This window comes from Ranitomeya imitator, chromosome 3, assembly GCF_032444005.1.
Source record: "Ranitomeya imitator isolate aRanImi1 chromosome 3, aRanImi1.pri, whole genome shotgun sequence".
Classification (NCBI taxonomy): Eukaryota; Metazoa; Chordata; class Amphibia; order Anura; family Dendrobatidae; genus Ranitomeya; species Ranitomeya imitator.
The window spans coordinates 253,458,018-253,746,375 of NC_091284.1; the positions used below are offsets into that span (position 1 = coordinate 253,458,018).

At 45.3% G+C, this 288,358-nt stretch overlaps 2 protein-coding genes and 1 long non-coding RNA gene across 3 annotated transcripts; 2 read left to right on the top strand and 1 right to left on the bottom strand.

Annotated features, from left to right (window-relative positions):
• Positions 1–1,451: 1,451 nt before the first annotated feature.
• LOC138669690 (periphilin-1-like) lies at positions 1,452–179,063 on the bottom strand. The gene is made up of 10 exons (XM_069756387.1): positions 179,033–179,063; positions 170,338–170,445; positions 107,314–107,392; positions 63,341–63,399; positions 62,851–63,209; positions 40,363–40,415; positions 40,061–40,279; positions 15,308–15,511; positions 12,914–13,075; positions 1,452–1,909 (listed from the first exon to the last, which is right to left on the bottom strand). Exons 3-10 carry the CDS (start codon positions 107,365–107,367, stop codon positions 1,736–1,738), a joined length of 1,284 nt encoding a protein of 427 aa, XP_069612488.1. The 5' UTR covers positions 107,368–107,392; positions 170,338–170,445; positions 179,033–179,063; the 3' UTR covers positions 1,452–1,735.
• Positions 179,064–179,139: 76 nt separating this feature from the next.
• Positions 179,140–183,268, top strand: LOC138669691 (uncharacterized). The gene is made up of 2 exons (XR_011319219.1): positions 179,140–179,278; positions 182,876–183,268. It is a non-coding gene; the product is annotated as an uncharacterized lncRNA (long non-coding RNA).
• Positions 183,269–191,503: 8,235 nt separating this feature from the next.
• On the top strand, positions 191,504–215,639 carry TOMM6 (translocase of outer mitochondrial membrane 6). The gene is made up of 3 exons (XM_069756388.1): positions 191,504–191,700; positions 191,771–191,882; positions 215,355–215,639. Exons 1-2 carry the CDS (start codon positions 191,519–191,521, stop codon positions 191,865–191,867), a joined length of 279 nt encoding a protein of 92 aa, XP_069612489.1. The 5' UTR covers positions 191,504–191,518; the 3' UTR covers positions 191,868–191,882; positions 215,355–215,639.
• The last annotated feature ends 72,719 nt before the right edge of the window (positions 215,640–288,358 follow it).

A 288,358-nucleotide genomic window follows, 5' to 3' on the forward strand; every position in this document is an offset into this window, starting at 1 on the left:
AGCAAAATCTGAACTCCAAAATGGCGCTCCTTCCATTCTGAGCTTTGCACTGTGCCTCAAAAGTAGTTTTCAAGCACTTATGGGGGTGTCAGTGCAATCAGGAGAAATTGCACAACAAATTTTGGGGTCGATTTTCTTCTGCTATCTTGTGAAAATTTAAAAAAAAAAATTGAGGCTAATTTGTGGGAAAAAATATATATTTTTCTCATATTCACAGAATATTGTAAAAATTCTGTGACTCACTTGTGGGTACAAGGTGCTCACCACACATCTAGATAAATTCAGTGAGGGGTCTAGTTTCCAAAATGGGGTCACTGGTGGTGGGTGTTTCGTCTGTCCAGGCACATTAGAAGCTCTCCAAACATGACCCGATACTGGCAGACCATTCCATCAAAGTCTGTGTTCCAAAAAGTCACTCCTTACTTTATGAACCCTGCCATGCGCCTAAGCAGCAGTTTTCGGCTATTTATGACGTATGTGCATACTCAGGAGAAATTACGCAACAGATTTTGGGGTCCATTTTCTCTTGTTACCCTTGTGAAAATAAAACATTCTGGGTTACAAAACATTTTTGTTGGAAAAATAAGATTTTTTTTTATTTTCACGGCAGTGTCAAACTTTGGGAAGCACCTGGGTGCTCACCACACATTTAAGAGGTCTAGTTTACAAAATGGCATCACTTGTGGATGGTTTCCAGTGTTTAGGCACATCAGATATTCAATTTTTAACACTGCTATTATTTTGAACACTACTGTCTGTGTTCTATGTTCTTTTCTGCAGATAATATGGCTATAAGATTTCCAAATCATTACATTCTTCTTTGCTTTACATTTTACACACTGTCCCAACTTTTTTTTGGATTTGGGTTGTACATTCAAGAAAAGATCAGGCAGAGAAAAGAGGGCCGGCCAATCGTTACAGAACACTCTTGCACGTGAACGAAGAAGCTTAGATCATATCCTGGGTTTAAGTATTCAGTATCCGGTATCAATCCTTTGTGTGACAACAGAACATGGAGCTGGAAGATAATACAAGACACCCTTTTGATCTACCAAGTGCTATAAACCTAGCATCTCGATGGGAACGGAAATGTTGGACACTCCTGGTCACCACACTGCCAGTCTGGAAGAGAAGCTACATTAATACAGGATATGACTGTACTTTCAAGGAAATCTTGATTACAGAGTAGTTGCCTTATTGGTGAATGTATTTAAAGTTGACAATTTTGTGGACTAACTTTATTTTTGTTTAATTAGTGTAATTGTGTTCTGTACTCTGCGTAGAAGGAAGCAATACTCATTCAGGCTTGTTTTAACATGTAGGTAAAAACGCCACCAAAAACGTAGAACTTTTATATAAAGTTATATGTGCAAGAATCAGTCTGATGCACAAGAATAGGAAAAAATGAACACATCTGGAAGTCATTGATATGCGCTCCAGCCACAACAGTTAATGTGCATCAACGATTTAATGGGAATTACTCCACATTATCTCTAAAAACAAGAAATACAACTATGCAATTATATTTTTCTTAAACTGCTTTCTCAAATGTGCCATACAGACCACTAGTGTATAACACCTTAATTATTATTTTCTACATTATCTTTTTTAGTGTGTTGCATATTTTTTTGGGGAAAAAAGTTAACAAAAGGAAAAATGAAAAAACGTAATTGCTTGTAGACTTTGGAAACGGACAAGATAATTTCTCTAAAACATCAGCCATAATACTTGTTCTTCACACTTTTGAGTCATATTGGTCTATGAAGTTATTGAGTTCTTGCACACAGAGTCCAGCCATCTCCTGTAAACTTGAGTGCAGGGCACTTCTAACAGCTGCCTGAATAGATGGGTCTTTTTTCAGCAATGTGCTGGCAACAAAGGCAAAAGTCTTGCAGTCTTGAGCAAAGGCCTGGTAAGAAAATAAAATAGGGATGAAAAAGCAACACAGCTCTGTGCAGATGTTCACAATGCATATGTGCAAACAAAAGTGTTTCAGAAATGGAAACTTGTGATCGTTTATTGAAAAATCTTTAGAAACAGTCATAGTAATACATTTACTTTGTACTCATACCCAAAAAAGAAGTTCACTATGAACCGCAATTGTTTCACTAGGACTGTGATAGTACTCTTCGAAACTCATTCACGAGTAGTCTCATGCACACAATCATAGTTGCTCTATGCTCACTCAGCTCCCGAAATCCAGATTGCATAGCTTTGTGAGGCACAAGCCATTCTTGCTCCGAAGACCCGAGCTGACCACTGCACAGTTAGCTCAGGTCAGGAGACTCTGCAGTTAGGCCATGGCTCCTGATTTGAGAATGTGTGTGTGAAACTGACCTAAGGAGCAGTTCTATATCTTCAGTAGTCTTCCTAATGCCTTTTACACAGATATTTGTCAGATTTCAGATTCTCCCCTATGCAGTAATAACACTGGTATACAGTAATTTTGGTGCCAACGATGTCTAAACGGTTTTAGATTACGTTTATGGTGCGGATTAAGAATAGGACTTTGGTTTTGCCAGATTGGCTCTAGTTTCTGAGATATTTAATAGTTAATTACAGTAGAATTCTGGCTTCAAAAAGTCTCTTTTCTAGCATTGGAAGCTTACAAATTGAAATACAAAATTATATGGGATATTTCATTACCTAAGACACTGTTAATACACACACAAATCGTATTGGGGGAACGCATTGTTTTCATGGTTGAATTTTCTCAAAAACTAGAACCATAGAAGATAAAACATATGCACACTGGCGCTACACCAACTAAAAAGGGGCAAAGGGGGTTTTAAGAACAAAGCTGCTGGTGATGCAACAGGGTCTGTGTAATGCCCTGTTTAAAATAAAACATGAGAATGTATATATAGAGTTTGTCACCTGCGCTGGTAGAGTGCGTTGATAGGTACAGAATAGACACAGGGAGATTTGTATATCTGCAATAGGGAAAAGAGGGTTATGCTGCTTTGATAATCAGGGAGCAGTATAGAGGCATCGCTGGTGATTTGTCCTTTTGTTACACCTTAATTAGAGGGATAATAAGGATCGCATCCTTCGAAACGCGTTGGTTAGCATTGTCCCTCTCACGCGCCCGTCTATCTAAGCTGCCCATCTAGCTCTGTGACGTCACATTCCTTTCACGCCCCTTCTACACTACGCCACTGCTTCAGCGTCGCTTCCAGCCAGGGCACGCCTGAGGCTGGTGGCTCAGCCGAATTCTCTGTGACCAGCGAGGAGGAATTCAACAGGAGAGAGCGCTCCTGCACTAACCTCCAGCCCCATAGCCTCGCAGCGTGGGAGTGAACAGACACCAACCTTCGGGAGTCTGACCGGGAGTTAACCCTAAGGCATCACTTCAGACCAATCTAGTAAGTGTACATGCTAACTACCCCTCTAAAGGTACCATCACATTTAGCGACGCTGCTGCGATCTAGACAACGATGCCGATCGCTGCAGCGTCGCTGTGTGGTCGCTGGAGAGCTGTCACACAGACAGCTCTTCAGTGACCAACTATGCGAAGTCCCCTGGTAACCAGGGTAAACATCGGGTTACTAAGCGCAGGGCCACGCTTAGTAACCCGATGTTTACCCTGGTTACCAGCGTAAACGTAAAAAAAAAAAAAAACACTACATACTTACATTTCGGTGTCTGTCCCTCGGCGCTCTGCTTCTCTGCACTGACTGAGCGCCAGCCGGAAAGCACAGTGGTGACGTCACCGCTCTGCTTTACGGCTGGCCGGCGGTCACAGTGCAGAGAAGCAGAACGCCGAGGGACAGACATTGGAATGTAAGTATGTAGTGTTTTTTTTTTTTTTTTTACGTTTACGCTGGTAACCAGGGTAAACATCGGGTTACTAAGCGCGGCCCTGCGCTTAGTAACCCGATGTTTACCCTGGTTACCAGTGAAGACATCGCTGAATCGACGTCACACACGCCGATTCAGCAATGTCTGCGGGAGTCCAGCGACAAAATAAAGTTCTGGACTTTCTGCTCCGACCAACGATGGCACAGCAGGATCCTGATCGCTGCTGCCTGTCAAACTGAACGATATCGCTAGCCAGGACGCTGCAACGTCACAGATCGCTAGCGATATCGTTCAGTGTGCAGGTACCTTAATTAAGGTGTAACAAAAGGACAAATCACCAGCGATGCCTCTATACTGCTCCCTGATTATCAAAGCAGCATAACCCTCTTTTCCCTAGTGCAGATATACAAATCTCCCTGTGTCTATTCTGTACCTATCAACGCACTTTACCAGCGCAGGTGACAAACTCTACGAAAACTAGACCCAATTCAGCAAAAGTAATGGGATTTTTTAATTCAGCACCATCAAGATATTCTAAATCCATTCAAAAAACCTTGGCACCAATGTTTTTTTCTAGACCGGTGTAATCAAACAGCCTTTTAATCTATATATTTTCAAATTTTGTTTGCTAATAAAATGGCATTCTAAATTTTATTTTAGAGTAAGGCTGTAGCTACACTTCTGGTGATACATAGTAACTTTACAGATATATCTTGTCTTATAGCTATTATGGATGTCGGCACAACAACCACACCAATGCCTGGAGGAGGGGTTGCAATGCTGAAAGTAAAAGAACTTTGTAAGAAAAAATAAAATTATGTCACGTGAGCTCTGCAGCCTATTAATGCTGGTCTAGGAGGTAAATAGGTGGGCGGTTCTTTCTATTTGGCACATTCAATTGGGGTATCCAATAGTGGACAACTCATTTAAACTATTCATTTGTACTTTAGGTCACTATTCTGCTCTACGATTCATTTTGTTTGACTCAAATCTAGGTTTTCCTTCACTTGGAAGCACATTTTCTACTAAGATATTCAGACCCAGAGGCAACACAGTAGCCCCACAATATTATACAGTCCCCACTATTATGTTTCACTGTAGGTAGGATGTATTTTTCTTTATAGGCTTCATTTCGGCACCTACAGTGCCTTGAAAAAGTATTCATACCCTGTGAACTTTTTCACGTTATACCCAAACTAATTTTTTTTTTTTTATATGGATTTTATGTGATATACCAACACAAAGTAGCAAGCATTTATGAAGTGTAAAATAAATGATACTAGGTTTTCTAAACAGGTTCACTGACACTTCCAATTGGAGTAGTTTATATATAAAATTTAACTTTTTTTGTGCTATGTTTAAAAAATCCCCATAACATAAAAGTGACTTAAAATTTCTCTCAGCAAGCACGTGGATAGTATCTATAATAGAACGCTGGGAGCGTCACTCTGTCTGAAGCCTTCTATATAATCGCAACGCTCCTAGCGTTACATTATAGCCAGTGTCAGAAAAAAAAAATGGCGCCGGAAAGCGCCGACTGCCGGGAGCAGGGGGACATTTATGAACCGTAACCCGGACATGGGGACACGATGAACATGATCCCGCCCTGATGATGCTGTGGCAGTTCATGCCACAGCAATTTCTTACTTACGCCACCTGATTCTGGCCCATGAATGTCCCCCTGCTGCCGGAATCGGCGCTTGCGCAGTCCGCGCTTTCCGGCGCCATTTTCTTGGATATTGCAGTGTGTCCAAGAAAATGGCGCCGCAAAGCGCGGACTGCGCCGATTCCGGGAGCAGGGGGGTATTTAGGCCATGAATGTCCCCCTGCTCCCGGAATCGGCGCCTGCGCAGTCCGCTCTTTCCGGCGCCATTTTCTTGGATACTGCAGTGTGTCTTCAAGAAAATGGCGCCGGAAAGTGCGGACTCCGCAGGCGCTGATTCCGTGAGCAGCAGTCCGCAAGCCAGAGGACCTGGAAGATGGAGCGGCGCGCAGTGCTGGAACGGGACAGGTGAATATAGCAAGTGTCGGGGGCCTGAGCTAGCGGCGACTCCGGCACCTGACCCCCACAGCGCGCCGGTGTCCCCGCCTGCTCAGGCCCCCCAGCACTCGGCGCCCAGCGACGATAGGTGAGTATGTTATTTTTTTTTTAATATATATCGCAGCAGCATACGGGGCATATAATACTATAGAGCATCTTATGGGGGCCATCAACTATAATGGAGCAGCATACGGGGCATATACTATGGAGCATGTTATGGGGGCCATGAACCATAATGGAGCAGCATACGGGGCATATACTATGGAGCATCTTATGGGGGCCATCAACCATAATGGAGCAGCATATGAGGCATATACTATGGAGCATCTTATGGGGGCCATCAACATTTATGGAGCAGTATACGGGGCATATACTATGGAGCATCTTATGGGGGTCATCAACCATAATGGAGCAGCATATGAGGCATATACTATGGAGCATCTTATGGGGGCCATCAACCATAATGGTGCAGCATATGAGGCATATACTATGGAGCATCTTATGGGGGCCATCACCCATAATGGTGCAGCATACGGGGCATATACTATGGAGCATCTTATGGGGGCCATCACCCATAATGGTGCAGCATACGGGGCATATACTATGGAGCATCTTATGGGGGCCATCAACCATAATGCAGCAGCATATGAGGCATATACTATGGAGCATCTTATGGGGGCCATCAACCATAATGGAGCAGCATATGAGGCATATACTATGGAGCATCTTATGGGGGCCATCAACCTTTATGGAGCAGCGTATGGGGCATATGGATGGGAGCAGCAAATTACAGAACGGTGGCGCAGGATTGGAGCAGCACATGACAGGATGGGGGCGCAGGATGGTAGCAGCACATGACAAGATTAGGGCGCAGGATGGAAGCAACACATACCAGGATGGAAACCATATACCAATATAAATGCTCGCCACCCGGGCATAGAACGGGTTCAATAGCTAGTTAATATATAAAGCAAATAGCGTACCGATTAGATTATACCAGTATGTATTGGATATTGCAAAGTGCTATGTGCATTATGAGGTGTCCTTTTTTGTGATCTTGAGATGAGCAGAACTTACAGAAAATAGGATTTCCTTATTATAATTATTAGTCCCTAGAGATTTTTCTAATTTTATTCTCAAATTTGTAAGGGATTAATTAATCTTATAAAAGTGTCATATAGAGATTGTGTTGCAGGTGGATTGATATTTTTTATTTTAACCTTAGGCCTCTCACACTTCCGTCCTTCAGCTCCCATCACAATCCGCCGATTTTTGAGAATGCAGGATCCTGCTAAAAAATTTGCAGAATCCTGCATTTTCCCATAGACTTGTACAGTCATGGCCAAAAGTATTGACACCCCTGCAACTCTGTCAGATAATACTCATTTTCTTCCTGAAAATGATTGCAAACACAAATTATTTGGTATTCTTGTCTTCATTTAATTTGTCTTAAATGAAAAAAAAACACAAAAGAGAATGAAGCAAAAAGCAAAACATTGATCATTTCACACAAAACTCCAAAAATGGGCCAGACAAAAGTATTGGCACCCTCAACCTAATACTTCATTGCACAACCTTTAGCCAAAATAACTGCGACCAACCGCTTCCGGTAACCATCAATGAGTTTCTTACAATGCTTTGCTGGAATTTTAGACCATTCTTCTTTGGCAAACTGCTCCAGGTCCCTGATATTTGAAGGGTGCCTTCTCCAAACTGCCATTTTTAGATCTCTCCACAGGTGTTCTATGGGATTCAGGTCTGGACTCATTGCTGGCCACCTTAGAAGTCTCCAGTGCTTTCTCTCAAACCATTTTCTAGTGCTTTTTGAAGTGTGTTTTGGGTCATTGTCCTGCTGGAAGACTCATGACCTCTGAGGGAGACCCAGCTTTCTCACACTGGGCCCTACATTATGCTGCAAAATTTGTTGGTAGTCTTCAGACTTCATAATGCCATGCACACGGTCAAGCAGTCCAGTGCCAGAGGCAGCAAAGCAACCCCAAAACATCAGGGAACCTCCGCCATGTTTGGCTGTAGGGACCGTGTTCTTTTCTTTGAATGCCTCTTTTTTTCTCCTGTAAACTCTATGTTGATGCCTTTGCCCAAAAAGCTCTACTTTTGTCTCATCTGACCAGAGAACATTCTTCCAAAACGTTTTAGGCTTTTTCAGGTATGTTTTGGCAAACTCCAGCCTGGCTTTTTATGTCTCTGGGTAAGAAATGAGGTCTTCCTGGGTCTCCTACCTTACAGCCCCTTTTCATTCAGATGCCGACGGATAGTACAGGTTGATACTGTTGTACCCTCGGACTACAGGGCAGCTTGAACTTGTTTGGATGTTAGTCGAGGTTCTTTATCCATCATCCGCACAATCTTGCGTTGAAATCTCTTGTCAATTTTTCTTTTCCGTCCACATCTAGGGAGGTTAACCACAGTGCCATGGGCTTTAAACTTCTTGATGACACTGGGCATGGTAGACACAGGAACATTCAGGTCTTTGGAGAAGGACTTGTAGCCTTGAGATTGCTCATGGTTCCTCACAATTTGGTTTCTCAAGTCCTCATACAGTTCTTTGGTCTTCTTTCTTTTCTCCATGCTCAATGTGGTACACACAAGGACATAGAACAGAGGTTGACTCAACTTTAATCCATGTCAACTGGCTGCAAGTGTGATTTAGTTATTGCCAACACCTGTTAGGTGCCACAGGTAAGTTACAGGTGCTGTTAATTACACAACTTAGAGAAGCATCACATGATTTTTTGAACAGTGCCAATACTTTTGTCCACCCCCTTATTTATGTTAGGTGTGGAATTATATCCAATTTGGCTTTAGGACAATTCTTTTTGTGTTTTTTCATTTAAGACAAATTAAACGAAGATAATAATACCAAATAATTTGTGTTTGCAATCATTTTCAGGAAGAAAATGAGTATTATCTGACAGAATTGCAGGGGTGTCAATACTTTTGGCCATGACTGTATTGGCGACGGATTGTGACGGATGGCCATACGTTTCATCCATCTTTCACTGGATCCTGCATAAAAAAAAAAAGGTCCATCGGGCAGAGAAAACGTTCAGAGGAACGTTTTTTCTGCACGTCGGAAAATCGGTCAGCGACGCATCCTGCGCTGCCCGTCACTGGCTACAATGGAAGCCTATGGGCGCAGGATGCGTCGCTGCCTGTGAAAAGCAGGAATCCAGCGACAGGACCCGTCTTTTCAAAGAGAGCATGCGTGGAAGAATTTCCAGTCAGGGAAATTCTCTGTCGCTCTCTTTCTACTATTGATGCTGCCTATGCAGCATCAATAGTAACAAGATATAATGTGGGAAAAAAAAAAAAAAAATCGCAATATCCTCATCTACCGGAGTCCCGCGCAGCGATGCTCCCGGAAGCTAGTGTTCATAGTAATACATTGCAAAATCTCGCGAGAAGTCACGGTCTCGCGAGACTGCGACTTCTCGCGAGATTTCGAAATGTAGTACTAGGAACGCTAGCTGCCGGGAGCATTGCTGCGCGGGACTCCGGTAGATGAGGATATTGCGATTTTTTTTTTTTTTTCACATTATATCTTGTTACTATTGATGCTGCATAGGCAGCATCAATAGTAGAAAGAGAGTGAGAGAGAATTTCCCTGACTGGAAATTCTTCCACGCATGCTCTCTTTGAAAAGACGGGTCCTGTCGCTGGATTCCTGCTTTTCACAGGCAGCGACGCATCCTGCGCCCATAGGCTTCCATTGTAGCCAGTGACGGGCAGCGCAGGATGCGTCGTTGACCGATTTTCCGACGCATTTTTTTTTTTTTAACCTGGTTTGTTTTGTGTATGCGTTTTCACAGCAGAAAACACATACACAACAGGTGCACACAGCCTCGACGGGTCCATCAGAAAGACGGGCCCAGAGCACACGTTTTCCACAATCTGCACAGGATCCGTCATTTCAACGTCTTGACGGATCCTGTGCAGATTTGGAAGATGGAAGTGTGAAAGTAGCCTTATCCACTTAGTGACTCCTATCAAATCCTTTTTGAAAATAGTAGCTGAGCTTCTTAGTCTTGTTTCATTCACAGGAACTACCTAATTGTTGTTCCCAATGATTGTTTTAGAAACCAGGAGCTTAAGGCTATGTGTCCATGGGGCGCATTGGCAGCGCTTTGGATGCAGCGGATACCCCTCTCCGTCCAAAGCCCTGCCCCCTTTTGTACATGTGGTGATTCCGGATATGTTCATTAAACACATGCGGAATCACCGCATCCTATACACAGACTGTTATTTATCTTGCGGAGACTCTCCGCAAGATAAATAGACATGCTGCGGTCTATAAAGACTCGCCACATGTCCGGTTACGCAGGTCTGCCGCCTGCGTGTTTGTACACATAGTGGAGATGGGATTTCATAAATTCTCCTCCACTATGCTGTAACATCTGGCCTCTGCGGATTGGACGCTGCGGCTGTACGCAGCGTACAGTCCGCAGCAAAAACTCAAGCAATACGCCCCGTGGAAACATACCCTAACACTGCTGGACACAGCAGCAAGAGCCCAAGTTTGATCCCGCCCCCTTCTGTGATAAGCACCTCATTGTCTACAGCCATTGCATATAGAGTGCCTGGTCTGGGCGGAGTCAGCTGTGGTGTGGGTGGGGGCAGCTTTAATAGCTCTGCTTCATGCTTAATCTAAAAACTCTCATTGTGTCAGAACGGATGCACCCAGAAAACTAAGTGCACTAAGTAAACCAAGCGATATATTGTTGCATTCAGGGTTTCTTTGCCTACATTATGCTGCTATCAATTGGGGATGCAAAAAAACAGTGACAGATTTCTTTTAACCCCTTAATCCCATTGGACGTACTATCCCGTCGAGGTGACCTGGGACTTAATTCCCAGTGACAGGATAGTACGTCCAGCCGCGCTCACGTGGGGAGTGCGGCCGAGTGTCAGCTGACTATCGCGTTGATCGCGTTGCTCCGAGGGTCTCCTTCCTCCTCCTCCCTGCAGGCCCGGATCTAAAACGGCCATAGGGGGCCTTCCGGGTCCTGCAGGGAGGTGGCTTTCAAGCGCCTGCTCAGAGCTCCCTGCACCCCTATGGGAGGTGGAGCCGCATATTCATTACTGTAATGAGCGGTACCATGTGACTGCTCCGTACAGGAAGAAGCAGAGGCGCCGGGAGAACCAGGGACGTGCAGGGACCGCGCCAGGAGCAGGTGAGTATTATTAGACAGCCCCCGCTCCCCCTCCCCTGCCGATCCCTGCGTATGACTCGAGTACAAGCCGAGAGGGGGACTTTCAGCCCCCCAAAAATGGGCTGAAAATCTCAGCTTATACTCGAGTATATACAGTAACTATTTAGTCATGAATTGCCATGGCAAACATCAGGACCATGCAATCATGATCTGAGGGCACCAATTGGGATAAAGAAGCCCCCACACTCTGTTAACCATTTATATGATGTAGTCACTATTGACAGCAGCATGTAAGGGGTTAAACAGATTTGGACAGTGGAAACACTGATCGTGGCTGATGCAGCAAGTTGCCAGCTATAGTGGACAGCCGACAGCTGATGGATTGTCACTAGTGATGAGCAAGTGTACTCGTTGCTCGGGTTTTCCAGAGCACGCTCGGGTGGTCTCTGAGTATTTGTAACTGCTTGGAGATTTCGTTTTTGTTGACTCAGCTGCATGATTTACGGTTGCTAGCCAGCCCGAGTACACGTGGGGGTTGCCTGGTTGCTAGGGATCCCCACATGTATTCAAGCTGTCTATCAGCTGTAAATCATGCATCTGAGGCAACGAAAACTAAATCTCTGAGCACTTACAAGTACTCGGAGATCACCCGAGCAACGAGTATACTCACTCATCACTAAGGCTAGGTTCACATTGCGTTAATGGGTTAACGCTAACAGACTGCGCTGCACGGCGAAAATGTCGCAATTAACGCCGTGCAGCGGGTCTGTTAGCGCACCCATTGACAGCAATGTGATTTGTGCCTGTAGCGCATGCCATTTTTGGCACGCGCTAGCAATGTGCCGTTCTTTTGTGACGGACCTCGGACGCTGCTTGCAGTGTCCGAGGTCCGTCCCTCGCTAGCGCAGATCGGGGACCCAAAACAAACATTGCGTTAGCGCTATGCGCTTAACGGTTTTGCGTAACGCAATGTGAACCTAGCCTTATTGTCACCTGTATGGGAAGGCTATTCTCTTATATCTCAGGTCAGTTAAAAGACGTATTGGCGGTCATTAAGGGGTTAAACACCACAAGTAGAGATGAGCAAATATGTTCGGACACTATTGCCAAATCAGAGTTTGCCATATTTGTACGGTAAGGAAACACGGCACTCAGTAGATATGAGGGTTGGCGGTGCTCAAGTGGGGTGTCCACCCCGTATATTAAAGATTAATGAAACTTGGCACTCAATTTTTGAGAAGAAAGGCTTCTTAGTTTATTGATGCATCCAGACAAACAAAACCGCTAAACGTTTTCGGTCCACACCGGACCTTCGTCAGAGGGTTTCTTAGACATTGACTGGATGAGGAAGCTAAAAAGCCTGAATGAGCGTCAGCCAGAGCACGGGATATAGGAGCTGCAGTCTGCTGCAGGATCACAAAGGAAGGTGAAGCGCCAGAGGAGAGGCACAAAGCCTGGAGGGAGTAACGGCGCTCTCCTCTGCTCTGCACTACTAGCGCTCAGGTTACAGCGCCGTTACTCCCTCCAGGCTGTGTGCCTCTCCTCTGGCGCTTCACCTTCCTTTGTGATCCTGCAGCAGACTGCAGCTCCTATATCCCGTGCTCTGGCTGACGCTCATTCAGGCTTATTAGCTTCCTCATCCAGTCAATGTCTAAGAAACGCTTTGACGAAGGTCTGGTGTGGACCGAAAACGTTTAGCGGTTTTGTTTGTCTGGATGCATCAATAAACTAAGAAGCCTTTCTTCTCAAAAATTGAGTGCCAAGTTTCATTCATCTTCTTTGCCATATTTGTGCCATATTGGTACTTTATGTGTGCTGAATTTATGTTTCACGATGGTCAGCAATCTCATGAGTATAGTTTTATTGAAATTCTGTGAAATAAAAAAAACAGGGAACTCACCACTTCAATCTGTTCTTTTCTTGCCAAAATAAAAGCTGAACGAAGTTCTTGAGCAGCATCAGGTAGTTCACAATTCACCACAGATTCTGTGTTCTCATGATCACTGATGCTAGCAGGTACCATAGTCTCCAGAGTCTCGGATGGCATATCACCTAAATCACCCTGTAAAATTAAACTATCAGTGTCAGCATTGTGGAACACAGTCAAATCTGGAGCATAAGTTTAGCAGATCATTTCAATCACTCTGTTGAATGTAGTAACCAAACAGTGAAGCTTTAGTGTGGGCTCTCCTCTGCCGATGCCAGCAGTTAAAAGACCGCCAACTTGTAATGTACAAGGCAAGCGGTGGTCTTTTAACAGCCAGTTTAGACAAGCAGACCACACTTCCAATGCCACAGAACAAAATAGCTAATACAATTGTTCTTTGTGCATAGACTGTCATTTACTCAGGATAAAGTGCTGAGGAAAACGATGTTTTGTTTATTAAGCAAGAGTAAAAATAATTTTACCCAGGTGATTAACAGCCTGTTCACAGTGGCTGATCATCAGGAAATGAGCGCATTTATGGATGCTCATTTACGATAATTAACCAGTGTAACTGCACCCTCAAAGTGTTACCATTGTATGAGTGAGGCCATAGGATGTTAAAAGCTGACAGCACAATGATTACATCGGTGTGTTTTCCATTCAGAAGTAATTAGAACGCAGCAGTATTGGCAACTTGAAAAGTCTCTAAGGGTATGTTTCCACGGTCAAAACCCAGCGCTTTGGACGCAGCGGATACTCCGCTGCACCCAAAGCACCACCCCCTGTTGTACGCACGGTGATTCCGGATGTGTTCAATGAGCACATGAGGAATCACCGCATCGTATTCGTTGACCGTGGTATTTATATTGCGGAGACGGAGCGTCTCCGCAAGATAAATAGACATGCTGCGGTCTATAAAGATGCGCCACGTGTCCGGATACACAGGGCCGCCGAATGCGGCCCTGCACACATAGTGGAGACGGGATTTCAGAAAATCTCCTCCACTATGCTGTAACATCTGGACGCTGTGGCTGTACGCAGCGTCCAATCCACAGCAAATCCTGATGTAATCCGGCACGTGGAAACATACCCTATGGACTAGATCTAACAAGTCAACAACAGTCAACAAATATGGAGTGAGGCAGCACCGCCAATGAAATGAAAACATTTTGATTAGTCCAATTTTGGCACATGGGGCTGTATTAGGGCTTATTTTTTGCGCCCCGAGTGGACGTTTTATTGATACCATTTTGTGGTAGATAAAATGTTTTAATTGCCTCTTGCTGCACTTTATTGCAATGATACAGCAGGCAACCAAACGTATTTCTGGCGGTTTGATTTTTTTTTCTTGTTAAGCTGTTTACCGATTAAGATAATTTATTTCATATTTTGATAGATCGAATATTTCTGAACACAGCAATACCAAATATGTTATTAGGGGACTTGAAGCTTCGATCATCCAATGGCTTGTAATATGCACAGCAGTGCATCAGCAGAAATCACGATCTATGAACGTCGGCCATGGGCCGGCTTCCACAGGAGGATCATAATGACAGACACAAAGGTCAGCAGCAGACCCACAGCTGTCATGACAACCCATTGGCGCCCCGCGATCATGTGATAAGGTTCACCGATGGACGGGCGCGATGACAAGCTCACGGCCAGCGCTTGTTCCTTTTAACCCCTTGACGACATACAAAGTAAATGTACGTCATATGTTGTGAAGGAATTAAAAGGCAGGTTGCAAACCTCTAATAACCTGCCGATATACTGTTAATCTGCGAGTTAATAACATTCCAAAGCTGCTGCACTGAAAGCTCGGCTTCCGGGAGCAAACTAACTTTATTCCCCCAGGCAGCCTCAGGCTTTTAGTCACAGCGGTGTGGTTTGTGTCACCATGCAGTACATAGTGAGCGGTGGCTGTACCTCTGATGCACTGCTGAACTGGCAAGTTGTGAGTAAAATCCCAAGGCTGCAGGGGAATTAAATTTATATTCTCCCAGGAGCCGGGATTTAATTAGAGCAGCCAGGCAGCTTTTACCCTACAGATTAACCCCATATCTGCAGGGTAATAGTTTGAGACATGATAGGTTCTCTTCAACTGTTCAAAAAGGACAACAAATGCACTTTATTAAAAATGCACTACAAGGTGTTATACTATAAATTGCTCAGATGAGCAGAACCCTCGAGTATGTGCACACGATGTCCTAAAAACAATGGCAAAGTTGCTGAGATTTGAGTCACTTCAGGAAAAAGTGTTTTTTTTTTTCCCTGAAGTGGCTTTACTGGCAGTTTTGCCAGCATTTGTAACCAGTTTTTCAAGAGGAATTTTTAAAATGAACCCAAAATATTTTTAGAGATATATACCAATAAAGGGATCTGAACAGTCTTCTCCAAGAAGTGATCATCCCTATCATGGCTGCTGCATAGTCTCTTTTCAGCAAAGGATTCTCCTTTTCTTTGATCCACATTGAAATCAAAATCTTTCTCCTCTGAAAGGGCTCTTTTCCCAAGATTTACGCTCACTTGCTGTTTCTCTTCCTGCACAGATTGCTCTGTTTGAAGAGAGTCCTACAAAAATCAGAGAATTGATGGGTTACTCAAATCATCGAGTTTTTAATACAAAGTGAAATATGATAAGTAGTACAGTAATCCCTCTAAAAATATGTTTAATAATTATAAACATATGACATACTGTGACCATTATGCATTCATGCTAAATTTAGGATTTGATTTGGATATAGAATGAATTCTGCACCAATTTTCAGTACAGTACAAGTGAATGAGATTTCAAAACTCAGTCCATTTCTAATAAAAATAACATTCAAGAAAAGTTATGTGCATTTTCAAGTCTGCAGTATGCACATTGTGGATTTCCACAGATTTTACTCCATTCATAGCCAAATCCAAGACCTAATCCACACGTACATTTTTCAACATGTGAACAAAGACTCAGCTTTCATTCTTTATTGTGGAGGAACCATGCAGAAAGTGTTTTCATTGCACATTATTAAAACCAATGGGTTGTGACGGCCACAAGATGTTTAATAGCTTCTAATTGGAAACATATACATGACATACACTAAGATCAAAGATATCAGAACTAGTGATGAGCGAATATACTCGTTACTCAATATTTACCAAGCACGCTCGGGTGTCCTCCAAGTATTCTTTAGTGCTCGGAGATTTAGTTTTCATCGCCTCAGCTAAATGATTTACAGCTGTTAGCCAGCATAAGTACATGTGGGGGTTGCCTGGTTGCTAGGGAATCCCCACATGTAATCAAGCTGGCTAGTAGCTGTAAATCATCCAGCTGTAAATCATCACTTATCAGAACCTTTGAATATCGCACTACTCCGAATGCAGAAACGGTGAAAATTCAACCTCATTTGGTTCCTTTTGGGTACTTCTGAACCTTATACGCTAAGTCATATATTTCCTCGCACCCTTTAAGGCCCAACACCTTTAAGCGCATGTTGAGTATTAGCATGCTGAAAGGTTTCTGCATCTGCAGGAAAAACGCTGCGGGAAAAAATGCGTTTTTTTTTTTTAGCAATGAATGCTTTTTTGAGCTAATATATATATATATATATATATATATATATATATATATATATATATATATATATATATATATATATATATATATATACATATATATATATATATACATGAAGAAAAAAGAAAAGCAGCACAAAAAGTAAAGAAAAATGTGGATGGCGTGGCGACGTTTCGGATACAAGATCCTTTCTCAAGCAGTGAACACATGGGTAAAGCCATCATTTATACAAATCTCATAACAGTCTCATTACAAAATCTATTATGTGCAATTTTACAAATACAAAAGAATTACATAAAACAACAGTTTACACAAAAGTGACTCTATATAAAAACGGATACTCTCACAAAATCCGTATTCAGTGTATACCAAGTGATATTGTGACACGTGATATTTCATAAAACATCTTAATGATCACTTACTTAGCAATTAAAAACAAGATATCGCAGGTGTATCAATCCCACAAACTACGAACATACATATATTATACTTAACCCTGCTGTTCTGTTAGGTCAAAAATGACCGTTTTTGAAATTCTATAATGTTATAAAAATTCAGCGTGTGATTCTGAGACTTGAGGCTCCCTGACTTTTCGTCATTAGGGGGGTACTCTCTGTGGGAATTTTTTTTTTTGTTTACTTTATTTGGTACAATTTTTTTTACACTTGTACTGTTCGGTCAAAATGACCGATAGGCCTTTATTCAGCTCTCCAGACAATTTTTGACAAAAATAAAGGTGCTATCACCTCATTTTGAACTATATATTGCATCTACTACTATTTATCAATGTATCTGACTACTTTTGGTCAGAAAAGATTTACACATACCAACATTTTCAAGTTGCGATACAGCCGACGGATTCGCTTCCAGTATAGCTATGCGCAATTTATTTCACTGGTTTTTATTTACCCTGCTGTTCATATAGATCTAGTTCCATTCAGTTATCAACATTTCATATTGTAAATCATGATTTTCTGATTTTCCATGTGTTTGCTGGTTGTACAGTATTACACTGTGCAATGCTGTCCTAAGCAGAATTCACCTAAAGTGTTGTACTGTGAGCTTTTTCCTGCTGCAGGGTGGTGTCTGCTCTGATCTTATCTGTAGACAGATAACATAGCAGTGTAGAGTTTCAGTTCAGCTGGAGACAACACAGAGTGAGCAGAGGTTCAGACGTCAGAGCTCTGAAGTCCCATTTTTACAGGTATGTTACAGATAAATTATTCTTTTATTCTAAAATTATTCAATATTCTCACTGCTGTGATAAAATGGATGATAGGGGGTTAGCATTAGGGTTGTGTAGACTCAATGTTTGCTTATGAGTACATATTCCAAGTAAACCAGCAAAATACGGTATAAAAATCTGGACTCTGTGTGACAGTAAAACATCATATGCTGCAAATGTTCAAGTATATATTGGAAAAAACCCTCTAGAAAGACCTGAAAAAACCAAGGCATGAGGGTAGTTTTGGACTTGACCCATGGACTCAAAGGGAGAAACGTTACCTGTGACAATTTCTTCACATCCTACCAATTGGGGCAGATGTTACAAAAAAACAATATAACTATGCTGGGTACTGTACGAAAAAATAAACCTGAACTTCCACAGGGTATCCTCAATAAGAGAGACGTACACAGTTCAATGTTTTATTTTACAAAGGACACTACGGTAGTGTCGTACGTTCCCAAAAAAAATAAACAAGTTATCCTCATGAGCACCATGCACCATGATGCAAAAATAAGTGAGAGAGATGACAGAAAGCCAGACATGATTCTTCACTATAACGCCACTAAAGGTGCTGTTGACACATTAGACCAGCTTGTAGGCACGTATACATGTAAAAGAAAAACAAATAGGTGGCCTATGATTCTCTTTTACAACCTGATCGATGTATCTGCCTATAATGCCTTTGTATTGTAGCGGGAAATAAACCCCAAATGGCAAGAAAAAAAATTACACAAACGACGGCTTTTTATTGAGGAATTGGGGAAGTCTCTCACTAATCCATATGTAAAAACACGGCCACGAAATCCAAGAAATGAGAGTGCAGAAAAAGTGGCCCGACAAATTCGAGAGCATGGTGGAGACGGCGAGCCAACAGCTTCGACCACCACTGATACTGAAACGGCTTCCACCATCGCAACCAGCTGCAAGCGAAAAAGATGCTCATTCTGTCCAACGTCCAGTAACCATAAATCTAATATTATGTGTTGCAAATGTGCAAAATACTTGTGCAAGCGTCATGTAAATTATACATGTGATCAATGCAAGTAATACATTGATCGCATTTATCATTTGTTTTTGACAAAAAAACTTTTTTTTTTTGAAAAGTTTGTATATAGTTTAGAATAAAGAAAAGTTTTTATGTGCAATATGAAGCAAATATTGCAAAAAATGTTTATTTGATTCAAAAAATAAAAGTTTTTGATTTAATTTTTCATCTGATTATTGAAAACCATGTTCACATACAGTAAAACAATGCAACAGGTAATCAAATAACACTTGAATTAGGTACAAATCACAATTTTGTTAGGTCCGGTCAAAAATGACCGGGAACAGTATAAGTGTATAAAAAACAACGTTTTTTGCCATTTTATAGAGAAAAAAGCTTTTTTTTTTTTTTTTTTGCCTTTGAAAAAAGTATATCTACATAATGTTTGATATTATTACTTATAGTTAACATTTAGATCAAGATTTTTTTTTTATCTGCAAAAATAATCAATTTTTACAAAAATCGAAAAAATACCATGTTCCCTTTTGGATATAAAAAAAATATAAAACAAGCTTTGTATTTATTTTTTTTCTGGTATTTGAACAACCATCTTCACAAGCAATATAATAGTGCAAAAACTGTTTAAAAAAACCACTTAGATTAGCTAAAAATGATTATTTTATAAGGACGGTCAAAAATGACCGGGAACAGTACAAGTGTATGTGAAATCTAAACAGAACAGCAGGGTTAAGATCTGCATGCCATGATCCTCGGCGTCCTTTCGCGCACACTGCGCATGCCCGTGACGTCAGGACGAGAAGCGGCCCATAATGCCACAGTCCGCAGCTGCGCAGAGCACCGCCGAAGGTCCGGCCGCCATCTTTAATGTGGGATAACTTCGCCCACAGGGGACTCCGGTCAAAGAGCTATTAACATTCCACATAATTAAGATATCTACTTACAGCACGTAGAAATGGACTCATATTAACTGGTCAAACCTATTGGGACCATACTAGACCCAGACTATTACAATATAATATATACGAGCACCACCACACAGACCAACATACAAAAGACACATTTCATACAGAGGAATAATGTGTGCCAAAATTTAATAGGACCAAGACAAAGGTCCCATAGTAATTGTACGGACTCTAGTGCTCACACAAACATGTGTAGCATCTCATTATAGCCTCGGATTAGGGGATCTACGGGGCAATAACCCCCACATCCCTCCTATCCACTATGCTAGTTGTGCAGAATCTTTTGTTAGGGATACGGCTGATTTCTTGGAAAAGGTGGGTGGTGTAGAGATAGTGGGTGAGGTGCTGTTGGCATCTTTCGATGTCACAGCGCTTTACACCTCTATCGACCATGATCGAGGGCTTGATGCAGTTCGTAAAAAGTTGTCACTTACACAATATACTATGGAGACAAGAGAATTTGTACTTCAGCTTTTGAAATTAGTGTTGACCAAGAATTATTTTTTATTTGGAGATTTTTTTTATTTGCAATTACGCGGGACCGCCATGGGCGCGAACATGGCGCCCGCGTATGCAAATATTGTTATGAGTGTCCTTGAGGAAGACCTCGTCTATGTGTCCCACCACTTTAGCTATGTAGCGGCGTGGTGGCGATACATAGACGATGTCTTCCTCATCTGGACTGGTACCAGCGATGCATTATTGGATTTTTACGAATATTTGAATACGATTGATGATACAATTAAGTTCACCCTGGTATACTCGGAGACTAATGTACAATTTTTTGACGTTAATGTCCTGATAGAGAATGGTAGACTTGTCACTCAATTGCATACGAAGGCTACGGATAAGAACAATTTGTTGCATTTTAGTAGCCAACATCCGAAAAAATCAAAGGAGTCTATCCCATATAGCCAATTGATACGAGTAAAAAGAATTGAAAGTGAGGAATATTCTTTAAAGAAATCTATGGAGAAGACACTTAAAAATTTTTTGGAAAGAGGCTACTCAAAAAATCTGTTACAGAGACAAAGAAACAAGGTTGAGGCACTGCATAGAGAGGATTTACTCCAAATTAAACCACGCTCTGATGAAATCAGCCGTATTCCCTTTGTAACTACTTATTGTGAGGAAAGCAATGTGGTTGCAGACATTATACGGAAGCATTGGGGAATGTTGCATAAATGTATCCCTCAGGTGAGAGAATTCTGTAAACCCCCATTGTTTTCCTATAAATGGAATCGTACTGTTGGCTCCATCGTAACTAAGTCAGACATAGGCACCTTTAAGAAGCAAGGCCAAGCTACATTGACTGGTATTGGTAGGAGGGGGTGTTACCCATGCTTATCATGCGTCAATTGTTTGATGCTAAAGGGTGAAAATTTTTTCCATCCTGAGACTAAAGAGGAGTTCAAAATTCGGCATTTTTTGACATGCGATTCAGATTATGTGATTTATTTATTGCAATGTCCTTGTTCATTATGGTATGTCGGTGAGACGTGTGAATTCAAAACGAGAATCAATCAACACCGACATACCATAAGGAAGAAACGCATGGACTTACCGGTATCTAAACATTTTACTGAAAAAGCACACACGGAAAAAGAGCTTCGGTTTCGTATTATTGATACAATACCAGCCCTAAGGAGAGGGGGAGATCGGGTTCAAATGTTGAAAAGAAGGGAAATGGAGTGGATAATGAGACTAAAGACTTTGAAGCCATATGGTCTCAATGTAGACTTCAAATATAGTCAGATTATGTGAAAAAATATGGTATACGATGTTGGTGTGTTCTTTCCCTACCTACTATTTGGGTTTTAATATTTTAAGTAACGGAGTATTAACATTTATTCTTTTTCTTCTTTATCTCAGGTGTTTCAACCTATGCTACGATCGAATAGAAACATAGAAAAATGGGGATATTCTTCGGTCATGGGGACGTCGGTATTAAATATGTAAAGAATTGTTGAGAAAAAATATTTTTTACTCTCAAAACATATTTGTGAATTAATTAAAAATAAAAAAACTTTTTCAAAATGAATTTTTTCTCTTCTTTGTAATGTAGTGGTGGACTCATTGAATATAATGACCCATGTAGTATAATAGAGAATAAAAAGATAATCATTATGAGCTACCACGATATGGATGTGTGTTTGAGTAAGTACTTAGGAATCTATATATGTCGCCATCCTATGTGGACTATAAGCTCTGCATCTACTGGATAGGAGGGATGTGGGGGTTATTGCCCCGTAGATCCCCTAATCCGAGGCTATAATGAGATGCTACACATGTTTGTGTGAGCACTAGAGTCCGTACAATTACTATGGGACCTTTGTCTTAGTCCTATTAAATTTTGGCACACATTATTCCTCTGTATGAAATGTGTCTTTTGTATGTTGGTCTGTGTGGTGGTGCTCGTATACGGTATATTATATTGTAATAGTCTGGGTCTAGTATGGTCCCAATAGGTTTGACCAGTTGATACGAGTCCATTTCTACGTGCTGTAAGTAGATATCTTAATAATGTGGAATGTTAATAGCTCTTTGACCGGAGTCCCCTGTGGGCGAAGTTATCCCACATTAAAGATGGCGGCCGGACCTTCGGCGGTGCTCTGCGCAGCTGCGGACTGTGGCATTATGGGCCGCTTCTGGTCCTGACGTCACGGGCATGCGCAGTGTGCGCGAAAGGACGCCGAGGATCATGGCATGCAGATCTTAAGTATAATATATGTATGTTCGTAGTTTGTGGGATTGATACACCTGCGATATCTTGTTTTTAATTGATAAGTAAGTGATCATTAAGATGTTTTATGAAATATCACGTGTCACAATATCACTTGGTATACACTGAATACGGATTTTGTGAGAGTATCCGTTTTAATATAGAGTCACTTTTGTGTAAACTGTTGTTTTATGTAATTCTTTTGTATTTGTAAAATTGCACATAATAGATTTTGTAATGAGACTGTTATGAGATTTGTATAAATGATGTCTTTACCCATGTGTTCACTGCTTGAGAAAGGATCTTGTATCCGAAACGTCGCCACGCCATCCACATTTTTCTTTACTTTTTGTGCTGCTTTTCTTTTTTCTTCGTATCATCTGGAGTCATTGGACTACTGACTGGGAAAGCTTTGCATTGCTTGGTGTCAGCAGCTGTTATTGACACCTAGCTTTAGGCATAGTAATGAAAGGTGTCAGCTGGACTCCTTCATTACTAAGCAGATAAGTAAACAGAAACATTGTCACCAGCCTATGTAGGAGCATTCACAGAACAAATGTACATAGCCAGCAACCAGACAGCAACTTTAATTTTAACCCCTTAAGCCCCGAGGGTGGTTTGCACACGTTAATGACCGGGCCAATTTTTACAATTCTGACCACTGTCCCTTTATGAGGTTATAACTCTGGAACGCTTCAACGGATCTTGGCGATTCTGACATTGTTTTCTCGTGACGTATTGTACTTCATGTTAGTGGTAAAATTTATTTGATATAACTTGCGTTTATTTGGGAAAAAAATGGAAATTTGGCGAAAATTTTGAAAATTTCGCAATTTTCCAACTTTGAATTTTTATACCCTTAAATCACAGAGATATGTCATGCAAAATACTTAATAAGTAACATTTCCCACATGTCTACTTTACATCAGCACAATTTTGGAACCAAAATTTTTTTTTAGTTAGGGAGTTATAGAGGTTAAAAGTTGACCAGCAATTTCTCATTTTTGCAACACCATTTTTTTTTTTTAGGGGCCACATCTCATTTGAAGTCATTTTGAGGGGTCTGTATGATAGAAAATACCCAAGTGTGACACCATTCTAAAAACTGCACCCCTCAAGGTGCTCAAAACCACATTCAAGAAGTTTATTAACCCTTCAGGTGTTTTACAGGAATTTTTGGAATGTTTAAATAAAAATGAACATTTAACTTTTTTTCACACAAAATTTATTTCAGCTCCAATTTGTTTTATTTTACCAAGGGTAACAGGAGAAAATGGAACCCAAAAGTTGTTGTACAATTTGTCCTGAGTACGTTGATACCCCATATGTGGGAATAAACCACTGTTTGGGCGCATGGCAGAGCTCGGAAGGAAAGGAGCGCCATTTGACTTTTCAATGCAAAATTGACTGGAATTGAGATGGGACGCCATGTTGCGTTTGGAGAGCCCCTGATGTGCCTAAACATTGAAACCCCCCACAAGTGACACCATTTTGGAAAGTAGACCCCTTAAGGAACTTATCTAGATGTGTGGTGAGCACTTTGACCCACCAAGTGCTTCATAGAAGTTTATAATGCAGAGCCGTAAAAATAAAAAATCATATTTTTTCTCAAAAATGATCATTTTGCCAATTTTTTATTTTCCCATGGGTAAGAGAAGAAATTAGACCACAAAATTTGTTGTGCAATTGGTCCTGAGTACGCCGATACCCCATATGTGGGTGTAAACCATTGTTTGGGCGCATGGCAGAGCTCGGAAGGGAAGGAGCGCCATTTGACTTTTCAATGCAAAATTGACTGGAATTGAGATGGGACGCCATGTTGCGTTTGGAGAGCCACTGATGTGCCTAAACATTGAAACCCCCCACAAGTGACACCATTTTGGAAAGTAGACCCCCCTAAGGAACTTATCTAGATGTGTTTTGAGAGCTTTGAGCCCCCAAGTGTTTCACTACAGTTTATAACGCAGAGCCGTGAAAATAAAAATTCTTTTTTTTTTTTTTTTCACAAAATTGATTTTTTAGTCCCCAGTTTTGTATTTTCACAAGGGTAACAGGATAAATTGGACCCCAAAGGTTGTTGTCCAATTTGTCCTGTGTACGCTGATACCCCATATGTGGGGGGGAAGCACTGTTTGGGCGCATGGCAGAGCTCGGAAGGGAAGGAGCGCCATTTGGAATACAGACTTAGATGGATTGGTCTGCAGGCGTCACGTTGCATTTGCAGAGCCCCTGATGTACCCAAACAGTAGAAACCCCCCACAAGTGACCCCATATTGGAAACTAGACCCCCCAAGGAACTTATCTAGATGTGTTGTGAGAACTTTGAACCCCCAAGTGTTTCACTGCAGTTTACAACGCAGAGCTGCGAAAATAAAAAAATCTTATTTTTCCCACAAAAATGATTTTTAGCCCCCCACATTTTTATTTTACCAAGGATAACAAGAGAACTTGGACCCCAAAAGTTGTTGTCCAATTTGTCCTGAGTACGCTGATACCCCATATGTTGGGGTAAACCCCTGTTTGGGCGCACCGGAGAGCTCGGAAGGGAAGGAGCACTGTTTTACTTTTTCAACGCAGAATTGGCTGGAATTGAGATCGGACGCCATGTCGCGTTTGGAGAGCCCCTGATGTGCCTGAACAGTGGAAACTCCCCAATTCTACCTGAAACCCTAACACACCCCTAAACCTAATCCCAACGGTAACCCTAACCACACCCCTAACCCTGACACACCCCTAATTCTAATCCCAACCCTAATCGCAACCGTAAATATAATCCAAACCCTAACCCTAACTTTAGCCCCAACCCTAACCCTAACTTTAGCCCCAACCCTAACTTTAGCTCCAACCCTAACCCCAACCCTATCCCTAACTTTAGCCCCAACCCTAACCCTAGTCCTGATGGGAAAATGGAAATAAATACATTTTTTAAATTTTATTATTTTTCCCTAACTAAGGGGGTGATGAAGGGGGGTTTGATTTACTTTTATAGCGTTTTTTATATCGGATTTTTATGATTGGCAGCAGTCACACACTAAAATACGCTTTTTTTATAGCAAAAAAGTTTTTGCGTCTCCACATTTTGAGACCTATAATTTTTCCATATTTTGGTCCACAGAGTCATGTCAGGTCTTGTTTTTTGCGGGACGAGTTGATGTTTTTATTGGTAACATTTTTGGACACGTGACAGTTTTTGATCACTTTTTATTCCGATTTTTGTGAGGCAGAATGACCAAAAACCAGCTATTCATGAATTTCTTTTGGGGGAGGCGTTTATACCGTTCCGCGTTTGGTAAAGTGGATGAAGCAGTTTTATTCTTCGGGTCAGTACGATTACAGCGATACCTCATTTATATATTTTTTTATGTTTTGGCGCTTTTATACGATAAAAGCTATTTTATAGAAAAAATAATTATTTTGGCATCGCTTTATTCTCAGGACTATAACTTTTTTATTTTTTGCTTATTATGCTTTGTGGCGGCTCGTTTTTTTGCGGGACAAGATGACGTTTTCAGCGGTATCATGGTACAAGGTGAGCACATCACCGTGTACCGATCGTCTCAGGGAAGCACGCAGGGAGCCCCCTCCCTGCGCGATGCTTCCCTGTACCGCCGGCACATCGCGATCATGTTTGATCGCGGTGTGCCGGGGGTTAATGTGCCGGGAGCGGTACGTGACCGCTCCTGGCACATAGTGCCGGATGTCAGCTGCGATAGTCAGCTGACACCCGGCCGCGCTCCCCCCGTGAGCGTGGCCGATCGCATATGACGTACTATCCCGTCACTTGGAATTAAGTACTAGGTCACCTGGACGGGATAGTACGTCATATGGGATTAAGGGGTTAAAGAAAAAAAAATGAAAAAAAAAAAAAATTGTGTGGGATCCCGTGTAATTTTAACCCCATTCTGCCATTGGATGGAATAGTACGTCCAATGGCAGAACCCTCACTTTGACGCAGGCTTTGGCGGGGAGCCTGCATCAGAGCCGGGATATGTCAGCTATTTTGTACAGCTAATGTCCCCGCAATAGGCACAGGCGGAATCGCGATCTGCCCACACCTATTAACTAGTTAAATGCCGCTGTCAAACTCTGACAGTGGCATTTAACAAGCCCTTCCGATCAGTGTCACATGATCGGGGGTCATCGGTGTGTCGGCATAACAACCAGAGGTCTCCTGCAGACCTCTATGGTTGTTGATGCCGGATTGCTATGAGCGCCACCCTGTGGTCAGCGCTCATAGCAATGCTGCAATTCTACTACATAGGGGCGATCTGAGTTGTGGCAGCTTCTAGCCTCCCATGGAGGCTATTGAAGCATGCCAAAAATTAAAGAAAAAAAAAAAAAGTTTTTAAAACTATGAGAAAAATACATCAATAAAAGTTTAAATCACCCCCTTTTGCCCCATTCAAAATAAAACAAAAAAACCCAAAACCTACACATTTGGTATCGCCGCTTTCAGAATCGCCTGATCTATCAGTAAAAAAAAAAAAAAAAAAAAAAGGATTAACCTGATCGCTACACAAACGTAGTGATAAAAAAAAAATCTAACTGCCAGAATTACTTTTTCTGTTTGCCGCGACATTGCATTAAAAATAACGGGCGATCAAAATATCTTATCTGCACCAAAGTGGTAAAATTAAAAACTTCAACTCGGCACACAAAAAATAAGCCCTCACCCATCCCCAGATCACAAAAAATGGAGACGCTACGGGCATTGGAAAATTGCGGAATTTTTTAAATTTTTTTTTTTAACCCCTCTGTGACCTTAGACGTACTATCCCGTCGAGGTGCCCTGGGCTTATCTGACCCTGGACGGGATAGTACGTCATAGCCGATCGGCCGCGCTCACGGGGGGAGCGCGGCCGATCGCGGCCGGGTGTCAGCTGCTTATCGCAGCTGACATCCGGCACTATGTGCCAGGAGCGGTCACGGACCGCCCCCGGCACATTAACCCCTGGCACACCGCGATCAAAGATGATCGCGATGTGCCGGCGGTGCAGGGAAGCACCGCGCAGGGAGGGGGCTCCCTGCGGGCTTCCCTGAGCCCCCCGCAGCAACGCGATGTGATCGCGTTGCTGCGAGGGTCTCCTCACCTCCCTCCCTGCTCGAGCCCCGGATCCAAGATGGCCGCGGATCCGGGTCCTGCAGGGAGGGAGGTGGCTTCACAGAGCCTGCTCAGAGCAGGCACTGTGAAGCAGCCTGCACTGCTCTCAGATCGGTGATCTGACAGAGTGCTGTGCAAACTGTCAGATCACTGATCTGTGATGTCCCCCCCTGGGACAAAGTAAAAAAGTAAAAAAAAAATTTTCCAAATGTGTAAAAAAATAAAAAAAAAATATTCCAAAATAATGAAAAAAAAAAAAAAATATTATTCCCATAAATACATTTCTTCATCTAAATAAAGAAAAAAACCAATAAAAGTACACATATTTAGTATCGCCGCGTCCGTAACGACCCGACCTATAAAACTGTCCCACTAGTTAACCCCTTCAGTAAACACCGTAAGAAAAAAAAAAAAAAAACGAGGCAAAAAACAACGCTTTATTATCATACCGCCGAACAAAAAGTGGAATAACACGCGATCAAAAGGACAGATATAAATAACCATGGTACCGCTGAAAGCGTCATATTGTCCCGCAAAAAAAGAGCCGCCATACAGCATCATCAGCAAAAAAATAAAAAAGTTATAGTCCTGAGAATAAAGCGATGCAAAAATAATTATTTTTTCTGTAAAATAGTTTTTATCGTATAAAAGCACCAAACCATAAAAAAATGATATAAATGAGGTATCGCTGTAATCGTACTGACCCGAAGAATAAAACGGATTTATCAATTTTACCAAACGCGGAACGGTATAAACGCCTCCCCCAATAGAAATTCATGAATAGCTGGCTTTTGGTCATTCTTCCTCACAAAAATCGGAATAAAAAGCGATAAAAAAATGTCACGTGCCCAAAAATGTTTTCAATAAAAACGTCAACTCGTCCCGCAAAAAACAAGACCTCACATGACTCTGTGGACCAAAATATGGAAAAATTATAGCTCTCAAAATGTGGTATTGCAAAAAATATTTTTTGCAATAAAAAGGGTCTTTCAGTGTGTGACGGCTGCCAATCATAAAAATCCGCTAAAAAACTCGCTATAAAAGTAAATCAAACCCCCCTTCATCACCCCCTTAGTTAGGGAAAAATAAAAAAAAAATGTATTTATTTCCATTTTCCCATTAGGGCTAGGGTTAGGGCTAGGGTTAGGGCTAGGGTTAGGGCTAGGGTTAGGGCTAGGGCTAGGGTTAGGGCTAGGGTTAGGGCTAGGGTTAGGGCTAGGGTTAGGGTTGGGGCTACAGTTGGGGTTGGGGCTAAAGTTAGGGTTAGGGTTTAGATTACATTTACAGTTGGGAATAGGGTTGGGATTAGGGTTAGGGGTGTGTCAGGGTTAGAGGTGTGGTTAGGGTTACCGTTGGAATTAGGGTTAGGGGTGTGTTTAGATTAGGGTTTCAGTTATAATTGGGGGGTTTCCACTGTTTCGGCACATCAGGGGCTCTCCAAACACGACATGGCGTCCGATCTCAATTCCAGCCAATTCTGCGTTGAAAAAGTAAAACAGTGCTCCTTCCCTTCCGAGCTCTCCTGTGTGCCCAAACAGGGGTTTACCCCAACATATGGGGTATCAGCGTACTCAGGACAAATTGGACAACAACTTTTGTGGACTAATTTCTCCTGTTACCCTTGGGAAAATACAAAACTGGGGGCTAAAAAATAATTTTTGTGGGAAAACAAAAAGATTTTTTATTTTCACGGCTCTGCGTTATAAACTGTAGTGAAACACTTGGGGGTTCAAAGTTCTCACAACACATCTAGATAAGTTCATTGAGGGGTCTAGTTTCCAATATGGGGTCACTTGTGGGGGGTTTCTACTGTTTAGGTACATTAGGGGCTCTGCAAACGCAATATGACGCCTGCAGACCAATCCATCTAAGTCTGCATTCCAAATGATGCTCCTTCCCTTCCGAGCCCTCCCATGCGCCCAAACGGTGGTTCCCCCCCACATATCGGGTATCAGCGTACTCAGGACAAATTGGACAACAACATTTAGGGTCCAATTTCTCCTGCTAACCTTGGAAAAATACAAAACTGGGGGCTAAAATATAATTTTTGTGGAAAAAAAAATATTTTTTATTTGCATGGCTCTGCGTTATAAACTGTAGTGAAATACTTGGGGGTTCAAAGCTCTCACAACACATCAAGATGAGTTCCTTAGGGGGTCTACTTTCCAAAATGGTGTCACTTGTGGGGGGTTTCTACTGTTTAGGTACATTAGGGGCTCTGCAAACGCAATGTGACGCCTGCAGACCATTCCATCTAAGTCTGCATTCCAAATGGCGCTCCTTCCCTTCCGAACCCTCCCATGCGCCCAAATGGTGGTTCCCCCCCACATATGGGGTATCAGCGTACTCAGGACAAATTGGACAACAACTTTTGGGGTCCAATTTCTCCTGTTACCCTAGGGAAAATACAAAACTGGGGGCTAAAAAATAATTTTTGTGGGAAAAAAATTTTGTTTTATTTTTATGGCTCTGCATTATAAACTTCTGTGAAGCCCTTGGTGGGTCAAAGTGCTCACCACACATCCAGATAAGTTCCTTAGGGGGTCTACTTTCCAAAATGGTGTCACTTGTGGGGGGTTTCAATGTTTAGGCACATCAGTGGCTCTCCAAACGCAACATGGCGTCCCATCTCAATTCCTGTCAATTTTGCATTGAAAAGTCAAACTGCGCTCCTTCCCTTCCGAGCTCTCCCATGCGCCCAAACAGTGGTTTACTGCCACATATGAGGTATCAGCGTACTCAGGACAAATTGGACAACAACTTTTGAGGTCCAATTTCTTCTCTTACCCTTGGAAAAATAAAAAATTGGGGGCAAAAATATAATTTTTGTGAAAAAAATATGATTTTTTATTTTTACGGTTCTGCATTATAAACTTCTGTGAAGCACTTGGTGGGTCAAAGTGCTCACCACACCTCTAGATAAGTTCCTTAGGGGGTCTACTTTCCAAAATGGTGTCACTTGTGGGGGGTTTCAATGTTTAGGCACATCAGTGGCTCTCCAAACGCAACATGGCGTCCCATCTCAATTTCTGTCAATTTTGCATTGAAAAGTCAAACTGCGCTCCTTCCCTTCCGAGCTCTCCCATGCGCCCAAACAGTGGTTTACTGCCACATATGAGGTATCAGCGTACTCAGGACAAATTGGACAACAACTTTTGAGGTCCAATTTCTTCTCTTACCCTTGGAAAAATAAAAAATTGGGGGCAAAAATATAATTTTTGTGAAAAAATATGATTTTTTATTTTTACGGTTCTGCATTATAAACTTCTGTGAAGCACTTGGTGGGTCAAAGTGCTCACCACACATCCAGATAAGTTCCTTAGGGGGTCTACTTTCCAAAATGGTGTCACTTGTGGGGGGTTTCAATGTTTAGGCACATCAGTGGCTCTCCAAACGCAACATGGCGCCCCATCTCAATTACTGTCAATTTTGCATTGAAAAGTCAAATAGCGCTCCTTCCCTTCCGAGCTCTCCCATGCGCCCAAACAGTGGTTTACTGCCACATAGGGGGTATCAGCGTACTCAGGACAAATTGGACAACAACTTTTTGGGTCCAATTTCTCCTGTTACCCTTGGTAAAATAAAACAAATTGGAGCTGAAGTAAATTTTTTGTGTAAAAAAGATAAATGTTCATTTTTATTTAAACATTCCAAAAATTCCTATTAAACACCTGAAGGGTTAATAAACTTCTTGAATGTGGTTTTGAGCACCTTGAGGGGTGCAGTTTTTAGAATGGTGTCACACTTGGGCATTTTCTATCATATAGACCCCTCAAAATGACTTCAAATGAGACGTGGTCCCTAAAAAAAAATGGTGTTGTAAAAATGAGAAATTGCTGGTCAACTTTTAACCCTTATAACTCCCTAACAAAAAAAAAAATTGGTTCCAAAATTATGCTGATGTAAAGGAGACATGTGGGAAATGTTACTTATTAAGTATTTTGTGTGACATATCTCTGTGATTTAATTGCATAAAAATTCAAAGTTTGAAAATTGCGAAATTTTCAAAATTTTCGCCAAATTTCCGTTTTTTTCACAAATAAACGCAGGTACTATCAAAGAAATTTTACCACTATCATGAAGTACAATATGTCACGAGAAAACAATGTCAGAATCACCAGGATCCGTTGAAGCGTTTCGGAGTTATAACCTCATAAAGGGACAGTGGTCAGAATTGTAAAAATTGGCCTGGTCATTAACGTGCAAACCACCCTTGGGGGTAAAGGGGTTAAAGCAAAGTTTGGAATTTCTTTTCACCACTTAAGATAAAAAAGAACCTAGACATGTTTGGTGTCTACGAACTCGTAGTGACTTGGCAGGTCTGTTTTAGCATTTAGTGAACCTTGCAAAAAAAGCCAAACAAAAAACAAGTGTGGGATTGCACTTTTTTGCAATTTCACCGCACTTGGAATATTTTTCCCTATTTTCTAGTACACGACATGGTAAAACCAATGGTGTCGTTCAAAAGTACAACTCGTCCCGCAAAAAAATCGTCCCTCACATGGCCATATTGACGAAAAAAAAAAAAAAAAGTTATGGCTCTGGGAAGGAGGGGAGCGAAAAATGAAAATGTAAAACCGAAAAAATCTCTGGGGGTTAATAACCAGAGAGAAAGCCGACAGCTCAGGACTGATGTTAATATTCTGGGAAGGAGCCAATAGCCGTAAAGGAGCCCAGGCTATTAATATCAGCTCACAGCTGTTTGCTTAGACTTTAATGGCTAGTTTACAGGAATACCCCAGAAAAAACATTGACATAGGGTCCGCCTATAAAATCTAACCAGAAAAGGCTAGGCAGACAGCTGTGGGCTGATATTAATAGCCTAGGAAGGGGCCATGGATATTTACCCCTCCCAGACAAAAAAAAAAAAAAAAAAATCAGTTCTCAGCCACCCCACTCATCTATAAGATTCGCCAAATCTGGCGCTTAGCCTCGCTCTTCCCACTAGCCCTGTAGCGATAGCAAGTGGGGTTCATATTTGGGGGGTTGATGTCACCTCTGTATTGTATTGTCTGGTGACATCAAGCCCACAGGTTAGTAATGGAGAGGCGTTTATAAAACACCTATTCATTACTAACCCCAAAGTGATAGTGTATAAAAACAGACACAGCCAGAAAAAAATCATTTATTTGAAATAATGACACAGACTCCTTCAATAATCTTAATTAAACCATACTTACCAAATGCCTAATCTCACGCCAACATCTCCTGCAACGAAAAAAAAACAAAACAATATTCCTCACCTGTCCACTGAGAAGATAATCCATAATGTCCCACGACGATCCTGATCACTGACCGCAGTCACATCAGTGATGTGACTGCTCTCAACGACAGCCAGAGATACACTGACAGGAGGTAATCACTCCCTCAGTGTGTCACTGAGCTGCCGTGAGAGAGTTCACTGGAGTTCATCAGCTCCGGCGATCTCCCTTAAGTGAGAGCACTGAAGCTGATGAACTCCGGTGAACTCTCTCACGGCATCTCAGTGATACACTGCGGGAGCGATTACCTCCTGTCAGTGTATCGCCGGTGGCCAGGTAGAGCGGTCACATCTCACGATGTGACCGTTTTAGGCTATGTTCACATGTAGGAAGGGGGCTGCGGGTTCTCCCGCAGCGGATTTGATAAATCTGCAGGGCAAACCCGCTGCGGTTATCCCTGCAGATTTATCGCGGTTTGTGTTGCGGGTTCTGCTGCAGGTTTATCCTGCACTTGTTTTACTATTGATGCTGCATATGCAGCATCAATAGTAATGTTAAAAATAATGATATACTCACCCTCTGACGTCCCGATCTCCTCGGGGCTGCAGGCGGCGGTCCGGTTCCAGAGATGCTATGCGAGAAGGACCTTCGTGACGTCACGGTCATGTGACCGCGACGTCACGGTCATGTGACCGCGACGTCACGGTCATGTGACCGCGACGTCACCGCAGGTCCTGCTCGCATAGCAACTTGAGACCGGACGGCCGCGTGCAGCGCTGAGACTTCAGAGGGTGAGTATTTAATTATTTTTTTTATTTTTATTTTTTTACACAAATATGGTTCCCGGGGCCTGGAGGAGAGTCTCCTTTCCTCCACCCCGGGTACCACCCGCACATTATCGGCTTACTTCTCGCATGGTGGGCACAGCCCCATGCGGGAAGTAAGCTGATCAATGCATTCCTATGGGTGCAGAACCGCCGCGATTCTGCACAAAGAAGTGACATGTGCACAGCGGTTTGCGGTTTCCATAGGGTTTACATGTTACTGTAAACACAATGGAAACTGCAGCGGACCCGCAGCTGCAAAATCGACACAGTTCCGTGGTAAAAAACGCAAAGTGTGAACATGGCCTTACACGTGAGATCGCCGTGGGACACTCGGGATTACGGCGGACAGGTGAGTTTATGGCGATTTATTATTTCAATTATTTATAGGAGACAAGGGAGTCGGGGATTTGGTGTTAGGGGAGTATAATTTTTTTTATTTTTATTTGAATATGTATGTAATTTTACTTTTTTTTTTTTTTTTAAACTGTCAGCGCAGGTGCCGGCAGATGTTACTACTTCTCCCATCAGCAGCACCTGCTGTCACTGTTAGCAGTGAAAAGACGTCGCCCGATGGGAGTAGTAGTCTCATCGGCCCACGCCTGCGGCTAACATTCACAGCTGCAGGATCACGCAGCACTCTGACAGACGGTCTTACAGGCGGTAGCGTTATGGCCGATAATCACCACCACGCTGGTGTTTCCCATCACACAGATGAAAGCGTGGGAAACACAATAGGAAGGCGGTAAAATGCAAATCAAAACCTCAGCAAATCTGCAAACATTTTTATATCTGCGTTTTTGCTGCGGATTTGACTGACTCAATTGAAGTCAATGGGTAAAAAATGCAGAAATGCAAAAAGAATTGGCAAGCTGCAAAAAAACAAAAAAAAAAAAACCACACTGCAAATACACATGGAAATTTACTGATCATGTGCACAACACTTCATGATTCTCATTGAATATGCTTGCATAAGGATTCCATAGTTTTAACCCAATCGCCGCAAAAACACACTGTGTGCACATAGCCTTACTCTTCCTCTTACCCCTCTTGTCTATTTGTATGAATTATATAAGTATCTGCCTTTGTTTTTCAGTTAGTTAAATATATAAGAAATTTTAATACAATCATGAGATGTTACATCTCTACCACAAAGTTGATTTACTGTTTTCTTTGTAATGTGTTAATCTATATTCATATTTTCATATCTGTTTCTTGATGAACATGAATATCTTTCAATAAAAATGACAATTATTAAAAAAACAATGGGATGTGTCTCCATAACATAGTAACATAGTTAGTAAGGCCAAAAAAAGACATTTGTCCATCCAGTTCAGCCTATATTCCATCATAATAAATCCCCAGATCTACGTCCTTCTACAGAACCTAATAATTCTATGATACAATATTGTTCTGCTCCAGGAAGACATCCAGGCCTCTCTTGAACCCCTCGACTGAGTTCACCATCACCACCTCCTCAGGCAAGCAATTCCAGATTCTCACTGCCCTAACAGTAAAGAATCCTCTTCTATGTTGGTGGAAAAACCTTCTCTCCTCCAGAAGCAAATAAAATAAAATAAATAAAGTCTTCCAGAGCAAAAAAAACCCCTCTAAAACGGAGGTGGCCACTTTATGCCCAAATTTTCTAAAGTGACCCAACACTTTTTGTACCATCATACATTTCAGACTTATCTCTGCACTGTATGTTAGGACCCCTAATGCTCATGAACCAGCCTTGAAAATACATGACAGACCAGCCATTGCATCTGGCAATGAAGATGGAGCCTTTCACATGGGAATTTAGGCAATGGTTTCTCCGGTTTAGTCATGTTCTGCCCCTTTGCACTGCTGATGCATGTGAAGCGAGAGGTCTTAAAGAGGACCTTTCACCAGTTTGAGAATGTTTAACTGGTCACATCATGGAATAGTGATTGCAAAGCTGAGTAAATTGTAGTGTTTATTTTGTTAATCTCTCCTCTCCATTGGGTAGATATTAGGCTGGTGTCACACTTACAACTGCAATGCGAGAAACTCGCCTCACTACCCAGCACTGCCGTTGGCGGTTTGGACCGGAGTGTTCAGTTGCATAGAAATACATGCAGCTGCACACTCCAGCCCCAAGTGGCAGGTATTGAGGCGCGAGTTTCTTGCATAGCAGTTGCAAGTGCGACACCGACCTTAGATCAGTGATGACGAACCCATGGCACGCGAGCCAGAGGGGGCAGGCAGAGCCCTCTCTGTGGGCACGCATTCCAGGCCTTCCACTGCACAGTCCACTCCCTTCTGATGTTCAAATGTATTTGCATCTTTTACATGCCAATACATTTAAACCAGGGGCGGGAAACCTCCAGCCCTCAGGCTGTCAGTTTTCATGCAGCCCGCTGGCAGGTCGCCGGAGTCCGCAATGTTCTGGCAGCAGCCATATCCTGCCATCTGCCGACCCTTTAACCCCCAAGTGCACGGTACGCAGCGTTCATTACAGAACGCTGACTGCACATGACTGACATCATCGGGTGGGCGGGGTTAGTGCCCAATGTGCTCTTATCCTCTTGTCCCGTAGAGCTGCTGCCAGAGTCCAGAGCAATCATCTGCCGGCAGCTCTGTGCCTGTGTGCTGGTGGTTTCTGTGCCCTTAGCTGTGCCTTTCTGCTGGTGATCTGTGCCCCCAGCCATGTGCCCCAATATGATCTCTGTGCCCCCCCAACTAACTGCCCCCTGTGATCTGTGCCCCCAGCTATTTGACCCCATGTGATCTCTCTGCCCCCCTCTTGTGATCTCTGTGCCTGATAGCTATATGCCCCCGTGATCTCTGCCCCCCAGCTATATGCCCCCTGTGATTTCTGTGCCCCCCAGCTATATGCCCTCATGATTGCTGTAACCCCCAGCTATATGCCCTCATGATTTCTGTGCCCCCCAGCTATATGCCCCCATGATTTCTGTGCCCCCCAGCTACATGCAGCCCTGTGATCTGTAGCTCCCAGCTTTGTACCCCCGTGATCCCTGTGCCCCCCCCTGCTATGTACTAGCCTGTGATAATCTCTGTGACCACTGTGATCTCTGTCCCCTCCAACTATGTGTCCCCCTGTGATCTTCGTGCCATTCCCCCCAGTGATCTCTGTGCCTCCCCGGCGATGCTGTCAGCCCCAGGTCCAATGTGCAACATTGCTGCTGGGGCCGAAGAGGAGTAAACACTGCGGGTGTGAACTGGTAAGAACTCCAGCAGGACATTAAATGTATTAAGGTGAGGTGGGGATGCCCCCCATCCCCACCTCACCTTAATACATTTAATGTCCTGCTGGAGTTCTTGCTGCATTATTCAGAGGATGTGTGTTATGTGTGTGTGTGATTGAATATATTTTGCAAAGAGTGTGCACAGGCGTGCGCAAAATAAATATATATATATATATACATACATACATACATACATACACACACACACATATTACACGCGTGCACACTCTATTACGTCTTTAAGAAATGAAGGTCAGTCAGTCCGAAAAATTGGGCAAACTTTGAAAGTGTCCACAAGTGCAGTGGCAAAAACCATCAAGCGCTACAAAGAAACTGGCTCACATGACGACCGCCACAGGAAAGGAAGACCAAGAGTCACTTCTGCTTCTGAGCATAAGTTTATCCGAGTCACCAGCCTCAGAAATTGCAGGTTAACAGCAGCTCAGATTAGAGACCAGGCCAATGCCACACAGTGTTCTAGCAGCAGACACATCTCTACAACAACTGTTAAGAGGAGACTTTGTGCAGCAGGCCTTCATGGTAAAATACAGTGGGGCAAAAAAGTATTTAGTCAGTCAGCAATAGTGCAAGTTCCACCACTTAAAAAGATGAGAGGCGTCTGTAATTTACATCATAGGTAGACCTCAACTATGGGAGACAAACTGAGAAAAAAAATCCAGAAAATCACATTGTCTGTTTTTTTTATCATTTTATTTGCATATTATGGTGGAAAATAAGTATTTGGTCAGAAACAAAATTTCATCTCAATACTTTGTAATATATCCTTTGTTGGCAATGACAGAGGTCAAACGTTTTCTGTAAGTCTTCACAAGGTTGCCACACACTGTTGTTGGTATGTTGGCCCATTCCTCCATGCAGATCTCCTCTAGAGCAGTGATGTTTTTGGCTTTTCGCTTGGCAACACGGACTTTCAACTCCCTCCAAAGGTTTTCTATAGGGTTGAGATCTGGAAACTGGCTAGGCCACTCCAGAACCTTGAAATGCTTCTTACGAAGCCACTCCTTCGTTGCCCTGGCGGTGTGCTTTGGATCATTGTCATGTTGAAAGACCCAGCCACGTTTCATCTTCAATGCCCTTGCTGATGGAAGGAGGTTTGCACTCAAAATCTCACGATACATGGCCCCATTCATTCTTTCATGTACCCGGATCAGTCGTCCTGGCCCCTTTGCAGAGAAACAGCCCCAAAGCATGATGTTTCCACCACCATGCTTTACAGTAGGTATGGTGTTTGATGGATGCAACTCAGTTTTCTTTTTCCTCCAAACACGACAAGTTGTGTTTCTACCAAACAGTTCCAGTTTGGTTTCATCAGACCATAGGACATTCTCCCAAAACTCCTCTGGATCATCCAAATGCTCTCTAGCAAACTTCAGACGGGCCCGGACATGTACTGGCTTAAGCAGTGGGACACGTCTCGCACTGCAGGATCTGAGTCCATGGTGGCGTAGTGTGTTACTTATGGTAGGCCTTGTTACATTGGTCCCAGCTCTCTGCAGTTCATTCACTAGGTCCCCCCGCGTGGTTCTGGGATTTTTGCTCACCGTTCTTGTGATCATTCTGACCCCACGGGGTGGGATTTTGCGTGGAGCCCCAGATCGAGGGAGATTATCAGTGGTCTTGTATGTCTTCCATTTTCTAATTATTGCTCCCACTGTTGATTTCTTCACTCCAAGCTGGTTGGCTATTGCAGATTCAGTCTTCCCAGCCTGGTGCAGGGCAACAATTTTGTTTCTGGTGTCCTTCGACAGCTCTTTGGTCTTCACCATAGTGGAGTTTGGAGTCAGACTGTGAGGGTGTGCACAGGTGTCTTTTTATACTGATAACAAGTTTAAACAGGTGCCATTACTACAGGTAATGAGTGGAGGAAAGAGGAGACTCTTAAAGAAGAAGTTACAGGTCTGTGAGAGCCAGAAATCTTGATTGATTGTTTCTGACCAAATACTTATTTTCCACCATAATATGCAAATAAAATGTTAAAAAAACAGACAATGTGATTTTCTGGATTTTTTTTTCTCAGTTTGTCTCCCATAGTTGAGGTCTACCTATGATGTAAATTACAGACGCCTCTCATCTTTTTAAATGGTGGAACTTGCACTATTGCTGACTGACTAAATACTTTTTTGCCCCACTGTAGCTGCTAGGAAACCACTGCTAAGGACAGGCAACAAGCAGAAGAGACTTGTTTGGGCTAAAGAACACAAGGAATGGACATTAGACCAGTGGAAATCTGTGCTTTGGTCTGATGAATCCAAATTTGAGATCTTTGGTTCCAACCACCGTGTCTTTGTGCGACGCAGAAAAGGTGAATGAAATGTACTCTACATGACTGGTTCCCACCGTGAAACATAGAGGAGGAGGTGTGATGGTGTGGGGGTGCTTTGCTGGTGACACTGTTGGGGATTTATTCAAAATTGAAGGCATACTGAACCAGCATGGCTACCACAGCATTTTGCAGCGGCATGCTATTCCATCCGATTTGTGTTTAGTTGGACCATCATTTATTTTTTAACAGGACAATAACCCCAAACACACCTCCGGGCTGTGTAAGGGCTATTTGACCAAGGAGAGTAATGGGGTGCTACGCCAGATGACCTGGCCTCCAGAGTCACCAGACCTGAACCCAATCGAGATGGTTTCGGGTAAGCTGGACCGCAGAGTGAAGGCAAATGGGCCAACATCTCTGGAACTCCTTCAAGATTGTTGGAAGACCATTCCCGGTGACTACCTCTTGAAGCTCATCAAGAGAATGCCAAGAGTGTGCAAAGCAGTCATCAAAGCAAAAGGTGGCTACTTTGAAGAACCTAAAATATAAGACATAATCTCAGCTGTTTCACACTTTTTTGCTAAGTATATAATTCCACATGTGTTAATTCTTAGTTTTGATGCCTTCAGTGTGAATGTACAATTTTCATAGTCATGAAAATACAGAAAAATCTTTAAATGAGAAGGTGTGTCCAAACTTTTGGTCTGTACTGTATTTAACCTATTTATTAATCTATGATGTATTATATATTTTCACAGCTTTTTTCCCCATGCTCCGGAATTAAGTTTACAGCTGGCCCTCAGGTTTTTCAGCACTGCTTGCATCGTGATCTATTCCTACAGAAATGCCATGAAAAGACAGCGTTGCTCATTATATCCAGTCAATGGCCGCCGTCGAAAAAATATTGCAGTCATTAAGGGGTTAAGAGCTTTCAGAACTGCTGGATTTAAGAGGAAAAAAGGATTTCATGTTTTCAGCTTTGAGAAACTCAGTCACTACCTACCTTGCACTCTGTGAGCTCTGTCTCTATGTTAGAAGCAGGTAATGTTTCATGTATCTGATTAGAAGGCGAGCTTAGGAGTTCTACACTATCTGCTTCAAAGTCATCTTTTTTAATACTCTCTAGCTTTGTAGTGTCCTTTGATGGCTTCTCACAATTTTGTGAAGGCTTGTCATTTTGTTCCGGACTTTCTGCTTTACTGGACTTGTCCTCACTTGTATCCTGTAATACATATAATATTCCTAATATAATATTGAAGATTTCTGCAGTGTATTGCAAGACAAGCAAGTTAGCGGATGTCTTACCTCAGTTATTCCTGGAGTTAACGTTACGATAATGGGACCGGGATTATGATTCACTACAACAAAAAATAGATAATTTTCCAATCTTTTTAGTTTGTTTTCATTAAACAGTTAGAAATACATCTTAAGTTAAAATACGTTTGATTTTCTTAGGGTACCGTCACACAGTGCAATTTTCATCGCTACAACGGTACGATCCGTGACGCTCCAGCATCGTAACAATATCGCTCCAGCATCGTAGACTGCTGTCACACTTTGCAATCTACGACGCTGGAGCGAGAATTTCGTGACGTATGTGCGATGTAGAAGCCGTTGGTTACTATGCGCACATCGTATACGATATATGTTACACCATGCGATCATGCCGCCACAGCGGGACACTAGACGACGAAAGAAAGTTTCAAACGATCTGCTACGACGTACGATTCTCAGCGGGGTCCCTGATCGCAGGAGCGTGTCAGACACTGCGATCTCGTAACTATATCGCTCGAACGTCACGAATCGTGCAGTCGTAGCGATCAAAATTGCACTGTGTGACGGTACCCTTAGTGATCTGCCACTTTCTTTCAGATGCCAAGACATAACTTGTTAAAGGGTTTTCCCATACAATTATTGATCAAGTTAAAAATCATAAATTTAGCATTACTCATCCACTACAGTGATGATTCTCCGCCACTGCTCTAATTCTTTCTTGACAGACTGCAGCACTGACATCACAACTACAGAGCACATGACAGTCAATCACTGGGCTAAGCGATGAAATCTTGGTTGTTGGCATGAGGCCTCTAAACCTAGTAGGGGTGAGGAGCAATAGCATTTCTTGGGCAGGGGTTGGAGAGTAGGGCTGATTTTGACTTCAGCAAGCCATGGGGAATATAAAAATTATTCACGTAAATCCCCTCTAATCGGAGTTGTGACAGTCTCAATGTGAAAACAGTAGTAGGATTTGGTTGCTGCCGACGCTCCATTTTCGGAAAACTACAACGCAAATGTGTATCGTTGTGGCTCCTCATCATTCAATTCAGTTTACCATTCAACGTATTGGAAAAACAGAAAAAAATAAAAGATTCCAAATGTACTAAAATGGTGCAAAGAAAAAAAAAATGCAATCATTTTTTTAGGTCTTATTTTTACAACATTCATTATGCATGAAAATGACAATATGATTTGCCAGGTCAGCATACTTACAGTCTCTAAATAGTACCAGATTTGCATGTTGAAAACATGTATCTCATCTAAGCTGTCACATAATTCCAAAACCAAGAGAAAAAGGAGATCAAAAAGCTCAATAAAAATTACAAACTTATTCCAATAGTTTAAAAACAGATAATGAGGTTCCAAAACTTAGTCATTGGTGAAAGGAATGGTGACAGGGGCCGGACAACACTATTTATCAATATAGTATTTACAATCTCATTATTTAATCATAATTTCAAGATATTAATTTGCAACAATATATAATACATGGTTCATGACAAATACAGTGGGGAAATAGGGATTTTTGTGTACTCGCCGTAAAATCCTTTTCTCCGAGCCACTCATTGGGGGACACAGAACCATGGGTGTTATGCTGCTGTCGCTAGGAGGCTGACACTAAGTTGAGACAAAAAAAAGTTAGCTCCTCCCCTGCAGTATACACCCTCGTGCCTGCTTCTAGAGTCCCAGTTCAGTGTAAAAGCAGTAGATCATTAACAACATCTTACATAATATTAGAGTACAACATAGAGTAAGTCAAGAACCAAAAAAAAATGAAACGAGCCATAAGGCTAACAGGGTGGGTGCGGTGTCCTCCAATGAGTGGCTTGGAGAAAAAGATTTTACGGTAAGTAAACAAAAATCCCTATTTCTCCTTCGCCACATTGGGGGACACAGAACCATGGGACGTCCCAAAGCAGTCCCTGGGTGGGGAACAATACAACCAAATAACTCTGTTTACCAACTGACTATAAATGCGCAACGGCCGCCTACAGAATACGTCTGCCAAGGGCCGCTTCCGCGGAAGATTGAGTGTTAACATCGTAGTGCTTCGTGAAAGTATGCAGGCTGGACGACGTTGCGGCCTTGCAAACCTGCTCTGTCGACGCCTGGTGCCGAATGGCCCAGGAAGCACCCACTGACCGAGTTGAGTGTGCCCTAATCCCCGCCGGAATAGGTCTGCCCCTGACCTGATAAGATTCTTAAATAGCTGATCGGATCCATCTGGCTACCGTGGCTTTAGAAGTGGCTAAACTCTTTCTGTGACCTTCCGGGAGCACAAAGGGAGTCCGATTTGCGGAAGGGGGCAGTCCTAGAAATGTACCTCCTGAGGGCCCTCACCACGTCCAAGGTGTGAAGGGCCTTTTCAACCCTATGTCTTGGCTGCGGGCAGAAGGAGGGAAGAACGATATCTTCATTAAGGTGGAAGGATGAAACCACCTTGGGAAGAAAGACCGGAGGTGGATGTAGGACTACCTTGTCTTGGTGGAAGGAAAGGAAGGGCGCCCGGCAGGACAGTGCGGCCAACTCTGAGACTCGCCTGATAGAGGTTATTGCCACAAGGAAGGCGACCTTCCAGGAGAGAACAATCAGCGAGACATCCTGCAGAGGTTCAAAAAGGGGGCTCCTGAAGGACACCCAGGACCAAATTGAGATCCCATGTCTCGTAGGGCATTCTATAGGGGGGGTACAACGAGGGAAACACCCTGAACAAAAGTCCTGACTTGCAAGTCAGTAGCAATCTTGCGTTGGAACAACGGGTCATTCCATGTCAAGTGAACCAATGATTTTTACCACTATATTTTTAATTCTTTTGAGATTTTATTTGGTAATAGTGTGTCAGAGAATGCAAAATGTGAAGAAAAAAAAAATCTAGATTTTTTTTAACATTTTTTATTGATTTTCAAAGTTTGGAAAAAGTGCGAATTTTGGTGTTGCCTGCCTTTACATTTCTCCCCATAACTCAGGCTAGAAAAAAGATAGAGAAACAAAATAAACACCATTCTACTCAGAACTGTAAAGGCTTTCACCAGATATGTCACGAGAGTATCTTTGATAATATTTTACCTATGCGAACGCAAGCACTAAACTTTAAAACACATTTCTGAAAATAACGTTTAATTTAAAAATTTCAAAAACTGCACATCTGCCTGCTATGCTCCTAGCCACATCTGTACCAAAATACAAGCTGAGATCCTGATGGGATCATATTTTAAAAAATAAATTACAGTGTCAATTCGAAAATCTCGCATTCAGATCTGTTCAGCCTGTGGTCTAACAGTGTGGGGTCTATAGTTACCAAATAATCCATGATTTTTAGATATTACTGTACTGTATTTTATTATGTTACAATTTAGAAGCAGGAGAGGGCAGAGGAGAAAGCTTTGTTAGGGCTGAGAATGACCAGGGGTAGACAGTGAATGCAGAGCAGATGACAGGCCAGCAGCTCCAGCCTCCAGAGGCCACAATCACACCAAATCTTACCACCCATGCAACTCCTCAAATGGAGGGAGAAAAATATTCTTAACATCCAGTTCATGTATTGTACAAACCAGGACTAAGAAGAGGAGGAGAGTTTGTGAAAACCTCGGTTACAGGAAGCAGAAAGGGGACTCAGCAATACCACACTGTCATCCCATGTAGTGAAACAGAAATAAAAATAAGGGTTTTTTCATTCAGCAAAGAGAGTGACGTCTATGACGTGGTAGAAGGCGGCACAAGATCAGCAATGGATGACATAACTGGTGATGTGACCTGTGAATATGGTCGACGCTGGTGGCGGCTACTGTACTCTCCAAAGATTACGAAAATGAAGAAGTAGAAGTGACTTTTCTGCAGCTTCAGGTCCAGCGCCGTCCTTTGTGTATCCAAGAAAACCAGACATTGTAAAAGTTAACAAAAATCAGATATTGACTCAGGTGGAGCCAAGCACCATGACAGGCCATACATACTCTGACACAAAAGGAAATGGCCATTGCTAGTAAGCGCTCATGGACAAGATTACATTTCACCCACTAGAAGGGACACATTGATGATAAAAGGCCAGTGTAAAAACCTACTATTGTTTGATTAGTTCATATTTTATAAAACGAGGATTTAACTACTGTACTATTCTTCTTAAACACTTCAAATGACATGTTTAGTGATAGAAAAAAAAATGTTACATGTATAAATAGGTGTTAAAAATATTGGTTCTTTTAATCTCGTTTTTAACATATAATTAGGATGAGACTATTTGGAAAATAACACTTCAGGATATGATCACCTTTTTTCTTTTGGCTTGTTCAATGAATTCAGGTTGAAAATGCTGAGCAAGTTGTGTTATGATGTTTTTATGGCACTTCGGGATCTGTTTTTTGTGTTTCTTTATTGTTGCATATAAATGTTGAATTCAATAAGTTCTAATTTGAAAAGAAAAAGGGAAGAAACTCACACAAACATAAAATCAGATGATTCAAGGCTTAAAAAAAAAATAATACAAATTTGACAGGTCCCAAGTTGAATCCCTGTACAAATATAAACAAGAACACAAGTAACACACATGCATGTTTTTCACAATTTTAAAACATACTTTTTTTTCACAATTGCGCATCAAAATTTTGAATTTGATTTCTCCAAAACAAAATATTAAGAAACATTCTTATGACATATCAAATGAAAGCTGGCACCATTCTGAGAACAATGATGCCTCTCCCACCTATTTATCTTAATTCTAGCCCGAGATATGATAAAAAAAATGTAAAGCCATACCAGGCCAAAATCTGCACTTTCAAAACTTTAAAAATCTGTAAAAAATTAACTGCTGAAGAAAAAAAATTCTAAACTTTTAAATTTGTAATTAACTAAAGTTGTACTTCATAAAAACAAAAAATAAAAATCTAAAGACGTCAGGTAAAAAAAATATTCATATTTGGATCACTTGATATGGAATGACCCCAACACGGATAATGCCAAGATCTGTCCCTTGAGATAACTGAGCGCCAGACCGGAATCCAAGCCGGACTGGAGAAATTCCAGCATGGAGGGAATTGAAAAAACGAGGAGGACGACGTCCACGGAGCCTGCACCATGAGAAGAAGGCTTTCCAGGTGCGGTGATAGATGCGAGCGGAAGTCGTCTTGCGAGCACTTATCATGGTGGCAATGACTTGCTGGGAGAAACCAGCTTGAGATAGGATCCAGGTTTCAACAGCCAAGCCGTTAAAAGTAGGGCCCCTGAGCTCTGGTGGTAGATCAGCCCTTGGCGAAGCAGATCTGGGCTGTCTGGTAACCGCCAGGGAACGTCGGCTACGAGTTGAATGAGCGCCGCGTACCACGCGCAACGAGGCCAAGCCGGGGCGACTAGAATCAAAGGAACCCCTTCCATCTTGATTTTCCGGATTACCTTCGGTAGTAAAGGAAGCAGAGGAAACACGTACGGGAAGTGGAACCGGTGCCATGGGGATATCAGCATGTCCACTCCAATGGCCTGGGGATCCCGAGAACGTGCTATGAAGTTGGGAACTTTTGCGTTCAGTCTGGAGTCCCCCAGAGAAGGCAAATCTGCTGGAAGACCTCCGGATGGAGTTCCTACTCTTCCGAGGCGAGACCATGATGCCTGAGAAAGTCCACCGCCCAGTTTTCGACGCCTGGAATGTGTACTGCGGAAATGGAGCGGTTGTTCTCAGCCCAAGGAGAGTGTGGGAGACCTCCCGCATCTCCGCCCTGCTGCGGGTCAACCCCTGATGGTTTATGTACGCCACAGCTGTGACGTGTGATTGAATCCGAATTGGGTAACCCGCGAGGAGAAAGTGGAAGCATCTCAGAGCAAATCTGATCACTCGAATCTCCAAGATGTTTATCGGAAGTCTCGACTCCTGAATGGTCCAACGCCCCTGGGCAGTGTGGTGGCAAAATACCGCTCCCCAACCGAGGAGGCTGGCATCGGTAGTAACCACCAGCCCAGTGGGTTGGGAGAAAGGACCTCTCCTGGCTGAGGGATGATTCCAAAGTCCACCGTTTGGGCGCTTGCCTGATCCGCGGGGGCAGAGGACATGGCCGATCGAGGGATAAGAAACTCCTGTCCCAGTTGTCCAGCAGAGCCTGTTGTAAGGGGCGGAGATGCAGTTGAGCGAAGGGAACCACTTCCATTGCAGCCACCATTTTTCCCAGGATCCTCGTGGCAAACCGAATGGGATGAGGAAAGGGACGACAAAGCGTCCGGGTTCCCTGCTGAAGTGCTTGGGCCTTGGACCGAGGAAGCAGAACCAGCCCCTTGGACGTGTCCAGGATCATGCCTAGGAAGGAGATCCGTCAAGCTGGAACGGGGGAGGACTTGTCCAAGTTGATCAGCCAGCCCAGGCGTGAAAGGGTATCCAAGGTAATGCGGACACTTGCGTCGCAGGCATGATAGACTACCTCCTGATCAAAGGTCCGTCCAAGTATGGCAACACGATCACTCCTCGGGAGTGAAGAATGGCCATGACCGCCGCCATGACCTTTGTGAATACCCTGGGCGCGGTGGCAAGGCCGAATGGTAAGGTCGTGAATTGAAAATGGTCCTCCTGGATGGCAAAATGCAGGAACCTTTGATGTGGCGGGAAGACTGGGGTATGGAGATAGGCATCTTTGATGTGTATTGATGCTAGAAACTCTCCTCTCTCCAATGAGGAGATGACAGACCAGAGGGATTCCATCCTGAAGTGCCGGACCTTTACATTCTTGTTTAGGAGCTTTAAATCCAAAATAGGGTGCACTGTCCCGTCCTTTTTTGGAATGACGAAGAGGTTTGAGTAAAAACCCTCTGAATCTCTCGTGTTCTGGAACCGGAACAATGACTCCATTTCGGCGGAGAGAATCGATGGCACGGTGATGTCCGCGAGACAGAGCTCCTGAACTTGGGAGATGAGAGGGAAAAAAACAGTGCCGGAGGGGAGGCGGAGAAATCTATTTTGTAACCAGAAGACACCAGGTCTCTGACCCATTCGTCGTGGATGACGGAAAGCCAGACGTGTTGAAAGAGAAGCAGGCGTCCGCCTACTCTGGTGGTGTCGACCAGAAAACTCCCGGAGTCATTGTGAAAGAAATCTGGAGGGCCTGGATCCCCTGGTTCTGGGTTGCCTAGGCTTACCACACCAGGACTGATTAGGCCTGTATGAGGGCAGAGGATCTCTCTCTGTACGTGGAGATAGTTCTGATCTGGACGAAGACGTGGAGGAGAACCAGAATGGGCTATTGGGAAAGGGCCGAAAGCGAAAATGTTGCTGACGCTGAAAAGCAGTTTTAGGCCTGTGTTGCGGGAGGAATTTGCTTTTCCCTCCTGTAGCATCGGAAATAAGCTGGTCTAATTTTTCTCCAAACAGACGTCCACTCTGAAGAGGCAGAGAAATCAGAGACTTTTTAGAGGAGGAATCCGCGCGCCACTCTCCAAGCCATAATGCTCTTCTAATGGTGATGGCGTTTGAGGCAGCAACTGCCGCACAGTCTGCTGCATCTAAAGACGCATACATCACAGTCTCCCACCATAGTTATGTGTTTAGTGAGATCCGCCGCCTCAGACGGAAGAGCCTGGTCCTGAATAGATTTTGCAAGGGCATCTGCCCAGAAAACCATTGCTTTTGCGACCCATGCTGCCGCAAAGGAAGGGGATAAAGAGGAACCTGAGGCTTCATATACTGAGCGAGCCAGGGAATCTGGCGTTCTGTGGGATTATTAATTGAAGCCTCTTCAGGTACAGATAAAAGCGTTTTGGTAGCCAAACGCAATACCGGAAGATCTACTGTTGGAGGTTCCGTCCAATCTTTGACAAGATCTGCGGAAAAGGGATACTTCAATCCCAGGGCCTTTTTACCCATAAAGCGCTTATCCGGTCGCTCCCTGTGTCACCGGACTATATCTAAGAAATCCGGATGAGAGGCGAACACCCTATGGGATCACTTGGTTCTTGTCAAAGATACCGCATGATCCAGGGCCGAATTAGGGTCATCAACCTTTAGCGCATGATTGACAGCTTCAATGAGGGAATCTACAGTCGATTGAAACTCCGGAGAATCCGGGTCCAAGGACGCCTCAGACTCATACTCAGTCATGATCGCTGCGAACCCCTGGAGAGGGTGAGCGAGAAGTGGAGCTACCAGAGGCTGAATGGTGCGGTGAACGCTCAGGAGAGGTAGTGCGGATCCGTTTTTTCAATGACCGTACCTCCTTCAGGTAGGAGCGGCCCCTGCTGGCCGATGATTTCCTTGTAAGGGAGGGGTCTCTTAACCCAGGTAAATGAGTGCTCCGCTCCCCAGAAGGGATTCAATCGCTTTGGCCAGTGAAGCCATGGATTGTGACAGTGACGCGGCCCACTCAGGGGGGCTAGATACACTGGGGTCGGTAGTGGCGGAGGGCTCCTGGGCACATTCGGCATCACATGCTGGGCTGAGAGGAGAGCTTTGAGGCCGGGGGAGGGGAGCCTGGCAGGTGGTACACAGTGAAAAAGGTGGTATGAACCTTTGTAGCCTTTTTTAGCCCTCGACTGTGACATGATGTACCCCAAAATAAGTAAAAACGCTGCAGGGAAGCACCTAGTGCAGTCTCCTTACCCAGGTCCCACAATCAGATGAGGCGGCGCGTTGAGTATGGGAGAAGACCGGTGTCCAGGGCTTGACACGTGCAGAGTAAAGGCAGCCAGAACAGTGCAGGAAGATGGCTGCTGAGATTTTGGGGGGGGGGGGGGGGAGTAGTCTCGCATAGAGCGAGAAGAGCCAGGTCTGTGGACGGAGCCGCTGGAATGATGTGAGCGGTGGGCGGGGCCTATCGGGGTGCGGCCTACACAAAGGGGACTAAATTTCTGGCTGTGGCCGGCGCGCACCCGTGGACAACCGAGAAAGATCCGCGGAGCCCTGCCGCTATGGAGCCCTCCTAAGCCTGCCAGAAAACGACCCATCTAAGGTGGCACTTACCCCGATATGAAGGGGATAGAAGATGCCACAGGTCAGAGCTGTGCCCGGGGAAGATGGGACGGTGCAGGGTTGGGGGAGCCTCCATCCACCATCCCCTTGAAAGGGGGGTGGAGAGGAACCGTCCGCCTCCTTCCATCATCCGCTCTTTTCAGTGGAGATGCAGTGGGGCCTGCATAGACGCCATAATGTAGAGTGCCTCTGTACATCCAAGGGTAAGACCTGGTGGGTAGGGCAAAATGTCCGGCAATAGGCCTGGCTGCAGAAGAGGATACGTGGAGGTGACACTCCAGTGCTCGTCTGTTAAGGGAGGGGGGAGATCGGTGCCCTTGAAGGGGCCCGTCGCCCCTAGAATCAGCTCAGGCAGTGGCATCCCACGTCGCAGGAGAGAATACGGAGAGAATACGGAGCGGTAACACTCCCATGCTCGCCTGTTGGTTCGGGGAGATCGGAGCCTTGAACGGTTCCGTCGCCCCTTCGTCCAAGTAGAAAGGTTAAATAGTAATAGGTTCTGGTCTCAATAGCAGACCCAGCATGCCTCCTAAGGACACTAAGCTTGAACTGGGTCTCTAGAAGCCAGCACGAAGGTGTATACTGCAGGGGAGGAGCTAACTTTTTTTTCTCTCACCTTAGTGTCAGCCTTCTAGCGACAGCAGCATAACAACCATGGTTCTGTGTCCCCCAATGTGGCGAAGGAGAAATAAGCATTTGATCCCTTGCTGATTTTGTAAGTTTGCCCACTGACAAAGACATGAACAGTCTATACCGTATTTTTCGGATTATAACGCTTTTTTTCCCCCAGATTTGGGGGAGGGGGGGGAAATGGGGGTGCGTCTTAGAATTCGAATATATCTTACTGGCCGTGATGGAGCAGGGTCCCATAGTCTCTGCTGGAGGAGGAAAGAGTGGCGTGTTGCGGCAGGCTGGGATGAGGGGGTGTTTGGAGGTGCGACACTGCGGGTGTTCGGTGGTGCGGGGGCTCGGCCAACATTTTGTAAAAGCCTGGGACCACCGCACTTCCATAGTTTACACTGCAGTGGACTCCAGGGGTAGTGCATACACAGATGGAGATCTCGGCACCAAAAATCTCGGGAGATGAGATCGCAGTGCCAAGATCTCCATATGCGCATGTGCTGCCCCCAGCAACCATTTTCCCCCCAGAGTCCACCGCAAAGTAAACCATGGCAGTACGGGGGCTCGGGGCTTTCACAAAATATTGGCATAGTCCCTGCTCCACCAAACACCCACAGCGTCGCACATTCGAACACCCCTTTCTCCCAGTCTGGGGCCTGCAGCATCACCACACTCCTGCCTCCACCAGCAGCGACTCTGGAACCCAGCTTCACCTCAGCCACCACACCCCGGTAAGCAATAAGACAAGTTTTTCCTGTTTTTCTATTCCAAATTTGGGGTGCGTCTTGTAATCTGGTGCGGTCTTATAAACTGCAAAATACGGTAATTTTAAGGGTAGGTCAGTTTTAACATTGAGAGATAGAATTTCAAAAATAAAATCCAGAAATCACATTGTATAAATGATATAAATGTATTTGCATTTTGCACTGAGAAATAGGTATTTGATCCCCTACCAACCATTAAGGCTATGTGCACACGTAGGGAATGGGGTGCAGAATTTTCTGCACAAAATCCGCATCTCCTGTCAGAATCTGCAGCTGCGGATTTGTTGCGGTTTTTATGCGGATTTGCCGCGGAATTGATGCGGATTTTCTGTGATTTTTCCCACTGCGGATTTCTATTATGGAAGGGTGCAGAAACGCTGCAGATCCGCAAAAAAGTTAAGACATGCACTTCTTCTAAATCCGCATCATTTCCGCACTGATTTTTCCGCACAGCTTTTTTTTTTTACCGATTGATTTACATTGTACTGTAAATCACAGTGCAGATCTGCAGCGTTTCTGCGCGGAAAAATCAGCTGCGGATCCGCACTAAATCCGCATCGTGTGCACCTAGCCTAAGAGTTCTGGCTCCTACAAACCAGTTTGACGCTCCTAATCAACTCGTTACTTTCATTGAAGAGAGCCGTCTTACATAGTCACTAATGATGAGGGAGTATACTCGTTGCTCGGGTTATCCAGAGCCCGCTTGGGTGGTCTCCGAGTATTTATGACTGCTCGCAGATTTAGGCTACGTTCACACTAGCGTTCGGCTAGTGTGCGTCGCGCTAGTGTCGGGCGACGCAGCGGTGACGCACGCGTCATGCGCCCCTATGTTTAACATGGGGGACGCATGCGTTTTTGCTTGTTGCGTTTTCCGACACGTGCGTCTTTTTTGACGCTAGCGTCAGACCAAGAAAACCCAACAAGTTGCATTTTTCTTGCGTCCGATTTTCGTCAAAAAACGACGCACGCGTCGAAAAACGCAGCGTTTTTGCGTGCGTTTGCATGCGTTTTTCGGTGCGTTGTGCGTCGCCGACGCAGCGGCGCACAACGCTAGTGTGAACGTAGCCTTAGTTTTCCTTACCGCAGCTGAATGATTTGCGGCTACTACACAGCTTGACTACATGTGGGGATTCCCTAGCAACCAGGCAACCCCCACATGTACTCGGGCTGGCTAGTAGCTGTAAATCATGCAGCTGTGTCAACAAAAACTTAATCTCCGAGCAGTCACAAATATTCGGAGACCACCCGAGCGTGCTCTGGAAAACCCGAGCGAGTATACTCGCTCATCTACGATATAATTGTCTAAGGGGTACTTCCGTCTTTCTGTCTGTCTGCAACTTCCGTCACGGAAATCCCGCGTCACTGATTGGTCGCGGCAGCCAGGACAGGCAGCTGATGAGACCAATCAGCAACTGGCACAGCCCGGCCGAGAATTAGTCCCTCCCTATTCCCGTCCAATCAGTGTCCGGCGCCCACTCCATACTCACCTCCAGTCAGCGCTCACACAGGTTTAAGGACAGCATTAACAGACTGCATTATGCCACGGGTAACGCACTCCGTTAATGCTGCTATTAACCCTGTGTGACCAATTTTTTTACTATTGGTGCTGCCTATGCAGCATCAATAGTAAAAAGATCTAATGTTAAAAATAATAAAACAAAAAACCTGCAATTCTCACCTTCCGTCGTCCGTCGAGGCACGCGCGGCTGCCGCTAGCTTCCGTTCCCAGAGATGCATTGCGAAATTACCCAGAAGACTTAGCGGTCTCGCGAGACCGCTATGTCATCTGGGTAATTTCGCAATGCATCCTGGGAACGGAAGCTGGCGGCAGCCGCGCGCGCATCGATAGAGCTTCGCTGGACGACGGAGGGTGAGTATAGAACTATTTTTTATTTTAATTATTATTATTATTTTTTTTTTAACAGGGATATGGTGCCCACACTGCTATATACTGCGTGGGCTGCATTATATACTACATGGCTGCTATATACTACGTGGGCTGCGTTATATACTACATGGCTGCTATATACTACGTGGGCAGTGTTAAATACTATGTGGGCAATGTTATATACTGTGTGGCCTGTGTTATATACTGTGTGGCTGCTCTATACTACGTGGGCAATGTTATATACTACGTGGGCAGTGTTATATACTATGTGGGCAATGTTATATACTGTTTGGGCTGCGTTATATACTGCGTGGCCTGTATTAACGCATTGGGTATTCTACAATATGTCGTGGCCTGTGCTATATACTATGTGGCTGCTATATACATACATATTCTAGAATACCGATGCGTTAGAATCGGGCCACCATCTAGTCACTAAGAGTCACCTTTATAAAAGACTCCTGTCGACAGACTCAATCAGCCACACTCTAATCTCTACAACATGGGCAAGACCAAAGAGCTTTATAAGGATGTCAGGGACAGGATCATAGACCTACACAAATCTGGAATGGGCTACAAAACCATAAGTAAGACGCTGGGTGAGAAGGAGACAAGTGTTGGTGCAATAGTAAGAAAATGGAAGAAATACAAAATGGCTGTCAATCAATATCGATCTGGGGAACCAAGCAAAATCTCACCTCGTGGGGTATCCTTGATCATGAGGTAGGTAAGAGATTAGCCTAAAGCTACACGGAGGTACTGGTTAATGATCTCAAGGCAGCTTAAAATCCTGCACTGCACGTGAGGTCCCCCTGCTCAAGAAGGCACATGTGCAGGCCCATCTGAAGTTTGTCAATGAACACCCGGATGATACTGTGAGTGATTGGGAGAAGGTGCTATGGTCAGATGAGACAAAAATTGAGCTCTTTCAAATTAACTCAACTCGCAGTGTTTAGAGCAGTGTTCCCCAACTCCGGTCCTCAAGAGCCACCAACAGGTCATGTTTTCAGGATTTCCTTAGTATTGCACAGGTGTTAATTGCATCACCTGCACAGGCAATAATTCCATCACGTGTGCAATACTAAGGAAATCCTGAAAACATGACCGGTTGGTGGCTCTTGAGGACCGGAGTTGAGGAACACTGGTTTAGAGGAAGAGAAATGCTACCTATGACCCAAATAACATCGCTCCCACTGTCAAGTATGGATGTGGAAACATTATGTTTTGGGAGTGTTTCGCTGCTAAGGGCACAGGACTACTTCTGGCTTGGTCTTCCAGCAAGACAATGACCCAAAACATACCGAAGAGGCAACAAAGGAGTGGCTCAAAAAGAAGCACATTAAGGACATGGAGTGGCCTAGCCAGTCTCCAGACCTTAATCCCATAGAAAACTTATGGACGGAGTAGAAGCGCCAGGTTGCCAAGTGACAGCCTCAAAATCTTTTTTTTTTTTTTTTTAAATCAGATAAATTTTTATTAAGTATGAAAAATTAAAACATGTATTACTCATGACAGTACATTTTACTCAGGTACCAGTTTTTAGTGTAAAGTGTCCCTCCCCCCTACCCTTCGAGACCATAACGTAAACAAACAGAATTCCTCACGTTGTACACAATCGAATAGTGTACTATCACAACCCCTGAACACCTCTTATAGCGTCCCATCATTCCTGCCACACTAGTTCCAGTCAATCCACGGTTGCCATAACTTGTGAAAAAGATCCAACTTGTTTCTCTTGGTGTAAATGCTTTTTTCCAGAAGAAGTATATGATCCGTTTGTGTAATAAAGTCTCTTCCAGGACAGCCTCAAAATCTTAATGATTTAGAGATGATTTGAAAAGAGGAGTGGACCAAAATTCCTCCTGACATGCGTAAACATCATTAACTACAATAAAAGTCTGACTGCTGTGTTTGCCAACAAGGGTGCCACCAAGTATTACTGTATTTTTTGGACTATAAGACGCACTTTTTTCCCCCCTCCAAAAATGTGGAAGAAAATGTGGGGGGTTGCATCTTATAGTCTGGATATACCGGCTCAAGTGGGTAGGAGGGGGAGCGGCATTGGCAGAATAGAGGGTCACAGGAGGCTGGTACCACCGGCTGCGGCTAACTCCTGTTCCCGCTGCTAAAGAGCAATGAATATTCATGGTATTCCACGCCCATGGGCGTGGAGGGCAATGAATATTCATTTCTCTTAAATAGCATCTTGGCATGATTGGCCTGGTCGTGGTATGCATTGACCCATCAGAAAACATTAGAAAAAAAATTTACCGTATTTTCCAGCGTATAAGATGACTTTTTAACCCCTGAAAATCTTCTCAAAAGTCAGGGGTCATCTTATACGCCGGGTACGGCGTGTGCAGGGAGCGCTCCTGGATGGTTCCCAGGGTCTGGAGGAGAGAAGACTCTCCTTCAGGCCCTGAGATCCATATTCATGTAAAAAAAAAAAAAAAAGAATAAAAATAAAAAATGTGGATATACTTACCTTTCAACGGCCCTCGTGACCGCGACGTCATCTCCAGTCCTTCCCGCAATGCATCTTTAGGAACGGAGGCCGCAGCTTGCACCGCTGAGAACCGGGGGCCATCGGACGGTAAGTATACCCATATTTTTTATTTTTTTACATGAATATGGATCCCAGGGCCTGAAGGAGAGTCTCCTCTCCTCCAGACCCTGGGAACCATCCAGGAGCGCTCCCTGCACACGCCGTACCCGGCATATAAGATGACCCCCGACTTTTGAGAAGATTTTCAGGGGTTAAAAAGTCATCTTATACGCTGGAAAATATGGTAAATTTTTTTTCTAATGTTTTCTGATGGGGCAATGCATATCACGACCAGGCCAATCATGCCAAGATGCCATTAAAGATAAATGAATATTCATTGCCCTCGCACACGACGTATAAGACAACCCCCGTCTTATACAGCTAGTATATACCAAACTCCATATTTTATATGGAAAAGTTGGGGGTCGTCTTATATGCCCAGTCTTCTACACCAGAATATACGGTACTTACCTTCCCGACACACTCTTGCAGCATCTTGTTCCGATGACGGCAGCTGCTTTATGCTTGTAAACAGCGTATGGCAGGGACGTCATGCACTGTTCACAAGCAGAGCACAGCTGCCAGAATACGCACTTCTCTTTACGCTGCGACTGTGTGTGCAGAGAGCAGTGAGTAATCAAAGCTTTGAAAAGTCACAATATCTGATCCACTTATATTGTGATACTTGGTATTCTCATGCCAATTTCAATTAGCTGCGACAAAGTGGGCGAAGTTGGGGCAGGAAGGGGTTGTGGCAACCTTCTCTTGTCAAATTCATGGCAGTGTTCATTATGCCACAAATTTTACTCAAGTTTTCAACTAAAGTATGATTTGTGGTAAGGCATGTGCCAGATTCATTAAAAGGTGAGCTCCACTTAATGATTCAGGATCGTCTGACTCCAGCACACCACCTCACCAAGAACGGCATGAAAGATGCTGGTCTTCATTAAATCGAGGCCAGAATGTTTAGAAAAGGTATGATAAAGTTGCTCCTCTGCAAATCTGTTTGAACAATGCTGATGAGCTTTAAGCTCAGGAGACAGCCACTGCTCTCAGTTCACCTTGAGCCACTCAGGAGGAGGTTCTCCCAAAAACTGTACTATTGACAAATGTCATACTTTAACCCCTTCGCCCATAAGCCTGTTTTCAGCTTCCTCACCAGGCCAATTTTTACAATTCTGACCACGGTCATAACTCTGGAACGCTTCAACGGATGTTGAGGAGAGCAAATACTTAATTAACCTCAAGACGTAAGAGATTGAGGGAAGCAACCCATAACGTGTATTGTTTAACCTTACAAGCTTTCTCAGACCAAAAGTAAGACCCTAAAGATGGCTGCCATTTCTCTGCATACCATCTGGCTGCCTGGCTGGTATCCAAGATGACGCCCACCCTGATGACCTCATGGATCCACCCGCAGTGACGCCCACCTTGATGACCTCATGGACCAACCCACCCTGATGACCTCCTGGATCCTCCCATGAACTTGCTCACTGCCCAACCCACTAACCAATGGAATGCATCCGATCACTCCCATTTTTAAGCTAACCGAGCCCCCCTTACAGGGGATATGTAACCATGTGTCCTGACTGAATAAAGTCCCTTTTTCTCCTTGGAGCTGAGCCATAGATTGATCATGGAGAGTTTACATATGACTGTGTGTTATATGTTTATTTCTTTGGTGCGCACCTGATCAATATCCATTAGGCCAGGAGTAGGCAACTAAGTGAACATTTATTATTTGTTCAACCTAACACGGATCCCACTGGTTCTGAGACTGTTTTCTCGTGACATATTGTACTTCATGATATTGGTAAAATTAATCTGATAAGACTTGCACTTATTTGTGAAAAACAAACAAACAGAAATTTGGTGAAAATTTCGCATTTTTCAAACTTAATTTTTATGCCCTTAAAGGGAACCGGTCACCCCCAAAATCGAAGACGAGCTAAGTCCACCAGCATCAGTGGCTTATATACAGCATTCTGGATGTAATCCTGAAAGATACACGCTGCGGCTCTGGCGTACTTTGCCCTGTTGAGGGCACAGCAAAGTTATGCAGTGCGCAGGCGCTGGGCCTCTCTGACCTTTCCCGCCGCCTGCACACTGGAGTACTTTGCTCTGCTCTCAACAGGGCAGACAAAGTACGCCTGCGCCGGAGATGCGGCAGGAAGAAAAGAAGAGGATGTCATCGTATGAAGATGGGAGGACCCGGACCGCGACGGCCATCGGACCGGACCGCCCCTGGGTGAGTATAATCTAACTTGTTTTTCTTATCTTTTAAGATACATTACAGAATGCTGTAGATAAGCCCCTGATGCTGGTGGGCTTAGCTCATTTTCGATTTTGGGGGTGACAGGTTCCCTTTAAAATCAGTCATATCGCTCAAAATAGTTAATAAATACAGTTACCTACACGTCTACTTTATATCGGCACATTTTTTGTTAGGAAGTTATAAGGGTTAAAAGTGGACCAGCGATTTCTTATTTTTGCAACAAAATTTGCAAAACCATTTTTTTTTTTTTAGGGACCATCTCACACTTGAAGTGACTTTGAGGGGTCTATATGACAGAAAATAACCAAGTGTGACACCATTCTAAAAACTGCACCCCTCAAGGTGCTCAAAACCACATTCAAAAAGTTTATTAACCTTTCAGGTGCTTCATAGGAATTTTTAGAATGTGGAAGAAAAAAAATAAACATTTAAATTTTTCCTTTGGACCTATTTTTTTTTTTTTTTTACTTTCACAAGGGCAACAGAAGAAAATGGACCATACAATTTGTTGTACAATTTCTTCTGAGGATGTAGATACCCCATATGTAGGGAAATACTACTGTTTGGGCACACGGCGGGGCTCGGAAGAGAAGGAGCGCCATTTGACTTTTTGAATAAAAAGTTTGCTGGAATAATTAGTTAATGCCATGTTGTGTTTGGAGAGCCCCTGATGTGCCTAAACAGTGGAAACCCCTCACAAGCAATCCCATTTTGAAAACTAGACCCCTTTGGGAACTTATCTACATGTGTATTGAGCAACTTGAACCCCCAGGTGCTTCACGGACTTTTAGAACGTTAAGCTATGAAAATAAAATAAAAAAAACACCACATTTTTTCCCGCAGAAACCTTTTTTAGCTCCAAATTTTGTATTTTCACAAGGGTAACAGGAGAAAAATCCAACATTTGTTCAGCTTCTTCTGAGTTAACCGATACCCCATATGCTGTCGAAAACTACTTTTGAGGCACAATGCAAAGCTCAGAAGGGAAGAAACACCATATTATAGTGCAGATTTTGCTGCACTTGTTGGAGGGTGAAATATTACATTGGCCGAGCCCCTGAGGTGCCACAACAGCAGAATCATCCCATAAGTGACCCCATTTTACAAACTAAACCTCTCAATTAATTAATCTAGTGGTGCAGTAATTATATTAACACCACAGGTGTGTCACAGACTTTTATACCATTTGGCTGTAAAGAAAATTTTCAATTTTACCATCAAGATTGTGTGTTAGCCCCAAGTTTTACATTTTCATACTGGGAAATGGGTAAAAATGGCACCAAAATTTGTCCCACAATTTCTACTGAATGTGGCAATCTATATACATAATTGTCTAAGGGGTACTTCCGTCTGTCTGTCCTTCTGTCACGGATATTCATTGGTCCAGGCCTCTGTCTACCATGGAAATCCAAGTCGCTGATTGGTCGCCGCAAAACAGCCACGACCAATCAGCGACGGGCACAGTCTGGAAGAAAATGGCCGCTCCATACTCCCCGCAGGCAGTGGCCGGCGCCCGCTCCCCGCAGTCACTGTCCCTGGCGTGCCGCTCCCCGCAGTCAGTGGCCCGCGCCCGCTCCCCGCAGTCACTGTCCCCGGCGCTCCGCTCCCCGCAGTCAGTGGCTGGCGCTCCGCTCCCCGCAGTCACTGTCCCCGTCGCTCCGCTTACCCGTAGTCAGTTTCCTCGGCGCTCTGCTCCCTGCAGTCAGTGGCTGGCGCCCGCTCCCCGCAGTCACTGTCCACGGCGCTTCGCTTCCGCGTAGTCAGTGTCCCCGGCACCAGCTCCTCGCAGTCAGTGTCCCCGGCGCTCCGCTCCCCGCACTGTGTCCCCGGCGCTCCGCTCCCCTCACGCTCCATACTCCCCTCCGGTCACCGCTAACACAGGGTTAATGCCGGCGGTAACGCATTCCGTTACCGCCGCTATTAACCCTGTGTCCCCAACCTTTTACTATTGATGCTGCCTATGCGGCATCAATAGTAAAAGAAAGTAATGTTAAAAATAGTACAAAAACAAAAAACCTGCTATACTCACCCTCCGTTGTCCGCTGAACCGCTCGCGCCTGCCGCCATCTTCCTTTCCCAGCGAAGCTTTGCGAAATTACCCATAAGACCTAGCGGTCTCGCGAGACCGCTAAGTCATATGGGTAATTTCGCAAAGCATCCTGGGAACGCAAGATGACGGCAGCCCATCTGCACAGGATGCCAGGAGGCGGAGAGACGGGACGCTGAGGAGCAGCGACAAGAATGGTGAGTATGTTCAACTACAAGGGGCCCTCGGATCGTTAGGTGAGTGTTTATTTTTTTAACCTGTGACATACATGGCTCGGTAATATAGTACGTCACTGGGCAATATCCTACGTGGCTCTGTGCTGTATATTACAAGGCTGGGCAATATACTACATCGCTGTGCAATATACTACGTGGCTAGGCAATATACTACGTGGCTCTGTGCTGTATACTACGTGGCTCTGTGCTGTATACTACGTAAATGGGCAATATACTACGTAACTGGGGCAATATACTACGTGGCTGGGCAATATACTACATGGACATGCATACTCTAGAACAGGGGTCCCCAACTCCAGTCCTCAAGGCCCACCAACATGGCATGTTTTCAGGATTTCCTTAGTCTTGCCCAGGTAATAATTGCATCACCTGTGCAATGCAAAGGAAATCCTGAAAACATGACCTGTTGGTGGGCCTTGAGGACTGGATTTGGGGACCCCTACTCTAGAATACCCAATGCGTTAGAATCGGGGCACCATCTAGTACCCCATATGTGGCTGTACAGTACTACTTAGCCATATGGAGAGACTCGGGATGGCCGGTGCGCTATGCGCCTCCTGGAACGCAGATATTCCTAGAATAAATTTACGAATTCCATATAAAGCGCCACTAAGTACTAGAAAAGCAGAATCCTCCCTCAAGTGACCCCATTTTGGAAATTATAACCCTTTGGCCGGGGTCACACTTGCAAGAAACTCGCACGAGTCTCAATACCAGTCACAGCACTCGGACCGGAGCGCTCAGCCACATAGAAATACACACTCCGGTCCGAAGTGCCGGCGGCAGTGCCAGGTATTGAGACTCGTGCGAGTTTCTAGCAAGTGTGACCCCAGCCTTTAGAAATTTATCTATAGGTGTAGTGATGATTTTGACTCCATAGGTGTTTTCCAGAAACAGGCAGCAGTGGATGTTGAAGAGAGAAAATTGCAAACTGCTGTTGTTGTGACCAGTACATTATGCTCAGCTCATGCTTCTGGAGACATGCACCTGTAAAGGGAGCTCAGAGGGGAGAGGGGGCATTTGGATTTGAGAGCAGAGAATTTGCTGAATTTCTTTTGGGGGGCAAGGAGCAATTTTGCTTTTTCAGAGCCTTTGTGGTACCAGTAACATGAAACACATGAAAGACCTGAGTGAGGGCTTGCTTTTTTAGTGGATTGAGTTGAAGCTTCTATTGGGAACATTTTACATAACATTTATGATCACATTTATCCAGCGCTCTACGCTGAGCACTTACATCTGGGTTTCCATCTAAATCTCTGAGAGACGTGACAGATGAAACCCCCGATGGATCCATTCACTATAATGAGGCAGCAGTTACCCTGGACTCTGTCTGGCCTCTGTTCAGCGGTGTCCTTTTCAGAAGTGCACAAAACTGTGGCCAACGGCACTTTTTTGCAATCCTAAAAAGATGGGACACAGCCGGATCACAGGTCCTATGTTAACAGTGCCTCCATCTGCCTCATAGGGAATCTTCAGCCGGGGGTTCCGTCTGAATCATTTATCTCAGAGGTTTACACGGAAACCCCAGTGTAACCGCTCCTCGTAGAGTGCACGATAAATGTGCGTCAAGCTTTAAATGTGATGTTTGGGAGGCAGAAGGAAATAAAGTTAGCAGCATGTGAAGAATTGGTTTTATTTATTTTTTACGCCGTTCCTCATGCGGCATAAGTAATTAGGAGACTTATTCGGGTTGGTGCGATTACAGCGATACCACATTTATATCGGGTTTTTGTGTTTGACTACTGTAACACATTAAAAGACGCTTTTTATTGCGAAAACTAGTTTTTGCATCACCATATTTTGAGAGCTATAATTTTTCCATATTTTGGCCGACAAAGTCATGTGAGGACTCATTTATTTTCGGGACATTGACGTTTTTACGGGTACCAGTTTTGGGCACGACATTTTTTTTTTATCGCTTTCTATTCCAATTTTTGGGAGACGAAATGAACAGTAAAAAAAATAAACAAAAAAACAGCAATTCAAGAATTGATTTTTATATCGTTCTGTGTGGTAAAATTTATAATGCTGTTTTATTCTTCGGGTCAGAACGATTACAGCGATACCCAATTTGTTTTTTTTTTTGTTTTTTTTTATGTTTTGGCGCTTTTACACAAACTATTTTATAGAAAAAAAAAAATATTTTTGCATTGCTTTATTCTGAGAACTATAACTATTTTTCCGCTGATAGAGCTGTATGACAGCTTTTTTTTTGCGGAACAAGATGACGTTTTCAGCGGCACCATTTTTATTTACATTCATCTTTTTGATCACGTTTTATTGCACTTTGTTTGGTGGAATGATGATAAAGCATTGTTTTTTTTGCATTGTTTTATGTTTATTTTTTTACGGTGTTGATACGGCCACGGCGATACCAAATGTGTTTACTTTTATTGTTCATTTTTTTTAATTTACATAAATATATATATTTTGGAAACTTTTTTATTTATTTGGGGATTTTTAAAATAATATTTGTACACTTTTTAAAAGTTGTTTTTTTTTTTTTTTTAACATTGTCCCATCCTGGAACATCACTGTATAGCATCAGATCACTGCTCTGATACTCTGCAATGCTTCCGCACTGCAGAGCATCGGAGCAGCATCTGACAGACAGGGAAGGAGGCATGTCAGCGCCTGCTCTCAGCAGGTGCTCACAAGCCACCTTCCATGCAGGACCACGAAGACCCCGCAGCCTCTTGCGGCTGGTGGTCTCCATGGAGAGCATCAAGACAACACAATCACAACGTGTTGTCCTGATGGAAACATGCAGGGAACTCATTGCCCGTGCGATGCCCATCTGTCGCTGTCACTACTAACAGCGAAATCAAAGTGGTTAAATGCTGTGTCACAGAGCTGCCGACACCTGCACGCAATCCAGCAATTTGATGCTTTACAATTCCTTATTGGACCATTGCAATTCAAAGAGATAATCTTTTCCCCTGGTTTCTGTAGCCGATAAATATTCTAGAATAGTTCTATAAATATTCCAAGGTGGAGTAATATTATGATTCCTTGGGCTTAACCTTGATGTTCAAAATATAATCGAGTTCTGCAAGATGGGATTCAAGGATGGATCACAAGGCTACTCTACTTCCAATAAAAATCTAAAATTAAGACCCAAAGACCCTCTAAATTGAATTTACATGACTGAGAAAACAACAATAACCATGCTAAATTTAGTTTTTACAGCTTGTTCTTTTCACACACCTTTTTCTATAGGTTGTTGCGGAGTGGTCTTCATTTGAAAATCATTTTCTTTCTTATAGAGTTTAACAGACTTATGGGGATATTTCTTATGTGGTGCCTCTGGGACACTGCCCCGATACCGTACAGGTTCTCCATGTCCACGTTGGTAGCTATCATGGTAATACGTTTCTTTATGATAGCCACCATCATGACGAACCCCTCTGTTGTATACAGGCTCTCTATGTTCTCTATATTCATTGTACGATTGCTTTCGTTCGTACTCTGAGTAAGCGCGTTCTTCATAGTCCACATATTGATTGTCATTGTAATTTCTATCATGGCATGCGTTGTTGTGGTATGACTCATAGCGGTCATGATCTCTGTAGAAAAAAAAAAATTACCAATAGTAAGGTTTTAGAAAACGCTACATTATGAGAATGTTTTTGTACAATATAATAATGTATAATATATTTCTTATATAACTATTAGTCAATGAATCCCCATCCCTTACCTGTGATCATGGTAGCCTCCCCTGTATGGCCTGGAGCGGTGACCTCTAGATGGAGGAACCTTTACAGAAAAAAAAAAAAACAACGTTACAACTACTAAAACTATGAATTAAAAAACTCATGAGAGCAGGAATTTTAGCTGATCCCTCATTGACCTGCCTCCTAGTTTACATAATGAATATATTTATCTAGGGGAAACCCTTCTGCAGGCCGGCACCAGCAGTGGCGCCTGCGCTGCACAATGATCGCATATGTACTGTGTGTATGATTAATTTGCGGTTCTCCTGACAAAAAAAAAAAATCAGTATGAAAATTGTGCCGGCCGCGTCAGTGCAGTAGCCAATATCGGTGATCGCTGTTACCGCACATGCACCTTCAGCGCCATCTTGGAGGAGGTAAAAAATATTTTTTTCTAGCAACATGGTGGCCGCCGTTGCCTGCGCAGTAGCAGCTATAGGATCACCGATGTCTGTTACTGCACAGGCACGGTCAGCGCTATTTTCAAACAGATTTTTTATTTTTTTTAGGACTATCAAGAGAACAGCAAACAAATTATACACACAGTGCATATGCGAACATGCTGCAGCGCAGGCGCCACTGCTGGTGCCTGCCTGCTGAAGGGTTTCTTATTTTGCCAAGATAAATATATTCATTAAGTAAACTACGGGGCAGGTCACTGAGGGAAGCCATACTGATTAATACCTAAATCAGAGCACCACATGAAGACCCCCACAGGCCACCCTGGAGCACAAGCATATCATTAACTCAAACCTGAAAATAAAGATTAAACAAAAAAGAAGAAAAAAAAAAAAGGAAACGCTTAGAAACAGCATCCCATTAATTTCTAATACATTCCGCAATTGATGTACCCATGCTGTGTTTTTTCTCCACGGCGGAAACGTATTGCGGTAAAAAAACGCAGCCTGTTCTTTATTTTTGCAGAATTGCAGCAATTCCGCACCCATAGACATGCATTAGAAAAATGCATGAAACACGCGTCAATTATGTATCAAAACCCCACATAAAATGCCTCTATATCAGCATTTGTTTTTCCTGCCAAGAGTGTGCGGATTTGAAGCAGAAAATTCTGCTTCAATTCTGCAACATGGGCACATACTTTTAGGCTAAGAAACTACAAAACTGTAAAAAAGAATTAAAAAGAAAACCAACTCAAATTTCAAAATTCTTTGGGAATCTAGTGCTTGTTTTCTGTTCTAGTCACTGTTAGTGTTGAGCATTCCGATACTGCAAATATCGGGTATCGGCTGAAATTCGCTGTATCGGAATTCCGATACAGAGTTCCGATATCGGATACCGGAATCGGAAGTTTCCATAGTGCAATTATGCACTATAATGGAATGTGGGCGGTGCGTGGGCGGAGACTGCATGGGTGTGTGTGCGGGCGGGGTCTGTGCGTGACGTGGGGGTCTGTGCGTGCCTGCCGGGGCTCTATGCGGGCTGCCAGGGGCTGTACGGCATGCCGACATCGTCCGATGGGACTACAAGTCCCATCGGACAATGCCTGCTACACTGACAGTGATTGACACATTAGCCAATGATGGGACAGTAGTAGTCCCATCATCCAGCTAATGTGTTGAATGAAGAAAAAACACAGACCTACTGTTTTTGCCCCCCCCCCCTCCCCGCTGCAAATACCAGTCCGCAGCTGATGCGCCAATTCCGGCACTTAGCCCCTCTCGTGTAGCGGTGGGATATGGGATAATAAGGGGTTAATGTCACCTTGCTATTTTAAGGTGACATTAAGACGGGTTAATAACGGAGAGGCATCAATAAGACGCCTATCCATCATTAATCCAATAGTAAGAAGGGGCTAATAAAACACGCACACATTAGGAAAAAAGTATTTTAATATTCTTCATTTAACCATACTTGCCATACTTCAGCGCCTGCAAAAAACGTAAAATAAACCGTATACTACCTGTCCGCCGTAGTCCAATTAACGAGGGTCCCACGACAATCTCCCCTATAGAACTGGGACATCGGGTGATGTCACTGCTCTATAGGACCCTCAGTGACACACTGACAGGAGACAATGGCTCCTGCAGTGCATCACTGAGGTTACTAAAGTTCAAAGTGTCACTTTATGGCAATTGCTGCGTGGGAAAATTTCTCACCTAGCAATCCCATAAGTGAGACTAGGGACTTTTTTTTTTTTTTTACAGTGGCGGAGGAATACAGTGCAGAAGGATACCTTCCTCCCATCATTGTGTTTCTGGAGCCCCTGGAGAGCGGTCGCAACAGCTGTTGCTGCTGTTCTCCACGGGAGATCGTCGTGGGACACTCGTGGATTTCTGCGGACAGGGAGTATATTGGTTGTTTGTTATTTTAATCTTTTTTACAGGTTGACACTGGCATCGGGGAACAAAGTCACAAGTTGGAGTATGCCTGGAGTATGCCTGTTTTTTTTTTTTTTTTATTCAACACATTATGATGATGGGACTACTACTGTCCCATCATTGGCTAATGTGTCACTGTCAGTGTAGCAGTCATCGTCCGATGGGATTTGTAGTCCCATCGGACGATGCCTGCACACACGCACAGAGACCCGGCAGGCCCGCACAGGGACCCGGCAGGCCCGCACAGGGACCCGGCAGGCCCGCACAGGGACCCGGCAGGCCCGCACAGGGACCCGGCAGGCCCGCACAGAGACCCGGCAGGCCCGCACAGAGACCCGGCAGGCCCGCACAGAGACCCGGCAGGCCCGCACAGAGACCCGGCAGGCACGCACACAGCCCCGGCAGGCACAGTGTCCGCCTACGCACCGCCCACACTCTTCCCCCCCTCCGGAACAGGATGTAGAAGGACAGAAAGGGCTTATTTACGTTCCGATATGTGTCCCATTGACTTGTATGGGTATCGGGTATCGGCAATATCCGATATTTTTGGGATATTGGCCGATCCAATCCAATACTTCTGGATATCGGAAGGTATAGCTCAACACTAGTCACTATCTATTAGGAACGTTTTGCTCAATAGGAGTTATTTGTTTGATATTGAAATGTCTGGATCAACTTTGTTTTTTGAAGCCACTCTTTTTTTGGGGTCTATGGCCATTTAACCTGTACATAATATTTGGCTGTGACTTCCCACATTTTAGAGTCCGTACATCCAATCAACAACATAAATGACACGAAAAAAAAAAAACTCAAAAGAAAGGATTCATACACTTGCACAGCGTCGGACTGGAGCACCTTGGGCCCACCAGAGAAAATAATTCTTGGGGCCCACTATGTAGCTACATAGAAATAGATACAAGACCACCAATTGTGTGGTAAAAAGCGCCAATATCAGGGTATAATATAAGGTAGTTCACGTCTTAATAATGTAGCAAGGGCTGTGGTAGCCCCCTCACAGAATATAATGTAGCCCCCTCATAAAATATAATGCGGTCCCCTCTCATAGAATATAATGCAGCACCCCACAAAATATAATACAACCCCTTCAGGTATGACAGTCCCCACCATAGAATATAATGTAGCACCCTCATATGGTATAATGCAGCCCCCCTCATATAGTATAATGCAATCCAACACAGAATATAATGTAGTCCCCTGAGAGAATGCAGTTCCACCACAGAATATAATGCAGCCCCCCATAGAGTATACTGTAGCCCCCTCATATAGTATGATGTAGCCCCCCATAATATAATGTAGTCCCGAGAGAATAATGCAGCCCCACAACAGAATATAATGCAGCCCCCCATAGAGTATACTGTAACCCCTCATATAGTATGATGTAGCCCCCCATAATATAATGTAGTACCTTGAGTATAATGCAGTCCCCCCACAGAATATAATGTAGCCCCCAAGGGCTGTATTTAGAGTTTCTGCTGCCCTAGGCACTTTTAGTGCTGCCTCCCCCTTTGGTGAGTATGACACTATCGGCATAGACTTTGGCAAGAATCGCTGATGTGAAAGTCGCCTTTTGCAGCAGATCCGGCAGTTTTTCTGCATCTGCCGCGTACCGGATCACTTACAGCAACACTGCGTTCAACCTCATTCATTCCCTATGGGATTTGCGGCACTTGCCGTGATCTGGCAAATGCGGTACCATACCTCCCAACTTTTGAAGAAGGGAAGAAGGTATAAAGTTTGCGGTGCGCGTAGTGCGTTGCGGCAAATTTTAGGCCACGCCTCTGACCACACCCATTTCACAACTAGTCACACCCATATCCACGTCCCAACCACAGCCATTTAGCACTGCTGATCACACTGTTTTATATACAATAATTATAAACAAAAAAATATGGCCACACATAATAGCCACACATAATGCTCAATACTGTATAATGGCCACACATGATGCTCAATACTGAATAATAGCCACACATCATGCTCCATAATGTATAATGGCCACACATAGTGCTCCATACTGTGTAATGGCCACACATAGCGCTCCATACTGTATAATGGCCACACATAGTGCTCTATACTGTATAACGGCCACACACAGTTCTCCATATTGTATAATGATCCCACATGATGCTCAATACTGTATAATGGCCACAAATGATGCTCCATACTGTATAATGACCGCACATGATGCTCCATACTGTATAACGGCCACACATGATACTCCATTCTGTATAATCACGGCACATGATGCTCCATACTGTGTAATGGCCACACATAGCGCTCCATACTGTATAATGGCCACACATAGTGCTCCATACTGTATAACGGCCACACATGATGCTCCATACTGTATAACGGCCACACATGATGCTCCATACTGTATAATGTCCATTGGCCACACATGATGCTCCATACTGTATAGCGGCCACACATGATGCTCAATACTTTATAATGGCCCCACATGATGCTCAATACTTTATTATGGCCCCACATGATGCTCAATACTGTATAATGGCCACACATGATGCTCAATACTTTATAATGGCCCCACATGATGCTCAATACTGTATAGCGGCCACACATGATGCTCAATACTTTATAATGGCCCCACATGATGCTCAATACTGTATAATGGCCACACATGATGCTTAATACTGTATAACGGCCACACACAGTTCTCCATACTGTATAATGATCCCACATGATGCTCAATACTGTATAATGGCCACACATGATGCTTAATACTGTATAACGGCCACACACAGTTCTCCATACTGTATAATGATCCCACATGATGCTCAATACTGTATAATGACCCCCCCTCCTGTATGCATGGCTCATATCCCCCTCCTGTATGCATGGCTCATATCCCCCCCCCCCCCCTCTATGCTTGGCTCATATTCCCCCCCTGAATGCATGGCTCGTAATTCCCCCCCCCCTGGATGCATGGATCTTATCCCCCCCTGTATGCATGGCTTATCTCTCCACCCCCCCACTCCCATCTTTTATGGCGCGCCGGCTTATGTCCTCCTTCCCCCATGTGTGTGACAGCACCCCCTCCTTCCCCACAGACCCCCATGTGTGTGACAGCACCCCATCCTTCCCCACAGACCCCCCATGTGTGTGACAGCACCCCATCCTTCCCCAGACCCCCACGTGACAGCACCCCCTCACTCCCCACAGACCCCCACGTGACAGCACCCCCTCCTTCCCCACAGACCCCCACGTGACAGCACCCCCTCCCTCCCCAGACCCCCACGTGACAGCACCCCCTCCGTCCCCACAGACCCCCACGTGACAGCACCCCCTCCCTCCCCACAGACCCCCACGTGACAGCACCCTCGTTCCCCACACACCCCCATGTGACAGCACCCCCTCCTTCCCCAAAGACCCCCACGTGACAGCACCCTCTCCTTCCCCAAAGACCCCCACGTGACAGCACCCCCTCCGTCCCCACAGACCCCCACATGACAGCACCCCCTCCCTCCCCACAGACCCCCATGTGACAGCACCCCCTCCCCCACATTCAAAAGTCACCCTGCTCTCTGTACAGCCCCCATGTAGGAACATCCGCTTATCTGTGCCCCCACAACCCTCAGATCAGCCCCATGGAGTACTCCTGTGTACAGAGCCCCCACCATTGCGCCGCTCCTCAGCCTCTCTCCACAGCACAGGAGGTCTCCTGCTGCTATCAGCGCTGCACTGGAGGACGCCCCGCCCCCGTCCATCAGACTCACCTGACCCGTCCCTCAGACTCACCTGTCCTAGCCCCATACACCGCGCGGCCGCGTCGACATGGCTCCAGGCTCTGTCCCGACTTCTGGCGCAGCACCTTCTTCCTGCTTGAGCGGTCATGTGATACCGCTAATTAAGGTCATGAATATGCGCATATTCATGACCTTAATGAGCGGTACCACGTGACCGCTCAAGCAGGAGGAGCTGAGCTGCAGACGCCGAGACCAGCCATCGCTGGAGCAGGGTGAGTATCGTCTTCAACGAGGGAGGGTGGGAGGGAGGCGGGGGGGCCCTGGAGCAGTGGGGGCCCACACAGCAGGTGTCAGTGCCTGGGCCCACCGGAGAATCCTCTGGTTCTCCGGTGGGCCAGTCCGAGCCTGCACTTGCAGGTAGTATATATACTGACTATTGTGAATTAGTGTTGGGGAAAGTTCCCCACTACAACCGCATGTGTACTACGGACTAGTTAAAGACTCATCGGAAAGTGTACAGAAGCTCAAAGAAGAAGAAAAAACGACAAAAAAAAGTCCATGGTAAGTGTAAATCTTAAAATACAACTTTATTGATAAAGACATACACACAAAAGTGGGAAAAACAACCAGAAAGAAGTGGACACAATTCCACGGGGATCTGAATGCTTGAGAAAATTAAACAGACGGTTCTTGATGAAATCGCCAGTCAGGGCCAAAGAGTAGGTTTTCAGATGAAAAATTTTGGATGCAGCACTTGCAACAAAGAACAAGAGTAGAATTTTTCCATTAAACAGGTGTCTTGTTACGGATTCCATCTGGAATATGGCTTTAAAAAATGGTAAGTGCTGGGAACATCTGAAATACCTGTATATAGAGTGACATTCCCAGGACATCACCAGGGCAGGTCTGAGCTGATGGTATTGCTAGACATCCTCCAATTTAGAAGGGGAAGTAATCATCTGCTCACCTTTGTTAGCAGAGTTTGGCTGTTCCTTAGTTTTAGTCTTCTACACAGTCATTTCTGTTTTAAAGGGTTGTCCGGTCCAAATCGATAAGTCTGCAGTCACTCTGTGTGACTGCAGACTTATGAATCCTTCCAGTTAATGCACTGTGCCCTGCGGGTTTCGACGAATTTCAGATTCGGGACCAGAGGCTATATATGCGTTATACATACTCCAGGTCAGAGACCGTCTAGTGGGCATGGCCTCAATGCATACACTTGTATTGAGACCACGCCCCGACTAGTGACAAGGCAATCCAGTGGGTGTGACCAACTAAACGGTGCGGCCTCGCTCCATATAAGTGCATGGCCACACCCACTAGACGGGACCTGGGCGAGAGAATGTATCACCATATTATAATGATACAGCATTTATGATTAAAGGTGCGCAACCACGCCACCAGAAACGCGTTGATGTCTATCATGTAACCTACATCACTGATGCGGTTTTATCCTCTACCGAGCACTTTCTGTGAATAAAGAAACTACAGTAGTTTGTCCACAAGATCGTCGAGCTGGATTTTCTTCTATTTTGTGATTGCTCCACGCCTTGACACAGCGTTTCCTAAGGATGTTCATTTAGGTGAGCTGGACTTATTATAACCATACATACCCTCTGATCCCAGCTCAGAAATCAGGGCCACAGCGCACAGTGCATGCAATGGGAGGATTCATGAGCCCGCAGTCACACAGAGTGACAGCAGACTTATGGATTTGGCCCAGACAACCGCTTTAATGACTGGTTCAACCCACAAAAGGAAAATGATAATCCTTAACTCATTTTAGTTGATTAACCATATACTTGACTATACTTGGATGGTCACACCAAGTATTTTGCTTTGGTTCATTCACTTTGTATTTTGTAAGTTGCTAAAAATTAACACTTCTATTTTTTAAAGTATTCTTACTTTGCAATTTTTCTAAATTCTGCCAAACAGTGAACAGATTTTGTGGGTTAGCAGCTGTTTAAAGACACAAAATACAGCTGACACATGCACACACATCTATATATCCATCTAATCAAACAGTTGTTCTACCACAAAAACAAATTGTTTAGCAAGTAATTTGAAAACAGCATATTGGTGACGTCACAATCGCATCATGGCCTGAACTGGGGCCGCTCTCTTTGGCCTTACCCTTGTGGGAGACTTATCAGAGTCCATCAGATATATCAGATGTAGGTATACCCATAATTTTGATTGGACAAATCAAGAGTACACTCCAAGTTGACTTTCAGAATGCCCTCTGTTATATGGCACTGACCCATCATTTCATAGGGTTTTTGGTTACATAAAAGATTACATAAGAAACAACAATAGTTGCATAATGGCACAATAAAAAAAATCACCTTAATAATAAAGACAACAGATTGGCAAACTATATATCAGTATTTGGATAGACATACTTCATGACGCCTGGCCTACACTCACTAGATATTACTGTAAACCATTTGTCCTTGGCAAATAGAAGTTTGGACATGTCAGGAAAGGAATTTTAAATTTTCCTTTTCTCCAACAAAACTCCCACTTCCTTAACCCCTTCATGACCCAGCCTATTTTGACCTCAAAGACCTTGCCGTTTTTTGCAATTCAAACCAGTGTCCCTTTATGAGGTAATAACTCAGGAACGCTTCAATGGATCCTAGCGGTTCTGAGAGTGATTTTTTGTGACATATTGAGCTTCATGTTAGTGGTAAATTTAGGTCAATAAATTCTGTGTTTATTTGTGATAAAAACAGAAATTTGGCGAAAATTTTGAAAATTTCGCAATTTTCACATTTTGAATTTTTATTCTGTTAAAACAGAGTTATGTGACACAAAATAGTTAATGAATAACATTTCCCACACGTCTACTTTACATTAGCACAATTTTGGAAACAAAATTTTTTTTTGCTAGGAAGTTATAAGGGTTAAAATTTGACCAGCGATTTCTCATTTTTACAACGAAATTTACAAAACCATTTTTTTTAGGGACCACCTCACATTTGAAGTCAGTTTGAGGGGTCTAAATGGCTGAAAATACCCAAAAGTGACACCATTCTAAAAACTGCACCCCTCAAGGTGCACAAAACCACATTCAAGAAGTTTATTAACCCTTCAGGTGCTTCACAGCAGCAGAAGCAACATGGAAGGAAGAAATGAACATTTAACTTTTTAGTCACAAAAATGATTTTTCAGCAACAATTTTTTTATTTTCCCAATGGTAAAAGGAGAAACTGAACAACGAAAGTTGTTGTCCAATTTGTCCTGAGTACGCTGATACCTCATATGTGGGGGTAAACCACTGTTTGGGTGCACGGCAGGGCTTGGAAGGGAAGGAGCGCCATTTGACTTTTTGAATGAAAAATTGGCTGCACTCTTTAGCGGACACCATGTCACGTTTGGAGAGCCCCCGTGTGCCTAAAAATTGGAGCTCCCCCACAAGTGACCCCATTTTGGAAACTAGACGCCCCAAGGAACTTATTTAGATGCCTAGTGAGCACTTTAAACCCTCAGGTGTTTCACAAATTGATCCGTAAAAATGAAAAAGTACTTTTTTTTCACAAAAAATATCTTTTCGCCTCAATTTTTTCATTTTCACATGGGCAATAGGATAAAATGGATCCTAAAATTTGTTTAGCAATTTCTCCCGAGTACGCCGATACCTCATATGTGGGGGTAAACCACTGTTTGGGCACACGGCAGGGCTCGGAAGGGAAGGCGTGCCTTTTGACTTTTTGAATGGAAAATTAGCTCCAATTGTTAGCGGACACCATGTCGCGTTTGGAGAGCCCCTGTGTGCCTATGCATTGGAGCTCCCCCACAAGTGACCCCATTTTGGAAACTAGACCCCCCAAGGAACTTATCTAGATGCATACTGAGCACTTTAAACCCCCAGGTGCTTCACAGAAGTTTATAATGCAGAGCCATGAAAATAAAAAATAATTTTTCTGTTCTCAAAAATGATTTTTTAGCCTGGAATTTCCTATTTTGCCAATGGTAATAGAAGAAATTGGACCACAAATGTTGTTGTCCAGTTTGTCCTGAGTACGCAGATTCCCCATATGTGGGGGTAAACCACTGTTTGGGCGCATGGCAGGGCTCAGAAGGGAAGGCACGCCATTTGGCTTTTTAAATGGAAAATTAGTTCCAATCATTAGCGGACACCATGTCGCGTTTGGAGAGCCCCTGTGTGCCTAAACATTGGAGATCCCCCACAAATGACCCCATTTTGGAAACTAGACACCCAAAGGAACTAATCTAGATGTGTGGTGAGCACTTTGAACCCTCAAGTGCTTCACAGAAGTTTATAACGCAGAGCCATGAAAATAAAAATAAAAATTTATTTTCTCAAAAATGATTTTTTAGCCCGCAATTTTTTATTTTCCCAAGGGTAACAGGAGAAATTTGACCCCAAAAGTTGTTGTCCAGTTTCTCCTGAGTACGGTGATACCCCATGTGGGGGTAAACTACTATTTGGGCAGTTGCCGGGGCTCGGAAGTGAAGTAGTGACGTTTTGAAATACAGACTTTGATGGAATGCTCTACGGGCGTCACGTTGCGTTTGCAGAGCCCCTGATGTGACTAAACAGTAGAAACCCCCCACAAGTGACCCCATTTTGGAAACTAGACCCCGAAATGAAATTATCTAGATATGTGGTGAGCACTTTCAACCCCCAAGTGCTTCACAGAAGTTTATAACGCAGAGCCGTGAAAATAATAAATACGTTTTCTTTCCTCAAAAATAATTTTTTAGCCCAGAATTTTTTTATTTTCCCAAGGGTTACAGGAGAAATTGGACCACAAAAGTTGTTGTCCAGTTTCTCCTGAGTACGCTGATACCCCATGTGTGGGGGTAAACCACTGTTTGGGCACACGTCGGGGCTCGGAAGTGAAGTAGTGACTTTTGAAATGCAGACTGATGGAATGGTCAGCGGGCGTCACGTTGCGTTTGCAGAGCCCCTGGTGTGCCTAAACAGTAGAAACCCCCCCCCAAGTGACCCCATTTTGGAAACTAGACCCCCCAAGGAACTTATCTAGATATGTGGTGAGCACTTTGAACCCCCAAGTGCTTCACAGACGTTTACAACGCAGAGCCGTGAAAATAAAAAATCATTTTTCTTTCCTCAAAACTGATGTTTTAGCAAGCAATTTTTTATTTTCTCAAGGGTAACAGGAGAAATTGGACCCCAGTAATTGTTGCGCAGTTTGTCCTGAGTATGCTGGTACCCCATATGTGGGGGTAAACCACTGTTTGGGCACACGTCGGGGCTCGGAAGTGAGGGAGCACCATTTGACTTTTTGAATACAAGATTGGCTGGAATCAATGGTGGCGCCATGTTGCGTTTGGAGACCCCCTGATGTGCCTAAACAGTGGAAACCCCTCAATTCTGATGCCAACACACCCCTAACCCTTATTCCAACTGTAGCCGTAACCCTAATCACAACCCTAACCCCAACACACCCCTAACCACAACCCTAACCCCAACACACCCCTAACCCTAACCACAACCCTAATTCCAACCCAACCCTAACCCTAAGGCTATGTGCCAACGTTGCGGATTCGTGTGAGATATTTCCGCACCATTTTTGAAAAATCCGCGGGTAAAAGGCACTGCATTTTACCTGCGGATTTACCGCGGATTGCCAGTGTTTTTTGTGCGGATTTCACCTGTGGATTCCTATTGAGGAACAGGTGTAAAACGCTGCGGAATCCGCACAAAGAATTGACATGCTGCGGAAAATACAACGCAGCGTTTCCGCGTGGTATTTTCCGCACCATGGGCACAGCGGATTTGGTTTTCCATATGTTTACATGGTACTGTAAACGTGATGGAACACTGCTGCGGATCCGCAGCTAAATCCGCACCATGTGCACATGGCCTAATTCTAAAGGTATGTGCACACGCTGCGGAAAACGCTGCGGATCCGCAGCAGTTTCCCATGAGTTTACAGTTCAATGTAAACCTATGGGAAACAAAAATCGCTGTACACATGCTGCATAAAAACTGCATGGAAACGCAGCGGTTTACATTCCGCAGCATGTCACTTCTTTCTGCGGATTCCGAACGTGGTTTTACAACTGCTCCAATAGAAAATCGCAGTTGTAAAACCGCAGTGAAATGCGCAGAAAAACCGCGGTAAATCCACAGCGGTTTAGCACTGCGGATTTATCAAATCCTCTGCGGAAAAATCCGCAGAGGACCAGAATACGTGTGCACATCCCGAACCCTACCCCTACACCTAACCCTACCCCTAACCCTAGTTCTTACCCCAACCTTAGTGGGAGAAAAAAAATTATTTATTTTTTTTATTGTCCCTACCTATGGGGGTGACAAAGGGGGGGGGGGGGGTCATTTACTGTTTTTATTATTTTGATCACTGAGATATAACCTATCTCAGTGATTAAAATTCACTCTGGAACGAATCTGCCGGCCGGCAGATTCGGCGGGCGCACTGCACATGCGCCCGCCATTTTGGAAGATGGCGGCGCCCAGGGAGAAGGACGGACGGACCCCGGGAGGCTAGGTAAGTATAAGGGGGGGGGGGGGGGGGGGAGATCAGGGCACGGGGGGGCGTCGGAGCATGGGGGGGTGGATCGAAACACGGGGGGTGGATTGGAGCACGGGGTGGGGGATCGCTGTGCGGGGGGGTGGATCGGAGTGCGGGGGGTTTGATTGGAGCACGGGGGTGTGATTGGAGCATGGGGGGAGCGGACAGGAGGACGGGGGAGCGGAGCACAGGACGGAGGGGAGCGGAGCACAGATCGGAGGGCTGGGGGGAGGGGGGGGATATTGCAGCATCGGCCATGGCTGGATTGTAATATTTCACCAGTTTTTTAGGTGAAATATTACAAATCGCTCTGATTGGCTGTTGAAAGTGAAACTGCCAATCAGAGGGATCGTAGCCACGGGGGGGGGGGGGGGGGGGGGGGGGTGGAGCCACCCCCCCTGAGCTAAACTACCACTCCTCCTGTCCCTGCAGATCGGGTGAAATGGGAGTTAACCCTTTCACCCGATCTGCAGGGACGCGATCATTCTGTGACACAGCATATGCGTCACAGGTCGGATTGGCACCGACTTTCATGACGCATACGCTGTGTCACAGGTCGGGAAGGGGTTAATGTCAGTATTGCAAAACAAAGAAATTATCAAGACAGATGCAATGCTAACCATTTTGTATTTTTGTTTTTATGGTTGTTTTTGTATTCTGCCACCATTGAAGAATTGCAACAATCTCACAATGTTATACTTCATATGCAGGTCAGTAATTTTTCTCATGTTAGAAAAAAAACAAAAAAAAAAAAAAACACAACAACTGCACATTTTGTGTCAGTGTTTTGGATCATATTTTTATTAGTGATAATTTTTGCCATCACAGTTTAATGTTTTTCTTTTGCATTCAAGATAATATATCAGACTTTGCCTATCAAATATGAAAATCGGATAGCACCTAGATTACACATGGATGGCAACAGAGTAATGAGCCTGTGACAATTATACAAGTCCCAGTGTTTTGGAGCAAACCACTTAATATATTGATAGTAAAATAAAAACAAACAAAAAAAAAACAACCATAAAATATAAAAAAAAAATGTATACATAGGGTCCAAGATACAGTTAAATCCATATAAATTTGGACAGAGACACCATTTTTCTAATTGTGGTTATAGACATTACCACAATGAATTTTAAACAAAACAAGTCAGATGCAGTTGAAGTTCAGACTTTCAGCTTTCATTTGAGGGTATCCACATTAAAATTGGATGAAGGGTTTAGGAGTTTCAGCTCCTTAACATGTGCCACCCTGTTGTCTTTCAACATCACACCACTCTTTGTCCAGAATCGACCTAGCAATAGTGAACACTAGGGTTGGGCGAAACGGATCGGTCAAATTGAAAAATCGCCGACTTTCAGCAAAGTCGGGTTTCGTGAAACCCGACCCGATCCTAGTGTGGGATCGGCCATGAGGTCGGCGATCAGCGCGCCAAAGTCACGTTTCGTATGACGTTTTCAGCGCCATTTTTCATCCAATGAAGGAGGACGCAGAGTGTGGGCAGCGTGATGACATAGGTCTCGGTCCCCACCATCTTAGAGAAGGGCATGACAGTAATTGGCTTGCTTTCTGCGGCATCACAGGGGCTATAAAGGGGCGTGCACGCCGACCGCCATCTTACTTCTGCCGATCTTAGCATTGGGAGAGGTTGCTGCAGCTTCATCAGAAGAAGAGCTATAGTTAGGGAGGGAAGATTAACCTCCAAACTGCTTGTGCTGTAGCGTTTTGCACTGTCCAACACCACCTTTTCTTTGCAGGGACAGTGGAGTTTATATTTTTGTGCATCAGCTCTGTAGCTTATTAGGCTGCCTTATAAGGCTCCCTTGATAGCTGCATTGCTGTTTGTACGCCGCTGTGCAAACCAACTGCTTTTTTAAAAGCAAAAATCCTGTTGCTCCTTTCTGCACAGTTATCTTGTTTATTTGTCCACACTTTTGTGTGCAGCAGTCCTTTTTATTGCTACCATACTTGTCCTGAGATCATTGTAGGGAGATTGAAATTGTACTACAGTCCTTGTATTTTTTGATATATCTTCCAGCCACGTTCAGCCACTTACATTGTGTAGTGTTATACACTGGGCCTGAGTTTTGTTGCAGTCTCCCCCCCCCCCCCCCAAAAAAAAACGGAGATTTAAATTGGCACTAAGTGGATCTACATCAGTTCGGCTTGTCTTATATCAGCCAGCCACGTTCTGCCACTTACATTGTGTAGTGTGCAATACACTGGGCCTGAGTTTTGTTGCAGTCTCCCCCCTCCCCCCCCCCCCCAAAAAAAAAGGGAGATTTCAATTCTCAACACGTTTATATATACCTTCTACAGTACTTTGTTTTACAGTACCATATAACGGTTGTTATTTTGGTTAGATTTTTCCAAAAAAGAGGAAGTCTGGTGGAAGAGGCCGTGGGCAGTCGTTGCCAGCTGGTACTGATGGTGGTGGTGGTGGTGGAGCATCTGGTGGTAGTGGGAAAAGCAAAATAGCACCAAAAGCTCGAGGTGTTGAGCCAGCGTCATCGTCTGGCTACACAAGGCCTCGAAGGCTCCCTTATCTGGGAGTAGGAAAACCGCTTTTAAAGCCGGAGCAGCAAGAAAAAGTTTTGGCTTTCCTTGCTGACTCAGCCTCTAGCTCTTTCGCCTCCTCTTCTGAAAGTTCTAAATATAAAAGCACCCGGTCAGGAACAAGTCGCTTCCTTGTGTCCTTCACCGAGACCAAAAGTGAAGGATGCAGCAGGAGACACTACAGTTTACTCCACGGAGCTCTTTACACATACAGTCCCTGGGTTAGAGAGGAAAATTGTTAACTGCCCATTACAAGATGAATCGGACATGGAGTGCACAGATGCACAGCAACAGCTAGATTATTATGCTGTTCCATTGACTCAGATCACTACATTGCCCTCGCAGTGTACCGAGCCAGAATCTGACCCTGATGAGACTATGGTGCCTCGTTCCAAACGCTATAGCACCTTACACGGTGACACAGAGGAAGGTGCACATGACATTGAAGAGGAGGTGATAGATGACCCAGTTGTTGACCCAGTTTGGCAGCCATTGGGGGAAGAGGGTGCCGCTGCCAGTAGTTCAGAAGCAGAGGAGGATAATCCGCAGCAGCCATCTACATCACAACAGCTTTCATCTGGCAGGCCCGTATCTGGTCAAAAATGTTTGTCAAAACCAAAAACCGTTTTAGGACAGCGTGATCATCCGGTGAAAGTAGCACAGCGTGCAATGCCTGAAAAGGTATTCCATAGTAGGAAAAGTGCAGAGTGGGAATTTTTTGACCAAGATCCGAATAATCAGTGCAAAGTTATCTGTAAGAAATGCTCAAAGACCTTTAGCAGAGGGAAGAATCTCCAAAATTTAAATACAACGTGCATGCGTAGACATTTAACCCGCATGCACTTGCAAGCCTGGACTAACTACCAAACGTCCCGTACCGTTGGTGCACCTGCTCATAATGAAGGTAGTCAGCAACGCTACATTGCTTCCCTCACAGTAAGCCCACCGATTAGGACACCACCAGCAGCAAATGTGGAGGTATCGTCGCAAGGCCAAAGCAGTCAGGGAATCACAAGGTTCTTGGTAGGAAACACTGTATGTAGGCCAACATCAAGAATACCATCACCAACCCTCTCTCAATTTGCCATGTCCACCACCACCCCCGCTAGTTCCACCATATACAGCTCTCCAGTCCAGCTCACCCTACAAGAGACTCTCGTTAGGAAAAGAAAGTACTCATCCTCTCATACGCGTACACAGGGCTTGAACGCCCACATTGCTAGACTAATCTCATTAGAGATGATGCCCTACCGGTTGGTTGAAAGTGAAGCTTTCAAAGCCCTGATGGCCTACGCAGTACCACGCTATGACCTACCCAGTCGACACTTCTTTGCGAGAAAAGCCATCCCAGCCCTCCACCAGCATGTCAAAGAACGCATTGTCCATGCACTGAGGCAATCAGTCAGAAGAAAGGTGCACCTCACAACAGATGCATGGACCAGTAGGCATGGCCAGGGACGTTACGTGTCCATCACGGCGCACTGGGTTAATGTGGTGGATGCAGGGTCCACAGGGGAAAGCCATAGTGGGACAGTTCTGCCTAGCCCATGGTCTAGGAAACAGTTGGCTGTAGGCGTTCGCCACCCCTCCTCCTCCAGAAGCGAAAGCTCGTCTACAGAGCGCAGTCGCACGACCACTCCATCCACAGCTGCCAGTGTTGAACACGAGCTGTCCCATTATGGAACAGCTAGTTGTAAGCGTCAGCAGGCTGTGCTACAAATGAAGTGTTTGGGCGACAACAGACACACCGCGGAAGTACTGGCAGAGTACTTGCAGCAAGAAACTCAGTCATGGCTGGGCAGTGTACATCTTGAGGCAGGCAAAGTAGTCGGTGATAACGGAAGGAATTTTATGGCTGCCTTGGCCCTTTCAGAACTGAAACACATACCTTGCCTGGCTCACACCTTGAACCTGGTGGTGCAGTGCTTCCTGAAAAATTATCCGGAGTTACCAGCCCTGCTCCTGAAGGTGCAAAGACTTTGCTTGCACATCCGCCGGTCGCCTGTACACTCCAGCCGTATGCTGAACCATCAGCGGTCGCTGAATCGTCCCCAGCACCACCTAATAATTGACGTTGCAACAAGGTGGAACTCCACACTGCACATGCTTCAGAGGCTGTGCGAACAGAGGCGTGCTGTAATTTATTTGTGGGAGGATACACATACACGGGCAGGCAGTTGGATGGCAGACATGGAGTTAACTGGTGTGCAGTGGTCGAAGCTACAAGACCTCTGTCAAGTCCTTCAGTGTTTTGAGGAATGCACACGGCTGGTAAGTGCAGACGACGCCATCATAAGCATGAGCATCCCACTAATGCGTCTGCTGATGCAAAGTTTGACGCACATTAAGGAGCAGGCGTCTGCAGCCAAGGAGGAAGGAAGCCTTGATGACAGTCAGTCATTGTCTGCTCAGGGAACTCTCCTGGACGAGGTGGCGGAGGAAGATGATGATGGGAATGAATGTTTATGGGAGGAGGATGCCTCTCAGGGGGCAATAGAAACTGGTGGCGTTGCAAGGTCAGGTACAGGGTTTTTGCGGAACACAAGTGATGTTGATTTGCAAGAAAGTGCTCCTCAACCCAGCACAAGTAGTGAATGGACAACTGGAACATTGGCCCACATGGCTGAGTATGCCTTGCGTATCCTAAAAAGGGACCCCCGCATCAAAATGATGACCGATGACGATTACTGGTTGGCCTGCCTCCTCAATCCACGATATAAAGGAAAATTACAAAATACAGTTACATGAAAAGGTTTGGGCACCCCTATTAATTTTAAGCTTAATGTTTTATAAAAATAGGTTTTTTTTGCAACAGCTATTTCAGTTTCATATATCTAATAACTGTTGGACACAGTAATGTTTCTGCCTTGAAATGAGGTTTATTGTACTAACAAAAAATGTGCAATCTGCATTTAAACAAAATTTGACAGGTGCATAAGTATGGGCACCCTTATTTTTCTGTTTTAAATACTCCTACCTACTTTTTAATGACTTACTAAAGCACTTTTTTTTTGGTTTTCTAACCTCATTGAGCTTTGAACTTCATAGCCAGGTGTATGCAATCATGAGAAAAGCTACTTAAAGTGGCCACTTGCAAGTTGTTCTCCTGTTTGAATCTCCTCTGAAGAGTGGCATCATGGGCTCCTCAAAACAACTGTATAATGATCTGAAAACAAAGATTATTCAACATAGTTGTTCAGGGGAAGGATACAAAAAGCTTTTTCAGAGATTTAACCTGTCAATTTCCACTGTGAGGAACATAGTAAGGAAATGGAAGAACACAGGTACAGTTCTTGTTAAGGCCAGAAGTGGCAGGCCAAGAAAAACATCAGAAAGGCAGAGAAGAAGAATGGTGAGATCAGTCAAGGACAATCCTCAGACCACCTCCAGAGAGCTGCAGCATCAACTTTCTGCAGATAGTGTCACTGTGCATTGGTCAACTATACAACGCACTTTGCACAAGGAGAAGCTGTATGGGAGAGTGATGTGAAAGAAGCTGTTTCTGCAAGCACGCCACAAACAGAGTCGGCCGAGGTACGCAAAAGCACATTTGGAGAAGCCAATTTCTTTTTGGAAGAAGGTCCTGTGGACTGATGAAACCAAGATTCAGTTGTTTGGTCATACAAAAAGGAGTTATGCATGGCGGCCAAAAAACACAGCATTCCAAGAAAAACACTTGCTACCCACAGTAAAATTTGGTGGAGGTTCCATCATGCTTTGGGGCTGTGTGGCCAATGCCGGCACCGGGAATCTTGTTAAAGTTGAGGGACGCATGGATACCTGTCAGTATCAGCAGATTCTTGACAATAATGTTCATGAATCAGTGACAAAGTTGAAGTTACGCAGGGGATGGATCTTTCAGCAAGACAATAATCCAAAACACCGCTCCAAATCTACTCAGGCATTCATGCAGAGGAACAATTACAATGTTCTGGAATGGCCATCCCAGTCCCCAGACCTGAATATCATTGAACATCTGTGAGATCATTTGAAGAGGGCTGTCCATGCTCGGCGACCATCAAACTTAACTGAACTGGAATTGTTTTGTAAAGAGGAATGGTCAAAAATACCTTCATCCAGGAATCAGGAACTCAATAACAGCTACAGGAAGCGACTAGAGGCTGTTATTTTTGCAAAAAGAGGATCTACTAAATATTAATGTCACTTTTCTGGTGAGGTGCCCATACATATGCACCTGTCAAATTTTGTTTGAATGCAGATTGCACATTTTCTGTTAGTACAATAAACCTCATTTCAAGGCAGAAATATTACGGTGTCCAAGAGTTATTAGATATATGAAACTGAAATAGCTGTTGCAAAAAAACAACAACAATTTTTATAAAACATTAAGCTTAAGATTAATAGGGGTGCCCAAACTTTTTCATATAACTGTATTATGCCACATGAGAACCTTGAGCAAATATTGGCTACCAAACAAGCAACTCTTGTAGACCGTTTGGTTCAGCCATTCCCAGCACACAGCGGCGGTGATAGTTCTGACACGAGCCGTAGGGGGCAACATGGCAGAGGTGTTAGAGGTGCACAAATGCAAAGTGGTGTTGGACAGAGGGGTTTTATGACCAGGTTGTGGAGTGATTTCGCAATGACCGGTGACAGGACAGGTACTGCTGCATCGATTCAAAGTGACAGGAGACAGCATTTGCCCAGTATGGTTACGAACTATTTTTCCTCCCTTATCGATGTTCTCCCTCACAGGTCATTCCCCTTTGATTACTGGGCATCAAAAATAGATACCTGGCCTGAATTGGCAGAATATGCATTACAGGAGCTCGCTTGCCCAGCTGCTTGTGTGCTATCAGAAAGAGTCTTCAGTGCTGATGGTTAAATACTGACCGAAAAAAGGACACGTCTGGCTACCTGAAATGTTGATGATCTAACCTTCATTAAAATGAACCAATCATGGATTTCAAATTATTTTGCACCACCTTCCCCTGCTGACACGTAGCTTGCCTGAAAAATGTCTTGGTTTTGGCCTCCTCTTACTGACTGCTCCAATTCCTCCATTTGCAGCTGCTGAATGTCCACCATAGGCCATTTTTATACCTCCCTAAATGGGCTGACTTCCCCCACAGGGCCGTGGTCACCACCTGGTGCAAGCACCCGTGCGAGTGCCGTTTGCCTGGACAGGTGGGTGCGCCCACTCTTGAGCGACAGCACTGGCACAGGGTCCCTCATACCACAATGAAGTGTCTCTGACGGTGGTGGTGCACAACCAACGTCAGACACACAGTCGTAATATGAGGGGCCCAGTGCCAGTACCGCCGCCCACGAGAGAGTGTTCCCCCCAGCTCGAACAGTGCTCTACCACTTACAATACTTCCCTCTCCCTGCTCCACCACTGCGTAGTCTGTGCTGTTAAATCCTTCAATGGCACTGCCAATACAAATTTGTTGAAATGATAGATTATAGTTAAAATATACAGGGGACTTGGCCTCCATTTAGACCAGTTAATATTTGCGCCTACTACCACTGTCTGCTACTCAGCAGAGGAGCCCCCCCCTCCCCCCAGTACCTAGCTATGCCACCTGTTTAGTCCTGTTACCAATTTTGAACTGCAATTAGCCTAGTTTTTTTAATTTTAGGCCTAATAAGTCTGTCTGCACCACTCAATACAGTTGTTCTCCTCCACTGAACAAACCTATGCCGCCTGTGTACTCCTGTTACCAATTTTGAACTGCATTTAGCCTACTTTCTTATTTGGGCCTATTAACTGTGTCTGCTCCACATTACAGTTGTCCTCCACTGAACAAAGCAATGCCGCATTTTTAGTCCTGTTACCAATTTTGAACTGCATTTAGCCTACTTCTTTATGTTGGGCCTATATCTGTGTTTCCCCCTCATCCTGCCCATTGCCCAGCCACTGTTAGATGAGTCTACATTGACCTAGACCACTACATTCCCCTTGCACTCTACACAGCCAGAATCTGACCCTGCTGAAAGTCAGGTTCCCCTTCCCGCATACTATACCACCTTACACGGGGACAAAGAGGAAGGTGTAGATGAAAGTGCAGGTTCCTTCATCAGGTGGGGGAACATACTCGTTGGCACTGGCACAGGGCCCCTCATAGTATGCAAAAGTGTCTCTGGCAGTGGGAGGTGCCGCCCGCCGTCAAACACCGCCGTACTATGAGGGGCCCTGTGCCAGTGCCAACTAGTGGGCCCCCCCTGCTTGCTCAGGATCACAGCACTTGCAAAGATGAAATATTTACCTCTCCCTACTCCACCGCCGTGACGTATTCCGCGTTTCCTGGGCCCATGAAAATCTTGAGCCAGCCCTACCCCCCCACAACTTTAGCCAAATGAGCCCCTGTTTTCAATGCCTAACTATTATTATAAAGTACATGAAGATTGACAAGCTTCAGTAATACGAATTGAGGTTTTTGGAATTAAAATGGGCTCTGTAGGTGTTTTCCTGTCCTCCACTCACTGCCGACTTTGATTCCCCATTGACGTGCATTGGGTTTAGTGTTTCGATCGGCCACCGACTTTTCGCAATAATCGGCAGATTTCAACCGACCCGACTTTTGACAAAGTCGGGTTTCGCGAAACCCGATTCGATCCTAAAAAAGTAAAAGTCGCTCAACTCTAGTGAACACCTGTATACTACCCTAAATCAAAGATGTTCAGACCACTCCCCTATACGGGTGCAACTATAATTTGGAAAGGGTGGCTTAAACACTAGGGGAATATGGCAATTGAATCGAAAATGGGTTCAATCAATTGAGTTATCCTTACATGAACAAATACTTAAATTCTTTACAGTAAAGATAGGTTCAGCTCCTAGATTGACAGTATGGGATGCCACAAAGTCATATTCTAGAGGACTATACATACGCATATAGCCACACAAAAAAGACTTACTAAACAAATATATTTTATGTAAGGTGAGAGCGCTGGCCACTTATTGGCAACAATTGCTAAAGTCCAAAATGGAACATCGTTGATAACTTGATTGATATCAGAAAATGGTGGGGTAGTCACAGAATATCATGATATCATCTATTCCCTTTAAAGATATTACTCGTATGCACTCATCCAAAAATATGGGAATGATGGAAGATAAACACATATTTCTGAATACAATTAACAAATGTGATAGGGAAAAGTTAGAAATGCCACTCACATTGGTAGAATTAGAGGACGCATTGCAAAAGACCCAAAATGAAAAAGCACCTGGGTCCGATGGATTGCTGGGGAGGTTTTAAAGGGAAGGTACCGCGTTTGTAGATCATTAATTAATCAATGTAATGTAGCATAACATGCTGTTATAACCCAGATTTGAATGCATGTAAAACAGATTTCGTGTGATATATGAGTAGAAAGAATGCACTGGGGGCTGACATCTTGGTTTTGCAGCAGTAGCACGTCACTATCAGTGTCAGATTACGGCACCCTATGGACATAGGAGATAATAGACCGGCTCGGACCCTATCTGTAACATTGCAGCAGCATTAGCAGTGAGCTGGGCTCGCCTCGATGGGCTGCACAACTCACTGCTGTAGGTGTGACTAGCTGCCATTTTATTAGAGCCCTGTGCTATCTGCCGAGCTCCACTTGCTCTCTATCACAGGAGAGAAGAAGCCCTCACTGCTCCTCTGTACTCCAGGCACTGCAGGTTCTGGGCACACATCCTTTGCTCTCACACGCTGCCGTGTGCTTCTCCTGCTCTGTCTCCGCCTCCCCACTTGCACACAGTCCCAGTGATCTCCGGTAAACTGCACTCTCCCCCAGTGTAGCTCTCCCTCTCTGTGCGGCGTGGGGGGGGTCTCTGTGCGGCGTGGGGGGGGGGTCTCTGTGCGGCGTGGGGGGGGGGGGTCTCTGTGCGGTGTGGGGGGGGGGTCTCTGTGCGGCGTGGGGGGGGTCTGTGCGGCGTGGGGGGGTCTCTGGGCGGCGTGGGGGGGTCTCTGGGCGGCGTGGGGGGGTCTCTGGGCGGCGTGGGGGGGTCTCTGGGCGGCGTGGGGGGGTCTCTGGGCGGCGTGGGGGGGTCTCTGGGCGGCGTGGGGGGGTCTCTGGGCGGCGTGGGGGGGTCTCTGGGCGGCGTGGGGGGGTCTCTGGGCGGCGTGGGGGGGTCTCTGGGCGGCGTGGGGGGGTCTCTGGGCGGCGTGGGGGGGTCTCTGGGCGGCGTGGGGGGGTCTCTGGGCGGCGTGGGGGGTCTCTGGGCGGCGTGGGGGGTCTCTGGGCGGCGTGGGGGGTCTCTGGGCGGCGTGGGGGGTCTCTGGGCGGCGTGGGGGGTCTCTGGGCGGCGTGGAGGGGCCTCTGGGCGGCGTGGAGGGGCCTCTGGGCGGCGTGGGGGATCTCTGGGCGGCGTGGGGGGGGTCTCTGTGCGGCGTGGGGGGGGTCTCTGTGCGGCGTGGGGGGGCCTCTGTGCGGCGTGGGGGGGTCTCTGTGCAGCGTGGGGGGGTCTCTGTGCGTGTATGCAAGCATCGTCCGATGGGACTACAAGTCCCATCGGACGATGCCTGCTACAATGACAGTGATTGACACATTAGCCAATTATGGGACAGTAATAGTCCCATCATCCGGCTAATGTGTTGAATGAAAAAAAAAAATACTCCATACATACATGCTACATACATGCTACATACATGCTACATACAATACATTCATACATTACATACATATAGACATACAGTACATTAAACATAGATTTCATACTCACCATTACTTGTCACTTTGTTCCCCGAAGCCAGTGTCATCTGTAAAAAAAATATGAAAAAAACAAACAACCAATATACTCCCTGTCCGCAGAAATCCACGAGTGTCCCACGACGATCTCCCGTGGAGAGCAGCAGCATCAGATAATGCGACTGCTCTCTAGGGGCTCCAGGAACACAATGACAGCAGGAAGCTATCCTTCCACCACTGTATTCCTCCGCCGCTGTAAAAAAAAAAGTCCCTAGTCTCACTTTATGCCATTGGTGTATGAGAATTTTTCCCAGGCATCAATTGCCATAAAGTGAGACCTTGTCCTAAGGTAACCTCTCAGTGATGCACTGCAGGAGCCATTGTCTTCTGTCAGTGTGTCACTGAGGGTCCTATAGAGCGGTGACATCACCCGATGTCACTGTTCTATAGGGGAGATCGTCGTGGGACACTCGATATTAATTGGACTACGGCGGACAGGTAGTATACGGTTTATTATTTTACGTTTTTTGCAGGCGCTGAAGTATGGTAAGTATGGTGAAACGAAGAATATTAAAATACTTTTTTCCTAATTTGTGCGTGTTTTTTTAACCCTTTCTTACTATTGGATTAATAACGGATAGGCGTCTTATTGACGCCTCTCCGTTATTAACCCGGTTTAATGTCACCTTACAATAGCAAGGTGACATTAACCCTTCATTACCCCATATCCCACCGCTACACGGGAGTGGGAAGAGAAGGGCTAAGTGCCGGAATTGGCGCATCTTACAGATGCGCCATTTCTGGGATGGCTGCGGACTGGTATTTGTAGCCTGGGGGGGGGGGGCAATATCCATGGCCCCTCTCTAGGCTATGAATATCAGCCTGCAGCTGTCTGCGTAGCCTTTCTGGCTATAAAATATAGGGGGACCCCACGCAATTTTTTTTTTTTGGGGTCCCCTTATTTTAATAGCCAGTAAAGGCTATACAGACAGCTGCGGGCTGATATTCATAGCAGGCTACAGATATTGACCTCCGGCCGTCGGCTTTCCCCCTCTGGCGCAGAAAATTGCACGGGCGCCCACGCGTTTTTTTTTTTTGTTTTTTTTAATTCAACCCTTACAAAGGCCTTTCACACTTGCGTCGGTACGAGTCCGTCGCTATGCGTCGGGCCGACGTACCGACGCACGTTGTGAAATTTGTGCCCGACGTGGGCAGCGCCTTATCTGTTTTTTTCCACAATTTCCTTTTTTTTCTGCCAGATCAGTTTTTTTTCCATCGGATCCTTTTTTTCCCCGCCTAATCCGTTTTTTTCCGCCGGATCCGTTTTTTTCCCACAAGTTCCTTTTTTTTCTGCCAGATCAGTTTTTTCCGCCGGATCCGTTTTTTCACGCCAGATCCGTTTTTTTCCACAATTTACTTTTTTTTCTGCCAGATCAGTTTTTTTTTCGCCGGATCCGTTATTTTCTCATTGAGTTGTATTAGCGCCGGATGGCCACACGTTTCATCCGTTTTTTGCAGGATCCGTCAAAACAGCTGTTTCTGCCGGACGGAAAACACATACAGAGGAACGGTTGAATCGCGATCTCACCTGCCGCTATTGCGGGCACATGTCAGTCATGTTTTTTTCTATTGACAGATTGGGCGATTCTGAACGCGGTGATACTAAATATGTGTAGGTTTGATTTTTTTATTGTTTCATTTTTGATGGGGCAAAAGGGGGGTGATTTAAACTTTATTTATTTTTTTTTTTTCATATTTTTAAAAACATTTTTTTTTACATTTGCCATGCTTCAATAGCCTCCATGGGAAACTAGAAGCTGGCACAACTCGATCGGCTCAGCTACATAGCAGCGATCATCAGATTGCTGCTCCGTAGCTGAATTACAGGCTTGCTATGAGCGCCGACCACAGGGAGGCGCTCACAGCAGGCCGGCATCAGTAGCTATAGAGGTCTCAAGGACCTCTATGGTGACCATCCTGACGCATCGCCAACCCCTGATCATGTGACGGGGGTGGAGGATACGCCCATTTCTGGCCGCGCGGCTGGAAGCAGTAGTTAAATGCCGCTGTCAGCATTTGACAGCGGCATTTAACAGGTTAATAGCGGCGGGTGAATTGCGATTTCACCTGCCGCTATTGCGCGCACATGTCAGCTGTACAAAACAGCCGACATGTCGTGACTTTGATGTGGGCTCAGCGCCGGAGCCCACATCAAAGGAGGAGACACGACATGCGCAGAACATGTTGCGTTTTTTACTGCGATGCGTTATTCCCCCAGAAAAAACGCAACATATGCACAAAAATTGCGGAATGCATTATAAATGATGGGATGCATATGTATGCATTTTAAAATTGTTTTTATCACATTTTTATAGCGAACAAACGCAAAAAAATGCGAAAAATCCTGAACGTGTGCACACAGCCTCAATGTGTATCTCCCCATCACACTCCATATGTGTCTCACTCATCATACTTCACGTCTCTTTCTCTCCCATCAGTCACTCTTAGGCCGGGGACACACACAACGTATAAAAAAAGGTCCGTTTTTGATGGACGAGAATCGCACAAATGTTACCAAAACAGTGATCCGTGTGCAGTGCGAGGATGCGATTTTCTCGCATCCAATGATCCGTTTGGCATCCGTGTGACATCCGTATGGCGTCCGTATGGTGAGATTTTCTCACACACTTGCAAAATGAGCAAATAATGGCTGAGCCTTTCCTGTCACCTGCCCAATGCCTGAGAATTTCTCGCACGTCACACTGATGGTCCGTGTGCTGTGCGATTTTTTTTCTCACCCCCATAGACTTTCATTGTCGATTCTCGGCCGAGATACGCTGAGAATTGCAGCATGCTGCGATTTCACTCGGATCCTGAATACGGCCGAGAGAATATCGGATGATGGGAGCTGCCCCATAGATTAACATTGGGACGAGCGCTATGCGATTTTTTTATCGCATTGCCCTCGTCCGTATTGCGGTCTAGTGTGACCCCGGCCTTAGCCATACAATGCATCTCTCCCCTCCCTCCATAATGCCTGGCTATTCACTGCAGAGCTGGAGCTCCCACACAGCTCCTAATGCTGCTCCATGCACACCACGTCTTCACTCTTCTTGGGTCCAGATTCTGCTGAGCCCACTGTGTTCTGCTCCTCTGTAAACTAGCTGTGCCTCTGATGCAGTAACTGCTGGTGACAGCAGGTCACAGGGTAGTCACACACAAAATGGTGCTGCCCTATGATGCTGCTCTTCATTCTTAGGCCATGTTCACACGATCCTTTTTTTCATGCGGAATTGCCGCGATTTTCCCGCTGCGGGTCCGCAGCTGTTTTCCATGCAGGGTACATTACATTGTACCCTATGGAAAACAGGAACTGCTGTGCCCACAATGCGGAAAATAAAAAAAAAAAACGCGCTGAATAGCTGCGGGAAAAAAGAAGTACCATGTCACTTCTTTTTTCGGAGCCGCAGCGGTTCTGCACCCATTGACCTCCATTGTGAGGTCAAACCCGCAGTAAAACCCGCAGATGAAAAAAATATCTGCGGGTTTTACTGCGGTTTGTGGTGCCGAACCGCTGCAGCAGGAAGTGCAGGGAAGCGGGCGGAAGTGCGTGGGCGGAGTGTGGCTGCCCCCCCGTGCTCCGATCCCGCCCCCCCCGTGCTCCAATCCCACCGCCCCGTGCTCCGATGCCCCCCCCCCCCCCCCGTGCCCTAATCTCCCCCCCTTATACTTACCCGGCCTCCCGGTGTCCGTCCGGCCGTCTTCTCCCTGGGCGCCGCCATCTTGCAAAATGGCGGGCGCATGCGCAGTGCGCCCGCCGAATCTGCCGGCCGGCAGATTCGTTCCAAAGTGCATTTTGATCACTGAGATATAACCTATCTCAGTGATCAAAATAAAAAAAAAAAATAGTAAAATAGTAAATGACACCCCCCCTCCCCCTTTGTCACCCCCATAGGTAGGGACAATAAAAAAAAATTATGAATTTTTTTTTTTTTTTCGAGTTAGGGGTAGAGTTAGGGGTAGAGTTAGGGGTAGAGTTAGGGGTAGAGTTAGGGGTAGAGTTAGGGGTAGAGTTAGGGGTAGAGTTAGGGGTAGAGTTAGGGGTAGAGTTAGGGGTAGAGTTAGGGGTAGAGTTAGGGGTAGAGTTAGGGGTAGAGTTAGGGGTAGAGTTAGGGGTAGAGTTAGGGGTAGAGTTAGGGGTAGAGTTAGGGGTAGAGTTAGGGGTAGAGTTAGGGGTAGAGTTAGGGGTAGAGTTAGGGGTAGAGTTAGGGGTAGAGTTAGGGGTAGAGTTAGGGGTAGAGTTAGGGGTAGAGTTAGGGGTAGAGTTAGGGGTAGAGTTAGGGGTAGAGTTAGGGGTAGAGTTAGGGGTAGAGTTAGGGGTAGAGTTAGGGGTAGAGTTAGGGGTAGAGTTAGGGGTAGAGTTAGGGGTAGAGTTAGGGGTAGAGTTAGGGGTAGAGTTAGGGGTAGAGTTAGGGGTAGAGTTAGGGGTAGAGTTAGGGGTAGAGTTAGGGGTAGAGTTAGGGGTAGAGTTAGGGGTAGAGTTAGGGGTAGAGTTAGGGGTAGAGTTAGGGGTAGAGTTAGGGGTAGAGTTAGGGGTAGAGTTAGGGGTAGAGTTAGGGGTAGAGTTAGGGGTAGAGTTAGGGGTAGAGTTAGGGGTAGAGTTAGGGGTAGAGTTAGGGGTAGAGTTAGGGGTAGAGTTAGGGGTAGAGTTAGGGGTAGAGTTAGGGGTAGAGTTAGGGGTAGAGTTAGGGGTAGAGTTAGGGGTAGAGTTAGGGGTAGAGTTAGGGGTAGAGTTAGGGGTAGAGTTAGGGGTAGAGTTAGGGGTAGAGTTAGGGGTAGAGTTAGGGGTAGAGTTAGGGGTAGAGTTAGGGGTAGAGTTAGGGGTAGAGTTAGGGGTAGAGTTAGGGGTAGAGTTAGGGGTAGAGTTAGGGGTAGAGTTAGGGGTAGAGTTAGGGGTAGAGTTAGGGGTAGAGTTAGGGGTAGAGTTAGGGGTAGAGTTAGGGGTAGAGTTAGGGGTAGAGTTAGGGGTAGAGTTAGGGGTAGAGTTAGGGGTAGAGTTAGGGGTAGAGTTAGGGGTAGAGTTAGGGGTAGAGTTAGGGGTAGAGTTAGGGGTAGAGTTAGGGGTAGAGTTAGGGGTAGAGTTAGGGGTAGAGTTAGGGGTAGAGTTAGGGGTAGAGTTAGGGGTAGAGTTAGGGGTAGAGTTAGGGGTAGAGTTAGGGGTAGAGTTAGGGGTAGAGTTAGGGGTAGAGTTAGGGGTAGAGTTAGGGGTAGAGTTAGGGGTAGAGTTAGGGGTAGAGTTAGGGGTAGAGTTAGGGGTAGAGTTAGGGGTAGAGTTAGGGGTAGAGTTAGGGGTAGAGTTAGGGGTAGAGTTAGGGGTAGAGTTAGGGGTAGAGTTAGGGGTAGAGTTAGGGGTAGAGTTAGGGGTAGAGTTAGGGGTAGAGTTAGGGGTAGAGTTAGGGGTAGAGTTAGGGGTAGAGTTAGGGGTAGAGTTAGGGGTAGAGTTAGGGGTAGAGTTAGGGGTAGAGTTAGGGGTAGAGTTAGGGGTAGAGTTAGGGGTAGAGTTAGGGGTAGAGTTAGGGGTAGAGTTAGGGGTAGAGTTAGGGGTAGAGTTAGGGGTAGAGTTAGGGGTAGAGTTAGGGGTAGAGTTAGGGGTAGAGTTAGGGGTAGAGTTAGGGGTAGAGTTAGGGGTAGAGTTAGGGGTAGAGTTAGGGGTAGAGTTAGGGGTAGAGTTAGGGGTAGAGTTAGGGGTAGAGTTAGGGGTAGAGTTAGGGGTAGAGTTAGGGGTAGAGTTAGGGGTAGAGTTAGGGGTAGAGTTAGGGGTAGAGTTAGGGGTAGAGTTAGGGGTAGAGTTAGGGGTAGAGTTAGGGGTAGAGTTAGGGGTAGAGTTAGGGGTAGAGTTAGGGGTAGAGTTAGGGGTAGAGTTAGGGGTAGAGTTAGGGGTAGAGTTAGGGGTAGAGTTAGGGGTAGAGTTAGGGGTAGAGTTAGGGGTAGAGTTAGGGGTAGAGTTAGGGGTAGAGTTAGGGGTAGAGTTAGGGGTAGAGTTAGGGGTAGAGTTAGGGGTAGAGTTAGGGGTAGAGTTAGGGGTAGAGTTAGGGGTAGAGTTAGGGGTAGAGTTAGGGGTAGAGTTAGGGGTAGAGTTAGGGGTAGAGTTAGGGGTAGAGTTAGGGGTAGAGTTAGGGGTAGAGTTAGGGGTAGAGTTAGGGGTAGAGTTAGGGGTAGAGTTAGGGGTAGAGTTAGGGGTAGAGTTAGGGGTAGAGTTAGGGGTAGAGTTAGGGGTAGAGTTAGGGGTAGAGTTAGGGGTAGAGTTAGGGGTAGAGTTAGGGGTAGAGTTAGGGGTAGAGTTAGGGGTAGAGTTAGGGGTAGAGTTAGGGGTAGAGTTAGGGGTAGAGTTAGGGGTAGAGTTAGGGGTAGAGTTAGGGGTAGAGTTAGGGGTAGAGTTAGGGGTAGAGTTAGGGGTAGAGTTAGGGGTAGAGTTAGGGGTAGAGTTAGGGGTAGAGTTAGGGGTAGAGTTAGGGGTAGAGTTAGGGGTAGAGTTAGGGGTAGAGTTAGGGGTAGAGTTAGGGGTAGAGTTAGGGGTAGAGTTAGGGGTAGAGTTAGGGGTAGAGTTAGGGGTAGAGTTAGGGGTAGAGTTAGGGGTAGAGTTAGGGGTAGAGTTAGGGGTAGAGTTAGGGGTAGAGTTAGGGGTAGAGTTAGGGGTAGAGTTAGGGGTAGAGTTAGGGGTAGAGTTAGGGGTAGAGTTAGGGGTAGAGTTAGGGGTAGAGTTAGGGGTAGAGTTAGGGGTAGAGTTAGGGGTAGAGTTAGGGGTAGAGTTAGGGGTAGAGTTAGGGGTAGAGTTAGGGGTAGAGTTAGGGGTAGAGTTAGGGGTAGAGTTAGGGGTAGAGTTAGGGGTAGAGTTAGGGGTAGAGTTAGGGGTAGAGTTAGGGGTAGAGTTAGGGGTAGAGTTAGGGGTAGAGTTAGGGGTAGAGTTAGGGGTAGAGTTAGGGGTAGAGTTAGGGGTAGAGTTAGGGGTAGAGTTAGGGGTAGAGTTAGGGGTAGAGTTAGGGGTAGAGTTAGGGGTAGAGTTAGGGGTAGAGTTAGGGGTAGAGTTAGGGGTAGAGTTAGGGGTAGAGTTAGGGGTAGAGTTAGGGGTAGAGTTAGGGGTAGAGTTAGGGGTAGAGTTAGGGGTAGAGTTAGGGGTAGAGTTAGGGGTAGAGTTAGGGGTAGAGTTAGGGGTAGAGTTAGGGGTAGAGTTAGGGGTAGAGTTAGGGGTAGAGTTAGGGGTAGAGTTAGGGGTAGAGTTAGGGGTAGAGTTAGGGGTAGAGTTAGGGGTAGAGTTAGGGGTAGAGTTAGGGGTAGAGTTAGGGGTAGAGTTAGGGGTAGAGTTAGGGGTAGAGTTAGGGGTAGAGTTAGGGGTAGAGTTAGGGGTAGAGTTAGGGGTAGAGTTAGGGGTAGAGTTAGGGGTAGAGTTAGGGGTAGAGTTAGGGGTAGAGTTAGGGGTAGAGTTAGGGGTAGAGTTAGGGGTAGAGTTAGGGGTAGAGTTAGGGGTAGAGTTAGGGGTAGAGTTAGGGGTAGAGTTAGGGGTAGAGTTAGGGGTAGAGTTAGGGGTAGAGTTAGGGGTAGAGTTAGGGGTAGAGTTAGGGGTAGAGTTAGGGGTAGAGTTAGGGGTAGAGTTAGGGGTAGAGTTAGGGTATTTTCAGCCATTTTAACTGCATAGAAAACTGCATAAAAAAAAGGATCAAAAAAAGGATCAAAAAAAGGATCAAAAAAGGACAAAAAAAGGACCTGCGTTTTCTGCCAAGAGCTGCAGTTTTTTAAAAAACAGTCCTGAAAAAAAAAGGATGGAAATCAGGAACGTGTGAACATACCCTTACTGTTGGGGCAGTAACTGCTGACATCACCATTTCCCTCCCCTTTTGGGTGGTCTAATATCCCTGGGGCAGAGCTGCTAAATCTTACTATAGCTGCTTGAGGTCTAAAACGGAAAATGCTCCCCCTAGTGGTAACAAACATTGCATTAATACATTTTAATTACTATTTTAAGCTTAATTTCACAAAAAAACAAAATACGAGAAAACTGGTGGCACCTTCCCTTTAAGGAATAGTGAGGGTATTTGAGGAGTCTGTCAAAACTGCTTTTTTCCTTGGTCTCTATGAAGGAAGTGGTTACAGCAGAAGGATCCAGATAATCCGGATTCATACAGGCCAATATCTTACGGATATGCTATATGGATTCATACAGGCCAAATGTTATCCCCATCTTCAAAAAGGGGAAGAAGGTGGATTCAGGGAACTATAGGCGGGTGAGTGACAAGGGGAGGGAGAGGGAGAGGGAGGGAGAGAGAAAGAGAGAGAAAGAGAGAGAAAGAGAGAAACTTCCTATGTGAGTTGTATCAATGTGCATTTTTTCTGCTAGGCAGCCAACCCCTGCAATGTTCGGTTGGGGTGGCTGTTTTTATCAAGTAGTTTGCACCTGTGCCGCCCCTAGCCTTTATCAGTGGAGGCCTGCTGCATCCTGCTAAGTGCGCATTTGTCATCAGACAGGGTTTTGGGAAGGCCATATCTCATGGTATGTATTTTTTTTTAGAGAAAGAGCGAGAGAGAAAGAAAGAGAGAGAGAGAGAAAGAAAGAGCGAGAGAGAGCGAGAAAGAAAGAGAGAGAAAGAAAGAGCGAGAGAAAGAAAGAGCGAGCGAGAGAAAGAAAGAGCGAGCGAGCGAGCGAAAGAGCGAGCGAGCGAAAGAAAGAGCGAGCGAAAGAAAGAGCGAGCGAGAGAAAGAAAGAGCGAGAGAGAAAAAGAGCGAGCGAGAAAAAGAGCGAGCGAGAAAGAAAGAAAGAGCGAGCGAGAAAGAGTGAGAGCGAGCGAGAAAGAAAGAGCGAGAGCGAGCACGAAAGAAAGAGCGAGAGCGAGAGAGAGAGGAACTAAGGGCAGCAACAAATAAGTTTTTTTTTTAAACAGGGAGGAATGCAGAATCCTTCATCTGGGCAAGAAAAATTAAAAAAGCATATACAGAATGGGAGGAACGGGTCTAATCAACAGCATATGTGAAGACGACTTGGTTAAACTAATAGATCACAGATTGCACATGAGTAAACAGTGTGATGCAGCAGCAACAAAAAGGCAAAACAATTCTGTGTCGCTTTAACAGAAGCATACAGCCTAGATCACAAGTAACTAGACCTCATCTGGAATACAGCAACCAGTTCTGGGCACCTCATTTAAAAAAAAAATGATAAGAACAAACTTAAGCAAGTTCACAGAAGCATAATGGTGACCGGTCTGCAGACAATGTCCCAAGAGGAACGGTTAGAATGTTCACCTTTCAAAATAGAGAAGACAGAGGAGGCTTAATAGCAGTCTATAAATACCTCAAGGGCTGTCACATTGTAGAGGGATCAGCTTTATTCTCATTTGCACAAGGAGAGACTAGAAACTATTGGATGAAACTGAATGGAAGGAGACACATTAGATAGCAAAAAAAAAAACCTAACAGTTGGGGTGATCAACGAGTGGAACAGGCTGCCACGAGAGGTGGCGAGTTCTCCTAAAATTGACGTCTTCAAACAGAGGCTGGACAGACATCTGTCTTGGATGATTTAGTGAATCCTACATTGACCCAAGAGATCCCTTCCAATTCTACCATTCTAGGATTCTATGATTTTGCTATCCCTCTTTCTACAGACATTAAATTATTAGCAAAAGCTCTAGCTAACAGGCGGCCATGGGTACTTACGAGTGTAATACATGAAGACCAGACAGGCTTCATGCCAAACAAATCCACATCAATAAACTTGAGACAACTCTACATGAGTCTACAGCCAATTTCAAACGCCACGAGAACTAGGACAGTCTTCTTAGTTGATGTCACTAAAGCCTTTGATAGTATTGAGTGGAATTTCTTGTGGGTTTTGGTTTTGGCAATAATTTCATCTCATATGTACAGTTATTATATAGGTCAGTGTCAGGCAGCTGCTACAAAGGCAAATAATGGAATGCATTAGAAGAGTGAGGCATAGATGCTTATGAGGAGAACGGTTTTACATTTTCTTTTTGATGACACATTCCCTTTCAGCCAGTGAACTGATATTGTGGGAATAACCCTTTGAGTCCACACAGGATCAATATGTACAAATATAGTGTGAGGCAGTGACCAGTGTTACCTGTAGGGGTCGCTGTGTGTTCTCCCCAGGATGTGCACGGAGGCGTATGGAGGCCATGAGAGTGCATTGCAGTCACAGGCATAGCTGTGATTGCAATGCAGACAAAAAATAAGTGTTAGTCTTGGGCATGTTAGTGTCCAATGCAGAGTTGGGAAAACCTGCTCTGGGGTTTTTGTGTTTGGAAACACACTGCAGGATGGTAGTCGTGCAGTCCGTTTCATTCCAAGCCCAGGTTTTCCATTTGGCTGAAGGCCACAGATCCCAGTTAAAATTCCTGCAGTAAAGAATTTAGGTGTGTCAGGTCAGCGCCAGTGTCAGTCTGGTTTGGAGGAGTATAGAGAACTCGTTTCTGCAATTCCACCTGTGTGAGGCAACACAGGCTAGCGGCGCTAAACAGCCTGGGGAGCTGAGATGCCTGGCACCCACAGCGTTGCAGTCGGCCACGGTAACTAGTCAGAGGAGGACTGGTGTGTTTAGGGACTGTAAACTGAAGGATTTTGTGTACTGTGGAAAGCTGTGAGTAAAGAGACATTAACATGGTAGTGCAGTTACCCACGGCAACAGGTCAAAGGTGGACTGGGGTGTTTAGTGACTGTAATCCAGGGGACATGTGTCCGACTGTGATCCGGAGGATATCGTGCGCTGTGTTTATATGAGTTGGAGATTAATGTTGTGAAGTAAACACATTAAAGAGACTTTTGTTTGGAACTTTGCTTGGTCACTGCCCATCACTGCATAAGTGTGCTACTGCTGCACTACATATGGTGGAGAGTGTGGGCAGTGTGAACTGAGGCATACCCCACAACGTGCTGCATATCCGTGAGGGAGCCAGCATTGGTACAGCTCAAGCCTGCTGGAAAAATGGAGGAGCTTTTGAAGCAGTTGGTCCTCATTCAGCATTAGCAGGAACAAGACGCACTGCAGTTCCAACAGCAGCAAGATGCACTGATGTTCCAGCAGCACGCGTTGCAGTGACAGCAGCAAGACGCGCGGCAGTTGCAGTGACAGCAGCACAAAAGGCACTGCACAGGCGGCAACCGAAGTATCAGCAGTGTAAAGAGGAGACCGCTAAGGTGGTGGCGATTAGCAGTGTAAAGAAGAGACCCCTAAGGTAAGGGGCGATCAGAGGGTGTACCAGTGGTCCTTTGTAGAGTCTTGTCCCGCAAGGCCTCAGGCGAATGACTTATTGCAGTTGGTGAATGAATGGCTCCAGCCTGAGACTTTAACACCGGCCCAGATGGTAGAGAGGGTCCTGGTCGACCGGCCGGTGAGTGCTCGGCCGGCTGCCATGCAGCATCGGGTAGGGCAAGCGGACCTGGGCACCCTGGACAAGCTGATAATATGGATTGAGCAGTATACAGCCAATCAGGACTTTGTGTCGGAGCATGGGAAAAGTCCACAATCCATTGGTTGGGCTAACCAGGACCAAGTCCGTGATGAAGGGGTAACCCAGAGAGAGGGTGATTCAACTCCTGTTTCTCCTAAAGCAGCCCTAAGGTCTAGTCTTGCTGCAGTTATTAAGTGTTGCCAGTGTCAAGGGCCAGAACATGTGGCTGTCAACTGCCCCCTGATATCTGAGCCTATGGACAGCAGGTATGCTTGCCGGGTGTCTATCTATGTACAGCCAGTCAGTACCGCCACTACAGGCACTGCTGACAGCGATGCTCATCTGTGCCAGGTACTCATGAACGGGTGCCAAATGGAGGGTCTCCTGGACTCAGAGTGTAGTGACTTTGGTCCGTGGGTCCGTTGTGGCCAGGGACAACCCCAAGGGACCAAAAGTGGAGGTGATGGGTATCCATGTGGAAATCCGGAAGTACCCGATTGCAGAGGTTAATTTTTCCACATCATGTGGGGACTTTAAACAAGTGGTGGGAGTGATGAAGACCATTCCATATGGGACTGTGTTGGGGAAAGACTTGCCCCTGTTCTGGTCCCTGTGGGAGACCAGAGTCAACCCTCCCTAGGTAAATGTTGTTCTGGGCGTAGAACCCGAAGATCCCAAGTCAGGGATTCCTGCCATAGGGGTCGACAACCTAGGGACAGAGTGTAACCCCGACAGGTTCCCCTAGAGGTTGTGGCAGGAGAGGTCGTGCAGACCCACTGATCCTCAAGCTCGAAATGTCCCGTGGTAAGTTCGGGACAGCTCAGTTCCAGACACCCACGCAGAAAAGCAGGTAGAAGAAACACGCGAATAGAAAGAAAGCCTGGAGGAACCGGGAGTGTGTGTGGCCACGGAGGAGACTAGGGTCGTACCCACAAGGAACCCCCCCTGGCATCGGCCAAGGATGTGGTGGTGGTGGGGGGGGGGGGTTTGGGTCAGGGTAAAATGGAAAGAGCTCTCGCTAGTCAGCAGACATACTGATAGGGAATTTAGAATGTGAGCCCCAACGTGGACAGCGATGATAATGTGTGCAAAACTGTAAAGCGCTGCGGAATATGTTAGCGCTATAAAAATATAAAGATTATTTATCATCATCGGGAGGCTCAGGTTCGGGTCTGACGTAATACGGATGTATGCCCGGAGTTGCCGGGGCAGACCGTGGCATTTCAGCGTGACAGTCACCGAGGCACGGGTAAGGGTACAAAGGAAACAAGGGCCCAAAGGCAGGTACCTGCCATATTTTTCAGACTATAAGATGCATCCAGGTTTTAGAGGTGGAAAATAGGGCAAAAAAATTTTTGAAGCAAAAAAATATGTGGTAAAATTTAACAACATACATATGTGGTGTTATTATATATAATAGTATGTTATTATATTGGAATCTGCGGGTAGAAGATGGTGCTGCGATACCAGTGTGGTGTCTAAAGAACTATATGAAGACGCTGGAGGGTGAGTATGAGAATAGGGGCACAGGGCTTATATTTAAAGCACCACTCCAGAACTGAAAAATAACACTGGAGTGCTGCTTTAAGATCCCATTGGGAAAACTATAACTCCCAGCATGTCCTGCAGATCCTATGGTATGCTGGGAGTTATAGTTCACCACAGGAGCGGCAGAGTGCTTTATTGTGTTTTGTAAAGACTAACCTTTTAATTGTGCCAGCCACACTGTGGTGAGGTAAAAAGCTGGAGCATCCCATGACTGCACACACAGAGTCCTCCCTGCCTTTTCACAGCACAGGTCATAAGAGGAAGCCAGCAGATTCTAGTGGGGAGCCTGAAGGACCTGTGATGACATCAGAAGAGGGAGGGCTCTGTGCTGCCATGTAATGCTCCAGCCCGCCCTCTTCATGACGTCACACAGGTCTTTATGCCCAGCACTCAGCATCCAGCACAGGCAGGTATGCAGCGATCTTGTCTCCCCTGGCCCCTGCTGCTGCCCCGTCCTCCAAAGGACACACAGATCTCCCCAGCGACTGCAGGAATCCAGCACTGGGGAAATCAAGTGTGTTTCAGTGAAGGACTATTCATTTGCTGCTCCAGGCTCACTGCTCAGCTGATAGGTGGGAGGGGAAGCGGCTAATGAATATTCACTGCACTTTAATCATTGGGACCATGTGGTTTCCCCAGCACTGGATTCTGGGCAGCAGGGATATTTTTCTGCCTCCTGCAAGTGGGATCACAGTGCGATCTCACTAGCTGCTGCCCCCCCCCCCCCCCCCATCCCACATGCTACATTCCGACCATAAGATGCACCCACACTTTCCTCCCAAATTTGGAGGAAAAAAAGTGCGTCTTATGGTCAGAAAAATACGGTAGGCGACAGGATGAGCGGTGGGGTTAGTGAACCAAAAATAAACAAGATCGAGACCATCCAAAACTAGCCCAAATCTACGGTTAATCAGGAAACTGGGCGTGTCGTCTGTCACGGAGTTACCTGTAGGGGTCGCTGTCACGGAGGCGTATTAAGGCCACAGGCGTAGCTGTGATTGCAATTGTGAAACAGTGACCGATGTCTCAGGTAGGGGTCGCTGTGTGTTCTCCCCAGGATGTGCACAGAGGCCATGGGAGTGCATTGCAGTCAAAGGCATAGCTTTGATTGTAATGCAGACTAAAAATAAGGCCGGTGTCACTTGTGAGTGCAATGTGAGAAACTCTCGCATCAATACCCGGCACTGCCGCCGGCACTTGGTCAGGATAAAGGACGAAGGATAAAATCCGAAACGCACATCGGGGTGCGCCATTACGGGACGTAGCGACCCATAAAGGTAGATATCGAGTATTCCCCATTCTATGCACATTGCACTTTTGGTAGTATTGCATAATTTGCTGTGTCATGGAATACTAATTGCAGTGTTGCACATTGCACATTTGCACTGTTGTGAGGAATTTTATCTTGGATTTTGATACACTATGAATTATTTCAGTTTACACTTTGTTCATACATTACACACTATTTGTAACTTTTCACTTGAGGGAATTACTCTCTTATATATAAATTGGGTCGGCCATTACTATTCAATTCATTGAACAACTATATGTGTTGCTCCTTAGTCCTGATGTGCGCACAAATGTTTTGTTTTAATCTTGCAAATAATATTTAATAAAGGCATTTTTATATCTACTATCTGCTTGGTGCTTTTCTGGCTATCCATATATTGGTTGGGTTTGTTTCTTCTTGCATAGTCGTTTCCACTTTCTTCACAGAACCAATTACTGCAACTGTATTTTTATACCTACTTTTATTAATTTCATATATTTTATTGGTGATTTTTTGGTGCATCTGTGTTTTTAATATTGATTACACAGAGGTGGATTATATTTACCATCATTAGGCATTTAGGACAACATTGGATCATTCAGAGATCCACAATGAACTTCTGGATTGAGTTTTCTGCACTGAAAGTAAAGGGGCCGAATAATATTGCACGCCCCACTTTTCAGAATTTGAATTTCCTAAAAAAAAAAGTAAAATAACCAATAAATTTCGTTCAACTTCACAGTTTACATTTGGTATCTTTTAGTGATGAGCGAATATACTCGTCGCTCGGGTTTTCCCGAGCACGCTCGGGTGATCTCTGAGTATTTGTTAGTTTTCGGAGATTAAGTTTTCATCACCGCAGCTGAATGATTTACAGCTACTAGCCAGGCTGAGTACATGTGGGGGGTTGCGTAGTTGCTAGGTAATCCCCACATGTAATCAAGCAGGCTAATAGCTGTAAATCATTCAGCTGCCGTGATGAAAACTTAATCTTCAAACACTAATAAAGACTCGGGAGACCACCCGAGTGTGCTCAAGAAAACCCGAGCAACGAGCATATTCGCTCATCACTAGTATCTTTATGTTTGAAGCATGATATGTGGGAAAAGGTTGAAAAGTTCCAGGGGGACGAATACTTTCGCAAGGCACTATATGTTATTTCTGACTCATAGTAAATGTCAACCCCATTAATAGAGACCACGCACTCTGTGGGACATATAGATAACATGGCCATAGGAAGAAGAAGGGGGGGGGCATTTTCTTTAGAGTATCGCATCTGGTAAAGAGTCCTGAATAATAAAATATACAAAATAAGTATTTTTAGCACAGCGGCAGTGCCGGGTATTGATGCGCACATTTCTCCCATTGCACTCTCAAGTGTGACACCGGCCTAAGTGTTAAGGTACCTTCACACATAACGATATCGTTAACGATATCGTTGCTTTTTGTGACGTAGCAACGATATCGTTAAGGAAATCGTTCTGTGTGACAGCGACCAACGATCAGGCCCCTGCTGGGAGATTGTTGGTCGCTGAGGAAAGTCCAGAACTTTATTTCGTCGCTGGACTCCCTGCAGACATCGCTGGATCGGCGTGTGTGACACCGATCCAGCGATGTCTTCACTGGTAACCAGGGTAAACATCGGGTTACTAAGCGCAGGGCCGCGCTTAGTAACCCGATGTTTACCCTGGTTACTAGCGTAAAAGTAAAAAAAAAAAACACTACATACTTACCTACCGCTGTCTGTCCCCGGCGCTCTGCTTCTCTGCACTCCTCCTGCACTGGCTGTGAGCGTCGGTCAGCAGGAAAGCAGAGCGGTGACGTCACCGCTCTGCTTTCCGGCCGCTGTGCTCACAGCCAGTGCAGGAGGAGTGCAGAGAAGCAGAGCGCCGGGGACAGACAGCTGAAGGTAAGTATGTACTGTTTGTTTTCTTTTACGCTGGTAACCAGGGTAAACATCGGGTTACTAAGCGCGGCCCTGCGCTTAGTAACCCGATGTTTACCCTGGTTACCCGGGGACCGGCATCGTTGGTCGCTGGAGAGCTGTCTGTGTGACAGCTCTCCAGCGACCAAACAGCGACACTGCAGCGATCGACATCGTTGTCGGTATCGCTGCAGCGTCGCTGAGTGTGAAGGTACCGTTAGTCTTGGGGATGTTAGTGTCCAAGGCAGATTTGGGAAAACCTGCTCTGGGGTTTGTGTGTTTGGAAACAGACTGCAGGACGGTAGTCATGCAGTCCGTTTCACTCCAGGCCCGGATTTTCCTTGTGGCTGAACGCCACAGATCCTAGTTAAAATCCCTGCAGTAAAGGGTTTGGGTGTATCAGGTCAGGGCCAGTGTCAGTGTGGTTTGGAGGAGTATAGAGCAGTCGGCTCTGCAAATCCACCTGTGTGAGGCAACACAGGCCAACAGAGCCAGACAGCCAGGGGAGCTGAGACATCTGGCACCCACAGCGTGCAGTCTCCCACGGTAACTAGTCACAGGAGGAGTGGCGTGTTTAGTGACTAAACTAAAGGATTTCTTGTACTGTGGAAAGCTGTGAGTAAAGAGTAGTGTTGAGTGATACCTTTCTGATATCGGGAAATATCGGACATCGCCGATTCAGATACCAGAAACCAATGCAAGTCAATGGGACACAAATATCGGAATGAAAATAAACCCTTTCTTTCCTTGTAGGTTAAAAAAGATCTTTGGTTTTGCTGTGAGAAACGCTGCAGATCGGGAGGGGGGGGGGAAGAGTGCGATGGCGGAATGTGGGCGGTGACTGTGTACGTACGTACAACATACATACATACATACATATGTACATCATACATACATACGTACAACCATACACACGTACGTACAACATACACACGTACGTACAACATACACACGTACGTACAACATACACACAACATACATACGTACAACATACATACGTACGTACGTACGTACAACATACATACATATATACATACATATGTACATCATACATACATACGTACAACCATACACACGTACGTACAACATACACACGTACGTACAACATACACACAACATACATACGTACAACATACATACGTACGTACAACATACATACAACATACGTACGTACGTACGTACAACATACATACGTACAACATACATACGTACAACATACATACGTACAACATACATACGTACAACATACATCATACATATGTACAACATACAGTACATATATAGACATACAGTACATACAACAGTACATACTCACCATTACTTGTCACTTTGTTCCCCGAAGCCAGTGTCACCTGTAAAAAAATATTAAAATAACAAATAATATACTCCCTGATCTGCAGAAATCCACGAGTGTCCCACGACGATCTCCCGTGGAGAGCATCAGCATCAGCTGATGTGACCTCTCTCTAGGGGCTCCAGGAATACAATGACGGGAGGGGGGTATCCTTCCGCACTGTATTCCTCCGCCACTGTAAAAAAAATAGTCCCTAGTCTCACATTTGGCACTGCTGTGTGAGAAAGTTCCCACGCAGGAATTGCCATAAAGTGACACCAGTGAACTACAGTAACCTCTCAGTGATGCACTGCAGGAGCCATTGCCTCCTGTCTGTGTGTCACTGGAGGTCTTATAAAGCATTGACATCACCAGATGTCACTGTTCTATAGGGGAGATCGTCGTGGGACACTCGTTATTAATTCGACTGCGTCGGATAGGGAGTATACGGTTTATTATCTTACGTTTTTTGCAGACGCTGAAGTATGGCAAGTATGGTTAAATTAGGAATAATAAAATACTTTTTTCTGGCTGTGTCTTTATTTTGTTTTTAATTCTTTCACTACTCTAGGATTAATAATGGATAGGCTTCTTATTGACGCAAGGTGACATTGACCCCTTATTACCCCATATCCCACCGCTACTCGGGAGTGGGAAGAGAGGGGCTAAGTGCCACAAGTGACCCCATTTTTGAAACTAGACCCCCCCCCCCCCCCACCCCCAAGGAACTTATCTAGATGTGTGGTGAGAACTTTGAAAGCCCAAGTGCTTCACAGAAGTTTATAATGCAGAGTCGTGAAAACAAAAAAAAAATTTTTTTCCCACAAAAAAAAAGATTTTTTAGCCATTAAGTTTTTATTTTCATAAGGGTAACAGGAGAAATTGGACCCCAAAAGTTGTTGTCCAATTTATCCTGAGTACGGTGATGCCCCATATGTGGGGGTAAACCACTGTTTGGGTGCACGGCAGAGCTCAGAAGGGAGGGAGCACCAACTGACTTTTTGAGCGCAAAATTGGCTGTCATGTTTGGAGCCCCCCAATTCTAACTCCAACCCTACCCGATCCATAATCCTAATCACAACCCTAACCCCAAAACAACCCTAATCTCAACATTAACCATAACCCTAATCAAAACCCTAAACCCAACATACCCCTAATCCTAATCTCAACCCTAACCTCAAACCTAACGCTAATCCCAATAGACTCCTAACCCCAATCCCAAACGTAACCCTAATGCCAACCCTAACCCTAATACCAACCCTAATCCAAACTCTAACTTTAACTTTAGCCCCAACCCTAGCCCTAACTTTAGCCCCAACCCTAAATTTATTGTATTGGACAAAAAACGAATCCTGCAAATGTGCCCGCAGGATGCGTTTTTTGCCCATAGACTTGTATTGCCGACGGATCGCCACACGTCGCGTCCGTCGTGCACTGGATCCGTTGTGTTTTTCAGAATATTTTCCCAGGCTCGAGTTCATATGAGGACATCCAGCAGAGGGCGCATCACCGTGACTGAAGGTAACTACAGGTCATTGACCTACATTCCATTCATTCCCTGGGGTTTTACAGGCAGGAGCACAGCTGCATTAGCAGGCTTCTGCTTGTAAAATTAGTTAACCCCTTCAGATGGATTTACATCGTGGGACAAGACTGATCATCGGAAGGTATGGGATATTGTTGTTGTTTTATTTTACCTTTTTTACAGAACAAGGGTCTTCAGGTGGATTACCAGTATAATAAAATATTACAACAACCTGTGTATGTGTGTGTATATGTATATATGTGTATATATATATATATATATATATATATATATATATATATATATATATATATATATATATATATATATATATATATATATATATATAGCCGGCTTTTCCATAGAACACCGCTGCGTATTTCTTGCAAGTCACACTGTTGGTCCGTGTGTAATCCGTATTTTTCTGGCCCCCATAGACTTTCATTGGCATGTTTTTTGCACAATACGGTGACAAACGCAGCATGCTGCGTTTTTCTACGGCCGTAGAAGACCGTATAATACGGCTGATAGGAGCTGGGTCATACAGAAGCATTGTACCATATGCCAGGGGTGTCAAACTGCATTCCTCGAGTGCTGCAAACAGGTCATATTTTCAGGATTTCCTTGTACTGCACAGGTGATAATTTAATCACCAACTCATTATTTGTGTAGGTGATTAAATTATCACCTGTGCAGTACAAGGAAATCCTGAAAACATGACCTGTTTGCAGCCCTCGAGGAATGCAGTTTGACACCCCTGCCGTATGCAATCTGTATTTTCAGCACCTCTCTTACGTCCGTAAAACACGCTAGTGTGAGGCCGGCCTCAGATGTATGATCTAAGATCACACTTACAAAATTAAAATGTAAAAAAATGCAGAAAAAAAGCCCACAATACACCACATATCACCAAATCTAAATGGTTATCATAGCAAGGGATCATTTTAACACGATTCTCTTTTTAAGGAGGACCTAAAAAGAAAAATGAGTGTACTTCCACTGTAGCCACACAAGTTAATTCTGTAGTCATCCTTTTTATCTTACAAGAGCCACATTACTCAATCAGTGAATTCACTGGTGAAGCAGAAACACTTACATCCATCTGGTGGTGTCCATGTTGCCATCCCCGATCTCCCCCACGGTGATACATTTCTTCTGAACTAGGCCAGTGTGCCCTTAAAAAAAAACAACAAAAAAAACGCCATCACCAATACTTTATAAACAAACTATTTTAGTGCCCATTTGAACATCTAGATAAAATTGAGGGAAAACTCCATTAACCTACTAACATCCAGCAAGGATTCACAGAAAAAAATTTCTTTGATCTACAGAAGATTTATTTGTAGTGTAGCTACATAGGTTTTAGCAATTCAGGTCAGAACTTCACTTTTTAATTCAGAAAAATAATTTATACAAAATGGCAGACGATAGCCTAACACTGTGATAATCATTTTTAGATCAGGTTTTTGTTTTACTGAAAGACATTGTTATACTGGTTTTCTCCAGGATTTACATGTATTCGCATGACAAAGAAAGCATACCTGAGGTGAGGTTTTCCTCAATTCACTTATTAAATACTACTGAACCATTACAGGGTATTTTTTGTTTTTTTTTACTATAGGCCTAAAAACTCAAAGGCCAGTAGTTGCCAACAGAGTCTACTTGGCAATGGCTTCTGGCCTATCCTACCAGAACTTCAGCTGCCCCACAGCAGCAGAGCAGGTCTTCTCCCGGGCTACTCTGTCAACGGGGCGTGATTGCCAACGTCATGCTGATTAATAGCTGCCTCTCCATCAGCACGACATTTGCAGTCACGCTCCGTCAACACAGAGCAGAAGAGTGACCACTGCTCTGCCGATGCAACGTCAGCAGAAGCCGCTGAATCACAGAAGGAGGGGTCTGTGACCATTCTGTGCCAGCTAGTTAGCAACTACCTGCCTGTAAGTTCTTAAAGGGAACCTGTCACCCCCAAAATCGCGGGTGAAGTAAGCCCATCGGCATCAGGGGCTTATCTACAGCATTCTGGAATGCTGTAGATAAGCCCCCAATGTATCCTAAAAGATGAGAAAAAGACGTTAGATTATACTCCCCCAGGGGCGTTTCTGCTGTTGGTCCGGCGCAGAGTAAAGTACTGCAGTGCGCAGGCGCCGGGCCTCTCTGACCTTTCCCGATGCCTGCGCACTGCAGTACTTTGCTCTGCACTCAACAGGGCAGACAAAGTATGCCAGCGCTGGAGCCGCAGCGTGAAGACAAGAAGAGAACGACATCTGATGAAGATGGGAGGCGCCGGACCGGAACCACAGCGGGAACCGACCCTGGTGAGTATAATCTAACCTCTTTTTCTCATCTTTTAGGGTACATCGGGGGCTTATCTACAGCATTCCAGAATGCTGTAGATAAGCCCCTGATGCCAATGGGCTTACCTCACCCGCGATTTTGGGGGTGACAGGTTCCCTTTAAGCCCACAGTAAAAAAATTACAAAGTGCTGGATAACCTCTTTAAACTAACATGCTTCATTGTCAATATTAATGCATAGTGCAATGCTGTTTTTTGCTCATTCTGCCAACCTATAAAATCAGGGGAAGGTACATACTCGAGTATAAGCAGACCGGAGTATAAGCCGAGGCACCTAATTTTGCCACGGAAACAGAGTAAGCTTATTGACTCGAGAATAAGCCCGGTATGCATTGTCCCCTCATCCCTGTCCTGCTATGTGTGGCTTCCCCTGTTATATGCATGGCTCGGCGCCCTCCCCCATCCTATTCACCCTCCTCGCGCGGTCGCTGCACATTCCTGTATCTCCGTTGTCCCTGCGCGGCAGCTCTTCCTTTGCTCAGCGGTCACGTGATACCGCTCCAATAAGGTAATGAATATGAGCTCCACGCCTATGGAGACGCGTGCATATTCGTTACCTTAATGAGCGGTACCATGTGACAGCTGAGCACAGGAAGAGCTGCCGCGCAAGGACAACAGAGATGCAGGGACGTACAGCGACCGCGCGAGGAGGGAGAGTGATGTCTCAGCCGCCGACTCCTGCCGCACCCCCTCCAGCTTTCTGGACAATGACTCGTGTGTAAGTCAGGGGAGGAAGGGGGGGGGGGGGGGTGTTATTGGGCATTTTTAGCACAAACAAAAAACGTGCTGAAAATTTCAGCTTATACACGATAAGTGATAAAATAAAATCTTCAACTCATCCTGAAAAAAAAAAAAATAAATAATGAGTCCTCACAAAACTCTTTTGGAGGAATATAAAAAAGGAACAGCTCTCATAACATGATGATGCAAAAATTAACATTTTATATGCATATTTATATACATAAACATTCTATCCTTGGCACCGCAGTGATCATACTGACCCAGAGAATAAGGCCATGAGCACACGTTGCGGGTTTTACCGCGGATCCGCGGTGTTTTTGACGCTGCGGATCTGCAGCAGTTTTCCATGCGGTTTACAGTACCATGTAAACCTATGGCACTGTGCACATGCTGCGGAAAAAAACGCACGGAAATGCAGCGCTGTTTTTGCTGCAGCATGTCAATTCTTTGTGCGGATCTGCAGCGTTTCTGCACCCATTGACTTGTACGGAGTCGGGCACTTCCGCAGCAAAACCGCAGATATAAAAAAGATCTGCGGTTTAGCAGTGGGTGAAACGCTGCAGATCGGGGGAGGAGGGGGGGGGGGAAGAGTGTGGGCGGAGACTGTGCGTGTGTGCGGGCGGGGTCTGTGCGGGCCTCCCGGGGGTCTGTGTGTGCAGGCATCGTCCAATGGGACTACAAGTCCCATCGGGCTATGCCTGCTACAATGACAGTTATTGACACATTAGCCAATGATGGGACAGTAGTAGTCCCATCATCCGGCTAATGTGTTGAATGTAAAAAACAAAACAAAAAAAAACACGTACATACATACATACAGCAGCTGCAGGCTGGTATTTGTAGCGGGGGGGGGGGGGGAAGCAATTATCCATGGCCCCTCTCTAGGCTATGAATATCAGCCCGCAGCTGTCTGCGTAGCCTTTCTGGCTATAAAATATAGTGGGGACCCCACGTCATTTTTTTTTTTTTTTTTTTTTGGGGGGGGGGAGGGTCCCCCTATTTTAATAGCCAGTAAAGGCTACGCAGACAGCTGCAGGCTGATATTCATAGCCAGGGAGGGGCCATGGGTATTAACCCCATCCCAGGCTACAAATATCGGCCCCTGGCGCAGAAAATTGCGCGGGAGCACACATTTTTTTCATTTTTTTTTCATTTTTTTATTAAACACTCATTAAGAAACATCGGCCTTGCTATTATATATCTATGGATATATCTATCTATAGATACATAGATGTATCTATCCATATATATGGCTGCTTTCATACATCAGGTTTTTGCCGTCAGGCACAATCCGGCGAGTTTTAAAATAAACGGATCCGTTTGTTTCCGCCGGATCCGTTTTTTCCTCATAGAGTTGTATTAGCGCCGGATTGCGCCTGATGGCCACACGTTTCATCAGTTTTTTGCCAGATTCATCAGAAAAGCTGTTTCTGGCGGACGGAGAAAACGTACAGAACAACGTTTTTTCTGTCCGGCGAAAAAACGCACAGCGACGGATCCGGCGAAAAATGTATGAAATTGAGATGTGAAATGATGAATCCGGCCTCCGAATCTGGTTTTTCATGCATTTTTTCCATTCAAATCATGCACATCTTTCATTCTCTCTCTCTAAAAAAAAAAAAAAAAACAACGGATCAGTTGCATCAGCTTTTCACTATTTGCAACGGATCAGTTTTTTCAAAAATTCGCCGGACCCTGCCTGATGTATAGATGTAGATAGATATATGGATAGTGGGCTACTTTTCACACATCAGTTTGTTTCCGTCAGGCAGGATCCAGTGAATTTGTGGAAAAACGGATCCGTTGCAAATAGTGAAAAACTGATGCAACTGATCCAATTTTTTTTTTTAGAGAGAATGGAAAATGTGCATGATTTCAAAGGAAAAAAATTCATGAAAAATCGGATTCGGAGGCCGGATTCATCATTTCACATCTCAGTTTCATATATTTTTGCCGGATCTGTTGCTGTGCATTTTTTCACCGGACAGAAAAAAAACTTTCCTCTGTACGTTTTCTCCGTCCTGCGGACAGTTTTTTTTTACGGATCCGGCAAAAAACGGATGAAACATGTGGCCATCTGGCGCAATCCGATCACTAATACAACTCAGAAAAAAAAGGATCCTTTTTTTTCAAAACTCGCCGGATTGTGCCTGACAGCAAAAACTTGATGTGCGAAAGTAGCCTAACTATCCACATATCTATCTACATCTATCTATCTCATTCCTTCTGTCTATGTATTTATCTGTCTGTCTATGTGTGTAATGGAGTGTGGGTTGGACAAATGTAAAAGAGGAGGTTGGACAAGACATAACTTTTTTTTTTTGTTTAATAATACATCTTTATATAGCTTTCAAAACTGCATACAAAACCGCATCAAAAACCGTGAAAAAAAACGCACCTGCGTTTTCTGCCAAGACCTGCGGATTTAGTGCAAAAAAATCCGCAGGCAAATCTGCAACATGTGCACATACCCTAACATTTTATCACTTTTACCACAAGGAGACCAGCATTAATAAATTTACTGGATTTGTATATATTTAGTCAGTGTTCCAAAAATTTTAATTAAAAATTTTTTAAAAGTTATGTTCTCCCAAATAGAATTACACCAATACCGTATATACTCGTGCAGGCAGGCAGGTGTCGGAACGAGATGCAGTGCCAGCACCCAGGGCGCACAGGTAGGGGAGTATGATGGTTTGTTTTTTTAATAGGAAAACATGCACACAGGGATAGGGTATAAGGAGGCATGCATACAGGGAAGGAACGGGGGAGGCATTCATACCAGGACAGGGAAGGGGGAGGTATGCAGACAGGGACAGAACGGAGGAGGCATTCATACCAGGACAGGGAAGGGAGAGGCATGCAGACAGGGATGGGGAAGCATTCACACCAGGACAGGCATGCATACAATGACAGGGGAGGCATGCAGACAGGGATGGGGAGGCATTCATACCAGGAGAGGGGAACCATGCACAGCAGGACAGGGATAAGGGGACAATGCATACCAGGCTTATACTCGAGTCAATAAGCTTACCCAGTTTTCCGTGGCAAAAGTAGGTGCCTCGACTTATACTCGGGTCGGCTTATACTCGAGCATATACAGTAATACATTTTTAAATGAAACATTATTTTAAATGAAAAAGGGAAATATCAGTTTGAGTCATGTAATGACTGACAGGTTTCTCTCCTGATCTACAGGTCTCACACTGGCAATAGCCCCTTTAGTTTAACATAAGCTCTGGAGAGCCTTGGTTTCTATCGGCAACCCATATGCCCATAACAAAAAACAAATTAAATGGATCACCTCCAAACGAAACCCGTTGCGCTCCTATTTAGAGGGCACACCAATTCTTGGAGGAGATCTTAATATACCCCTAGACCCAACCTTGGATTCATCCACAAAGAAATGCCAGATCTCATACCAAAATATTATCAAGGTAAAGAAATCACTTCATAATCTCTCATTAGTTGACGTATGGCGACATCTGCACCCTACTGATCTTTACTTCACTTTTTCTCCCATCCATATAATTCTTACCACAGAATTGACTACCGTATATACTCTAGTATAAGCCGAGATTTTCAGCCCATTTTTTTGGGCTGAAAGTCCCTCTCGGCTTATGCTCAAGTCATACCCAGGGGTCGGCAGGGGAGGGGGAGCGGGGACTGTCTAATTATACTCACCTGCTCCTGGCGTGGTCCCTGGCTCCCTAGCTTTTTCTTGTACTGAGCGGTCACATGGGACCGCTCATTACAGTAATGAATATGCTACTCCACCTCCCATAGGGGTGGAGCCACATATTCATTATTGTAATGAGCAGTAACGGTGACAGCTCAGTACAGGAAGAAGATGCGCAGGGACTGCACAGCGCCAGGAGCAGGTGAGTATAATAGGGAGGGGGAGCACTGCGCGATATTCACTTGCTCCCCATTCCGGGCGCCGCTCCGTCTTTAGCGTCTTCTGCAGTGACGCTCAGGTCAGAGGGCGCGGTGACGTGGTTAGTGCGCGCCCTCTGCCTGAACGTCAGTGCAGAAGATGCTGAAGATGGAGCGGCGCCAGAACGAAGTCTGGTGAATATTGAAAGTGTCGGGGGCCTGAGCGACGGAGAGTTGAGTATGATTTTTTTTTTTTTTATTGCAGCAACAGCAAATGGGGCAAGTGTCTGTATGGAGCACCTTATGGTGGCATAATCAACGTCTGTGCAGCATTATATGGGGCAAGTGTCTGTATGGAGTATCTTATGGGGCCATAATCAACATTTGTGCAGCATTATATTGGGCAAATGTGTCTATGGAGCATCTTATGGGGCCTTTATTAACCTTTATGCAGGATTATATGGGGCATATTTTAATATGGAGCATCTTATGGGGCCATCATAAGCTTTATGGAGCATTATATGGGGCTCCTGATTCAATATGGATATTCAAAAACACTTAACCTACTGATGTCTCAATAAATTTTACATTTATTGGTATCTATTTTTACTTTTGACATTTACCGGTAGCTGCTGCATTTCCCACCCTAGGCTTATACTCGAGTCATTAAGTTTTCCCAGTTTTTTTGTGGCAAAATTAATGTGTCGGCTTATACTCGAGTATATACGGTATTTTTTTTTTTTTTTTACCAAGGTCTCTACTGCCAAAAATCTCTAAAGCGGAGATACTCCCCTCAATCCACTCTGACCACTCAATTGTCTCGATATGCTTCTCAACTTCAAAATCCCATTCTATACACAGATCTTGGAGGCTAAACAAATCAATTTTAACTTCAGATTCTAACAAACAACAAAATCCTAGTCCCTTAATAGACTTCTTTAAGACTAATATTACTCCGGAGGTGAGCTTTCCAATAGTGTGGGAAACTCAAAGCGGTAGTTAGGGGTGAACTGATTTCATAGCTTCCCATCTCAACAAACAACGCAAAAAGATAATGCATGATCTCTATGAAGAAATAGCTAAATTAGAAACACAACATAAAAGAACCTTGTTGCAAGCTTGGAGGCCCTGACAGCCAAACAATTACAACTAAAAGACTTGCTTGCCAAACAGTATCTTGGTTGGAGAAATTGCATATATGTACATGGCGATAAGGCCTCCAAGCCTATGAAACGCTAATTAAAACAAGACTAGATTAATATTCACTCTGAAAACCTCTAGTACATCAGACCTTAAACAAATTCATCTGAATTTTTAAAATATTACTCAAACTTTTATAATTTACAACCAGACGGGTCTGACAGATCAGGCAAGAAAACGTGCGGAAATCCAGTCCTCCTTATCTGGCCTTAATCTGCCCAAACTTACTTTAGAACTACAAGAGTCCCTTACTAGACCCTTTACTTGATGCGAGGTCCGATCCACTGTCAAATAGTACCACAGGGAAAGCTCCTGGGCCAGATGGACTGCCTGTCATATACTATTAAACTTTCTCCGAGACCCTTGAACCCCATTTTCTTAACTTGTGTAATGAAGTGCTCTGGGGGAAGCCCTTGCCCCCTCAATCCTTGGAAGACCATATTTCTCTAATACACAACAAGGGCAAGAATCCCTTCTGAATGTAGATCTCAAAATTTATGCTAGCATGCTTGCAAAACGCATAGCGGAACACCTGCAGAACCTGATCTCACCAGACAGGCTTCATTAGAGGTAGAGAGGGCAAGGAAAACACCTGGAGAATCCTCCATTTAATGCAACACTCTAATCTCCATAAGATACCATTAGTGCACTGATGCGGAGAAAGGGTTTGACAGAGTGGATTGGATCTTCCTTCAGGGCACCCTTGACTGCTTTAACTTTCCTCCCTCGCTAACTGCGGCCAAATTTCAAATGTATTCCCAACCATTGGCTAAAAATCAGACTTCATTCCCTTACCAAACCATTTGAGATTCATAATGGCACAAGACAAGGTTGTACCCTCTAGCCGTTGTTATTCATAAAGGTGATGGAGCCCCTAATCAAGGCCATTAATTTGAGCAAGGTCAGAGGGAGTGAACATACCAGGAATATCCCATAAAACCATGGCCTTCGCAGATGATTTATTACTTTGACTTGCCCCCATAGAGGCATACCGGCCCTTATGCGGATCCTGGAGAGATATGGCTCTCTTTCTAATTTCAAAATAAACTTAACCAAATCCGAAGCGTTAGGAATAAATATACCTGCTAGCACTATAAACTGCTTCAAATCACAATTTCCCTTCCACTGGCCTGGCAATTATATAAAAGTATCTTGGCATTAAGAATAGCCCATCCTCTAAGGACTTATTTAACTTAAATTATAAACCACTCCTTACCCTAATAGCAGACCATACAAAGAACTGGAGGGCCCCATCTCTTTCTTCGATGGGCAGAAAAAACCTAATTAAAAGCATTCTCTTACCTAAACGAATTTATCCATTTCAAATGCTGCCTATAGAGCTGTCCAAGGCATTCCTGACACGAGTCAAATGCGCCTTCTTTAACTACATATGGAATAAGCATCGTTCAAGGCTTAAAGGGAACCTGTCACCCCGTTCACATCTCGGCTTCAGGAAAATGGCCGCCGCGATGTCCATCTGCGCACGCGCGGCATCCCGCGGCCATTTTCCTGAAGCCCCGGGAAGCAGGAGACTCCATCTGCGCACGCGCGGCCTCAGGAAGATGGCCGCGCCCACCGAGAAACCGCTGAATAGCGGCGAGCGCGCTCTTTTTCTACAGCTGCGCAGTGCATTCGGCACTTGCGCATGCGAGAAGCACTACGCCACCAACGGGAACATAAGCAAGATGTGAAGGAGAAACAGCGCTGTGACCACGCCCATCCGACCTGACCAGCCTGATTGACAGGCGAAAAAGGCCACTTTTGTAAGGTATTTCGGCAGCATAGGTAGGGAATCAGGGGACAAAAAATACCCTATTGTAAAGCACAGCTCAGGCCCTATTTAACGGAATTTTTATCTCCTACTGAAGAAACGGGGTGACAGGTTCCCTTTAACTCCCACACACTCTTTACCCAAAATGAAATGGAGGTATGGGAGCCCCCAATATCCATTTCTACTATTCAGCCGTTAAACTTTCAAGGACGGTTGATTGGGTCAGGATGACTAGAGAGAAACCCAGCCTCACTATAGAAGAGCAGATGTCTCCGATCAGTTGCGATCTATTATCCAATCTCCCGTTACACCACTCAAAACTACCTTTCCAAACCTCCTTACTCGTGCAGCGGTCAGGTGCTGGAAATCTGTGGTACCCTACTTGTCTCCCTCCCCACTAACTAGGGTATCAGACATAGTCCTCAAACTAGCAAAACCTACTTCAGCTTATAAGTCACCCCTGCTGGATCAGATATACAAGGAGGGGACAGTTATTTCCTTTCAAGATATGAAGGAGCTCCCCACTATGTCTAATTACACCTTCATCCACTATGAATCTCTCAGGAAGACATTGGGCCAAGTCATGATTAGTGGAGACTAAGGCCATGTTCACACAGTGCGTTTTTTTCTGCGGAACCGCAGCGTTTTTGCCGCTGCGGTTCTGCAGCTGTTTTCCATGCAGGGTACAGTACACTGTACCCTATGGAAAACAGGAACCACTGTGCACATGATGCGGGAATCGGGAAAAAAAGCCGCGCTGAATAGCCGCGGTAAAAAAGAAGTACCATGTCACTTCTTTTTTCGGAGCCGCAGCGGTTCTGCACCCATAGACCTCCATTGTGAGGTCAAACCCGCAATAAAACCCGCAGATCAAAAATATATCTGCGGGTTTTATTGCGGTTTGTGGTGCCGAACCGCTGCAGCAGGAAGTGCGGGGAAGCGGGCGGAAGTGCGTGGGCGGAGTGTGGCTGCCCCGATCCCACCCCCCCATGCTCCGATGCCCCCCCTCCCCGTGCTCCGATGCCCCCCCCCCGTGCTCCGATGCCCCCCCCCCCCCCCCCCCCCCGTGCCCTAATCTCCCCCCCTTATACTTACCCGGCCTCCCGGTGTCCGTCCGGCCGTCTTCTCCCTGGGCGCCGCCATCTTGCAAAATGGCGGGCGCATGCGCAGTGCGCCCGCCGAATCTGCCGGCCGGCAGATTCGTTCCAAAGTGCATTTTGATCACTGAGATATAACCTATCTCAGTGATCAAAATAAAAAAAAATAGTAAATGACACCCCCCCCCCCCCCTTTGTCACCCCCATAGGTAGGGACAATAAAAAAATTAAGAATTTTTTTTTTTCCACTAAGGTTAGAATAGGGTTAGGGGTAGGGGTAGGGTTAGGGTTAGGGTATTTTCAGCCATTTTAACCCTAAAAAACTTCCTAGAAAACACACAGACTCTGCATAGAAAACTGCATCAAAAAACGCATCAAAAAACGCACCAAAAAACGCACCAAAAAACGCACCAAAAAAAGGACCTGCGTTTTCTGCAAAGAGCTGCGGTTTCAGTCCTGAAAAAAAAAGGATGGAAATCAGGAACGTGTGAACATACCCTTAAGGCGGCCGTTAACCACCTTTGAAACTTTGTGCTCTCAAACAAGAGTACCGAAAAAGGTGCTTTCCCTCCTCTAGAATTTGCTACCCATAAAAGATATTCCCCTGAAAAGAGCTTTTCTGCTGAAATGGGAAAAAGAATTAGGCCACTCGTTTACTAATGCTCAAATTAACCTAATTTCCAAATCTACATACGGCCCTTCACAATGTGTGAGTGCTCAAGAAAATAGTTACAAAATAACCCACTGGTACACAACTCCTCTGCTGCATAAGTGGTTCCCTACGACACCTGATATATGCTGGAGATGTGAAAAGGACAGAGGTTCATACCTTCATATTTGGTGGTCCTGTCACATTATACAAAAATTTGGGAAAATCGTATCTCAAATTTTAGATGAAGTGATACATTTTCATATAAAACTAAAACCGGAACACGTTTTCCTATATCTTCCGACGGTCTCAAATAAACTTATATCTAGATTGGCCTCCTTCATTCTGACAGCTGGTAAGCTTCTAGTACCCACTTTATGGCGCACATCTAATATTCCAAGTGAAAATCAACTATTCCTTAAGATTGACCAATTGTTTTATACTGAAGAACTAGCAGCACTTTCCACACATAATTTGTCTTCCTTTACACCTGTCTGGAACTCCTGAGTAACTTTTAGGAACTCTGACATTTATAATCCTTATGTGTGCCAGATTCCACACCTTGATTTCAGACACAACCGATGCACCAGCGGACCTGTTTCCCTTCCATCTTCCCTCCCCATTCCTTCAGTTCCATTTACCCCTTTATGTGCTCTTTGTTTCTAGTTAGTTTCATAACTATCTAATGGCGAATTTTTGTTCCCCAGAGCTTCAGTTAACCAACTTTATTTGGATTATTTGTTAATAGGTATCAAAAATCTTTCATTTGCTGTATTAATAATGTTTTAACAGAGGCAATTATTTCTTATTTCTGGCATTTTAGGTACTTCACTAGAGGTCATTCATTCCTTTGAGACTTGAATGGCCTTTAAAAAAGTGAAATTTCTATGCCTCTTCTGTTTTTCGAGTTTACCCTAATTGATTCTTTGTTTGCTGATGTCAACCATCTAATGATTCTCAATAAATAAAACATTGAACACAAAACACAAGCTATGGAGGCAGATTCTCAGTGAGATCTGTGTCCTTCCCATAATCCTTAAAGAAGCAAGCCCATCAAAATTGTTATTATCTTAATATGTTGCATTCACAGTGTTAAATAACACTGTGTACTTACAATTACTAAGTTTGCTCTTCTACCCAGTAAATTATTCTCTTTCCTCTATGTAGAAACATGAAGTTTCTTGTACCTGCAGTTCTAGTTCTAGTCTTCTACTCCTCACCCTGCTGATCAGCTCATCCCCCCATCAGGGAATTTTGCAGTGACTCATGTCTCTTACAAGGAAAATAAACCACATGTTTCTACACAGAGCTTAGAAGGATTTAACTAGTCAGTTTTTAACCCCTTAAAGAAATGCGCCATATATACTGCTCTGCGGGAGCTGCGTTGCCGCACAGAGGTGTATATATGGCACCGCGATTGCTCACGATGAGCGTCGCAATCAGGTGCAGCGTCAGCTCTGTATGATAGGCGACAACCTGCAGCAATGCCTAAGATGGGTGCTATCACCCATCGCAGACGTTTAACCCCTCTGATGCTGCTCTCAATAGTGACTTCAAGAAGCATGCGCTTGGCACCACAACATACTGGGCACTACAATGGCACTTTGCAATTTTCACTCAGTAACATCCACTACCGCTTGTTTATGGAAAACACCCATGAAGTGAAAATCATGGACATCTGTAAATAAATTGCCAAAGGGGTATCATTTCCAAAATGGGGTCACTTGAGAGGGGAATTCTGCTTTTCTAACACTTCGAGGCTCTGTATATGGAGTCCGCAAACTATTCTAGGAAAATCTGCGCTCCAGGAGGTAAATAGCGCTCCTTCCCTCCCGAGTCTCTCAGTATGGCTAAGTAGTACTGTGCAGCCAGATATGGGGTATTACCACGTTCAGTAGAAATTGTGGGACAAGTTTTGGTGCCATTTTTACCCATTTTTCAGTATGAAAATGTAAAATCTGGGGCACACAATCTTGGTGGTAAAAATGTAAATTATTTTTTCTTTGCTGCCAAATGGTATAAAATTCTGTGACACCTGTGGTGTCAATAAGATAAATGCATCGCTATATGAGAAATTTATATAAAAGTGTAGTGATGATTTTTACTCCATGGGCGTTTTCCAAAAACAAGCAGCAATGGATGTTGCCAAGTGAAAAATTCCAAATCTGCTATTGTAGTACATTATGCCCAGCTTGTGCTTCTGGAGACACGCACCTATAAATTACCGTATATACTCGAGTATAAGCCGAGATTTTCAGCCCACTTTTTTGGGCTGAAAGTCCCCCTCTCAGCTTATACTCAAGTCATACCCAGGGGTCGGCAGGGGAGGGGGGAGCACGGGCTGTGTAATTATACTCACCTACTCCTGGCACGGTCCCTGCACGTCCCGTCCCTGCTTCTCCCAGCGCTGCAGCTTCTTCCTGTACTGAGCAGTCACATGGTACCGCTCATTACAGTAATGAATATGCGGCTCCACCTCCCACAGAGGTGGAGCCACATATTCATTACTGTAATGAGCGGTAACTGTGACCGCTCAATACAGGAAGAAGATGCAGCGCTGGAAGAAGCAGGGACTGCACCGCGCCATGAGTAGGTGAGTATATGGGGAGGGGAGCGCAGCGCTGCATTCACTGCTCCTCGTTCCGGTGCGGCTCCGTCTTCAGCGTCCTCTGGCTGTGACACTCAGGTCAGAGGGCGCGGTGACGTGGTCAGTGCGCGCCCTCTGCGTGAACGTCAGTGCTGAAGACGGAGCCGCACTGGAACGAGGAGCAGGTGACTATTGAAAGTGCCGGGGGTCCTGAGCGACGAGAGGCGAGCATGTGATTTTTTTTTTTTATATCGCAGCAAAAGCATATGGGGCAAGTGACTGTATGGAGCATCTTATGGGGCCACAACGTTTATGCAGCACTAAATGGGCAAGTGACTGTATGGAGCATTTTATGGGGCCATAACGTTTGTGCAGCACTATATAGGGCAAATATCTCTATGGAGCATCTTATGGGGCCCTTATTACCCTTTATGCAGGATTATATGGGGCATATTTTAATATGAAGCATCTAATGGGGCCCATCAAACTGTATGGAGCATTATATGGGGCTCCTGATTCAATATGGATATTCAAACATACTTAACCCTACTGATGTCTCAATTAATTTTACTTTTATTGGTATCTATTTTTACTTTTGAAATTTACCAGTAGCTGCTGCATTTTCCACCCTAGGCTTATACTCGAGTCATTAAGTTTTCCCAGCTTTTTGTGGCAAAATTGGGGGGGGGGGGTCGGCTTATACTCGGGTCGTCTTATACTCGAGTATATACAGTAAGCATGCTCTCATCTCTTCCGGAATGCCAAATACGCGTAAGCAAAAATGTGGTTTAGGCACACTGTGGGGCTCAGATGAGGGGGCGGGTGGGGGTCATTTGGATTTGACAGTGCAGAATTTGCTGAATTTCTTTTGGTCTGTGAGAAGCCATAGCGCTTTTACAGAGCCTTTGTACTACCAGTAATTGGAAGTCCCCTACATTTGCAGTAACAGATGATGAACCTGAGTGGGGACTGACTTTTTGTGGATTTAGTTGAAGCTTTTGTTAACATTTTACATAACATTTAGGATGATATTTATCCGGTGCTCTACTCTGACCACTTACCATATTTTTAGGACTATAAGACACACTGGACCATAAGACAGGCCCCAAATATTCAGAAGGAAGATAGGGAAAAATATTAATGCATCAAATGAGGGTCTGTCTCACAGTCCAAATTCATCGGATGCAATACACTAGTGTCACCCCGGCCTAAGAGGGGTGTACTATACAAAATGGTGTCCCTTTGAGGGTGTTCTAGAGCAGTATTTTTTTTGGGGAAAAAAAAAACTTTGAGAATCACCTGTGGAGTCCAAAAAGGACACTACAAACCTAGATTCGTTTCTTGAGCGGTGTAGTTTCCAAAATGGATTGACTCATGAGGGGAGGGGGAGGAGAGTTCTAAGGTTTTCCAACCTCAGGGGCTCTTGTAAATGCGACATGGTATCTGCAATGTAGCCCAGCCAAAAATTGTGCTTCAAAAGTCAAATGTAAACATATTCACCAGTGAGGATCCTTTCCCCTCCCCCCCTTTCTGTTCTCCTGATATCGCAGCGGTCAAAGAGGTCAAAGATGTAACATTCTATGATTTTCTAATGCCACCAACTGACTGGAGCTGTGGAAAACAACAAAAACTAAAGTTACATGAACATAGGGAACAAAGGAAGAACCAGTATATTTATCTACATTTACAAAGAAACACGGTTTGATTAAATATTTTGAAAGATGATAAATATATGGTAGTAAAATTTTTAAACATGTGAACATTCTAAAATGAATGAATGTTACAGTAAATATATTTTTCACTGAAAATAGCTTTAAAGAAACCAATCCTGCAATAACAAGACCATATACAAATATATTGTTGAAAAATAGGAATATCCTTAATCTACTGTATGTATTTAGAGACCCCCTCCATCTAGTTCAGTGGAAAGACTACACCATGCATATAACTTGGAGACTATCAACCTATTCTCCTGGTGACCACCCCCATTTAAAATAAGTTTTCTCTGAAAAGCTGCAGTCTTACTGCGGAACAGTAACTAAAATTTTAAACAAGTTTTTTTTCCAGTTTACCAGATATTTTAAATTGCCCGATTAGCAGACATCAGGGTCCTGAAACGCACACCAAATCACGCAGTAGATCCCCTGCTGAGGTGCACTCAGTAGGAAGGTCTACAGAGCCGGACGGAATTTCTTGGATGCTGCCAAAACATAGCAGCTCTGTCTAAACTATAGTGGTCTATTAAAATTATCCCAATCTCAGATGATCCCCCACAGATCCATCAAATCCATTATCATTAAATGGAAAGAACATGATACCACAGCAAACCTGCCAAGAGAGGGCCGCCCACCAAAAAGGGCATTAATCATAGAGGCAGCACAGAGACCAAAAGGTAACCCTGAAGGAGTTGCAGAGTTCCCAAGCAGAGACTGGGCTATCTGTCCATACGGCCACAATAAGCCGTACACTCCATAGAGGTGGACTTTATGGAAGAGTGGACAGAAAATAGAATTAGCCTTACAAGTAATTCAGTTTCTAGGAACCTTCCACGACAGCCACTTCAAAGGTTGTCTTCCCCACCCTAATAGAGGACAGGAACACAGAGGTTAAATTCCCCTCCCCTTCCTGCAACCACCAGTGTTTTCCTGGATACACTAGCATGTATAGTTACCATAAAAGTGCAGGAATCATTCAATAAGAATACCAGATAGGGAGGGAAATTAGTGCCGTCATGGAAGGTTCCTATAGAAACCGAATTACCTGTAAGGCTGTGTGCACACGTTACTGTTTTTTTCCCCTGATAAAAAACGCTATAAAACCGCAAAAAAAAAAAAAAAAACACATACAATACACATCCCATCATTTAGAATCAATTCTGCATGTTTTGTGCACATGATGCGTTTTTTTCCGCGAAAAAAATACATCGCGGTAAAAAAAACGCAGCATGTTCATTAATTTAGCCTTTTTGTTTGCGGATTTCCCACTACAAAATGCATTGGGAAATGTCCGAAAAAAAACGCATCAAAAACGCACCAAAAACGTATGCAGATTTCTTGCAGAAAATTTCAGGTTTTTCTCAGGAATTTTCTGCGAGAAATCCTGAACGTGTGCACATAGCCTTAGACTAATTCTATTTTCTCCAGTCATCTTCCACGACAGCCACTTCGGAGTAGCACCAACAGCTAATTTCTTTAGAGAGGGATCACAGCCTGCAGAACTCGTCTGCCAAATGTTAAATCCTTATTGAAATTTAGCCTGTAATGTCTGGTGAACATGTGGATGGACAACCAGGTGGCAGCTCTGCATATCTGCTCTGACGAAGCATTAACCCTCTCTGCCCATGATGCTGCCATCGCCCGAGTAGAGTGCGCCTTCAGTGAAGCAGGTGGATCCAGCTTCTGAGAAGAGTAGGCTAGGCAAATAGACTGTCTGATCCAGTTTGCGATCGTGTTCTTTGCCGCCTTCTTGCCTTTTTTCGCCCTGACGACTGGATGAATAGATTTTGGTCAACTCGCCAGGCTTCAGTCTGTTGTTGGTAAAATAGAACCACCCTGCGGACATCAAGGGTGTGGATGGTCTCTTCCTTTGGGCTGGAAGGGTTTGGGCAGAATGAGGGCAGCACAATATCCTGATCCCTACGGAAGTTTGAGACCACTTCAGGTAGTAAAGAGTGATCTAATCTAATGATAATACTGTCTGCAGTGAGTGTTAGGCTAGTTTCACACTAGTGTTTATCCGGGCTGCAGGGGGGTTGGATGTGGACTTCCTCCGTGAAGCCCCACCCACTGCCACACCTCTGTTCAGCTCCGCCTACATGAGCACCCCATCTTTAACATTGGGTACGCAGGCCATGCCGCTGTATGCGAATGCCACCGCATGCGTCGTTTTGACGATGCGACGACCTGCGTCAAACGCAACATGTTGCATTTTCATGCAGATGTCGCACCGTCAAAACGACGCATGGCCTGCGTACCCAATGTTAAAGATAGGGTACGCACGCCGCATGCAGCCGTAGGCAGAGCTGAACGAAGAGGCGCGGAAGTGGGCGGGGCTTCACAGAGGAAGTCCGCATCCCTCCGTAGCCTGGATAAACGCTAGTGTGAAACTAGCCTTAGATAGGGTTCCTGTATCGACAGCGCCTGCAATTCTCATATACGTCTAGCAGTAGTGATTGCGACTAAGAAGACGGTGGGGCAGCACGGTGGCTCAGTGGATAGCTCTGCAGCCTTGCAGCGCTGCAGTCCTGGGTTCAAGCCCCACCCTGGACAACATCTGCAAAGAGTTTGTATGTTCTCTCCATGTTTGCGTGGGTTTCCTCTGGGTTCTCCGGTTTCCTCCCACATTCCAAAGACATACTGATAGGGAACTAAGATTGTGAGCCCCATTGGGGACAGCAATGATAATGTGTGCAAACTGTAAAGCTCTGCGGAATATCTTAGGCTGGTTTCACATTCGCGTTTTTTGCCGCTGCGTTTAAACGCATATAAACGCATGCATTTTTTCCCCCTATATTTAACATTAAAAACACATGCTTTTTTTTGTACGCATTTGACGACGCATGCGTCGTTTCTATGCTTGCTTTTTTTGCGGAAATACAACATGTAGTAATTTCTAGAGGCTTTTTTTTGCGGCAAAAAAACGTATTGCTGTCTATGTAAACGCATGCGTTTTTAAGCACATTTGGTTGCATTTTTAAACGCATGCGTTTCAATAGAAAAAAACAGTCTACACACTGATAAGCCACCCCCCACCATCAAGGTGATAAAGGGATCCAAACCCTAACCCTAGGGATCCAAAGCCTAACCCTAGGGATCCAAAGCCTAACCCTAACCCTAGGGATCCAAACCCTAACCCTAGGGATCCAAACCCTAACCCTAGGGATCCAAACCCTAACCCTAGGGACCCAAACCCTAGCCATTTCTATTTATAGTGGGTTTTCTAGTTGATTTTTATGATTGGCAGCTGTCACACACTAAAGACGCTTTTTATTCCAAAAAATATTTTTTGCGTTACCACATTTTGAGAGCTACAATTTTTCCATATTTTGGTCCACAGAGTCATGTCACACGCCCTCTGTAGTCCCATTGGCAGTGTCTGGATCTTGATTTTTCTCTTGTGAAATTTCTCATCATGCGTATCAAAAACGCAAACGCAGGAAAAAACGCATGTAAACGCGTAAAAACGCGGCTTTTTTTACTGCATACGAAAACGCATGCGTCTAAAAAATGCAGCGTTTGTACACGTTTACATGCGTTTTTTCACCACCTGTGGATGCGTTTTAAACGCAAATGTGAAACTAGCCTTAGCGCTATATAAAAAATAAAGATTAAGTTCTTTATGGTGATAGATTCTAAGGGTATGTGCACACGCTGCGGATCTGCAGCGTGTCCACAGCAGTTTCCCATGAGTTTACAGTTCAGTGTATACCTATGGGAAACAAAAAACGCTGTGCACATGCTGCAGAAAAAAAACGCGCGGAAACGCAGCATGTCACTTCTTTCTGCGGATTCCGCAGCGGTTTTACAGCTGCTCCAATAGAAAACTGCAGTTGTAAAACCGCAGTGAAATCTGCAGAAAAACCGCGGTAAATCCACAGCGGTTTTGCACTGCGGATTTATCAAATCCGCTGCAGAAAAATCCACAGTGGACCAGAATACGTGTGCACATAGCCTAAAGGCTCAAATGCATCCCTAGTTAGGCTGTTAAGAACAATATTGAGATCCCAAGGAGGCACCTGACTATGAAGTTTAGGACGAATTCTGGCTGCCGACACCATAAAACATTTGATCCAGCGGTGGCTGGCTAAGTCAAGATCGAAAAAAGGTACTAAGAGCTGATACTTGCAGTTTTAGTGTGCTACGGGTGAGGCCCATTTCTAGACCCTTTTGTAAAAAGTCTAAGACCTGTGCTATATTGGGGAAGAGATCAGGGGTTTTAGGCCAGTCTCACACGTCCAGATAATTCCGGTACTGGAATTATCCGTGTGCCGATGCGTTTCTGTGGCACATCAGTGTGGCACACGTGTGCCGCCCGTGTGCCCACTGGGTTCCACACGCACCGTGCCGGAGACAGCGCTAAAGTTTAGAGCTGTCCCCTGCATCTGGTGCTGAAGCCCCATTCATATCTTCCCTGCAGCAGCATTTGCTGTAGAGAAGATATGAATAATTGTGTGTAAAATCAAGATCCAGGTTCCCACCCCCTTACACTCCTGTGCGGCCCCCCCACTGTGATTAAAATACTTACCCAGCTCCCTCGCTGGCTGGCGCTGCTTCCTGTCCTGGCCGCACCTTGTACTGTATGAGCGGTCACGTGGGGCCGCTGATTACAATCATGAATATGCGGCTCCACCTCCCATAGGGGTGGAGCCGCATATTCATTACTGTAAATGAGCGGCCCCACGTGACCGCTCATATAGTAGAAGGTGCGACCAGGACAGGACCCTGCGATGGAGCCGGGAGCCAGGTGAGTATTTTAATCACAGGGGGAAGGGGGGGCGCACAGGGTGTGGGAGGGGGGGGGGGGGGACCAGGGTCTTGATTTTACACACAATTATTCATATCTTCTCTACAGCAAACGCTGCTGCAGGGAAGATATGAATGGCGGCTTTAGCACCAGTGGGGGGGGGGGGGGGGGGGACATCGCTTAATGTAGCGCTGTCTCCTGCACGGCACACGGACGTAGTCCGTGTGCGGTACGTGTTTTACACGGACCCATTGACTTTAATGGGTCCGTGTAATCCGTGCGCTCCCACGAACACTGACATGTCTCCGTGTTTGGCACACGGAGACACGGTCCGCAAAAAATCAATGACATCTGCACAGATGCATTGATTTTAATGTGTGTACGTGTGTCAGTGGCTCCGGTACGTGAGGAAACTGTCACCTCACGTACCGGAGCCACTGACGTGTGAAACCGGCCTTAGGGGAGCACCAGGACGAAAACCTTTTCCAAACCTTGGCATAAATGGCATTGGTTATCGGCTTTCTGCTTTTCTGAAGGGTTTGGATTACCTCATCAGAGACCTTTGGCTTTCAGAATTTCGGCCTACAAAAGATACAAAGGCTAAGTCTACCTCAATACATCTGTTTTCCTAGCAATTGATAAAGGATAGTCCACTATGGGTGTGAACAGTTCTCATTTAATTCCATTCTGCTGGCCAATCAAGACCACTTTTGACAGACTTCCATAGGGCAATCTGAGAGCCCAGGACCTACATACAATAAAACTGCCATAAGATTGTCTTCCTGACGAAGGCTCGTGCCTAAGCCGAAACGTTGGAAACCATTCTCTTTTGCACAAGATATATTAAAAAAAACTTTGAAAGCAACAGTTCTGTCTTCACATTTTTGGAGTGTGCCGAGGTTAGATCTTTGGTATTGTCAGTGATTTCAGACTAGGACAGAAGTTCACCTTCCAACAAGACAATGACCCAAAGCATACTGCTAAAGCAATATGCAAGTGGTTTAAGGAAGTGTGTAAATGTTTGGAGTGGCCTAGTCAAAGCCCAGACCTTCAATCGAGGTCAGACTTGAAGATGGGTTAACCAGAGGAAACCCATTACTTTCCAAATTAACCCCTTTACCCCCAAGGGTGGTTTGCACGTTAATGACCGGGCCAATTTTTACAATTCTGACCACTGTCCCTTTATGAGGTTATAACTCTGGAACACTTCAACTGATCCCAGTTATTCTGACAATGTTTTCTCGTGACATAATGTACTTCACGATAGTGGTAAAATTTCTTTGATATTACCTGCGTTTATTTGTGAAAAAAACGGAAGTTTGGCGAAAAACTTGAAAATTTCGCTATTTTACCACTTTGAATTTTTATGCAATTAAATCACAGAGATATGTCACACAAAATACTTAATAAGTAACATTTCCCACATGTCTACTTTACATCAGCACAATTTTGGAACCAAAATTTTTTTTTTGTTAGGGAGTTATAAGGGTTAAAAGTTGACCAGCAATTTCTCATTTTTACAACACCATTTTTTTTTTAGGGACCACATCTCATTTGAAGTAATTTTGAGGGGTCTATATGATAGAAAATACCCAAGTGTGACACCATTCTAAAAACTGCACCCCTCAAGGTGCTCAAAACCATATTCAAGAAGTTTATTAACCCTTCTGGTGCTTCACAGGAATTTTTGGAATGTTTAAATAAAAATGAACATTTAACTTCACAAAACATTTACTTCAGCTCCAAATTGTTTTATTTTACCAAAGGTAACAGGAGAAAATGGACACCAAAATTTGTTGTACAATTTGTCCTGAGTATGCTGATACCCCATATGTGGGGGTAAACCACTGTTTGGGCGCATGGGAGAGCTCGGAAGGGAAGGAGCGCCGTTTGACTTTTCAATGCAAAATTGACAGGAATTGAGATGGGACGCCATGTTGCGTTTGGAGAGCCACTGATGTGCCTAAACATTGAAACCCCCCACAAGTGACACCATTTTGGAAAGTAGACCCCCTAAGGAACTTATCTAGAGGTGTGGTGAGCACCTTGACCCACCAAGGGCTTCACAGAAGTTTATAATGCAGAGCCGTAAAAATAAAACAAAAATCTTTTCCCACATAAATTATATTTTAGCCCCCAGTTTTGTATTTTCCCCGAGGGTAACAGGAGAAATTGGACCCCAAAAGTTGTTCAATTTGTCCTGAGTACGCTGATACCCCATATGTTGGGGTAAACCCCTGTTTGGGCACACGGAAGAGCTCGGAAGGGAAGGAGTACTGTTTTACTTTTTGTTGTGGTCCAATTTGTCCTGAGTGCGCCGATACCCCATATGTGGGGAGGGGGGGGGGGGGGGGAACCACCGTTTGGACGCATGGGAGGGCTCAGAAGGGAAGGAGCGCCATTTGGAATGCAGACTTAGATGGAATGGTCTGCAGGCGTCACATTGCGTTTGCAGATCCCCTAATGTACCTAAACAGTAGAAACCCCTCCACAAGTGACACCATTTGGAAATTAGACCCCCTAAGGAACTCATCTAGATGTGTTGTGAGAACTTTGAACCCCCAAGTGTTTCACTACAGTTTATAACGCAGATCCGTGAAAATAAAAAATCTTTTTTTTCCCACAAAAATTATTTTTAGCCCCCAGTTTTGTATTTTCCCAAGGGTAACAGGAGAAATTGGACCCCAAAAGTTGTTCAATTTGTCCTGAGTACGCTGATACCCCATATGTTGGGGTAAACCCCTGTTTGGGCACACGGAAATGCTCGGAAGGGAAGGAGCACTGTTTTACTTTTTCAACGCAGAATTGGCTGGAATTGAGATCGGACGCCATGTCGCGTTTGGAGAGCCCCTGATGTGCCTAAACAGTGGAAACCCCCCAAATTATAACTGAAACCCTAATCCAAACACACCCCTAACCCTAATCCCAACAGTAACCCTAACCACACCTCTAACCCCGATACACCCCTAACCCTAATCCCAACCGTAAATGTAATCTAAACCCTAACACTAGCCCTAACACTAGCCCTAACACTAGCCCTAACACTAGCCCTAACACTAGCCCTAACACTAGCCCTAACACTAGCCCTAACACTAATGGGAAAATGGAAATAAATACATTTTTAATTTTTCCCTAACTAAGGGGGTGATGAAGGGGGGTTTGATTTACTTTTATAGCGGGTTTTTTAGCGGATTTTTAGGATTGGCAGCCGTCACACACTGAAAGACGCTTTTTATTGGAAAAAATAATTTTTGCGTTACAACATTTTGAGAGCTATAATTTTTCCATATTTTGGTCCACAGAGTCATGTGAGGTCTTGTTTTTTGCGGGACGAGTTGACGTTTTTATTGGTAACATTTTCAGGCACGTGACATTTTTTTGATCGCTTTTTATTCCGATTTTTGTGAGGCAGAATGACCAAAAACCAGCTATTCATGAATTTCTTTTGGGAGAGGCGTTTATACCGTTCTGCGTTTGGTAAAATTGATAAAGCAGTTTTATTCTTCAGGTCAGTACGATTACAGCGATACCGCATTTATATCAATTTTTTATGTTTTGGCGCTTTTATACGATAAAAACTATTTTATAGAAAAAAATAATTATTTTTGCATCACTTTATTCTCAGGACTATAACTTTTTAATTTTTTTGCTGATGATGCTGTATGGCTTTTTTTGCGGGACAAGATGACGGTTTCAGCGGTACCATGGTTATTTATATCCGTCTTTTCGATCGCGTGTTATTCCACTTTTTGTTCGGCGGTATGATAAAGCGTTGTCTTTTGCCTCTTTTTTTTTCTTACGGTGTTTACTGAAGGGGTTAACTAGTGGGCCAGTTTTATAGGTCGGGTCGTTACGGACGCGGCGATACTAAATATGTGTACTTTTATAGTTTTTTTTTTATTTAGATAAAGAAATGTATTTATGGGAATAATATTTTTTTTTTCCGATTAGGAATTTTTTTTATTTTTTTTATTTTTTTTTTTTTTTACACATTTGGAAATTTTTTTTTTTACTTTTTTACTTTGTCCCGGGGGGGGGGGGGGGGGGGACATCACAGATTGATGATCTGGCAGTTTGCACAGCACTCTGTCAGATCACTGATCTGACTTACATCAGTGCAGGCTTACCGAGCGCCTGCTCTGAGCAGGCACTTGGTAAGCCACCTCCCTCCCTGCAGGACCCGGATGCCGCAGCCATTTTGGATCCGGGCCTGCTACAGGGACGGAGGTAGGGAGACCCTCGCAGCAACGCGATCACATCGCGTTGCTGCGGGGGTCTCAGGGAAGCCCGCAGGGAGCCCCCTCCCTGCGCGATGCTTCCCTATACCGCGATCATGTTTGATCGCGGTGTGCCGGGGGTTAATGTGCCGGGGGCGGTCCGTGACCGCTCCTGGCACATAGTGCCGGATGTCAGCTGCGATAGGCAGCTGACACCCGGCCGCGCTCCCCCCGTGAGCGCGGCCGATCGCCCTGGACATACTATTCCGTCCTTGGGAATTTAGGCCCACCCCACATGGACGGAACAGTACGTCCAATGGCAGAAATGGGTTAAAATTTTTACAAGTACGGATTTTTCAGAAAAGGGCGTCAAAATATTCAATTAAAAATGACAACGACATGATTTACGATTTTGAAAACATTCATTTTACAAACACAACACAAAAAATTGGACCTAATTATAAAATCTTAGTTGCCAGAAGCTAAAGATTAGGCGTCCCCAAAAAAGGACATTGGTAGATAATGGGTTAATAGCATCTAACTTGGAGGAGCTGGTGCAGTTTTACCTTGAGGAATGGGCAAAAATCCCATTGGCGAGATATGAAAAGCTCAGAGATTTATCCTAAGTGAGTTGCATCTGTAATTGCTGCAAAAGGAGTCTCTACAAAGTATTGACTTGAATAGTTATGCACACTGAAGTTTTCAGTTTTTTGTCCTATGTTGTTTGCTTCACAATAAAAAAAAAAAAAGAAAACCAAATGTTCACTGCTGTAGGCATGTTCTTAACATAAACCGATGCAAGCCCTCAAAAAAGAAAAGGGAGCAAGCAAAAAAAAAAAAAAAAACACAGTAAAATTCCAGGTTGTGAGGGAGCAAAACACACACAAAAAAGCCCAAAGGTGGGTGGGTGTTTTTGAATACGGTACTTTCACAAGCCGTCTCTGAATTCAAATATTTAGGTAACTTAAGTGACTACAACAGACTAAACCTTACCCCGATCCTCACTAAATGTAAAATTTAAACATAAAAGGGAAACTTGGGCCAAATTAACACGGTCAGTGGTGGGATTCCCCAACTATTATATGTATTTCATAACTCCCCAATATGGATAGCTCAGATATTTTATTCCCGAATCAGACACCTGTTCAGGGAATTAATTTGGGGTAGGCAAACTCAGAGAATTAAATTTATAACACTGAAGAGAGAGAAAAGCAATTTGGCAGTCCCAAACCCTTGAGCTTACTTTACAGCAACTCAGTTACAACACAAACAAGGCTGGGATGATCCTGGGGGGCAAAGTACCTTCACGCCACGTATTACACCACCATTTTAACCCCTTAGCGACCGCCGATACGCCTTTTAACGGCGGCCGCTAAGGGTACTTAAACCACAGCGCAGTTAATTAACCCCTTCATGACCCAGCCTATTTTGACCTTAAAGACCTTGCCGTTTTTTGCAATTCTGACCAGTGTCCCTTTATGAGGTAATAACTCAGGAACGCTTCAACGGATCCTAGCGGTTCTGAGATTGTTTTTTCGTGACATATTGGGCTTCATGTTAGTGCTAAATTTAGGTCAATAAATTCTGCGTTTATTTGTGATAAAAACGGAAATTTGGCGAAAATTTTGAAAATTTTGCAATTTTGACATTTTGAATTTTTATTCTGTTAAACCAGAGAGATATGTGACACAAAATAGTTAAATAACATTTCCCACATGTTTACTTTACATCAGCACAATTTTGGAAACAAAATTTTTTTTTGTTAGGAAGTTATAAGGGTTAAAATTTGACCAGCGATTTGTCATTTTTACAACGAAATTTACAAAACCATTTTTTTTAGGGACCACCTCACATTTGAAGTCAGTTTGAGGGGTCTATATGGCTGAAAATACCCAAAAGTGACACCATTCTAAAAACTGCACCCCTCAAGGTACTCAAAACCACATTCAAGAAGTTTATTAACCCTTCAGGTGCTTCACAGCAGCAGAAGCAACATGGAAGGAAAAAATGAACATTTAACTTTTTAGTCACAAAAATTATCTTTTAGCAACAATTTTTTTATTTTCCCAATGGTAAAAGGAGAAACTGAACCACGAAAGTTGTTGTCCAATTTGTCCTGAGTACGCTGATACCTCATATGTGGGGGTAAACCACTGTTTGGGCGCACGGCAGGGCTTGGAAGGGAAGGAGCGCCATTTGACTTTTTGAATCAAAAATTGGCTCCACTCTTTAGCGGACACCATGTCACGTTTGGAAAGCCCCCGTGTGCCTAAAAATTGGAGCTCCCCCACAAGTGACACCATTTTAGAAACTAGACATCCCAAGGAACTTATCTAGATGCATAGTGAGCACTTTGAACCCCCAGGTGCTTCACAAATTGATCCGTAAAAATGAAAAAGTACTTTTTTTTCACAAAAAAATTCTTTTAGCCTCAATTTTTTCATTTTCACATGGGCAACAGGATAAAATGGATCCTAAAATGTGTTGGGCAATTTCTCCTGAGTACACCAATACCTCACATGTGGGGGTAAACCACTGTTTGGGCACATGGTAAGGCTCGGAAGGGAAGGAGCGCCATTTGACTTTTTGAATGAAAAATTATTTCCATCGTTAGCGGACACCATGTCGCGTTTGGAGAGCTCCTGTGTGCCTAAACATTGGCGCTCCCCCACAAGTGACCCCATTTTGGAAACTAGACCCCCCAAGGAACTTATTTAGATGCCTAGTGAGCACTTTAAACCCTCAGGTGCTTCACAAATTGATCCGTAAAAATGAAAAAGTACTTTTTTTTCACAAAAAAATTATTTTCGCCTCAATTTTTTCATTTTCACATGGGCAGTAGGATAAAATGGATCATAAAATTTGTTGGGCAATTTCTCCCGAGTACGCCGATACCTCATATGTGGGGGTAAACCACTGTTTGGGCACTCGGCAGGGCTCGGAAGGGAAGGCGCGCCATTTGACTTTTTGAATGGAAAATTAGCTCCAATTGTTAGCGGACACCATGTCGCGTTTGGAGATCCCCTGTGTGCCTAAACATTGGAGCTCCCCGACAAGTGACCCCATTTTGGAAACTAGACCCCCCAAGGAACTTATCTAGATGCATATTGAGCACTTTAAACCCCCAGGTGCTTCACAGAAGTTTATAACGCAGAGCCATGAAAATAAAAAATAATTTTTCTTTCCTCAAAAATGATTTTTTAGCCTGGAATTTCCTATTTTGCCAAGGATAATAGGAGAAATTGGACCCCAAATATTGTTGTCCAGTTTGTCCTGAGTATGCTGATACCCCATATGAGGGGGTAAACCACTGTTTGGGCGCACGGCAGGGCTCGGAAGGGATGGCACGCCATTTGGCTTTTTAAATGGAAAATTAGCTCCAATCATTAGCGGACACCATGTCACGTTTGGAGAGCCCCTGTGTGCCTAAACATTGGAGATCCCCCAGAAATGACACCATTTTGGAAACTAGACCCCCAAAGGAACTAATCTAGATGTGTGGTGAGGACTTTGAACCCCCAAGTGCGTCACAGAAGTTTATAACGCAGAGCCATGAAAATAAAAAAAAAAAAATTATTTTCTCAAAAATGATCTTTTAGCCTGCAATTTTTTATTTTCCCAAGGGTAACAGGAGAAATTTGACCCCAAAAGTTGTTGTCCAGTTTCTCCTGAGTACGCTGATACCCCATATGTGGGGGTAAATCACTGTTTGGGCACATGCCGGGGCTCGGAAGTGAAGTAGTGACGTTTTGAAATGCAGACTTTGATGGAATGCTCTGTGGGCGTCACGTTGCGTTTGCAGAGCCCCTGATGTGGCTTAACAGTAGAAACCCCCCACAAGTGACCCCATTTTGGAAACTAGACCCCCAAAGGAACTTATCTAGATGTGTGGTGAGCACTTTGAACCCCCAAGCGCTTCATAGAAGTTTATAATGCAGAGCCGTGAAAATAATAAATACGTTTTCTTTCCTCAAAAATAATTATTTAGCACAGAATTTTTTAATGTTCCCAAGGGTTACAGGAGAAATTGGACCCCAAAAGTTGTTGTCCAGTTTCTCCTGAACACGCTGATACCCCATGAGTGGGGGTAAACCACTGTTTGGGCACACGTCGGGGCTCAGAAGGGAAGTAGTGACTTTTGAAATGCAGACTTTGATGGAATGGTCTACAGGTGTCACGTTGCGTTTGCAGAGCCCCTGGTGTGCCTAAACAGTAGAAACCCCCACAAGTGACCCCATTTTAGAAACTAGACCCCCCAAGGAACTTATCTAGATATGTGGTGAGCACTTTGAACCCCCAAGTGCTTCACAGACGTTTACAACGCAGAGCCGTGAAAATAAAAAATCATTTTTCTTTCCTCAAAAATGATGTTTTAGCAAGCATTTTTTTAGATTCACAAGGGTAACAGGAGAAATTGGACCCCAGTAATTGTTGCGCAGTTTGTCCTGAGTATGCTGGTACCCCATATGTGGGGGTAAACCACTGTTTGGGCACACGTCGGGGCTCAGAAGTGAGGGAGCACCATTTGACTTTTTGAATACGAGATTGGCTGGAATCAATGGTGGCGCCATGTTGCGTTTGGAGACCCCTGATGTGCCTAAACAGTGGTAACCCCTCAATTCTACCTCCAACACTAACCCCAACACACCCCTAACTCTAATCCCAACTGTAGCCATAACCCTAATCGCAACCCTAACCGCAACACACCCCTAACCACAACCCTAACCCCAACACACCCCTAACCCTAACCACAACCCTAATTCCAACCCTAACCCTAAGGCTATGTGCCCACGTTGCGGATTCGTGTGAGATATTTCCTCACCATTTTTGAAAAATCCGCGGGTAAAAGGCACTGCGTTTTACCTGCGGATTTTCCGCGGATTTCCAGTGTTTTTTGTGCGGATTTCACCTGCGGATTCCTATTGAGGAACAGGTGTAAAACGCTGCGGAATCCGCACAAAGAATTGACATGCTGCGGAAAATACAACGCAGCGTTTCCGCGCGGTATTTTCCGCACCATGGGCACAGCGGATTTGGTTTTTCATATGTTTACATGGTACTGTAAACCTGATGGAACACTGCTGTGAATCCGCAGCCAAATCCGCACCGTGTGCACATAGCCTAATTCTAAAGGTATGTGCACACGCTGCGGAAAACGCTGCGGATCCGCAGCAGTTTCCCATGAGTTTACAGTTCAATGTAAACCTACGGGAAACAAAAATCGCTGTACACATGCTGCGGAAAAACTGCACGGAAACGCAGCGGTTTACATTCCGCAGCATGTCACTTCTTTTGTGCGGATTCCGCAGCGGTTTTACAACTGCTCCAATAGAAAATCGCAGTTGTAAAACCGCAGTGAAATGCGCAGAAAAAAACGCGGTAAATCCGCCATAAATCCGCAGCGGTTTAGCACTGCGAATTTATCAAATCCGCAGCGGAAAAATCCGCAGAGGACCAGAATACGTGTGCACATACCGAAACCCTAACCCTAGCCCTAACCCTAGCCCTAACCCTAGCCCTACCCCTAACCCTAACCCTATTCTAACATTAGTGGAAAAAAAAAATTTCTTTATTTTTTTTATTGTCCCTACCTATGGGGGTGACAAAGGGGGGGGGAGGTCATTTATTATTTTTTTTATTTTGATCACTGAGATAGATTATATCTCAGTGATCAAAATGCACTTTGGAACGAATCTGCCGGCCGGCAGATTCGGCGGGCGCACTGCACATGCGCCCGCCATTTTGGAAGATGGCGGCGCCCAGGGAGAAGACGGACGGGACCCCGGCTGGATCGGTAAGTATGATGGGGTGGGGGGGACCATGGGGGGGGGATCGGAGCACGGGGGGGGGGGGGGATCTGAGCACGGGGGGGGGGGGAATCGGAGCGCGGGAGGGGTGGAACGGAGCACGGGGGGCTGGAATGGAGCACAGGGGGGCTGGAATGGAGCACGGGGGGGCTGGAACGGAGCACCGGGGGGTGTGGATCGGAGTGCAGGGGGGGGTGATTGGAGCACGGGGGGGTGATTGGAGCACGGGGGTGAGCGGATAAGAGCACGGGGGGGAGCGGAGCACAGGACGGAGGGGAGCCGGAGCAGTGTACCGGCCAGATCGGGGGGCTGCGGGGGCGATCGGTGGGGTGGGGTGGGGGCACATTAGTATTTCCAGCCATGGCCGATGATATTTCAGCATCGGCCATGGCTGGATTGTAATATTTCACCCGTTATAATAGGTGAAATATTACAAATCGCTCTGATTGGCAGTTTCACTTTCAACAGCCAATCAGAGCGATCGTAGCCACGAGGGGGTGAAGCCACCCCCCCTGGGCTAAACTACCACTCCCCCTGTCCCTGCAGATCGGGTGAAATGGGAGTTAACCCTTTCACCCGATCTGCAGGGACGCGATCTTTCCATGACGCCGCATAGGCGTCATGGGTCGGAATGGCACCGACTTTCATGACGCCTACGTGGCGTCATGGGTCGGGAAGGGGTTAACGGCGCTGTGGAAAAAGTGAATAGCGCCCCCCAGAGGCCGATTTTCTCCGGTGTCTCGGCTGCCGGGGGTAGCCGAGACCCCAGAGAACATGATTCGGGGTATTTTTTAAACCACCCCGCATTTGCGATCGCCGGTAATTAACCGTTTACCGGCGATCGCAAAAAAAGAAAAAAAAAAACGCGATCTCTTTTTAATTTCTCTGTCCTCCGATGTGATCGCACATCGGAGGACAGAGAAAAGGGGTCCCAGGTAGCCCCCAATACTCACCTATCTCCCCCGATGCTCCTCGTGTCTCCCGGTGGGCGCCGCCATCTTCAAAATGGCGGGCGCATGCGCACTGCGCCCGCCGGCCGGCCCCGCGAGAATCTTTGGGGTCTCGGCTGCCGGGGGTAGCCGAGACCCCAAAGAGCATGATCGGGGTCGGTTTTAGCGACCCCTGTTTTGCGATCGCCGGTAATGAACTGTTTACCGGCGACCGCAAAAAAAAAAAAAAAGTAAAGTGTCATTCTCTGTCCTCTGATGTGATCGCACATCAGAGGACAGAGAAATAGGGGGATTCGGGGACCCTACAATACTCACCTGTGTCCCTGGATCCTCTTGCTGCTCCTCCTGGCCGCCGGCAGAGGAAAATGGCGCCCGCCATCTGTCTCCATCTGCCGGCCGGCAGGAGTACAGCAGTTGGGGCTAAAATTAGGGGTAGGGTTAGGGCTAGGGGTAGGGCTAGGGGTAGGGCTAAATTTAGGGTTAGGGTTGGGGCTAAATTTAGGGTTAGGGTTGGGGCTAAATTTAGGGTTAGGCTTCTTTCACACTTACGTCGGTACGGGGCCGTCGCAATGCGTTGGCCCGACATACCGACGCACGTTGTGAAAATTGTACACAACGTGGGCAGCAGCTGTAGTTTTTCAACGCATCCGCTGCCCAATCTATGTCCTGGGGAGGAGGGGGCGGAGTTACGGCCACGCATGCGTGGTCAGAAATGGCGGATGCGACGTACAAAAAAACGTTTCATTGAACTTTTTTTGTGCCGACGGTCCGCCAAAACACAACTGATCCAGTGCACGACGGACGCGACGTGTGGCCATCCGTCACGATCCGTCGGCAATACAAGTCTATGGGCAAAAAACGCATCCTGCGGGCACATTTGCAGGATCCGTTTCTTGTCCAAAACGACGGATTGCGACGGATGCCAAACAACGCAAGTGTGAAAGTAGCCTTAGGGCTAGGGTTAGGGTTCGGGCTAAAGTTAGGGTTAGAGCTGGGATTAGGGTTAGGGTTTGGATTAGGGTTGGTATTAGGGTTAGGGTTGGCATTAGGGTTACGCTTGGGATTAGGGTTATGTTTGGGATTAGGGTTAAGGTTAGGGTTGTGATTAGGGGTGTATTGGGATTAGGTTTGAGGTTAGGGTTGAGATTAGGATTAGGGGTGTGTTGGATTTAGGGTTTTGATTAGGGTTATGGTTAGGGTTGACATTAGGGTTGTTTTGGGGTAAGGGTTGGGATTATGGTTAGTGATTAGGATTATGGATCAGGTTGGGATTAGGGTTAGGGGTGTGTTGGGGTTGGGGTTGGAGCTAGAATTGGGGGGTTTCCACTGTTTAGGTACATCAGGGGGTCTCCAAACACGACAGCCAATTTTGCGCTCAAAAAGTCAAATGGTTCTCCCTCCCTTCTGAGCTCTGCCGTGCGCCCAAACAGTGGGTTACCCCCACATATGGGGCATCAGCGTACTCGGGATAAGTTGGACAACAACTTCTGGGGTCCAATTTCTCTTGTTACCCTTGTGAAAATAAAAACTTGGGGGCTACAATATCTTTTTTGTGAAAAAAAAAAATATTTTTTATTTTCACGACTCTGCATTCTAAACTTCTGTGAAGCACTTGGGCATTCAAAGTTCTCACCACACATCTAGATAAGTTCCTTGGGGGGTCTAGTTTACAAAATGGGGTCACTTGTGGGGGGTTACTACAGTTTAGGTACATCAGGGGCTCTGCAATCGCAACATAATGCCCACAGACCATTCTATCAAAGTCTGCATTCCAAAAAGGCGCTCCTTCCCTTCCGAGCTCTGCCGTGCGCCCAAACAGTGGTTTACCCCCACATATGGCGCTTCAGCGTACTCGGGATAAATTGGACAACAACTATTGCAGTCCAATTTCTCCTGTTACCCTTGTGAAAATAAAAACTTGGGGGCTACAATATCTTTTTTGTGGAAAAAAAAATATTTTTTATTTTCACGACTGCATTCTAAACTTCTGTGAAGCACTTGGGCATTCAAAGTTCTCACCACACATCTAGATAAGTTCCTTGGGGGGTCTAGTTTACAAAATGGGGTCACTTGTGGGGGATTTCTACTGTTTAGGCACATCAGGGGCTCTCCAAACGCGACATGGCGTCCGATCTCAATTCCAGCCAATTCTACATTGAAAAAGTAAAACGGCACTCTTTCTCTTCCAAGCTCTGCGGTGCGCCCAAACAGTGGTTTACCCTCACATATGGGGTATCGACGTATTCAGGAGAAATCGCACAACAACTTTTGTGGTCTAATTTCTCCTGTTACCCTTGTGAAAATAAAAATTTGTGGGCGAAAAGATCATTTTTGTGTAAACAAAAGCGATTTTTTATTTTCACGGCTCTACGTTATAAACTTCTGTGAAGCACTTGGGGGTTCAAAGTGCTCACCACACATCTAGATAAGTTCCTTAAGGGGTCTAATTTCCAAAATGGGGTCACTTGTGGGGAGTTTCCACTGTTTAGGCACATCAGGGGCTCTCTAAACGTGACATGGCGTCCGATCTCAATTCCAGCCAATTCTGCATTGAAAAAGTCAAACGGCGCTCCTTCACTTCTAAGTTCTACGGTGCGCCCAAAAAGTGGTTTACCCCCACATATGGGGTATTGGCGTATTCAGGAGAAATTGCATAACAAAATTTATGGTTACATTTCTGTTTTTACACTTGTGAAAATAAAAAAAATGGTTCTGAATTAAGATGTTTGCAAAAAAAAGTTAAATGTTCATTTTTTCCTTCCACATTGTTTCAGTTCCTGTGAAGCACGTAAAGGGTTAATAAACTTCTTGAATGTGGTTTTGAGAACCTTGAGGGGTGTAGTTTTTAGAATGGTGTCACACTTCATTATTTTCTATCACATAGACCCCTCAAAATGACTTCAAATGTGATGTGGTCCCTAAAAAAAAATGGTGTTGTAAAAATGAGAAATTGCTGGTCAACTTTTAACCCTTATAACTCCCTAACAAAAAAAAATTTGTTTCCAAAATTGTGCTGATGTAAAGTAGACATGTGGGAAATGTTATTTATTAACTATTTTTCGTGACATATCTCTCTGATTTAAGGGCATAAAAATACAAAGTTTGAAAATTGCAAAATTTTAAAAATTTTCGCCATATTTCCGTTTTTTTCATAAATAATCGCAAGTAATATCGAAGAATGTTACCACTAACATGAAGTACAATATGTCACGAAAAAACAATCTCAGAATCAGCGGGATCCGTTGAAGCGTTCCAGAGTTATAACCTCATAAAGTGACAGTGGTCAGAATTGCAAAAATTGGCCTGGTCATAAAGTACCAAATTGGCTCTGTCACTAAGGGGTTAACTCTCCTAGACTATATGAATCTTTAGAAGCACACAAGTTTAAAGGGAATCTGTCACCCCCTGGGAATCACATTTTAGGCTTATCAGCTAAAAATATCATTGGATTGAGTGTCAGCCCATGTATGACCCATAAATACCTTTTATATTTCACGTGCGCTGTATGCTTTTGAGTTGGGACTGGTTCGATGGACGTGGTCTTTGATCCTTCACTCCACCCCTCCTTGGCTGCTGTATGCAATATTTCCCGTATATATTTCATAGTTCGCAGCCAAATTTCGCATATGAGAATTTCAATGTTCTCTCGCGCATGTACAGTATGCTTTGGCCAACTGCGGGCAAAGGCGGAAAGAAGTAGTGCACATGCGCCCTAGTTATTTCTGACTATGCCCGCAGTTGGGCAAAGCATACTACGTACGTGCGAGAGAACATTGCAATGCGCACGCGTGAAATATGGCCGTGAACGACGAAATTTACTAGAAATATTACGTACAGCAGCCAAGGAGGGGTGGAGTGAAGGACAAAAGACAACGCCCATCAGACCGGACCCAACTAATTAACATACAGTGCGGGTGAAATAAAGGTATTTATGGGTGATACGTGGCAAGTCAGGGGGTTTCAAAAGTAGTTGGGAAATGCAAAGCTGACACTCAATCCAATGATATTTTTAGCTGAAGCCTAAAAAGTGGTGAGTTTCCCTTTAAGCTATTACAAAGGGCATACAGGTTAAAGAATGGTTAAACTAGCCTTACCTGTATGCCTCATAGCTGTGGTGTAGTTGTTGAGAAATGTACTTTTTGTGTTTTATATTAAAAGCCTGGAAGAAATCCCTGTCTCCTTTCTATTACAACACCGCTACCCTTCCCCTGCATGTGACACTGCCCTGTTACGTACAGGTGCGGCACCGTAATCCCGAGCATGTGCCATGCACTTGCGCCGTTCTGGGTACCTCATCCGCCCTTCATCCTGCTTCTGCGCTGGCATGTCACTGCCACTGCGCAGTGCAGACCTGTTTATTGAATAAGATAAAATTGCTGTTTCTCAAATGTGGTTTAAGGCTAGAAAATTAATAGCTCAATACTGGATAACGGAGCAGACCCTGACATAAGTTATAAAAAGATTAACTGGCTGCTAAATCTGGAAAGAGGTATCTATCTAGAGAGGAATGCAAACACTAAATTAGAAAAACACTGAGCCTCTTGGATTGATGGTAACAATTTGGCAACGCAAGAACTGCAAAAATATAGCTTGCGTCTATTTTAAACCTCTGACATATGAATACTGGTGGTTACATATGGAATGAAGAACTGCTTTATATGTCACATCAGCAACTGTTTGTTTAAAATCATTATGCACTGTGTTAAGCTGAATATTACCAGCCATATAAGCCACTCTTTTCTTTACTGAACAATGTTAATATTTTACATTTTCATACTTCGCTATGTGTTATGAGCAACTTTATGTTCTTGCAATTTGAAAGTTATTCTATCACTTTGTTAAAGGGATATTGTTATGTCAAAAACACAGATTTAACCCCTTACCCTCGGGAGCTTTTTTTGGTTTTGCGTTCTCGTTTTTCGCTCCCCATGTGAGAGCTTAATATTTTTGCGGGACGAGTAGTACTTTTGAACAACACCATTGGTTTTACTATGTCGTGTACTAGAAAACGGGAAAAAATTTTCCAAGTAAGGTGAAATTGCAAAAAAAGTGCAATCCCACACTTGTTTTTTTGTTTGGATTTTTTGCTAGGTTCACTAGATGCTAAAACTGACTGGCGATTATGATTCTCCAGGTCATTACGAGTTCATAGACACCAAACACGTCTAAGTTCTTTTTTTTATCTAAGTGGTGATAAAAATTACAAACTTTGCTTAATTAAATAAATAAATAAATAAATTGTGCAATTTTCCGAGACCCCTAGCGTCTCCATTTTTTGGGATCTCGGATCAGGTGAGGGCTTATTTTTTGCGTGCCGAGCTGACGTTTTTAATGATACCACTTTTGTGCAGATACGTTCTTTTGATCGCCCGTTATTACATTTTAATGCAATGTCGTGGTAACCAAAAAAACGTAACTGGCGTTTTGAATTTTTTTCTCGCTACACCGTTAGGCGATCAGGTTAATCGTGAACCTAGACATGTTTGGTGTCTATGAACTCGTAATGTGAAGGTAAAGATGAATGACCTCGGGGAGACCAAAACATCCAACACCGCGGAGACACCATCACGTGTTTCTCAACGCAGTGATCCAGAACACTGCCCCCATCCCTTATGGGAAATATGCAAATGCATGTAAAGTAAGCTGCGGAGACACCATCACGTGTTTCTCAACGCAAGCAATGAATAGCCAGGCCTTTCCCCGGGAAAGGGGAACTCGTAATGCTCAGTTCGCTCATATGTAGCAGAATCACAGCATTGCTATGAGCGCAGTGTGGCACTCACAGCAATCTAGCATCAATAACCATAGAGGTCTTCAGGAGACATCTGGTTGTTATGCCAAAGCACCGATGACCCCCGATCATGTGACGGGGTCAGCGGTGCGCGTATTTCCGGCCAGATGGCCGCAAGCGCTTGTTAAATGCCGCTGTCAACGGCATTTAACTAGTTAGTAGGCGCGGGTGGATCACGATTCCACATGCGCCTATTGCGGGCACATATCAGCTGTTCAAAACAGCCAACATGCCCCGGCTTTGATACGGGCTCACCAATGGAGCCCGCAACAAAGCGGGGGTTCTGCCAACGGACGTACTATTCCGTCCAATGGCAGAAAGGGGTTAAAAAGGCATGGTCCACTACTAGGACAACCCCTTCTTAAACTAAATGTTCTATACACACCTCAGGGCTGGCTCCATTCATGTGGTGTCGGCACTCAAAGTATTGGGACTGTGATGTGGTGGAATGATACATGATGCCCAGCGCCAAGTCAGTGCTGGCATCACTGGCTCCGCTTTCGAACAAATTGAACATGAAGAGGAAGGCCAGCATCACACTAGCGAGTTTTACGGACGTATGAGAGGTGCAGAAAATACGGATTGCATACAGTACAATGATTCTCTATGGCCCAGCTCCTATCTGCTGTATTTTACTGATCCGTATTATACGGTCTTCTACGGCTGTAGAAAATCGCAGCATGCTGCGTTTGTCACTGTATTGCGCAAAAAAAAATAAAAAAATCGCCAATGAAAGTCTATCACATAGTATAGGGATATAGATAGGTCAGTGAGACACTATTATATATATATATATATATATATTTCATACAGCGCTAGATAGAAGAAAAGCCGGTAATTCAATGGGATATTGTTGTTTGTTTTTGTTTACATTTGTTTCACGTGACAAGGGTCTTCAGGTGGATTACCACTGTAATAAAATATTACAACAACCTGTGTTTTTATTTCATTAAAATACTTTGTAATAATGTGTGTGTTTTTAACCATTTCATACTATTGGATTAATAATGGATAGGTGTCATAATTGACGCCTCTCCATTATTAATCTGGCTTAATGTCACCTTACAATAGCAAGGTGACATTAACCCTTCATAACCCCATATCCCACCGCTACACGGGAATGGGAAGAGAGGCCAAGTGCCAGAATAGGCGCATCTTCCAGATGTGCCTTTTTTGGGGTGGCTGGGGGCAGATGTTTTTCCGCGATTTAACCCTTTATTTTAATAGCTAGAGCCACCAAATTTAACATACAGACACTTCTTCCATTACCAAAGAGGAATATGTAAGAAAAGAAGGGATATGAGATGGTTTACTGTATGTAAACCATGCCTCATATCATGTCGGGTTTGAGAAGGAGATAGGAAAAGCCGGCAATTGAATTACCGGCTTTTCTGCTATCCAGCGCTGTATGATATATTAATTAAAAAAAAAAAAAATGTAATTATATATATATATATATATATATTTATATATATATATATATATATATATATATATATATATAATGTTTTTACGATTATTTGAGCCCATGGATCCAATGCATGTCCGTATTGCAAGCCAGCGAGAAGATCTCGCAGTACGGATGCCATACGGATTACATATGGAGGATGCCATGCGCAAAATACACTGACACACCCTGCCTACGGATGACATACGGATCACTATTTTGGGGACTTTTCTGCGTATTACGGCCGTAAATAACGGACCGTATTTTCATACGCTGAGTGTGCCGCCGGCCGAAGTTCCAGGATCAGCTGCAGCCCTGGCTTCCTCTTCATGTTATGTTTGTAAGAAGACAGAGTGACACCAGCGCTGATTGGGCGCTGGCGTCACATGTCAAATCAACGCCCCGGGGAAGGCGAGTGCTGACACAGGAGGTGAGTATAGGCTTTATTATTTTATTGGGGCCAAACATTTGATTTAAGAGGTTGTCCTGGTTGTGGACAACCCCCTTTAAAAAGAGGTACTCCAGGGAGTTAAAGGGCCACTGTCACCCCCCTCCAGCCGTTATAAACTAAAAGAGCCACCTTGTGCAGCAGTAATGCTGCATTCTAACAAGGTGGCTCTTTTAGTTTTGTGTTCATGTATTACTAAAATAAAGCGTTTTGAAACTTTTCAAAAATACCTGTCTTTGTCCACGGAGGCGGGTCTGAAGCCTCCTCTGTGAAGCGCCCAACTGCAGTCACTCATCTCTTCTGGGACGATGGTCGGCGCCCCCCTGCGCGCTGTTTTCTTCTGAAATCCGGCGCCTGCGCTGTGCGTGCCTGCCTGGGGCAGGCGCAGTGAGAATTGGCCATCATAGCTCTCAGATGCCGGGTTCCTGCCTGCACCTGTGCGGGCAGTGCGGCCACCCTGTTACTGAATCCCCGCCCCACACTGTGTTATGCATTATGCACAGGGCGGGGCTGGGATTCCTGGGCAGATTCCTGCACAGACCGACGCTGGAAGGCGGGGAACCTGGGGGAGCGTCTGGACAAGCGCAGTGCGCATGCCCAGGAATCCCAGCCCCGCACTGTGCATAATGCATAACACAGTGCGGGGCGCGGATTCAGTAACAGGGTGGCCGCACTGCCCGCGCAGGCAGGAACCCGGCATCTGAGATCTATGACGGCCAATTCTCACTGCGCCTGCCCCAGGCAGGCACGCACAGCGCAGGCGCCGGATTTAAGAAGAATAGCGCGCAGGGGGCGGCGACCATCGTCCCAGAAGAGATGAGTGACTGCAGTTGGGCGCTTCACAGAGGAGGCTTTAGACCCGCCTCCGTGGACAAAGACAGGTATTTTTGAAAAGTTTCAAAATGCTTTATTTTAGTAATACATGAACACAAAACTAAAAGAGTCATCTTGTTAGAATGCAGCATTACTGCTGCACAAGGTGGCTCTTTTAGTTTATAACAGCTGGAGGGGGGTGACAGTGGCCCTTTAAAAAAAAAAAGTGCCCTCCCTTCCCTCAAACTACAAAGATGAGATTTCCAGTGTATTTATCTTTATAACCCTTGTAATTCTGTGTGACAGCAGCTGCTCCCCCTCCGTCTAGGACATTACTTCATACAGTAGAGTTCAGCTCCCCCTGTGAGTTACAGCTAGTCACCAGATAATGGCTAACAATCTGTAGAGAACTGGGGAAGTGGCCAATTGCCGCTCCATGTTGTCATCAGCCAATATCCTGATAATAGCTGTGTCTCTGCAGAGAACAGAGGAGTGTCCATACCCCATCTTCTCAGGCTGGCAGCTGAACACAGGTGTATGATGTAATCTCCCAGATAATAAGAATTTTATAGCACAGCTGAAATTCAGTGGAAATTGGGCCATTGTGATTACCGGTAAGTTACCATAATTTCCATGGGAAGAAGAGACATTGCAAATCATCCCTCACGTAATCTCCGGCCCTCCTTAGACCTCCTTCTCTCCTCCACATGTATCCGCCTCCAAGACTTCTCCAGAATATCCCCCACCCTCTGGAATTCTTTGCCCCAACACATCCGAGTATCAACCACATTCGGATCCTTCAGACGGAAGCTGAAAACCCATCTCTTCAGGAAAGCCTACAACCTGCACTGACCCCGCTGCCTCCTCATCACTACCGAAGTTACCGCCTCACCAACACCGGAGCTCCTGCAACCATCAACCTATTGTCTCCATCCCCACCATCCTGTAGAATGTAAGCCCGCCGCAAGGGCAGGGTCGTCACCCTTCTGTATCAGTCTGTAATAGTTCGTTTGCTTACTGTGATATCTGTAATTTGTATATAACCCCTTCTCATGTACAGCACCATGGTATCAATAGTGCTATATAAATAAATAATAATCTGATTATGCTTCATAACAAAATTACCACTATAATAATAGAGGGAGAAAATTTTGTGATAAACAAAATTTGTGACGATCTCAAAACGGCCAGCCATGACTGGCTGTTTCTGGAACCATGTACTACTCTCATAAAGAACCAGTCATGTCCGCAGTTTGCAGATGTGAATTTTCCAATAAATTCAGTGGAGCGTAGTATCATTTTTTTTTTTTTGTTTTTTTTTTAATGAGTTTACAAAGAGGTCAGCTTGCCTGGGTCAGCATGACCAGTTTGAAGCTTATCTAATTCTGTTTATTTGCATTTTGTTGAAGGGAATCTGTCTGCAAGTTTTTGCTATAACAGACTAAAGGTACCGTTACACTAAACGATTTACCAACGATCACGACCAGCGGTACGACCTGGCCGTGATCGTTGGTAAGTCGTTGTGTGGTCGCTGGGGAGCTGTCATACAGACAGCTCTCTCCAGCGACCAACGATCCGGGGAAAGACTTCGGCATCGTTGAAACTGTCTTCAACTATGCCGAAGTCCCCGGGTAACCAGGGTAAACATCGGGTTACTAAGTGCAGGGCCGCGCTTAGTAACCCGATATTTACCCTGGTTACCATTGTAAAAGTTAAAAAAAAAAAAACACTACATACTTACATTCCGATGTCTGTCACGTCCCCCGCCGTCAGCTTCCCTGCACTGACTGTCAGCGCCGGCCGGAAAGCAGAGCACAGCGGTGACGTCACCGCTGTGCTCTGCTTTACGGCCGGCGGCGCTGACAGTCAGTGCAGGGAAGCTGACGGCGGGGGACGTGACAGACATCAGAATGCGAGTATGTACTGTTTTTTTGTTTTTTAACTTTTACAATGGTAACCAGGGTAAATATCGGGTTACTAAGCGCGGCCCTGCACTTAGTATCCCGATGTTTACCCTGGTTACAAGTGAACACATCGCTGGATCGGCGTCACACACGCCGATCCAGCGATGACAGCGACCAAAAAAAGGTCCTGATCATTCCCCACGACCACCGATCTCCCAGCAGGGGCCTGTTCGTTGGTCGCTGTCACACATAAGGAGATCGTTAGCGAGATCGTTGCTACGTCACAAAAAAGCGTGACGTTGCAACGATATCGTTAACGATATCGTTATGTGTAAAGGTACCTTTACACAGAGAACTTGTGACTCATCTCCGACTTCCCATCTGTCTGAAGCTGCGGTCACAAGATGGCAGATCTGGACCGCAGCAGCGCCATTTACAGCTGAAGAGAGCAGCTGGTAAGTGCATTACTAGGGTCAGGGAGCTTACATTATTGGCACCACCCCAGGGCTGGAATTGAAAAATAAGCTCTGGAGAGGTGCGTTAAAAACATTTTTTTCACAATGTTTTTTAGTCCCTAAAGGAATACTGAACCTGCGAATATCTGATCGCTTGTACTGTACACAGCAATAGTAAAGTACTGCTGTCTATAGCACAAATCACAATCTGAAGACTAGCTAGCATTCACAGAAGCATCACGATGAGGACGGGAATCTTCAGCAGACATCCCCCCCCCCCCCCCACTGTCATGACAACCCACAATCACCCTGCGATCGCGTCACAGGGACACCGATGGGCTGATAGATTGTGCCCCCTGCCGAAGTACTGTAAATCCTGCGTCAGAGTGAAAGCAGCATTTGAAATGTTAAGAGCCGTAGGTGGAACTCTGCTCCACGCACTAGTCAGGGAAGATGATGGCTGAATATCACAGCTATCTGCCAGAAAAGATGAGAGTTTGACTGGTGAGCCTGAATCTAAGACTGGAGTCACACTAGAGAGGAATACGGACGAGTGCCATGAGAGAAGAAGGGGGAAACAAAAAAAAAAATCCAAAATAAAAAAGCAACACTATCCCTTACCTGTCCGCTGTACAGCTGTACAGTCAAGTCCCACGCTGCAATCCATCTCTGGGGGTTAAATAGCTTACAACCGGGAGCCGTGGTAATGGCTGTAAACCAGGAGGAATGAATGAAAAGCTGACTGCGCAGCCTCCTCGCCTGACCAGACGTGAACTCATTAGCGTGGGAAAGTGTGTGTGTGTGTGTGTGTGTGTGTGTGTGTGTGTGTGTGTGTGTGTGTGTGTGTGTGTGTGGGGGGGGGGCGGGCAAGTTGGGGCAATAACATGGTCCCTCTCTAGGCTATTAATATCTGCCCTTAGTCACTGGCTTTCCCTCTCTGACGGAGAAAAATTGCGCAGGAGCCCATGCCAATTTTTTCTGTGAATTAATCATTAAATTTAACACCTACAGCTCCAAAATTTTACACACGAACACAGCTAACATTAGCCAGGGACATAAAAAATATAACGGACTGTATATAAACCATGTCTCATGTGCTGTTGGGTTCTACAATGATTTTACAGATGCCGACAATTGAATTATTGGCTATTCTGCTATCAATCTCTCTATGAAATAAATATATTAATATAGTAATAATATAAATAATTACCGTAACACATGTGGAATTATATACTTAAACAACTGAAAATATGTATTATATTCTAGGTTCTTCAAAGTAGCCACCTTTTGCTTTGATGACTGCTTTGCACACTCTTGGAATTCTCTTAATGAGCTTCAAGAGGTAGTCACCGGGAATGGTTTTCACTTCACAGGTGTGCCCTGTCAGGTTTAATAAGTAGGATTTCTTGCCTTATAAATGGGGTTGGGAGCATCAGTTGTGTTGGGCAGAAGTCTGGTGGATAGACAGCTATTAGCCCTACTAAATAGACTGTTAGAATTTGTATTATGGCAAGAAAAAAGCAGCTAAGTAAAGAAAAACGAGTGGCCATCATTACTTTAAGAAATGAAGGTCAATCAATCCGAAAAATTGGGAAAAGTTTGAAAGTGTCCCCAAGTGCAGTTGCAAAAACAATCAAGCGCTACAAAGAAACTGGCTCACATGAGGACCGCCCCAGGAAAGGAAGACCAAGAGTCACCTCTGCTTCTGAGGATAAGTTTATCCGAGTCCCCAGCCTCAGAAATCACAGGTTAACAGCAGCTCAGATTAGAGACCAGGTCAATGCCACACAGAGTTCTAGCAGCAGACACATCGCTACAACAATTGTTAAAGGGACACTGTCACCTGAATTTGGAGGGAACAATCTTCAGCCATGGAGGCGGGGTTTTGGGGTTTTTGATTCACCCTTTCCTTACCTGCTGGCTGCAATATTGGATTGAAGTTCATTCTCTGTCCTCCGTGGTACATGCCTGCACAAAGCAATCTTGCCTTGCGCAGGCGTGTACTACGGAGGACAGAGAATGAACTTCAATCCAATATTGCAGCCAGCGGGAAAGGAAAGGGTGAATCAAAAACCCCAAAACCCCGCCTCCATGGCTGAAGATTGTTCCCTCCAAATTCAGGTGACAGTGTCCCTTTAAGAGGAAACTTTGTGCAGCAGGCCTTCATGGTAAAATAGCTGCTAGGAAACCACTGCTAAGGACAGGCAACAAGCAGAAGAGACTTGCTTGGGCTAAAGAACACAGGGAATGGACACTAGACCAGTGGAAACCTGTGCTTTGGTCTGATGAGTCCAAATTTTAGATCTTTGGTTCCAACCACCGTGTCTTTGTGCGACGCAGAAAAGGTGAACGGATTGACTCTACATGCCTGGTTCCCACCATGAAGCATGGAGGAGGAGGTGTGATGGTGTGGGGGTGCTTTGCTGGTGACACTTGGGGATTTATTCAAAATTGAAGGCATACTGAACCAGCATGGCTACCACAGCATCTTGCAGCGGCATGCTATTCCATCCGGTTTGCGTTTAGTTGGACCATCATTTATTTTTCAACAGGACAATGACCCCAAACACACCTCCGGGCTGTGTAAGGGCTATTTGAACAAGAAGGAGAGTGAGGGGGTGCTACGCCAGATGAGCTGGCCTCCACAGTCACCAGACCAGAACCCAATCGAGATGGTTTGGGGTGAGCTGGACAGCAGAGTGAAGGCAAAAGGGCCAAGAAGTGCTAAGCATCTCTGGGAACTCCTTCAAGATTGTTGGAAGACCATTTCCAGTGACTACCTCTTGAAGCTCATCAAGAGAATGCCAAGAGTGTGGAAAGCAGTCATCAAAGCAAAAGGTGGCTACTTTGAAGAACCTAAAATATAAGACATATTTTCAGCTGTTTCACACTTTCTTGTTAAGTATATAATTCCACATGTGTTAATTCATAGTTTTGATGCCTTCGGTGTGAACTTATAATTTTCAAAATACATAAACATCTTTGAATGAGAAGGTGTGTCCAAAGTGTGTGTGCGTGTGTGATATAGATATATCTATATATAGATATATTTTCACGAATATTTGAGGCCATGGTTCCATTATATGTCCATTTTTGCAAGCCAGCGAGAAAATCTCGCCATACAGATAACATATGGATGTCACACGGATACTTTAACCCCTTTCTGATGCTTTGATGCGGGTTCCGGCGGTGAGCCCACATCAAAGCCGGGACATGTCAGCTATTTTGAACAGCTGACATGTGCCCGCAATAGCGATGGGTGGAATCGCGATCCACCTGCCGCTATTAACTAGTTAAATGCCGCTGTCAAACGCTGACAGCGGCATTTAACCGGCGCTTCCGGCCATTAGGCCGGAAATGATGACATCACCGACCCCGTCACCTGATTGGGGGTCATCGGTGCATCAGGATCGTAACCATAGAAGTCCTTGAGACCTCTGTTTACTGATGCCGGTTTGCTGTGAGTGCCACCCAGTTGTCGGCGCTCATAGCAAGCCTGCAATTCAGCTACACAGCAGCGATCTGATGATCGCTGCTATGTAGCTGAGCCGATCCAGTTGCGCCAGCTTCTAGCCTCCCATGGAGGCAATTGAAGCATGGCAAAAGAAAAGAAAAAAATTATATATACCGTAAATATATATATATATATATATATATATATATATATATATATATATATTTTTTTTTTTTTTTTTTAAATCACCCCCCTTTTGCCCCATTCAAAATAAAACAATAAAATCAAACCTACACATATTTGGTATCACCCCGTTCAGAATAGCCCGATCTATCATTAATAAAAGAAAGCATTAACCTGATCGCTCAACAGCGTTGCGAGAAACAAAAATCAAAACGCTAGAATTACTTTTTCTTTGTCAACGCGACATTGCATTAAAATGCAATAACGGGCGATCAAAAGAACGTATCTGTACAAAAGTGGAATCAATAAAAATGTCAGCTTGGAATGCAAAAAATAAGCCCTCAATCGACCCCAGATCACGGAAAATGGAGACGCTACGGGTATCGGAAAATGGCGCTTTTTTTTTTTTTTAGCAAAGTTTCAATTTATTTTCACCACTTAGATAAAAGAGAACCTAGACATGTTTGGTGTCTATGAACTTGTAATGACCTGGAGAATCATAATGTCAGGTCAGTGTTAGCATTTAGTGAACCTAGTAAAAAAGCCAAACAAAAAACAAGTGTGGGATTGCATTTTTTTTTGCAATTTCACCACACCTGGAATTTTTTCCCCCGTTTTCTAGTACACAACATGGTAAAACCAATGTCGTTCAAAAGTACAACTCGTCCAACAAAAAATAAGCCCTCACATGACCATATTGACGGAAAAGTTAAAAACGTTATGGCTCTGGGAAGGAGGGGAGCGAAAAACGAACATGGAAAAACGGAAAATCCCAAGGTCATGAAAGGGTTAATGGGGGGGGGGGGGGAAATCACATCCTCGCATTGCGTACGGATGACATACGGATCACTGATCAGGAACATTTCTGCGAATCTCGGCCGTGAAAAACAAACCGATTTTTTATGTTATGTGTGACTCCAGCCTAAATCTGGGAGTCACATTAGGACATAACCGTACGCCCTATTGCTGCAAATGGTTATAAACTAAGCACCTGAAAAATACATTCAAATCAGAAAATTTTAACTACCTAAAATATGGGCGTAAACACATATAGTGGATTTTTTTTTTTGTTTCACGTTTCTTCAAAATCAAAGCCGTCAGAAAATGACCTATTGTCCATAAAGGGTTTCTGTGTTCCATTTATTTATTTATTTGTATTTTTTTTTACATTTTGGCATTGCTTCTCATTTTTTTTCTTCATATGATCTTTAATACAAAAAAAAAAAAAAAAAACTTGCAGTTTCCACACTGACCTATGGGGCTTTTTTTCCTAGAATCTCAGGATATGTGCAGACAATCAAGAATTGGCAGCGCTTTGGACACAGCGCATGTCCGCTGCATCCAAAGTGCTGCCGCCTATTTAACGCAGGTGAATCCGCATGTGTTCACTGCGTCCAATACATTCTATGGGTGAAATTTCTCTTGTGGAGACTGAGCGTCTCCACAAGAGAAACTGACATGCTGCTGTCTGGAGAGACACGCTGCATGTCCGTCTCCGTGGGTGGCTGTGGACATGGGATTTCTTGAAAAATCGCATCCACTATGCTGTAACATCTGGACGCTGCGGGTTGGACGCTGCACAAGTACACAGCATCCAATCCGCAGCGTTTACCAATTGTGTGCACCTACCTTCATACTTCCTGTCCTTTTAGGAAGAGTAATTGTGGAGACCAGACTGAACCAAAGAATCCATCTGGTCTTCCTCCTGAGAAATCTGCTTCTAAACAGCAAACTTGACATTTCCTTTTATGGAAGTAATCATGCGCGCATTCCTTCTTGTTATCATAGTCTTTCACCCACATACCAGATATTGTAATTTTTCACTAGTATAGACTTGTTTTGTAAGTGATTGTGAAATATGAGCGCATGTGCGCATGTCTGTAAATGCCTAACTTTTTACTATATAAAGAAGGGACAGCACCCAGTGAGGCAGGCGTGCTCCGGGGCTACCCCTGTTTATGACCACACAACCTTTGTGCTGCGTGTCATTTACTTGGATCCCTACATCCAGGAAGCCAGGGACGGAAAAGGACTTAACATTTCTTGGCGCCCGAACAGGGACCCGAGGCGAGAGTATCTGCTCGAGATTCACCTGCGGATACGGACAACGGAGATCTGGGATAATGGACGGCAAATGAACTGAAAAACCTGGCCAGGTAAGAGACATTATTAGTTCTCTTTTATCTGCCCTGTATTATCCGAAAGATCTCTACGAGCCGTGTCACGCTGGGTTAGTCTAGTAGTGAGTAGATACCTATAAAACTCGGGTTACCATATTGTATAGATTTATGAGTCCTGTCCCTGGCAGTGTGTGAACAGTGTGAAGGTTGTGGCATGTTATGAAAGAAGGATAAAAGTACGTAAAACAATAAGCCGAAATTGTTAGGACAAGTCTTATTAGTGAAGTCAGCCTAACTGGGTCATGTGGTTGCGTCCTTTCGGGGAGACCTCCGCCCATGCTTGACTCTCTTTAAGAACTTGTTCTTTCATTTCTGGATAAGAGTTTGATAGAATGAGCCCAGGACACGGGTCCATGAGCCTGGGACAAGTATGATAACAGAGACGGAAAGTTTGGTGATCTGTTTGGTGTTGCTGATCCTGTTTGCGTGCATTGTAGGAATCAAGTTTATTCTGCACATTAGAAAGAACGGAGCAGATCAGCCCTTCAATATTTTAGCTCCCTAGGAAGAAGGCAACGAGACATCACTCCAGAGAGGTGGTTGTCCAAACGTCACCTAGGATAAGTGTAGCTATTATTGAAAAGAAAAATGGGAAATAAACAGACAAAAACCGTCTTAGGACAAGTAGAAGCAAAAGAGATCATACAGGAAAGATGTGGAAAGACAGTCAGAAGGCAGATCAGAAGGGTAAGAAAAAAATTGGGAATTTCAGAAGCACTTATGTTTAGCACTGAATGGGAAAGACTGAGTAAAGAACGAGGTGGAATTATCAGGGATAATGGGTGGGAAGAAATCATACACTGTATGATAAAGGTCTCAAAAACAGCTAAAGAGGAGAATTGGAAGTATGATCCAGACACTTCCAAATGGAGTATGGGTACGAGAAAATGTTGTGCTACGACTCATTCAGTTCCTCCTCCTTATCTAGATCCGAATGTTCAACCATTTGTACCTTTAGGAGGTACAGAGGAAGGGAAACCCATACCAAATTTATATCCTGGGTTAAGCGGGGTGGAAGGATGGGTATGCCAAAATTGTGGCCAGCAGAATCCGGATTGGAGAACTGAGTGTTCCGCCTGTGGGGCCCCTAAAGGCCATCAGTTATTAGCACCTGTTAGGATAATAACAAAGGGAGTGAGAGAAGCTGATCCCGAGAATCCTAATCAAAGAATTACTAGGCAAATTGAAACACAGCAGTATTTTCCATGGACACCAGCTGAGGGTATGTCTCTTCTTATGAATGCACCAGATCCAACTCGATACCCAAATAGATTTGCTAGTTATATAGAGCAAATAATTCGCACACATAATGGTTCATGGATGGATGGAATGGAATTATGTAGGCTAAAAATGCCATCGGGAATGTTTCAGGAGCTGATTGTAGCAACACAGGCTCAAAGACCAGCAGGAGAAAATGTAAGAGCACCTTTTGTGATAGAGTCAGGAAACCGGTTTGTAGAGGCTCTAAATCAGTTCATGCAAGGAAAACAGAGGGAGAGAGGATCCACAGGCATAGTTATGCAGAAAGCAGGTCAATCCATAGATGAGTATTCCCGGGAGCTGGAAGATAGCTTTAGGGATGAGGGATTAAATATTGCTGATCCAGGAGTCCTCCGGCTCTATACTAAACAATTGATTGAGGGACTTGAACCAGGCATTAAGGAAAGATTCAAGTCAGCTACGCCAGATTGGAGAACTCTAGAACAACCACAGATAGTGAAACAAAGATGTATGGGCATTGCTATGGATTTAAGAGAAAAGAAAAAACCTGTCAGAATAGCGCAAGCAAACACAACAGGTGGAAGGGCAAGACATAATTTTCCCTGTCATTACTGCAAGAAACCAGGACATTTCCAGAGAGAGTGTAGAAAGAAGCAGGCAGACATAAAATCAGGAAAATTTGTACCAAAGAATAAGCCCTCAGACACCCAACAGACATCCATAGTGGATGGTCCCATACCAGACTCAGATTGACTCAATGTGTTACAAACTTCCCTACCAGCTAGAAGACCTATGATACAGGTGAATGTGGGGGGAAGAGAGATTCCATTTTTGATAGATACAGGTGCAACTTCCACAATTTTGAATCAAGATTTTCTTCCGAACCCAGAAGATGTTTCACAGCAAACAACTTTGGCTGAGGGTTATGATGGGGTAATTCGAACACTGCCATATACTGTGCCCCTAGAGGTCTCATTAGGACCTAAATGTTTTGCATCCAGATTTTTGTATGCCAGAGGTGCCCCAACATGTTTGTTGGGAACTGATGTCCTAAAGAAATTAGAAGCTAACATCAATTTTAGGGAAGATGGCACAGTTATGCTGACTATCCCTGATGATGCAGAAATATTAGAACAATATGTCAGAATTCAGGCTTTTGAGGATTATACTGAAGAAAAAGAGTACACCACAGATCTAGACCTCTCAACGGTCCCAGAAACACTGTGGGCACAGGGTGACACTGATGTGGGATTATTGCATATCTCTCCTGTAAAACTATCTGTGCAACCAGGAACTGTTCTCCCACAGCTCAGACAATACCCTGTGAGTGCCCAGCAGGAACTAGCGATTACAAAACAGATAGAGGGATATAGAGAGAAAGGAGTTTTGGTAGAGATACAATCACCTGCTAACACTCCTCTGTATCCAGTCAAGAAGAGAACTCTTGATAAGGGTTCTATGCCCAAATATCGTATGGTACATGATCTAAGAGAAATAAACAAAGTTCTAGATCCAATCACCCCAGTTGTACCCAATCCTCATACGTTACTATCACAGATACCAGCCAGTTCTCAAGTGTTTACTGTAATAGATCTTTCAAATGCATTTTTCTCGGTTCCTTTACACCAAGACAGTTGGCATTTGTTTGCATTTACATTTAAGGGCAAACAGTTGGCGTGGACACGCCTTCCACAGGGAATGATACACTCCCCTACTCTTTATTCAAATGCCCTACAAACAGTCCTCCAGAGGTTTGAACCCGAACCACAGGTAGTAATTTTGCAGTATGTGGATGATCTACTACTTTGCTGCCCAGATCTAGAAACTGCAGAAAGGTCCACTGTGAGTTTACTATGTTTTCTAGAAAAAGAAGGGTGTAAAGTGAATAGACAAAAGCTACAAGTTTGTCAGACCAAAGTGATCTTTTTAGGTCATTGCATTTCTCAAGGTAAAAAGCATCTTACACCTCAAAGAACTGAAGCAATAAGACAGATGAATGAGCCTAGAAATCATAAACAACTACGAGCATTTTTAGGAATAGTGTCTCATTGTAGACAATGGATTATACATGCCAGTCAACTAATGCAACCACTGTATGACTGTGTAAAAAGTGAACCTTACATGTTGACAAAAGAAGGTCAGATTTAGGGCTACCAGACTACACCAAACCATTTCAGCTTATGGCTGCAGAAGTTGATTCCCATGCTACAGGAGTTCTTACCCAGAAGCATGCAGGGAAACAAAGACCAATTGCATATCTTTCAGCAAGGTTAGATCCCGTAGCTAGAGCAGCGCCAACCTGTGTACGTGTAGTTGTTGCTGTCTCACTATTGTTGGACAAAGCATCAGAAATTGTCCTAGAGCATCCACTCACAGTTCAAACTACACATGATGTTTATGGGATATTAAACCAGGTCCAACCAAAACACATTTCCATGGCCAGACATTTGCGGCTGCAGTGTTCTTTGCTGCTCCCCTCTAATATCACATTTGCTAGGCTTCAGACTCTCAATTTAGCTACACTGCTACCTCTCGAGTCTGAAGGGGGGAATAAGGACACTGATCCATACGCAAATTTTTTCCCTACAGACACACATGATTGTACAGAGCTCATTTTACAAGAAACGGTAGGCTTACCCAATGTATCCGAAACACCACTTCAAAATCCAGATTTAGAGCTGTTTATAGATGGTAGTAGGTTTGCAGATGACACAGGTAACTTCCATACAGGGTATGCAGTTGTGTCAGAATCTGAAACTCTCAAAGCAGAACCGCTTCCACCGAAACAATCTGCACAAGAAGCAGAACTAACAGCATTGATTGAAGCTCTAAAAATAGCTGAGAATCAGACAGCTAATATATACACTGATTCTAGGTATGCACATGGTATTGTGTTTGATTTTGGAGTAATCTGGAGAGCTAGAGGTTACATGACAGCGTCAGGACAACCTGTAAAACATGCTTCTCTGATCAAACAGATCTTAGAGGCTGCACAAGAAACAAAAGAAGTAGCAGTAATCAAGGTAGCTGCACATGTGAGACTCGACACTAGGGAATCTAGGGGAAATGATAGGGCTGATAAAGCAGCCAAAGCAGCAGCAGTCAAACCCTTACAACAGGTCCATACTGTAAATCCCACGGAAAATACTGAAGATAGACTGAGACAAGCACAGGAAGATGCAGGAGAAGAGGAGAGGGACAGGTGGAAAAAGGAAGGGGCAGAAGAACAAGCGGGAATTTGGAAGAAAGATGGACTAATATGTCTACCTAGAGCCTCGTACCCGATTGTAGTTGGTGGATTGCACCACCCTACGCATGTGTCTGCAAATGCAATGACACTACTGGCAAAGCAAGTCTGGTTGGCTCCAGGTTTTGGCAACTACGCAAGAGACTATTGAGCTGCATGCGCTATATGCCTGGCACATAATCCCGGACAGACAGCAAAGACCCCTATGAAGCACCACGTCCGACCTCTCTACCCGTTTCAGCGATTACAAATAGACTTTATCCAGCTGCCAAAGAGTAATGGGTATGAGTATGTGCTGGTGTGTGTGGACATGTTCTCGGGGTGGCCAGAGGCCTATCCAGTTCGGAAGGCTTCAGCCAAAAACACTGCTGTAAAGCTAGTTGCCGAACTGGTGCCCCGTTATGGTCTCCCTGAAGTGATCGAGTCAGATAGGTGTGGAGACCAGACTGAACCAAAGGATCCATTTTGTCTCCCAGATGAAATCTGCTTCTGCACAGCAAACTTGACATTTCCTTTTATAGAAGTAATCACGCGCGCATTTCTCCTTGATATTGTAGCCTTTCACCCACATACCAGATATTGTAACTTTTCACTAGTATAGATTTGCTTTGTAAGTGATTATGAAATATGAGCGCTTGTGCGCATGTCTGTAAATGCCTAACTTCTTACTATATAAAGAAGGGGCAGCGCCCAGTGAGGCAGGCGTGCTCCGGGGCTACCCCTGTTTATGAACACACAACCTTTGTGCTGCGTGTCATTTACTTGGATTCCTCAATCCAGGAAGCCAGGGACGGAAGAGGACTCAACATAGGGGTACTCATTTCACTGGAGAAATATTTCAAAATGTACTAAAAATGTTGGGTGTTGAAAGTCAGTTACACACTCCGTATCATCCTCAAAGTTCTGGTAAGGTAGAACGCATGAATGGAACTTTAAAATTAAAAATACAGAAAGCCATGGCTGAAACAGGAAAGCCTTGGACAGAATGCCTTTCACTGGCCCTTTACTCAATACGCAATACCCCAAGGGGTAAGACTAAACTGTCTCCATATGAAATTTTGTTTGGCAGGACTGCCAATTTAGGATGTTACTTTCCACAGCAACTTGTGTTAAATATTGAATCACTGACTTCCTATGTGCAAAATCTTCAGAAACAATTAACTAAGGTGCATGCACAAGTTTTTGCTTCCCTTCCAGATCCTGATAACACTGAAGGAAGTCACAAGTTGGAACCAGGTGATCAAGTCTATATAAAAAGACACACCAGAAAGGCTCTTGAACCAAGATTTGACGGACCCTTCCAAGTCCTGTTGACAACACCTACATCAGTCAAGCTTGAAGGAAAGGCATCATGGATACATGCAAGCCATTGCAAAAAAGCAGTATAAAACTCATGATATTGATGTTAATAATGTTAACCACAACGAAGGCATGGGAAAGACTAAATTCTTTAGCCCCTTTGAACAATAGATTCGTACAACATCATAGAAAATTAGTGCACGACTTGTTAAACAATACACAAACCCTGACAGATTGTTGGATCTGTACCCATTCGCCGGTATCAGCCACAAGTATACCTTTTCTAGCAGTTCCCGTATCAGCAGAAGAAATATTCGCTTGGCCTAATTGTTCAGACAACCTGGCCAACAACCAAACTGGTAATACTAGGCTATGGAATACTACAATCGCCATACCAATTGTGGGATGGGTAGAATTTCCTTGGTGGCAGGGTAATCTCTCAGGGAGTAGTACACATCTACAATATTTGGCCTATAAGGGTGGAGCCTGGGTCCCTAGGAATAAGACTGGATTAACTAATTTAGGACAGGTCCCCACAGAAAATCTACAGCTCAGTTTCAGTACAACCGCCCCTCCCTCTGATGCTTTCAAACCTGTAGTATTGGAAAGATACATAGATAATAGAAAATGGGAACATTCTGAGTTGTTCCCCCAAGGTGATGATAACAGTTGTACAAGTAAGCCGGGGAACCTGGTTTGTAATGAATCCAATGAGTATGTCAACGGAATGCATGTATGTGGTAATCCCGCAGCCGGGTACTGTAGCCCCTTGGGACAAAAACCCTCTTGGTGTATGCTTCAAAATGTATCTAGTTTTGTGGATTTGGCTCACAGATTGGTATTGCAGCACTCAGCTCTATGGGATCTGCCTGAGGGTACATTTTGGATATGCGGAGAAGGAGCATATAAATGGCTTCCCGTAGGTATAAAGGGTACTTGTACATTAGGACGCCTAACCCCAGCTACTTTCATAATTTCAAATAAACAAGTGAATATGCAAGCCGTACCCAAGCACACACTATATAAAAGAGCTGCAGATAACTCACCACGTCCCTCGGGGAGGCCACATATAGTACAAATGGGAATTCCCAACAAAATTGCTAGTACCATTTTTATTTATTCTATGTTAACACAAATGTGGGATAAATTAGTTAGAGCCACGGATTATCTAGATGATCAGATCTGGGATATATTGGATATACTAAACACTAGTGTAGCTGTACAGAATCAGCTTATAATAGTCGTCAACCAACATACCCTGGTATTGGATTACCTAACTGCCTCACAAGGGGGTATGTGTCAAATCATTGGACCCACCTGCTGTCATTATATAGACCCGAATAGTACTATGAGTATGACATTTAAATTAAAGGACGTACAACGACTCAGAGATCAGTATGACAAAGACAATGACCAGAATAAGGATAGCTGGTGGTCAGATACCTTTTCTTTTCTTAACCCAGCCAACTGGTTCAGAGGGATCGGTGGGTGGGTTGCCGGGATTATGCAGAGCATAATACATATAGTTATGATTATTGTAATCATATATGTGTTATTCAAGATTGTACTCAAGGGTATCTCAGTATGCACAAATACATTTTGTGTAATAGATGCAAGAGTATAAAGTTTATTATTGCCGTACTAATTTTCTTTTATATTTTAGTATACTGCCGCATAAAGAAGAAAATGCACAAGCTTCATGCAAAAATTTATGACAAATAATAAAAGAATATGTCAAAGGGGGGAATTGTGGAGACCAGACTGAACCAAAGGATCCATTTTGTCTCCCAGATGAAATCTGCTTCTGCACAGCAAACTTGACATTTCCTTTTATAGAAGTAATCACGCGCGCATTTCTCCTTGATATTGTAGCCTTTCACCCACATACCAGATATTGTAACTTTTCACTAGTATAGATTTGCTTTGTAAGTGATTATGAAATATGAGCGCTTGTGCGCATGTCTGTAAATGCCTAACTTCTTACTATATAAAGAAGGGGCAGCGCCCAGTGAGGCAGGCGTGCTCCGGGGCTACCCCTGTTTATGAACACACAACCTTTGTGCTGCGTGTCATTTACTTGGATTCCTCAATCCAGGAAGCCAGGGACGGAAGAGGACTCAACATAGGGGTACTCATTTCACTGGAGAAATATTTCAAAATGTACTGAAAATGTTGGGTGTTGAAAGTCAGTTACACACTCCGTATCATCCTCAAAGTTCTGGTAAGGTGGAACGCATGAATGGAACTTTAAAATTAAAAATACAGAAAGCCATGGCTGAAACAGGAAAGCCTTGGACAGAATGCCTTCCACTGGCCCTTTACTCAATACGCAATACCCCAAGGGGTAAGACTAAACTGTCTCCATATGAAATTTTGTTTGGCAGGACTGCCAATTTAGGATGTTATTTTCCACAGCAACTTGTGTTAAATATTGAGTCATTGACTTCTTATGTGCAAAATCTTCAGAAACAATTAACTAAGGTGCATGCACAAGTTTTTGCTTCCCTTCCAGATCCTGACAACACTGAAGGAAGTCACAAGTTGGAACCAGGTGATCAAGTTTATGTAAAAAGACACACCAGAAAGGCTCTTGAACCAAGATTTGACGGACCCTTCCAAGTCCTATTGACAACACCTACATCAGTCAAGCTTGAAGGAAAAGCATCATGGATCCATGCAAGCCATTGCAAAAAGGCTTCTACATAATAGTTCTGCCTTTAATTTTTGTGGTTGGTACATTTTCATGGACTCCAGGTATAAGCATTAAGGAGCATAAGAATCTGACCAATAAACATGAGGCAACGTGGTCTTGGACCAATAGTACCAAAAATAGAACACAGGCAAACTTTACATGTGAAGCATCAAAATCCTGCCCGTAATGAAGATCCAAGTAATGGGTAGAGGTAATTTGTATCGCATGTATAAAGATTCTACAGATTGGAGAAAAGTTTTATATTTTATAGAAAAGGCTTATTCCAATTTATATGTTAATGTGTCCTCTATTAATAGTACAGGGATTATGATTAATGCAGAGAAGGATGCATTGTACCTTTGTACTAAATATAACCATACTCCAATTTTTGAATTATTTTATAGTTATTCTATAGAACAAATATTCCAGGAAAGTGTGAAACTTATGAAGCAATTAAAAACTCAATATCAGACTATATTAAGTGAGGAAGGATTATATTACTGTGGCAATACCAGTGAAATTACTAACAGAATGTTGTTTGGTATATATATATATATATATATACAGAATGTGACTCAACCAAAATTCACGTCTTCCAATATAGTGCCTATACCAGGAACCTGTACTAATGTAGCTACTCAATTACAGAAAATGAGGGTACATTTCAACCTGACCTTCCCAGATTTCCCTAAATGTAACAGAAAGAAAAGGGAATGGTATGATACGATTCTGGGAGGAGCAGGGGTTGGAATGGGAGTAATGAATGGTATGCAAATGGAAGTTCTAGCCAACAAATGGAGTAGCGCAGGACAATATATGTCACAAGCCCTGAAAGTAGGAGCTTATTGGCTACCAACCGCCTTTAAAGCCCAAGATAAAGCTTTGTACATTTCAGAGATGATTAATGAGTTATTAAAACAGAATATTGATTTCCAAAATACAGCAGGGATAAATATAACTAAGTTGTTTAACTTAACATATTGTGGGTTAGAAGTAATGAATTATCAACTACAGAAACAAAATGCCCAGACACAATTGATGACAGGAAATTATAATGTTTGGAAAAGCCTGATGAACATTACACGTGAAGAAATGTGGTTTGAAGAAAGGGGAAAACATGTCATATGTACTGATTTGTATTGTTCAGTAGTATTTTCCTTGTATCAGGTAATGCCAAACTCTACACAAGTATGGTGTAAATTATTTGTTCTACCCATTATAGTTATGAATGAGTATTGGTACCCAGAGGTAAAAGGTAAATATGTAGATGCTAAGAATCTTACACATGATTTATCTTACTGTCATCTTACGGATAAGGGTTATGTCTGTGGTGTGGGAACACCAGAATATGAACCATGTTTAGTTCAACACCAGAGTAATATCTGTAATATGCTTAGAGTACCTGTTGGAACAGTGGAAACCTTCATGGAAGTAGCACCACGATATGTATGTTTAGTGACAAACAGTACAAAGACCACATCTTATCTGAATGTTAGTTCACCTTACGTTGGTTGTATATCCAATCTTACATCACTGAAATGGGTGAATGACACATATTATTTTTTTCCTGAGAAAGAAATCTTCCGGAATCAGGTATTAAAAATTTCTGAATTAAAGGTAGAAATTCCAAAACCATTGGACCTAACGAAGTTAAAAGAAATGTTAACTCAATCTGCTGAAGTAAAAGAATATATTAAAAGTTTCAATTATTCACTACAGAAAGTGTTGGTAAAAGCACACATAGACTCCGGTAAGATAATAGCACTTGGCTCATCTATCCAACACCTGACTGAACACCACTGGTATGATATTTTCTTAGGATGGTCACCTTCAGCTAATAAGTTTTTTTCATTCTTATGTTATCCTCTAGTGATTCTAATAATTATTATTGCCGTATTAACTTTTTGTAATGTTTTAGTATACTGCCGTATAAAGAAGAGAATGCACAGACTTCATGCAAGAATTTATGATAGATTATAAAAGAATATGTCAAAGGGGGGAATTGTGGAGACCAGACTGAACCAAAGAATCCATCTTGTCTTCCTCCTGAGAAATCTGCTTCTAAACAGCAAACTTGACATTTCCTTTTATGGAAGTAATCATGCGCGCATTCCTTCTTGTTATCATAGTCTTTCACCCACATACCAGATATTGTAATTTTTCACTAGTATAGACTTGTTTTGTAAGTGATTGTGAAATACATGTGCGCATGTCTGTAAATGCCTAACTTTTTACTATATAAAGAAGGGACAGCACCCAGTGAGGCAGGCGTGCTCTGGGGCTACCCGTTTATAACCACACAACCTTTGTGCTGCGTGTCATTTACTTGGATCCCTACATCCAGGAAGCCAGGGACGGAAAAGGACTTAACATTTCCAGCAAAAAAAAAAAAAAAAAAAAACACATTGGAGAATATAGGTCTCAATTCAAAGTGTCTTTGCCAGAAGAGTTGCAACATTTTTGAGAAACTGGAGGTTGGGCAAAAAAAAAAAAAAAATGTTGTAATGTGTGTTTTCACCCTGGCCAGAACCACCATTCACCAAAGTGGGCAAAATATGAGCAGAACAAAGCGTGGCGATACCCACCCTACAAATTCTTCAAAAGTTACCCCACTTTAGTCCAGGTTGGAGTTGTCCAGTCTAAAATCCCAAGTCTACTCTGTGACTGCTCGCAGTACACGCACTCCACACGGTTAGGATCCTCTGCTGTGCAATCAGTGCAAATGTACTGCGTGAAAGTATAAAAAAAGTCTAGTCAGATTGTGGCTACGTGACCGCCATTCCTGGCGCTGACACCGGAGAATCTTCACAGCGACAGTGTAACTGCAGACTTGACGATTTACACCAGACAACCCCTTTAAGCGGCACAGCTTACTCCACCACACCCGTTCAGTAACACGAGGGTGTAATACGCCAGTCTCAATGGCTCACTACTTGGACGCCCATTTCTGAATCACATGTAAAATAATAGCACCTACACAGATTCCATAATCTGTATATAGCGCTAACATTCTCCACAGAGCTTTACAGCTTGCACACATTATGATAATGTTGGCGCCTGCTCTCCCCGGGGTTCGCATGACATACTCACATCACGCCAGCCCTGCCGCCAATCACAGGAAACGCACACCTGGAAGAAGCGAGGGCTGCTGCTGCACTCAGGATTTCCTCTGGGTGTCCATCTCACCCAAAAGCAGCGAGTGAAGAGGTCAAGTATTGGCTGCAGGGCTCGCGTGACATAACTGTGTCATGCAGGCGCCAACAGCACAGAATGGCGCAGGACAGGTGCTATTATTTCCCATGGGGAAGCATGGTATTGAGAGGGGGGTTGTCGGAGTAGTGAACCTTGGAGGACTGACACATGAGGGGTCTCGGGTCCGGACACAAGAGGCGCACGGTTTCTGCCATGTCGCACACAAGTCTCGTCACTCCCCTGCCTGCCATGGCTGCGCCCATGCTACATTTCGGGGCCATGTGAAGTTGCACGGCAGGAACATGGCTCACACGCTGCCGGCCACTCACAGGAAGTCCCCGCACAAGGAGCTACGAGCAGCCTCCGGTGTAACATAAGGAAGTCCATAACTTCTGGCACATAACGGTCCCGTCTCACCTCAGTGTCGTTCATCGAGGACTGACCCTTCCCCCACCTCCTGCGAGCGTGGTGCGACGTAACCGTCCAGCGCCGGGGTCACAGCTCGTAGGGCGTAATGTCTGCTCACCCGCCCGGGAGTCGCGTGTGCTGCAGAAACCGCGCCCCCAATGGGACGCGCGGCACGGACGTGCTGTACAGAAGACCGTGTGCCGCTCGTTATCTTGTCCTGCCGCTGTGACCGGCCAGTCCCAGTTGCATATCTAGACCCCTCCCTAGCATGGCCCTTCCTGCCCAGGGCCGTCCGTGAAGCAGACCACCTGTCCGCTTCTGGCCCTCGTACACACATTGCAGTCAGCCTTCATAGCATTGGCGACCTCCAGCGTGGTATTACACAAGGGCTAAAAAGCAGGTCTTGTCATAGAGCACTATCCCAGAAAATGGGGCTCAAGGAAAGTTCAGTTATATAAGGCTACTTTCACACTAGCGTCGTTTTGGAGAAAAAGCGCATCCTGCAAAATTGCTTGCAGGATGCGTTTTTTCTCCATAGACTAGGCTACTTTCACACTAGCGTTTTCTGCAATCCGTCACAATTCGTCGTTTTGCAGAAAAAACGCATCCTGCAAAAGTGCTTGCAGGATGCGTTTTTTCCCCATACACTTGCATTGACGACGCATTTGCGATGGATTGCCACACGTCGCATCCGTCGAGCGACGGATGCGTCGTGCTTTTGCGGACCGTCGGGAGCAAAAAACGCTACATGTAACGTTTTTTGCTCCTGACAGACCGCTTTTTCCGACCGCGCATGCGCCGCCGGAACTCCGCCCCCACCTCCCCGCACCTTACAATGGGGCAGCGGATGCGCCGGAGAAATGCATCCGCTGCCTCCATTGTCCAGTACGTTAAACGCTAGCGTCGGAATCTGTCCCCGACGCATTGCGACGGGGAGATTCCGACGCTAGTGTGAAAGTAGCCTAACATTAACGACGCATTGCAACACTTTGCCATACGTCGCAACCGTCGTGCGACGGTTGCGTCAGACCGTCGGCACCAAAAAACGTATGTAACGTTTGGTGCTTTGTGTCCGCCATTTCCGACCGCGCATGCGCGGCCGGAACTCCGCCCCCTCCTCCCCGCAGCTCAGAATGGGGCAGCGGATGCGTTGTAAAAAATGCATCCGCTGCCCCCGTTGTGCGGCGCTTCCACAGTATGCGTCGGTACGTCGGCCCGACGCACTGTGACGGGCCGAGTACGACGCTAGTGTGAAAGTAGCCTAACCTGACTAATGCCACCCCCCCACAGATGTCTGATGGCCGAACAATGGCGCCCCCGATTGTGGGAAAACAGCTGTGGCTGGTTTCACATTTGCGGTTGTGTCCGGCGCGTTTCTGACCCATACATCCGCATGCATCTTGATTTCCTATCTTTAACCCCTTCATGACCTTGGGATTTTTCGTTTTTCCGTGTTCATTTTTCACTCCCCTCCTTCCCAGAGCCATAACTTTTTTATTTTTCCGTCAATTTGGCCATGTGAGGGCTTTTTTTTTGCAGGACGAGTTGTACTTTTGAACGACATCATTGGTTTTAGCATGTCGTGTACTAGAAAACGGGAAAAAAATTCCAAGTGCGGTGAAATTGCAAAAAAAGTGCAATCCCACACTTGTTTTTTGTTTGGCTTTTTTGCTAGGTTCACTAAATGCTAAAATTGCCATTATGATTCTCCAGGTCAGTACAAGTTCATAGACACCTAACATGACTAGGTTATTTTTTTATCTAAGTGGTGAAAAAAAATTCCAAACTTTGCTAAAAAAAAAAAATTGCGCCATTTTCCGATACTCGTAGCACCTCCATTTTTCGTGATCTGGGGTCGGTTGAGGGCTTATTTTTTGCGTGCCGAGATGACGTTTTTAATGATAGCATTTTGGTGCAGATATGTTCTTTTGATCGCCCGTTATTGCATTTTAATACAATGTCGCGGCGACCTAAAAAATGTAATTCTGGCGTTTCGAATTTTTTTCTCGCTACGCCGTTTAGCGAAAGGTTAATGCTTTTTTTTAATTGATAGATCGGGCGATTCTGAGCGCGGCGATACCAAATATGTGTAGATTTGATTTTTTTATTGATTTATTTTGATTGGGGCGAAAGGGGGGTGATTTAAACTTTTATATTTTTTTATTTTTTTCACATTTTTTTTAACTTTTTTTTTACTTTTGCCATGCTTCAATAGCCTCCATGGGAGGCTAGAAGCAGGCACAACTCGATCGCCTCTGCTACATAGCAGCGATCTGCTGATCGCTGCTATGTAGCAGAAATGGAGGTGTGCTGTGAGCGCCGACCACAGGGTGGCGCTCACAGCCACCGGTGATCAGTAACCATAAAGGTCTCTAGGACCTCTATGGTTACCATCCTGACGCATCGCCGACCCCCGATCATGTGACGGGGGTCGGCGATGACGTCATTCCCGGCCGGAAGCGGTAGTTAAATGCCGCTGTCTGCGTTTGACAGCGGCATTTAACTAGTTAATAGGTGCGGGCAGATCGCGATTCTGCCCGCGCCTATTACGGGCACATGTCAGCTGTTCAAAACAGCTGACATGTCCCGGCTTTGATGCGGGCTCACCGCGGAGCCCTGCATCAAAGCAGGGGATCTGACCTCGGACGTACTATCCCATCCGAGGTCAGAAAGGGGTTAACATTGTAGACGCAGGTGCCTGCATTTGCTTACACATGCATTTTTTTGTTTTTTACGTTGTGCGGCGGGGCGCAGCTAACGCACCATGTTGCAATTTTTGAGGCAGCAAATTTCCGTCAAATATGTGCAGGCATGTACATGCGGATGAGTGCGTTAAAAAAACGCATTACTGTCTTTGCGTACGCATGCATTCAATGTGCTTGCGTACTTCGGACTGCGTATGTCCAGGAACTGATTGAGACACGCCCTCCTGGAAATATCAAACGCATGCGCATAAAAAGCGCAAAAGCATGTAAAAATGCAAAAGCTGCTGTTTTTTTTGCTGTCATACGTAAGCTGAAGTGGATAAAAAAAGCGTTATCATGCATTTGCATGCCGTTGCAGATGATACGCTGCGGACTCAACCGCAAATGTGAACCTAGCCTATCTCCGCTAACTCCCCTCACACATGAGATGTCTGATGGCCGAACAATGGCGCCCCCGATTGTGGGCCAACATCTATGTCTGCTAACTCCCCTCACACGAGATGTCTGATGGCCGAACAATGGCGCCCCCGATTGTGGGCCAACATCTATGTCTGCTAACTCCCCTCACATATGAGATGTCTGATGGCCAAACAATGGCGCCCCCGATTGTGGGCCAACATCTATGTCTGCTAACTCCCCTCACACATGAGATGTCTTATGGCCAAACAATGGCGCCCTCAATTGCGGGCCAACATCTATGTCTGCTAACTCCCCTCACACATGAGATGTCTTATGGCCAAACAATGGCGCCCTCAATTGCGGGCCAACATCTATGTCTGCTCACTCCCCTCACACATGAGATGTCTGATGGCCGAACAATGGCGCACAAAGTGTCTTTTAGTGTGTGCAGACAAAGAAACAATATAAATCTGGTATCGCTGTAATAGCACCGACCCAAAGAATAAAGTCATCTAATCAATTATAACGCACAAGGAATGGTATAAACGTAAATAAAATCAATTCTTCACCTGCTGTTGATTTTTTCATTGTGCCTCCCAAAGATCGCAGTAAGACTCGGCTCACTTTCTATCCTGCGCTCTGGGCCAAGCGCTGACACCGGGTTTTCATGTAAATCTCTGAAATATATAATTCAGACAGAACCTTCAACAGAATATTCCCTATATTGAAAGAGATGGAATCACTGTGGATGTTGTCTGCCCTGTGATCTGATGTTGTCCGTCTTTTTAGGTGTGCATAAAAGCGCGGTCCGCCACTGTTTTGTGCACTTCTGAAAAAAGGAAACAGCTGAACAGAGGCCAGACGAAGTCCAGAGCAACTCTGCTGCCTCATTATAGTGAATGGATCCCACGAGGGTTTCATCTGAATCACATCACTCAGCGATTTAGATGGAAACCCCAAAGTGCTCAGCGCTGGATAAATGTGATTCTAAATGTTGTGTTAAATGTTCCCCATAAAAGCTTCAACTCCACAAAAATACCAAGTCCCCACTCAGGTCCGTCACCTGTCAATGGATATATAGGAGGCTTCAACGATACTACAAAGGCTCTGGAAAAGTGCTATAGGTCCTCGCACCCCAAAAGAAATGCAGTGAATTCTGTGCTCCTAAATCCAAATGCCTCTCTCTCTTCTGTGCTCAAGTGTGCCTAAAACACATTCAGCATCCACATGTTTTGCAATTCTTGAAGGCATAAAAGAGCATAGTGAGGTCAAAAATACTCTGTTGTAAAAAAAAAAATCACAGTAATAAGCAACTGCTAGTCAAAAGATGGAAAAAAACAGGGTATTTAGTTGATACTTTTTTTGCAAAAAAATGTATACTAAGCTGCTCCACCAATCATCGGGGACAGGGGTGAGGTGCCAGTCCACACTGGGCACATTTCCACACTAACCGGTATGTATATAATATATATTTGTTGTGCATGGGCTTCTTTATTAATTTTCTTGGACTTCTATGTCCAGCTTGTGTAGTTATATTTGGTTAGTCTGGCGCAATTTTTGATTTTTCCTGAGACATCTGTTATGGTTAGTAAGTGGATCCCTGTATATTGGAGGCACCTGTCCCCTGCCCGTTTAGGTGCATGCTGAGGGTAGCACGGGGATTGTTTCCTTCTGTCATATTTTTATCTGGTATTATCATTAATAAAGCTTTTTGCATATATATATACCTGGACTATTTGCTGCTTTTTTCTTCGGTTGGTTTGGTTTATTACATTGCAGTTGGTCCATTATGGTCCTATTTTTGGTCCCATTCTCTCTACGTATGAGTATACCCCATTTGGGTTAAATAATAATGTTGGTGACCTCGTTCTTTTCCACAATATTGTTCTATTTAAGGTATACCCATATAGAGCAGTCCTAACTAATGTATATAATCCCTATCTGATGTATTTAAAAACCTGATCATCTGTATAGTACCTGTATAAGCAGGGTTCAGAGAGGGAATATCCATGTGGACCTGCTAGATGGAACAACTTTAATGCAAATGACCCACAAAGGAGTGGTGGACTCCCCAGTCTTGTAGAAACAAGAGAACAATGATAGAACCAGAAACACATGGGCTACTTGCACATTGAACAAGTCTGTAGGAACATGTTCACACCACCAAGAAACTTGACACAAAAGAGCACAGTGAGGTCAAAAATACTCTGTTGTAAAAAAAAATATAATTGTTCATTGGTTTCTACAAGACTGGGGAGTCCACCACTCCTTTGTGGGTCATTTGCACTAAAGCTGTTCCATCTAGCAGGTCCACATGGATATTCCCTCTCTGAACCCTGCTTATACAGGTACTATACAGATGATCAGGTTTTTAAATACATCAGATAGGGATTATATACATTAGTTAGGACTGCTCTATATGGGTATACCTTGACGATTGGTGGAGCAGCTTAGTATGCATTTTTTTGCAAAAAAAAAGTATCAACTACCCTGTTTTTTCCATCTTTTGACTAGCACTTGCTTATTACTGTGATTTTTTTTACAACAGAGTATTTTTGACCTCACTGTGCTCTTTTGTGTCTTCAAGTTTCTTGGTGGTGTGAACATGTTCCTACAGACTTGTTCAATGTGCAAGTAGCCCATGTGTTTCTGATTCTATGTTTTGCAATTCTGTAGTGATGAGAGACCACCTAATTTATGGGTGCGTGTATCCAGAAGCATGAGCTGGGCATAATGTACTGCTCACTACAGCGTACTGGTCACTACATCTTGCTGGGCACTACAATGGCAGTTTGCAGTTTACTTAGTAACATCCACTGCTTCTTGTTTCTGGAAATTACCCATGGAGTCAAAATTGTCACTACACCTATACAGTAGATAAATTCCCAAAGAGAATAAAAAAAAGCAAGGACATTTTTTTTTAGAAAAAACGTGAATCCCTCAAATGGTGAAAAAGATAGCAATAATAGGGACCTAAAACATAACATTTATTGAAATATTATTAACCCCTTTACCCCCAAGGGTGGTTTGCACGTTAATGACCGGGCAAATTTTTACATTTCTGACCACTGTCCCTTTATGAGGTTATAACTCTGGAACGCTTCAACGGATCCCAGTGATTCTGACATTGTTTTCTCATGACATATTGTACTTCATGATAGTGGTATTAGGTTGGTCTGCAAGTCAGACCATCAGGGATATTGGATGGTTGCCAGATATGAGGATGCTCGAGCAGTAATGGGACAGAGACAGAATGATCTGTTTCCAACGCCATAAACTTTATTCAATCACATCTGCCCTTATATACTCTTTTGAGTGGGCGTATACATTCTGGTCTTGCGCACATCAGCTGTTTATTACAAATGAGATCATCATTAATTGATCAGGTGATTTTCCATTAGAAGTGAACTGTGAACAGGTATTTAATATCTTAAGGTCCTAAAATCAATGTAATTAGCCTCACCCTAAGGCTATGTGCACACGTTGCGGATTTTGCTGCAGATCTGCAGTGGTTTTGATGCTGCGGATTCACAGCTGTTTTCCTTGAGTTTACAGTACCATGTAAACCTATGGAAAACAAAATCCGCAGTGCACATGCTGCGGAAAAAAAGGCGCAGAAAAATAGCATTGTTTATTCCGCAGCCACGCCTGTTCCTCACTAGGAATCCGCAGGTGTAAAACCGCAGGTGTAAAACCGCAGGTGGAATCCGCACGAAATCCTTATAAAATCCGCAGGTAAAACGCAGTGCTTTTTACCTGCGGATTTCTCAAAACAGGTGCAGAAAAATCCGCAGAGGTTCCATCTACGTGTGCACATACCCTTATACAGTTTACAACCCATTATCTACCTAATAGGTATCACCACCCGTCATTAGATGCCTCATATCAATATAACTTTTAGGCGTAGTAATGTCAGCAGCTCTAATCAAAGGTCAGAATGATAGGAAAGCTAGACATGTCCTAGCATGTCTTTACAATTAGAAATATATATATAAATTACAGGAATATGTTACTGTGGTACCTGATTTCCCTATCAGTGGTAAAATTTCTTTGATATGATGCGTTTATTTGTGAAAAAAAAAAACAGAAATTTGGCGAACATTTTGAAAATTTCGCAGTTTTCCAACTTTGAAGTTTAATGCCCTTAAATCACATAGATATGTCACACAAAATAGTTAATAATAAGTAACATTTCCCACATGTCTACTTTACATCAGCACAATTTTGGAACCAAAATTTTTTGTTTGTTAGGGAGTTATAAGGGTTAAAAGTTGACCAGCGATTTCTCATTTTACAACACCATTTTTGTTTAGGGACCACATTACATTTGAAGTCACTTTGAGGGGTCTATATAATAGAAAATACCCAAAAGTGACACCATTCTAAAAACTGCACCCATTAAGGTGCTCAAAACCACATTCAAGAATTTTATTAATCCTTCAGGTGTTTCACAGGAATTTTTGGAATGTTTGAAAAAAAAATGAACATTTAACTTTTTTTTCACAAAAAAACGACTTCAGATCCAATTTGTTTTATTTTACCAAAGGTAACAGGAGAAATTGGACCCCAAAAGTTGTTGTACAATTTGTCCTGAGTACGCGAATACCCAATATGTGGGGGTAAACCACTGTATGTGCGCATGGCAGAGCTCGGAAGGGAAGGAGAGCTGATAGGGTGGTCTCAAATCGACCATAAGGTATATTGGATGGTTGTCAAATATTATTATTATGATCGCTCGAGCAAGATGGATTCACACAAGGACAAGTTGTATTTGTCTAAAAGCCATAAAATGTATTCAACAGGTTCTGCCATTATATACCGTACCCTTTTAGGAAAGGCATTCATATTACTACTGTGTGCAAACTATTGAATATCTAAAGCCTTTATTCATGTGAAAAGTAGATAATTAATATAATTAATCTGGACAACGATCGTTAATCATTACTATCTGATTGTTCCCATCACTAACACCCATATTAGGCTCCCCTTTGAGCAATACACTGCTTGGCAGCAATTTTAGATACGTAGCTTATTGTAAGATCACAGTGATTCAGCAAAAGAGGTGAAATATAAGTCATATTAAAATCCATATATATATAAAGATAAGCCATAGGGGTCTCTGAATACCTCTGAATACCCTATCAATCCCCCCTTTTGAGAACATATATTCTTCCCTAACCCACAAGTACTTCAAAGGCCTAATGCCAGTGTCGGGCTTCCCGAACTCCCCAAAAGGTGGGAAGATCATATTCTATTTTCAGTTATACCATCTATATATATAAGAGGCATCGTGATTACTCGCTAATCCCGCCCCCTGCACAGTAGCTCTGCCCCCCACCACATCATCACACATAATCCTGCCCCCACCCCATTACCACACAAAATCCCGCCCCCACCACTTTACCACACACAATCCCGCCCCCACATTACCACACAATCCACACCACACATAATCCCACCTGCCCACCACATCACCACACATAATCCCGCCCCCCACTCCATTACCACAAATAATCCCGCCTACCACCACACATAATCCCACCCCCACCACATTACCATACATAATCCCACCCACCCACATTACCACATGAGGCTCCGTCCCCACACATTACCACACGAGGCTCCATTTTATTATTATTATTATTATTTATTTATATAGCACCATTGATTCCATGGTGCTGTACATGAGAAGGGGTTACATACAAGTTACAAATATCACATACAGTAAACAAACTAACAATGACGGACTGATACAGAGGGGCGAGGACCCTGCCCTTGCGGGCTTACATTCTACAGGATTATGGGGAAGGAGACAGTAGGTTGAGGGTTGCAGGAGCTCCGGTGTTGGTGAGGTGGTAGCTCCGGTGTTGGTGAGGCGGTAGCTTCGATAGTGATGAGGCAGCAGCGGTGTCAGTGCAGGCTGTAGGCTTTCCTGAAGAGATGAGTTTTCAGGTTCCGTCTGAAGGATCCGACTGTGGTTGATAGTCGGACGTGTTGGGGCAGAGAGTTCCAGAGGATGGGGGATATTCGGGAGAAGTCTTGGAGGCGATTGGATGAGGAGCGAATAAGTGTGGAGGAGAGAAGGAGGTCTTGGGAGGACCGGAGGTCACGTGAGGAAAGATATCGAGAGATTAGTTCAGAGATATATGGAGGAGACAGGTTGTGGATGGCTTTGTAGGTCAGTATTAGCAATTTGAACTGGATACGCTGAGGGAATGGGAGCCAGTGAAGAGATTTGCAGAGGGGGGAAGCGGAGGAGTAGCGAGGAAAGAGATGGATTAGTCGGGCAGCAGAGTTAAGGATGGACTGGAGAGGTGCAAGGGTGTTAGCAGGGAGGCCACAGAAAAGGATGTTGCAGTAGTCAAGGCGGGAAATGATGAGGGCGTGCACAAGCATTTTAGTAGATTGGGGGTTGAGGAAAGGACGGATCCTGGAGATATTTTTGAGCTGGAGGCGACAGGAGGTGGAAAGAGCTTGGATGTGTGGTTTGAAGGACAGGGCAGAGTCGAAGGTTACTCCGAGGCAGCGGACTTCGGGTACAGGGGAAAGCATGATGTCATTGACTGCGATAGATAGGTCAAGTAAGGAAGATTTGTGGGATGGAGGAAAGATGATGAGTTCAGATTTGTCCACATTGAGTTTGAGGAAGCGAGAGGAGAAGAAGGAGGATATGGCTGATAGGCACTCTGGGATTCTGGACAGCAGAGAGGTGACGTCTGGGCCAGAGAGGTAGATCTGAGTGTCGTCAGCATAGAGGTGGTACTGGAATCCATGGGACTTTATGAGTTGTCCCAAGCCAAGTGTATAGATTGAGAAGAGTAGGGGTCCTAGAACAGAGCCTTGGGGGACTCCAACAGAGAGAGGGTGGGATGAGGAGGTAGTATGGGAGTGGGAGACGCTGAATGTGCGGTTGGAAAGGTACGAGGCGATCCAGGATAGGGCGAGGTCTTTGATGCCAAAGGAGGAGAGCATCTGCAGTAGGAGGCAGTGGTCAACTGTGTCGAAAGCAGAGGACAGGTCTAGAAGGAGGAGTACAGAGTATTGTCCAGTAGCTTTGGCGGTAAGTAGGTCGTTAGTGATTTTGGTCAGGGCAGTCTCAGTTGAGTGATGGGGGCGGAAACCAGATTGTAGATTGTCGTACAACAAGTTAGATGAGAGGTGGGAGGAGAGTTCAGCATGGACGTGCTGCTACAGGAGTTTGGAAGCAAATGGGAGCAGCGATATTGGGTGATAGCTGGACATAGCAGTTGGATCGAGGGTTGGCTTTTTAAGGATAGGCGTGATTGTGGCATGTTTGAATGCAGAGGGGAAGGTGCCAGAAGTTAGTGATAGGTTGAAGAGGTGGGTTAGGGATGGGATAAGTGTGGTGGTGAAGTTGGGGAGGAGGTGGGATGGGGTGGAGCGCACAGGTGGTGAGGTGGGATTTGGAGAGGAGACAATTAAGTCCCCCTTCAGTGATGTTGGATAGGGAGGTTATGGGGTTTGGGCATTGGTCTGGTATACAAAGGGGTTGTGGTGGTTGAACAATAAAGTCTTGCCTTGTCTGGTCGATCTTATTTTTAAAGTGTGTGGCAAAGTCCTCAGCAGAGATGAGGGAGGTTGGAGGGGGCAGTGGGGGGCGGAGGAGGGAGTTAAATGTTTTGAATAACTGTTTGGGGTTGTGGGATAGGGAAGATACGAGGGTTGTGAAGTAGGCCTGTTTAGCAGAGGTGAGTGCAGATTTCAAAGCGAGTGTTGCTTGTTTGAATACAGTGAAGTCGTCTTGCGAGTGTGTTCTCTTCCAACGCCGCTCCGCAACCCTGGACACTTGCCTTAGCTTTTTGGTGGTGTTATTATGCCAAGGTTGTCTATTGATACGTCGCGCTCTGCCATGGACGAGAGGGGCAACCGTGTCAATAGCTGATGCGAGAGTGGCATTGTAGAAAGCAGCAGCACTGTCTGTGTCGTGGAGTGAGGATATGGATGCCAGTGGTAGGATGGAGTCAGAGAGTGTGTGGGTGTCTAGGTGTGCAAGGCTCCATCCCCCACATTACCACACAAGGCTCCGTCCCCACACATTACCACACGATGCTCTGTCCCCACACATTACCACACGAGGCTCCGTCCACACACATTACCACACGATGCTCTGTCCCCACACATTACCACATGATGCTCCATCCACACACATTACCACACGAGGCTCCGACCCCACACATTACCACACGATGCTCCGTCCACACACATTACCACACGAGGCTCCGACCCCACACATTACCACATGAGGCTGTCCCCACACATTACCACACGATGCTCCGTCCCCATACATTACCACACAAGGCTCCGTCCCCACACATTACCACACGATGCTCCATCCCCACACATTACCACACGAGGCTCCGTCCCCGCACATTACCACACGATGCTCTATCCCCACACATTACCACACGATGCTCCATCCACACACATTACCACACGAGGCTCCGACCCCACACATTACCACATGAGGCTCTGTCCCCACACATTACCAGACGATGCTCCGTCCCCACACATTACCACATGAGGCTCCGTCCCCACATTACCACACGATGCTCCGTCCCCACACATTACCACATGATGCTCCGTCCCCACACATTACCACATGAGGCTCCGTCCCCACACATTACCACACGATGCTCCGTCCCCCCACATTACCACATGAGGCTCCGTCCCACACATTACCACACAAGGCTCCGTCCCCACACATTACCACACGAGGCTCCATCCCTGCACATTACCACATGAGGCTCTGTCCCCACACATTACCACACGAGGCTCCATCCCCGCACATTACCACACGAGGCTCCATCCTCACACATGTGATTGTGTTTACAGAGAAATTTTAACTTAATTTATGTTTTGTTATGAAATTTGTTTAGATGCTGGAATGAATAAAAACGCACATCTTACTGAATCCAGTTTGTTTTTGATTTTACACTGTGAATAAAATGTATTATTAGTATTATTCAGATTTTTAATGATTATTGTTATTAACTTTATTTTAAGTTAATTTACCACCTGCGTAAGCGCTATTGAATGTTGTCATTATTTACTTTAGTTTAATCACCAGCAGCGTTAATTAGATAGCAATGAGCGTGCCGAGCGTTAGCTGGCTGGAAACAGCTAGTCTATTCATATTCATCATTCCGGGGTTCCAATTCGATGTACATAGTGTCACGGTGCCTGGATATCTATGCTGCAGGGGAAGCTGCAAACAGCAGCTGAACAAAACGCCAAGTTACTAACCTGAACCCACGGGACCTTAGACATGAAACAGAGTGTACAGGTAACGAACAGGACCTAGACCATGTGACAGAGTGGGAGGAGGAAAAGGGGGCGGAGCCAGACGCCAGGGAAACAGAGAAAGGACAAGCACTAAAGAATTATCAAACAAGCAGAAGTCGGAGCCAGGAGATTACGAGGTACCAAAACAGAGAGACAGAGGATCGTCAGAAGCAAAGCCAGAGTTCAGAAGCCAGGAACACGAACAGGGTAAAGCACGGGAAGCAAGACAACGCTATGCAAACCAAGCACACAATCCAGGAGTCACGCATACAGACAAACACAGAATCTATAGCTGACAGAGAAACCAGGCTAGGAGCGAGTATAAATACCCCTCCCAATATAGAAAAGAGGCTAGCAAAAATTAACCCTGACAGGACATTAACCATGTCCTGACCATGACACATAGTTTCCACATCTCCCTTTCCAGGAACACATGTCCATTATTACACTAAACAGTTTGGCGGAAGAATCCAAATCAAGTCATTTTTGGATAATACTATCAATAGCATGAATGAGTAGCTGTCTATTTGTGTGAGTCACTGGGTATTTGATGATTGAAGAAGCAAGCAGAAATTCATTTTATCACATTTTACATATCCTTTTTATTTAATTTTTGTTTATACTAAAAGTTATATATCTTCCTCCCTTTGATCCCTTTGCCTATCCAAACACTTTTGTCAATTTTGCAATCATTGCACTCATTTGCTTACACATTTTTTTTTTTTCAGTCTAATGAAATTGTAACTTAGTCATATGATTTCAGGGGGCCGTAATTGCGCGCCCTTTTTCAAATAAGTTGTATATACACATGTCAAAATTGTTGGTACCCCTCGTTGACAAAATTGACAAAAGTGTTTGGATAGGCAAAGGGAGCAAAAGGAGGAAGAAATAACTTTTAGTATGGGTTTTCTGTCATTAAACAAGGGGTACCAACAATTTTGACCACGTGTGTATATACACACATACTGTGATCTGTACTTTTACTTCTGTGGTTGATCCTGATGAAGAAGCAGGTGCACTTCGAAACACGTTGATAAATAAAAAACGCATTTACACTTTCAAGGTTTTATAACTGGCAGCGCGGTTTCATTTCCACTTTCTCCAGTTATACATGTAATCTCATTTTGTGGGTCTGCAGCAGCCAGTCTCCTCAACGTTCACAGAAGTGGTGTTTTTCATAACAGTTGAAGATGAGCATATTCTTTGCTTTCATTTTAGCCAGAATAAGACTCTATTGCGCTCACTATCATTCCAATTTTTCATCATAAACAAAATAATACAGTAAATTCAGACAATGAGGCTACAAAAATAATATACTAATTAGGACAAAACACATTGTGGAATATAAAAAAAAAACTAAAATACCTTTATTCTCACCCTAAAAAAAACTTCTACTAATAACAATATTATTTTTTCCCCACCTTATAGCGTGGATTTCAATAATCCCATCCTTCATCAAGATAAAAATTTGTCCAAAATCTTGAAGGATAGTATTGTGTGTGGCCCAAGGAGTCTTTATTGGCAACATGATTTCCTGTAGTCTTTTTACTTCTTGCAACATATTCAGACATTCATGGATATCTACCAAGAGTGTATTTCCATGCACTACATCGAGATGTAATCTATGTCAGTATACACAAAAAGGTATTAATTTTTCCCCTTATGCTACAGGGAAAGCTTATATCAGATATTTTATAAATTGTGAATCCATTTACATTATTTATACAATATATTGCACAGCTTGCAACAATACAGAAAACTTAAAAAAAAAATTCTGAACACATTAACTGTTCACAACCACAAAGTAATAAAATCAAGAAGTCTTTATCATGAATAGAGACTTTTTTTTTAGAAATACAATCAGATCTCATCCACTTCAGATTCACAGGAATGGTTAACATTCACAGACCTGTCTATGGTGGAGACTGGAAACAGAAACTATTCATGTGGGAGGCATTGGATTTATGACATGGTAACTGAGTAGCAGGCTTCAACTACAAAACTGATCTCATGTATCTGTATTATAAGTTATATATTGATTTGAAACGTGCAACTTTTTAATCTTTTTTTTCTTATTTTTCACCATGTTTTTAATTTTTTTCTATTAAATATGAAAATTGATATACACTACTCAAAAAAATAAAGGGAACGCTAAAATCCCACATCCTATATATCAGTGAATGAAATATTCCAGTTGTAAATGTTTATTCATTTCATAGTGGAATGTGTTGAAAACAATAAAACCTAAAAATGATCAACGTAAATCACAACTAATATCCCACGGAGATCTGGAGTTGGAATGATGCTCAAAATCAAAGTTGAAAATGAAGTTACAGGCTGATCCAACTTCAGTGGAAATGCCTCAAAACAAGGAGATGATGCTCAGTAGTGTGTGTGACCTCCACGTGCCTGTATGACCTCCCTACAACGCCTGGGCATGCTCCTGATGAGGCGGCGGATGGTCTCCTGAGGGATCTCCTCCCACCGCTGGACTAAAGCATCCGCCAACTCCTGGACAGTCTATGGTCCAACGTTGGTGTATGGTGCCAGACATGATGTCCCAGATGTGTTCAATTGGATTCAGGTCTGGGGAACCGGCGGGCCAGTTCATAGTTTCAATGCCTTCATCTTGCAGGAACTGCTAACACACTCCAGCCACTTGAGGTCTGGCATTGTCCTGCATTAGGAGGAACCCAGGGCCAACCGTACCAGTATATGGTCTCACAAGGGGTCTGAGGATCTCATCTCGGTACCTAATGGCAGTCAAGCTACCTCTGGCGAGCACATGGAGGGCTGTGAGGTCCTCCAAAGAAATTCCACCCCACACCATTACTGACCCACTGCCAAACCGGTCATGCTGGAGGATGTTGCAGGCAGCAGATCGCTCTCCATGGCGTCTCCAGACTGTCACGTCTCACATGTGCTCAGTGTGAACCTGCTTTCATCTGCAAAGAGCACAGGGCGCCAGTGGTGAATTTGCCAATCCTGGTGTTCTGTGGCAAATGCCAAGCATCCTGCACGATGTTGGGCTGTGAGCACAACCCCCATCTGTGGCCATCAGGCGCTCAGACCATCCCCATGGAGTCGGTTTCTAACCGTTTGTGCAGACACATGCACATTTGTGGCCTGCAGGATGTCATTTTGCAGGGCTCTGGCAGTGCTCCTCCTGTTCCTCCTAGCACAAAGGCTGAGGTAGCGGTCCTGCTGCTCGGTTGTTGCCCTACGGCCCCCTCCAGGTGTACTGGCATGTCTCCTGGTATTGCCTCCAGTCTCTGGACACTACGCTGACAGACACAGCCAACCTTCTTGCCACAGCTCGCATTGATGTGCCATCCTGAATGAGCTGCACTACCTGAGCCACTTGTGTGGGTTATAGAGTCAATGTCATGCTGCCACGAGTGTGAAAGCAAAACCAACATTCAAAAGTGACCAAAACATCAGCCAGAAAGCATTGGTACTGAGATGTGGTCTGTGGTCCCCACCTGCAGAACCACTCCTTTATTGTGTGTGTCTTGATAATTGCCAATAATTTCCATCTGTTGTCTATTCCATTTGCACAACAGCATGTGAAATTGATTGTCAAACAGTGTTGCTTCCTAAGTGGACAGTTTGATTTCACAGAAGTTTGATTTACTTGGAGTTATATTCTGTTGTTTAAGTGTTCCTTTTATTTTTTGAGCAGTGTATATTGTAATGCAGTGGTGTTCACACAGTGCGGTAAAGAGGCAGTGACCCAGGTTAGTCCAACATAAAAGTCTTTAATTTCAAACTAACAAAAATAAACCCAGAACTTTCATCCTCCAGATCACAGCCGGAACGTCTGTATCCGCCATGTCTGTATCCGTCTGTTGCCGTGGACAACTGCAACACTGTATCCTTCTAGGGTACGGCAGTAGCTTTGCCTTCTCTGGTCTGAGTTCAGTCTCACACAGATCTGACTTGCATAAAGCCTCCTGCTCTGAAGCTTGCAACCAAAACATTGATACACCATACCTCAACTCATAGTTTAAATGTGAATTGTGGACATAGGCCACCCGCAAAACTCAGAATGGAGTGAGAGACCCGTCCTACTAAATCCTGCAGATCGCTCCAAAAATAAAAGCCCATGTCAGGTTTTCTTAAATCTGACTTAGTCAAATAGTTTTATAGTTTAACACTCTCTTTTATTTTGCATTGCAACCACTGGTGTGGCTGTAATTACAATGGACTACAGCGGGTTTAATATGCTTCTATGCGCACCCTGGGGGACACATAACAACCCTCGCATATGATTCCCCTCACTGCCTCACATATTCCCCCCCCTCTGTTCAAACTTGTGGGATTGAACACCTATCACCATAGAGTGTGCCTGTGACAGGGCATTCGCATTTCCTTATGTCTTCCCTACCCGATGTTCCACCGTGAAGCTAAAAATTTGCAGTGACAGGAACCATAACAAGTTTTATTCTTCCCATAAGCTGTCAGCTTTCAGTCATTCACACGTACCTACAGCCACTGCTAACAACACTGTATTATTATTATTATTATTATTTATTGTTATAGCGCCATTTATTCCATGGCGCTTTACATGTGAGGAGGGGTATACATAATGAAAACAAGTACAATAATCTTAAACAATACAAGTCATAACTGGTACAGGAGGAATGAGGACCCTGCCCGCGAGGGCTCACAATCTACTGTATCTACACTCTTCAACACTGAAATTGTAACACCAAGAAGGAAATTCATGGGACATATGGAAATCACAGGATCGATAGATGTGCTAATAATATGCAAATGAAAACATGGAAACAACATTTTTAAAATATTTCGATTTACAGAGCATTGAGTAAGAGCTCTACGCACAGAAATAATATAACTTACACGTCTTGGCATGTTATTAATGAGGCTATTATTGGCTGTCTGAGGAATGTTCTGCCATGTTGAATGCACTTGGGCACATAAACAATCAAGATCCGCTGATGGCAGCTGCTTTTGTAATTACCAAACAATGATATTCCAGATGTGCTTGATAGGAGACAAGTCCAGAGATGCTGCAAGTCATGATAGCATGTGGGTGCTTGTGTGCCCCGTCTTCCATTGGACCCTCTTGATTGCAGATTGGGTTATCACAGCCAGAGGTTTGCAGAAGACCCTCCTATGAAGCTCAGCTGCAAGATTTTCAATATATACTGCAATCCCGTGGTATTGCAGTATATAGTATAAATGATCAAATGTTCAGGTTCTCTAAGGGGACTGAAAAATATATATTTTTTTTAACTACATAAATATTAAAATCATATAAATATAAACATTCGATTCATCTCCATTCCCCCCCCCCCCCCATTAAAATAAAGAAAAAAAAAATGATTTGGTATTGCCATATTTGTAAAAGTTTGATCTAGTACAATATAAAATTAATTGGCCCAACCGGTAAATGACATAAAGAGAAAAAAAAATGAAAATGGGCACTTCATCTTTCTAAAAAAAATGTAATATTAAGGAATCATATCATCGTACCGTATATACTCGTGTATAAGCCGAGTTTTCCAGCACTTTTTTTGTGCTGAAAATGCCCTCCTCGGCTTATACACGAGTCACGGTCCAAGAAGCCGGCGGGGGAGCGGCGGAGAAGCGGGTCACAGAGGTAGGAGCCGGCGGCTGTGGCTAAAGCCTGTGCCACTGCTGTAATAGTGCATAGTGCCAGCCGCAAGCTTCCGGCACTCATCATACTCCCCTACCGGCACCCTCGGTGCTGGCACTGCATCTCGTTCCTGCCCCAGCGCATGCAACTCTTCCTGCCGAGGGATCACGTGGCACCACTCATTAAGGTAATGAATATGCACGCCTCTCCACTCCAAAAGGCGTGGCGTGCATATTCATTACTTTAATGAGCGGGGCCACGTGATCGCTCGGCAGGAAGAGCTGCTGAAAGCCAGAACAAGATGCAGTGCCACCGAGGGAGCGCAGGCAGGTAAATAAGATTTTTTTTAAAAAACTGGGGAGCCATGCATACAATAACAGGGACTGGGGAGCCATGCACACCAGGACCGGGACTGGGGAGCTATGTATACAACAGAGACTGGGGAGCCATGCATACCAGGACAGGGACTGGGGAGCCATGCATACCAGGACAGGGACTGGGGAGCCATGCATACAATGGCAGGGAGCGGGGAGCCATGCATACCAGGACAGGGACTGGGGAGCCATGCATACCAGGACAGGGACTGGGGAGCCATGCATACAATGGCAGGGAGCGGGGAGCCATGCATACCAGGACAGGGACTGGGGAGCCATGCATACAATGACAGGGACTGGGGAGCCATTCATACCACAATAGGGATGAGGGGACAATACATACCTGGCTTATACTCGAGTCAATAAGCCTACCCAGTTTTCCGTGGTAAACGTAGGTGCCTTGGCTTATGCTCGGGTCGGCTTATATTCGAGTATATACCATATGTACATGAAATTTGTTAAAAATGGATGAAATTGGATAAAAATATAGGTCTTGGAAAAGGACAGCATAAGGTGAAAACATTTTTTTTTTGCAATATTCTTACTTTTTTAATCAACACTTAAAATAGTCAAACAAAAATTGCATGTTTGGTATTGCTATAATCAGACTCACCTTGACAATCATGTTTAAGGGTCATTTTTTCCTGCACAATGAGTGCCATAAATATATAATCCAAAAAAACAATGGCCTTATTGCATTTTTTTCTCCATGGAATTTTTTTCCTGTTTTTTTCAATACACTATATGGTAAAACAAATGGTGCCAATCAAAACTACAACTTGTCCTGGGAAAAACAAGTTTCATAGGTCTATGTCAACGGAAAAATAAGTTATAGTTGTTTGGAAAACGTGAGGAAAAAACGACAGTGCCAAAATGAAAAATTCGCTGATCCCTCACCCCTTCTCGGCCAGGTTATTTTCGCACTTTCATTTTTTCCTCCTCTTCTTCCAAGAGCTATAGCTTTGTTATTTTTCCGTTAATGTAACCATTTGTGGGACAAGTTGTCCTTTTGAATAACACCGTCCATTTTATCATGTGATGTACTGGAAAGTGGGGAAAAAATTCCAAGAATGGAGACGTAGTGAAAACAGTGCAATTCCACAATTGCTTTTTGAGTTCTTTAATTTCCAGCGTTTATTCTACAGTAAAAATGACCTGGTCGTGTGATTCTCCAGGTTAGTACGATTACACAGATACCAAACATGGATAGATTTTTTTAATCAAAATGGTGAAAAACATTTCAGAAATTAAAAAAAAAAAGTTGTCGCCATTTTACGAGAGTAGTAACATCTTCAAATCTTGGGTGATGGAGCTGTATGAGGGCTTGTTGTTTGCGCCCTGAACTGCTGTTTTTATTGATACCATTTTGGGGAAGGTGCATTGTTTTAATCGGCTTTTATTGCGTTATTTTGCACTGTAGAAACACAATCCTGTTCCTTTAATTACTTTTTCTCCTTACGCTGTTTTCCGATCGGGTCAATTCATTTCCCATCTTTATAGATCGGACATTTTTTTTAATCCCATAGTGACAGAGCCAATTTGGTATTTAACCCCTTTCTGACCTCGGACGGGATAGTACGTCCGAGGTCAGAAGCCCCGCTTTGATGCAGGGCTCCACGGTGAGCCCGCCGCATCAAAGCCGGGACATGTCAGCTGTTTTGAACAGCTGACATGTGCCCGTAATAGGCGCGGGCAGAATCGCGATCTGCCCGCACCTATTTACTAGTTAAATGCCGCTGTCAAACGCAGACAGCGGCATTTAACTACCGCATCCGGCCGGGCGGCCGGAAATGACGTCATCGCCGACCCCCGTCACATGATCGGGGGTCGGCGATGCATCTCCATTGTAACCATAGAGGTCCTTGAGACCTCTATGGTTACTGATCGCCGGTGGCTGTGAGCGCCACCCTGTGGTCAGCGCTCACAGCACACCTCTATTTCTGCTACATAGCAGCGATCAACAGATCGCTGCTATGTAGCAGAGGCAATCGTGCTGTGCCTGCTTCTAGCCTCCCATGGAGGCTATTGAAGCATGGCAAAAGTTAAAAAAAAAAAGTTGAAAAAAATGTTAAAAAAATAAAAAAAATATAAAAGTTTAAATCACCCCCCTTTCGCCCCAATCAAAATAAATCAATAAAAAAAATATAAAATCTACACATATTTGGTATCGCCGCGCTCAGAATCGCCCGATCTATCAACTAAAAAAAAGCATTAACCTGATCGCTAAACAGCGTAGCGGGAAAAAAAATTCAAAACGCAATGCAATAACGGGCGATCAAAAGAACGTATCTGCACCGAAATGCTATCATTAAAAACGTCATCTCGGCACGCAAAAAATAAGCCCTCAACCGACCCCAGATCACGAAAAATGGAGACGCTACGGGTATCGGAAAATGGCGCAATTTTTTTTTTTTTTTTTAGCAAAGTTTGGAATTTTTTTTCACCACTTAGATAAAAAATAACCTAGTCATGTTAGGTGTCTATGAACTCGTACTGACCTGGAGAATCATAATGGCAGGTCAGTTTTAGCATTTAGTGAACCTAGCAAAAAAGCCAAACAAAAAACAAGTGTGGGATTGCACTTTTTTTGCAATTTCACCGCACTTGGAATTTTTTTCCCGTTTTCTAGTACACGACATGCTAAAACCAATGATGTTGTTCAAAAGTACAACTCGTCCCGCAAAAAATAAGCCCTCACATGGCCAAATTGACGGAAAAATAAAAAAGTTATGGCTCTGGGAAGGAGGGGAGTGAAAAACGAACACGGAAAAACGAAAAATCCCAAGGTCATGAAGGGGTTAATGACTGAGCTAATTTTTCCAATTCTGACCACTGTCACTTTATGAGGTTATAGTTCTGGAACGCTTCAACTGAGCCCACTGATTCTGAGATTGTTTTTTCGTGACATATTGTACTTCATGATAATGGTCAAATTTCTTTGCTTTTATTTATGAAAAAAATGGAAACTTGGCAAAAATGTTGAAAATTTTGCAATTTTCAAACTTTTAGGTTTCGTACTCTTAAATCAGAGAGTCATGTCACACAAAATAGTTAATAAATAACATTTCCCACATGTCTACTTTACATCAGCACAATTTTGGAAACATACTTTTTTTTGTTAGGAAGTTATAAGAGTTAAAAGTTGACCAGAGATTTCTCATTTTTCCAACAAAATTTACAAAACCATTTTTTTAGGGACCACATCACATTTGAAGTGAGGTTAGGGGGGTAAATGTAACAGAAAATACCCAAAAGTGACACCATTCTAAAAGCTGCATCCCTCAGGGGGTGCAAAACCATATTCAAGAAGTTTATTAACCCTTCAGGTGCTTCACAAGAACTACTAATGTAATGTGGATGGAAAAAATTAACATTTTACTTTTTTCCAAAATTTTTTACTTTGGAACCAAATTTGTTTCTTTTCACCAGGGTACCAGGAGACAATGGACCACAAAATTTGTTGTGCAATTTCTCCTGAGTACGCCGATACCCCATATGTGGGGAAAAGACACTGTTTGGGCCATGGCAAGGCTCAGAAGGGAGGGAGACTTTTTGAGTGCAAAATTGGCTGGAATCAACGGTGGCGCCATGTTGCGTTTGGAGACCTGAAGATGTACCTAAACAGTGGAACCCCCCAATTCTAACTCCAACACTAACCATAACCCCAACCATAACCACAACCCTAACCCCACCACCCCAACTGTTGTGAATTCTGTGGCAGAGCTCCCTCCTGTGGTCACAAGTGGTACTTCGGCTGATTCTCTCTGTGAGCTTCCGTTGGTGGAGGAAAGTGGTACTGCGGCTTCTGAGTTTCCTTCCTCAGGTGTGTGGTGAAGTCGTTAGGTGCTGCTCTATTTAACTCCACCTAGTGCTTTGATCCTGGCCTCCAGTCAATGTTCTAGTATTGTACCTGTTTCCTCCTGGATCGTTCCTGTGGCCTGCTGCTCTGCATAGCTAAGTTCCGCTTTGCTATTTTGTTTGCTGTTTTTTTCTGTCCAGCTTGTCTATTTGTTTTTTCCTGCTTGCTGGAAGCTCTGGGACGCAGAGGTGTACCTCCGTGCCGTTAGTTCGGTACGGAGGGTCTTTTTGCCCCCTTTGCGTGGTTTTTGTAGGGTTTTGTGTTGACCGCAAAGTTACCTTTCCTATCCTCGCTCTGTTCAGAAAGTCGGGCCTCACTTTGCTAAATCTATTTCATCTCTACGTTTGTCTTTTCATCTTAACTCACAGTCATCATATGTGGGGGCTGCCTTTTCCTTTGGGGTATTTCTCTGAGGCAAGGTAGGCTTATTTTCTATCTTCAGGCTAGCTAGTTTCTCAGGCTGTGCCGAGTTGCATAGGGAGCGTTAGGCGCAATCCACGGCTGCCTCTAGTGTGGTTGGAGAGGATTAGGGATTGCGGTCAGCAGAGTTCCCACGTCTCAGAGCTCGTTCTATGTTTTTGGGTTATTGTCAGGTCACTGTATGTGCTCTGACCTCTATGTCCATTGTGGTACTGAATTACCTTATCATAACACCCAACCCTAGCTCTAGCCCCAAAGCTAACTTTAGCCCAACCCTAACCCAACCTTAACTCTAGCTCTAGCCCCAGTCCTATCCCTAGCCCCACCCTAACCTCAATCCTAACCCTGGCCCCAACCCTAACCGTAATGGAAAAAAATACATTTTTTTATTTTATTTTTACATAAGGGGGTAAAAAGAGGGGTTTGATTTACATTTTGTTTTTATTTTGATCACTGTGATAGGGTCTATCCCAGTGATCAAAATGAACCAATGGGGAAAATGTCCTATTGTTGCTGGGTGTCGATCTGCAGATCTCGGCAGGTGCACTGTGCAAGTGTCCATTATGTTCTTCACATAAGACGCCACCTTCTGGGAGACATCATGGGGGGGTGCAGAAGGGCCCAGGGACACTGGAGATAAAGAAGGGGGGATCTGAGGACCCCATTTCCCTCATTGCGATCACATCTGAGGAGAAATTAAATGGAATCCGGACCTTTTTTTGTGGTTGCTGTTATTCCGTAAATAGTGGTGATCGCAACACTGGGGTTGGTAAAAGCCGCCCCGCATCATGTTCTCCCCAGAGAATATTCAACGCTGGGGGGCGCTAAACACTTATTCCACAGCGCGGAATAAGTACCATTAACTGCCACCGCTAAAAGGTGTAATTTAGGAAATAGGGTGATTTAAACTGTTTTTATTTTTTTTTACTTTTTATTGTGCTGGGTGGTCCGATTAGGGGACTTGAACCTGTGGTCATGTGATCGCTCCTGCTATATACAGCAATACCACATTAAAGGGAACCTGTCACCCCCGTTTTTTGAGATTGAGCTATAAATACTGTTAAATAGGGCCTGCGCTGTGTGTTCCTATAGTGTATGTAGTGTACCCCGATTCCCCACCTATGCTGAGATATAACTTACCAAAGTCGCCGTTTTCGCCTGTCAATCAGGCTGGTCAGGTCGGGAGGGCGTGGTGACATCGCTGGTTCTTCCTCAGCTTTACGTTGGTGGCGTAGTGGTGAACAAGCAGCGCGCGATCTGCGCTGTAATCCCTTGCATCGGTGGGGGCGGCCATCTTCCTGGGGCCGCGCGTGCGCAGATCGAGTGCTCTGCTGCACGGGGCTTCAGGAAAATGGCCGCGGGATGCCGCGCGTGCGCATTAGAGATCGCGGCGGCCATTTTCTCAAAGCCGAGTTTGCATCTCGGCTTTGGGAAAATGGCCGCCGCGATCTCTAATGCGCACGCGCGGCATCCCGCGGCCATTTTCCTGAAGCCCCGTGCAGCAGAGCACTCGATCTGCGCACGCGCGGCCCCAGGAAGATGGCCGCCCCCACCGATGCAAGGGATTACAGCGCAGATCGCGCGCTGCTTGTTCACCACTACGCCACCAACGTAAAGCTGAGGAAGAACCAGCGATGTCACCACGCCCTCCCGACCTGACCAGCCTGATTGACAGGCGAAAACGGCGACTTTGGTAAGTTATATCTCAGCATAGGTGGGGAATCGGGGTACACTACATACACTATAGGAACACACAGCGCAGGCCCTATTTAACAGTATTTATAGCTCAATCTCAAAAAACGGGGTGACAGGTTCCCTTTAATGCTATATATTGCACAAATCATGTTCTCCCATGAACAGCAGCCATGTCACTAATGAACTGTCTACATTGGGTGACTAGTGCCCTCAGCGGCTCCACTCTGGGGACCTCATCACCGGTCTGTGCAGGATGGAGAGGCTGCAGGAAGGTCCTCACGGAAAGGAACACAGTCAGTCACACACAGTGTCAGTCACACACAGTGTCAGTCAGTCACACAGTCACCTGCTGCTTCCTTGTAGCAGCTGCGCCACGTGATTGGGGAAGCTCCGCCCCTTCCGGTGACGTCACCCCTGACAGGCGCAGCTCTGCCGTAGCCTTTAGTACTGTATTATGTATTGATGCGACCGCGTACATGCAAGAGGGGGAGGAAGTGACGTGTCGGGCGCAGGCGCACTGCGGTGACATGCAGCTACAGCCGGAAGTAGTGGGTGATCAGGTCATGATGGCGCCTGGCGGTGCGGAGATCAGTGCTAGTGGTCGTGGCTGGGTTCGCGGAGCCTATAAGTTTATGACTGACAGGAATGACTTCCGGCGGTGAGGAGCGGTGACGTGTTTGTGCGGTGCGGGTGTCATGGCCGCGGGCTGATGTGTCTCCTCTTTGCAGGAATCTCCTTGTGAACCTCGGCCTGTTCGTTGCTGGTGTCTGGGCCGCTAGGAACATGTTTGACATTGACCTGATGGCTCCGCAGCCTGGATTGTGATGGCAGAAGCTGCAGGTAGGTGCGGCGCCCGGCATTGTGCACATGCTTGTCGTCAGCGAGTGGGGATTACGTCCTTACAAAAGGCCGGTGCTGGCGCCCCCCGGTGGCCGGTCGGATTTAGGGCCAAACTACATAGATCTAGAAGTCGGCTCACATTCCCTGACAGGACGCGGGGCTTGGTACCTAGCACGTTATTGGTCTGACATAGCAGTATACGTTACACTGTGGTGCTCTAACGTGCTGTACTTCTATAGAAGGAAATAGAACTTTGTTGTTAGGCTCAGTTTTCCGTGCTAGATGTTTCCACACATCCCCATCACCCCCATCCTTAAAGGCAGTGGCGTAACTACAAAGTTATGGGCCCCGGTGCGAACTTTCAAATGGGCCCCCCCCCTCCAAAATATTTTCCACCCAAATCCACATCCTGCCCATGCTCCTGCCCCATCCGACTCCTCACTCTGCCCCATCCGACTCCTCACTCTGCCCCATCCGACTCCTCACTCTGCCCCATCCGACTCCGCACTCTGCCCCATCCGACTCCGCACTCTGCCCCATCCGTCTCCGCACTCTGCCCCATCCGTCTCCGCACTCTGCCCCATCCGTCTCCGCACTCTGCCCCATCCGTCTCCGCACTCTGCCCCATCCGTCTCCGCACTCTGCCCCATCCGTCTCCGCACTCTGCCCCATCCGTCTCCGCACTCTGCCCCATCCGTCTCCGCACTCTGCCCCATCCGTCTCCGCACTCTGCCCCATCCGTCTCCGCACTCTGCCCCATCCGTCTCCGCACTCTGCCCCATCCGTCTCCGCACTCTGCCCCATCCGTCTCCGCACTCTGCCCCATCCGTCTCCGCACTCTGCCCCATCCGTCTCCGCACTCTGCCCCATCCGTCTCCGCACTCTGCCCCATCCGTCTCCGCACTCTGCCCCATCCGTCTCCGCACTCTGCCCCATCCGTCTCCGCACTCTGCCCCATCCGTCTCCGCACTCTGCCCCATCCGTCTCCGCACTCTGCCCCATCCGTCTCCGCACTCTGCCCCATCCGTCTCCGCACTCTGCCCCATCCGTCTCCGCACTCTGCCCCATCCGTCTCCGCACTCTGCCCCATCCGTCTCCGCACTCTGCCCCATCCGTCTCCGCACTCTGCCCCATCCGTCTCCGCACTCTGCCCCATCCGTCTCCGCACTCTGCCCCATCCGTCTCCGCACTCTGCCCCATCCGTCTCCGCACTCTGCCCCATCCGTCTCCGCACTCTGCCCCATCCGTCTCCGCACTCTGCCCCATCCGTCTCCGCACTCTGCCCCATCCGTCTCCGCACTCTGCCCCATCCGTCTCCGCACTCTGCCCCATCCGTCTCCGCACTCTGCCCCATCCGTCTCCGCACTCTGCCCCATCCGTCTCCGCACTCTGCCCCATCCGTCTCCGCACTCTGCCCCATCCGTCTCCGCACTCTGCCCCATCCGTCTCCGCACTCTGCCCCATCCGTCTCCGCACTCTGCCCCATCCGTCTCCGCACTCTGCCCCATCCGTCTCCGCACTCTGCCCCATCCGTCTCCGCACTCTGCCCCATCCGTCTCCGCACTCTGCCCCATCCGTCTCCGCACTCTGCCCCATCCGTCTCCGCACTCTGCCCCATCCGTCTCCGCACTCTGCCCCATCCGTCTCCGCACTCTGCCCCATCCGTCTCCGCACTCTGCCCCATCCGTCTCCGCACTCTGCCCCATCCGTCTCCGCACTCTGCCCCATCCGTCTCCGCACTCTGCCCCATCCGTCTCCGCACTCTGCCCCATCCGTCTCCGCACTCTGCCCCATCCGTCTCCGCACTCTGCCCCATCCGTCTCCGCACTCTGCCCCATCCGTCTCCGCACTCTGCCCCATCCGTCTCCGCACTCTGCCCCATCCGTCTCCGCACTCTGCCCCATCCGTCTCCGCACTCTGCCCCATCCGTCTCCGCACTCTGCCCCATCCGTCTCCGCACTCTGCCCCATCCGTCTCCGCACTCTGCCCCATCCGTCTCCGCACTCTGCCCCATCCGTCTCCGCACTCTGCCCCATCCGTCTCCGCACTCTGCCCCATCCGTCTCCGCACTCTGCCCCATCCGTCTCCGCACTCTGCCCCATCCGTCTCCGCACTCTGCCCCATCCGTCTCCGCACTCTGCCCCATCCGTCTCCGCACTCTGCCCCATCCGTCTCCGCACTCTGCCCCATCCGTCTCCGCACTCTGCCCCATCCGTCTCCGCACTCTGCCCCATCCGTCTCCGCACTCTGCCCCATCCGTCTCCGCACTCTGCCCCATCCGTCTCCGCACTCTGCCCCATCCGTCTCCGCACTCTGCCCCATCCGTCTCCGCACTCTGCCCCATCCGTCTCCGCACTCTGCCCCATCCGTCTCCGCACTCTGCCCCATCCGTCTCCGCACTCTGCCCCATCCGTCTCCGCACTCTGCCCCATCCGTCTCCGCACTCTGCCCCATCCGTCTCCGCACTCTGCCCCATCCGTCTCCGCACTCTGCCCCATCCGTCTCCGCACTCTGCCCCATCCGTCTCCGCACTCTGCCCCATCCGTCTCCGCACTCTGCCCCATCCGTCTCCGCACTCTGCCCCATCCGTCTCCGCACTCTGCCCCATCCGTCTCCGCACTCTGCCCCATCCGTCTCCGCACTCTGCCCCATCCGTCTCCGCACTCTGCCCCATCCGTCTCCGCACTCTGCCCCATCCGTCTCCGCACTCTGCCCCATCCGTCTCCGCACTCTGCCCCATCCGTCTCCGCACTCTGCCCCATCCGTCTCCGCACTCTGCCCCATCCGTCTCCGCACTCTGCCCCATCCGTCTCCGCACTCTGCCCCATCCGTCTCCGCACTCTGCCCCATCCGTCTCCGCACTCTGCCCCATCCGTCTCCGCACTCTGCCCCATCCGTCTCCGCACTCTGCCCCATCCGTCTCCGCACTCTGCCCCATCCGTCTCCGCACTCTGCCCCATCCGTCTCCGCACTCTGCCCCATCCGTCTCCGCACTCTGCCCCATCCGTCTCCGCACTCTGCCCCATCCGTCTCCGCACTCTGCCCCATCCGTCTCCGCACTCTGCCCCATCCGTCTCCGCACTCTGCCCCATCCGTCTCCGCACTCTGCCCCATCCGTCTCCGCACTCTGCCCCATCCGTCTCCGCACTCTGCCCCATCCGTCTCCGCACTCTGCCCCATCCGTCTCCGCACTCTGCCCCATCCGTCTCCGCACTCTGCCCCATCCGTCTCCGCACTCTGCCCCATCCGTCTCCGCACTCTGCCCCATCCGTCTCCGCACTCTGCCCCATCCGTCTCCGCACTCTGCCCCATCCGTCTCCGCACTCTGCCCCATCCGTCTCCGCACTCTGCCCCATCCGTCTCCGCACTCTGCCCCATCCGTCTCCGCACTCTGCCCCATCCGTCTCCGCACTCTGCCCCATCCGTCTCCGCACTCTGCCCCATCCGTCTCCGCACTCTGCCCCATCCGTCTCCGCACTCTGCCCCATCCGTCTCCGCACTCTGCCCCATCCGTCTCCGCACTCTGCCCCATCCGTCTCCGCACTCTGCCCCATCCGTCTCCGCACTCTGCCCCATCCGTCTCCGCACTCTGCCCCATCCGTCTCCGCACTCTGCCCCATCCGTCTCCGCACTCTGCCCCATCCGTCTCCGCACTCTGCCCCATCCGTCTCCGCACTCTGCCCCATCCGTCTCCGCACTCTGCCCCATCCGTCTCCGCACTCTGCCCCATCCGTCTCCGCACTCTGCCCCATCCGTCTCCGCACTCTGCCCCATCCGTCTCCGCACTCTGCCCCATCCGTCTCCGCACTCTGCCCCATCCGTCTCCGCACTCTGCCCCATCCGTCTCCGCACTCTGCCCCATCCGTCTCCGCACTCTGCCCCATCCGTCTCCGCACTCTGCCCCATCCGTCTCCGCACTCTGCCCCATCCGTCTCCGCACTCTGCCCCATCCGTCTCCGCACTCTGCCCCATCCGTCTCCGCACTCTGCCCCATCCGTCTCCGCACTCTGCCCCATCCGTCTCCGCACTCTGCCCCATCCGTCTCCGCACTCTGCCCCATCCGTCTCCGCACTCTGCCCCATCCGTCTCCGCACTCTGCCCCATCCGTCTCCGCACTCTGCCCCATCCGTCTCCGCACTCTGCCCCATCCGTCTCCGCACTCTGCCCCATCCGTCTCCGCACTCTGCCCCATCCGTCTCCGCACTCTGCCCCATCCGTCTCCGCACTCTGCCCCATCCGTCTCCGCACTCTGCCCCATCCGTCTCCGCACTCTGCCCCATCCGTCTCCGCACTCTGCCCCATCCGTCTCCGCACTCTGCCCCATCCGTCTCCGCACTCTGCCCCATCCGTCTCCGCACTCTGCCCCATCCGTCTCCGCACTCTGCCCCATCCGTCTCCGCACTCTGCCCCATCCGTCTCCGCACTCTGCCCCATCCGTCTCCGCACTCTGCCCCATCCGTCTCCGCACTCTGCCCCATCCGTCTCCGCACTCTGCCCCATCCGTCTCCGCACTCTGCCCCATCCGTCTCCGCACTCTGCCCCATCCGTCTCCGCACTCTGCCCCATCCGTCTCCGCACTCTGCCCCATCCGTCTCCGCACTCTGCCCCATCCGTCTCCGCACTCTGCCCCATCCGTCTCCGCACTCTGCCCCATCCGTCTCCGCACTCTGCCCCATCCGTCTCCGCACTCTGCCCCATCCGTCTCCGCACTCTGCCCCATCCGTCTCCGCACTCTGCCCCATCCGTCTCCGCACTCTGCCCCATCCGTCTCCGCACTCTGCCCCATCCGTCTCCGCACTCTGCCCCATCCGTCTCCGCACTCTGCCCCATCCGTCTCCGCACTCTGCCCCATCCGTCTCCGCACTCTGCCCCATCCGTCTCCGCACTCTGCCCCATCCGTCTCCGCACTCTGCCCCATCCGTCTCCGCACTCTGCCCCATCCGTCTCCGCACTCTGCCCCATCCGTCTCCGCACTCTGCCCCATCCGTCTCCGCACTCTGCCCCATCCGTCTCCGCACTCTGCCCCATCCGTCTCCGCACTCTGCCCCATCCGTCTCCGCACTCTGCCCCATCCGTCTCCGCACTCTGCCCCATCCGTCTCCGCACTCTGCCCCATCCGTCTCCGCACTCTGCCCCATCCGTCTCCGCACTCTGCCCCATCCGTCTCCGCACTCTGCCCCATCCGTCTCCGCACTCTGCCCCATCCGTCTCCGCACTCTGCCCCATCCGTCTCCGCACTCTGCCCCATCCGTCTCCGCACTCTGCCCCATCCGTCTCCGCACTCTGCCCCATCCGTCTCCGCACTCTGCCCCATCCGTCTCCGCACTCTGCCCCATCCGTCTCCGCACTCTGCCCCATCCGTCTCCGCACTCTGCCCCATCCGTCTCCGCACTCTGCCCCATCCGTCTCCGCACTCTGCCCCATCCGTCTCCGCACTCTGCCCCATCCGTCTCCGCACTCTGCCCCATCCGTCTCCGCACTCTGCCCCATCCGTCTCCGCACTCTGCCCCATCCGTCTCCGCACTCTGCCCCATCCGTCTCCGCACTCTGCCCCATCCGTCTCCGCACTCTGCCCCATCCGTCTCCGCACTCTGCCCCATCCGTCTCCGCACTCTGCCCCATCCGTCTCCGCACTCTGCCCCATCCGTCTCCGCACTCTGCCCCATCCGTCTCCGCACTCTGCCCCATCCGTCTCCGCACTCTGCCCCATCCGTCTCCGCACTCTGCCCCATCCGTCTCCGCACTCTGCCCCATCCGTCTCCGCACTCTGCCCCATCCGTCTCCGCACTCTGCCCCATCCGTCTCCGCACTCTGCCCCATCCGTCTCCGCACTCTGCCCCATCCGTCTCCGCACTCTGCCCCATCCGTCTCCGCACTCTGCCCCATCCGTCTCCGCACTCTGCCCCATCCGTCTCCGCACTCTGCCCCATCCGTCTCCGCACTCTGCCCCATCCGTCTCCGCACTCTGCCCCATCCGTCTCCGCACTCTGCCCCATCCGTCTCCGCACTCTGCCCCATCCGTCTCCGCACTCTGCCCCATCCGTCTCCGCACTCTGCCCCATCCGTCTCCGCACTCTGCCCCATCCGTCTCCGCACTCTGCCCCATCCGTCTCCGCACTCTGCCCCATCCGTCTCCGCACTCTGCCCCATCCGTCTCCGCACTCTGCCCCATCCGTCTCCGCACTCTGCCCCATCCGTCTCCGCACTCTGCCCCATCCGTCTCCGCACTCTGCCCCATCCGTCTCCGCACTCTGCCCCATCCGTCTCCGCACTCTGCCCCATCCGTCTCCGCACTCTGCCCCATCCGTCTCCGCACTCTGCCCCATCCGTCTCCGCACTCTGCCCCATCCGTCTCCGCACTCTGCCCCATCCGTCTCCGCACTCTGCCCCATCCGTCTCCGCACTCTGCCCCATCCGTCTCCGCACTCTGCCCCATCCGTCTCCGCACTCTGCCCCATCCGTCTCCGCACTCTGCCCCATCCGTCTCCGCACTCTGCCCCATCCGTCTCCGCACTCTGCCCCATCCGTCTCCGCACTCTGCCCCATCCGTCTCCGCACTCTGCCCCATCCGTCTCCGCACTCTGCCCCATCCGTCTCCGCACTCTGCCCCATCCGTCTCCGCACTCTGCCCCATCCGTCTCCGCACTCTGCCCCATCCGTCTCCGCACTCTGCCCCATCCGTCTCCGCACTCTGCCCCATCCGTCTCCGCACTCTGCCCCATCCGTCTCCGCACTCTGCCCCATCCGTCTCCGCACTCTGCCCCATCCGTCTCCGCACTCTGCCCCATCCGTCTCCGCACTCTGCCCCATCCGTCTCCGCACTCTGCCCCATCCGTCTCCGCACTCTGCCCCATCCGTCTCCGCACTCTGCCCCATCCGTCTCCGCACTCTGCCCCATCCGTCTCCGCACTCTGCCCCATCCGTCTCCGCACTCTGCCCCATCCGTCTCCGCACTCTGCCCCATCCGTCTCCGCACTCTGCCCCATCCGTCTCCGCACTCTGCCCCATCCGTCTCCGCACTCTGCCCCATCCGTCTCCGCACTCTGCCCCATCCGTCTCCGCACTCTGCCCCATCCGTCTCCGCACTCTGCCCCATCCGTCTCCGCACTCTGCCCCATCCGTCTCCGCACTCTGCCCCATCCGTCTCCGCACTCTGCCCCATCCGTCTCCGCACTCTGCCCCATCCGTCTCCGCACTCTGCCCCATCCGTCTCCGCACTCTGCCCCATCCGTCTCCGCACTCTGCCCCATCCGTCTCCGCACTCTGCCCCATCCGTCTCCGCACTCTGCCCCATCCGTCTCCGCACTCTGCCCCATCCGTCTCCGCACTCTGCCCCATCCGTCTCCGCACTCTGCCCCATCCGTCTCCGCACTCTGCCCCATCCGTCTCCGCACTCTGCCCCATCCGTCTCCGCACTCTGCCCCATCCGTCTCCGCACTCTGCCCCATCCGTCTCCGCACTCTGCCCCATCCGTCTCCGCACTCTGCCCCATCCGTCTCCGCACTCTGCCCCATCCGTCTCCGCACTCTGCCCCATCCGTCTCCGCACTCTGCCCCATCCGTCTCCGCACTCTGCCCCATCCGTCTCCGCACTCTGCCCCATCCGTCTCCGCACTCTGCCCCATCCGTCTCCGCACTCTGCCCCATCCGTCTCCGCACTCTGCCCCATCCGTCTCCGCACTCTGCCCCATCCGTCTCCGCACTCTGCCCCATCCGTCTCCGCACTCTGCCCCATCCGTCTCCGCACTCTGCCCCATCCGTCTCCGCACTCTGCCCCATCCGTCTCCGCACTCTGCCCCATCCGTCTCCGCACTCTGCCCCATCCGTCTCCGCACTCTGCCCCATCCGTCTCCGCACTCTGCCCCATCCGTCTCCGCACTCTGCCCCATCCGTCTCCGCACTCTGCCCCATCCGTCTCCGCACTCTGCCCCATCCGTCTCCGCACTCTGCCCCATCCGTCTCCGCACTCTGCCCCATCCGTCTCCGCACTCTGCCCCATCCGTCTCCGCACTCTGCCCCATCCGTCTCCGCACTCTGCCCCATCCGTCTCCGCACTCTGCCCCATCCGTCTCCGCACTCTGCCCCATCCGTCTCCGCACTCTGCCCCATCCGTCTCCGCACTCTGCCCCATCCGTCTCCGCACTCTGCCCCATCCGTCTCCGCACTCTGCCCCATCCGTCTCCGCACTCTGCCCCATCCGTCTCCGCACTCTGCCCCATCCGTCTCCGCACTCTGCCCCATCCGTCTCCGCACTCTGCCCCATCCGTCTCCGCACTCTGCCCCATCCGTCTCCGCACTCTGCCCCATCCGTCTCCGCACTCTGCCCCATCCGTCTCCGCACTCTGCCCCATCCGTCTCCGCACTCTGCCCCATCCGTCTCCGCACTCTGCCCCATCCGTCTCCGCACTCTGCCCCATCCGTCTCCGCACTCTGCCCCATCCGTCTCCGCACTCTGCCCCATCCGTCTCCGCACTCTGCCCCATCCGTCTCCGCACTCTGCCCCATCCGTCTCCGCACTCTGCCCCATCCGTCTCCGCACTCTGCCCCATCCGTCTCCGCACTCTGCCCCATCCGTCTCCGCACTCTGCCCCATCCGTCTCCGCACTCTGCCCCATCCGTCTCCGCACTCTGCCCCATCCGTCTCCGCACTCTGCCCCATCCGTCTCCGCACTCTGCCCCATCCGTCTCCGCACTCTGCCCCATCCGTCTCCGCACTCTGCCCCATCCGTCTCCGCACTCTGCCCCATCCGTCTCCGCACTCTGCCCCATCCGTCTCCGCACTCTGCCCCATCCGTCTCCGCACTCTGCCCCATCCGTCTCCGCACTCTGCCCCATCCGTCTCCGCACTCTGCCCCATCCGTCTCCGCACTCTGCCCCATCCGTCTCCGCACTCTGCCCCATCCGTCTCCGCACTCTGCCCCATCCGTCTCCGCACTCTGCCCCATCCGTCTCCGCACTCTGCCCCATCCGTCTCCGCACTCTGCCCCATCCGTCTCCGCACTCTGCCCCATCCGTCTCCGCACTCTGCCCCATCCGTCTCCGCACTCTGCCCCATCCGTCTCCGCACTCTGCCCCATCCGTCTCCGCACTCTGCCCCATCCGTCTCCGCACTCTGCCCCATCCGTCTCCGCACTCTGCCCCATCCGTCTCCGCACTCTGCCCCATCCGTCTCCGCACTCTGCCCCATCCGTCTCCGCACTCTGCCCCATCCGTCTCCGCACTCTGCCCCATCCGTCTCCGCACTCTGCCCCATCCGTCTCCGCACTCTGCCCCATCCGTCTCCGCACTCTGCCCCATCCGTCTCCGCACTCTGCCCCATCCGTCTCCGCACTCTGCCCCATCCGTCTCCGCACTCTGCCCCATCCGTCTCCGCACTCTGCCCCATCCGTCTCCGCACTCTGCCCCATCCGTCTCCGCACTCTGCCCCATCCGTCTCCGCACTCTGCCCCATCCGTCTCCGCACTCTGCCCCATCCGTCTCCGCACTCTGCCCCATCCGTCTCCGCACTCTGCCCCATCCGTCTCCGCACTCTGCCCCATCCGTCTCCGCACTCTGCCCCATCCGTCTCCGCACTCTGCCCCATCCGTCTCCGCACTCTGCCCGTCTCCATATCTCACCAGAACAGCAGGAACCGGAAATCTGCTGCTGGTTGATACCAGAGAACACGAGCTGCACACAACCAGGACTGAGGTTCTGAGAGCTGAAGGACCTGTGGTGACGTCATCGTCATGTGATCAGGAGGCGGAGCTGATAAATGGTGAAAGACCTATCATAGTGATGACGTCACCACAGGATCTTCAGCTCTTCCTTTCAGATCAGGCGTCGGCTGCTGATCTGATGTGTGCGCCCGGCAGGTCAGGTGGAGGGCAGGTCTGTCTGTTGCCGTGCGGGACGAATCACCTGCACGGCAACAGTTTTTAACTTTTTGCTGGTGTCGGCGTGCACCTGACCTGCCGGGGCCCCTGACTCCCCCCGGGCCCGGTCGCAATGGCGACTGCTGCGACCGTGGTAGTTACGCCACTGCTTAAAGGGAATGTTCCCTTTTGCAGTATTGATGACGTATTCTTGGGCTCCTCAGCATAGGACTGGCGGGGCCTGGCAGCGCCACTGGTGGCCAAATGTGAACAGTGTAAATCAGCACAGCGCCGCTCAGTGAGCAGTGGCCAATCTGGAATACTGCAGCTTGATTCTACTTCATCAGGAAGGCTACGTTCACACTAGCGTTATGCTAGTGTGCGTCGGGTTAGCGTCGGGCGACGCAGCGGCGACGCACGCGTCATGCGCCCCTATACTTAACATGGGGGACCCATGCGTTTTTGTTTGTTGTGTTGTGCGACGCATGCGTCTTTTTTGCCGCAAGCGTCGGACCAAGAAAACGCAACAAGTTGCATTTTTCTTGCATCCGATTTTCGGCAAAAAACGACGCATGCGTCGCAAAACGCAGCGTTTTTTGCGTGCGTTTTGCCGCGTTTTTGCGTGCGTTGCGTCGCCGACGCAGCGGCGCACAACGCTAGTGTGAACGTAGCCGAACTGAGCTGCAGTGGGGTCATTCCATGTCACATGAACCAATGATTTTACCTCCATATTTTTAAACCTTTTGAGACTTTATTTGGTAACAGTGTGTTGGAGAATGCAAAATGTGAAAAAAATTCTAGATTCTTTTTTTTTTTTATTGATTTTTCAAAGTTCGGAAAAAGTGTGAATTTTTGTGTTGCCTGCCTTTACATTTCTCCCTCATAACTCAGGCTAGAAAAAAGATAGAGAATCAAAGTAAACACCATTCTACTCAGAACTGTACAGGCTTTCACCAGATATGTCACAAGAGCATATTTGTTAATATTTTACCAATGCGAACGCTAACACAATTTTAAAACGCATTTCCGAAAAAAAAAAAAACATTTTAATTTAAAAATTTCAAAAACTGCACATCTGCCTGCTATGCTCCTAGCCACATCTGTACCAAAATACAAGCTGAGATCATATTTAAAAAAAATAAAACTATTACACTGTCAATTTGAAAGTCTGGAATTCAGATCTGTTCAGCCTGTGGTCTAAGTGTTAGGTCTATATTTGCCAAATAATCCATGATTGTTAGATATTACTGTTATTTTATTATGTTACAATTTAGAAGCAGGAGAGGACAGAGAAGAAGCTTTGTTAGGGCTGAGAATGAGCAGGGGTAGTGAATGCAGTATTCACACCAAATCTTAACACACAGGAAACTCCTCAAATGGAGGGAGAAAAATACTATTTACATCCAGTTCATGTATTGTACAAACCAGGACTACGAGGAGGAGGAGAGTTTGTGAACATTGGTTACAGGAAGCAGAACCCATCACAGGGACTCGGCAATACCACACTGTCATTCCATATAGTGAAACAGAAATAAAAACAAGGATTTCTCTAGTCACCTTCCACGACAGCAGGATCGGAGGATGTCTCCTCGCCCTAATAGGGGACAGGAAATTAGAGAGGTTAAATACCCTCCCCTTCCTGCAGCCACCAGTGTTTTTCCTGTCCCCTATGGGGCATGAAGAGGTTCTCAGATGGTGCTGCCGTGGCCGGTGATCGGAGCACTATTACCTGAATAGCCAGGCAGTTGAGGTCGGGGGACTCCACTCTCCTCCTCGGTGACTGCTCCCATCTCCGCAGCTTCTGCGTGACTTTGGACCCTCCATCCCGCCCTTCCTGCGCCTCCCTCATGGGGCAAAGCAGGGCGGTGAAGCTCTCCGGGATCCTCTTGCAGCTCCCCGGAGGCTGCGCGACGCACACCGGAAGTGACTCTTCCGACCTTCCGGTTTAAGCCTCCATACTCCGGAGCGCGCCGGCCGGCGTTCCAAGCCTGCAGCAGCCATGACAGGCGGTTCAATGACAGCATCCCCTATGGACCCTGGGAGGAGGAGCATGAAATCAGCTGGCGATCTTGATGTATATATATTCCTGGTCGGGGGAAGCCTCCAGGTAAGGCCTCTGTCTGTGTCCCTTCTGACCGGTGACTGACCCTATAGACGGCGACAAACCCCTGCACTCTGCTTCTGCAGAGCCCAGCATTCACCCTCCTACTGTGAGTAGAGGATGAGGTCCCTTGCTGTCCAGTTTTTTGTTATTAAAGACTTAGTCCAGCCTCTCTCTCTCTCTTTTCTAGGGAGACAAGGCCTCTGCCCCTAAAAAATCCAGCCGCAAGTGTGGTACATGTGCGACCAAGCTTCCCTCAGCTTATAAGAAAAAGCTTTGTCAACCATGCACAGATGAAGTGCTGCGTAGTGAACAGCCCTCCCTCCTGGACAGCATCAGAACCCTCATCAAACAAGAGGTTCAGTCCTCTATGGCGTCCCTGTCTCAGGCCCCGACTCCACAGCCGCCTCCTCTTAAGAAAAGGAAGATGGCTATCACTATATCTGACTCTGGCGAGATTCATACCCCGGGTTCAGAGGACATTTGGGAAAATAAGGGTTCTACTTCCAACCCCAAAACGGACAATAAAAAATCTCTTCTCTTCCGAAGATATGGAGGAGCTGATTTCCATGGTGATAGTGAAAGAATGGAGGGCACCATCAAGCAGAATGACAAAGATAAAAGGGATCGACCCAAAGTGTGACCTAAATTAGCTTCAACAACAAAAAGAAAAAGACGTCACACTATATACAATGAGGATCACCAAATAGTAGTGTATAAATCACTTTTAAATCCTTTATTTTGTCAGCCTAGAAAAACACAAAGCAGTGTGGTGTGCTGCTTTGTGTTTTTCTAGGCTGACAAAATAAAGGATTTAAAAGTGATTTATACACTACTATTTGGTGATCCTCATTGTATATAGTGTGACGTCTTTTTCTTTTTGTTGTTGATTTCCATGGTGAGGGGCACCATGGGGGTGGAAGAGGAGGTAGCAAGTCATTCCGTTTAGGATGACATGTTTGGAGGGTTAAAGCCTAGGACCTCGAAAGGGTTCCCTATTCACGAGAATATTGAGAACCTTATCCTTCATGAGTGGGCCCTACCTGAGAAAGCTTTGAATGTCCCATCTGAATTGAAAAATCGTTTACCTCTGGAGGTGGACTGCTCTTTATGGGAGATGCCTAAGGTAGATATACAGGTGTCCAGGGTGACCAAAAAAAAACGGCTCTACCCTTCGAGGAATCCTCACAGCTCAAAGATCCTATGGATCGAAAAACTGAGAGCTTACTGAGGAAATCCTGGGACACATCTACTAACCTGCTGAAGACAAACGTGGCCTCCACATCTGTTGCCAGGTCCCTATTTCTCTGGTTACGTACCTTAGAAAATCATCTTTCCCAGGGGACATCTAGGGAGGAAATTTTAAATTCCCTACCATTACTCCAGAAGGCAACGGGGTTCCTGGCGGATGCTTCCGCTGAGTCTGTACGGGTAGCTGCTAGGTCCGCAGTTCTCTCCAACTCCACTAGAAGAGCTCTATGGCTTAAGTCCTGGGGAGGTGATCTAACTTCTTAATCCAAGCAGGTCCCCCAGAGGGATCACAGGGGTAAAGGTAAATCGGGTCGGTGGAGTTACCCCAAAGGGGTAAAGCTAGGAACATCCTTGCTCCTCAACCCCAGCAGACCCCTGAGAAACAATGACTGCTCTCCAGCCGACTCTTGGGGTTTCTTCCCCAATGGCAGACCATCACCACAAATCAGTGGGTCCTGCGTACCATTCGGGAAAGATTAAGGTTAGAATTTGAGAGTCCTCCTCACCGTCTAACAATTACATCCCTACAGTCTCCACTCCTTCGGAGATGCCTCAATGCAGATATTCTCGATCTGCTTCAGGCAGGGGCAATCTCCCGGGTACCTCCTCAGGAAGTAGGAGAAGGCCACTATTCTCACCTATTTTTGGTGAAAAAACACTCTGGGAAACACCGGGTTATCATAAACCTGAAACCCCTGAATCAAGTAATCAAATACCACAGATTCAAAATGGAATCGATCAAATCAGCAATCCCGCTGATTGGCCAGGACTGGGTAATGGCTAAGTTGGATCTGAGGGACGCTTACTATCATGTGCCGATACATCCCGACCACAGAAAGTTCCTCAGATTTGCGGTGACCCAGAACCATCGAACCAGCCATTATCAGTTCAACGTCCTCCCATTCGGAGTCTTGTCAGCTCCACGGGTTTTTACCAAGATCATGACAGAAGCAGTGATCTTCATTCGGCATCAGGGGATCTGTATCATCCCGTACCTGGACGATTTTCTTATCGCTCCATCTGTCCCTCGTTTAAATCAGGATGTGACAAAAGTCCTGGATATCCTGAAGTCACTGGGATGGATTCCGAACTTGGAGAAGTTGGACCTCCATCCATCACCAAGGAAAAAATTTCTAGGAGTTCTTCTAGACTCAAGGGAAAGAAAGTCCTTCTTACCCAGGGACCGTCTTGACAATCTCGTCCACAGAATCTCCAGGTTCAGGAGCCAGAATTTCCCGACCCTAAGGGACTCGATGTCAATCCTGGGTTCGTTGCCGTCCTGCATCCAGGCAGTCTCCTGGGCCCAGGCTCACACAAGAGTCCTTCAAACCCACATCCTGAGACATTCAAAAGGACCCCAGAATGCTCTAACCAAGAGGATTCCCCTTCCCAATCATGTGAAATCCTCCCTTTCATGGTGGCTGAACTCCCAGAACCTTCAAAGAGGAGTCAGCTGGGATCAAAGGCCTCTGAAGGTACTCACAACAGATGCGAGCCAGAGAGGTTGGGGTGCCATAATCGAAGGTTCCCACTTCCAGGGGTTGTGGCTCCCAAGCATCAGATCAAGATCCTCAAATCTGAAAGCGATAGAGGTGCTAAAAGCCGCATCTGTCCTCATCCAGGGTCACCATGTATGGATTATGTCTGACAACCCAACTACGGTGGCCTTCCTCCGTCACCAGGGAGGCACGAACGACACCAGCCTCAAATCAACCGCTGCAAGGATTTTTTCCTGGGGAGAAAGAAATCTCCTGTCCATCTCGGCAGTACACAAAAAGGGGTCAGACAATGTCCAGGCGGACTTCCTAAGCCGGAAAGATTTCCATCCTGGAGAATGGTCCTTGAACCAAGAGGTGTTCCTATCCCTTGTCCGGAGATGGGGAATTCCCAACATGGATCTGTTTGCCAACAGCCAGAACACAAAGTCGTGCACTTTCTTCTCCCTCAACCTCTCAGGCGGGGCTCAGGGACTGGATGCCTTCTCCCATCCTTGGAAGTTTGCTCTGGCATACGCCTTCCCACCAATTCCCATGTTGCCAAGGACATTGCAGAAGATCCGGACGGATCGAGTCACAATAATTCTGGTAGCACCGATGTGGTCAGTGCGCCGTACCAGCTTCTTCCTAACAGACATGGCTCTGGAAGGCCCGATACTTCCACCTCAGATAGTAGACCTTCTTCAGCAGGGTCCACTGCTACACCCAGACTTACACAGGCTAAAACTGGCAGCATGGTTACTGAGGCCGAGATTCTGAGAGCTAGAGGTCTCTCAGATGACGTCATTCAAACCCTACACAGAAGTAGGAAACCTATAACTAATGCCATTTATGGCAAGATCTGGAAAAAACTTTTCTTCCTGGTGTGCCCCAAACAAACCTGATCCATTCCGTCCCAACATCGCTCAGATATTAGAATTTCTCCCAAAGGATCTGGAGTTAGGACTCTCTCCTAGCACCTTAAAAGTTCAGGTGTCAGTACTAAGTTCCTTCTTTGATCAGGATTTAGCAGGCTACTGTTGAGTTAAACGTTTCATGGTATCTGCAGCTAGGATTCGTCCTAGGCTCCAGGCCCAGACCCCTCCTTGGGATCTGAACCTCGTACTAAATAGTCTGACCAGGGACCCCTTTGAGCCCATATCAGCCATTAGCCTAAAAATCCTGACCCTCAAGACTGTCTTCCTAGTAGCAATCACTACCGCTAGGCGTATAGGAGAGTTACAGGCTTTATCAGTACAGGAGCCATACCTAACAATAACCATGGATAGCATAACCCTTAAGCTGGACCCTGCCTTTATGCCGAAAGTAGTCTCAGACTTCCACAGAAGTCAAGATATTGTCTTACCCTAATTCTGTCCAAATCCCTCTAATTCGAAGGAAGAAACCTTTCACACCCTGGATGTCCGCAGGGTGGTTCTCTTCTACCTCCAAAAAAATGGAGGGTTGGAGGATAGACCAAAACCTTTCTGTCCAGTGGTCAGGACGGAATAAAGGCAAAAAAGCGGCTAAAAGTACGATCGCTAACTGGATCAATCAGGCCATCTGTCTTGCATACTCAACCCGGGGAATTGCTCCCCTGGCATCACTGAAAGCTCACTCCACCCGTTCAGTCTCAACATCCTGGGCAGAGAGGGGCAACACATAATCGGAGCAGATATGCAGAGCTGCCACCTGGTCATCAATCCATACATTCACCAGGCATTACAGACTAAATTTCAATAGGGATCTATCGTTTGGCAGATGTGTTCTGCAGGCTGTTGTCCCTCCCTAAAGAAATTAGCTGTTGGTATCACTCCGATCCTGCTGTCGTGGAAGGTGACTAGAGAAAATAGAATTAGACTTACCGGTAATTCGGTTTCTAGGAACCTTCCACGACAGCACTAATTTCCCTCCCTATCTGATATTCTTATTGGATGATTCCTGCACTTAAGTGGTAACTATACATGCTACTGTGTCCAGAAAAAAACACTGGTGGTTGCAGGAAGGGGAGGGTATTTAACCTCTCTGATTTCCTGTCCCTATTAGGGCGGGGAGACATCCTCCGATCCTGCTGTCGTGGAAGGTTCCTAGAAACCGAATTACCGGTAAGTCTAAGGCTACATTCACATTTGCGTTCTGCCGGACTGCGTCGGGCGCAGCCGCGGTGACGCATGCGCCCCTATATTTAACATGGGGGGCGCATGGACATGCGTTGTGCTGCGTTTTGCGACGCATGCGTTTTTTTTTGCCACAAGCGTTGGGCGCAGAAAACGCAGCAAGCTGCTTTTTTTTTTGGCGTCCGAATTTCGGCAAAAAAGGACGCATGCGTCGCAAAACGCTGCGTTTTAGCGTGCGTTTTTGTTTGCGTTGTGCGTTGCGTCTCCGACGCAACATCGCACAGCGCAAATGTGAACGTAGCCTAATTCTATTTTCTTCATTCAGCAAAGACAGTGAAGTCCATGAAGTGGTAGAAGGCGACACAAGATTGGCAATGGATGACAGAACTGGTTATGTAAACATAAGGATGAATGACCAATTGTTTGCTAAATGTCTCATTTTGAAAATACAGTTAGAAATTAATATGTGCATTTGCACTTTATGTATTGCGTCTTAACCTTAGGCTGCGCTGGCTTCTCCCCTTTTTTTTGCTCGATGAATGACCTCTGAGAGATCAAAACATCTAACACCGCGGAGACACCATCACGTGTTTCTCAACACAGTGATCCAGAACACTGTCCCCATCCCTTATGGGAAATATGCAATTGCGTGTAGAAAAGCCGCGGAGACACCATCACGTGTTTCTCAACGCAAGCAATAAATAGATTACATATTCAATTGTGGAATACCACAAAAGGAAAGAGTAATGTTAAAAGATAATATATTTATTGAAATTTTTTTTTAAAATGAATAATGCAAAAGAACACATTGACATGAGGGAAAGGGAGGGGGTTTAAACCACCAGACTATAACAGGGGGAGACGGATCTGCACTGTACCATAAGGGTTAATGCTATGAAATTAACCCAATTCATATCATATAGAATGGAATTAAATAGTGATATGATTGTAGAGGAAAGCGATCATAGGTAAACAGTATAGGTATGTAAATATCCACAGGAGATGAATCAATATTCACAAATGCAAAAAGTATCCCATTCATTTAATCATACTGAGGTAGAGGTGAGTACATGTATATCGTATATCCAGCAATACAACATGAAAGTTGCTAATGGACTGGAGAGTAGGCCCTCTACAAGTGCCAAAGAAGGAGGATACCAAAAAGAGAGAAATCTCATGTAGAGTGTTAATTACCTGAGGTATAAAGTAAATAGGGTGGTACCTAGCGCTGGTGGTGAGGTGCAGATGCGGTTCCCCGGCGCCCCAATAAAGCAATAAATAGCTAGGTCTTTCACCGGGAAGGAGCAACCACGGGAAGGGCAGCATCCAAAAAGGAAAACCACCTATACCAAAACATGGTATCCATCCACAGACAGCTGTTTCGGGGTATTTGCCCCTCATCAGTGATGGTGTCTACATGCATTTGCCTATTTCCCATAAGGGATGAGGGCAGTGTTCTGGATCACTGCGTTGAGAAACACGTGATAGTGTCTCCGGTGTTGGATGTTTTGATCTCCCCGAGGTCATTCATCCTTGTTTATAGTCCTTTTACTAGGCACTGCTCCTAATAGCCAGTTTCCTACTCCACACTGATGAGGGGCAAATACCCCGAAACGGCTGTCTGTGGATGGAGACCATGTTTTGGCATAGGTGGTTTTCCTTTTTGGATGCTGCCCTTCCCGTGGTTGTTCCTTTCCCGTGAAAGACCTGGCTATTTATTGCTTGCGTTGAGAAACGCGTGATGGTGTCTCCGGCTTTTCTACATGCATTTGCATATTTCCCATAAGGGATGGGAGCAGTGTTCTGGATCACTGTGTTGAGAAACACGTGATGGTGTCTCCGCGGTGTTGGATGTTTTGATCTCCCTGAGGTCATTCATCCTTATGTTTATAGTCCTTTCACTAGGCACTGCTCCTAATAGCCAGTTTCCTATTCCACACTGATGAGGGGCAAATACCCCGAAACAGCTGTCTGTGGATGGATACCATGTTTTTGCACAGGTGGTTTTCCTTTTTGGATGCTGCCCTTCCCGTAGTTGTTCCTTCCCGGTGAAAGACCTGGCTATTTATTGCTTGCGTTGAGAAACACGTGATGGTGTCTCCGCGGCTTTTCTACAAGAACTGGTTATGTGACCTGTGAATGACTGGCATTGGCGGCTACTGTACTCTCCAAAGATTGTGAAAATGAAGAAGTAGAATTGACTTTTCTGCACCTTCTGGTCCACCCCCTTTCCTCTGCATTGGCAATCAACATGCTGGGATTGGTGCTGTCTGAGACCTCACCAACCACAATGGATGGTGTGATTGCATTGTCACTCCTCCTGATTAACACCTTTTGGTGCTGATTAGCTGAACAGTAGTTACTGACCAAACTGAGCCAAAGAGGTAAATCTAAAATATGGATCACTGCTCTGCACACCATTTTTTGCCTGAGTTGGCATGCAGAGCAGTTGTATACCCCTTTGTGTACCTGAGAGAGAAAATTATTGGTGGCCAGTGCGATCCTCCTGCTGTCTCCGGTGTCTCCTACAATGTGTGCTGGCTGCATTTCCTCAATCCCTGTTCCAGCTCCACCCCTGCCATCCCCCTACCCCACTCTCAATTGTATTTTTTGCACTTTTTTCATGTGCGTGGCGTCTTACGCTAAGCATTCGTGCTCTTCCCATGGCCGTAGGAGTCTCATCAGTATCGCTGCTGATCAGTGTCTGTGCTAATGGACTTTTTTTATTTTTTTAGCTAGAGTAGCAGATGTCACATTGTGAGCGACAGCCGATATTATCTTTTTGGAAAAAAGTTAGTACAGAGTAGCTTTATAGGTAGGGAGGTAGCATACTAGAGTAGCAGATGTCAGTGTTAGTGATGTCTAATTTTCTTTTAGCCCCCCCAAAAATAAGAGTAGCTGTATAGATAGGGATGTAGCATCTTTCTTTTGCAAGGAAAAAAAAAATCACCAGGTAATTTCTTAGCATCAGGGGAGCATACGTCAGTGTTAGTGACGTCTGTTTTTCTTTTGCAAAAAAGAATAGCGCCGAGTAAATTTATAGCTAGTGCATTAAGGGAATGCACATCAGTGTTGGTGAAGTCCATTTTCTTTTGCAAATAAAAAAAGAATAGTTAGTGGCAAGTAAATTGTTAGCTTGCGCATTAGGGGAGAACCAGGACAGAACATTGTCCTTGAGCCCAATAGAGCAGAGCATAGTGAGAAGGAGCTGATGATCTACAGTGTCAAACGCAGCAAATAGATCCAGCTCTCCAGCGACCACACAGCGACGCTGCAGCGATCGGGATCGTTGTCTAGATCGCTGCAGCGTCGCTTAATGTGACGGTACCTTAAGAGTTTAGAGATGAAGGGAAGATTTGAGACAGGTCTATAGTTAGCAGCATAGTTTTGGTCGAAAGATGTTTTTTATTTTTAAGTATGCTAGCGTGTTTAAATGTGGGAGAGATAGCAGATAGGGGAGAGAGGTTAAATATTTTAGTTGAGTGGTGACAGTCGTGGAAATGGACTGGAGGAGATATGAGGGAATAGGGTCAATGGTGCAAGTAGTGAGGTGAGAAGATGCAAGGAGCAGAATCACTTTTTCTTCCGTGACTGCTTCAAAGACAGAGTGAGCTAGATGTAGTTGGGGAGGGAGGACTGTGCATGGTATGAGGGGAATGGAAGAAAATTTCCTGTTAGATATGGTCAATTTTTTTCTTTGAAATAATTGTCCAGATCGTCAGCACTGAGGTTGATGGTCGGGCCTGTACTTTTGGATTGAGGAGGGAATGAAATGTGTCACAGATGTTTGGGATTATTGGATAGTGAGGTGTTGAGGGTGTTGAAATAGGTTTGTTTGGAGAGGTGAAGGGCAGACATGTATGTTTTAAGGGTAAAGTTACAATGGATGAAATCTTCAACCAGATTGGATTTTCTCCACAGGCATTTGGAGCACCACTGTAGAAGACGTGTTTGTAGCGTGTGCCAGGGTTGATGCTGTCTGTCAAGTTGTTCTATGTGTAGGAGGTGAAGCACATCCAGGACACTTTGCGGTGTATCATTTTAATGTTTCAGTGCAGAAACAGGATATGAAAGGGAGGCGATTGGGGCCAGTGTTGACTGCAAATTCTTCACAAGTTTCTGCGTGTTAATAGTGCTTACATCTCTGTGGGAAGTGGGGGAGTCCTGAGTGGCGTGACAGTTCTTGAAAAAGAATGAAAGAAGGTTTTGGTCAGAGAGGGGTGTTGGTAAAATAATGAGCAGAGCCGGGAGAAGATCAGATCTATCGTATTTCCATCTTCATGTGAAGGAGGAGGTTAGAGATAAAAAGTGAGTGGCAGATGGGGAGAGGGGATCACCAACCGGGATGCTAAAGTCCTCCATGATGAGGGAGGGGGATGTCAAAGGATAGAAAATGTGGAAGCCGGGTGGCAAATTGATCCAGGAACTAAAGGGAGGAGCCCGAACGGCGATATAGAGCCGGTAGAGTCTGACATTGTGGAACTTAAAGGGAAGCTAAGTGAGGGTACTGGGGGGGATCCGTTCTGCTTGCAGCAGCCAGGATCCTATTCCTCACCAACCGATGCCTTTAACTTGAGCCAGCCGTTGCACTGGTTGCCCATCCGATATAGAGTTCAATATAAACTCATCACTCTCACCCACAAAGTGCTCCACACTTCAGCACCACCCTACATCTGCTCCCTCATCTGTCTGCCACCCTACCCGTACCCTCTATTCTGCTGATGACCTAAGATTAACATCCTCAATAATCCGAACCTTTCAATCCCGTCTCCAAGACTTCTCGTGAGCTGCGCCAATTGTTTGGAATGCATTACCTAGGACACTTTGATTAATTCTCAATACCCACAGTTTTAAGCGTGCCCTGAAACATACTTTGTACTTGGCTATTGCCTCAACATACTTATTGTATCTTGGATTATAATAAGTACATAGGGGTGTAAATCTCTCAGATCAGGTCCTCAAACCATACAGTGCCATACGATAAGTTAAAGTATGGTACAAAAAAATGTCTATCACATTGTACAGATGGCACTTTACAATGCTTTTGTGCTGTTCCAACCTGCAGGCTATACAGGGACCTTCCTTCAGTTTCAGGAGGTAGTCAAGGCCCTAATGTTTGTCACACAGTAAGTTAGGTTTCCAGTTCTGAAACTGATTGTACCCGTATTGTCCTAGGTCAAATTTTCCAGCAGAATTTCCCCAAACAGGGAAGAGGGGAAGTTTATAAAAGGTTTAGCTTATGCTCCAAAAGGGGATCTGAAGAGACACAATTTACCATCAAGAAACCTGGCCTTTACATTAAGAATTGCATCAAAGCGTACAACTCGTCCACACGTTCATAACATTTCGTTTTTACCGTGTTAACACAACACACTTTTATAATCTGATGTTTTGCACAACTTGCACATACCACCATATTATAAATTCATACAGCAGTAAAACTAAAAGCATTATCATTACTATAAAACTATGCTTCTAGATAAATTCTGTGAGGGGTCTAGTTTCCAAAATAGTCACTTGTGGGGGATTTCCACTGTTTAGCCACATCAGGGGCTCTCCAAACGCAACATGGTGCGTGCAGACCATTCCATCAAAATCTGCGTTCCAAACCTTCATTCCTTCCCCTGCTAGTCCTGCCTTGTGTCCAAACAGTAGCTTTCCACCACGTATGGGGTATTGGTGTACAATAATTTTTGGGGTCCATTTTCTCCTGTTGCTCTCGTGAGTCTAAGGCTAGGTTCACATTGCGTTAGTGCAATCCGTTTAGCGGATACGCTAACGGATTGCGCTAACGCAATGTCCAAAAAGGAATTGCGTTTGGCAATCCCGCAAGCAGCGTTTGAGGTCCGTCCGAAAATAACGGCACATCGCTGACACATGCCAAAAATGGCATACGTTAGCGATCTGTTAGCACATTTCAGTCAATGGGTGTGCTAACAAAACCGTTACATAGCGTTAATTGCGCCAATTCCGTCATGTAACTGATTCCGTTAGCGGACACCCACTAATGCAATGTGAACCTAGCCTTAAAAACATTTATGTGGAAAAAAATGTGTTTTTTTTTTTTTTTTTTTTTTTTTTTTGACGCAACGTTATAAATTTCTGTAAAGCACCTGAGGGCTCAGTGTGCTCACCACACATTTAAATAAGATCCTGGAGGAGTCTAGTTTACAAAATTGTCACTTGTGGGGGTTTCCATTGTTTAGGTACATCAGGGGCTTTCCAAACGCAACATGGCGTCTGCTCTCTGTTCCAGCCAACTTTTGAGTTCAAAAAGTGAAACTCGACCCCATCAAACACTTTTGGGATGAACTGGAATGGAGATTACGAGCCAGGTTCTCTTGTCCAACACTTTTGTGTGACCTCACAAATACTCAAGTGGACAGTAATTCTCACACTGCAAAATGTTGAAAGTTTTCCCAGAAGAGTGCAATCTGTTATACTTTCAAAGGAGGGACCAACTCAATCTTCATTCGTATGGATTTAGAATGGGATGTTATAAAAGCGCCTGTTGGTGTCCCGATACATTGTGGACAAGTGTATGTTTCTCCAATCCACATGCAGACTTCCCTGGTATAGTGGAACACTTACGTTACAGTTTACCAGTTGTTAATCCCACTCTGCTGATTCCTTGTCTGATGTCATTCTTTTTTTTTTTTTTTGTTTATTTTTCAGTTTGTCATTCCCTCGCATCTGCACGGAAATCGGTGTAATGGCAGTTCCCCATTACAGTGTCTGGGTCTACGTTGTGCGATGGCTACACACTGAATGGACCAATCATATGCAGCTGGAAGACCACTGATAACGTTCTATTGGGAAGCCCTGTTACTTGTTTATAAGGGGATCCCCGAGCTAGCCAAGATTAATACAAATATTTATTATTTAATTGGAAACTTCATGTTTTAGAGTGTAAAGGAGTGATGTTATACTAAAATGATAAAAACGTTTGCCAAACCCAAATATTGTGGTCCATTTGTTTTCTTAAAATGTTTTTTTTTTTTAATTACTTAGTGCCTACTCGCAAAGTGACACAAGGGATGTAATGTAGAAGATTGACTCCTTATGGTCCTTATGTTCTTTTCTATTATTTTTTCTGTCAATGAGGCTGTCCGTTTACTCTGTGTCCTGCATCGGGAGGGGAGTGGTGGTGATATGTCTTGCATACCTCCTCGTATGCTCATGCGATTAGCAGATATGCATCTGTCTTATTAATTATACCAGGAATTGTGCATGCATCTCTGCAGTCATGTGGGGATGCACAGTCTTCTGCACCACTCACCTCCTGATGTGGAAGTATGTGGCACCAGTCACCCCACATCAAAGGGGTCATAGCCAATATTCTAAAACAATTAAAATGAGATGGCAGCAGCACCAAGAGTGCAAAGCTTTTAAGATCTACAAGAACGGGGTCCCTTTAATAGAAAAAAGTGGATCTATATTTGCCCAATTTCAATTAATTGGTAGAATAAAGATCCACTTTTTCTTTTTAACTATGCATGGACAGGATGCCGCAATCGTTTTGTACTATTAAGAAGTAGATTGATGGCTAAACAATCATTCACACGAGTCATTTATGTTCAGTGGCAGAAATTGATGTTAATTATAGAAAAAATCTACTGGCTAAGATGCATGAAATTCATTGAGACAATTAATTTGAAGCATCTTACTCCAGCAGACTATACTTTGACTGAAACATTAGTTTTTAAACTATTAGATCTGGTATACGTATGGTTATCCCTGGCTTGCTCGTCTCCATTTACTTCTGATTTTCCAACCACGTTTGCTTGAAGTCTGATACAAACAGCTTTTGTCTTCTTGTGAAATATTTACTGATATTATTTCTGATTCCCCACCCCCGCCCCTCAAACTACTTTAATTTCAGGTCATACCCCCTTGTTCTGGTTTTGATTTGAATGCTAAAAACACACATTCCTTTAGAACTTTAAAGCGTAACCTTCGTTTTAATTTTTCTCATAAATAAATGGTACACCTGAAAATAAGTAACTTTGTAATATATAGTATCAGAGAAATGTGCTGCTCTTTGCTAAAATTGATGATTCATGATCAAAATTCTCAATTCGTAGGTATAATCTGTGTTCCGTGGAGACGGACTTCCCAATACTGAGGTGGAAGATGGCAGTTGCTATAGGTTTAATTCTATGTAAATAGGACATATCTATCTCTTCCTATCTACATAGAATCTTATCAGTAGCATCTCTCATCTCCTAAAGGTACCTTCACACTGAACGATATCGCTAGCGATCCGTGACGTTGCAGCGTCCTGGCTAGCGATATCGTTCAGTTTGACAGGCAGCAGCGATCAGGATCCTGCTGTGATGTCGTTGGTCGCTGCAGAAAGTCCAGAACTTTATTTCGTCGCTGGACTCCCTGCAGATATCGCTGAATCGGCGTGTGTAACGCCGATTCAGCGAGGTCTTCACTGGTAACCAGGGTAAACATCAGGTTACTAAGCGCAGGGCCGCGCTTAGTAACCCGATGTTTACCCTGGTTACCAGCGTAAAAGTTAAAAAAACAAACACTACATACTTACCTTCCGCTGTCTGTCCCGGCCCTGCACTGGCTGTGAGCGCCGGCCAGCCGGAAAGCACAGTGGTGACGTCACCGCTGGGCTTTCCGGCTGCTGTGCTTACACAGCGCAGAGAAGCAGAACGCCGGGGGACAGACAGCGGAAGGTAAGTATGTAGTGTTTGTTTTTTTTAACTTTTACGCTGGTAACCAGGGTAAACATCGGGTTACTAAGCGCAGCCCTGCGCTTAGTAACCCGATGTTTACCCTGGTTACCGGCATCGTTGGTTGCTGGAGAGCTGTCTGTGTGACAGCTCTCCAGCGACCAAACAGCGACGCTGCAGCGATCGACATCGTCGGTATCGCTGCAGCATCGCTCAGTGTGAAGGTACCTTAAGACTCTGTAGATAGGAGGACAGAGCTATCTACATAGGAGATGGCAGTTGCTATGGATATCATTCTGTCTCAATGTTGGGAAGTCTCTTGACTGAACACAGATTTTATAAATAAATAATCTTTATTTTTATATAGCGCTAACATATTCCGCAGCGCTTTACATTTTGCACACATTATCATCACTGTCCCCGATGGGGCTCACAATCTAAATTCCCTATCAGTATGTCTTTGGAATGTGGGAGGAAACCCACGCAAACACGGAGAGAACATACAAACTCTTTGCAGATGTTGTCCTTGGTGGGGTTTGAACCCAGGACTCCAGCGCTGCAAGGCTGCAGTGCTAACCACTGTGCCACCGTGCCGCCCCATTTTATGTCAGAATTGAGAATTTTGGTAATTACTGATCAATTTTGACAGAAGCAGCTTTTTCCGATCAGATATACAGTGGCTTGTGACCGTGTTCACCCATCTCCCTCACCCTCTTGGAATTTTTCATGTTTTACAGCCTCACAACCTGGAATTTTACGGTTTTTCTTGAGTTTGCACTAGTTGATGTAAAGAACATGCCTACAACTGTGATCGTTTGTTTAATGTGAAATAAACAACAAATAGAACAAAATAACTGAAAACGTCTGTGTGCATAGCTATTCATCCGCCTAAAGTCAGTGCTTTGTAGAGCCTCCTTTTGCAGCAATTACAGCTGCAAGTTGTTTTGGATAAGTCTCTGAGCTTTTCACATCTTGACGCTGGGATTTTTGCCCATTTGTCAAGGTAAAACTGCTCCAGCTCCTTCTAGTTAGATGGTTAGACCACAGATTCTCAGTTGGATTAACCCCTTAACGACCGCCGATATGCCTTTTATCGGCGGCAGTTACATAGTAACATAGTAAGGCCGAAAAGACATTTGTCCATCCAGTTCAGCCTATATTCCATCATAATAAATCCCCAGATCTATGTCCTATGTCAGATCTATGTTCTGCTCCAGGAAGACATCCAGGCCTCTCTTGAACCCCTCGACTGAGTTCGCCATCACCACCTCCTCAGGCAAGCAATTCCAGATTCTCACTGCTCTAACAGTAAAGAATCCTCTTCTATGTTGGTGGAAAAACCTTCTCTCCTCCAGACGCAAAGAATGCCCCCTTGTGCCCGTCACCTTCCTTGGTATAAACAGATCCTCAGCGAGATATTTGTATTGTCCCCTTATATACTTATACATGGTTATTAGATCGCCCCTCAGTCGTCTTTTTTCTAGACTAAATAATCCTAATTTCGCTAATTTATCTGGGTATTGTAGTTCTCCCATCCCCTTTATTAATTTTGTTGCCATCCTTTGTACTCTCTCTAGTTCCATTATATCCTTCCTGAGCACCGGTGCCCAAAACTGGACACAGTACTCCATGTGCGGTCTAACCAGGGATTTGTACAGAGGCAGTATAATGCTCTCATCATGTGTATCCTGACCTCTTTTAATGCACCTTATGATCCTGTTTGCCTTGGCAGCTGCTGCCTGGCACTGGCTGCTCCAGGTAAGTTTATCATTAACTAGGATCCCAAAGTCCTTCTTCCTGTCGGATTTACCCAGTGGTTTCCCGTTCAGTGTGTAATGGTGATATTGATTCCTTCTTCCCATGTGTATAACCTTACATTTATCATTGTTAAACCTCATCTGCCACCTTTCAGCCCAAGTTTCCAACTTATCCAGATCCATCTGTAGCAGAATACTATCTTCTCTGGTATTAACTGCTTTACATAGTTTTGTATCATCTGCAAATATCGATATTTTACTGTGTAAACCTTCTACCAGATCATTAATGAATATGTTGAAGAGAACCGGTCCCAATACTGACCCCTGCGGTACCCCACTGGTCACAGCGACCCAGTTAGAGACTATACCATTTATAACCACCCTCTTTCTATCACGAAGCCAGTTACTAACCCATTTACACACATTTTCCCCCAGACCAAGCATTCTCATTTTGTGTACCAACCTCTTGTGCGGCACGGTATCAAACGCTTTGGAAAAATCGAGATATACCACGTCCAATGACTCACCGTGGTCCAGCCTATAGCTTACCTCTTCATAAAAACTGATTAGATTGGTTTGACAGGAGCGATTTCTCATAAACCCATGCTGATATGGAGTTAAACAGTTATTCTCATTGAGATAATCCAGAATAACATCCCTCAGAAACCCAAATATTTTACCAACAATAGAGGTTAGACTTACTGGCCTATAATTTCCAGGTTCACTTTTAGAGCCCTTTTTGAATATTGGCACCAGTCCTGCGGAACAGACCCCGTCGCTATAGAGTCCCTAAAAATAAGAAATAATGGTTTATCTATTACATTACTTAGTTCTCTTAGTACTTGTGGGTGTATGCCATCCGGACCCGGAGATTTATCTATTTTAATCTTATTTAGCCGGTTTCGCACCTCTTCTTGGGTTAGATTGGTGACCCTTAATATAGGGTATAGTTAAGGGTACTTAAACCACAGCGCCGTTAATTAACGACCCCTGTTTTGCGATGCCGGTAATTAACTGAAGCGGTGGGTTATTCTCTGTCCTCTGATGTGATCGCACATCAGAGGACAGAGAAATAGGGGGATTCGGGGACCCTGCTATACTTACCGGTGTCCCTGGATCCTCCTGCGTCCCCTCATGCCCGCCATTTTCTTACCGGATGAAGAAGCTGTGCATGTGCAGTGCGCCCGCCATGATCTGACAGCCGGCAGCTAGAGGAGTTGGGGCTAAAATTAGGGTTGGGGCTAAATTTAGGGTTAGGGTACTTGCGTCGGTACGGGGCCGTCGCAATTCACGACGGACGCGACGTGTGGCCATCCGTCGGCAATACAAGTCTATGGGCAAAAAATGCATCCTGTGGGCACATTTGCAGGATCCGTTTTTTGTCCAAAACGACGGATTGCGACGGATGCCACACGACGCAAGTGAGAAAGTAGGGCTAGGATTGGGGCTAAATTTAGGGTTAGGGTTGGGGCTAAATTTAGGGTTAGGGCTAAAGTTAGGGTCAGAGTTGGGATAAGGGTTGGGGTTTGGATTGGGGTTGGGATTTAGGGATAGGGGTGTATTGGGATTCGGGTTAGGTTTGATGTTAGGGTTGAGATTAGGATTAGGGGTGTGTTGGATTTAGGGTTTTGATTAGGGTTGAGATTAATGTGTTGAGATTAGGGTTGTTTTGGGGTTAGGGTTGTGATTATTGTTAGGGTTGTGATTAGGATTATGGATCAGGTTGGGATTAGGGTTAGGGGTGTGTTGGGGTTAGGTTTGGAGTTAGAATTGGGGGGTTTCCACTGTTTAGGCACATCAGGGGGTCTCCAAACACGACAGCCAATTTTGACTTTGAGCGCAATTGGTGCTCCCTCCCTTCTGAGCTCTGCCGTGTGCCTAAACAGTGGTCTACCCCCACATATGGGGCATCAGCGTACTCGGGATAAATTGGACAACAACTTTTGTGGTCCAATTTCTCCTGTTACCTTTATGAAAATAAAAACTTGGGGGCTAAAAAATCTTTTTTGTGGGAAAAAAAAATATTTTTTATTTTCACGACTCTGCATTATAAACTTTTCTGAAGCACTTGGGCATTCAAAGTTCTCACCACACATCTAGATAAGTTCCTTGGGGGGGTCTAGTTTCCAAAATGGGGTCACTTGTGGGGGGTTCCTACTTTTTAGGTACATCAGGGGCTCTGCAATCACAACATAACGCCCGCAGACCATTCTATCAAAGTCTGCATTCCAAAACTGCGCTCATTCCGAGCTCTGCCATGCGCCCAAACAGTGGTTTACCCTCACATATGGGGTATCGGCCTACTCAGCATAAATTGCACAATAAATTTTGGGGTCCGTGGCCGATCGCGCTGGACGTACTATTCCGTCCTTGGGAAGTAGGGCCCACCCCACATGGACGGAATAGTACGTCCATTGGCAGAATGGGGTTAAATTTCTGTTTTCACAAGTGAAAAAAAAAAATGGTTCTGAAGTAAAATGTTTGCAAAAAAAAGTTAAATGTTCATTTTTTCCTTCCACACTGTTTCAGTTCCTGTGAAGCACGTGAAGGGTTAATAAACTTCTTGAATGTGGTTTTGAGCACCTTGAGGGGTGCAGTTTTTATAATGGTGTCACACTTGGTTATTTTCTATCATATAAACCCCTCAAAATGACCTCAAATGTGATGTGGTCCCTAAAAAAAAAAAAATGGTGTTGTAAAAATGAGAAATTGCTGGTCAACTTTTAACCCTTATAACTCCCTAACAAAAAAAAAATGTTTCCAAAATTGTGCTGATGTAAAGTAGACATGTGGGAAATGTTATTTATTAACTATTTTTTGTGACATATCTCTCTGATTTAAGGGGATAAAAATACAAAGTTTGAAAATTGCAAAATTTTAAATTTTTTTGCCATATTTCCGTTTTTTTCATTAATAATCGCAAGTAATAATGTTATCACTAACATGAAGTACAATATGTCACGAAAAAACAATCTCAGAATCCGTTAAAGCGTTCCAGAGTTATAACCTCATAAAGTGACAGTGGTCATAATTGTAAAAATTGGCTCGGTCATTAACCCCTTAATCCCATATGACGTACTATCCCGTCAAGGTGACCTGGGACTTAATTCCCAGTGACGGGATAGTATGTCATACGTGATCGGCCACGCTCACGGGGGGAGCGCGGCCGATCGCGGCTTGGTGTCCGCTGCCTATCGCAGCTGACATCCGGCACTATATGCCAGGAGCGATCACGGACCGCTCCCGGCACTTTAACCCCCGACACACTGCGATCAAACATGATCGCAGTGTGCCGGCGGTATAGGGAAGCATCGCGCAGGGAGGGGGCTCCCTGCGGGCTTCCCTGAGACGATCGGTACAAGGCGATGTGCTCACCTTGTACCGATCGTCTCCTCCCTGCAGGCCCCGGATCCAAAATGGCCGCTGGGCTACTTCTGGGTCCTGCAGGGAGTACTTCCGGGTCCAGAGCAGGCGCCTGTAAGCCTGCAGCAGGGCACGCCAGATCGCTGATTTGACACAGTGCTCTGCAAAGTGTCAGATTAGCGATCTGTCACTATACAGTGATGTCCCCCCTGGGACAAAGTAAAAAAGGAAGAACATTTTTTTTTAGATGTGTATAAAAAAAAATTATATATATTGTTCCCATAAATACATTTCTTAATTAAAAAAAACAATAAAAGTACACATTTAGTATCGCCGCGTCCGTAACGACCTGACTTATAAAACTGTCCCACTAGTTAACTCCTTCAGTGAATACGTAAAAAGAGGCAAAAAACAACGCTTTATTATCATACCACCGAACAAAAAGTGGAATAACACGTGATCAAAAAGACGGATATAAATAACCTTTGTACCGCTGAAAACGTCATCTTGTCCCGCAATAAACGAGCCACCATACAGCACCATCCGCAAAAAAATAATCGTATGAAAGCGCCAAAACACAAAAAAATGATTTAAATGAGATATCACTGTAAACGTACTGACCCGAAGAATAAAACTGCTTTATCCATTTTACCAGACACGGAACGGTATAAACACCCCCACCCCCAAAAGAAATTCATGAATAGCTGATTTTTGGTCATTCTGCCTCAAAAAATCGAAATAAAAAGCGATCAAAAAATTTCACGTGCCCGAAAATGTTACCAATAAAGACGTCAACTCGTCCCGCAAAAAAACAAGACCTCACATGACTCTGTGGACCAAAATATGAAAAAATTATAGGTTTCAAAATGTGGTAAAGCAAAAAATATTTTTTGCAATAAAAAGCGTCTTTTAGTGTGTGACGGCTGCCCTTGCAAAATCTATTCAGGACCAGTCTCTTCCGTCTGAGGCGGTGGATCTCGCCAAACAAATCGTTATGGTTGGAGACTATGTGATGTACTTGTCTTTAGACGCAGCAGACTGTGCGGCAGTTGCTGCCTCAAACGCCGTCACCATTAGGAGAATACTATGGCTTAGAGAATGGCGCCCGGATTCCATCTCTTATTTCTGTCTTTTCATAGCGGACATCTGTTTGGAGAAAAATTAGACGAGCTTATTTCTGATGCTACAGGAGGGAAAAGCAAATTTCTCCCGCAGCACAAGCCTAAAACTGTTTTTCAGCGTCAGCAACATTGTCGCTTTCGTCCCTTTCGCAGTAGCCCATTCTGGTCCTCCTCCATGGCCTCGTCCAGATCAGAATGATCTCCACGTACAGACAGAGAGCCTCGGCCCTCATACAGGCCGAATGAGTCCTGGCGAGGTAAGCCTAGGCAACCCAGAACCAGGGGATCCAGGCCCTCCAGATTTCCTTCACAATGACTCGGGGAGTTTTCCGGTCGACACCACATGAGTAAGCGGACGCCTGCTTCTCTTTCTACATGTCTAGCTTTCCGTCATCCACGATGAATTGGTCAGAGATCTGGTGTCTTCTGGTTACAAAATAGAATTCTCCACCTCACCTCCTGCATGGTTTTTTCCCTCTCGTCTCCCAAGTTCAGAAGCTCCGTCTCCCGCACTGCACCGCGCCATCGAATTTCTTTGCCGAAACTGAGTTATGGTTCCTGTTCCAGAACACGAGAGAGTCAGAGGTTTTTACTCAAACCTCTTTGTCGTTGCAAAAAAGGACGCGACGGTACGCCTTATTTTGGATCTAAAGCTCCTAAGCAAGTAAGTAAAGGTCCGGCACTTCAGGATGGAATCCCTCCGGTCGGTCAAATCTTCATTGGAGAGAGGAGAGTTTCTAGCATCAATAGACATCAAAGATGCTTATCTCCATACCCCAGTCTTCCCACCACATTAAAGGTTCCTGCGTTTTGCCATCCAAGAGGAACATTTTCAATTCACAACCTTACCCTTTGGCCTTGCCACCGTGCCCAGGGTATTCACAAAGGTCATGGCCATTCTTCACTCCGGAGGAGTGATCATGTTGCCATACTTAGGACGGACCTTTGATCAGGAGGTCATCTATCACGCCTGCGAAGCAAGTGTCCGCATTACCTTGGATACCCTTTCACGCCTGGGCTGGCTGATCAACTTGGACAAGTCCTCCCCCGTTCCAGCCCGATGGATCGCCTTCCTAGGCATGATCCTGGACACATCCCAGGGGCTGGTCCTGCTTCCTCAGTCCAAGACCCAAGCGCTTCAGCAGGGTACCCAGACGCTTTGTCGTCCCTTTCCTCATTCCATTCGGTTTGACACGAGGATCCTGGGAAAAATGGTGGCCGCAATGGAAGCCGTTCCCTTCGCTCAACTGCATCTCCACCCCTTACAACAGGCTCTGCTGGACAACTGGGACAGGAGTCCCTTATCCCTCGATCGGCCATGTCCTCTACCCCCGCGGATCAGGCAAGCGCTCAAATAGTGGACTTTGCAATCATCCCTCAGCCAGGGGAGGTCCTTTCTCCCAACCCACTGGCTGGTGGTAACTACCGACGCCAGTCTCCTCGATCGGGGAGCAGTATTTCGCCACCACACTGCCCAGGGGGCGTTGGACCATTCGGGAGTCAAGACTTCCGATAAACATCTTGGAGATTCAAGCGATCAGTTTGGCCCTGAGACGTTTCCACTTCCTCCTCGCAGGTCACCCAATTCGGATTCAATCAGACAACGTCACAGCTGTGGCAAACATAAACCATCAGGGGGGACTTGCAACAGAGCGGCGATGCGGGAGGTCTCCCTCATTCTCCATTGGGCTGAGAACAACCGCTCCATCATTTCCACAGTGCACATTCCAGGCGGCAAGAACTGGGTGGCGGACTTCCTCAGCTGTCAGGGTCTCGCCTCGGGAGAGTGGGAATTCCATCTGGAAGTCTTCCGGCAGATTTGCCTTCGCTGGAGGACTCCTGACGTGGATCTGATGGCATCCAGACTGAACGCAAAAGTTCCCAACTTTATAGCTCGTTTTCGGGACCCCCAGTCCATTGGAGTGGACACGCTGATATCTGTTGTGAATTCTGCTCTTGGGCTCCCTCCGGTGGTTATGAGTGGTAGTGCTGCTGTCTTGGATCGCAGCATTTATCAGGTGTGTCTACTTATTGCAATTTGGACTGGGCTATTTAGTTTTGCTTGATCCTTTAGTCAGTGCCAGTTGTCCATTGTTTTTGGAGGATTCACATCCATACCTGGTCTCTCCTGTTTTGCTGTTCATTTCAACAAAGATAAGTTCTGGCTTTGTTTTTGCTGTCCACATGCTGTGGACCTTATAGTTCAGTGCATTTTCATGTTTTGTCTTGTCCAGCTTTGTCTGTGAAGGATTTTTTGTAGCCAGGCTGTGTCTCTGGAGATGCAGATATACCCTCCATGTCTTTAGTCAGATGTGGAGATTTGTATTTTCTGTGGTGGATATTTTCTAGTGTTTTAATACTGACCGCATAGTACTCTGTCCTATTCTTTCTTTTTAGCTAGAATGGCCTCCTTTGCTAAATCCTGATTTCAGTCTGCGTATGTCATTTCCCTCTCCTCTCACAGTCAATATTTGTGGGGGGGCTGTCTATCCTTTGGGGATTTTCTCTGAGGCAAGATAGTTTTCCCGTTTCTATCTTTAGGGGAAGTTAGTCCTTAGGCTGTGTCGAGGTGTCTAGGGAGTGTTAGGTACATCCCACGCCTACTTCTAGTTGCGGTGCTAAGTTCAGGGTCTGCGGTCAGTACAGGTACCACCTTCTCCAGAGTACGTCTCTGTCACGATATGGTATGAAATATCATAAGTAGTTCTCTTGCTAGCCTGCGTGGGCTAAGCCCCCCTTCTTGGAGTGATGCTGCAACAGTTTGTAGCTTCAAATTCCTTCCCTTTCACTCAGCCAAGAGCTGCTTTGCCAATGTAGATGGGGGAGGAAGAGTTTATTACCTTTAGCTCAGAGAGCCGATGTATTTACGACCGGCATTCTTGCAGTGGAAAGTGAAAGGCTAGAACTGGATTCTAACTTTCCAGAAATGCATGGAAGTCCTTTGTCTTGTTTTGTTAAGATATTACACAACCCGTTTACGTAAAAAACACGAAAATATATATTCTTTACACCCCTCGGTGGATCTATTCACCACGTAAAACCTGAGCTTCTAACTCCGTCTGGTAAAGAAGTAGGGTTTTCTCTGTAAATATGTATCCCAGATAGGACATATTTGATCTCATTAGAATGCTCATGTTAATCTGAGATGAATGCTAGGTTTGTTCTGACTCTGACATGTTTTGTAGTGAAGTTATAGAAATCAGAGAAAATAGTTTAAAGTGAGAGGAGGGTCTGGATAAGCCAGCCTTTCTGTGATGTCACGCCTTAATGTTTTAAGTTTGTGGCAGGCTCCCCAGCTCAGTCTTCTGCTTGATTTCTTCTTCTGGACTTCTTGTCTTCTCCTGAAGCCAGCAGCACGTCCAAATGAGCTGGGACGTATGGTTGCCTGCCATGCTTTGAACATGCGAGTGTTATCTTTTCTCCTTTATTCCCTTTATGTTATAATTACCCGTGTACATATTTGCAATTGTCTCATTTGTAACATCTTTATAAAATATTTTTGATAAAGCACTGCCTAATTTTTATGGAATATAATATTTAATATTAGTTTGTTCTCCTGTTCTAAACCGTACCCTAAGTCTTCTGAAGGGTAATACGCTACTGTTACTGTTGTGTTGGGTTAGCTTCGGACCCGTTTAATCGAAGCTGGTGGCAGTGATACCGATAGTGTGCAGACTTTTGGGTGATGCTGAAGTGGCTGCGGGGTTGATAATTATTGTTCCTGCCTGAGTGGGAGTAGTTATCGCGTCGCTGCAGCGTGCCCAATAGCCAGTACAAAGCAGGCAGCCTTTCTGGCGACTAATTACCCAGGGTGCAGTACTTAATCTGACCTGAGAGTAAGGGGGGCGCCAGAGAGCTGCAAGTGTTAAGTGGAACTGTAAGCGGGATATACATAAATCCCTGCAGTTTGTGGTATATTGAAAGCAGTGGGATACCTAGAATAAGCCCCTGCTGTAAACTAAGGTCAATAGCCTTGTGTGTGTTTTCTCATCACATTGTTAGCAGTGGAGGGATAACTAAGATAAGCCCCCCTGCACATGTGATAGCCATCTGTTGGCCCAAAGCCACCCCGACCCGTGACGTAGGGGTGACGGTCACGGTGTGAATTGTGACAAATTGGTGGCAGCGGTCAGGGGAATCCTGACAGTCTCATGCTGCTCCTAGGCCACCAGATCATAACAGTACAACTGGCCAACAATGAGTTAAACGCATCTCAGAAGAAGGGAAGAAAAGTGCTGAGCCATTTTTTTTTTCTGTAGTCTGTTTTGTCTTTCCTTCCCTCTTTTCCTCTGGGTGGCTCAGGAGTTTGGCGCTGGCATGGAGGTTCAGGAATTGGTTTCTTGTGTGGACCAACTTGCTGCTAGAGTACAGGGTATTTCCGATTATATCGTTCAGACTCCGGTTTTAGAGCCTAGAATTCCAACTCCTGATTTGTTTTTTGGGGACAGGTCCAAATTTTTGAGCTTTAAAAATAACTGTAAACTGTTTTTTGCTCTGAAACCCCGTTCTTCTGGTGATCCCATTCAGCAGGTTAAAATTGTTATTTCCCTGTTGCGTGGTGATCCTCAGGATTGGGCATTTTCCCTGGAATCTGGGAATCCAGCTTTGCTTAATGTAGACACCTTTTTTCAGGCGCTAGGGTTATTGTATGATGAACCTAATTCAGTGGATCATGCAGAGAAGACCTGGTTGGCCCTGTGTCAGGGTCAAGAAGTGGCAGAATCGTATTGCCAGAAATTTAGAAAATGGTCTGTGTTGACTAAATGGAGTGAGGATGCCTTGGCGGCAATTTTCAGAAAGGGTCTTTCTGAATCCGTTAAAGATGTTATGGTGGGGTTCCCCACGCCTGCTGGTCTGAGTGATTCTATGTCTCTGGCCATTCAGATTGATCGGCGCTTGCGCGAGAGCAGAGTTGTGCACACTGTGGCGTTGTCCTCCGAGCGGAGCCCTGAGCCTATGCAGTGTGATAGGATTTTGTTTACAGCTGAACGACAAAGATTCAGGCGTCAGAATAGGTTGTGTTTTTACTGCGGCGATTCTGCTCATGTTATTTCTGATTGCCCTAAGCGTACAAAGAGAATCGCTAGTTCTGTTACCATCAGTACTGTGCAACCTAAATTTCTGTTATCTGTGACCTTGATCTGCTCATTATCTGTCATGGCATTTGTGGATTCAGGCGCCGATCTGAACTTAATGGACTTAGAATTTGCCAGACGTTGTGGTTTCCCCTTGCAGCCTTTGCAGAACCCTATTCCTTTAAGGGGGATTGATGCTACACCGTTGGCTATAAATAAACCTCAGTTTTGGACACAGCTGACCATGCGCATGGCGCCAGCCCATCAGGAAGATTGTCGTTTTCTGGTGTTGCATAATTTGCATGATATTGTGCTGGGTTTTCCATGGTTACAGGTACATAATCCGGTGTTAGATTGGAAATCTATGTCTGTGACTAGTTGGGGTTGTCAGGGGGTTCATGGTCACGTTCCTTTGATGTCAATTTCCTCTTCCTCCTCTTCTGAAATTCCTGAGTTTTTGTCAGATTTCCAGGATGTATTCGATGAGCCCAAATCCAGTTCCCTTCCACCGCATAGGGACTGTGATTGTGCTATTGACTTGATTCCAGGTTGTAAGTTCCCTAAGGGCCGACTTTTCAACCTGTCTGTGCCAGAACATGTCGCCATGCGGAGCTATATTAAGGAGTCTTTGGAGAAGGGGCATATTTGGCCATCTTCTTCACCATTGGGAGCAGGGTTTTTTTTTGTTGCCAAGAAGGATGGCTCCTTGAGACCCTGTATTGATTATCGCCTCTTGAATAAGATCATGGTCAAATTTCAATACCCTTTGCCTTTGCTTACTGATTTGTTTGCTAGGATTAAGGGGGCTAGTTGGTTTACTAAGATTGACCTTCGAGGGGCATATAATCTTATTCGTATTAAGCAGGGTGACGAATGGAAAACTGCATTTAATACGCCCAAAGGCCATTTTGAATACCTTGTGATGCCATTCGGACTCTCTAATGCCCCATCTGTGTTCCAGTCCTTCATGCATGATATCTTTCGGAGTTATCTTGATAAATTCATGGTTGTATATTTGGATTATATTTTGATTTTTTCCGATGATTGGGAGTCTCATGTGAAACAGGTCAGGATGGTATTTCAGATCCTCCGTAATAATGCTTTATTTGTGAAGGGGTCGAAGTGCCTCTTTGGAGTGCAGAAGGTTTCTTTTTTGGGCTTAATTTTTTCTCCCTCATCTATAGAAATGGATCCAGTTAAGGTTCAGGCCATTCATGATTGGATTCAGCCAACATCTGTGAAGAGCCTTCAGAAATTCTTGGGCTTTGCTAATTTTTATCGTCGTTTCATTGCCAACTTCTCCAGTGTGGTTAAACCTCTGACCGATTTGACGAAGAAAGGCGCTGATGTGACGAATTGGTCCTCCGTGGCTGTTTCTGCCTTTCAGGAGCTTAAACGCCGGTTTACTTCTGCCCCTGTGTTGCGTCAGCCGGATGTTTCTCTTCCATTTCAGGTTGAGGTTGACGCGTCTGAGATTGGGGCAGGGGCCGTTTTGTCTCAGAGGAATTCTGATGGTTCCTTGATGAAACCGTGTGCCTTTTTTTCTCGGAAGTTTTCGCCTGCGGAACGCAATTATGATGTCGGCAAACGGGAGTTGTTGTCTATGAAGTGGGCATTTGAGGAGTGGCGACATTGGCTTGAGGGGGCCAAGCACCGTATTGTGGTCCTGACCGATCATAAGAATCTGATTTACCTCGAGTCTGCCAAACGACTGAATCCTAGACAGGCTCGATGGTCCCTGTTTTTCTCCCGTTTTGATTTTGTGGTCTCGTATCTTCCAGGTTCTAAGAATGTTAAGGCTGATGCCCTCTCTAGGAGTTTTTTTTTTTATTCCCCTGGGGTTCTTGAGCCGGTCAGCATTCTGAAGGAAGGGGTGATTCTTTCTACCATCTCCCCTGATTTACGACGGGTTCTTCAAGAATTTCAGGCTAATAAACCTGACCGCTGTCCAGTGGGGAAACTGTTTGTTCCTGATAGATGGACTAGTAAAGTGATTTCTGAGGTTCATTGTTCTGTGTTGGCTGGCCATCCTGGGATTTTTGGTACCAGAGATTTGGTTGGTAGGTCCTTTTGGTGGCCTTCTTTGTCGCTGGATGTGCGTTTTTTTGTGCAGTCCTGTGGGATTTGTGCGCGGGCTAAGCCTTGCTGTTCCCGCGCTAGTGGGTTGCTTCTGCCTTTGCCGGTCCTTGAGAGACCTTGGACGCATATTTCTATGGATTTTATTTCAGCTCTTCCGGTTTCCCAGAGGATGTCGGTTATCTGGGTGGTTTGTGACCGGTTTTCTAAGATGGTTCATTTGGTACCTTTGCCTAAATTGCCTTCCTCTTCTGATTTGGTTCCGTTGTTTTTTCAGCATGTGGTTCGTTTGCATGGCATTCCGGAGAATATTGTGTCCGATAGAGGTTCCCAGTTTGTTTCTAGGTTTTGGCGGGCCTTTTGTGCTAGGCTGGGCATTGATTTGTCTATTTCTTCCGCATTTCATCCTCAGACAAATGACCAAATCGAGCGAACTAATCAGACTTTGGAAACTTATTTGAGATGCTTTGTGTCTGCTGATCAGGATGATTGGGTGGCTTTCTTGCCATTGGCCGAGTTTGCCTTTAATAATTGGGCTAGTTCTGCTACCTTGGTTTCGCCTTTTTTTTGTAATTTTGGTTTTCATCCTCGTTTTTCTTCAGGGCAGGTTGAGCCTTCTGATTGTCCTGGTGTGGATTCTGTGGTTGACAGGATGCAGCAAATTTGGGCTCATGTGGTGGACAATTTGGTGTTGTCTCAGGAGGAGGCTCAGCGTTTTGCTAACCGTCGTCGGTGTGTTGGTTCCCGGCTTCAGGTTGGGGATTTGGTCTGGTTGTATTCCCGTCATGTTCCTATGAAGGTTTCTTCCCCTAAGTTCAAGCCTCGGTTTATTGGTCCTTATAGAATTTCTGAGATTATCAATCCAGTGTCTTTTCGTTTGGCCCTTCCAGCCTCTTTTTCCATCCATAATGTTTTCCATAGATCTTTGTTGCAGAAGTATGTGGTGCCCGTTGTTCCCTCTGTTGATCCTCCGGCCCCGGTGTTGATTGATGGGGAGTTGGAGTATGTGGTTGAGAAGATTTTGGATTCTCGTTTTTCGAGGCGGAAGCTTCAGTATCTGGTCAAATGGAAGGGTTATGGCCAGGAGGATAATTCTTGGGTTGTTGCCTCCGATGTTCAAGCTGGTGATTTGGTTCGTGCCTTTCATTTGGCTCGTCCTGATCAGCCTGGGGGCTCTGGTGAGGTTTCGGCGACCCCTCCTAAAGGGGGGGTACTGTTGTACTCTTGGGCTCCCTCCGGTGGTTATGAGTGGTAGTGCTGCTGTCTTTGGATCGCAGCATTTATCAGGTGTGTCCACTTATTGCAATTTGGACTGGGCTATTTAGTCTTGCTTGATCCTTTAGTCAGTGCCAGTTGTCCATTGTTTTTGGAGGATTCACATCCATACCTGGTCTCTCCTGTTTTGCTGTTCATTTCAACAAAGATAAGTTCTGGCTTTGTTTTTGCTGTCCACATGCTGTGGACCTTATAGTTCAGTGTATTTTCATGTTTTGTCTTGTCCAGCTTTGTCTGTGAAGGATTTTTTGCAGCCAAGCTGTGTCTCTGGAGATGCAGATATACCCTCCATGTCTTTAGTCAGATGTGGAGATTTGTATTTTCTGTGGTGGATATTTTCTAGTGTTTTAATACTGACCGCATAGTACTCTGTCCTATTCTTTCTTTTTAGCTAGAATGGCCTCCTTTGCTAAATCCTGATTTCAGTCTGCGTATGTCATTTCCCTCTCCTCTCACAGTCAATATTTGTGGGGGGCTGTCTATCCTTTGGGGATTTTCTCTGAGGCAAGATAGTTTTCCCGTTTCTATCTTTAGGGGAAGTTAGTTCTTAGGCTGTGTCGAGGTGTCTAGGGAGTATTAGGTACATCCCACGGCTACTTCTAGTTGTAGTGCTAAGTTCAGGGTTTGCGGTCAGTACAGGTACCACCTTCTCCAGAGTACGTCTCATGCTGCTCCTAGGCCACCAGATCATAACAGATATCCCCATGGCACCGGTTCCACTTCCCGTACGTGTTTCCTCCACTTCCTTTACTACCGAAGGTAATCCAGAAAATCAAGATGGAAGGGGTTCCTTTGATCCTAGTTGCCCCGGATTGGCCTCGTCGCGCGTGGTATGTGGAGCTCGTTCAACTCGTAGCCGATGTTCACTGGCGGATACCAGACCAGACCGCCCAGATCTGCTTTGCCAAGGGCCGATCTACCACCAGAGCTCAGGGGCCCTACGTTTAACGGCTTGGCTGTTTAAACCTGGATCCTAACTCAAGCTGGTTTCTCCCAGCAAGTCATTGCCACCATAAGCGCTCGCAAGACGTCTTCCGCTCGCATCTATCACCGCACTTGGAAAGCCTTCTCATGGTGAAGGCTCTGTGGATGTCCTCCTCTCGTTTTTTCAATTTCCTCCATTCTGGAATTTCTCCAGTCCGGCTTGCATTCCGGTCTGGCGCTCGGCTCTCTCAAGGGTCAGATCTCGTCATTATCCGTGTTGTCCCAACGCAAGATTGCTGCTAACTTGCAAGTTAGGACTTTTTTTCAGGGGGTTTCCCATGTCGTACCCCCCCTATAGAATGCCGTTAGAGACTTGGGATCTCAATTTGGTCCTGGGTGCCCTTCAGGAGCCCCCTTTTGAACCTCTGCAGGATGTCTCGCTGATTGTTCTCTCCTGGAAGGTCGCCTTTTTTTGTGGCAATAACCTCTATCAGGCGAGTCTCAGAGTTGGCCGCCCTGTCCTGCCGGGTGCCCTTCCTTTCCTTCCACCAGGACAAAGTGTTCCTACGTCCATCTCCGTCTTTTCTTCCCAAGGTGGTTTCATCCTTCCACCTTAATGAAGATATCGTTCTTCCCTCCTTCTGCCCACAGCCAAGACATAGGGTTGAAAAGGCCCTTCACACCTTGGACATGGTAAAGGCCCTCAGGAGGTACATTTCTAGGACTGCCCCCTTCCGCAAATCGGACTCCCTTTGTGCTCCGGAAGGTCACAGAAAGGGTTAAGCCGCTTCTAAAGCCACGCTAGCCAGATGGATCCGATCAGCTATTCACGAATCTTATCGGGTCAGGGGCAGACCTATCCTGGCGGGGATTAGAGCACACTCAACTCGGTCAGTGGGCGCATCCTGGGCCATTCGGCACCAGGCATCGGCAGAGCAGGTTTGCAAGGCCGCAACATGGTCCAGCCTGCATACTTTCATGAAGCACTACAATGTTCACACCCAATCTTCTGCGGAGGCGGCCCTTGGCAGATGTATTCTGCAGGTGGCTGTTGCGCATTTATAGTCAGTTGGTACACGGAGTTATTTGGTTGTATTGTTCCCCACCCTAGGACTGCTTTGGGATGTCCCATGGTTCTGTGTAACCCAATGTGGCGAAGGAGAAATAGGGATTTTTGTGTACTCACCGTAAAATCCTTTTCTCCGAGCCACTCATTGGGGGACACAGCACCCACCCTGTTAGCCTTATGGCTCGTTTCTTTTTTGGTTCTTGACTTACTCTGATATGTTGTACTCTAATATTATGTAATATATTGTTAATGATCTCCTACTGCTTTTACATTGAACTGGGTCTCTGGAAGCCAGCATGAGGGTGTATACTGCAGGGGAGGAGCTAACTTTTTTTTGTCTCAACTTAGTGTCAGCCTCCTAGCGACAGCAGCATAACACCCATGGTTCTGTGTCCCCCAATGAGTGGTTCGGAGAAAAGTATTTTACGGTGAGTACACAAAAATCCCTATTTTAACCCTATTTAATAACTTCCTAGCACAAAAAAAAAATTGTTTCCAAAATTGTGCTGATGTAGACGTGGGAAATGTTATTTATTAACTGTTTTGTGTCACAAAACTCTGGTTTAACAGAATAAAAATTAAAAATTTGAAAATTGTGACATTTTTAAAATTTTCGGCAAATTTCCGATTTTTTTTTTTTAGAAATAAACGCAAAAATTATCGACCTAAATTTACCACTAACATGAAGCCCAATATGTCACGAAAAAACAATCTCAGAATCGCTAGGATCCGTTGAAGCGTTCAGTCACCGCTGACCCTGACCCCCTCCCTGCTTACACTGGAACACTGCAAAAGGCTCAGCCATTGAAATTCCAATAGAAGGATCCTTCTCTTCTCCATTATCTGTCAGGAGAGAAGTCTGGTGTTCCCCCGTACATATTAGGCGTTCAGCTGATCCTGCAAACTTTTATGTAGTGCATGGAGGCGTTTAGACGTGGAAATATTTCCCTGACTGTTTTGTATTTCTATTTGGTACCCTCTTATTAGTCCTCTGTATAGACAGATTTTTATAAGGCTGGGTTCACATTGTGTTTCTGGCGTCCGTTAGACGGACTACGTTACACCACGGCATAACGCGGGCTAGCAGATGCTCTATCTGCGCTAGCGCGATGGAATGTCAGCACTTGCGCTAACAGCAGCCCGTTAACGTATGTGTTGAACGGGCTGCTGTTAATGCAATGTGAACCCGACCTAAGATGTGTTTTTATGTTTTAACCCCTTAATGACCGTCAATACGTCTTTTGCCTGACCTGAGAGATAAGAGAATAACCTCCCCATACAGGTGACAATCCAGAAGCTCTTGACTGTACACTATAGCTGACAATTTGCTGTATCAGCCACAATCAGTGTTGGCACCATCCATATCTGTTTAACCCCTTATATGCTGTTGTCAATAGTGACTACATCATATAAATGGTTAACAGTGTGTGGGGGCTTCCTCTTTATCCCCATCGGCACCCTGAGATCATGATTGTGTGGTCCTGATGTTTGCCATGGCAATTCACGAGCAAATAGCGGCCTTAGAGTCTGCCGGCTACAATGGCCTGTTCAAAAGTTACCGACATTTAGGTGGTAAAAATCAACTTTTTCATTCCTATCATGCCACTTTGGACTAATTCCTGAAAAGCACCTGAAGGGTTAATAAAATACCTGACAGCAGTTTTCAGTATGTCAGGAGGTGTTGTTTTTAAAATGGTATCAGTTTGGGGGGTTTTCCGATATATAGGACCCCTAAAGTCACTGCAAACCTGGGTAGGCCTCTAAAAAAATTATTTTGTAAATTCCCTTGAAAAAAAAAAAGAAAAATTACTGCTACATTTGTAAACCTCCTAAAATGCTAACAAAATAAAATAACAATGGTTAATAATCACACTGGCGCTCACCCTACATATACCAGTCCTCAGCTGCTGGAATCAAAGAGGGTAGTGCCGCCCTGTATATCAATGTACAACTGTTATAACAAATAGATACTGCGCTTGAGGATACCTAAAAAGGGAGAGGACTGAATGAGGGAGAGGATTCGACGGGGAATTAAAGAAACAGGCTCAAGAAAACCCAAGTGTATTCCACGTGGTATAATGCCACTGCAGCCAGTAACACACAGTCAATCCATCCCAAACCCCTAAACTGACCACATAGTGTGCTTAAATTCATAACAGGTGCCAATATCCATCAGCTTACCTCTATTATTGTGGATGTTGCTAGATATGGGATAGTGCTGGACACCTGTTCATCTGCCTGGTGTATACACCCGGGGCTGCGACGCTGTCTGGATAGGGTGATAGAACGCAGTGCTAGTCCAGGGAAGCTCCGGCCGGTAGCGTTCCCTGGATACCACGTGAAACCAAAAAAGATGGCCGATAGGCTCCTCCTATTAGTGACGTCACATGCAGTATGGAGCGCTATAGCGCTCAAAAAGGGAGAAGGAAACAACGAACGTGTTTCAAAGAGCAGCGCTCTTCTTCATCAGGGTTACCGTTCCCTAAACTCTCCCTATCTTATATCTTATCGGCCCATATACGAGCCCTGCCCATAATTTTAACCCCAGGTTTCTCAGCAGATGTCCAAATATCCACACCATGCTCCTGTATGTTCATAACAGAGCCCGAATTCCTCTAAGGGTATAACTGGTATATTTTGACAAGATAGCACACTACGCCACGCACCCTTCTAAATTATTAGTGTGTAAATAAGTACCTATATGTATTAAAACCGTAATTTTATTTATAAATATAAAATATCGAATGACATTTAAAATATATATTGAGTAATGCCTATAAAACATTTAAAAAGGTAAATTTATTGTGGAAAACATTTCTTTAAACTAAACATCCATCAAAAAATACTCTAAAAAAATACTCTAAAAATATATATCCTCTAAAAAATTCCTTCCCAAAGATGAAGATTTTTTTTATATATATAAGATTCTCCAAAAAATTTCTCATATTTTTTCTTTTTCCTTTTTGGGTAGATTAAGCGAGCTGGTGGTACTTGATGAATACAATGTAACGCCAACACATAAGGACAGCGACAATTCGGTTGTTTTCCTGTTTATGGTAACTCAAATTCAGCCCAGTACACACCGGTTTCGGCTCGCCGTGAGCATCCCCCCTGGAGTTAGATTCTCCTTTTGCCACTAAGTACAATGATCTGGCAGATATTACTTTATACGCAACTACTCCATTGCCTGGTGAATTCAGCCCACAAGCTGGACCCAGTGGGCTTGTAGAGTTTCCGATAATTACATCTAATAGATTTTCACCTCTCACTCCGGATGAATAAACTGTTGAGGATAGAGAACCCTTCAGTCAAGTAGATCATAGGGTAAACGAGCAACGTGTGAGTAGCACGATCACGGAGAGGATTAAGGGTACCTCCGATAAGGGTACAAGAACACCACAATAAGCACCCCCGTCCATCTTTTACTAATATAAGGACTAGACCAACCAAAGGCCCTTCATTCAATAAATCATCTGGGAAGAGCTTAACAGGATCAAAACCGCCTCTATTCCACCCCTCTATAAATTGGGATTTTTTCCAGGTCCGGCCCGCAAAGCAAAAAGAGGTAAAAGGGGGTGGGAAACGCTCCAAAGATTAAATAGCTAAGAATAATTTAAACAATCATGTAAGCAGTAATGCACAGAAAATATATAACTTAAGTGAGCATATATTGTCATACAGCGAAATATCTCTATTACAAAAGGGGCTGAAATTTGCACCTAAAACCAAATCCGTTTAATTTGTACATTTGCATAAAAAAATATTTACGTAATTTAGCTTTGAAAAAGTGTTTTTTAAAGGAAAATGCCGTCACCAGAAATGTGAACCTGACAGCAAATGAGTATATCCATACAACATTATTGAATCCCTCAAAATTTTCTCCTGTACAAGAATTTTCGAATGCCTTCCACACATTTGATACATTAGTTACGGCGGATATTAGAAAAACGTGTCGACAAAAAACAAAATCTATACCCTATAATTTATCCATGCAAGAAAGAAGGGCAATAAGGGAATTACAGGATAATAATGACATTATAGTCCGACCAGCGGACAAGGGTGGAGGGATAGTGGTGCTAAAGCGGTCAATGTACCAGGAGGAATCTATTAGACTCCTTAGTGATTAAATAACATTTCAAAAATTAAAAAGTGATCCCACTGTATACTTTGTAAAGAAATTAAATATTTTATGTTCCAACGGGAAATCCATGGGCGTCTTAAACAAGAAAGAATTTGAATTTGTGATGAACCGTACTCCAAGCTAACGTTGTTTTATCATATTCCAAAATTTCACAAAAACCCAATATGCCCACCTGGGAGACCAATTATCTCTGGCATCAATAGCCTGCCTGCTAATTTGTCTAGGTATGTGGATGTCCACCTACAGAAATGCATGTCTCTTATACCGGCATACCTTAAAGATACAGGACATACATTACAAATTTTAGAAACTGTTAATTGGAAATTCAACTTTAACCCCTTCCCGACCCATGACGCCACGTAGGCGTCATGAAAGTCGGTGCCATTCCGACCCATGATGCCTATGCGGCGTCATGGAAAGATCGCGTCCCTGCAGATCGGGTGAAAGGGTTAACTCCCATTTCACCCGATCTGCAGGGACAGGGGGAGTGGTAGTTTAGCCCAGGGGGGGTGGCTTCACCCCCTCGTGGCTACGATCGCTCTGATTGGCTGTTGAAAGTGAAACTGCCAATCAGAGCGATTTGTAATATTTCACCTATTATAACGGGTGAAATATTACAATCCAGCCATGGCCGATGCTGAAATATCATCGGCCATGGCTGGAAATACTAATGTGCCCCCACCCCACCCCACCGATCGCCCCCCCAGCCCCCCGATCTGGCCGGTACACTGCTCCGGCTCCCCTCCGTCTAGTGCTCCGCTCCCCCCCGTGCTCTTGTCCGCTCCCCCCGTGCTCCAATCACCCCCCCGTGCTCCAATCACCCCCCCTGCACTCCGATCCACACCCCCCGGTGCTCCGTTCCACCCCCCCGTGCTCCATTCCAGCCCCCCCGTGCTCCATTCCAGCCCCCCCGTGCTCCGTTCCACCCCTCCCGCGCTCCGATTCCCCCCCCCGTGCTCCGATCCCCCCCCCCCGTGGTCCCCCCCCACCCCATCATACTTACCGATCCAGCCGGGGTCCCGTCCGTCTTCTCCCTGGGCGCCGCCATCTTCCAAAATGGCGGGCGCATGTGCAGTGCGCCCGCCGAATCTGCCGGCCGGCAGATTCGTTCCAAAGTGCATTTTGATCACTGAGATATAATCTATCTCAGTGATCAAAATAAAAAAAATAATAAATGACCCCCCCCCCTTTGTCACCCCCATAGGTAGGGACAATAAAAAAATAAAGAAATTTTTTTTTCCACTAATGTTAGAATAGGGGTAGGGTTTAGGGGTAGGGTTTAGGGGTAGGGTTAGGGGTAGGGTTAGGGCTAGGGTTAGGGCTAGGGTTAGGGTTTCGGTATGTGCACACGTATTCTGGTCCTCTGCGGATTTTTCCGCTGCGGATTTGATAAATCCGCAGTGCTAAACCGCTGCGGATTTATGGCGGATTTACCGCGTTTTTTTCTGCGCATTTCACTGCGGTTTTACAACTGCGATTTTCTATTGGAGCAGTTGTAAAACCGCTGCGGAATCCGCACAAAAGAAGTGACATGCTGCGGAATGTAAACCGCTGCGTTTCCGTGCAGTTTTTCCGCAGCATGTGTACAGCGATTTTTGTTTCCCGTAGGTTTACATTGAACTGTAAACTCATGGGAAACTGCTGCGGATCCGCAGCGTTTTCCGCAGCGTGTGCACATACCTTTAGAATTAGGCTATGTGCACACGGTGCGGATTTGGCTGCGGATTCGCAGCAGTGTTCCATCAGGTTTACAGTACCATGTAAACATATGAAAAACCAAATCCGCTGTGCCCATGGTGCGGAAAATACCGCGCGGAAACGCTGCGTTGTATTTTCCGCAGCATGTCAATTCTTTGTGCGGATTCCGCAGCGTTTTACACCTGTTCCTCAATAGGAATCCGCAGGTGAAATCCGCACAAAAAACACTGGAAATCCGCGGAAAATCTGCAGGTAAAACGCAGTGCCTTTTACCCGCGGATTTTTCAAAAATGGTGCGGAAATATCTCACACGAATCCGCAACGTGGGCACATAGACTTAGGGTTAGGGTTGGAATTAGGGTTGTGGTTAGGGTTAGGGGTGTGTTGGGGTTAGGGTTGTGGTTAGGGGTGTGTTGCGGTTAGGGTTGTGATTAGGGTTATGGCTACAGTTGGGATAAGGGTTAGGGGTGTGTTGGAGGTAGAATTGAGGGGTTACCACTGTTTAGGCACATCAGGGGTCTCCAAACGCAACAAGGCGCCACCATTGATTCCAGCCAATCTCGTATTCAAAAAGTCAAATGGTGCTCCCTCACTTCTGAGCCCCGACGTGTGCCCAAACAGTGGTTTACCCCCACATATGGGGTACCAGCATACTCAGGACAAACTGCGCAACAATTACTGGGGTACAATTTCTCCTGTTACCCTTGTGAATCTAAAAAAATGCTTGCTAAAACATAATTTTTGAGGAAAGAAAAATGATTTTTTATTTTCACGGCTCTGCGTTGTAAACGTCTGTGAAGCACTTGGGGGTTCAAAGTGCTCACCACATATCTAGATAAGTTCCTTGGGGGGTCTAGTTTCTAAAATGGGGTCACTTGTGGGGGTTTCTACTGTTTAGGCACATCAGGGGCTCTGCAAACGCAACGTGACACCCGTAGACCATTCCATCAAAGTCTGCATTTCAAAAGTCACTACTTCCCTTCTGAGCCCCGACGTGTGCCCAAACAGTGGTTTACCCCCACTCATGGGGTATCAGCGTATTCAGGAGAAACTGGACAACAACTTTTGTGGTCCAATTTCTCCTGTAACCCTTGGGAAAATAAAAAATTCTGGGCTAAATAATTATTTTTGAGGAAAGAAAACGTATTTATTATTTTCACGGCTCTGCATTATAAACTTCTATGAAGCGCTTGGGGGTTCAAAGTGCTCACCACACATCTAGATAAGTTCCTTTCGGGGTCTAGTTTCCAAAATGGGGTCACTTGTGGGGGGTTTCTACTGTTAAGCCACATCAGGGGCTCTGCAAACGCAACGTGATGCCCACAGAGCATTCCATCAAAGTCTGCATTTCAAAACGTCACTACTTCACTTCCGAGCCTCGGCATGTGCCCAAACAGTGGTTTACCCCCACATATGGGGTATCGGCGTACTCAGGAGAAACTGGACAACAACTTTTGGGGTCCAATTTCTTCTGTAACCCTTGGGAAAATAAAAAATTTTGGGCTAAATAATTATTTTTGAGGAAAGAAAACGAATTTATTATTTTCACGGCTCTGCATTATAAACTTCTATGAAGCACTTGGGGGTTCAAAGTGCTCACCACACATCTAGATAAGTTCCTTTGGGGGTCTAGTTTCCAAAATGGGGTCACTTGTGGGGGGTTTCTACTGTTAAGCCACATCAGGGGCTCTGCAAACGCAATGTGACGCCCACAGAGCATTCCATCAAAGTCTGCATTTCAAAACGTCACTACTTCACTTCCGAGCCCCGGCATGTGCCCAAACAGTGATTTACCCCCACATATGGGGTATCAGCGTACTCAGGAGAAACTGGACAACAACTTTTGGGGTCAAATTTCTCCTGTTACCCTTGGGAAAATAAAAAATTGCAGGCTAAAAGATCATTTTTGAGAAAATAATTTTTTTTTTTTTATTTTCATGGCTCTGCGTTATAAACTTCTGTGACGCACTTGGGGGTTCAAAGTCCTCACCACACATCTAGATTAGTTCCTTTGGGGGTCTAGTTTCCAAAATGGTGTCATTTCTGGGGGATCTCCAATGTTTAGGCACACAGGGGTTCTCCAAACGTGACATGGTGTCCGCTAATGATTGGAGCTAATTTTCCATTTAAAAAGCCAAATGGCGTGCCATCCCTTCCGAGCCCTGCCGTGCGCCCAAACAGTGGTTTACCCCCTCATATGGGGTATCAGCATACTCAGGACAAACTGGACAACAATATTTGGGGTCCAATTTCTCCTATTATCCTTGGCAAAATAGGAAATTCCAGGCTAAAAAATCATTTTTGGAGGAAAGAAAAATTATTTTTTATTTTCATGGCTCTACGTTATAAACTTCTGTGAAGCACCTGGGGGTTTAAAGTGCTCAATATGCATCTAGATAAGTTCCTTGGGGGGTCTAGTTTCCAAAATGGGGTCACTTGTGGGGGAGCTCCAATGTTTAGGCACACAGGGGCTCTCCAAACGCGACATGGTGTCCGCTAACAATTGGAGCTAATTTTCCATTCAAAAAGTCAAATGGCGCGCCTTCCCTTCCGAGCCCTGCCGAGTGCCCAAACAGTGGTTTACCCCCACATATGAGGTATCGGCGTACTCGGGAGAAATTGCCCAACAAATTTTATGATCCATTTTATCCTACTGCCCATGTGAAAATGAAAAAATTGAGGCGAAAATAATTTTTTTGTGAAAAAAAAGTACTTTTTCATTTTTACAGATCAATTTGTGAAGCACCTGAGGGTTTAAAGTGCTCACTAGGCATCTAAATAAGTTCCTTGGGGGGTCTAGTTTCCAAAATGGGGTCACTTGTGGGGGAGCGCCAATGTTTAGGCACACAGGAGCTATCCAAACGCGACATGGTGTCCGCTAACGATGGAAATAATTTTTCATTCAAAAAGTCAAATGGCGCTCCTTCCCTTCCGAGCCTTACCATGTGCCCAAACAGTGGTTTACCCCCACATGTGAGGTATTGTTGTACTCAGGAGAAATTGCCCAACACATTTTAGGATCCATTTTATCCTGTTGCCCATGTGAAAATGAAAAAATTGAGGCTAAAAGAATTTTTTTGTGAAAAAAAAGTACTTTTTCATTTTTACGGATCAATTTGTGAAGCACCTGGGGGTTCAAAGTGCTCACTATGCATCTAGATAAGTTCCTTGGGATGTCTAGTTTCCAAAATGGGGTCACTTGTGGGGGAGCTCCAATTTTTAGGCACACGGGGGCTTTCCAAACGTGACATGGTGTCCGCTAAAGAGTGGAGCCAATTTTTGATTCAAAAAGTCAAATGGCGCTCCTTCCCTTCCAAGCCCTGCCGTGCGCCCAAACAGTGGTTTACCCCCACATATGAGGTATCAGCGTACTCAGGACAAATTGGACAACAACTTTCGTGGTTCAGTTTCTCCTTTTACCATTGGGAAAATAAAAAAATTGTTGCTAAAAGATAATTTTTGTGACTAAAAAGTTAAATGTTCATTTTTTCCTTCCATGTTGCTTCTGCTGCTGTGAAGCACCTGAAGGGTTAATAAACTTCTTGAATGTGGTTTTGAGTACCTTGAGGGGTGCAGTTTTTAGAATGGTGTCACTTTTGGGTATTTTCAGCCATATAGACCCCTCAAACTGACTTCAAATGTGAGGTGGTCCCTAAAAAAAATGGTTTTGTAAATTTCGTTGTAAAAATGACAAATCGCTGGTCAAATTTTAACCCTTATAACTTCCTAACAAAAAAAAATTTTGTTTCCAAAATTGTGCTGATGTAAAGTAAACATGTGGGAAATGTTATTTATTAACTATTTTGTGTCACATATCTCTCTGGTTTAACAGAATAAAAATTCAAAATGTGAAAATTGCAAAATTTTCAAAATTTTCGCCAAATTTCCGTTTTTATCACAAATAAACGCAGAATTTATTGACCTAAATTTACCACTAACATGAAGCCCAATATGTCACGAAAAAACAATCTCAGAACCGCTAGGATCCGTTGAAGCGTTCCTGAGTTATTACCTCATAAAGGGACACTGGTCAGAATTGCAAAAAACGGCAAGGTCTTTAAGGTCAAAATAGGCTGGGTCATGAAGGGGTTAATTAACCCTTATCCGGCTGAATAGGTACAATTGTAACTATTCCGTTTTAAAATTGCAATAACTTTTTTTTGAAAAGACGTAGAGGGCTGAAATTTCGTGACATCTCTACATTTTTGGTCCAGAATATATTGGCCAAATTTCAATAAAATATCTCCACCCGCTTCCGAGATAAGGGGTCGAGATCTTTTTGCATCCATAACAAGCTGCATAGGTACAAATGTACCTCATATATTTTGAATGAAGATAATGCAAGGGAAAAAGCATAAATTTTTTTTTAATGATAATGCTATTTAACTATTATAAACAAGTAAAAAACTGTTCATTTACATTATAAAAGAAAATGTAAGAAACTTTTTTTTATTGATTTTCTTTGCAAGTAATGCATGTTGGCTTTGCTACAGAGTGTTCATCGCAAATGGGTTTCACACAAACCACACAAGACTTTCTAGTCTTGCGTTGTTTTCGCCTCAGGTCTCTGCAGACATAGCAACTACCAACAACAGGGGAGGGTCCACGACTACCATGAGGTATTTTGGGGCCAGCTGCTGGCTGCGATGCTACCACAATGCATCGTCCAAGCACCATTTCTACTGCACCTCGAAGAAAATGGTTTCTCATTATCATTTTGTTTGTACTACGATCTTCAATTGCAATCATACACAGCTGATTTGCGAGATCTTTCAGGAACTTTCTTCGTTGATCCTTTGCCCTGAAGCTTGGATTGTGTTCTCTGTAGATGATGTAGGATGCTAACCCACTGACATCAATCATATTGTAGAAAAATGCCAAAGTCCAACGTGATGTTCGTCGTTTCACAGTGTACTCTCCCAACATTTTATCCATAACATCAACGCCACCTTTTGTTATGTTGTAGTATTTTATTATCTCTGGCTTGGCTGCTAGTGTCTCTTCAACTTCTCCCGTCATGTGCATAGATGATAGAAGCACGACTGATTTGTTCTTCTTTGGTACATATGAACAGACTGTTGCATCATGATTGTAGGCAAAATTTGTCGAGTATACAGGCCTTTCTTTGGCAGGCTGCATGTTGTTAGGTAGGAACCTTTTGTTTTTTCTCACTGTACCAACTAGTGTCATGTTCCAGGAGTTCAATACCTTAGCTAGTTCCATGGTTGTAAAGAAGTTATCGGTGGTGACATTTCTTCCAGAGCCTTTATACGAGCTCACTAGGTCCAATACTGTTCGTTCTCCAATGTTTACTTGTCGAGGACCATCAGTTGGTTTCCCAGTGTAGAGCTGACCTTGTAAAGGGTAGGCATTTGATGAGTCACAAGCCCAGAAAATCTTTATGCCATATTTAGCTGGTTTTGAAGGTATATACTGGGTAAATTTAGTATGACCTCTAAATGGAAATAATTGCTCGTCGACGGTGATACAATGATATGGCTTGTAGGCTCTCTCTAGATTACTGTTCAGCATTGTCCAGATGTCCCGTATTGGTGCAGCTTTATCTGTTTGCACACGTTCTGCACGTGTATTTTCGTTGTCAAACCTGATAAATCTGAGTATCATCTTGAAGCGGTCACGAGACATGGCTGCACGTATAAGAGGCAGAGCAGCAACATTCCACATTTCCTCCAGATTCTCTTTGTTGGCTCTGTGCACACCAGCAGCAATCAGTATGCCCAAAAATGCATGAAGTTCAGTTTCAGTAAATTGCTTGAATGTTTTTTGTGGTGGCCGTTTGGAAGAATCAGGAAAACGTTGTACCAGTTCGTTGTTGTAAGCATCACAAACTCTCTTGGCCTTTCGATTCGTTTCCCGTAATATGATGTCACACATCTCGGGAGTCATGATGGACTTGAATAGCTCTTTTGCTGTATATAGGTTGCTGATTGCTGCAGGGCCACCTCTTTGTCGTAGGACATTACGAGATTTTGTTTGTGCATTTGGCAGTGGATTACTGCACCATTGAGTTTCATCCTTAGCAGTCCAAATGTCGCCTGCACTTTGAGGCACAGAATCATCCTCAACACTTTCGTCTGATTCGTATTCATTTTCATGCTCTATGACCATTTCTTGTTCAATGTCTGAATCTTCTTCAGTAACATCCACTTGTGTTACATAGTTTTCATCATCAGATGGAACATATGGTTCATCCTCATGCTCAGAATCAGATTCTTCTAGCATTCGCATTATTTCGTCAGACGTAAATCTGTAAATATGAAAAAATGTAAAATAAATAATTTTCCGAAATACTACATTATTGGCTTTTCACAAAATTATACTAACCTGCAAACACGTTTTCTTGGATTATGGCGGAAACTAGATCCAGCATTACTATCACTCATGATGACTTGCTAGATGAATTTTGGCTTCGTATTTTGTGCTGAATATAAATAAAACATCGTAAAACAATATGTAGATACTAATTATTATCCATTTTTCGTATAAAAATTATACCTATAGTGATAAGTTTCATACAAAATATATGTAAGCCAAGTCCAGGCTGAAAGACAATTTGACTGTTCTGTCCCCACATAATGAGAATAAAGGTATAACTGGCTGTTAGATGCTGTGAGACTTTCCTACCTTCGTTTCCAAGAAATTGAAGACTTCACAAGCCTAGAAATGTGTGCTCACAGCAATGAGATGAACAGCAAAATGGCTAATGAGAGGAGGGAGGCAGGAAGACAAGTAGAAGCCACTCCCAGTTTGAATTAACTTAATTGACAGCAACATAAGTGACCAGTAACAACACTGAACAATAGATATCAGCATAACATTTGTAGCTGAATGAACTTTAGTTTCTGAAACCAAGTAAAGTCTTCCCACAGTGGAGGTATATGTGAAGGTACAATTGTACCTATGCAGCCTGTTAAGGTTGTAAAATTATGCAGCCTGACAAGGGTTAAGGTACATTGGACATTAAGTCCCTGTACACAGTAATTGACCAGGATAAGGGCTGCCAAGTGACAGGCCATTACCTTCAACTATTGGGCATCTACACATCAACCCAAGTCAATTTTATTCAGGATTGTATACAGTTTATTCTAAAACATAGCTATTTCCTGTATGAAGAACAATTCTTTTTGCATAAATGGGGCACGGCTATGGGGACACCGTTTGCCCCGAGCTATGCCAACCTATATGTAGCCAAGTGGGAAGAGTCAAAAAATTTATAGCCGGAAAACTCTATAAAAATCTGGTACTTTGGCGTCGGTTCATTGACGACGTCCTGTTTATTTGGGAAGGAACACAAAATGACCTTGAAGTGTTTTTATATAGCATAAATACAAACGAGTATGGTCTTGAGTTCACCCCAATAAAAAGTAACACGGACGTAAATTTCTTGGACCTCAACATCTATGTGGAGGATGACCAATTATGCACAAAGTGTTATCGTAAAGAAGTGGATGCAAACAGCTTCATCCACATAACGAGCTGCCATCTCCCCATTTGGCTCACAAATATACCTAAGAGCCAATTTACACGCATAAAACGCAATTGCACTAAGGAGGGTGATTACCACACAGAGGCAGAATTTTTGACACAGCAGTTTCTGGACAAAGGCTATCCGAAATCTCTACTAGATCAAGCAAAACTTGATATGGAAAACATACCAAGAAATGAGCTGGTATATCCCGCTAAAGCAACTACTACACAAGAAGTTAATATTAGGGAGCAAATAAGCCAACTCCCATTTATATCCCAGTTTCATACAGGCCACAACCAATTTAAGAGAATTATTGGTAAATACTGGAAAATCCTAAAAGGTGATAGAATTGTGGGAGAATATTTACCCAGTTTTCCAAGATTTATATACAAAAAAGCCCAATCGTTGGGCCACATTATAGCCCCCACTACTAAATTAGCTTTAAATCATGGGATTAAGAGGCCTAAAACACCCCTACAACCTAATGCAGGCTTTGTGCCATGTGGGAGTTGTTATAGCTGCATTACCACCAATTTTAAGAAAATAAGACAGACCATGTTTGGAGACACAAGTGGAAAAAAGGAATTCACTATAAGATAAAAGATTACATTCTTCTCAACAGGGGTCATATACGTGATCCGATGCCCCTGCAACAAACTTTACGTTGGACGCACCAAGCGATGTCTTATGACTCGGATGAAGGAACATCTGAAAAACATCCAGAAAGGCCATATAAGGCACCCCCTATCAAGGCATTTTTTAGCGAAACACAATAAATCAACTAATGGAATATTTTTTACTGGCATCCAACTGGTCTACCAGAACCCAAGGGGAGGCGATTTTATTATGAGCATGTCCAGGGCAGAAACACAAGGGATATTTACACTGGACAGCCTGGCCCCAAAGGGTTTAAATCATGAGTTGGAATTATTTGCATTCTCATATATGGAGGGTGCCCTGTTAATTTATTATTGGCCAGTTAGTAATGGGGGAGAACATCTGAAAATGGGGACACATATATGATATAGGTATATATGGAAATTATATAGGATAAATAAGAAAAGACCCAAAAAGGAAAAAAAAAATTTTGAGGAGTTTTTTTGGAGAATCTTATATATATAAAAAAACTCTTCATCTTAGGGAAGGAATTTTTTAGAGGATATATATTTTTAGAGTATTTTTTTAGAGTATTTTTTGATGGATATTTAAAGAAATGTTTTCCAGAATAAATTTACCTTTTAAATGTTTTTTAGGCATCACTCAATATATATTTTAAATGTCATTCGATATTTTATATTTATAAATAAAATTACGGTTTTAATACATATAGGTACTTATTTGCACACTAATAATTTAGAAGGGTGCGTGGCGTATTGTGCTATCTTGTCAAAATATACCAGGGAATCGTCAAAGCTCAGGCGAAACGCGCGTCGGGCAGGTGCAGGCTGCCACGGGTTCTCCTACTGGTTGGTATTCCACTTTTTACATTACATGACACTATGACACTTTTGTTTTATAGGAGCATTCTCTTATGTTTATATTAACTATATATGGGTGACATTATTTATAGTATGCACTGCACTTTATATATTGATTTATTCACCCTATATCCCACTACCTTACTATAGGTTTGTAATCATAGAATGTGGTTATCCAACATGAGACTGTATGTTTTATTGGCCAGACACTAATAATTTTTGTAACTTTGTAATATAAATTATTTGCATAGTTTTCATATATTTACTGTCTTGTATTATGTGGCAATTTACATATATCCTGTGACACCCTGCATTTTTATCCACCTTTTCTGTTGTCCCCTGAATTATTTGTTACATAATTCTTTGATTAAATAAAAATAATGATTTTCCATATATACTGAGTTGTGCATCATAATTATAGGTTATAACAGCATCTAAGGAGTTAAACAGATATGGATGGTGCCAACACTGATCGTGGCTGATGCAGCAAATTGTCAGCTATAGTGTACAGCCAAGAGCTGCTGGATTGTCACCTGTATGGGGAGGTTATTCTCTTATCTCTCAGGTCAGTTAAAAGACGTATTGACGGTCATTAAGGGGTTAAAACATAAAAACACATCTTATAAAAATGTATCTATACAGAGGACTAATAAGAGGGTACTAAATAGAAATACAAAACCATATAATGAGAAGAAAAATGATGCAGCACTCACCCTTGCACTTCTTCCAAGTGTGCTCTTTATTCAGCAAAACATACTATACATAGTATGAACCGGCATACGCAGTGATCTGTGAGGGAGCGGGGTCCATGCATGGACCCGTAGAAGCGCCGTAGCGCGAAACGGCCGTCGTCCGGTCTCTCCTCACTCCCGCTCCCTCACAGATCACTGCGTATGCCGGTTCATACTATGTATAGTATGTTTTGCTGAATAAAGAGCACACTTGGAAGAAGTGCAAGGGTGAGTGCTGCATCATTTTTATTCTCATTATATGGTCTTGTACAAATCTCTGACGATTGCATAGCACCACCCGCAGCTCACAGTAAGGGAGACCTCATCTGTCCTTCTGAAACAGATCGTTTAAGCGAATCTCCAATTGCGCTATAGTGAAGCTCTGTGCCGATCATCTTTCTGTTTCTTGGTATAACGAAGAAATACAAAACCGTCAGGGAAATATTTCCACATCTAAAAGCCTCCATGCACTACATAAAAGTTTGCAGGAACAGCTGAACGCCTAATATGTATGGGGGACCACCAGACTTCTCCCCTGACAGATAATGGAGGAGAGAAGGATCCTTCTATTGGAATTTCAACAGCTGAGCCTTTTGGAGTGTTCCAGTGTAAGCAGGGAGGGGGTCAGGAGTGAGTGAGTGACTGCTGTGTAATCTGTACGTCCAGCTTAAGCTGAAATCAGTCTTATAAAAAATTGCTTCAATGATGATCCAAAAAAGTAGGATGCGTGTCATGTAAGTACAATGCGATTTTTCTCACCTAGCATCCATATTCAATGTATCATCTTTAACATACTGTATGTCAGGATCACACTCAGTCGGAGCAGCCTTTGGAAGTGGGGAATCACCAGAAATAATACACAAGACACGTCTTGTATAGTGTATCACTGGGAAGTCTCTGAAGCACGCCTGCCTTCAAGGTGCTATCCCTTCTTTATATAGTTGTTTCAGTAGGTTTAGTGGTTATACAAGTTTTGCATGTTTAAACAAAGAGACAAAACAGGAAAGAAAGAAAAGAAAAGAAAACAGTTTCGTGGGCGGCAGTTTCACAACAAACAGTACAAAGGCAATTCCACAGACAAGAAAAACAGGATTTCATACTATAGCTAAAATGTCCTTGAATGGACAGGTCAATATTTATCACAAATTCTTTTTTTTTTATTTTTGTTCATTGAGGTAATCATTTTTGTTCTGCTCTTCACAATCCCCCCTTTGACATATTCCATTCAAAACCTTGTCGATCATTTTAGTCATTCTTTTTGTGATATTACAAAAAAAACTTTATATTCTCGCATCCATTACACAAAATTTATTTGTGCATACCGAGATACCCTTGAGTACAACCTTGAATAATACATATATAATTACAATAACCATAACTGTATGTATTAGGCTTTGCATAATCCCGGTAACCCACCCACCGATCCCTCTGAACCAATTGGCCGGGTTAAGAAAAGAAAAGGTATCTGACCACCAGCTATCCTTATTTTGGTCATTGTCTTTGTCATACTGATCCCTGAGTCGTTGTACGTCTTTTAATTTAAATCTCATACTCATAGTACTATTCGGGTCTATATAATGACAGCAGGTGGGTTCGATGATTTGACACATACCCCCTTGTGAGGCAGTTAGGTAATCCAATACCAGGGTATGTTGGTTAGTGACTATTATAAGCTGATTCTGTACAGCTATACTAGTATTTAATATGTCCAATATATCCCAAATCTGATCATCTAGATAATCCGTGGCTCTAACTAATTTATTCCACATTTGTGTTACCATAGGATAAATAAAAATGGTACTAGCAATTTTGTTGGGAATTCCCATTTGTACTATATGCGGCCTCCCCGAGGGACGTGGTGAGTTATCTGCAGCTCTTTTATACAGTGTGTGCTTGGGCACGGCTTGCATATTCACTTGTTTATTTGAAATTATGAAAGTAGCCGGGGTTAGGCGTCCTAATGTACAAGTACCCTTTATACCTACGTGAAGCCATTTATATGCTCCTTCTCCGCATATCCAAAATGTACCCTCAGGCAGATCCCACAAAGCTGAGTGCTGCAATACCAATCTGTGAGCCAAATCCACAGAACTAGATACATTCTGAAGCATACACCAAGAGGGTTTTTGTCCCAAGGGGCTACAGTACCCGGCTGCGGGATTCCCACATACATGCATTCCGTTGACATACTCATTGGATTCATTACAAACCAGGTTCCCCGGCTTACTTGTACAACTGTTTGCATCACCTTGGGGGAACAACTCAGAATGTTCCCATTTTCTATTATGTATGTATCTTTCCAATACTGTAGGTTTGAAAGCATCAGAGGAAGGGGTGGTTGTACTGAAACTGAGCTGTAGATTTTCAGTGGGGACCTGTCCTAAATCAGTTAATCCAGTCTTATTCCTAGGTACCCATTTTCCTCCCTTGAATGCTAAATATTGTAAGTTGTCTATTTTTCCTGTAAGATTGCCCTGCCACCAAGGAAATTCTACCCATCCCACAATTGGTATGGCGATTGTAGTATTCCATAGTCTAGTATTGCCAGGTTGGTTGTTGGCCAGGTTGTCTGAACAATTAGGCCAAGCGAATATTTCTTCAGCTGACACGGGAACTGCTAGAAAAGGTATACTTGTGGCTGATACTGGTGAATGGGTACAGATCCAACAATCTGCCAGGGGTTGCGTATTATTTAACAAGTCATGCACTAATTTTCTATGATGTTGTACGAATCTATTGTTCAAAGGGGCTAGAGAATTCAGTCTTTCCCATGCCTCCGTTGAGGTTAACATTATTAACATCAATATCATGAGTCTTATACTGCTTTTTTGCAATGGCTTGCATGTATCCATGATGCCTTTCCTTCAAGCTTGACTACTGTTGGAGTTGTTAACAGGACTTGGAAAGGTCCGTCAAATCTCGGTTCCAGAGTCTTTCTGGTGTGTCTTTTCACGTAGACTTGATCACCAGGTTCCAACTTGTGGCCTCCTTCGAGATTTTCTGGATCTGGAAGGGAAGCAAAAACTTGCGAATGCACTTTAGTTAAATGTTTTTGTAATTCTTGTACATAAGCAGATAAAGTCTCAGTATTCAACATCAGTTGTTGTGGAAAATAACAACCCAAATTTGCTGCTCTACCAAAAAGAATCTCATGTGGTGACAGCTTAGCCTTCCCCCTTGGGGTGTTTCGGATGGAATACAGGGCAAGTGGTAGACACTCGGTCCAAGGCTTTCCTGTTTCTGCCATGGCCTTCTGGATTTTTAATTTTATTGTCCCATTTAATCTTTCCACTTTACCTGAACTCTGTGGATGATATGGAGTGTGAAACTGGTTTTCTACTCCCAACATTTTCATAACATTCTGGAATATTTCCCCAGTAAAATGGGTACCCCTATCTGACTCGATCACCTCAGGCATGTCGTAACGGGGTATCAGTTCATGTGCTATTTTAATGGCAGTAGTTTTTGCTGAGGCTTTACGAACTGGATAAGCCTCTGGCCACCCTGAGAACATGTCCACACACACAAGCACATATTCGTATCCATTGTACCTAGGAAGTTGGATGTAGTCGATCTGGAGTCTTTGAAAGGGATACAGTGGTCTTACATGATGCTTGGTTGGGGTTTTAATGGCCTGACCTGGATTGTGTGCCAGGCATATAGCGCATGCAGCACACATGTTCCGAGCAAAATTACCAAAGCCTGGAGCCAACCACCTTTCTTTTACCTTGAGTGTCATACCATTTGCCGACACATGCGTGGGTAGGTGGAGGTCACTTGCCACTGCGGGGTACCAGGCTCTGGGTAAACACAACAAAGTTCCTTTTTTCCATAATCCTTGCTGATCTTCTGCCCCTTTTTTCTGCCACTGCCCTCGTTCTTCGTCGTCTACCTGTTTCTGAGCTTCCTTCAATCTTTCCTCATCATCTTCAGAGCTATCTAGTGTGTGGGCATGATGTAAGGGTTTACGTGCTGCCTGTTTTGCTGCCTTATCGGCTTTATCGTTACCCCTGGCTTCCTCGGTGTCGAGTCTCACATGTGCAGCTACCTTTATCACCGCTATTTCTTTAGTTTCTTGTGCTGCCTCCAGAATTTGTCTAATGAGGGAGGCATGTTTAACAGGTTGGCCTGAAGCAGTCATATAACCTCTGGCTCTCCATATTACGCCAAAATCGAAAATAATGCCATGTGCATATCTAGAATCAGTGTATATGTTTGCTGTCTGATCTTTGGCTATTTTTAGAGCTTCAACTAATGCCGTAAGTTCTGCTTCTTGTGCAGACTGATTAGCAGGGAGAGGTTCTGCTTTCAGCACTTCATGCTGAGTTACTACCGCATAACCTGTATGAAATTGTCCATTCATATCTGCATATCTACTGCCATCTATGAAAAGTTCAAATGTAGCATTACAGAGTGGCTTGTCACGTACATTACATAAGCCCTGAGTCTCTTGTTCCATTAATTGTACACAATCATGCATTGACTTTGATGGGTCAAAGGAGTTGGAGAGTGCAGTTTCAAAGGAGTTGGAGAGTGCAGTTTCCTCAGGTATGGTACCCCCCTCAGACTCTAAAGGGAGCAAAGACGCGAGATTAAGAGTCTGAATCCTGGCAAAGGAAATGTTGGGCGGCAGTAGTAGGGAACATTGGAGACGGAGGTGTCTGGCCATTGAAATATGTTTAGGTTGGACCTGGTTAAGAATGCCATGTACATCATGAGTGGTCTGAACTAGAAGTGGGTGATCAAGAACAATCTCAGAAGCTTTATCTAATAACAGTGAAATTGCGGCTACTACTCTTAGGGTACCGTCACACAGTGCAATTTTGATCGCTACGACGGCACGATTTGTGACGTTCGAACGATATAGTTACGATATCGCAGTGTCTGACACGCTCCTGCGATCAGGGACCCCGCTGAGAATCGTACGTCGTAGCAGATCGTTTTAAACTTTCTTTCGTCGTCTAGTGTCCCGCTGTGGCGGCATGATCGCATGGTGTAACATATATTGTATACGATGTGCGCATAGTAACCAACGGCTTCTACATCGCACATACGTCATGAAATTATCGCTCCAGCGTCGTAGATTGCAAAGTGTGACAGCAGTCTACGACGCTGGAGCGATATTGTTACGATGCTGGAGCATCACGGATCGTACCGTCGTAGCGATGAAAATTGCACTGTGTGACGGTACCCTTACACAAGAAGGTGCGGCTCTAGCTACAGGGTCCAGATGAGCTGATATGTATGCCACAGGTCTCTGTTTGTTTCCATGTTTTTGTGTGAGCACCCCTGTAGCATGTGAGGATATCTCAGCTGTCATCAATTGAAAAGGTTTAGTGTAGTCTGGGAGTCCCAAAGCCGGAGCTGATACCAGTGCTGTTTTCAAAGAGGAAAATGACTGTTTAGCCTCTTCACTGAGTGAATATGGTGTGTTGGCAATACAGTCATATAAAGGCTGCATGAGTTGACTTGCATGTATGATCCACTGTCTACAGTGTGAAACAATACCTAGGAAAGCACGCAGCTGTTTGTGATTCCTGGGTTCAAGCATGTTACGTATGGCTTCCGTACGTTGAGGTGTGAGGTGTCTGATGCCCTGTGATATGCAGTGACCTAAAAACACGACTGTTTGTTGACAAGCCTGGAGTTTCTGTCTATTTACTTTACAGCCTTCTTGCGCTAGGAAAATTAAGAAATTAACAGTTGAGGTAACTGCCGTCTGCTCATCAGGGCAACAAATAAGTAAGTCATCTACATACTGTAGAATGACTACTCCTGGTTCTGGGATGAAATTTTTTAGCACGGTCTGCATTGCTTCAGAGTACAAAGTTGGTGAGTGTACCATACCTTGTGGCAATCTTGTCCATGCTAATTGTTTACCCTTGAATGTAAAGGCAAACAAATGCCAACAGTTCTTATGTAGTGGCACAGAAAAAAATGCGTTTGATAAGTCAATTACCGTAAAATATGCAGCAGTGCTGGGAATTTGAGACAGTAAGGTATGAGGATTCGGTACCACAGGGGTGACCGGTGCCAAAACCTTATTGATTTCCCGTAAGTCGTGCACCATGCGATATTTCACCATAGTTTCTTTGGAGGACACTTTCTTTTTAACAGGATATAAGGGTGTATTGGCGGGTGACCTGATTTCTACCAAAACACCTTGTAACACATAATCCTGAATTTGTTGAGAAATCGCCTGTTCTTGCTGGGCGCTGATGGGGTATTGCCTAAGCTGAGGTAATATGGTTCCCGGGGCAGTTTCTAACAGTATAGGAGCTACTGATAAAAATCCTACATCAGTGTCTCCTTTTGCCCATAGGCTGTCAGGAACCCGAGACAAGTCAATTTTTGCTTGTTGAGTGTAAATTTCGGGAAAATCCTCCATTGCCTGTATTCTAACATATGGTTCCAGAGTTTCTGTATCTTCAGGGATGGTCAGCATAACTGTGTCATCTTCTCTAAAATGGATGTTTGCATGCATTTTACTTAAGACATCAGTACCCAACAAGCAGGTAGGTGCACCTTTAGCAAATAAAAATTTGGATACAAAAGTTTTAGGGCCAAAGCTCACATTTAAAGGTTTTGTAAAGGGCAACGCCTGAATTTTACCATCATACCCTTCTGCATATGTAACCTTTGAGGATATATTGTCAGGATATGGTAAAAAGTCCTGATTTAAAATGGAGGATGTTGCTCCCGTATCTATCAGAAAAGGTACATTTTTACCCTCAACTTCAACTTGTATTATTGGTCTTCTAGAAGGAAGAGAGACCTGCATAACTTTCAGTCATTCTGAGCTGTCTGTTTGATCAGGCACTGGGTTATTTATCCTATTTTTGGGTACAAAGGTTCCTGAATCTATATCTGCTTTTCTCTTCCTACATTCCCTTTGGAAATGTCCTGGCTTCTTACAGTAATGACAAGTAAACTTTTGATTAGCAGAGCCAGTATTAGCCTGTGCAATTCTTACTGGCTTAGAATTTTCTCTTAAGTCCATTTCTATCCCTACAGCTTTCTGTCTAGCCAGGTGTGGGTCTTCCAAGGTTCTCCAATCAGGGGTTGCGGCCTTAAGCTTTTCCTTCACTTTTGGAGACAATCCATCTATAAAGGTTTTTGTAACTAACCTCATCATTCCTGGAGCGGTTAGATCCATGCCTTCATCTCTGAAATTATTTTCTACACTTAGATAATATTCGTCTACTGATTGTCCAGATTTCTGAGCCACCACTCCCGTTGTTCCTCTCTGCCTCTGTCTCTCCCTCATGAAAACCATTAAGTGATCTACAAATTGTGTACCTGATTCTATCGTTTGTAAGGCACCATCTCCTGCTTGGGGCCTATGTACCTGTAGATTTGCTAATAGCTCCTGGAAGAGTCCAGGAGTCATTTTCATTCTACATAATTCTTCTCCATCTGCCCAAACTCCAGCGTGAGTCTGCATAATTTGCTGTATATATTGTGCAAATCTAACTGGACACTGGGTGGGATCTGGTGCGTTATGCAAGAGAGACATGCCTTCAGCAGGGGACCAAGGGAAATATTGTCGAGTTTGGTGATATCTAGTTCCCATTACTCCGTCAGCACCAGGTTCCCTAAAGGGTCTTGGTACTACCCTAACAGGGGCAAGTACAGCGCCATGTCTAGGTGTACCACAGGCTAGGCAATCATTTCTCCAGTCTGGATTTTGTTGTCCACAGTGCGGACATACCCATCCTCCTGGTCCGGCTAAACTTTGAGGTGGTGTTTGGAGAAAAGATGGGGCATGTGGGTTAAGGTATGGGGGTGGGGTATTTTTAGATTCCACATTTTGTTTTTCTCCACAGCCTGTGGGTCTAATACACCACTTTTTACTCTGTTGATTATATGTCCATCCTTCATTTTCTGCTACCCTAGAGACATCAATCAATGCTTGGATCTGATCTATCCATTTCTTGTCTCTGATTATGCCTTTTTTCCTTTCCTGAATTCCTTCCCATAGTTTTCTACTAAAAGCTTCTGCCCTAGTAACTCCAAACTTACTAAAAATCTTTTTCAGCCCCTTAGTGGCATCTTCACCACTTCTCTCCTTTATGATAGTATAGATATCTAATTCTTCTGGTTCCGACTTTGTTTGCTTATTCCCCATTTTCTTATCCTGAGCTTTCTTGCCCTAGGTGGCGTTTGGGTATGAGAATACCTCGTTACCTTCTTCCTAAGGAGCTAGGATGCCTTTTTCTTGCCCTAGGTGGCGTTTGGGTATGAGAATACCTCGTTACCTTCTTCCTAAGGAGCTAGGATGTTTAAACTGTGTTGATGTAAGAAAATCCTGATTCCTACACCTATAGCAAACAACACAAATGCAACCAGACAGAAAAAGAAAAAGAACATACAACGTATCTTGTCCCAGGCTAATTTATCTGTCCTGGGCTTATACTATCACATACAACGTATTCTTGTCCCAGGCTAATTTATCTGTCCTGGGCTCATACTATCATACACTTATCCGTCACCAGGTTTTTGTCAAAGACAGGATCAGAGATTGAACATAGGCGCGGAGGTCTCCCCGAAAGGACGCAACCACGTTGCCCAGTGGGACAGTCACTTCTTCTGTTTCAACCCCCTGGGCGGCTTATAGGGCTATTCCCAACTTCCACACACCTTCTATTCACATTCACTCTCATTCAATGCCGTACTCCGTGAGGTGATCAATTCCTAAATAGTTCAAGAACCCGAGCTATAGGTATCCTCCTCTACTAGAACTACCCGCTAAAGAACACGACACAGAAAATCTTACGTACAGTGCAGGGCAGATATAAGAGATCTAACAATGTCTCTTACCTGGCCAGGTTTTTGTTCATCTGCCGTCCATTATCCCAGATTCTCTTTTCGTTCGTATTCTGCCGGTGTTCTTGAAGGAATACACAGACCTCGGGTCCCTGTTCGGGCGCCAGGAAATGTCGGGATCACACTCAGTCGGAGCAGCCTTTGGAAGTGGGGAATCACCAGAAATAATACACAAGACACGTCTTGTATAGTGTATCACTGGGAAGTCTCTGAAGCACGCCTGCCTTCAAGGTGCTATCCCTTCTTTATATAGTTGTTTCAGTAGGTTTAGTGGTTATACAAGTTTTGCATGTTTAAACAAAGAGACAAAACAGGAAAGAAAGAAAAGAAAAGAAAACAGTTTCGTGGGCGGCAGTTTCACAACAAACAGTACAAAGGCAATTCCACAGACAAGAAAAACAGGATTTCATACTATAGCTAAAATGTCCTTGAATGGACAGGTCAATATTTATCACAAATTCTTTTTTTTTATTTTTGTTCATTGAGGTAATCATTTTTGTTCTGCTCTTCACATGTAATTCTCTGTATAATTTAAAGCTAGTTTTCACAACAAACACGCTCATTCACAAGACCTAGCTTCCTGTCCCACTGTGCAGGGGGGCATGGGACACCACTCTTGAAGCCAGAACAGTACAAACAGGCGGTCAGTTGGATGGCAGATAATGCTTCTTACATGTTTCACAGCACCACCCAGACTTCCACATGGTCCAGTCTCACTAGTCAAGAGTCTGGACCACATAATCCTCACCCTAATCCTCGTGACTTCCACCATGGTGACTCCCAGGAGACAAGTGATCCCACACACTCCAAGGAGCTCTTTACATTTCCATTTATTGATTCTGGCTTCTCGCACTGCATGTTTCAAGAGGGAACCAAAACCGTAACTACTTGGGATAATAAAAAATGAAGATATAATAGAATTTTTTTTTTATTGAAGACACCACATGACCAACAAGTTAAAAACAAAACATACAAGACAGAATCAAAAATAACAAATGTGGGGGTCGTGTCCGGATGCTGGCTTGAGCAGATGTGCGGCTACCGAGCTCCCACCAGGCTTTTCACTAAACCAGCTTAAGGAACCTGCACCAGCGTTCTTCCTGCTTCTCCGATGGGCACCATGAGTATGAAGACTCCTGCCTTCTGAGGAGCAGTATCGGCCAGCTCTGTGACCACTCTGGATGCTTTCTACCTGAGGGGGCAGAGCGGCGTCGCCAGCTGGCTATGAGGGGGAGGCAGCTGAACGGCATGTGGAGGTTGCAGTTCCTGGCGTCCTGGGTGAGGGAGTCCCACAGACATTTCCAGCAGATTGTGAAACTGGAAGGGGTAAGGAGGATATTCGCATTGGGAGGAGTCCCATCATAGCAGCAGACTGCTAGCGAGCTGGAGACACAATCTCCCCTGGATAGTGTGCTTCACAAAGTGGCGGATTGCCACATGTTGAAGAAGGAGGACATCTCTCCCCCCTCCTTCAGCAGAGTCATGCCTCCGCCTGTGGGTGAAAGTTGCCTCACGATTTCATTCAAAAGATGATTTTAAGTCTCTAATAGCAGAGGTCAAAGATACATGCAGATCTGAGAGAGCCTGTATGCGACAAGACCTGCAGCCTCTGTCCGGTCGTATTGCTTCTTTGGAGGGGGAACACACGCTCACCAGATCCCATTTGGTTGAATTACATCATGCATCTATTTTACAACAGGAAACTGTTAGAGAACTTCGGGTTCAACTGAAAGATCTGGACAATATGTGTAGGAGATGTAACATTAGGGTGAGCCGTCCCAGAGTCCAATGAGCAGGAAAACACTAAAATAATCCTACAGGATATTTTTTTATTCCGTTCTAGGAGATTCGGCCTGAATGCCTATTAAATTTGATCTAGCTCATCGGGCCCTACAGCCTAAAGGGTCGTCACTAGTGATGAGTGAGTATACTCGTTGCTCGGGTGGTCTCCAGTATTTGTGACTGCTCGAAGATTTAGTTTTCCTTTCCGGAGCTGCATGACTTGCGGCTACTAGACAGCTTGATTGCATGTGGGGATTCCCTAGCAACCAGGCAACCCCCACATGTACTCAGGCTGGCTAGCAGCCATAAATCATGCAGCTGAGTCAACAAAAACTAAATCTCCGAGCAGTCACAAATACTTGGAGACCACCCGAGCGTGCTCGGGAAAACCCGAGCAACGAGTATACTCGCTCATCACTAGTCGTCACATTATCCACAAGACATTACCTGTTGCCTGTGCATGAAAATGAAGGTATCCAGCTCAGGAAATAAAATCAAAAGTCTTTATTTGGACAAATTTAAAAAGTAAGCTGCTTGACAAACCAGTGCATACTGGAGGAAGGAATGTCTTGAATAACTGGACGCGTTACGAACATATACAGTGCTCTTAGTCCTCAGTTTCACCTGATCTTCCTCACCCTGCTATTTCTGGTATGTACGCTGGCTGCTATTACTGTTTTCTTTTTCTTTTTTCCTTCCCCTGCATGTTTTCTCATTTTAATTCCTTGATGCCAATGCACAGTTTGCTTTATCTCTCCATTTGGATCTATTTCCCCTTGCATTTTCCCTTCTGACTTCTAATTAATCCCCTCCTGTGTCTGTGACCAGTCTTCCTCCTGCTCCTCCCTCCTGATCACACCTGGCCTATGTCATGAGCACTTAGCCTGTTATAAATTCAGAGACACAGGTCTGTCTGGACCGTGGTATGTCTCTAAAAGGATAACAGCAAATATGACAGCAGAAATATGCCAGAAATGAGCCAGAAGTGAACAGAAGGTAAGATAACCACTGTTAATAAATGTACTAAATATCTTTCCCTTTCCTCCAACACTTACTCATCATGCTGACATACGCGCTAACAGTTTTGGCTCCATAACTCCTCACTCTCCTTTGCTATCCTCAAACCCCAGCACCCCCTAACCAAGTAATAAACTCTCCTTTCCTCTTGCCTCCCCACCTGACCTCCTCTGCTGACCTGCTCCTCAACCTCCGATCTCTCCTAATAAAACACAAAACAAGCCGCCCACTCTCCTCCCACCTGCTGTCTCTCTCTGCTTCTCCTCACTGCTGGCGACATAACTCCCAATCCTGGACCCCCACAGCTCATACCTCCTATTATTACCCCCTCCTATCGCTCCCAACCCAATATAAACACCCGAAATCTTGCCCACCTCAAATCCGTGCCCATGACGCCCACCCCCCTGCACCCTCTCTCTGGATCACTATGGAATGCCTGCTCCATCTGTAATAAACTCCACGTGATTCACGACCTCTTTACCTCTCGTAATCTTTTCTTTCTGGGCATCACAGAAACATGGCTGACAAACTCTGACACAGCCTCCCCTGCTGCACTATGTTATGGTGGCCTCCAGTTCACCCACACTGCTGGCCCTGGCAACAAACACGGTGGAGGAGTGGGCCTTCTCCTTTCTTCCAACTGTACCTTTAACCCATCTCCACCTCTACCCTCCCTTCTTTTCAAGTCCACTCTGTCTGCACCTACAACCCCTACAACGTCCAAATGGCTGTCATATACCAACCTCCAGGCCCGACCACTGCCTTTATTGACCAATTCTCCACCTGGCTCCTTCACTTTCTGCCTGCTGACATTCCCACCATCATCATGGGTGACTTCAACATCCCCATTGACACCCACCAGTCAGCAGCCTCCAAACTCCTGTCCCTTACCTCATCCTTTGGACTTACTCAGTGGTTCTCAGCCACCCACACAGATGGACACACATTAGACCTGGTCTTCACCCGTTTCTGCTTTCTATCTAACTTCACAACCTCCCCTCTCCTTCCATCTGACCATCATCTACTCACTTTCTCATCTGTTGTGAATTCTGTGGCTGAATTCACTCCTGTGGTCACAAGTGGTACTGCAGCTTCTGAGCTTCCTCCCTCAGGTGTTCTGGTGAGCTCGTTAACTGCTTCATTACTTAACTCCGCCTGATGCTGCTATCCTTGCTCCTTGTCAATGTTTCAGTGTTGGATCTGAGCTTCTCCTGATTGTTCCTGTGACCTGCTGCTCTGTATAGCTAGTGCTTTTTGCTTTTTTGTTGCTTTTTTTCTGTCCAGCTTGTCTTTTGTTTTGCTGGAAGCTCTGAGACGCTAAGGGTGTACCGCCGTGCCGTTAGTTCGGCACGGTGGGTTTTTTTTTGCCCCCTTTGCGTGGTTTTGCTTTAGGGTTTTTTGTAGACTGCAAAGTTCGCTTTACTGTCCTCGCTCTGTCCTAGAATATCGGGCCCCACTTTGCTGAATCTATTTCATCCCTACGTTTTGTCTTTTCATCTTACTCACAGTCATTATATGTGGGGGGCTGCCTTTTCCTTTGGGGAATTTCTCTGGGGCAAGTCAGGCCTATTTTTCTATCTTCAGGCTAGTTAGTTTCTTAGGCTGTGCCGAGTTGCCTAGGTAGTTGTTAGGCGCAATCCACAGCCGCTTTTAGTTGTGTTTAGGATAGGATCAGGTGTGCAGTCTACAGAGTTTCCACGTCTCAGAGCTCGTTCTTTTGTTTTTGGGTATTTGTCAGATCACTGTGTGCGCTCTGATCGCTAAGCACACTGTGTTTCTGGATTGCCTTCATAACACCTGTCATTAGCAAACATAACAGTACAAGGAGCCCAACTAATGATTCTCAATAGAGGGAAAGAAAAAGTTCTGACATCATTTTTTTTTTTTTTTTCTGCTCTGTGTTCATTTTTTTTTTCCCCTAGACATTTGGGTGATTCTGGACACAGGTGTGGACATGGATATTCAGGGTCTGTGCTCTTCAATGGATAATCTCGTTATAAATGTACAAAAAATTCAAGATACTATTTATCAGAAATCTATGTTAGAACCAAGAATTCCTATTCCTGATTTGTTTTTTGGAGATAGAACTAAGTTTCTAAGTTTCAAAAATAATTGTAAGCTATTTCTGGCCTTGAAACCTCATTCTTCTGGTAATCCTATTCAACAGGTTTTGATTATTATTTCTTTTTTGCGCGGCGACCCTCAAGACTGGGCATTTTCTCTTGCGCCAGGAGACCCTGCATTGAGTAGTGTCGATGCGTTTTTCCTGGCGCTCGGATTGCTGTACGATGAGCCTAATTCAGTGGATCAGGCTGAGAAAAATTTGCTGGCTTTGTGCCAGGGTCAGGATGATATAGAAGTATATTGTCAGAAATTTAGGAAATGGTCAGTACTCACTCAGTGGAATGAATCTGCGCTGGCAGCTTTGTTCAGAAAGGGTCTCTCTGAGGCTCTTAAGGATGTCATGGTGGGATTTCCTATGCCTGCTGGTTTGAATAAGTCTTTGTCTTTGGCCATTCAGATCGGTCGACGCTTGCGCGAGCGTAAATCTGTGCACCATTTGGCGGTACTGCCTGAGGTTAAACCTGAGCCTATGCAGTGCGATAGGACTATGACCAGAGTTGAACGGCAGGAATACAGACGTCTGAATGGTCTGTGTTTCTACTGTGGTGATTCCACTCATGCTATTTCTGATTGTCCTAAGCGCACTAAGCGGTCCGCTAGGTCTGCCGTCATTGGTACTGTACAGTCCAAATTCCTTCTGTCCATTACCTTGATATGCTCTTTGTCGTCGTTTTCTGTCATGGCGTTGTGGATTCAGGCGCTGCCCTGAATCTGATGGATTTGGATTATGCTAAACGTTGTGGGTTTTTCTTGGAGCCTTTGCGGTGTCCTATTCCATTGAGAGGAATTGATGCTACACCTTTGGCCAAGAATAAACCTCAATACTGGGCCCAGCTGACCATGTGCATGGCTCCTGCACATCAGGAAGTTATTCGCTTTCTGGTGTTGCATAATCTGCATGATGTGGTCGTGTTGGGGTTGCCATGGCTACAAACCCATAATCCAGTATTGGATTGGAATTCCATGTCGGTATCCAGCTGGGGTTGTCAGGGGGTACATGGTGATGTTCCATTTTTGTCGATTTCGTCATCCACCCCTTCTGAGGTCCCAGAGTTCTTGTCTGATTATCAGGATGTATTTGAAGAGCCCAAGTCCGATGCTCTACCTCCGCATAGGGATTGTGATTGTGCTATCAATTTGATTCCTGGTAGTAAATTCCCTAAAGGTCGATTATTTAATTTATCCGTGCCCAAACACGCCGCTATGCGCAGTTATGTGAAGGAATCCCTGGAGAAGGGACATATTCGCCCATCGTCATCACCACTGGGAGCAGGGTTTTTCTTTGTAGCCAAGAAGGATGGTTCGCTGAGACCGTGTATTGATTACCGCCTTCTTAATAAGATCACTGTTAAATTTCAGTATCCCTTGCCATTATTATCTGACTTGTTTGCTCGGATTAAGGGGGCTAGTTGGTTCACTAAGATAGATCTTCGTGGTGCGTATAATCTGGTGAGAATCAGGCAAGGAGATGAATGGAAAACTGCATTCAATACGCCCGAGGGTCATTTTGAGTATCTAGTGATGCCGTTCGGACTTGCCAATGCTCCATCTGTGTTTCAGTCTTTTATGCATGACATCTTCAGTGAGTATCTGGATAAATTCCTGATTGTTTACTTGGATGACATTTTGATCTTCTCAGATGATTGGGAGTCTCATGTGAAGCAGGTCAGAATGGTTTTTCAGGTCCTGCGTGCTAACTCTTTGTTTGTGAAGGGATCAAAGTGTCTCTTCGGTGTGCAGAAAGTTTCATTTTTGGGGTTCATCTTTACCCCTTCTACTATCGAGATGGATCCAGTTAAGGTCCAAGCCATCCAGGATTGGATTCAGCCGACATCTCTGAGAAGTCTGCAAAAGTTCCTGGGCTTTGCTAATTTTTATCGTCGCTTCATCTGTAATTTTCTAGCATTGCCAAACCATTGACCGATTTGACCAAGAAGGGTGCTGATTTGGTTAATTGGTCTTCTGCTGCTGTGGAAGCTTTTCAGGAGTTGAAGCGTCGTTTTTGTTCTGCCCCTGTGTTGTGTCAGCCAGATGTTTCTCTTCCGTTCCAGGTCGAGGTTGATGCTTCTGAGATTGGAGCAGGGGCGGTTTTGTCACAGAGAGGTTCTGATTGCTCAGTGATGAAACCATGTGCTTTCTTTTCCAGGAAGTTTTCGGCCGCTGAGCGTAATTATGATGTGGGCAATCGAGAGTTGCTGGCCATGAAGTAGGCATTCGAGGAGTGGCGTCATTGGCTTGAAGGAGCTAAGCATCGCGTGGTGGTATTGACTGATCATAAGAACTTGACTTATCTCGAGTCTGCCAAGCGCTTGAATCCTAGACAGGCCCGTTGGTCGTTATTTTTTGCCCGCTTCGACTTTGTGATTTCGTACCTTCCGGGCTCTAAAAATGTGAAGGCGGATGCTCTGTCTAGGAGTTTTGTGCCCGACTCTCCGGGTTTATCTGAGCCAGCGGGTATCCTCAAGGAAGGAGTCATTGTGTCTGCCATCTCCCCTGATTTGCGGCGGGTGCTGCAAAAATTTCAGGCGAATAAACCTGATCGTTGTCCAGCAGAGAAACTGTTCGTCCCTGATAGGTGGACTAATAAACTTATCTCTGAACTTCATTGTTCGGTGTTGGCTGGTCATCCTGGAATCTTTGGTACCAGAGAGTTAGTGGCTAGATCCTTCTGGTGGCCATCTCTGTCACGGGATGTACGTACTTTTGTGCAGTCCTGTGGGATTTGTGCTAGGGCTAAGCCCTGCTGTTCTCGTGCCAGTGGGTTGCTTTTGCCCTTGCCGGTCCCAAAGAGGCCTTGGACACATATTTTGATGGATTTCATTTCTGACCTTCCCGTTTCTCAAAAGATGTCAGTCATTTGGGTGGTCTGTGATCGCTTTTCTAAAATGGTCCATCTGGTGCCCTTGGCTAAATTGCCTTCCTCCTCTGATTTGGTACCTTTGTTCTTTCAGCATGTGGTTCGGTTGCATGGCATTCCTGAGAATATTGTTTCTGACAGAGGTTCCCAGTTTGTTTCATGGTTTTGGCGAGCCTTTTGTGGTAGGATGGGCATTGACCTATCCTTTTCCTCGGCTTTCCATCCTCAGACTAATGGCCAGACCGAACGAACCAATCAGACCTTGGAAACATATCTGAGATGTTTTGTTTCTGCAGACCAGGATGATTGGGTGTCCTTTTTGCCGTTGGCTGAGTTCGCCCTTAATAATCGGGCCAGCTCGGCTACCTTGGTTTCTCCATTTTTTTGCAATTCTGGGTTCCATCCTCGTTTCTCTTCAGGACAGGTTGAGTCTTCGGACTGTCCTGGTGTGGATTCTGTGGTGGATAGGTTGCAGCAGATCTGGACTCAGGTAATGGACAATTTGATCTTGTCCCAGGAGAAAGCTCAACTTTTCGCTAATCGCAGACGCCGTGTGGGTCCCCGACTTCGTGTTGGGGATCTGGTTTGGTTATCTTCTCGTCATATTCCTATGAAGGTTTCCTCTCCTAAATTTAAACCTCGTTTTATTGGTCCGTATAGGATTTCTGAGGTTCTCAATCCTGTGTCTTTTCGTTTGACCCTCCCAGACTCCTTTTCCATACATGTATTCCATAGGTCGTTGTTGCGGAGATACGTGGCACCTATGGTTCCATCTGTTGAGCCTCCTGCCCCGGTTTTGGTGGAGGGGGAATTGGAGTATATTGTGGAGAAGATTTTGGATTCTCGTGTTTCTAGACGGAAACTCCAGTATCTGGTTAAATGGAAGGGTTATGCTCAGGAAGATAATTCCTGGGTTTTTGCCTCTGATGTTCATGCTTCCGATCTTGTTCGTGCCTTTCATGCGGCTCATCCTGGTCGGCCTGGGGGCTCTGGTGAGGGTTCGGTGACCCCTCCTCAAGGGGGGGGTACTGTTGTGAATTCTGTGGCTGAATTCACTCCTGTGGTCACAAGTGGTACTGCAGCTTCTGAGCTTCCTCCCTCAGGTGTTCTGGTGAGCTCGTTAACTGCTTCATTACTTAACTCCGCCTGATGCTGCTATCCTTGCTCCTTGTCAATGTTTCAGTTTTGGATCTGAGCTTCTCCTGATTGTTCCTGTGACCTGCTGCTCTGTATAGCTAGTGCTTTTTGCTTTTTGGTTGCTTTTTTTCTGTCCAGCTTGTCTTTTGTTTTGCTGGAAGCTCTGAGACGCTAAGGGTGTACCGCCGTGCCGTTAGTTCGGCACGGTGGGTTTTTTTTTGCCCCCTTTGTGTGGTTTTGCTTTAGGGTTTTTTGTAGACTGCAAAGTTCGCTTTACTGTCCTCGCTCTGTCCTAGAATATCGGGCCCCACTTTGCTGAATCTATTTCATCCCTACGTTTTGTCTTTTCATCTTACTCACAGTCATTATATGTGGGGGGGCTGCCTTTTCCTTTGGGGAATTTCTCTGGGGCAAGTCAGGCCTATTTTTCTATCTTCAGGCTAGTTAGTTTCTTAGGCTGTGCCGAGTTGCCTAGGTAGTTGTTAGGCGCAATCCACAGCCGCTTTTAGTTGTGTTTAGGATAGGATCAGGTGTGCAGTCTACAGAGTTTCCACGTCTCAGAGCTCGTTCTTTTGTTTTTGGGTATTTGTCAGATCACTGTGTGCGCTCTGATCGCTAAGCACACTGTTTCTGGATTTCCTTCATAACACCTGTCATTAGCAAACATAACACTCATCCCTGTCCTCCTCACCTGTCACCCATGTCCAGCAACATGCGCACCCACGCAGGAACCTCGCACACCTAGACACCCACACAATCTCTGACTCCATATCCTCACTCCACGACACAGACACTGCTTTCTACAATGCCACTCTTGCATCAGCTATTGACATGGTCGCCCCTGTCATCAGGGCCATCAGGGCATTACAGCCATCACTACTGTATGGGGCCCGATGAGCTGAAGCAAAAAGGGGGGCCCGCACACGCTGGCAGCCCGGTCTGGGCGGGCCCCCCTCTCTTTGCTAATGCTCATGGGGCCCCTGGGATATTTTGTTTAAAGCTGCCGCAGACCAGATACATAACAACACTGTGGTGATTTAAAGTTACACTTACAGCGTTGTTAATGTATCTAGCAGAGAGAAATGGGCACTATACCTTTAATTTGCGGGCCCGGGTGCATCATGGTCCCGACGTCACGTTACACACTGAGCACTTCCTCATTCTGGAGGAGTGTGGCTGTGATGTTGTCGGGCGGGCTGAGGCAGAGAGCAGGAGGAGTGAGGAGACTGCACATCCAGTGAGAAGAGGCTTCGGGTGGCTGCATCTGCTGGCGCTAATTCAGGTCTCTCCTCCTCCCCCCTGTCTGGCAGTTGTGCAGCTCTGTGCTCTTAGTCATAGAGAACTGTCACTCCAGTCCTGTTGGACACAGTGGGGGCAGAAAGCTGGACACAGTGGGGGCAGAAAGCTGGACACAGTGGGGGCAGAAAGCTGGACACAGTGGGGGCAGAAAGCTGGACTCAGTGGGGGCAGAAAGCTGGACACAGTGGGGGCAGAAAGCTGGACACAGTGGGGGCAGAAAGCTGGACTCAGTGGGGGCAGAAAGCTGGACTCAGTGGGGGCAGAAAGCTGGACTCAGTGGGGGCAGAAAGCTGGACACAGTGGGGGCAGAAAGCTGGACACAGGGGGGGCAGAAAGCTAGACACAGTGGGGGCAGAAATCTGGACACAGTGGGGGCAGAAAGCTGGACACAGTGGGGGCAGTAAAGCTGGACACAGTGGGGGCAGAAAGCTGGACACAGTGGGGGCAGAATGTTGGACACTGGGGGCAGAATGTTGGACACAGTGGGGGCAGAATGTTGGACACAGTGGGGGCAGAATGTTGGACACAGTGGGGGCAGAAAGCTGGACACAGTGGGGGCAGAAAGCTGGACACAGTGGGGGCAGAAAGCTGGACACAGTGGGGGCAGAAAGCTGGACACAGTGGGGGCAGAAAGCTGGACACAGTGGGGGCAGAAAGCTGGACACAGTGGTGGCAGAAAGCTGGACACAGTGGGGGCAGAAAGCTGGACACAGTGGGGGCAGAATGCTGGACACAGTGGGGGCAGAATGCTGGACACTGGGGGCAGAAAGCTGGACACAGTGGGGGCAGAAAGCTGGACACAGTGGGGGCAGAAAGCTGGACACAGTGGAGGCAGAAAGCTGGACACAGTGGGGGCAGAATGCTGGACAGAGTGGGGGCAGAATGCTGGACACAGTGGGGGCAGAATGCTGGACACAGTGGGGGCAGAATGCTGGACACAGTGGGGGCAGAATGCTGGACACAGTGGGGGCAGAATGCTGGACAGAGTGGGGGCAGAATGCTGGACACAGGGGCAGACTGTGAGACCCGGGGGCAGAATGCTGGACATGGGGGCATGGTTGGAGACATAGGGGGCAGAATGGAGACATAGGGGGCAGAATGGAGACATGGGGCATGAACATAGGGGCATGGTTGGAGACATAGGGGGCAGAATGGAGACATGGGGCATGATTGGAAACACTGGGGGCAGAATTGGAGACAGATCGTGCAGGATCATGGGGCAGGATGGATACGATGGAGACAGATGGGGCAGGATGGAGAGATCACATGGGGCGATCATATGGGGCAGGATGGGGAGATCATATGGGACAGAATGGATACTCATGAGGGCAGGATGGGAGAACATATGGCTGACGCCAGGAATGAGACACACGGTGGCCAGGATGGGGAATATTATTACCATAGGGGCTAATTTAGGGATATTATTACTGCAGTGATGTATTTATTTTATTTTTTAAAGACACGGTTTTAAATGGGGGGGGGGGGTCCTGTTACTGTGTAGAGTGACACTATGTCGCCTCTTTTTCTTCATGTGGTGTAATGTAGAAGTTGGGAAAAATTAAGTAATGTATTCTACAAGCAGAGCTCGAGATAACTGTGTTATTTCCTGCAGAGACAAGTCCTGGCTGGATGAAGTGATGGCGGTCTGGGCTGGATGAAAGATGAAGGACTTCACCTAGAGACGTCACTGGTGAGTCAGTGTGTTACCTATACACTGACACTATACACTGTATACAGAGCTCCTGTGTATAATTTCACTAGTGATCACTGTATTATCTGTACACAGACACTGCATACTAAGTACAGATTTCCTGTGTATAATGGCACTTACGGTGATAGTGTGGTGCTTTTTTTTAAATTACTGATCAGAATTGTAGTATTCAGTCACTATGTGGTGGTAATATGTGGTCTGGACATGGTGTTGCGGTATTTGTTCCTTGTATGTGATATTATTCGATCACTGTGGTGGTAATATGCGGTCTGGACATGGTGTTGCGGTATTTGTTCCTTGTATGTGATATTATTCGATCACTGTGGTGGTAATATGCGGTCTGGTCATGGTGTAGCGGTATTTGTTCTTTGTATGTGATATTATTCGATCACTGTGGTGGTAATATGTCATCTGGTCATGGTGTAGCGGTATTTGTTCCTTGTATGTGATATTATTGGTCATTTTAAAAATTGAAAAATAAATAAAAATATACCTAAATTGTATTGCATATTTTAACAAATATTTAATAGGTTACAGCAGAGTAGGGCCCGGCCAAAAGTGTCTACCGTGTTATGGTGGCGGCTTAAAAAATCTTTTGGCCAAAACAAAAGCTGCCGGCTATATGTGTGATCTGGTGATGGGAACTGTCAATGTGTGATAGGTGAGAAGTGGAGTTTTTCCAAGAGAGAGCGGTGGGACTGTGGACAGTTTGAGGGGTGGAGCCTAGAGGCGGGGCTGGGGTGGAGCCTGGGCGGAGTCTCAAGGGGGCCCCGAAAATTTTGCCAGTATGGGGCCCCGAAATTTCTAGTGGCAGCCCTGCCTGTCATGCATAGCAGAGTGCGACGAACCAATAGACAACCTTGGCCCAATATCATCACTAAAAAGCTTTGGCAAGTATCCAGAATTGCAGAACGGCGTTGGAAGAAAACGCATTCGCAAGATGGTTTCAATGCACTCAAACAAGCAACACTCGCATTCAAATCAGCTCTCACCTCTGCTAAACAGGTCTACTTCACAACCCTCCTATCTTCCTTATCCCACAACCCCAAACAGTTGTTCAACACTTTTAACTCCCTCCTCCGCCCACCACTGCCCCCTCCGAGTTCCCTAATCGTTCTCGACGACTTTGCCACGCACTTCAAAAATAAGAGACCAAACAAGACAAGTCTTCGTTGTCAAACCACAACCCCTTTGTATACCAGACCAATGCCCAAACCCCATAACATCACTCTCCAAAATCACTGAAGGGGAGCTTGCTCATTTTCTCTCCAAATCACACCTCATTACTCGTGCACTTGACCCCATCCCACCTCCTCCCCAACCTCACCACTACACTAATCCCATCCCTAACCTATCTCTTCAACCTATCACTAACTTCTGGTACCTTCCCCTCTGCTTTCAAACATGCCACAATCACACCTATCCTCAAAAAGCCATCTCTTGACCCAAGCGCTATGTCCAGCCCCATATCTTTGCTCCCATTTGCTTCCAAACTCCTTGAGCAGCACGTCCATGCTGAACTTTCCTCTCACTTTGCATCTAATTCTCTCTTCGACAACCTACAATCTGGCATCAGTCCCCACCATTCCACTGAGACTGCCCTGACCAAAATTACTAACGACTTACAGCCAAAGCTAACAGACAGTTCTCTATACTCCTCCTCCTCCAAGACCTGTCCTCTGCCTTCAACACAGTTGACCACTGCCTCCTACTACAGATCCTATCATCCTTTGGTGTCAAAGACCTTGCCCTATCTTGGATCTCCTCATACCTTGTCAACTGCACATTTAGCGTTTCCTACTCCAATACTACCTCTTCATCTCACCCCCTCTCTGTTGGAGTCCCCTAAGGCTCTGTCCTAGGACCCTTACTCTTCTCAATCTATACACTCGGCCTGGGACAACTCATAAGGTCCTATGGCTTCCAGGACCATCTATATGCTGATGACACTCAGATCTACTCTCTGGCCCAGATGTCACCTCTCTGCTCCCCAGAATCCCAGAGTGTCTATCAGCCATATCCTCCTTCTTCTCCTCTCGCTTCCTCAAGCTCAATGTGTACAAATCTGAACTCATTATCTTTCCTGCATCACGCATATCTTCCTTACCTGATCTATCTATCAAAATAAATGAAATCACACTTTCCCCTGTCCCCAAAATCTGCTGCCTTGGAGTATCCCTTGACTCTGCCCTGTCCTTCAAACCGCACATCCAAGCTCTCGCCACCTCCTGTCGCCTCCAGCTCAAAAATATTTCCAGAATCCATGCTTTCGTCAACCCGCCCTCTACCAAAATGCTTGTGCATGCCCTAATCATCTCCCGCCTCGACTACTCCAACATCCTCCTCTGTGGCCTACCTTCTAACACTCTTGCACCCCTCCAGTCCATCCTTAACTCTGCTGCCTGACTAATTAATCTCCTCGCTACACTTCTTCCCCACTTTGCAAATCCCTTCACTGGCTCCCAATTTCCCAGCGTATCCAGTTTAAATTACTAACACTGACCTACAAAGCCATCCATAACCTTTCTCCTGCATATTTTTCCATACTAATCTCTCAATAGCTTCCCTCACGTAATCTCCGGTCCTCCCAAGACCTCCACCTCTCCTCCACGCTTATTCGCTCCTCACTCAATCGCCTCCAAGACTTCTCCCGAATATCACCCATCCTCTGGAATTCTGTGCCCCAACATGTCCGGTTATCCACCACTTTTGGATCCTTCAAAAGAAACGTGAAAACTCACCTCTTCAAAGAAGCTTACAGCCTGTAAAGACCACATGGCCACCTCAACACCATCAGAGCTACTGCAACCCTCGACCTACTGTCTCCTTCCCCATAATCCTGTAGAATGTGAGACCGCAAGGGCAGGGTCCTCTTCCCTCTGTATCAGTCTGTCATTGTTAGTTTTGTTTACTGTAAGTGATAATTGTATTTTGATGTAACCCCTTCTCATGTTCAGCACCATGGAATTAATGGTGCTATATAAATAATAATAATAAATTGTCGTCTGATGACGTGGGCTCCAGCAGTGAGCTCACATCTTTCCCGCCACATATCAGCTGTTTTGAATAGCTGATGTGCCCGAAATATCCGCGTGTGTAATCGCGATCCACCCGTGGATATTAACTCGTTAAATGCCACTGTTAAACTCTGACAGCGGCATTTAACAAGAGCTTCCAGCAATCGCGACGGAAATACACCCACCGGTGACCCATGTCACATGATCGCGGGTCACCTGCGTGTTGGCATGACAACCGGAGGTCTCCTGGAGACCTCTTTGGTTGTCAGTGCTGGCTTGCTGTGAGCGCCACCCAGTGACTCATAGCAAGTGAATAATTCTGTTACTTAGAGCTGATCGGGTTATGGCAGCTTCTAGTCTCCCATGGAAACTATTGAAGCATGGCAAAATAAATATTTAAAAGATAAAATCACCCCCTTTTAGACCCATTCAAAATAAAACAATAAAAAAAAAAACATACACATATTTGGTATCGCTGTGTTCAGAATCGCCTGATCTATCAATAAAAAAAGTATTAACCTAATCACTAAACGACATAGCGAGAAAAAAAGTCAAAACGCCAGGATTGCATTTTTTTGGTCACCACGACATTGCATTAAAATGCAATAACGGGCGATCAAAACAACGTATCTGCCCCAAAATGGTATAACTAAAAACGTCAGCTCGGCATGCAAAAAATAAGCCCTCACCCAACCCGACATCACGAAAAATGAAGGTGCTGCTGGTATTGGAAAATGGCACAATTTTTTATTTTAAACAAAGTTTGGATTTTTTTTTCACCACTTAGATAAAAATGAACCTAGATATGTTTGGTGTCTATGAACCCTTAATGACCCTGAGAATCATAATGGCAGGTTAGTTTTAGCATTTAGTGAACCTAGTAAAAATAAACAAAAAACAACTGTGGGTTTGTACTTTTTTTACAATTTCACCGCACTTGGAATTTTTTCCCGTTTTTCTAGTACACGACATGGTAAAATCAATGGCCATATTGACAGAAAAATCAAAGTGATGGCTCTGGGAAGAAAGGGAGTGAAAAACAAAAATTCAAAACCGAAAAAAGCTCCGGGGTTGAGGACCAAAACTATCCGGAAGACCTCATTGGACCATCTCACCAACTTTTTTCATCTTAATGAGGGTACAGTTTCCTCTCCTTCAGGTTTGTGGGAGGCTCATAAGGCTGTCATGAGGGCTTATCATATTAAAAAGGCCCCATATTGAAAAAAAAAATGCTAAATTTGAATTCAACAAACTAACCTCACAATTAATTAAAGAAGAACGTAAGTTGGCTGTTTCACCCTCTTTGAGGGTCCTGAACAAGGGTTAGGGGATTAGAAATAGGTTAAAAGAGCTCTCTATGCGTAAAGTTGAAAAATTACTTCTTTATACAAACAAAAATATAACGAAAAAAGTAATAAGGCCCACATACTACTGGCTAAGTTACTGAAGGATAGGGCTTCGACCTCACATCCCCAGGCCCTTATAGGGGTTGATGGTATGATTCATTACAACCCAACTGAAATCTCAAATTTCTTTTATGACTTCTATCATGGATTGTACAACCAACAAAATACTCTTCCCTCAAATAGGGCTGACAGAAACATCATATTGCAAACATTGTTATCAAATTTAAACCTTACAGTTCTCCCCACTGAGGCTTTGTTGACTCTTAACCAACCAGTGACTCGGGAGGAGATTGTGAACATTCTGAAAGATCTTCCTTTGGGCAAATCCCCTGGACCAGATGGGTTGACGTATCTGTATTATAAAACTTTTGTAGAGGAGCTTTCTCCCCTTATGGGCAAGTTGTTTAACTCCTTTTTGGAGGGCTCTCCCATTCCGGACATGCTGTCACATTATTATTTCAGTCTCATCCCAAAGGCCGGAAAAGATTCCCTAGATTGTTCAAATTATTGTCCAATTGCGCTATTAAACTCTCATCTGAAAAAAATCACCCGTATACTGGCCAATAGACTTAACTGCTGGCTACCCCAACTTATCAATAAGGATCAGGTGGGTTTTGTCCCTAATTGACAGGGGGGGCATAACACCAGATGGGCAATAGATTTGATAGAGGTTTCTAATAGAAATACTTTACTTTCCCTTGTATTGAGTTTAGATACACCTAAATTGGTCCTTCTTGTTTGAGACTTTGAAGATTTTTGGTATTTCGGGTCCCTTCTTGACAGCCATAAGACCACTGTAGTTTCTTTTCGGCCTCAATTAAGCTACCCTTCCACACCTCTCTCTCATTCAATATCTCAAATGGCACTCGGCAGGGATGCCTGTTGTGAATTCTGTGGCCAAGCTCCCTCCTGTGGTCGTGAGTGGTACTTCGGCTGGTTCTGTCTATGAGCTTCCTTTGGTGGATGAGAGTGGTACTGCGGCTTCTGAGTTTCCTTCCTCAGGTGATGAGGTTAAGTCGTTAGGTGCTGCTCTATTTAACTCCACCTAGTGCTTTGATCCTGGCCTCCAGTCAATGTTCTAGTATTGGTCTTGCTTCCTCCTGGATCGTTCCTGTGGCCTGTCTATCCTGCATAAGCTAAGTTTTTCTTGTGTTATTTTTGTTTGCTATTTTTTCTGTCCAGCTTGCTATATTGGTTTTTCTTGCTTGCTGGAAGCTCTGGGACGCAGAGGGAGCACCTCCGTACCGTTAGTCGGTGCGGAGGGTCTTTTTGCCCCCTCTGCGTGGTTGTTTGTAGGGTTTTGTGTTGACCGCAAAGCAATCTTTCCTATCTTCGGTCTGTTCAGTAAGTTGGGCCTCACTTTGCTAAATCTATTTCATCTCTGCGTTTGTATTTTCATCTCAACTCACAGTCATTATATGTGGGGGGCTGCCTTTTCCTTTGGGGTATTTCTCTGAGGCAAGGTAGGCTTATTTTTCTTTCTTAGGGCTAGCTAGTTTCTCAGGCTGTGCTCGAGGCGCATAGGTCTGGTCAGGAGCGCTCCACGGCTACCTTTAGTGTGGTTGGATAGGATTAGGGATTGCGGTCAGCAGAGTTCCCACGTCTCAGAGCTCGTCCTATGTTTTTGGTAATTGTCAGGTCACTTTGTGTGCTCTTAACTTCAAGGTCCATTGTGGTTCTGAATCACCTGTTCATTACAGATGCCCCTATCACCTCTGCTTTGTTTTGTGCATAGAACCACTGGCAATTCTACGACAAAACCCTAACATATCAGGAGTTGAGGTAAAGAACAAGATATATACGATTTATTTGTTTGAGGACGACGTCCTTTTAATCTTAACTAAACTCCATGATACATTACCTAATCTTATGGAAGATTTAAAAAAGTATGGGGATTTATCTGGTCATTAATTGAATACTTCTAAAACAGAAGCCTTACCATTAAATATTCCTCCTGATTTAGTAGACCATTACAATTAAACTTTAAATTTAGATGGTCTAATCTGAGGCTATTAAGTACCGAGGGGTTAATTTGTCTTCTTCAGCAGTCTATACCTTTGCAATATTCCGCCATTTCTGAGTGAACTGAGGAGATTGATGGACAGGTGGATGCCACTCTCGCTCTCATTAATAAGCCGTATAACGTCAATTAAAATGTCTCTCCTTCCTAAGCTACTCTATTACTTTAAAACTTTACCGGTCAAGGTTCCCATATGTGAACTTAAGTCTCCATCGGCAGCTATAATGAGGTTCATTTTGAATGATAAGCATCACCGGATCTCCAAGTGTGTCCTTGTCCTTCATAAATCACAGGGGGGTCTTTCCGTCCCTAACATTATTATTATAGGGCGGCATATGTATGTCTACATGCATGGGCTTCATTATGGGCTTACAACAAATGTACAGAAATAGAAAAATTATGGCTGGCAACAATCCATCCAAATTCGCTATTGTGAACAATTAAACCCACTAAAATTCCAATATCTTTGTTGGGCCCTATGCAGTTTACGAGGGAGGTCTGGCTTCATGTATGAAGAAGTTCAGTCTGGCCTCCCCTAAATCGCCAATGATTTCCTTCATATAGCAGCCTCTGATACCAAATAGTATGGACTCTGCAATGGTACACCCGTGGATTTCTGCAGTATTATTCCGGTTTGCGGATCAGGTAGATGGGGACATGCTGGAGCTTCTTCTGTTTGACGATATGAAGTCCAAATTTGCCATTTCTAACAAGTTCTTCCAGTATGTGCAGATTAAGCATTTTGCATCTTCGCTCTATAGTATATCGGTGTCTTTGCCAACTGATTTCGAGAGGATGGTCCTCAACCAAAGGACTCATTTCGGAAATACATAGCATTCTAAAATATCCTCAGGGAGCCCAACAACTAAAACATTCCTATATGAGCAGATGAGAGTCTATCCTAGGGAGGGGGTTGTCTCCTCAGTCTTGGCAGATTATTTGGGAAAAAGCAGCCAAGTCCTCCATTTGTACTCTTTATAAGGAAAAGCAGTACAAAATATTGTTGTTCTGGTATCACACACCTGATCTCATCCACAGATTGAACCCTCAACTCTCAAGCCTGTGTTGGCATTGTGGGTCCGAGGTGGGCACTCAATACCATATCTTTTGGTCTTGTTGCAGGATCTTTTGAGACAAAGTGAGAGTCTTCATTAGCAGGGTTCTCTATGTAGATGCGGGGTTTGATCCAGTTATATATTTGCTTAATGTCTCATCTAAAGAGATAGGAAAAAATTCAAACAAGCTGTTGCTACATATCCTTACAGCAGCAAGTTGTTTGATTGTCTTCATTGGAAGCAGACCTCCCCTGCTTCTCAGCAGCACTTACTGAATAGAGTAGCTGACATTTGTAGAATGAAGTATAGGACGGCTTTTTTGGGAGCAAAAGTGTACGGTTTTGACTCTGTTTGGGCCCCTTGGGATTATAACTGGGCTCAGAGAAATGGTTAGGTTTTTCTTACCTCTTCCTGCCTCTTTTGGAACCTGTATCTCTCCCCCCCCCCCCCCATACTCTTGGTGTGTGAGTCTTGTCTTTTTATATGAGGTCCATTTATATTTAATTTCTGAATACTGAATGATGGAGTTAGCTAACAGTGGTGCTAAAAGTAATTGTTCTTATGCATATCTGAAAACTAGTATTTAATGCGTCATTTTAGTTTGGTGTTACACCACTAGAGGGAGTATTTCCTTATTTTTCACCTCACACATTATTTGTCCTTGTAGCTTCTTTAATCATTTTTATTGCTTTCTGTATGATGTTACTGATTGTAATTGTTTGTTCTGATTTGTGTTCAATTGTGAAACTATAAAATGTTAATAATAAGTTGCAATTAAAAAAATAAATAATAAATGGGATAAAGAAGGCAGAAAAGCATAAACAGAATGTAAATGTTAAAATATAATGCTGGGTCATTAAAAAGTAAATGAACAAAGTGCAAGTCCACAGAAAGTGATTAATGCAGTAATACTAATGGTAATAAGAGGATGTACCACAGTGTATTTTTGAATAGGTAATGAATTAGTAACATAGAAAAATATAGTGGCTAATTAGGCATAAAAGACATTAGCGACCTGGGTTCATGATGGAGATGTTTCTGCACCGCCCCTCCCTCCATATCAGAAAATAAAGAAAAAGGCTTACAGTGGTTACGGAACATATTCAGACCCCTTTAAATTTTTCACTCTTTATTTCATTGCAGCCATTTGTTAAATTCAAAAAAGTTCATTTGTTTTCTCATTAATGTACACTCTGCACCCCATCTTGACTGGGAACAAAAGACAAATGTAGAAATTTTTGCAAATTTACAAAAAAAAATAAAAATGAAATTTCACATGGTCATAAGTATTCAGACCCTTTGCCCAGTATTAAGCAGAAGCACCCTTTTTAGCTAGTACAGCCATGAGTCTTCTTGGGATTGATGCAACAAGATTTTCACCCCTGGATTTGGGGATCCTCTGCCATTCTTCCTTGCAGATTCTCTCCAGTTCTGTCAGGTTGGATGGTGAATGTTGATGGACAGCCATTTTCAGGTCTCTCCAGAGATGCTCAGTTGGGTTTAGGTCAGGGCTCTCGTTGGGCCAGTCAAGAATGGTCACACAGTTGTTCTAAAGCCACTCCTTTGTTATTTTAGCTGTGTGCTTAAGGTCATTGTCTTGTTGGAAGATGAACCTTCAGTCAAGTCTGAGGTCCAGAACATTCTGGAAGAGGTTTTCATCCAGGATATCTCTGTACGTGACAGCATTCATGTTTCCTTCAATGGCAACCAGTTGTCCTATCCCTGCAGCTGAAAAACACCCCCATAGCATGATGCTGCCACCACCTTTTTTCACTGTTGGGATTGTGTTGGGCAGGTGATGAGCAGTGCCTGGTTTTCTCCAAATCACAGACATAAGATTCCTCTTTTGTCTCTCCCTCTGAGAGCACTCTATATCTGGTTTTCTCCACACATACCGCTTAGCATTATCACCAAAAAGGTCTATCTTCGTCTCATCAGACCCGAGAATCTTGTTTCTCATAGTATGGGAGTCCTTCATGGTGTTTTTTTTAAGCAAACTCTATGGGGGTGTAACGGGGCTACCGCGACTAAGAGGCTTCAGAGAACCGCAGCGCTCTGGGCCTCGTTCACACACAGTGAACAGAAGCTCTTCTCCTGAATTCTGACCTTGCTGCATTGTGCCAGCAGTGCAGGAGTTAACCTGGTTGCTGAACGCTTGGTCTCTCAGCTGAATTGGATTTTGTAATCTCATCCTCTTTATAGACCTAGCTTTGACTACAACTGTTGTCAGTGATCAGTTCAGCTGCCTGGCTTGGAGTGAAGGAGCGTAGTGTTGGAGCTTGGAGGTTTAACTATTAGATTGTTGAATGCTTATTTGGTTGCATGTTAAACCTGTTTTCTCTCCTTTGTTCTTCCCTTTTCCTACTCAGCGTTTCCTCTGTGGTTGTGTGTTTTCAAGGTGTTTGCTATTTAAGTTACTTTGTATTCCCTATTTGTCATTTTGCTATTTTTGTGCAGCCCTCCTTCCTGGGGGGGAGAGGGGGCCACTGATAGGGTCTACACAGGAGACAGGGATATGCTGGCGGCTCAGGACTCCTAACCATCATAGGTATCCCTGAGATAAGGGCAAGTCATGGCCCCTTTATAGTCAGTGACAGGTGCGGGTCCCAGTACGCCATCCTGCCCCTTTATCGCCATTTACGGCATGACAGGGGGCTTTCATATGACTTGCACTGAGGAGAGGCTTCCATCAGGACACTCTGTCATAAAAGCCCGACTGGTGGAGGACTGCAGTCATAGTTGACTTTGTGGAACTTTCTCCCGTCTCCCTACTGCATCTCTGGAGCTTGTCCACAGTGATCTTGGGGTTCTTCTTTACCTCTCTCACCAAGACCCTTCTCCCACAATTGCTCAGTTTAGCTGGATGGCCAGGTTTAGGAAGACTTCTGGTGGTCCCAAACTTCTTCCATGTAAGGATTATGAGGGCCATTGTGCTCTTAGGAACCTTGAGTACTGCAGAAATTCTTTTACAACTTTGGCCAGATCTGTGCCTTGCCACAATTCTGTCTCTGAGCTCCTTAGCCAGTTCCTTTGACCTCATGATTCTCATTTGGTCTGACATGCACTGTGAGCTGTGAGGTCTTATATAGACAGGTGTGTGCCTTTCCAAATCAAGTCCTATCAGTTTAATTAAATAGCTGGACTCCAATGAAAGAGTAGAACCATCTCAAGTAGGAAAACAAGGATATTTGACAGCATGTGACAAATGAGTGTCTGAGCAAAGGGTCTGAATACTTATGACCATGTGATATTTCAGTTTTTCTTTTTTAATAAATTTGCAAAAATTTCTACATTTGTTTTTTTCAGTCAAGATGGGGTGCAGAGTGTACATTAATGAGAAAAAAAATGAACTTTATTTTAATTTACCAAATGGCTGCAAGGAAAGAGTTAAAAATTTAAAGGTGCCTGAATACTTTCCATACCAGCCCCCCCCCAACACACAGTATAGTGCATACACATATATACACAGTATAATGCATACACATATATACGCTGTATATTGCAGCCTCCCCACACACAGTACAATGCAGCCCCATCTCCCCCAAACACACAGTATAATTGCATACACATGTACAATACTCGCCTCTCCTCCTCGTTCCCCCAGGCTCTGCTCCGGTCTCATTAGCTCTACTGCTGGTACAGCGTGGCGCACAATGAAATGACTTTAATGTGTGCCCGTTGAGTGACAAGCAGAGGGGCAGTGATGCGAGAGGGAGCGTTATCTGATGCAGGGAGGGTGGGGTGAGGGCGCCGAGCTCCTCATAGTCATGGGCCCAATAGCGGCCACTGATTGGGGTCCCCTGGAGGAGCAGGGGCCTGTTATGTTTGCTAATGACAGGTGTTATGAAGGCAATCCAGAAACACAGTGTGCATAGCGATCAGAGCGCACACAGTGATCTGACAAATACCCAAAAATACAAGAACGAGCTCTGAGACGTGGAAACTCTGTAGACTGCACACCTGATCCTATCCTAAACACAACTAAAAGCGGCTGTGGATTGCGCCTAACAACTACCTAGGCAACTCGGCACAGCCTAAGAAACTAGCTAGCCTGAAGATAGAAAAATAGGCCTGACTTGCCCCAGAGAAATTCCCCAAAGGAAAAGGCAGCCCCCCACATATAATGACTGTGAGTAAGATGAAAAGACAAAACGTAGGGATGAAATAGATTCAGCAAAGTGGGGCCCGATATTCTAGGATAGAGCGAGGACAGTAAAGCGAACTTTGCAGTCTACAAAAAACCCTAAAGCAAAACCACGCAAAGGGGGCAAAAAAACCCCACCGTGCCGAACTAACGGCACGGCGGTACACCCTTTGCGTCTCAGAGCTTCCAGCAAAACAAAAGACAAGCTGGACAGAAAAAAAGCAACAAAAAAGCAAAAGGCACTTAGCTATACAGAGCAGCAGGTCACAGGAACAATCAGGAGAAGCTCAGATCCAACACTGAAACATTAACAAGGAGCAAGGATAGCAGCATCAGGCGGAGTTAAGTAATGAAGCAGTTAACGAGCTCACCAGAACACCTGAGGGAGGAAGCTCAGAAGCTGCAGTACCACTTGTGACCACAGGAGTGAATTCAGCCACAGAATTCACAACAGTACCCCCCCCTTGAGGAGGGGTCACCGAACCCTCACCAGAGCCCCCAGGCCGACCAGGATGAGCCGCATGAAAGGCACGAACAAGATCGGAAGCATGAACATCAGAGGCAAAAACCCAGGAATTATCTTCCTGAGCATAACCCTTCCATTTAACCAGATACTGGAGTTTCCGTCTAGAAACACGAGAATCCAAAATCTTCTCCACAATATACTCCAATTCCCCCTCCACCAAAACCGGGGCAGGAGGCTCAACAGATGGAACCATAGGTGCCACGTATCTCCGCAACAACGACCTATGGAATACATTATGTATGGAAAAGGAGTCTGGGAGGGTCAAACGAAAAGACACAGGATTGAGAACCTCAGAAATCCTATACGGACCAATAAAACGAGGTTTAAATTTAGGAGAGGAAACCTTCATAGGAATATGACGAGAAGATAACCAAACCAGATCCCCAACAGGAAGTCGGGGACCCACACGGCGTCTGCGATTAGCGAAAAGTTGAGCTTTCTCCTGGGACAAGATCAAATTGTCCACTACCTGAGTCCAGATCTGCTGCAACCTATCCACCACAGAATCCACACCAGGACAGTCCGAAGACTCAACCTGTCCTGAAGAGAAACGAGGATGGAACCCAGAATTGCAAAAAAATTGAGAAACCAAGGTAGCCGAGCTGGCCCGATTATTAAGGGCGAACTCAGCCAACGGCAAAAAGGACACCCAATCATCCTGGTCTGCAGAAACAAAACATCTCAGATATGTTTCCAAGGTCTGATTGGTTCGTTCGGTCTGGCCATTAGTCTGAGGATGGAAAGCCGAGGAAAAGGATAGGTCAATGCCCATCCTACCACAAAAGGCTCGCCAAAACCTTGAAACAAACTGGGAACCTCTGTCAGAAACAATATTCTCAGGAATGCCATGCAACCAAACCACATGCTGAAAGAACAAAGGTACCAAATCAGAGGAGGAAGGCAATTTAGCCAAGGGCACCAGATGGACCATTTTAGAAAAGCGATCACAGACCACCCAAATGACTGACATCTTTTGAGAAACGGGAAGGTCAGAAATGAAATCCATCGAAATATGTGTCCAAGGCCTCTTTGGGACCGGCAAGGGCAAAAGCAACCCACTGGCACGAGAACAGCAGGGCTTAGCCCTAGCACAAATCCCACAGGACTGCACAAAAGTACGTACATCCCGTGACAGAGATGGCCACCAGAAGGATCTAGCCACTAACTCTCTGGTACCAAAGATTCCAGGATGACCAGCCAACACCGAACAATGAAGTTCAGAGATAAGTTTATTAGTCCACCTATCAGGGACGAACAGTTTCTCTGCTGGACAACGATCAGGTTTATTCGCCTGAAATTTTTGCAGCACCCGCCGCAAATCAGGGGAGATGGCAGACACAATGACTCCTTCCTTGAGGATACCCGCTGGCTCAGATAAACCCGGAGAGTCGGGCACAAAACTCCTAGACAGAGCATCCGCCTTCACATTTTTAGAGCCCGGAAGGTACGAAATCACAAAGTCGAAGCGGGCAAAAAATAACGACCAACGGGCCTGTCTAGGATTCAAGCGCTTGGCAGACTCGAGATAAGTCAAGTTCTTATGATCAGTCAATACCACCACGCGATGCTTAGCTCCTTCAAGCCAATGACGCCACTCCTCGAATGCCCACTTCATGGCCAGCAACTCTCGATTGCCCACATCATAATTACGCTCAGCGGGCGAAAACTTCCTGGAAAAGAAAGCACATGGTTTCATCACTGAGCAATTAGAACCTCTCTGTGACAAAACCGCCCCTGCTCCAATCTCAGAAGCATCAACCTCGACCTGGAACGGAAGAGAAACATCTGGCTGACACAACACAGGGGCAGAACAAAAACGACGCTTCAACTCCTGAAAAGCTTCCACAGCAGCAGAAGACCAATTAACCAAATCAGCACCCTTCTTGGTCAAATCGGTCAATGATTTGGCAATGCTAGAAAAATTACAGATGAAGCGACGATAAAAATTAGCAAAGCCCAGGAACTTTTGCAGACTTTTCAGAGATGTCGGCTGAATCCAATCCTGGATGGCTTGGACCTTAACTGGATCCATCTCGATAGTAGAAGGGGTAAAGATGAACCCCAAAAATGAAACTTTCTGCACACCGAAGAGACACTTTGATCCCTTCACAAACAAAGAGTTAGCACGCAGGACCTGAAAAACCATTCTGACCTGCTTCACATGAGACTCCCAATCATCTGAGAAGATCAAAATGTCATCCAAGTAAACAATCAGGAATTTATCCAGATACTCACGGAAGATGTCATGCATAAAAGACTGAAACACAGATGGAGCATTGGCAAGTCCGAACGGCATCACTAGATACTCAAAATGACCCTCGGGCGTATTGAATGCAGTTTTCCATTCATCTCCCTGCCTGATTCTCACCAGATTATATGCACCACGAAGATCTATCTTAGTGAACCAACTAGCCCCCTTAATCCGAGCAAACAAGTCAGATAACAATGGCAAGGGATACTGAAATTTAACAGTGATCTTATTAAGAAGGCGGTAATCAATACACGGTCTCAGCGAACCATCCTTCTTGGCTACAAAGAAAAACCCTGCTCCCAGTGGTGATGACGATGGGCGAATATGTCCCTTCTCCAGGGATTCCTTCACATAACTGCGCATAGCGGCGTGTTCGGGCACGGATAAATTAAATAATCGACCTTTAGGGAATTTACTACCAGGAATCAAATTGATAGCACAATCACAATCCCTATGCGGAGGTAGGGCATCGGACTTGGGCTCCTCAAATACATCCTGATAATCAGACAAGAACTCTGGGACCTCAGAAGGGGTGGATGACGAAATCGACAAAAATGGAACATCACCATGTACCCCCTGACAACCCCAGCTGGATACCGACATGGAATTCCAATCCAATACTGGATTATGGGTTTGTAGCCATGGCAACCCCAACACGACCACATCATGCAGATTATGCAACACCAGAAAGCGAATAACTTCCTGATGTGCAGGAGCCATGCACATGGTCAGCTGGGCCCAGTATTGAGGTTTATTCTTGGCCAAAGGTGTAGCATCAATTCCTCTCAATGGAATAGGCCACCGCAAAGGCTCCAAGAAAAACCCACAACGTTTAGCATAATCCAAATCCATCAGATTCAGGGCAGCGCCCGAATCCACAAACGCCATGACAGAAAACGACGACAAAGAGCATATCAAGGTAATGGACAGAAGGAATTTGGACTGTACAGTACCAATGACGGCAGACCTAGCGGACCGCTTAGTGCGCTTAGGACAATCAGAAATGGCATGAGTGGAATCACCACAGTAGAAACACAGACCATTCAGACGTCTGTATTCCTGCCGTTCAACTCTAGTCATAGTCCTATCGCACTGCATAGGCTCAGGTTTAACCTCAGGCAGTAGCGCCAAATGGTGCACAGATTTACGCTCGCGCAAGCGTCGACCGATCTGAATGGCCAAAGACAAAGACTCATTCAAACCAGCAGGCATAGGAAATCCCACCATGACATCCTTAAGAGCCTCAGAGAGACCCTTTCTGAACAAAGCTGCCAGCGCAGATTCATTCCACTGAGTGAGTACTGACCATTTCCTAAATTTCTGACAATATACTTCTATATCATCCTGACCCTGGCACAAAGCCAGCAAATTTTTCTCAGCCTGATCCACTGAATTAGGCTCATCGTACAGCAATCCGAGCGCCAGGAAAAACGCATCGACACTACTCAATGCAGGGTCTCCTGGCGCAAGGGAAAATGCCCAGTCTTGAGGGTCGCCGCGCAAAAAAGAAATAATAATCAAAACCTGTTGAATAGGATTACCAGAAGAATGAGGTTTCAAGGCCAGAAATAGCTTACAATTATTTTTGAAACTTAGAAACTTAGTTCTATCTCCAAAAAACAAATCAGGAATAGGAATTCTTGGTTCTAACATAGATTTCTGATCAATAGTATCTTGAATTTTTTGTACATTTATAACGAGATTATCCATTGAAGAGCACAGACCCTGAATATCCATGTCCACACCTGTGTCCAGAATCACCCAAATGTCTAGGGGAAAAAAAAAAAGTGAACACAGAGCAGAAAAAAAAAAAAAAAAAATGTCAGAACTTTTTCTTTCCCTCTATTGAGAATCATTAGTTTGGCTCCTTGTACTGTTATGTTTGCTAATGACAGGTGTTATGAAGGCAATCCAGAAACACAGTGTGCTTAGCGATCAGAGCGCACACAGTGATCTGACAAATACCCAAAAATACAAGAACGAGCTCTGAGACGTGGAAACTCTGTAGACTGCACACCTGATCCTACCCTAAACACAACTAAAAGCGGCTGTGGATTGCGCCTAACAACTACCTAGGCAACTCGGCACAGCCTAAGAAACTAGCTAGCCTGAAGATAGAAAAATAGGCCTGACTTGCCCCAGAGAAATTCCCCAAAGGAAAAGGCAGCCCCCCACATATAATGACTGTGAGTAAGATGAAAAGACAAAACGTAGGGATGAAATAGATTCAGCAAAGTGGGGCCCGATATTCTAGGACAGAGCGAGGACAGTAAAGCGAACTTTGCAGTCTACAAAAAACCCTAAAGCAAAACCACGCAAAGGGGGCAAAAAAAACCCACCATGCCAAACTAACGGCACGGCGGTACACCCTTTGCGTCTCAGAGCTTCCAGCAAAACAAAAGACAAGCTGGACAGAAAAAAAGCAACAAAAAAGCAAAAAGCACTTAGCTATACAGAGCAGCAGGTCACAGGAACAATCAGGAGAAGCTCAGATCCAACACTGAAACATTGACAAGGAGCAAGGATAGCAGCATCAGGCGGAGTTAAGTAATGAAGCAGTTAACGAGCTCACCAGAACACCTGAGGGAGGAAGCTCAGAAGCTGCAGTACCACTTGTGACCACAGGAGTGAATTCAGCCACAGAATTCACAACAGGGGCCCTAGCCAACTGCTTAGTCTGCCTACCCCCAATGCCAGCCATGCCTATATATTGGTAAACTCCCAAAACTGATACCATTTTTAAAACAGAATCCCTCAACATTCAAAGCTCCTCTCGAGCAGTTTATTAACCCTTCATGTGCTTTTCAGGAATTAACGTAAAGTGTTAATGACAGCAAAGGAAAAATGTTATTATTACCACCGAAATGTTGCCAACTTCTGAACAGGCCACTATTTAGTGATGAGCGAGCATACTCAGATACTAACAGAGTGTATTCTGCATGCTCAAAAAATATGTTTGAGTCCCCACAGCTGCTAGACAGCCATAACGCATGCAGGGATTGCCTAACAATCAGGTAATCCCTGCATGTGCTGCAGCTAACAGCCGCAAGACCTGCAGCCGTGGGGACTCAAACATATTTTTTTTGAGAACGCTTAAGAAACTCATTTAACACTCGAGCATGCTCGGATAACACCTACTTCAAGCACGTTCGCTCATCACTAGTCACTATATCTGGCAGACTCTAAGGCTATTATTTGGCTGCAAATTGACATGACAACCATCAATACTACACAATCATGATCTCATGGTGCCAATGGGGTTTCAGAGGGAGCCCCTACACTCTGTTAACCATCCAGATGCCTTTAGTCACTATTGACAGCATCTAAGGGATTAAATGGCCATGTTCGGTGTCAACACTGATCGTGACTGATGGAGCAGGGTGACAGATGCTGTATTTTCACTTGAATCTCAGGTCAGTTTTAAGTAATACGAGTGGTCACCAAGGGGTTAAAACGATAAATATAATAACTCTGTCATTTGTATTATATAATTCCCCAGTTTGAATAATTATCCATTGGGTCTATAAAATCCAGGTTCTTTTTAGGTAACTCCCATGAAAAAACAACAGGTGAGGATTAAATTGGAAATACTGTGTAGGGATAAGTGCATGAGTGGACTG

Bases quoted from the DNA above. Each gene is read 5' to 3' on its own strand.
- LOC138669690 (XM_069756387.1), bottom strand. From the start codon at position 107,367: ATGTATCACCGTGGGGGAGATCGGGGATGGCAACATGGACACCACCAG. The intron at 40,416-62,850 runs GTGTGTGAAAAG...TTTTTGTTGTAG, and splicing joins GCAACAACCTATAGAAAAAG to TGAATCATAATCCCGGTCCC. The intron at 1,910-12,913 runs GTGAGTTCCCTG...TTTTCTTACCAG, and splicing joins GAAAAGAACAGATTGAAGTG to GCCTTTGCTCAAGACTGCAA.
- TOMM6 (XM_069756388.1), top strand. From the start codon at position 191,519: ATGCAAGAGGGGGAGGAAGTGACGTGTCGGGCGCAGGCGCACTGCGGT. The intron at 191,701-191,770 runs GTGAGGAGCGGT...TCCTCTTTGCAG, and splicing joins GACAGGAATGACTTCCGGCG to GAATCTCCTTGTGAACCTCG.